The 288,358-nt window shown below is 36.9% G+C and overlaps 1 protein-coding gene and 1 long non-coding RNA gene across 19 annotated transcripts; both read left to right on the top strand.

Moving 5' to 3' along the window:
- The first annotated feature begins 46,842 nt into the window (after nucleotides 1-46,842).
- Nucleotides 46,843-93,634, top strand: LOC309615966. Its single transcript, XR_014237196.1, has 4 exons — nucleotides 46,843-47,518; nucleotides 67,616-67,696; nucleotides 68,610-89,185; nucleotides 93,103-93,634. It is a non-coding gene; the product is annotated as an uncharacterized lncRNA (long non-coding RNA).
- Nucleotides 93,635-93,636: 2 nt separating this feature from the next.
- Nucleotides 93,637-279,683, top strand: LOC309615965 (uncharacterized protein; the record flags this gene model as incomplete). 18 transcript variants are annotated; one of them, XR_014237181.1, is made up of 7 exons in its annotated part: nucleotides 93,637-112,865; nucleotides 121,593-121,696; nucleotides 158,749-158,846; nucleotides 225,780-226,900; nucleotides 231,760-231,835; nucleotides 234,113-234,195; nucleotides 244,580-249,369. XR_014237181.1 is itself a non-coding variant. In XM_082366031.1 (7 exons), exons 4-7 carry the CDS (start codon nucleotides 226,885-226,887, stop codon nucleotides 267,244-267,246), a joined length of 309 nt encoding a protein of 102 aa, XP_082222157.1. In that variant the 5' UTR covers nucleotides 93,637-112,865; nucleotides 121,593-121,696; nucleotides 158,749-158,846; nucleotides 225,780-226,884. The 18 variants fall into 18 exon arrangements, 3 of the variants coding, with proteins under 3 accessions (XP_082222157.1, XP_082222156.1, XP_082222155.1); XR_014237183.1 differs by lacking the exon at nucleotides 244,580-249,369 and having other exon boundaries at nucleotides 225,780-225,816; nucleotides 226,843-226,900; nucleotides 234,113-243,286; XR_014237184.1 differs by lacking the exon at nucleotides 244,580-249,369 and adding an exon at nucleotides 232,025-232,092 and having other exon boundaries at nucleotides 225,780-225,816; nucleotides 234,113-234,197.
- Nucleotides 279,684-288,358: the final 8,675 nt, after the last annotated feature.

Below are 288,358 nucleotides of genomic sequence, written 5' to 3'. Positions count from 1 at the left end.
GGATTATCTTGTTGGATTGACATGGTCAAAGATCATATGGCTAGTGACCACTTGGGCTGAATACATTAATCACTGAATTTCCCCAAAATAGTCCACATAGGCTAAAATGGGGAACATAATGGTTGTCTCTAAGATTTATGAAAAAACCTTTGTCCCGCTTCTGCCTGACCCTTCTTGATGAAAGTTCTGGATGCAGGAAGAAGATGGTTGGGGAAAAAAAGGTGAAGTTATAGCTACTGGAATAGGACACACTGCCTTTGTTGGGGGGGTGGAGGGTGGGTAAAAGGAGAGCAACAACCTGGGGAGGGAACACTGTAGAGCCTGGGGGTTACAGGGGAAAGAGGGACATTATTGATCTCTGTCTTTCAGAATTAAGCCCGGAGCTTTCCTCACCCAGGAAAACATTATGGTGTGTTTCTCCCAAACTGTTGTGAGTACCTTGAAATAAACTAATTGCTGGGTCTTCCATCTCTTGCCACATGACTCTGACCATAATTTGATCTCTAGTCCCCAAAACTTTTCCTAGGATTCTATTAGAAGCATCAAAGATGGCCCAAGATCCTGAACTCCCCATGCAAAACACCTGTCATTACCTCAAGACATCTTTTCAAGCCCTGTTCCTATAGCCATTAAGGTGGCATGGAAAAACAGGCAGGTTGGACTAATAGCCCTAAGGCAGCTCTATGGACTGAACGCTGGTGTCTGATCAAAATTCATGTGTTGAAGCTCTAATTCCCAATGTGATGGTATTTGGAGATGGGGCTTCAGGGAGGTAATTAGGTCATGAGAGTGGCAACCTCATGAATGGAATTAGTGCCCTTATAAGAAGACACAAGAGAGAGATAATCTCTTTCTCTACCGTGTGAGGACACAGCTAAGAGACTGCTATCTACAAACTAGGAAGAGGGCTCTCATCAGAATCCTGATCTCGGATTGCCCAGACTCCAGAACTGTGAGGAATGCATTTCTGTTGTTTAAGCCACTCAGTCTATGGTATTTTATTAAGGCAGGCTGAACTAAGATAGACAGTATCTCCAAAAATAATAGATTCAATTATTTGAATTGAACTGGGAACCCTGAGGCTTACCAGCCACCGGAGAGGTCATGTAGGAAGCATGGTTACCTGTGTCCCCTGATTGATGATGGTCCCAGCTGGGGACTCCAGTAATTGATTTGGTCCCAGCCTCTGTGGGATTAATTATTGTGGCTGACGAAATGGTGTACTAAAGAGAAAATTCTCCAGAAGACAAGATAGTACAGAAATGAGAAAATGTTGGGAGACAACTCTCCATAGGTTTTTGCCCCTTTCTGCACATTTTTTGACTAGAAGGACTAACTGCCTTTGTTCTGGACGATATCTTAAAGGATGTTTGTATAGCAAACAGCCTTGAAAGATGGAGATATTGTTTTTCTCTGGAGCAAAGGGCAGTTCTTCTTCCTGCCTATTATAAAAGATTTGGAATCCCTAAACTCACTGTGCTTCCATTTGTAATGCAATCCCCTTGATGTGCAACCGTCACCTGGCCCTCTTTGCATTATCTTACAGAATTGAGATTTAGGATCCAGCATAAGAAATTTAAACTCTGACTACTGCTCTTTATGTGAGTAATAAATTGCTTTGTCTCTGATCCAGGAGTGTTTTGTTTTTTGCCAGCATTCAGGAAACTGGCAGGATCTCTTGTTAGCTTGCAAGAAGGGTAAAAATTTCAGATTCTTCACAGTTCCTGACAAGCATAGCCTGGAATTGGGTCTAAGCTGTGATGTGGATAGAGAAGTTGTTTGTGAAAACAAAATTTTCAAGGACTGAAGCCAGATCCACCAGCCAGAACTGCTAATGGAAATGTAGATCACGCCAATATGCTTTGAGGAATCAGAGGAGTGTATTTGAGGTTCTATGACTGGTTTTGCTTAAAATGTATGAATTTTTGGTGGGCTAATGAAGTGATTTTCTATTTTAGCTAAATTGATTGAATAATCTGAACCCATGGTCATATTATTTCTTAACTGCACAGAGTTGACACAGTAAATTTTTCTTGGTTATCGCAACAAAGCAAGACTATCTGCTCATTCCTAGATACTTGGACAAGTAACTACAACACAGTTCTCATAATAAAAGCCAAGAAAAAAGCACAGTCTTACAAACTGGGTTACAGTTTTGAAACTGAAGAAAGGTCGAGATTAGATCCCCCATTATCAGAAAGGGGGCACCATTGTAACAGAATAAATTGATTTGGGAAATAATGCTGAAAGCCAGTGAGAGTCATGGGGCACTGGGTCTGGGTCTGGGTGATTAAAAAGATGATTCAGGGTACAAATGGGGGGTTTAGGGTCAAAGAAAAGACAACACTTCATGGTGAATAGTTAATAGAGAGAGTGACGTAAAACTAAAGCCCACCCTCTGTAGAAGCCACACGGCTTACTTGTATCTTGTCCAGCTCCTGCTGGAGGAAACTGGCGTGTGGCTAAATCTGAAGATGTGATGACTTAGAGCTGGAGATGGGATTGTTCTGCAATCAGCGGCCTGTGCAACTGCCAGGGAAGTCAGGGCGAAGGGAAAGGAGGCAGGAAACTCTGTGTCCTGGAGTTTACTGTCTGTGAGAATGATGCGCCCTTAAGGGGCTGAGGGAGCAGGAAATGGGAAACTGCTCCAGGAACCAGGAATGATTGCCTAAAGGGGGTCAAGATAGTGCCATCAGCGTGCTTAATTTGCCTTCATAATGTTTCTCCTAGAGCTTCCAGCAGGCATAGTTAGAAGACTCATCTCTACATGCAAGGGACAGATGCTTATTGTTATTATTGTTGTTACCATTATTATTACAGGAACATTTATGATTATGTCATGGTAAAATATATATTTGAACCAGCAATTAATGAAACTCTCTCATCTTATTACTTTATTGTGTTGAAAGTGACATAAATTAGTTTTATTTCTATTTAGCTCCGATGAATAAATTTGGATGCTTTCCTTCAGTAGCAATATTACTTCTAGTATTTTCTATCCAAAGATGGGAGAAAAGATCACTTTGGAAGAATGGGTCTAACTAAATATATAGTTTTATTTTCAAAGTCTACACTGTGCATTTGCATTATCAAAATATGAATAGATATAAAACATGGTTGTAACTTCCTAAATTATACCAACGTGGGGTAGGGAGACAAAGATAAAATGTGGGTAAATTCACAGTGGGCTTCCTCAGTTCAAACCTTCAATTTTAAAACTGTACTTATTTTGGTTTACATACTTTATTATTCTTCTTATTTTGGACGTGGGGGGAAAAGAGATTATTCAGGGAAGTGTAACAAATACTGAATCAAACTCAAACTGAGAGTTGATTATAGAAGAGCAGGGATCAGGAGTTCTGTCACCAGAATAAAGACCTAAATGGGTCTTGGTTCTTCCCACTTTCATGTCTCCATGATTCACACCTTACACATGCTTTGTGCCTCCAACAAGGTTACATCTCAAATACAATGTGATAATCTGCAAATAAGTTATTATCCCTTAAAAATTTCAAATAAAATGACTCTCAGTCATTGCAACAATGACTTCCTTCCCTTCCTTAGGGTTCCCCTATCATAGTAATGTCAAGACCCAAAGATCTGCAAAAAGAGTCAGTTTCCATGACTGCTACAAATGAAGAGGGGAAAAAAAAAATCAGAAAAAAACCCCGCAAAACCAAAACCAGGAAAACTGGCTTAGTTGTCCAAGATCAAGGCTAAAGAGTTCTTTTCTCTAATTTAGATATCACTGCCTTATTTGATAAACTCCTCACGGGCAGTGCAACGAAGGCAGCATGGGTGCGTGGAACAGGGCAATCAAGCAGCACCAGGAGGCAGAATTGCTGGCCACCAGCCTGGTGCCAGTTGGGATAGTGGGGTTAGAGGTCTCCCTGCACACAGCACCTCCTCAAGTTAGGAAAAGACCACAGATTGGACACTGAGCTTTCTCTTCTTAGATTTTGAGCATTGTTTTCTCTTTAATAACCCTATATGAAGTTATAAATATACCTTCAGTGTAATGCTTAGCATGAAAGAATGAGATAACAGTCTCAAGGCTGCTGTGGTCACTGAGGGAAAATAGGAAAATTATTCCCATAGTAAGAGAAACATTTTTGCCTCCAGCTCACTTATTGCCTTATTTGTTGGGTTACCTTGTTTGTATTCCTTAAGTAATTATTAGCTAACATCTTAATAAAGATCATTAGAAAAGGGGCTGTGATAATTAAAGGGGGAAGAGAAGGGTTTCAATACAAACTTGGTCTACTTCTCAGTTTTGCCCAAGGTGGGATCAGCTCCAAGGACTGGAGAGAGTCTTTGGCTCCTTCCCACCGCCAGTTCTCCGCTGTCACATCTTGTGCACACTCTGTGCCCCCAACAGTGAAACACCTCAGGCACAGGGCTGTACAGCCCAAGCCTCCTATGGAGCTTATATTTTATTATGCCAAGAACTTTCTGCTTTCTATGAAAGTAGTTCTTTGGGTGAACACTCTGTCTATTCTTTTTCCTAAATTCTTGCTCTCAAGTGAAAAACTGCTTTGAACGCTACAGAAAACCTACATAGAGAACAGAACTGGGAGAAGAACAGAGACAGTAGCCATCTGTTGATTTGGCTATCCTAATGCAAATTGGAAAAGCTTCCTTTTTTCTTCTTCAAAAAGATTTGTTTCATTCTGAAATTATATAAATGCATAAAGTAGTTAAAAAGCCCTATGTTAAACTAATAATTTCTATCCCCGAACTTATAAAGTGATATGATTGACTTTACTCACCTTCTAGCATATAAAACTCCAAATAAATATTTTCAAAATTAGACTACATAATAGGAAGCTTTATTCTTATTCAAATGATAGTATCATTTTCTGAAAATTTTAAGATATACACTTTTGCAATTGGCTTCAGAAATGAATTACAACCAGACCAAAAATTACTTTCACTATATAGCATATTTTCTTTCCTCTTTTTCAACTTTTCATCAGAGTTGGAGCCATGTATCTCCTGGCTGTTTTCAAAATTCAAATCTGTTGTCGACATAATTTGTCACCTTTGCATTTTTCAAGTCATTTTCTTTTAGTTTCAAAAGAGATCCATGACCTTAGAGTATAGCGGCAGCAATGGAAAAATGTCGAAAGTTTCTAGTGAAAACAAGGATTATAAAAGGACAGCACTTATTTAATTTTTTGGCATGTGGCAGGCTTGTTTTTAAAAAGTCACTTTGCCAAATATCCAACCCCATATATTTATCTGTTTTCTAAACCATTGGAATTGATAGATATTAACTTTGGGTGTTAGAAGAACCCCCTGAGTTTTTGTTTATTTGCTTGTTTATTGCTGTGAGATTGCTTGTCACTTGCTTTGAACCATCTCCTTATTCTCCTATAAAGATGCCAAAGCCAGGAGCTTGGCAGAAAGGCAGTCAGCTGTTGTTAAGAGATTCTTAACTGAAAAAATAGACTCATGTTCCTCCTCTAACATCTCTGCAGCTATTTTGAAAATAAATTTCTAGGTTATTTTTGTAAGTGGATGGCATACAACTCTCATAACCACATTAGTTAAGGATTTGGAATCTATAGTAAAAAGCTCTCAAGAATTTGAAAACAAAATCAGAAGTGGGCCCTCATAATGAAATTGTTACCAATAGTCAATATATGATGGAAGATAGCCAACTGAAGAAATAACACACTGAAGTAAAAAGAATGCTATTAAATTAACCCATTTTAAGAAGGCATTTGTAAATGTATTAATAATAAAAATTATGTTGTTGTTGTTGTTTTAATATTTAAACCCTAGCAAGATGATCACAGGGGTTGAATGCAGTGGGTCCCAATGCCAGTCTGTGGATAAGCTGCATCAGAATGACCTGGGGAATTTTAAAATTGTTATCATTTAAAGTGTTTGACGTAGTCTCTACAGACTATTAATTTAGAACTATTGAATCAAAATTTCAGAGACCAAGGAATCCTTAAATTTAAAGACTATTCCAGGTCATTCTGATGCAGCTGGGCTACGGACTGCATCTGAGACCTCCTGGTGCAAAGGAGGGTATCCATAACAACGGTCTCAGGGAAACTACAGAGTAGAATAGACTTTTGAGAGCAGAGAGGAACAGCACACAATCCCTGCTTTCCGGAGCTCTGGGTAAGGGGACAGGGGTTGGTGTTGGGGGTTACCGAGAATGAATGCTGTGCAGGCACCAAACAGAGAGGAACCTGAACATTTCTGGAGAGTCCAGGATGAACTTTCACAAGTGATGTTTGAACTGAGTATTATGGGATGTGAGATTAAGCAGGTGAATGGAAGATACAAGAGAGACACTTGGTGTGCAGAAGCTCTGGTCTGTGAGAAAGCATGTGCTTGACAAACTGTGAGTAATTCTTAGGATGGAGGGAAAGGGGTGGGGAGCTGAGAACACTGAGGAGGCAGGGACCAGATTTGAAGAGCATCATATGTCACACTAAGGAGCTTTTATTTTATTCAGCATGAAGGGGGTGTCATTGAATGATTTCATACAGAGAAGCGACAAGATCAATTTAGCATTTTCAAGTGCCATTCTGAGGGCAGTGTGGGGAGTAATGGGGAGCTGAGTGAGGTGAGAGCCAGAGCAGTTAGGAGGTCATCGCAATAGCCCCAGTGAGAAAGGAGGGATTGTGGCAGCATGAGAAGAGAGGAGGGAATATCCTGAGCAAGTCATGAGCACTCCTTACGGACACAAGAATTACTTCTGCCAAAGCATCCCAGTAACGCAGGGAAGCAATGGTGTGACCTTTGAGGTTATAGCCTCGGAGCCCTGAGCATCCCACCATAGCCCCACATTTCTTTGAATTGTTAGAAGACATCTTTTAAAAACATGCTCATTTTGCATTCCACAAACTTTATGCATTTATGTTCATAAAATGTGATGTGTTACATTATTTGTTATGATGAAGATGACAAGGGGAGAAGGGTATTCCAGGAAGATTCATTATGTTTATTCTGTGCCTTCATATATTACCTGGTATGATGTCACTGTCCATGGATGTCCTCATATTCCTGTTTGAAAACGACAGAAGGGGACAGGTGTTAAAAAGGCAGAATTAGAGGAAATCATAAACAAGACGAAAAGACAACTCTCAGAATGGGAGAAAATATTTTGCAATTGCAAATGAAGCAACTGACAAAGGATTAATCTCCAAAATATACAAGCAGCTCATGCAGCTCAATATCAAAATAACAAATAACCCAATCCAAAAATGGGCAGAAGACCTAAATAGACATTTCTCCAGAGAAGATATACAGATTGCCAACAAACACATGAAAGGATGCTCAACATCATTAATCATTAGAGAAATGCAAGTCAAAACTACAATGAGGTATCACCTCACACGACAGAATGGCCATCATCAAAAAATCTACAAACAATAAATGCTGGAGAGGGTGTGGAGAAAAGGGAACCCTCCTGCACTGTTGTTGGGAATGTAAATTGATACAGTCACTATGGAGAACAGTATGGATGTTCCTTAAAAAACTAAACATAGAACTACCATATGACCCAGCAATCCCACTCCTGGGCATATACTCTGAGCAAACCATAATTCAAAAAGAGTCATGTACCACAGTGTTCATTGCAGCTCTATTTACAATAGCCAGGACATGGAAGCAACTTAAGTGTCCATTGACAGATGAATGGGTAAAGAAGATGTGGCACATATATACAATGGAATATTACTCAGCCATAAAAAGAAATGAAATTGAGTTATTTGTAGTGAGGTGGATGGACCTAGTGAAGTAAGTCAGAAAGAGAAAAACAAATACCGTATGCTAACACATATACATAGAATCTAAAAAAAAAAAAAAAGTGGTTATGAAGAACCTAGGGGCAGGACAGGAATAAAGACACAGACGTAGAGAATGGACTTGAGGACACAGGGAGGGGAGGGAGAAGGGTAAGCTGGACAAAGTGAGAGAGTGGCATGAACTTATATATACTACCAAATGCAAAATAGATAGCTAGTGGGAAGCAGCTGCATAGCACAGGGAGATCAGCTCGGTGCTTTGTGACCACCTAGAGGGGTGGGATAGGGAGGGTGGGAGGGAGATGCAAGAGGGAGGAGATACGGGGATATACGTATACGTATAGCTGATTCACTTTGTTATAAAGCAGAAACTAACACACCGTAGTAAAGCAATTATACCCTAATAAAGATTTTTTTTTAAAAAAGGCAGAATTAGAGAATTTGGGTGTGGGAACTGAGGGGATGGAAGTGTAGGATAATTCCCAAGTTTCTGACCTGGGCCCCTGCTTGGATGACGATGTCACTGATCCCTGCTGGGTGGTCAGGGGCATGCAAAGAGTTCCCTTTCTTTAGGAGAAAGGGGGACAAGGAGGAACAAGTTTTTTCTGGAGCAGTGAGGGAATAATGGTTCCATTGTGGCATGTTGCTTTTGAGCTGCACCTGAGTGGAGGAGAAGATACACAGGTAGATCCATGGCTCTGGGCTCTGGAGAGACACTTGATTCAGAGATACACAGACATTAGTTGACAATAGTTTTACTTTGAAATCACCTTTACTGATACTAGAGATGGATTTAATATTTGCTTCCTGGATAAGTCTAGTCTGTTAACCTCGCTAGTTTCCCAACTTAGTACTTGAAAAATTAAACAGTTCTGCTTTGAGACAGTAGGGGTCAGAGGAGGTAACTACAGGGTTAACCGGAAAGGAAAATATTCCGTCTCCTTGGTTAAGTCAGGAGCAATTCTTAAGGACGCAATCCTCTACTATGTGCTTGCTATATTCAGTAAAAGATAGAAAATGAAAAATGCAACAAAAGGTGATGATAGGAAACAAAATGACAAGATTAGAGGAAACAAAAGAAAATACAGGTCAAAAGCAGTAAGAGAAATAGGTGAAATAAAAAATTTAAAAGAAAGTGCAAATGAAATAAAAGGATAAACCAGAAACAAAAACTAATGCGAGCTATATATTTTAATCAGAAAATTTTATTGTGAGTTTTTTATCCTAAAGAAATTTATTTCCAAAGGAAACACCTGAAAAACACATATAAGCAAAAAGAAAATTAAGCCATTCATAATTTAATCTTCTGGGAGATAAACATTGCTAACATTCTGATTCATATTCTCCTAGGTTTTTTTTCTCTATACATGCCTCCCACCCACATGTTATAGGATGCATACCACACAAGTCTATAGTATATATGCACATTTACAACAAATGTATACATGGTAAAATATATATATCTATGACCAAACAGTGTATATTACAGATATTCACATACACGTTAAATATAAACCATTTTAAATTCTAGCAGAGTAGAGTATAAAATTAAGTTAATTAAAAGCAATATACTCTAAGTAAAATAAGTTTTTTTTTAAACATCTGTATTGGAGTATAATTGCTTTACAATGTTGTGTTAGTTTCTGCTGTATAACAAAGTGAATCAGCTATACGTATACATATATCCCCATATCCCCTCCAAGTAAAATAAGTTTAAATTCCAAAGCTAACGCCCTGAGGGTGGTTAGGGCTCTTGAGTTAGGACCCCTTGAAATCTTCCCTGAGCCTCCCTCCTTAGAGTTATATTTCCCTGTAGGGGATCTTTAGCAGATGGCCTTTGAGCTGAGAGCAGAAGGGCAAAGGGCATGCCCTTTGCCCTCTCGGTGGGTCCCTATATTCTCTTATGCAGCTGTTGGAGATGCTTATCAGCCTTCAAAGGTCGCCTGCAGGGAATCCCTGCTGGGTGCCTACTGGCACATAGAAATCCCCTTTCTTTGGAGAGTCTCTCTCCCTCCAGAAGCCAAACTGACCAACTGGTGTTTAGCCCAGGACAGTATATAAAACCCTTTTAAATGCACTATCTCATCTGATCTTCACAATAATCCTGTGAGGCAGGTATAATTTTCTTGACCTTTTTTTTTTTTTTTTCTTTTTAGGGGATTAAGTCAGTTTGCTTAAGAATACAAATAGCTAATAAGAGGTGCAGCCAAAGCTCAAACCTACACCTCTGACTCCAAATCCTATGATCTTTGCTCTACGTTTATAGACCCCCCTGCTTCTGAGTAAATAAAATCGAGATTCTGGGTTTCCAAGGCGGAAAGCCACACTTGCACTAATGATGCCTCCACCTTGAGATTCTGAGTCTCCTTGGAGTGTTCTTTAAAAGAACTATGTGGATCTCAGTAAAAGCACAATAAATATTTGTTGGAAAAGAAACAGATATATTTTTATACTTCGAGAGTCTTTGCAAAGTTTGAGTCCATCTTTCTTTGACGTTCGATTCAGAGGTATTTTATCTCTTTTAGATCTCAGAATCATGATCTTATGATTTTAATTAATGGGACAATACATTTTTTTAAAAAGGCTTTCCCAATGCAAACAGCAACTTACTAACTTAAATTGAAATAAAGTAAGCTATGGGGATAAGGGTGCAAATTTTGACACAGAAAGAGAAAATACCAGATACTGGGCAGCAAAAAGCGTGTGAGGAGAAGAGGAAGAAGCTTACAAAAGAAAGAATGAGGACATTTCTTTTATAATTATGCCCAGGACTTCCCCCGTCTACACCTGCTATTTTTGTACTTTCTTTATGAAATTATTATAGTGGAGTTATTTAGCATGCTATAGACCCATCACACTATTTCACTTGCTCTCTTGCCTTCTACCAACCATCTATCAACTACCCTTTTCCTCAGTATATTAATGGGTATAGAAACAAGGCATTCGACCGAAAGAGTTTAAATGCAGAGATCAAATTCTCCAGGATAGTGCTTTTTAAATCTGTGATGCAGCTGAACCCATTCTTTAAACAAGCACTTGTATGGAAGCCCAATAAGTCAAACAAAAGCAGAGCTGGTGTCATGGGGGTGGGAGCAGGAGAGCAAGTTGCCGTCTCCTCAGGCCCTTGCATCCTTTGTGGCAACCTCTGTTGAGGGGTCTAACTCCTATGATTTGAAGCAGGTTGAATCCTGCAGTTTTATGCTCTATAATATAATGAAACAACAAGACAGAATATATTCTATGTGTCTCACCTGACTTCACTAAAAAGCAGAGCTTGGGGCAGTAAGGGATCTGGGTGTCACATAAACTCAGTGTCTTAAAAATGGGAAGTGGTAAAACCAACTTGTGTCTAGTAACATTTCTCTCTATTTTTCTTAGGAAGTGTTCATTGTGAACATAATTTCATGAGAGAATAGATGTTCTGTCATTTTCAGAATTTAAAGAATGGGATGAATAACTTTTAAAAAGACTGTAAATTGCATTGTATATCTTTGATTTGTGGTTTAGCTCCACCATCCATCATGACGTTAGGAGACAGAAGGAGACTCTTGATCATCAATCTATCCTCCCGCTCTTGTCAGTGTTTGTGTCCTCAGATGAACATGATCTGTTTTTATTATTTATTTTTCTGAAAAGGCTTGAATAAATTGAAATATAGAAGCTTTTATTCTATGCACATATTTTGCAGAATTGCATGGTTTTGGAACTTCTTGTGGTTAACGTTTGGCCAATCAGAAATGGAGAAAATAAATTACATATATGTATTACATGATAACCTCTAAGTCTGTTTGCTTTCTACTGGACCAGAGGATATTAGATTCTTTTGTACTTTTATAAATCACATGGTGAAATATTTATGAAGCTTTGGTGAAAATTATGTAATTTCTAATGTGCTCTTTCTATTAAGAACAGAGGTATTTTTTTTAATTGAGTAATGTTTCATACTCAGCATGCTTCTGCTTCTGTGTAGTAGCTAGAAATCTTGTGAGGAGTTTTAATTGAACGTGAACCTGGCATTGTTTTCTATTTCTCTTTTGTAAATAGTTTTTAGATTTACCCTCATATGTTGCGCAGTTTTTCTCTATACCCAATCACATCCTTCATTCATTTTATGGTGTTTCCCCAATCTTGACCTTTTAGGTATACAAGTTTTCCAGAACTTGACTCCAATGAAACATCTCTTAACTTATTCATAGACACACAGCAACTATCTCTGCATCCTAGAGAAACTTAGGGGATGCTGACCTCATTCTTTCTCCATAATCATCTCATTGGAAATCAGAAGTTCCCTTAAGTTATTTTCATCCCACACTGTTTTAAAAGCCCTTCATATATGCAAGAAAAGTTGGAGGTATAGGTATACAATATAAAATGTCTACTTTTTGAGTTTTTAAACAATTATTATGAGAGGAATTTGTTTAGAGAGCTTGTGGGGTGGAACACTATGGATGAGAGCATGGATTCAGGAGCAAACAATTCCTGTGGACCAGACAACTTCTTTGAAGGAAATTATCATGTAAAGAATATACAAAGTTTTAAACTGACCACATAAGAGTCTCCATGTTTCTACATACATGGAGACAAGGTTAGTTTTACCATGAATTTTTATTCTCCAATATCTTCCTTTGGCATTAGAGGGCCTGTGTAATCTTGTTGCTAGCTTTCGCTTTTTTGATCCTCATAACAGAGACGGTAATTCCGAAGATGGCTACATTAAAGGAGTCTTGCTAAAATAAGTTAAAAAATGAGTGTGAAAGTAAAAAAAAAAAAAGGAACAAAAAATTATGAGTGTATTCCATGAGAAGGCACCAATCAGGTTTGCTGTTCCTTTCCAAGTACAAATAAGTATGACATCAGCACACACATTCTGAAATGCTCAGACATTTGAAATACCAGCCTTTCTGAGGCTTTCAAAGTTCTGGCTTCTCAGGACAAAATTAAAGAAAGGAACTGACTCAACACCATTGAAAAAAGGAATAGATTCAAACTTGAACTCAAAAGCTCTGTTTTCAGTTGAGAAGGTCTTATTGCTAAAGCTTGGTTCTGTTCACAGGCTGGACACGCTGATCAAGACCACTTCTTTTGTGACCTCTTATGACTGAATATGTGTAGATAGTCATATGTGACCCTTTATAATGCTTCTGTTTAGCATGCAATCTGATGGTTATGGGTTTTTGTACAAGAATTTCCGTTTGAGGCTAACCTTTATTCCTGGTGTCATATATAGTTCCTCTTAAGATATTTATTGCAATTACTTATGATTCCTTAATGTGAAGTTTTGCAGAACAGTAACTGCCATCTCTTGCTTTGTTCCCACTACACTTTTTTTTTTTTTTTTTAAACAGACTTTACTTTTTGGAGCAGTTTTAAGTTCACAGCAAATTTGAGTTGAAAGTACAGAGAGTGGCGCCCGAGCCGGCGAGGCCGGGGTCACCCTAAGCTGGGACGGCGCCACGATGCTCAGTAGGTTCGTGGGCCTGCGCTACCGTCAGCTGGCCAGAAACTGCAGAATTCCTCACATAAAACCTGAAGCAGGGACTTCCCTGGTGGCGCAGTGGTTAAGAGTCCTCCTGCCAATGCAGGGGACATGGGTTCGAGCCCTGGTCCAGGAATATCCCACATGCCACGGAGCATCTAAGCCCATGCGCCACAACTACTGACCCTGCGCTCTAGAGCCTGCAAGCCACAACTACCGAGCCCACGTGCTGCAACTACTGAAGCCCACACGCCTAGAGCCCGTGCTCCGCAACAAGAGAAACCACCGCAATAAGCCAGTGCACCGCAACGAAGGGTAGCCTTCACTCGCCACAACTAGAGAAAGCCCGCATGCAACAATGAAGACCCGACAAAGCCAAAAATAAATAAATAAATTTATTGAAAAAAAAAGAAAGTACAGAGAGTTCCCATAGACCCTGGTCCCCACCAGTGCATGGTCTCCCCCACTATCAATATCCTGCACCTGAATGGTACATTTGTTGCAGCTGATGAACCTGCATTGACACATTGCTATCACTCTAAGTCTATAATTTACATTAGGGTTCACTTTTGGTATTGTACATTCTATGGGTTTGACAAATGTATATTGACATTTACCATGAAAATATCATATAATGCTGCTCTAAAAATTCTCTGTGCTCCACCTATTCACCCCTCCCTTCTCTAAAGTCCCTGATAACCACTGATCATTTTACTGCCTCCCTAGTTTTGCCTTTTCCCAAATGTCATAAAATTGGAATCATGCAGTATGTAGCCTTTACAGAACAACATACTTTTTTTTTAAAAAACAAAAAATATTTATTTGCAAATCATGGGATTCATTTCTGGATTGATGGCTATTTTTTAGGATTAAAAAATGGTAAAGATGGTAAAAAAAAAAACAACCCATATTTTTCAAGAGCTATGAAGATTGCATTCTTTGCATGGTGGCTTCATCCAAGTTCGGGGGCCGTTTTCAGGTCCTGGTCTCTAGAGGTAATTTACTGCCTTAACTCTTTGCATATGGCGTTTCCCTGCCTCCTGTTTCTGTATTTCTGGATGAGATACCTGAGGAAAAAAAGAGACAAGTAAAGCTAAAATACTTGAAAAACTTTAAGATTCAGTTTTCTATTTTCATCTACTTTTCTGTCAAGAAAGAAAATCCTGAATTCTACCAGGGACATTGCTCTTTAACATAGTTCCTGCCTTGCTGGAATTTAGAAGACGTGAAAATTTCAAAATGGGTTGTTTCAGGCTGAATTTTTAATTACTTATTTTAGGTAAGACTTTCTGTTCTTCCAGACTAAACCTTGAATGGTTTGTCATTATGACTACTCTGGCTGCTGTGAAATAAGGTGACAGGGAGGTCTTGTTTTTTGTCAGAAGTAACTATTACAGACCTTGTTAGGTTGTGGTAATTTCTCCCCTCCTACACGGATGGTGTTAAAGGTTCAGAATGTGAAGTCTTAAAATCTCATAATAAGAAATCCATTTTCCTTTGAGCCGCCAACCCAACCAAGTTTCCACGTCACGATCTGCAAACATCATTACATTGAAAAACTGCTTATGAGTAGTCCTAGAGAACTGTGGAAAGAAACAGTTATATGTGTGAGTTTTGGCAGCTGTCAATTCCCAAGTGTTAAGTATGGACGCCTCAGGCAAGGCAGTGAAAATATTTAAAGAGAGGTGAGATACTGAAGGAACAAGAGCATTAATTTCAACATCATTGTTTAGAGTCAAATTCGGCCCTACTGTAATACTAAAAGTGACTTACACTTTGTTCCAAGTATTTATAATGCTAATATTTTAAAATTTTGATTAAAATTTGTCATGTGCTCTTCTTTTTATCAATGGAATGTGATTTGGTTTTGAGAATAATTTTAAGTGTATGTGAAATGAGGAAGTCACAGAACCAAGGGACATTATTACCTGAAGAGGAAGTGGTTTAGGAAACTTGTCAATCACAGTCATGACTAAGGAGCCACTTTAGTCATCACTTCCGATCCTTACTAGCCGTTATCTTGAGGAGGGCAGATGGTGGCACTCAAGCTAGATACCACACTAGTGAAAACTGCTTGGGGTTAGGGATGAGGGAGATGCATCAAAGATATGTGTCTCTAAAGTGTGTTTAATTTTAAAAATTCAAGTTTAAAAATTACCTGTAAAATACCACAGTAATCTGTCCACCCTGAAATGCAGATGTTCTTCAATAGAAAAAAAACCTATAAAGTTCACATAAAAATAATGTTGAACTACGTTAGAAAGGAAAATAGATTTTTAGTCTAAAATGAGTCACCTAGAGTTATATAATGGATAGATAGATTGATTGAATGATGAAACTTAACAGAAGGAATAGATAGAACAATAAGAGTTTGCCAAAGTATAGTCAAAGGTTTAGGCATGTGGAGGTGTAGTCTAACATAGCTCACCTTTCAGGTCAGTTTCTAACAGATTGAAAGTGTTCTCAAAAATTTCATGTACAAAAGAATGTAATATAAAAAATGATTAATATAATTAACTCTGCTGTATGTTATATATGAAAATTGTTAAGAGAGTAAACTCTAAGAGTTCTCATCCCAAGCAGAATTTTTATTTCTTTTTCTTTTATTTTGTATCTATATGAGAGGATGGACTACACTTATTGTGATAATCATCTCATGATATATGCAAGACAAATCATTATGCTGGACACCTTAAACTTATACAGGGCTGTATGTCAATTATACCTCAATGAAATTGGAAGAGAAAAAATTCGAAGTATAGGATATCTTTATAGGGATCATGACTTATTACAGATCCTGGCACTGGTCCTGTTTCTTTTAAATATAACAGGGTGAAAATACGTTATCTTAACAGCTGGCTCCAGAATTCCCTTTAGAAATGTTTATGCAACTTTACTGGGGCAGGTGAGACCCTGAGGGTATCGGTATGGACAGAAGTTAAAATAAAGAAGAAATTGTTGGGCTTCTGTGAGTCAGATGCAGAGAGAGAAGGAGAAGAAGACGTGGTGGTGGCGGTGAAATAGGGAATCAGAGAAACTAGGTAGGTTAGAGGCTGGGGTGCCACATGGGATAGAATCACTTGGGGGAAGTGGCTGAAAAACTACTCCCTGAGACTCCCAAACCTCCAGTGAAATTCTGTTATGGTTAATACCCTTCACTTTGTTGATGCTTTTGAGAGAGGGATTAGAAGAAGGACCGTCGTTCCATATTTAGGATGACAACAGAACCAATATATAAAAAGAGCCATGAGACAAAGAAAATGCTAAGAGAGTAGATCTTAAAAGTTCTCATCACAAGAAAAAAAGAAATTAATTATGTATGTGATGAATGTTAACTAAACTTATTGTAGTAAACATTTTGCAACATATACAAATATTGAAACATTATGTTGTACACCTGAAGCTAATATATTGTTATATGTCAATTATATTTCCTTTTTAGAAAAGCCATGAGACAGAGAACATGGAAACAATTCACCTGGAGTTAGAAAATCATATCAGAAGAGATTGTGAGAATTTAAGACACACCTCTAGCCAATCCTTTCCCAAACATTTGGATATATTAAGGGAAGGGTTTTTTTGTTTTTTGTTTTAGCCTAAATTATGTATTTTTTCTTCTTTCAGTTTGTGCTCTTTTTTTATTTTATTTATTTTTGGCTGTGTCGGATCTTGGTCGCGGCAGGCGGGACCTTCGTTGAGGCATGCGGGATCTTTCTTTGCGGCCTGTGGGCTTTTTGTTGCCGCACATAGGTTTGTCTCTAGTTGTGGCATGTGGGTTCCAGAGCACGTGGGCTCTGTAGTTTGCGGCACACAGGCTCTCTAGTTGAGGTGTGCAGCTCAGTAGTTGCGGCACACGGGCTTAGTTGCCCCGTGGCATGTGGGATCTTAGTTCCCTGACCAGGGGTTGAACCTGAGTCCCTTGCATTGTAAGGTGGATTCTTTACCACTGGACCACCAGGGAAGTCCCCTAAGGGAAGATTTTGAATTTCCCCAATCCATGGAATGGGAGTTTGAATCAATCTTATTTAGATTTTTAAGGGGCTAGGAGAATAGATTACATTGTAGTTACACAATAAAGTGTGATCTCTTCCATGATTGTGTGTAAAAAGAAGTCCATCTAAAACTGATTTCTGTGTATGATGTTAAGTATGGATGTAATTTTGTCTTACTTTATTTTATTTGTAATAGAGGTGATGATAAATTTTATCTTTGCTTTATCTTAAGGAGAATACATTCAACATTTCACCATTATGTGTGATGTTTGTTTAAATTTTCTTTTTGTAGATGTCTTTTTTCAGGTTAAGGAAGTTCTTTCTATTTTCATGTTTGTCTGTTTGTATTTCTTATGAAAGATACTGAATTTTATCAAATGCTCTTTTTGAATTCACTGAGGTAATAACATGATTTTCTTTATTTAATTCTGTTAGTGTAGTGAATAATGTTAATTTTTCTATATTAATAATTTTGTTATAATTAATTTGATCCTACATTTCTGGAATAATTCCAGCTGGGTTATTTCTTTTTTCTTTTTTTAATATTTATGTATTTATTATTTATTTGGCTGCTTCGGGCCTTAGTTGCAGCACACAGGATCTTCGTTGCCACCTGCAGGATTTTTGTTGCGGCATGTGGAATCTTTACTTGTGGCATGCGGCATATGCTATCTAGGAAAAGATTACTCACCAGTAATCTCCTGGGTTATTTCTTTTACACAATGCTGTGCTCAATTTTCTGAACTTATGCTCATAAATGAGATTGGTGAGTAATCTTTTCCTAGATATCATAGCTTGAGAGCTCCATAAAATGTATTGAGGAGGATACCCCTTTTTTCTATTCTATGAAAGCTTGTGTAAGATTGGAATGATCTGCTAGAAAGCCATTTGGACCTAATGTTCTTTTTTGGGAAGATTTTTAACTATTGGTTTAATGTCTTTAATGGTTATATACTATTAAATTTTTTACTTCTTGGGTCAGTTTTGACATTTTCATTTTTTAAGAATTTACCTATTTAGTCTACATTTTCAAAATATTTGGCACTAATGTTACCCCTAATAACTTATTGTCATGTATTTAATTTCTGCAGCATTTATAATTAAGTCCCCTTTTCATTATAAATATCTTCTTTTGTATTGTGCCTTCTATTTGTCTCTTCATTAATCAAACCAGGGTTTTTAATGTGTTATTTTTTTCAAATCCTTTCAAATTTTGGTTTTATTGATCTTTTATTGTATTTTTTTCATTGTTATGGTTTTATCTTTAATATTCCTTTTCTTCTGCTTCCTTTGTGTTTGCTTTTCTGTTCTTTCTCTAAATGTTTGGATTGCATGCTAAACTCATTAATATTGAAGATTTCTACTTTTTAAATGTAAATATTTCATATTTCTAAGTATATTTCTATATCCTAGGTGCCACTATAACTCTAGCAACCATTTTTTGATTTTGTTTTTGTAAGTATGTATGTGTTTGTTTCTTTCACCTTTTTTGTCTTCTTTTAGACTTAATTTATTTTGTCTTTTTTGGCATTTTACTTTTTTTTCTCAACTTGTTTAGCAGTTATGCTTTATGTGTCTATTCTTCTAGAAATTATTCTATTTATTTTAACCTGCATATTTAACAAGGTTTAGAATTATCAAAGTATTTACTTTTTAACTATAAAATAAAAAAAAATTTTAGAATGCTATAACTCTGATAATATCTCCTTTTCAATTTACATACCACTGTTGTCTGATATTTTGGTTCTGTTACCTTGTTACATTTTAATGCTAAAAACTAAATATTATTGTTATTATTTTCTACAGTCAATACTTGTTTAGATTTAATCACAAATTTAACAGTATCTTTGCTTATGATTCCTCCTTCTTGCACTCAGTCCTTCTTCTGGGATCATTTTAATTCTGCCTAAAATATATCCTTTAGACTTTTCATTATAAATGATTTTTGTTGATAAACTCTCAGATGTTTTTGTTTGTTTCTTTTTTTCATTCTCATTTTTTTCTACCTCCTCTTTATTAAAGAGATTCAGTTTTCTTTTGTTTGCTCAAAAGAAAGCAGTAGTAGTTAAAAAGACAAGAAATGGGGGAGGGAGCAGGGAGGAAAGAGGATTTTTTGCCTAAAGGGTATAGAGTTTCTGTTTGGGATGATGAAAAAGTTGTGGAAATGAATAGTGGTGATGGTTGCACAATACTGTGAATGTACTTAATGCCACTGAATTGTACACTTGAAGATGGTTAAAGTGGTAAATTTTATTTTATGTATATTTAAACACACACACACACACACACACAAAGCAGGCTCAGGAGATGGATTGCCTATATTCAAATTGCCTATCTTTTATGACATAAGAACCTCAGGCAAGTAAATCAACATTGATTTTGTTGATTTGTTGAGCCTTTGTTTTCTCATCTGTCAAGAGGGGAGATAGCCTTATTTACCTCATAAGGCTCTTATGAGGACTGAATGAGTTAGTATATGTAAAATGCTTTAAGTATTTTGCCTGTCCATATTCTCCATTCAGTGAGCATTAGGTACTATTATTTTTCTTTGCTTCTCATATAGAGAGATTACTATCCCAGGATAAAAGTGAGAACACAGACCTAGGAAGGGCATGTAACTCACCCAGAGTTTAAATATAATGTTATGACTGAAAGTCTATGCTTCTTCCCTGGAAATCTTGGCTGTATATCCTATGGTTTTTACCCAATTCTGTCTTAGTTTCTATTTCTCTGCCATGTTCAGAGATATGAGCATGTAACATGACAACTATTATTTTTCTTCATGTATTTGCTTGCTTAGTTTCTGTGAGTTTATTTAATGCCACCATTTAAAAAACAAGTTTCTGTCATTGATTAATTTAGTGTTTAAGGTAGTTTATGAAATAAAAGTCTTCATACCGTGAGAGTAACTGTCATACTCTTTCATGTTACTATTATGGTACTTGAGTACTTGTCAGAAAACAAACACAACTTTGGCTGCCTTTCAATTCTCATAATAGCCTGAAGGTACTTGTGAGGATGACAACTTTTAGCTGTTTTATGTATTTGTTTGTAGTTCTGAACAAAGGAATATATTTATCTTGGATTTTAAAGACCCAGTCTATTTCTCTTCTTTTTTAAAAACTTTATATTCTTTCTTTATTGTGACAAAAGTTAAGAAAAAATTAAATTAAATATATAACTGTAGTTTATGAAGAAAAATAATAGAAAATTATATAATATAACCATATCTAGTTTCTTAATCTGTAGGTCTTTTGGGCATAGAATATATATTTTGAATACAGTTAAGTAATTCATAAAGGTTTTTTTAAAATAAATTTATTTATTTATTTTTGGCTGCGTTGGGTCTTTGTGGCTGCACGCAGGTTTCTCTAGTTGCAGCAAGCAGGAGCTACTCTTCGTTGCGGTGTGCAGGCTTCTCATTGCAGTGGCTTCTCTTGTTGTGGAGCACAGGCTCTAGGCACATGGGCTCAGTAGTTGTGGCTCACAGGCTCAGTAGTTGTGGCTTGCGGGCTCTAGAGTGCAGGCTCAGTAGTTGTGGTGCACAAGCTTAGTTGCTCTGTGGCATGTGGGATCTTCCTGGACCAGGGATAGAACCCATGTTCCCTGCATTGGCAGGTGGATTCTTAACCACTGCACCACCAGGGAAGTCCCATAAAGATTTTTTGATATAAATAATATTTCTCTATTTTTTAAAAAAAGCACATTCAATTGCAGTTACTGAAATTGTTAACCTTATTGATCAGGCAATCAATGTATCTTTTAAAAGTATATAGAATGTTGAAAATACTTATATATATGTAAACAGGAAACATTTTATGATATTCGTGAAATAGTCCCAATTGTTTGATTTGGAAAAAAAATTTTAATTCTGTGTAATTGCATTTTTAAAGTGAAACTTATAGTGGAGACAGAAAGAAATTTAATTGATTAGGTCAGAACCCATCAACAGAGAAAGACTTTCCAAGTGCCCATGGGACATTTACAAAGTAAACTTCATACAAGGACACAAATAAAACTTCAACATGTTCGAAAAATTAAAAATGTACTAATCACGTGTTCTGAACACGATAAAGCTAAAAATTTACAATGAAGTTAAACAATTTAAAAAATAGTTTAAAATACATGTATTAAAAAACTCTCCTAGATTTTATGCAGAGTGAAAATCAGAAATGCAAAATAATTTATTTAGGACATAGATTTAGACATTGAAATAAATGGGCAGTAGCCAGATCTATAATTCAAGCAAAATCATAGCCACAATGCTTCCATTATGGAAATGAACGAAAATAAACTAAAAGATCAATTCAAGAAGTCACAAAAGAAGCACAAATTAGTGATAAGGAATAAAAGAGAATAAAAATGAAAAAGATAATGTAGAAATAATAGATAAATAGAAATGATAAACAAATCCAAAACTAAGTTTGGCCAACCTCTGGCAAGTCTAATAAAGGAAGAAAGAGAAAATTAAAATGCAGAGAATCAGGACTACCACAAAAGATATTAAGGATGACTAAAATTTTGAATAGCTATGTTAATATGTTAATATAAAAGTGACCTTTTGTATTCTAGAAAAATATAATCAAAATGAGCACATCAATAAGAAGAAAAACTAAGTAAAATTTAAATGTTAATAAATGAAGGATATCCAATGATCAAATTACAGCACATGCTATAGAAGTTTTCAAACTTTATTACCATGACACATGGTAAGAACTACGTTTTACATCATAAGCCTTTGTATAAACAGAGTTATATGTATATAACTGAAACACAAAAGGCAATTTATGGAGTGGGAAAAAATATTTGCAAACCATATTTCTGAAAAAGGGTTAATCTCCAAAAAAAGAAATCCTATAACTCAATAGTTAAAAAAGACAAAAAAAAAAACAACCCACTAATAACCTGATTAGAAGATGGGCTAAATACTTGAATAGACATTTCTCTGAAGAAGAAAAACACAAGCCGAAGCCACAATGAGATATCATCTCACATCTGTCAAGACGGCTATCATCAAAACAACAAGACAAGTATCGGTAAGGGTGTGGAGAACACTTTACACTGTTGATGGGAAAGTAAAATGGTGCAGCTGCTATGGAACAGTATGGAGGTTCCTCAAAAAATCACAAATAGAACTACCATGTGTTCCAGCAATCCCACTTCTGAGTATTTTTCTACAAGATTGGAAATCAGGATCTCAAAGAGATACTAACACACCTGTGTTCATTGCGGTATTATTAACAAGATGTGGAAACAATGTAAATGTCCATCAACAGATGAATGGCTAAAGAAAATGTGGTCTATACATACAATGGAATACTCTTCAGCCTTAAAAATGAAGGCAGTCCTTCAATATGGGACAACATGGGTGAACCTTGAGGACTTTCTGTTAAGTGAAACAAGCCAGTCGCAAGAGGACAAATACTGCTTAATGCCACTTGTGTGAGATATCTAAAATCGTCAGTCTCTAAGTGGCTCCCACACCAGTCCAACTCTAAACTCACAATCTCAGGTGTATGGAGAAAGGCTGCTCATCCACCCTTTGGCTGCAGCCAGAGCAGAAATAGTGCTGTCCGTGTAGGGCTGAAGCAAACCTGCAAGGTTGATTGTGTTCTGTGCTGGTTTCCATTGTGTGCTCCCCTAATTTGGCCTTGGGTTCGAGCAATAGAACGTGGTATATTATTACCTGGCCATGGGAACACAGCTAGGTACCTCCAGCGGTCCCTTAAAATGAAGGACCTCACAAAAGACACACATACTTTAAATACACATTTTTCCCAGCAGATCATCCACTTCATGTAAGTTCCTGTAGGAATATTTCAGCAAGCTGGAAGATAAAAATATCCTTTAGCATCAGGCACTTCAAAAATTTTAATGAGATGTTTTTAATTGGCTCTTCAGCTTTCATTTTTTAAATAAGGCAGCATTTCCTAACTAACTCAGAGCTGGCATAGCTTTTGGTGGCGAAATGTAAGAAATGCATGAAGTTCAACCCTTTAGTGTAATAAAGATCAAGTTGCTACTGATTTTCAAGCCAATTGAAGTTATGTCATAAAAACTTTGTTGATGTCTACTGCATACAACTGATCTTACTCATGTAATATTTTAAGGGCAATTAAATGTAATATTCATCCCTAGAAGAAATTGTGGACTAATTGTTGTAATTTTTGTTTGTTTTGAGACCTACAGTCTGGATGGCCCCACCCCCAACCTGGTGAGAATAAATAATATTTAAAAAATGGAAGAACCATGGAAAATTCAATTAATTTTCCTGAGTCTGTCTTCTTCATCTTTAAAATATAAGTGTTGGATAAGTTGATCTCCAAAGTCTAAATGTATCAAATTCCAAGATTCTAAAATTCTGGGTATAAATTTTTATTTTCACCTTTGTTATCTAATAAAACCGGAAATTAATATTTTTCAGTGATTAAGTTGATTAGCTAGTGTACTGAAGACAATTGCAGAGGTTCTCCATAGCACAAATCTGAATGTTATTACCACCAACATACTTTTATTGTTGTTCTAATTTACTGTGACTTAGAAATCATAACCATTTTACCTTAAATGGTGTAATGGTGTAAAAAAAAAAAAGTTCTGATTTAGTAATTTCTTCACTTTTTACTTTAAATATGCTAGGAATGTAAGGATTCTATATGGCAGGTAGCATTAATATTTCAGGTGTACCTTTGTACAATATGCTATGTCTGTCACTTTTAAACATTGAGTTTGAAGAACAAACGTTTAAGACATTTATGATAGGATATTTTAAAGATGGAGGGGAATATATGGGTTTCTCTGATTCCCGTGTTTTACAGGTGAAGAAACTGGGACTTGTTTATGCCAAAAGAACACAGGTGTTAATGTATGTCCATTGTCGATTCAATTCCGGACATTGCTACTTACCAGCCCTTTGACCCAGTGCAAATTACTTAAACCCTCTGAAGCTCAGTTTTCTAGTCTCTAAAATAGAGATAACAAGACCTACCCTGTAGGACTGTAGAGAGTATTAAATAAGAAAGTAAGTGTGCTGTCCATTTAGGTTGTGATGAATAGAGGCTCTGACAGGCTGATGTAGGTAACAATGCACGTGCTATCTCAGTATGGCCTGCTTCTCCCAACTGTCACAGCCCTGAGGGGCCACAGGAAGAAATCAGCCTGGCTTCAGGCAGGGCCTTTTCTGTCCTTTAGCAGCAGAAATTCCATAGCCTTTTGCTGGTGTTTTACCTTTAGCAATCTCTCTGACCTCTGTTCCTGCTTTTTTATTTTTCTTCTTATTGTTATTAACCAATCAAATTGTCTTCACAAATTTATTAAGTTCTCAGAAAAAAGAAACCGATTGACAGGTAATCATCACTTTCTCTGTTTAAATGAGGTTGTTTATGAATTAAGTCAGATACTCCCATTTCACCAAGAGGAAATGGGAAGGGAATTTGCAAGTCAGACAACATAGTTGCCTCATTCAACTATACATATTGGGATTGAAGAAAGTGAGTGGCCTCACCTCCACTTGTTTGGTGCTATACACATGCTCTGAGAAGATTTTTCTCATTCAGTCTAATTTTAAAAAGAAAAATTTATGTAAATTGAACTGAACTAGCCATTCTTAAGTGATTCAGTTTTTTTCAGAATGAACTTTCTGACATCACTGCCATAAAAATCCACATGTGCTTTTTATAGAATATTGATATAATTTTTTTTCATTTAAATACCACTCAATCTTGAAATCAGCATCTTAAAGGTGAAGTATTGAATTTTAAATTCCCAAATTACTGAATCATAGGGCTTCAAGTGATCTTGTTTTGTTTTTAAATTCCACTTTTTTGGCTGTTAGGAGGAGTGTACATAAAGTATCACAGTCAAATAAGGTTATATCCTGCTTCGAAAATTCCCCCAAAGGGCCGTAGTATGTAGCTCATTTTTTCAATAATAGACAGCTATTTGCCTTATTGGAAGCATAGGAATCTAGGCTAATAGTTTACCATCTCCAAGCTTTTGAAGATAACATCTTCTGTCTTTTATTATTTAGAAATTGCTGTCAGCCTAATTATTGAACCCATGCAAATAATCTGTCTTTTTTTCTGGTTGCTTTAAATGTCTTGTCTATGATGGTTACCGTATAGTTTCACTATTATCTTTCATCCTCATCATCTATCTATCATCTATCTATCTATCTCTTAGTCTTGAATGGATCTTTTGTTCTTTGAGTCATAAACTACAATCAGAATATTTTATCACTTCAGGAAAAATGTCAACCATTATCTTTTTGTGTAATACTTCTCCTGTGTTCTTTTTGTTATCACCATCTAGAACATCCATTAGCTGTATGTTGGAACTTCTCATTTTATCTTCTTTGGCTCTTAAATTCTTTTACTTTCCTAATTCTTTATCTCTCTGTGGTACATTCTAGGTAATTTCCTAAGGTCTGCCTTATCTTTCAGTTCAATAATTGTGTCTTAAACTGTGTTTTATTTGCTGTGTAATCTGCTTATTAAAATTCAATTTCTGTGATTATATTTTTCAATTTTAGAAGTTTTAATTATTCTTTTTCAGATATACCTAATCTTTTTCCATTGTGTCACATTCTTTTCTTAAGGTTTGATTCCTCTTTTAATAATACTTAAAATGTTTGTTTCTCAAGGGTTTATCAGATTCTTTTTTATATAAAGTTTGTGGGGTTCTAATCTTTTTGGTGGTTGTCTTGGCTAATCATTGTTGATGGTGCAATATATATATATAATTATATATAATTTTAAACCTACCTTTAGCATTGCATGTTTACAGTACCTGTAAGAATATAGTGAACTTGGATGGAAGTTTTAGCCCTCCAGTACAGTTTTGTTTTTGCTCCTACCAGACACCCAAGAAGTAATCAGATGCCCAGGATCACTTTTGTTGTTGTTGTTGTTAATTTCTTGGCTTGGGAGTTCCTAGATAACCTGGTAGGAGAATTTTGAAACCCAAACCCATCCAAGGTGCTGGCTCATGGTTTGTTTTCAAAGGAGATTTATTGTCTTTTTAATTTTTTCTCCACCAAAACCCATGGCAGAGACTGAGTTTCTTTGTTATCTTGTGGAGTTTGTGAGTACATTTTTGTTTTCTAGTCTACTTCTCACTGAGAATGAAACATTTTGAGGTCCCAGATTTATGCAGGGGTTTTAGCTCTAATTTCCTACTTTGCATGGGCCCAAAACCTTGTTTCTTGCCACTCATGGATATTTAAACCCAAGTTGTATGTTTACAAAGACTGTCCATATCAACCACTCGTAGGCAAGGAGAGATGCCTGTTGGTGTATTCATTTACTGCATTAGTTGTCAATTCTCTTTTGTTCCCAGTTCCTGCGTATTTCCCTTTCTTAGACTTTCAAATATGCATTTAGGTGAATTTTATCTAGCATTTCTAGGTGTTTGTGCCTGGATAATTTTTAGTATATCCTACTCCACCATCTTGTCAGAACATGTCATATAGTTATTAATGGCTGTTCCCTTAATTAAGTACTTGAGAAGCCAAATGAAACTTTAAAATTACCTCTTCTTAGGCAAAATTCCATGTTCCTTCTTGGCTTTTCTCTTGAAGTAAGTTAGTTGTATTTACCATTTATTGACTTCTTACTACATACTTACTGCTTCAGTTATGTTGCTTTGGTTAACCGTCACAAAGTAATGAAAGGTTGGGTTTATATGCATTTCATAAGAGAGGAAATTGGGACTCGAAGAGGTTAAATTTTCTAAGGTCACATAGTCGGCAAATGGCACAGGCAGGATGTCAGTGAAGGTCTATTGGATACAAGAGTCCTCGCTCTTAAAACTTATCTATATGGTGCACTGAGGTGACCATTTTCAAGAGGCAACAATATTTGATGTGTATTATCTGATATGCTTATTTAAAAAAATTTTACCTCCTTTTATATTTGGCTTTAGAATATGCCATAAATTTGTATATGTATACACACATGTATCAATATATATTTGTTTATTTAAATAATGATCTTCTTGTTAATGTTTGGCTTTAGAATGCACTTTATGATTTAAAAAGTGTTCTCCCGAGCAATGTTTCCTAGGCAGATGTTAAAATCAATCAGTGCATATTTATCACTAACGGTAATTCACTAAGTACATTATATTCTTTCATTTACTTATATGACAAGGCAATGCTGGCCATGATTTAATGACTCATGATCATCTACAGGATAACGCCCATCATTTTCAGCCTGTCACTTAAAGCCTTCATGAACTAGTCCCACCCCCCTACCACTGACCTCACCAAACGTTGTTCTGTGCTTTTGGAGTGAGAGAAGATGCAGGAAGGGCCCCTAAGCATGCCTCCCCTGATTCCAGTCTAGTGATTGGGTGGGTTAGGGCCAGTTGCTGAGAGAGACAATGCAAGAGGTGAGGACCACGATTGGAGACAGAAGGAGAAAACGCGTTCAGCATCGCGCATAGTAAATTTTAGCTACTAAACTTGGGTGGGACGTTCAAGTGGAGATGTCTAGGAGTCAGTTAGATTCTGGAGAAAAGGAGACAGAGTTTTGGGCTTCATCTTCTCAATCACAGTGAAGTTCCTGGGTACCAGGAACTGCATTTATATTTTATAATGTCCTTACTCTGTGCCTTGCTCAGTAGGTGTTCTCTGCCTAGCATTAGAATCTTTGGAGTTATTTACATTTTACTTCCATGTATTTCCAGAACACCCTACTTACCAGTGCCTTAGCCCCTATCACATTGTATACCTTAGCTACTATCACACTGTACTGAAATCTCCTGCTTAATTTTCTGCTCTCCTCGCTGGACCATAAGTTTCTGGAGAGCAGGGACAGCAGTTTCATTTATTACTATAAAAGGCACCTGGTGTTAAATACATACTGTGGAATAGATTAGTAGATACTTCCTAATTATATTTCTAATTCAATATGGTATTATGAAAACACATGAGGTAAGGAAGTAAGCCAGACAATTGTTACGGAGAAATGAGTAGTAAGAAATAAAGGCATTCTCTCCTGACTGGCCCAGGAGGAAAGCGCCATGAAAGTAGAAGCCCTCATGAAATGTACTTGCTTGGAATTATTTCTTACTCTTTAGCCTGAGAATGAACGGGAGTAAGCTCACTTATTTCTGCTCTTATTATGCTTTAGTGCTCTATACACACCAGTTCCGTATTCATTTTTCACAAGGTTAAAAGGGTTATTTGGAATTGTACAGAATGTTCTTCCATTGCTATGAAAGGAATGCATGTTGGTAACTCCCATTAGCATTTATCAAAGTTTATATGTACCTAACTGAATGTAAACAAAATGCTTCAAATTCACATTTCTTATAAACCTTGTTTATCATTAATAGTTTCACTATTTAAATGATAGGAACATGCACATGCTTTAAAACTCTATTAGTTGTTTAAAAATGTCAAGAAAGGTAAAGTTTATGTAGTCTGCCACCTGCTAATGCCTGTAAAAATCATTCCTGCTGGAGATACCGAATTGTTTTCCATTATATTAACATTGCATGAATAAAATCCCAAGCCTTTTAAATCACAAGTTTCATAAGGTGTTGATTGGCCTGGAGCGGGATAAATTCAGACAAATATTTATGGTGCCAAGAGTTGTGTATATAAATATTCTCCCTTGAAAATGTTTCCAGTCCACTGTTAACTGCCAAGGTGATATAATTTAACAGGTAGAGCAATGAATAGAGAGCCAGGGGTCACTGAGTTTGAATTCTTTCTCCATTCTCACTTTAATATATGATCCTGAACCATTTGGAGCTTTCCAAAGTCAAATTCCTAATTTGTGAAATGAGGAAAAATTAGCCATACGCTTGTGGGGGCATGAGGGTAGGGTCCATGGTTATAAAATCTTCTAAAGTGTTGAGTTATTATTAAAATTCAGAACTGCATAATATTGCCATTTATGAAGAAATTGGTTTGCATTTATTGTTAATCTTCACAATGTATTTGAGAACTGTAATTTATAATAATACCAATTACCATTTATTGGATGTTTGCTGTCATCCAGACACCATCCTGCGTGCTCTATATGCTACGTTTACTTCTTGTAACAAGCCTTTGAAGCAGGTATTATTCTTCCCATGTAATAGGATTAACATTGCAGGATGTGATGTGCTCAAGATTGCTCAGTTTGAGGATAGAACAACCAGGATTCTAACCCACGTGATTCTGACACCAGAAGGTTGGGTTCTTACCTTCTATGCCACATTGCCTTCATGCTTTACAAGTGTGGTCTCTGAAGCTTAGAAAGGTCAAGCTGATCAATGAAGATCACAAGTTAACCTGCTGGATGGTTTGAAAACCCAGAGTGTTTGATGAGGGAGCCCTAGCTGTTCCTATTATTGCTTCTCTAATACTAATGTGCTTGGTGTCTTTCGTACCCTTTCTCCATTGGATTACCAGGGAGTAATTGGATTCAGTGTTCTACTGAACGCCCTCACCTCTCTAATCTCAAAAATCCAATCTTGCTAATGAATTCTACTTTAGTGGATATGAAGGCGGAACCGGTTGCATTTAAATCTCTTTGGAATTCAGTTCCTTGTGGCTTACGTGAGGGGCTAGGATGGTAGAGTCCCCAGGTTTTCAACCTTCATTACAGTGTAGACTCTTTGAGAGAACATACTGATTTCACCTATTGAGGCTCTGGTGCCTAACTTAGTGTCTGAAACTTTGTAGATATACCCAAACTATTTGTAAACTTTTAATGAAGTTGCATTAAATTCATCAAGACTAAATCAAATAGATTTTCCACTCTACTTCAATGCTTACTAAAATGGCAAATATATATTTCCTTTATAAGATGAAGGGAATTAATTATAGTGGCCAAATGATTTCCTTGAATAGTTGATTACATCTTTGTTCATAAGACAGAAAACGTGAGCTAGTGTCATGGCCACACTGCTTAGGTAGATACACTTAGAATCATCCATTTACTTTATCCAGATGAAGCTGCCCAAACCAGTCATGCCATCCTGGATCTTTTTTTCTGTTTTGTTTTTAAGGGATTATTAATCACTTACATCTGAGAGTGAATGAGTTAGAACATACAGTGTGATATTCCCAGACAGCATAAAGTGGTTAAACAGTAAATCTCCAGGTAGTTGTATCCATGGGATATAATGATTCCAATAGGAAGATAGTTCCAGAGAGCCTGAGGATTTCAAAATAAATGGACTTATTTTTAGTTCCTATTCCATTTGTACACTGCTCTCTTATAGGTAGTCCAAGAGTGTTATGATTGCTTCTAACAATAGAAGTTATTCTAAGCATGCTTTCATGTAAGTAGAGGAAGAATTGAAAGGTCCTTTAGGATTGATTTACATGTTGCCAAGTATGTCCAAGACAAGCAGCAGTTCCATCTGAGTTCTTGCCATTTGTGCCACAATAAGGCACCTCCCAGTTGGTCCCGGTGTGCCTGCAGTAGGTAGAATAATAGCTCCTAAAGATGTCCAGGCTTCAACCCCCAGAACCTGTGAAGATGTTACCTTACATGGCAAAAGGGACTTTGCAGATGCGGTTAAGGTTACAGACCTTAAGATAGGGGAGACTGTTTTGGATTACCTATGTGGGTACAATCTAATCACGTGAACCTTAAAAGCAAAGAACCTTTTCTGTCTGTGGACAGAGAGATGGATGACGAAGGACTCAATCCACTGTTACTGTCTTTTTTAAAGGGGTCACAAGCCAAGGAATGCAGGTGCCTCAAGAGGCTGAAAACGGCAAGCAAACAGCTTCTTTCCTGGAGCCTCCAGGAAGGAAGGCAGTGCCTTTGATTTTAGCCTGGTGAGACTTGTACTGGATTTATGATCTATAGAACTGTAAGGTCATACATTTGTATTGTTTAAGCTGCTAAATTTGTGGTAATTTGTTACTACGGCAATAGGAAACTAATACAGTGACACTGTACGTGATCTTTCCTGAATCACAGCATTAGATTTTTTAAAGACTACCTTTTGAGGAGTATTTATGATGTGTTAGGTATCATGCTAAACAGTGTGAGTGTGTGTGTGTGTGTGTGTGTGTGTGTGTCTAATCATCATGCAACAACCCTTAAAAACCCAACTATGTTATCGTTCCTACTTCACAGATCAGAAAACTGAGGCCTGGAAAGTCTAAGTTACTTACATAAATCACATATCCAGTAAGTGACATAAGTATTACTTGCAAACAAGTCAATCTGGTGCCAAAACCCATACTGGGTCTACTATACCATTCATATACAAAATGTGAAGATTAATTGCCTTTATTAGAAGGAGTTCAAAGACAATGAAGTTCATGTAAAAAAAGACTTAAGTCATGTCAGATCTTTAGTTATCTTAGATGTCAAATAATTTTCCCCAGCACAGTGCCTGGTGTGTTATAGGCACTCAATATAATGTAATTAAATAAGTGAAAAATCATTGTTGTTGAACAAAAATAAGGGTTATAGGTATATATTATTACATTTATTGTATTCCACATATATATTACTTGTACTGTTGATGCATATGTATAGGAATCACATTTTTTCTTCATAAAAATAGCATAGAGATGTTACTATTTGCCACAAAAATCAAGGATTCAAACAGATTTCTTCTGCATTTATAACATTTCAAGTTATAATTACATATTATTTTTAAAGAAGTGATTTGTAGGTCGTCTGCAGTTTATTTTTATATTTAATACCAGTAATGAGTTGATTTAATAAGGTAAAGAGATTAAAGTGGAAAAAATCTATATAAACTTTGGCATGAACGTTCTCATTAAAGTATTAAATGAAGATTACTGAACAATGCAAAGGAAATTAAACGACCTTTGTTTTTCAGTCAGTTTCATTTTCTTATTTAAATTGCCAGTTAAATTAGAAAGATAACAGCAGCTAACTAAACCATGTTCTTTTCATTCACAAAAAGTGTCCACTAATATTTAAACACAAACTTATGAATAATAGTGCAACTTATTTATTAGTTAAGCTCCATTCCAAATTATTCCATTTTAAAATGATTCCTAGATGCCCTAAGGAAGAATATAGATACTACAGAAACTTCAATTTCATAAGAAGATGAGTTACAACTAAATTGGTCCAGAGGACTGCAAATAAGAAATAAAATCTTCATATAACCAAAATAATATTTTACTGTTTATTTTCTTACAAATCGTTTATGCCTGTTTCAACAAAGACTCCTAAATTATACTGGTTCATTTTATTAATTAAAAAAAATAGTCATCATCTTTTTATTAAAATGACAAAGGTTAATATTTGGCAACAATATAATCAGAGGAAATGGAGAATGTTATCTTCCATTTAGTAAAAATTTATTAAGTAGCTATGAGTAAGATACTTAACCATACACTAAAGAAATTTTTAAAATACTTAGTTTTGATATTAATAGCATGTGAATTTATTTTAAATCTGTTAATATAATTACACCTATATGCATCCAATATAATAATGCATCATTATGCAGAATTAGTTATATATAATATATTGATGCCTAAGTAATAAGCAATCTAGATGCAAATACTTAACTTTGAAGACTTAGGGGATAATTCACGTGTGTTTTATATCACAACAATCTAGACTGTAGCATATATCAAATAGCCAAATGATTAGGCCATTCAAACATTTTTTAATGACTAAATAGTCCCAACCTTGGGAATGGAAGTGGGTAGTTTTAGGAGAATGAAAAATAGAGGAAATTTCAGATGGGAACAGCCATGGTGATTTGGGGAATTCGAGTCAGAAATCAATCATGGACCCCAGTCAGGTCCACAAGGCACCAGTGCCCAGAGAGCAGTTATCAAAATGGAAATAGGGTTTGGAGCACAGGGAGAGGGGTTGAATGCAAGAGGTCTCGAAGCACTTCCACATACTGGTGGCCAAGAAGGAGTGGTCTAGAACCAGAGAAGAAGACTGCAATTGGAACCTATGAAAAAGTGAATGTCTTGACAACTAGTAGCTACTTATATTTGTCTTCCTTTTCCCCCTTCCCTCCTATCTCTGCAGAACCATTGTTTCTCTGCATTTATTTCCAGGGTGATCCCCCTCAACGTGAGTACAGGATTCTCACTGCTTCCATCTTCCATGTCTGGACCACTGCTTCCTAATTATCTCTTCTTTTCTGCATCTTTATCCTCACTCTCTTTTCTACCTCTGTCTTCTTTATTATGACAAAGTCAGGCCTGTCTATGATAACTCTTCCACGAGTATTCCTAATTTTAAAGGGAATCTAGTTGATTCTTTTTTTCATTCCCTGTAAATATTCACACACATTTAACTCAAAATGCTTTATTATTTTCTGTAACTTCTGGTTTGCATAAACGCTAAAATAATGTATATATTAATTATGCTTTGCCATTTACTTATCTTTGGTTTCTGTGAAGGAAAATGCCACTATTTTTAGTTCCTGATCTTGAAATAACTCACTTTGAAATGCTGTAAAACCTTAATGAATATCTAAATTCATATAAATTATTTAAGCTATAATTTCCTATCCTAAACAGTCATTAGATTTATATGCATCCTTAGATCTCTTTCCAGCTGTACCAAATTAGCTTTTTTGAGTCCTTTTAGTTTATGATTTCAGGCAACGCAGAAAGTATTGCTTTCCTAAGTTGTATTCTAAGGTTACAAACAGCAATCTGACTTTAAAATGCCATTTAGAATGTTTCCTTCAGTTAGCATTCATGTAATAAAAGCGCAGTTTTATCCAAAGAATTATAGAATGTATAACATCGCCTGATTTTCTTATTTAGAGATGATGAAACTGAAATATAGAAAATTGGATGAAGTGCTCAGGGTTTCAAAAGGAAGTCTGTATTTTGGGATGCTCTCTTTTCTTTCTTTTTTCCTGTAAGAAATCAAGTGCAACAGAACGGTTTTGTTTGAATAGTAATGACTAAGAAATCAAGCAATTGAAATGGTGACATTTTAAAATTAAAATATTACCTTAGATTTTAATTTTTTGAACTACACAATATCTAAGAATTTATAAATTCCAATATATGTTTTTCAGAGCATCCCTGATTTTATTTTTCACTACATTCTTTTTCTGAGTGTTTCAATCTCCAGAAGACAACAAGGAAGAATCATCTTCATCTGTTCCAATAAATGCATTTTCTTGTTCTTATATTTTCTCTTTCTAGCCTTTAGATTTGGGCTCTGTCTTTCTGTTTCTATCTCACATCTCTTAGAGATTCATTCCACATACTTCACTCTGCTAGTTATTAACGTTTCCTCTCTGACAATTCCTTATTTCTCTTCTCTTGAAAGGGAAATCCTGCTGCTGTCATTACTTGTTCTTTAGATTTCCTTCAGACCTCCCCTTTTGCCCGCTACCCAATTCCCAGTTTGCAAAGAACCTGTGGATGGCAATATTTCTTTCTTCTTTTTTGCTCAAAATGCTCAGAATGCTGTTTGCATAATAATGATGATAGGTATATTGTATTTATAAATTACCCTTCATTTGGTGATCTCAATGTAATTTATGTGCATAAATTCATTAATAGTCTCAATTTTCCCAGGAGGTGGTGGATCAGTGTGTTTTTTCTCTCCTTGAGTGAAAGGGAAAGGAATCAGAAAGACAGGATTTGGAATCACTGTTAATCTAGAAACACGATGCTGGTGCAAGGTCTAATAGGACAGGTTTTGGGGGGACAATACAAAAATCTGTGTCAAAACCAGACTTCACTAATTTTAAGAAAATGATACGAAGTGGAGTAAAATTACCAGAAAATTAATTTTATTTCAAAAACACTCTACTTTCAGTTTCCCTTCCCCTACTAGCATTTCTAGACTCAGACAAGACATTTAAGGGGTAGCAGATCACTTTCTTCTTGCCATTTCTTTTTTTTTTTTTTTAAGATTTTTTTTGATGTGGACCCTTTTTTTTTTTAAGTCTTTATTGAATTTGTTAAAATATTGCTTCTGTTTTATGTTTTGGTGTTTTGGCCACGAGGCATGTGGGATCTTATCTCCCTGACCAGGGATCGAACCTGCACCCCCGGCGTTGGAAGGCAAAGTCTTAAACACGGGACCGCCAGGGAAGTCCCTTGCCATATTTAAGGTAGATTCAATTTAGTCTTGTTGGCTTATTACATTGCCCTATGCATTTGCATTTCAGTCTTTTATCTTTTATCTGATTATGATTGACAATGAAAGAATTCTTGGAAGTTATCTTAGATTTCCTGAAAGCAGAACTTGAGATGGCAACTTTTGAACAAGTGGTTTATCGTGGGAGTACTTGCTGGAGAAAGGGAGTGAGGGAAGCAGGAGAGGGCAGAGAAGAAAGCTAAGCAAAAATTTCAGATGGAAACTGGCTTCAGTCTATTCCCAGAGGGAGCCTCGTGGAGCAGAATTGCTTCACTGAGTCAGTCCCACTTTGAGGCAGGGGCTTGGCTTGTACTTGCCTGTCAGTCATAATTTTGTGCACCGCCCTCTGGGGAGAGTGTAATCACCCAGGCAAGGAAGTTCTCCAGCGCAGGGGACAGGTCTGAGCCCTCAGTAACCTCAAAGAAGCTGAAGAATGGGCACCCAAGACTGGGAAAGAAGATTAAAGTGTATGTATCATATAGCTTTTATGGTGTAGCAAACCACTTAGTGACTTAAAACTACAATGAATTATTACATTTCACATTTCTTTAGGTTGGCTATTTGGTGGGGACTCAACTGGACAATTCTTCAGGTCTTGGGAGGTTTCAGCTGTCCTCAGCTGGGTCCTGATCACATATCTGGGGCCTCTGCTGGAATGGCTGAAACAGTTGGGGTAGCTGCAGCTCCTCTTCATATAATTTCTCATCATCTATCACAGGGATCTGCCAGGTACACCCTGTGGGTCAAATCCAGTTTGCTGCTTGTTTGTGTAAATAAAGTTTTATTGGAGTACAACTACGCTTACTTGTTTACATATTGCCTAGGTCTGCTTTATTAAAATGATGGTGTTGAGGAGTTGTGGCAGAGACTGTATGATCCCCAAAGCCTAAGATATCTACCATCTGGCCTTTTACAGATGAAGTTTGCTGATCCCTGATCTATCAGGACAGCTTCAGGCTGGCTTGAATGGTGGAAGAAGCATTCTCAGTGCAAAAGTGGAAGCTGCAAGTTCTCTTGAGGCCCAACCTTGGAACCTGCACAAAGATCCTTCTGCCTATTTCTGCTCATCAGAGGAAGTCATGAGGCCAATTTGGATCCAAGGAACAGGGAAATAGACTCCACCTCTGGGGGAGGAACTGAGGAAGTGGGTGGCTGCTGTCTACCACGGCGGGATCGTCATGGCATCCACTACGGAAGCTAGCCTGAGGTAGGTATATTTTGCAGATGAGGAGACCCTGACAGGTGATATATGTGTGCCACATATCATACAACTTGTTAGGAGAAAAGTCCAAACCAGAATCTTGGTCCTCTGATCAATATTGTACTACTATTTGAGCTCTGCTATGGTGCTTTTGCTCTATAGTTACATGTTGGAAGTAACTTTTGTTGGCTGTTGAATATTGCTCCCCAGGACTTTTAAACTGTTCAGTGTGAATTCTATTACATACTAAAGAAAAATATAATCAAATATTAATCAATCACTGAAATTTTGACTTTCCCATTTAAAATCAATTGTAATATAAAATTTAAAAATTGAAAACTTTATTTATTATATGTTGTATATAGTGCCATGACACAAATGCACTCTTCGACCAGGTAGACAAACTAAAAACATAATAATGAAAAGTTAAATATTAAAGGATCTCATTGTAGACCAACTAGTTACTATTAATCTTACTAGGATATGTCATTAGAAGAAACATATGAAAACAAAAGTATGTGATACCCTGCATATTTCTTGTACATTATCTTTAAAACATTTTGTGATTGAAACTGCCAATATAGGATCTGGAACACAACATTTATAGGCATCATAATAATTCATAGGTTTATTGAGCATTTACTACATGCCTGTCACTGTTGAAACTTCTGTATATATGTTGTTTCATTTAATCTTCAAAAATCTATGAAGTCCTTTTATTATTTCCATTTTATTGATGATGAAATTGGGACAGAAAGTCACACAAATAGTTAGTGATTGAGGTAGGATTTGAATCTAGGCAGCTGAAATCCACTACCTGTACCTTCAACTATGTAAGAATCCTGTCCCAACCACATCACTTACCAGTTCTGTGACTTTGGTCAAGTCACATAAATATACTGAGCCTCAGTTCCATCACTGAAGAGTGGAAATAATGATACCTATCTCCACGAGCCATCCAGTGGAGTGATGTACAGGTATGTGGATTTCTCTGGGGAGAGCATCAGATTCTCCAATGGATATATAACGACAAGAACTATAAAGGTTAGGGACCACTACACAGAAAGGCCGACTTTAATTATTAGATGGATATTTCTGTTTTTAGGGCGAAAAATCAAGGCAAGAAAATTTTCTCAAAACATGGACAATAATTACTTGCATAAAACTTTAATGTTCATTTCAGTTTGTGGTAAGTGAGTGATTCAAGGGAGCAGACCTTCCTCAGTGACTTATACTTTGGTTTCTGTCTTTCATGGAATCTAGAGAGAGACTGGGCCTACATAGTCCCTGATGGCCAATGAAATTCACTAACCTGAGCATCAGGCAGAAAATCAGTACAAGTGGTGTTTTCCCCCTTTATTCTTTCTTATATTTCCACATTATTTTTGAAGTTGTTTTGAGGACTGCAATGCTGATTTTTTTCTCCTGTGTGTGTATTTTCAATATCCCAAACACAAAGTGAGGAGAGCTGGAGATGCTAAAAACATTAGCTTGCAAGTTTTTTTGCACTCTTCACATTAAGCCTGTGATAAAAGGCCCACTGGAGGGCTGTGTTCAGTGCCTAAAGTGAATGCTTTAAATTTAATGATACGATCAACATCATTTTTCCCTAGTAACTACTATTATGCTCATTTAAGTAGATTCCAGTGTAGTTGTTTTTCCTTTTACATTATGCTTTGTGTATAAATATAAGTGAGATGGGTTAGTTTATGTATAACAAGTATCTAGCTGATAATTTACTTTGCCTGTTATTTATCTCTGTCAAGATGAATGTCTGCCTCTTTCCCATTCTTGGTTCATAGCCATTATTCTAATAATGTTAGTTCTGCATTTTAAGAATTCTGCATGGAGTTGCTGAAAATTGCTTAGAAGTACTTCATACCAGAAGGTTAAATCTCAAAGAATTTTGGTCTTGGATCTAGCAAGCTAAATTGCTCCTAATAACATTATATTAATTAATGTCAGGTCAAACTATTTCCTTTCCTTTGTGCTCAGTTCCAAGTATCCCAGCAAGTGATCTCAGCTGTGCCAACCACAAACTGATTTGAATGGTAGAGGTTGAATGGACTTAAACTACTTGGTATTCTGAAAATAGCTACTTAGTTACAGATTTGACAATATTTTATCAGCTTTCAGAATCACTTTTAACAGTAAATCAACTCTTTCTTAAAAAACTGGTTTGAAGTTGCCTAGATACCGTTTATTCCTCTTTTCCCCAGATACTTGTATAAATGTGGTAGGATGGAATTAGTTTACATTCAGAGACAGATCTAGCCCTGGATGATTTTTCTGCCCTTTGGACACAGTGATCATGCTTTTCTTGTCAGTCTTAGCAGGCTAGCAAGGAAGTCAGAGCTGAAGGCAAAAGGGAAGGGAGGATGTTAGTGGATAAATCGTGGTGCGCTTACTGCCCACCTAGGCACCCTCTGTTCTGGTCCTGAGATTCTGCCCAGTGGACTGCTCAAGTCGTCCTTCCATAAGCCCTTGGGCTCTGAGTGGAGCCCTGTTTCAGGCCCACTCACAGTGTGAGGAAGGTCCTTGTGAAACCGATTAACCAACTGATGGTCTCCTTGTGGTTTAGTACACTAACCGAAGCATTCTTAGTTTCAGGAAGTTGGAAGTTCAAATGAGCTTTAACCCATGAATTGAATTCTTCTAGGTGTGAAATATATGTGGCTATTATAGCCATAGTTATCTAAGAATTTCTTAACCACGTTGACAGGAATGAGTTTGTTAATATTTGAAAGTCTCATTAGGAGAATATCATATCGTTAGCTAAGCCTTAGATGATAAAAATGTAATAATGTATAGAATATTTCAAATTTATTTATGGTATATTTCTAAAGAAATGTTTTATCCAAGGGGAGAAAGGTTTTATCAATACACTTTTCAAGAAGAAGAAATAGAGGAAAAATCTGAAAAGTCTAAAGAGATTTAAATAGTAACCAGAATAAATATTGATTATATCAACAGGTTATCACCACTGAGTGATATTTTGCCTTGTACATTGTAGGTTATAATGAAATCAGTTTTATAATGAGTCACCATATCTACACCAAAGGTGCCTGGGACTGCCATGTTAGAACCTGAGGTTTCTAAAATTTATCTCAAAACGATTGCTGCAGTTAAAGGGTGCTAGTCAATAATACAATTTGTGCTGCCATTTCTGTTAGTAATTTTGGAGGACAGCACTAGGACATATTTAGAGTCTAAACAAAATTTGGATTTCTCCATTGGGCATTAGATGGCAGTATTAATCAAGACATTCAGAGCTGACTTGTGTTACAGCTATTTCTAAAGGTACTCATAATTCTCCTAAGAACGTTTCATGAAATAGTTATTTATCCTGCATTTTCTACTTCTGCAAAGGGAAAGCATAAAATGTACCACAGGTCTGGTTTTGTAATCTTTTACCTCTTCTACTTACTTTTGTTTTAGGGAAGCTGCTAAAAGACAAGTGACTTTATTTCCAGTTGGTTATTTCTAATGTTAAGTGGTCAAAATGTTTCTTTTGTAATTTTTAAACAGTTTTTCTCTTCTTGTGGATATAACTGCATATATGTCATGATTAAAATTTCAAAGTTAGAGAATGGCCAATATTTTTTTTTATGGGCTTTAAAAACTAATATATTATTATTTTATTATTTTTATTTTTTAATTTAATTTTATTTATTTTTTATACAGCATGTTCTTATTAGCTATCTATTTTATGCATATTAGTGTATATATGTCAATCCCAATCTCCCAATTCATCACACCACCACCACCCCACCTGCCACTTTCCCCCCTTGGTGTCCATACATTTGTTCTCTACATCTGTGTCTCTATTTCTGCCCTGAAAACCAGTTCATCTGTACCATTTTTCCAGGTTCCACATATATGTGTTAATATATGATATTTGTTTTTCTCTTTTTGACTTACTTCACTCTGTATGACAGTCTCTAGATCCATCCATGTCTCTGCAAATGACCCAATTTTGTTCCTTTTTATGGCTGAGTAATATTCCATTGTATATATGTACCACATCTTCTTTACCCATTTGTCTGTCGATGGGCATTTAGGTTGCTTCCATGACCTGGCTATTGTAAATAGATCTGCAATGAACATTGGGGTGCATGTGTCTTTTTGAATTATGGTTTTCTCTGGGTATATGCCCAGTAGTGGGATTGCTGGGTCATATAGTAATTCTATTTTTAGTTTTTTAAGGAACCTCCATACTGTTCTCCATAGTGACTGTATCAACTTACATTCCCACCGAAAGGGCAAGAGGGTTCCCTTTTCTCCACACCCTCTCCAGCATTTATTGTTTAGATTTTCTGATGATGCCCATTCTAACTGGTGTGAGGTGATATCTCATTGTAGTTTTGATTTGCATTTCTCTAATAATTAGTGATGTTGAGCAGCTTTTCATGTGCTTCTTGCCCGTCTGTATGTCTTCTTTGGAGAAATGTCTGTTTAGGTCTTCTGCCCATTTTTGGATTGGGTTGTTTGTTGTTTTAATATTGAACTGCATGAGCTGTTTATATAGTTTGGAGATTAATCCTTTGTCTGTTGATTTGTTTGCAAATATTTTCTCCCATTCTGAAGGTTGTCTTTTCGTCTTGTTTGTAGTTTCCTTTGCTTTGCAAAAGCTTTGAAGTTTCATTAGGTCCCATTTGTTTATTTTTGTTTTTATTTCCATTACTCTAGGAGGTGGATCAAAAAAGATCTTGCTGTGATTTATGTCCAAGAGTGTTCTTCCAATGTTTTCCTCTAAGAGTTTTATAGTGTCCAGTCTTACGTTTAGGTCTCTAATCCATTTTGAGTTTATTTTTGTGTATGATGTTAGGGAGTGTTCTAATTTCATTCTTTTACATGTAGCTGTCCAGTTCTCCCAGCACCGCTTATTGAAGAGGCTGTCTTTTCTCCATTGTATATTCTTGCCTCCTTTATCAAAAATAAGGTGACCATATGTGCATGGGTTTATCTCTGGGCTTTCTGATCTGTTCCATTGATCTATATTTCTGTTTTTGTGCCAGTACCATATTGTCTTGATTACTGTAGCTTTGTAGCATAGTCTGAAATCAGGGAGTCTGATTACTCCAGCTCCGTTTTTTTCCCTCGAGAATGGCCAATATTAAGCATTATTTATAATGATCACATGTAATCTTATTTCAAATGTACCATTTACAGGGAGTGGAGTGCCACCTCTGACTAGAGTCCCTGCTCATCCACCAAATAGCTGTGTCCATGGGCAACCGATTTAACCCCCATGCCTAAAATTGCTCACCTGCAAAATGGTGATAATACTAGTTTCTATCTCACAGTCATGTTGTTGAGGATTAAGTGAATTCATATACATAAAGTGCTTAGAACAGTATCTGGCACACAAAAAGCACTATGTAAGTGTTTGCTGGTGACGGGGTGGGAGATGCCACTTTAATCCTAACACCTGCTCCCACAGTGTCTTTCTATAAAATCAGTCTGATTTCTTCTGTCTCAAGTATTTTGCAGAACACACCAATCAGAAATGACATTTTAAAAAGTGAGCTCTCTTGGCTGCTGTTGCCAAGCAGGTCGATGTTCAATAGAGCCAAACAGACGGCATCATGGTTTGCATGCCACACAATGGGGGATTCTTTTCAGCAGTGACCAAACTCAGAGGCGACTCTTCCTACCAGAAATGTCATGGAATCGGGTTCCCCCCATGCCCACAGCAGAGCAGGGCACAGGACGCAGACCTGGCAGCAGGCACAGAGGTGTCAGACTAGCAGCCATCAGAGAGAACCAGGAAGCTGCAGGATGCATGAGAGAGAAACCATTTTCAGGGACGTGAGTAAACCTTGGCAGGCATTCAGAGGGGCACTTTGGAGGACAGTTGGAAGATCATTTACCGCGGGAGACAAAGACTTGGATACTGAATGGGAACTTTTGAGATATTGCAGATAACATCTGAGACTTCTCAGTCCCGGTCCTGGGGGGCATCTGACCCCCACGAGGGGCAGGATAAGAACATTGTGAGGTACTCCAAAGACGGTACGCAGAACCGAGAGATAAGAAGAGAACTGTAGATCACATGCTTAGCATCATACACAGCTAATGGTTTTCACCAATTCTCAGTGAGGAGAAGGTATATTTTCCATGATATGTATGATGAAAAAAAATAACTACCATTTTAAAAAGTTAGGCACACTTTAGGTACATTATTTCCCTTCATCCACAATATAACAGTAAGGTATTCTTTCCTATTACGATCCTCAGGAGAAAACTGAAGTTGAGAGATGTTAAGTAACTTCCCCAAGGTAATTCAGTGTCAGGGCATAAGTTAACTGATTAGTAAAACTGAATATAAGGTTTTACTATGTTGGTTCAATCATTCTCCTTTAAGTCTCTTATTAAGTTTCCTAAAGCTCTAAGTTAAAGAACCCTTCTAGGCAATTTTAAAGATACTCTTGTATTGTTACTGATACAGAAGGACTGAAAGGATTCTACCTGATGATTTCAGTAAAGGTACTGGGTCCAAAGACAAGGAAACAAAATAAGTAGCTTTCTTTAGAGAATACTGCCTTCTTAGGACTGACTGTGGTCTGGGTGTGTTACATGTATGTGTGTCTGTACCCACATACACACACACACATGCACACACATACATACATTTAAGTATATATTTGTATTTATATATTTATATTTATATGAATGTGTATATTCATGTATACGGATCTTGCCTTCTTTATGCCTACTATATCATCCAAACAAAATTAAATATAGGATAATTTTCATCATTCCAAGGCTGGGATTTCAGGAGCTCTGGACTTAAGGTTTTATATCTTTTAATTTTCTAAGACATAACATTCATTTCAATGTTTAAATTTGACCTTGTCTGCCCTTATAACTCCCATTCATCTATATTATCAAATGGAACAACATCTCATTCTAATGTTAATATCTATTCATGGAAATCAGGTTTTTCATGTAAACATTCCTAACTTAACCTTTCTAATAGAGAGGTAAACCTCATTTAGAAGGGTTTTTTTTTTTTAACTTGAAGTAATCTGAACGAAAGTATCATTTTAAAGTCTCCCTGACATCCCCTTTCATCTTATATTTCATAAAATGTATCATTAGCATTCAATAAAGCTGCCAGTGATTTTTTTCATAATGCTTGTGTCTGACACTAAGGAAAAAAATATGACTCATCTGCCACAGTGGTTGGATATAATGCCTGAAACCACTGTTTACAAGGTCCATTAGTGTTTACAGCTCTGTCACTTTCCTTCATGGTCTGCAAAGCATTTTAGTTCAGACTGAGTTTTTCTTTCATAGCAACCGATTTTCTATAGCGTGGCTATCTCTTCAACTTAGAAACTCCAAAGGGAGTTCTGATGTCTTCCGTGTGAAGACCAGGTAATACATTAGTGTTGCCGGGTAGCAGAGCCCTGTAGACTGTGACTTGTTTGTAGTGAGAGGGGAGACATGCATCCTGAACTCCAGAGTCAAAATGGTATCACAGATGACAATGTCTGGTTTCTGCTAAGCAGTTCGAAAGCTTGTTTTATTTTTTCTATTGTTAAATTGTTAAAGAAACAATTCTTGGTGCCATTGCCTCTTCAGATCCTCCATACCTACGAACGCTTCATGCATGAATATATATGCATATTGGAAAATGTGATTTGGATGGAGTGAGAACTTGGGCTGAAAACATCTATACAACTTATCTATAAAATGAGCAAAATACTTGCTCATTAAAAAACTTACTACACAAGATGTCAAGCAAAGCCAGGAATACAGTGAATTAAGAAAGATGCCTACAGAGAAGGCCCTTGCAGGGTCCTGAGAGGGAATATGCCTCCTTAAAGTTCATGCCTGAGGAGTCTCTCTTGCTTTGCCCTGGTCTCATCCCTCACCCTCCCATGAGGCTTCAATCTACACCTTCATACATTCATATTATTTTCATGAAGGGATATTGTCATTTAATAGATTTTTTAAAAATTACTTCTGCTAACGACACAAGTTAAAGTTGTGTTTTTACAACTACATGCATAAACGAGACTTCACATGGTAGCTGGCTCCAACTGAATTTACCTAAGTAGTCTGTACTTGACAATGCTGAGTTTCTAGATCTTAAAAGTATTAGGGTTTCACTGTAGTAGATTATGTGGGTGTCGCTACACCTGTTCTTAATTTAATGGCAAGTGAGGTGTCTGGATGGCAGGAAGTGACTTTGAAACATGACCATTAATTCTAGTGGGATTAAATTTGAGGAAACAGTCATTTGCTTCTGAATCAATGGCTTCTTGTTTCTTTTTCAGAAAAAGGCTACCAAATCTCAAAATAATTGCCTTTTCCCAAAATTACAATATGACATTTGGAAAAAAACCCTTAAAACACACACACACAACAAAAACTTAGCTTCTTATTAAAATACATAATACTGTGCTGAAATGCAATCATTTCATATTAATTCTGGATTAAAAGAATCACATATTTTAAAGCAGATTGCATGCTAAATGGAGTGCAACTTGTGAACATATCTGTTATTTAGGATTTTTTCTTTTAATAGAATTCATTTTAGCCTCACCACAGCCAAGTAGTATTAGTAATGGCTCTCAGCCAGCACCTAGAAATAACATCATTCAGTAGAAATGGATGCTGTAATTCTGGTCTTTAAAATTGAAATCTAAGCATACATGCATAGTTTGCTAAACTTATGAAGAACGGTGAATAGGGAGGTGACGCAGGTGAAGAAATAACACTAACATTAACCAACAATAAGCTTCTCCAATGAAATATTTATTTTGAGTGGTTAAAGATATGCCCCATTTTATGCAGCGATACACTGTTTTATCAAAGACAGACATTACTGGCTTCCCCTGCTATCGAAAAGTAGAGCGTTCCTATGAAACCTTTCGTAAGCCGAAACGGCTTAAAGTGAAGCAGCGAATTGCTTAGGACACATCTTGCTAACGGATGCACAAAATAAATCGAGATGAAGCCCAGATGTTCATAGACACAGTTCAAAGCTATGGAGGCTAGATACTGAGATGCTGAGTGTAGTTCCTGGGGAAGGAGCTTGGCGGGGCCACTCTTGCTGCTGGGACGCACCCTGCCTCTATAGCAGCTCCCTGCAGAACAGATGCTGAACGCAATTTTCACTTTTCACCTTTTTTTGTAAAAATGAAAATCCTTTTTGGATTTCTTTCAGTTATTGAAAACAGGTACTAGTGCAGAATTTTCATAAGAATAAAGTTAGAAAGCAGGGGTTACCTGTATTTCTTTTAAAAATAAAACATATATATATATATATATATATATATAAATGTTCATTATTTTAGATGCCCCAAAGACTTTATTTTATTCAGCCTCTTCTTTATCTGATAGTTGGTACAGTTTCTCCAAATACTACCAACGTAGCACATATGTGGAGAGCTGGCACTACATCTTGGGGAACCACATGTAGGCATTTAAAACATATTGAGTACATACACGTTTAAGGGCCTATTGTGTGCCTGTCACAGTACTTCAGGTGATAAATACAAAGATAAACACAGCCTCTATTTTCCGTCTTCAGGGAGCTTAGGGAGAGCCAAACATCACACAAACCTCTGTGTAGATGCAGAGCTACCGGACGGGGTCTGAGTATGGACCTAGCTGACGTCACGGTCCACTTGGAAGACTGCTGTGGCTCACATGTGCCGCGTGTAAGGCTTGTCCTACATATCTGTTTGTTTGATGTTAATAATAATGCCTGTCTACAAAAAAAAAGAGGGAAAACGGACTTTGATCTCAAGTGATTTTAACACATCCTCTAGCAAGCCTGGTCTTCCACATGAATGAGAAGAAAATGTATTTCCCTCTCTCTATTCCTTATACCTTCCTATCCTGTCTTTCCCTGCACTTCCCAGCACCTCACTATTTCACACAATTTCTCAGTGTCCTCCCACTGCCTGTGGCTGGTGAGCTAACAGAGTCTCCACCATATGACCCTCTAGTCTAGAATGGGGCCTTTTTCTGTAAGAGGCCACATGGTAAATACTTTTGGCCTTGTGGGCCACCTAGGTGTGTGTAGTGTTGTTTACAGCCCTCTAAAAATATTCCAATCTTTCTTAGCTTTCTGGGCGGCACAGGTCAGCCAATCCCTAGCGGTCCTTCAGCACCCCAGTAACCTGGAAGGCTTGTTGAAACACACATTGCTGGGCCTCACCCAAGAGTTTCTGATCCAGTGATCTGGGGGTGGGACCGGAGAATTTGCTTTTCTAACAAGCTCCCACGTGATGGTAACGCGGCTGGTCTTGAAGCCACACTTTGGAAACTGCTTTAGAGTAACCGTTCTGAATCATGCCGGCCTCCTGGCATCACCCAAGGAACTAAAAAAATCAAAACAAAACGAAAAATCCCAAATTATGTCTAGGCCCATCACAGGACATAGGAATAGCTGCTCTATTTTTATATGGTTGATACATACCCCAGCCCCAACCTGGTACTTTGTGTGTACACACACACACACACACACACACACACACACACACACACACGAACCCCTCCATTACATCTTCTTGTTTCCTAGGTGATTACGGCAGGCAGTCAGGACTGAACGCCATTGTTCTATGCCTTGCGGGACTCACCCCTCTCCACCAGAAAATGGTATGTCCTGGGTACTCTTTCCCCAGAAACTCAAAGCTGGGCGTTTATTTAGTCCGCTTGAGAATTTTGCCCAGAACCAGTGATTCTCTTGCACTCTATTTTCAGGTGTGCGTGGAGGGGTGGGTGGGAGATGCCCAAAATAATTTCCGTTGACTCCCTCCAGCAGCTTTATCTTCTGCTATTTCTTTTTCAACCCTACTTCGAAGGTGCTTTCAGGAATGTGCAAGGTCAGGAGTCCAGTTCGGCAGCGGCTTCCTCCCACCTTTAAAACCACTGTCTGGGAGGAGAGCTGCAGAAGGGTCCAGAAAAGAAGGAACAAGCGAAGGGGAGGACGCGGAAGAAGGGCGCAGGAGGTGGGGCAAGAAAGGGAGGCGAGCCCAGGAGGCCGAGAGGTACCGGCAACCCTGAGACCCCGTCTTGCCGCGCAGCGCGCCCTGGCCGCCTAGGAGAGATGGAGAGGGGCCGCCTCTGGCCGGCGGGGGCCGGCTCGCTGTCCCCCCCCGCAGGAGGCCGGGTGTACCAAACCCCAGGCCCAGTTCTGATCGCTGACTGTCCGCTCCCGGGCGAGGGCTGGTCCCCGCGTTCCCGTGGCGCGCGCTGGGCACTGCGCTCTCGCGGAGGGCGCGCCGGGCCGGCGGCGGAGAGAGAGGTGCGCCCGGTCGGAGGCGCTGGGGCAAGCGGCCGGGGAAGTGGCGCCGTCGTCCGGAAGCTTCTTCCTGGAAAGCCCCAGCAGATCAGCCTTTCTGCTTTTTCTTGCTTCTCGTTTGCTCCTTGCCGTCCTTCTGGGTTGCGCGGGAGGAGCTGGGCTTAGCTGATGAGGGACCCCTGGACCAGAAGGAACTGGCGCACACCGAGGGTGTGTGTGTGTGTGTGTGTGTGTGTGTGGTGTCTGTCGGAATCTGGCTTCACTTGGGTGCTGGGCATACTGGGTCAGAGTGTTTAAATTCAGCAAACCTTGACTGGTCAACTTCTGAGAAAGGCTGGAGTTGCAGTGGGGTCCAGCAGATAAGGAAATGCAGCTTGCCATTTATTCCTCTCAGTCTTGGGCTCACTCTGTGTAACTGGGTTGGCAGATCTCTCATCAGAAGATGGAAAGTAAACAGAATATTTGCGTTTAAAGTCTCCAGCCTGTGGTCTGTGATGACCCGTCAGATATGACCTTGTCCATGGTTTCTGCCTCTGGAGTTTTATAGTACATGGTTAATCTTTCCTAATGGTACTTATCACACCAAATTTGATTTTTTAAACTGTTATTTCATCTTTATATACTGAGTGCTTGGACGCAGGAGGGACTCACAAAATGTCATGGAATGACTGTCCTAATGCAGTAATTCTCAAACTTGAGCGTGCATGTCAGAATCGCCTGGAGGTATCGCTAGCAAAGAGTCTTCAGTCCCACCCTTGGAGTTTCAGATTCTGTAGGTTTGGAGGCCCACAGAATTCTCAGAAGCCCGAGAATCTGCATTTCTGACAGGTTCCCAGGTGTTCTTGATGCTGATCTGGAGACCACACTTTGAGAACCACTGTTGTAGGGATGGATCCTCAATCCTCAATCCTGAATATTAGCATCAGATTCATCTTTGGAACTTTAAAACACAAACAAAAAAATATGGCTCAGCCCCAGTGCCAGGTATTCTGAATTAATTGGTTTGTCATGACACCGGGCCATTTTGATATGTTTTAAAATCTGCTCTGGATTCATTCTTAGGTGATTCTCATCTGCTGCTAAGGCTGAAACCTGGGCCACAGCGCCGGCAAATACCATCATTAGAGCCACCCATTTAGAGTAAGACATTTTTCCCCAAGGGGTGTAAAAAGCACACCCACTGCCTCGTTAGGGGATCAGTTTGATTGATTTGCTTATCCTGAAAAGTGGGAAATGAGACATACGTAGTCTCACATGGGGAAATACTCTGGAAAGAAGGAGGGTTTGTCTTGCAGGCAGATGATCCAGAGAGAGGAGAAAGCAGAGGGAAGGGCGTTCAAGTAGAGGCGACCTCATTAAGAGTGATGCTCTCGGGCTTCCCTGGTGGCGCAGTGGTTGGGAGTCTGCCTGCCGATGCAGGGGGCGCGGGTTCGAGCCCTGGTCTGGGAAGATCCCACATGCCGCGGAGCAACTCGGCCCGTGAGCCACAATAACTGAGCCTGCGCGTCTGGAGCCTGTGCTCGGCAACGAGAGAGGCCGCGATAGTGAGAGGCCCGTGCACCGCGATGAAGAGTGGCCCCCGCACCGCGATGAAGAGTGGCCCCCGCTTGCCACAACTAGAGAAAGCCCTCGCACAGAAACGAAGACCCAACAAAGCCATACATACATACATACATACATACATAAAAAGAATGTAAGCAGACAAGAATAGCATTAAAAAAAAAAAATAGAAAAAAAAAAAAAAAAAAAAGAGTGATGCTCTCCTGTGGGCCTGAACTTCATCCCGCCTGCATCCCCACTCCTCCAGCCTTCTTCTTCCTAATAAGCCAAGAAACCCTCTTTATAACGTTGTCATTTAGTTTTAGCCAAAGGAAGTCATTATTTACTGCGGACCTTTTTAGGGAGGTGATCATATTTAAAGGTATGAACCAGAAAGAATCTTCTGGAATCTAGACATGAACAGAAAAAGAGACTGGTAACTATAGGTGTGAATAAAGGCACATCTACTGAACCCCCTGAGGATCAGAACACAGGAGAGACTTAGAGATCCTGTCAGTCTGGAAGAGAGGCCCCTGGCGAAGCACAGGTCATCCAAGTGGGAGGAGAGATTTCATAAACCTTAATTCACACCTACTCTCCAATCTGCGAGTTCTCCTGCTAGTGGAAAGAGCTTCTCTACCAATCTGATAGTTGAAATATAGCCTCTCGTTTTCATTTTGATTTGAAATTTTGAATTGCTAGTGAAGCTGAACATATTTATATGCTCACTGTCAATTTTAATTTACTATTCCACGACTTGATTATTCAAATCCTTTGTTACTTTCTATGGGAATGTTTTTTCATAGTAACGCTTAGAGTTTTATGTGTTTTAAAGACATTGATTTCTTTTGTATACATTTTTATATTTTTGTCATTTTTCCTTGAATTAAAATTTAGTACTGAAGGTTTAAATGTTTGCACAATCAAATCTATTATTAATTTTTCCTTCTGGAGGTTCTGCTTGTCATTATCAAAAATTCTTTTTCGTTTGTTAAATAAATTAGATAAATATTCACTGTGCAATTTGTATATTTATTGTTCATTTAAGCTTCTAGTTGGTCTGGAAATAATTTTGCTCTAAAAGATGAGGTAGGGATTGATTTTTGCTGCATTTTTCAAATGGAGACTCAGACCCAACACAATTTTTATTAACAACTTGTCTTTTTTCTTGATTTGAGATGCCACCTTTATCTGTAATTATACCTAAGTGTATATATATATATATATATATATTCTCTGTCTCAAATATCAATCTCTCTCTTCTCTGGCCAGTACCTCCCTTTTAAAAATTATTGTAGTTTTTTTTAAAAGAGGATTTTCATATTTCAAAGAGCAAGAACCTCCTTATTTAAAAAAATTTCTTGTGTATTCTAGCTCATTTATTCTTCCAAATGATATAAGAGTTTGCTTTATTGCCTTCCCCAACTCAAAAATTATAATTATGACAATTTGGAACAGCTAAAGATGTTCAAGAATGTCATTCAGATGGAGGGAACAGTGTCAAGAAAATATCCCATATCATTTTCCCACATCACTGGGAAAATACCGCTCATGGAGAGTTATCAACAGGTTCATAAGAGATTTGCTTTATTTTGCTCAGGAACGGCAAGATAGTGAATATTCAAAGTTGCCTTTTGATTAATAAATTAGTTTAAAAATAATTAACTAACCGAAAAATATGACTAGATAGACTATAGAATGTCTTAGAATGTATATTATTTGAGATAAGCTAAACTGCAAGGGATGGAGGTTTAAAGAATATGGAAGATGATTTCTTTCACAGGTAATATTTGCAGGTCGATAGGGCAACTATATTCCTCAAAGTTATTTGGTACCCAGGTTTCTGCCAATTTCATGTGGTGCATGGCAATCAAGAAACTGGATTGCTGCAATGTCTGAGTTACATCAAGAAAGAAGGGGAGAGAGCGCATGGAACAGATAAGCTCAGGGTTTTAAGGCACGGCCTTATTTCATTATGAGACTGAAAATGCATCCATCGCTTCTATTTATATTCCTTTGCCGAAAGTGTAGTCATGTGACCACACCTAACGGTGAGTAAATTTAGGATGTACAGTCTTGATTGGGAGGGGACATTCCCGGGACAACTGTTTAAACACATAGTGGGAGAGAAAGATTAGATCTTGATGGCCAGCCTGCAGTCACAGCTCAGGAAGAAAAGAGTCTGCTGTGCCTAAGCCTATTTGAGCTTTCTGAAATGAATCCCACCCTCCCACACAAAGGATGTATCAATATATGAATCTTGACTCATTTAAATGAAGGATGAGTCCTGGCCAGACTGCATCTCCCTTTCCAGCTCTGCTTTCTCTCATTCTTGTTTTCCTGGTTCTTTGACTTGGCCTTGGATTCTTCTTATATGGAGGTTAGCATTCCCCACTTAGCTCCCAGATAGTATGATAAGATTTGTACTTGGCGGAGAACCGGTGGCTCCTCTCTCACTTTCCACCCTGGTCATGATGTCCAGGTCTCACTCTCCGGTTTCACATTTGTGAGAGAAGCCAAGAGTTACCCCTCTCCTGTATCTTGTCTCTCCAGCGGGCTTGTTGATTCTTTCTTCAACCACACCTTGACAGGAGAGAGGGGCCTGAAATCTGGTGCGGTATTTTTTGATGGTAAATGAAATATTCGGCAACTTGCTATTCAAAAATAAGACGGAGTGAAAAAATGCAATTCAAGCTTGGGGTGTTCAGATATTGGTAACACTATTAGTAACAATGGGAGAAACTGATAGGTAGTTAAATGGAGGCTTGGGTAAGAAAATAAAATAAACATGACATTTGATCTGCTCTGCTAAAACTTTTGTTTCTGTGTTGAAAACTAGCCTACATGTGGTGGGTGGATAGAAAGACATCATTGTAACGCATCAATCACATAGGTCAGTCCATGGGTGATTTGCCCCAGCAGGTTACTGTTTTACACCATCAAGTGATAGGAGCTGAACACAAATACAGTAACACAGCTGGTGTACAGGAATAGAGTCTGTGCATGATGTTCCTTACCCTACGCTCTTCCTGTTGACTCAGTGCGGCCACAGGACACAGGCTTTGTCTTGGAAGTTCCTATTTTGCAACTCTCCCCAACATTTGTCCATTTTGATCTTGTTCACAACTCAGCAGCCTCAACTCTTCCTTATATCCCCTTCTGCCAATACTTTCACTTAGTATTTCTTTATTTATTAGGAATGTCAATGTCTTTTTAACAGAGCTAGTATTTTTCTCAAAATCATTATTGTTTTTGCTAGCATTCTTGTTATGGATTGAATTGATAGTGAGTGGTCTGCCCATAATCTCATTTTTTGCATAATCTCTGGTTATTTTTCATGTATGATTTTGCTGAGTGTGGGGTTTTTTTTTAGGAGCAGATATATTGCCTCATAGCATAAATTATATTTTGTAAGTGCAACATGACCTGAGAAATGAAGTCAGCTGGTGATCTTGCTGTAGCATTTGATTTGTATTTTGTGTATATTTTGTTTTTCTCAATAAGAAAAGAACCTTAAAAACTTAGGGATATTTAAAAAAAATATTCCTTATAAGGCCCAGCTTAGGGCTGTGTATTATATGGCTTCCATCTGCCTTCCTGGGTGTGGGGAACTGAGAGTCTCATCTTTGGCCCAGAACATGCCTTCCCCCGGGACAATGAAACCACTTTTATTGAGGACAGTGACATGTAGAACTTACTAAATGGTACTGTGTGTGACCTAGGTACAGTGACTTAACGCGAACCGTTGATGTGCATCTTTTCCTTTGTAGATTTAGTAATAATCTATTAAATCAGATTAGGCATCCTAAGTCAATGTGGGCATCCCCCATCACACATAGTTAGGTTGGTACATCTTCTCTGCCTCTGAAACGAGATGGATGGCTGTGTATTTCAAGATGCAGGACCAGCCAATGTGTCAGCGCTAGAAAAATCAGGTGGGTACAGTATTGCTCTAAAGCACTCTATCGGCTGAACATCTAAACTCCTTGCTTCCCGTAATTCCTATTAATGTTACAAAGAGCCAAAGCCAACTCCTTGCTTTGCCAATCCATAGCTGACTTTGCTGGTCCCTTATTATGTGAGTAGTTGGAAGGGTAATGGTACAGGAAGCTTGAGATGACCTGTAAAAATTGGCCAGGAGTCATTTGGAGCGATAGCTTCCGTTTCTCCAGAAACTGTTGAACCAAACTAGTGAAATTGTTGGAGATGTTGGATTGGCTACAATGGATTTGTCTGCTGGCATTTCTGCTGCTGTTCTTGGCTGCTTTCCCTTGTCTGCTGCTGTCTGTACTAATGTCTGTGCAGCAGCGGGAAAGGGCAGAGTGATCTCAGGGGCATCATACCTTGTGAAGTCTCAGGCCACTTTTGTCTCTGTGGAAGCTCCTAGTGTACCCATAGGCATGATAGGTTAAGAGTAATACATATCCTTTTGCTTGAGTGGCTGATGTTTGAGATGGTTGCTTCCATATTTGCTAAACCTGTATCGGGAAAAGCAAACCCACATGGTCTCAAGTTAAGTGAGAAGGTCGTACACTGACATTTAGACCAAATCTGTTAGCAGCCAAGCCAATACTTGATATAGATTTAAACCCCATTTTTATTCACTAGAAGTCCTGTGTTTACTATTATTTTTTCAAGCAAAGATTTATAGCTGTTTAAGTATATAATGTTTTCATACAGTTTGAGTGAAATTATGTTTGCCGCTGTGTGAAATTCTTCCCGGTATTCTAAAATTAAAGCCATTCTTTGGTAATTTTCACACCCTTCCCCCACTAAGAGGGTCATTCTAAAATATTTTTCTGTCATTTAATGAAGCCAATGCCATTTAAGGCCGTTTTGTACTAATTAGCTTGGGTGTCATGGATTTTTTTTTTAAATAATTAGACCCTAGGTCTGACAGTAGGAAAATAAGATTTGATCTCTGTGCCTTCTTAGTAGCTGTGAAGCACATGACACTGTTTGAATTTGTTTAATTTCGTTGAAAAGATTTTCCTTTCTCACCCCATTGCCTTATGTCTCTTGGGGGGGAAATCCCTTCTTTAACTAAATACATAGATTTCTGGGTACAGATGAAAACTTCTTGATATTCTGTTTACTGGTAATGGAAAACCAAACCTACGTTATGGATGGTGGAATCAGAGAACATTCCCCAGAAGGGGCTAGACCAGGGCTATTTGATTTCCAATTGAAAACCAGAGTTGAGGATTACTGACTCATTTTTGCCTTCAAGAGTATCCATTGCCGTTTTCAAATAGTATTTTTCTTGAACATTTAGCATGGCCAAATCAAGTAGGCAAAAGACTTCTCAGCCTCTCTCTGTGTATATACATATGAACGTAGGGAGTGTGTGCAGATGTATGTGTCTTAGCCTGGCACCAAGGAACCTGAGCCCTTCTCCTCAATGAGGTTTTCTCTAATACCACTTTCGTTGTATCTTTTTTTTCCTCCTCAAGAGTTTAGAGCAGTTTCTCATGGGCCATCCTATTTCTGTGTCTCTGGGTGTCCAGAATTTCACTCCACCCAATTTCTATGTCTTTGCAACCCCTTATCAAACTGTCTGTTCCATCAAGTAGCTTCTTCATTGTTCCCTGTACACATCATGCTGATTTCTCTTTTTACTAGAAGTCTGGCATATATTAGGTTTACTTGTCAGATGAATGAATAATTAAATGAATTCCTGACTTAAGTGCTTTGCTCAGGCTGATTCTTAACAGGCCTGGTATGAAAGGGAAAGACATTCACACCCTTTTCTCTATTTGGCTTCAAATCCTCAGTGCTCATCTCCCATCTCTCTTCCTTCCTGAAGCCTTCCTTGGTAATGGTCCAGCTCTTTCCTTTCCCTTAATTCATCCTGAAGGTATCTATTATATATTTTGGTACTTAATTTTATGTTTAATTTAGCACTTTAATGAACAATTTCTAATATCATTTGATTCCCTATTTCACAGAGAGTTTTAACCACACGAAGATTTCTGAGTGCTGGGACCCTGCCATCTTTTTCTTTCATATCCTCCAAGGAATTTAGTGCACAATATCAAGCACATAATATGCCCTTGATAATAAATACTTAGAGAATTGAAGTGAATGATATTGATTAATCTCTGAATGTGATCGATTTGTGTTATTGCTACAATGTAATCCATCACCTGTCTCTCTATACTATTACCACAAAGCCAATAAATCACGTTGTCTACACATGCATAGCCATGTGTGATTTGCACACATACACACACACACCAAAGAAGCAGTTGTCTACTGGAAGATTAATTTTTAGGTGGTTTGTCATGCTGTGCAAAAGAAAAGGAAGTAATTCGTTGCAATCTCTACTCAACCTCCTTCCCAACCATGGGAAACTTCCATGAACAGTCAAAAATGTTCTGCCCTCTCCATCCTGGGCAAGCGTCTGTTGTTCAAAAGTGGTCCTGCATTTAATGACTGCTCTTCCATTTATAAACTGTATAACCTTGGGCAAGTGATGGAACCTCTCTAAACCTTGATTTCATCCTTATAAAGTGAGAATAATCATGTCACCCTTTTAAGGCCACTTTTGGGATTAGTAATAATGCCAGTACCAGTCACCATTTATTGAGATTACTCTGTTCCTGGCAGTGTGCTCTGTCCATAAGTTTTCTCCTTTAATTGTTATGACATCTTTGGCATATACTAGATGCTCAGTAACAGTGGCTATTATATTTCATACCTTGGCTTAAATACACACTGAGTCAGATTGAAGATTGCCAAAGACTCATTTTTCATTTCCCAGGATTGGCAGAAAGGCTTAATGCAGTCAGGCTACTACCAGGTGCCTGTGGCCACAGGCCAGTGTAATGGTTGGTCTGCGTGGAGGCCAGACCCTGGGTCCTGCCATCCCATCTCCATAATGGCCCTCGGGCCCCGGGCGGCTTGCTATCACAGCAAAATCTGGCTTAGGAAACAAGAAGGTACTGCCCTGCGTTGCTTGAGAGCTGATTCACACTACAGTTCAGTAGAAATGGCAAATCAATTTCATTAAGCACAAAAAGAACTCGCTTATGTAAAGTGAGGTGACACTTCAAGGATGGAGAAGGGTACAATCTGAATGCTGTGAGCAGGTCTTGTTTCCTCTGAGCTAAACACTGGAATAATGGGACTTTTAGCTTTTAACAGGAGGGATTTAGATTAAACTTTGGTTAAGAGTTTCTTGATGGTGAAAGTTTTGAGCTATTCGAGCACATGAACAATAGCACATTGAGGAACTTATCTAGGGGTTTTATCTTTTCTTCACAGATTTCAGGGAACTTCTAGGAAGCAAAGAAATGGCCTGGATAACCTCGAACAGTAATTTCCCAGGACAGCGATTCCTTTTCCCCTCGTTTCCTCTTCCCCTTCCTTTCTAAAACAAAATTATATTTTAAATTTTATTTCTACCCCCGTTTCATCCAGTTAAACAGTAGACTTTGGGGTGGGGCCTGGAGATTGGTGCTTTTGAAAAACTCTGCAAATGATTCCATTGTGCACACAAGGTTGGCACCGGCCCCTTGGGTAGAACGAGTCCCAGAAACTGGGAGGGACTGATCCTGTGATGGGATCCAATACTGGAATGTAGTCCTATTTCCTGGCACCTGTGGATGCATCTTCCATTGTGATCCACAGAGCTGAGGTGGATGGAGAAAAGCTGTCTGCCCTCCACTTTTACAATAATTTTATAAAGTTCCCTAATGGAGTGATCTTAATCTTAGTTTCTTACAGGTACTCTGACTGGTACATCTTCTATGAACTTCTTACTGCAACCCTTCATGTGAAAATCAGTTGTAGAGCCTTTTCTATTACTGTATCCCACCAGAAGCTTTGCCTACTCATAATTAAGAACACTCATTGAGGTAATAATCAAGGGTATTTTTTATGTGCCAGATTCATTAGCATCCTCATTATACAAATAATGCAGATGAGGCATTGTTAAGGTTAAGTAACTTGTCTAAGGTCACACAACTTAAGAATGATAGAGCTTGATTCAAAGCCAAATCATTGACTTTCAAGCTCATCTTCATGGTAGTGGGATCCAGCCACGAGGGAGCTAGAGATTGGTGGCCAGGTGGTTAGCAAGAGATGAGCAGGCCAGTAGTACTAGAAAGGGCTGTTGGAATACTTATGTTTTTTAACCCAACACGGAACTGAAGAATGCTTTTATCCACGAGGTAGCAGCCTCAGGAGATTGAGGCTCAGAATAAAGGGAGGTGACCAGAACAGCTCAGGAAAGCCGTCAAGATCACTGGAAGCAGAAGACTTACATCAGGATTCTCCTCAAATCAAAAAATCAAGAATGTGTTCAGAGTAGCTGTGTGTGTTGGGAGTCCCGTGAGAGGGGGATGGAGCCCCACAGCGTGAGTGGGTACAGTGGCTGATGTTTTATGAGCGCTCGCTCCTGTTCTAAGCAAACCGTATGCAAGTAGGATGCATTTTTAAAATTTCATCCTCAGAATAATTCCAACTATCACACATATGAAGCTGTAACAAAACTACCCAAGTTCAAAGACAATAAATATTATAACTGAGCTGTAAACCCTAGACTTCAGAGCCTTGGCCCTTCACCCCACACACGCTTGTCCCCATCCCCAGCCTGGGGACTCCAGCTTCCTACTCCTTCCTTTTTTTGTGAGGAGCAGATCAGTCAGGAAAACTGAATTCTAACTCTTTCCATGTATTAATTCAACTAAGTTCAACTGCTAGCACTGTCAAACATTCAGTATTTATGGAGGGCATTCGATGTGTCTGGTTTGGTGGGAGAGTAGAGAAGAGACTTCTGTTTTTGAGGAAGTCCCCTACAGTCTGTGAGCCGTGGTGAGAGACATGGCAGTTCACTCTCTCCCACAAATGATCAAATGATCATGTGACACAGGCCCAGTCAGCAAGGAGAGGTTCACGCCTGGGGCTTTGAACTTTCAGATCTTCAGGGGAGAAGTGACCAGTGAGACATTTCCCACAGCGGTCTTGGAAGCATCAGAGGAGGCTTAGCTTGAGTGCCCACTGGGAGCACTGTGAATAAGAAAGCACCCTAATCGGGCTGCTCAGTGGGAGCGCGGAGCCCACCTCCTCTCCCTTGGGTGCTGTCCATTTCTGAGACTCACTCTCCAGCTGCCTTCCACCTCCCTCAAGCAAGCCTTTGAGATACTGGATACCCTTCAGTATTTTGTTTTTCTGCTTAAATTTGAATTGATTTCTGTTGCTTGCCACGAAGGACCCCTACTGATGCTGACTGCTGCACTTTAGAACAACTTATAAACAGACAGATTATATACAGGAAATATACAGACTCGAGATATATATATATATACACATATATTTCCCTTAATTGTTGTTATCTTACACTTTAGCTCCCTCAAAATCTTGGTCATATTATAGAAAAGATTTTTCCTTCTCTTCTAATTCACTTACATTTATCTCACTTTCCAACTTTCTTTTGATCTACTTTCCTGATTTATTCATTTGACTGCTTCTCCAGATTTCTTTCCCAGCCAGGTGGGCCACATATGGAGTCTTTAATACTTCCGTCAGCTCTCTCTCTGGGTATTCTGCACCTTGGCTTACCCTAATCATAACCATGATCGCCTTGTACTTTTACAAGGAGTTTGCTTATTTCATTTATTTAGTGTACTGTTCAGTTAATGACTTAGTCATTGTCAGCTGAAAGTTTCTGCACTGCTTCAACTTGGAAATAGAAAAAGAGAAGTGCTGCCTTTTTTTTTTTTAATCTGAACTGATTTGTATTGAAACAGAAAATGAGTATTTTAATTTTTTCATCGCTGTTGTATCTTCTGTAACCTCAAGTTAGAGCATTATAAATTCCTTCTCTTGTAACAGCACTTCTAAAACTCTAGGGCATTCAGGGACTATCTTTGGTTATTATGACCCTGACATAAAGGACAACATGAGCTGTTTTTGAGTAAAATAAAGTAACAAGGAGGGAAAAATAACCTAGTTAAAACTACAAATAACATAGCTGTTTTTGCCTCTAAGGAAGTGGCATAGTTTCTCTCTGGAGACTTTGTTTAAGAAAATATTTAAAGGTCTGACCTTGGGAGCCATTGCCTATATGATTTGGAAGGAGACACCAAAATAGAAGATTGGTAAATTGACTGCAAAATGAAGAGAAATTGATTGGTGGGAGCTTCCTAGAAGTGAGAGGGACAGATCAAGACTTGCAATATGGGAGGAGGTCACCACGACACAAGGGTAAATGTTCTGTAGCGCAGGAGATAGTTGAGGGACTTTTAAGTGTGAAATGTCTAATATTTAATTTTTGTTCCAAACCTCCAGTAAAGAATGCTACATGTCCCCTTGATTTAATGACCTTCTGAGGTGTGAATGGGTGATTGCCAACTGAGAGACTAGAGGCCTCAGATGGGCTAATGAAATAGTGCAGAGGGGAAGTGACTTAGTAATTGACATGAACCAGTTTCTCTTTCCCCAAATAGACCAGAGGAAGGAGAACCCTGAAAGAGGATAAGGGTGGCCTGGAAGTACTCAGGTTGTAATTGTTACTACACAGCCAAAGTTTTGGGGAAAGAAATTGACCAAATAGGAAAGCAGAAAAGGAGACATTAAAACAGGTACAGCAAAGACAGGATTGGCTTGATGAACAAAAGCAGAAAGAACTGGAGCTTCTCCTGTTTTCCCCCTGTGTTTTGCAATGCTGCAGTGTGGCAGGTCTATCGCTCCTCAGTAAATATAGCTCTTAAGTGTGCAACCAAGTGGCATTAACTCAGTTTAGCGCCATCTAAATGAGATGAGCAGTTTCAAGGTATTTTTCTCCAAGAGCCTTAGTCAAAATCAGAAAATATAAAAGAATATTTGAACACCTAACAGAAATGTAATTAAGCATCTTTAGAATGTAAATTTCTTAATGGGAATGTTTGTGTAATGGAAATTATTTCCTGATAGATGATGGGTGGAGAGGCTACTTTATATTCATGTTTATAATTCCAAATGTATGATTTATATGACTGTAGTCACAAATTCTTAAAAAAAAATTTTATCCATGTGTAATTGACATATAGCATTATATTGGTTTCAGGTGTATAACATAATGATTTGATATTTGTATACATTGTGAAATGATCAACACAATAAGTCTAGTTACCATCTGTCACTGTACTAAGTTAACCTTTAGGATTTCTCTCTTGGCAACTTTCAAGTCTGCTGTACAAAATGATTGACTATAGTCACCATGCCATATATAACACCCTTATGATATTTATTTTATAACTGGAAGTTTGTACCTCTTGATCCCTTTCACCTGTCTTGCCCATTCCTCAAACCCCTGGCAACCACCATTCTGTTCTCTGTATCTATGCTTTTGTTTTGTTTGTTTGTTTTGTTCTTTAGATTCCATACGTAAGTGAAAGCACACAGTATTTGTATTTCTCTGACTTATTTCACTTATAATTCCCTCAAGGTCCATCTGTGTTGTTGCAAATGTCAAGATTTCATTCTTTTCATGGCTGAGTAATATTCCCTTGTATATATGTACCACCCCTTTATCTATTCATTCATAGACGGACACTTAGGTTGTTTCCATATCTTGGTTACTGTAAATAATACTGCAGTGAACATGGGGGTGCATATATCTTTTCACATTAGTGTTTTTATTTTCTTCAGATAAATACCCAGCAGTAAAATTTCTGGATTGTATGGTAGTTCTATTTTTAATTTCTTAATACAGCAGGTCTTGTTAATCTCTTTATGACCAAGAAACAACTTTCCAGTTTTAAAAAATGTCATTAAACTCCATGGAAATGAACAACATAAACTGGTTAGAACCAACTAGGTCCAAGACGGTGGAAGATTCGGCTTCCAGTAGACCTTGAGCCTCATTATACATGCATAATACATTAGCATGTAAATGACATACCCACAGGTGCCATGACAGTTCCCAGGCCGACCATAAAAGGTCAAAAAGTGGGTGGTGGCCCAACTCCTGGAAATCCCCGCCCCTTCCCCAAAGTAATTGGAATAATCCTTCTGCTCATTAGCCTATGAAATTACCCAGCCTATAAAACTAACCACCCTATATTTTGGGGCGTCTCACCTTCTGAGATGGCCCACACTCTGTCTGTGGAATGTGTATCTCCCTGATGAAACCTTCTTTCACTTTACTGTGGCTCACTCCTGAATTCTTTCCTGCGAGAAGCCAAGAACCCATACTTGGCAGCCGTCTCAGGGACTCACCTGAGATCTGGGACATGACCATCCTCTTGCGCCCTGCTTTCTTTCCTGCAGCAGAACTAGTTTTAAAATTATGAGCAGGTAGTTTTGCTTCCTGTCACTTTGTCCAATCTCTACCACACACTGCAGCTACTTCAAACGTCCCCTAGCATGGAGATGATCACGACGCTCTTCTAACCAAGAACTTACAAAGAGTGATTCTTCCCTGTGTGTGCATTTGATTGGCAGCAAATAACAATTATTCAACTTATCTTTTTATTTTGTATCCTGCTCTCCTATTTCCATAATATTTCTTTTTTAATTTAGGTGAAATTCATACAAAATAAAATTAGGTATTTGAAAGTGAACAGTCCGGTGGCATCTGGTACATTCACAGTGTTGTACAACCACCATCCCTCTCTCTCTACTCCCAAAACATTTTCATCACTTTGAAAGGAAACGGCATAGCCATTGAGCAGTAACTCCTCATTCTCCATTCCCCCCATCCCTTGGAAACCATCAGTCTGCTTTCTGTCAGAAAATGGATTTGACTCTTCTGGATATTTCATATATTTGGAATTATGTAATATGTGACCTTTTTGTGTCTAGCTTCTTTCACTTAGCATAATGTTTTTGAGTTTCATCACTGTTAGCATGTATGAGTACTTCATTCCTTTTCATGGCCAAATAGTATTCCATGGTATGGATATGCCACATTTGTTCATCTGTTCACCCATGGATGGACCTCTGGGTTGTATTTAGATAGTGTGAATAGTGCTGTTATGAACATGCATGTATATATAGTTGTTTGAGTACCTGCTTTCATATCTTTTGGATAGATACCTAGGAGTGGAATTTCTGGGTCATAAGGAAATGTTATGTTTAACTTTTTGAGGAACTGCCAAACTATTTTCCACAGTGGCTGAGCCATTTAACATTTCCACCAGCAACATATGAGGGTACCAGTTTCTCCACATCCTTGACAACACTTGTATTTTTAAAGAAATTATAGCCATGTTAATGGGTGTGAAGCAGTACCTCACTGCAGCTTCAATTTACTTTTCTTTAATGGTTAACGATGTCGAGCATCTCTTCATGTGCTTTGGACAGATGTTTATTTAAGTCCTTTGCCCTTCATTAACTGCGTTGTTTATCCTTTTGTTTTTGGGTTTCAAGAGTTCTTTGTATATCCTATTTACCAGACCCTTGTCAGATACACGAATTACAAGTATTTTCTTCCATTCTGTTGGTTGCCCTTTCACTTTCTTGATAATGTCCTTTGATGCACAGAAGTTTTAAATTTCTGCTGAAGTCCAATTTATTTTTAATTTTGGTGTTTGTACTTTTGGTGTCATATCTAAGAATCCATTGTCAAATCTAGTGTCATGAAGATTTGCCTCCATGTTTGCTTCTTGGGGTTTTAAGTCTTATATTTAGGTCATTGATCTCTTTTGAGCTAATTTTTGTATATGGTGGGAGGTAGAAATTTCCCCCTCATTTTTAGATCATCAGGCAAACAGAAATGCATTCATTCAGAATAAATTCCTGTCTCCAAGCCTTTATTATTCTTTCTACCTCCAATGGCCTAACATTATTGTCACTACCTGGGTTTATATTAACAATCATTCAATGTGCTGCACAAATCCCAATTATATTTTATATTCTTTCTTAAACTCCTATAACTTGTCTCCACTCCCCAGCTTACCAAAATTAACAGAAATCATTTGTCTTTTCTCTGAACTCCCATAACCTCTCTTAGGACACTAATTCATAAATCCATTTATTCATTTATCCAAATAGTTATCCACACATTCAAAAATATAATTATTGGGCATCTACTCTGCTAATTACTAAACTCTTTTCAAATATACTATGTATTTGTGAGCCATATTATATCACATATATTTATGTAAAAATATATACATATATTATTGTATTTATGAAGGTATCTTCTTTCTCCTACTGGGGTAGAAGTTTTAAAACATGGAGACATCATCTCATTGATCTCTCCATCACTCTTTGGTCTCAGCTCGGAAAACTGAGTGAATTAATGAAGCTCAAATGCAATCATTTTCTAAACATTCTACCATTGTCTGTGTAAACAACTGCCTTGCCCCTCATGTATCTTTCGCTACCACGAAGCACTCACCTCAGCTGCAGTTTACAGCAGTACACTTTCCCCAAACTTATCAAATTCACTGCACTCTCTCTCCTTTGGCCCACTACTCATCCTTTCTTTTTTTTTTTTTTTTTAAATTTTATTTATTTGGTTGTGCTGGGTCTTGGTTGCCGCAGGCATGCTCCTTAGTTGCGGCTTGCCGGCTCCTTAGTTGTGGCATGCATGTGGGATCTATGTGATTTGCAGTTTCTTCAGGGTGGGAATTGTTGCGGCAAGATAACCATCAGCTATTTCCCGGCAGTGAAACCAAAGAATACGGGATTATTTCAACTTACTTGCTTATAGAGTTTATATAAATGATTGTGCCAGGCTCATTTGAAGTTTTAGTAAAGCCCGTTTGCAAAGTGCTAATATTAGAAGTGGTTGATATATCTTTTACGTATTTTTTTCCCCAGATATTCCTTATGTAAAGATTAGGGGAAGTTATGATAGTTTTATTGTGTGTGTATGGGGGTGGGTGGGTGTGTGTACATGTGTGTGATATGCTTCTTTTAGCTCAACCATGGTGAACAGGGTTTCAAAAACTTTTTTTCTAAGTAGTCTTGAAGCAATGAAAATGGCCATGGTGGATACAGGATTGATAGCTTCTAACACAACATCTGACATTTTAATCACATCCCACATTGAATAAAGACACACTGGTGGATCTTTTCTAGGTCTTTGGGTTTTTTCAACTGATATGTTTTGATGACCTGTTTTCTCCAAGCTACAAAGCAGTCCTCAGATAGAAAAGATCTTAATTTAAATACTATTTGCTACACAGCACTGGTAAGATAAAAAAATCTATTCTTGGAAAATGAGGAAAGATAGAGGTATTCAGAAAATAAATACCGCTGGTGTGCTGAAAAATAAGGCACAAGAGCCATGATTTATTTAAATACTGCATTCCATTTAATGTAAAGTAAAATCCTGATAATAGTGTTCTTAATTAGGTGGTTATTTTCTGTTTCTCTTGCTTCCCAGCAAAACTTTCCAAAGCACTTGCTGATTTTTAGCAATGCATTAGATGGCAGTGTTCACATAGTTTACAATGGCACTTACTACCATCGTTTTATTGCACAGAACCAAATATACACCTTCATTTTGGATTTTACACCATTTCAGCTCTGTCTCTAAAGCTGTTCTTTTCTTGGAGTCCTTTTACGCCTTTGGTGCAACGAGGGAAAAAACATTTATAAGAATGTTAGTAATCGTGGATATCCCAGACAGACATAAAAGCATGAATCCTGATGCCTTAATTAAGCCATAAGGAAATATGGCAGATCCTACCTGTTTTTCCCTCACGAGTATTTGGAGTTCACCGAAATACACATTATTGTCATTGCTGATCTGAAGCCACCCATGCTCACCTGAAATTAAAGCCAGGTCTTTTTTAACAAGAAACTTATAAGGTTTGAATCACAGTTTTATTAAAAATTATTTCCAAAAAAAAACTTGTTTCCAGTTTAAAAGTCTTAATTTCACTGTTGCTGTTGTTTTTTCTTATGCCTTTATCTTTTGACTTTTTATTGACTCTGAGCCTTTGGCTTTGGAAAAGAAAACCTCAGTTCTAACCCTCCTTGTGCTTCTATTTATTTTTATCCTCAAATCCAATAAAGATAATTTACCAAGTCCAAGGCTGAGTAACTCACTTAGAGCTGAGTCCATTTCACACATGGACCAAATGCCAAATAATTTAATATGTCTTAAATGCCATCAGGGAAATATCTCAAAGGCCTAAATCAAGAAGCCTTTTTAGCATTAGGGCATAGCTTTCTTTTAGAAATTTAGTTTAAAGCAACCCCACATCCTCAAGTCACTGTTTTTCTCCAAATAGTTGAATGGTCTTCCTTCTCCAATTTCTACCACCCAGCAAAATCTGTCTTCCAGTTTTCCAGAAACACAGGGACCTCTTGACCCGGGAAGGTATGATGCCATATGTTAAATCCACTTAGACTAAATTTAGAAGCATCTCTTTCCCTACCCCAAGTGAGATCAAGCTGTCTGCATGGAGAGGATAGGCAGGACTTCCAGAATTAAGGGCTTAGAGGTCAGAGGAATAAAGCGAGCTTTGTGATACCTGAGATTTAACCCTTCTTATTATTTCCAGAAACACCAGAGGTTTTGGCTACACCCAATGATAATAAACATTTAAATGGAATAAAATCCTTTTGGAAGGTGGAACTCTCAAAATGAGTTTGTTGAATGAATACCCTCTAACTGTGAATGATAATGTATATCTGATTATAGTTATGAAATTCTCACATAAAATAAAGATTGGCCCAGTGGATTCTCTTATCCTATTTTGTAGGTGAGGAAAGTGAGAATCAGGGAGGTAGTGCTCAAGTTTGCATATCTAAGACTAATACCCACATCTTCTGATTCCTGATCTAGTCTTTCCATCAAACTCTGAAAACTCAACCAAATCCAATGCAATTTTCTTTTCTGTATAACAGTCTGGATTATGTATGTCCTATTTAAACATTGGCTCAAATTTCTCTTGACTTGTTAGCTCAAGGTGAAGCTAGAAGTTATTTTCTCTTCTGGTCAGGAAATCATGAGGAATAGCTAGAAAGTCCCACATACTTCTTAGCTGGCTAAACTGCCGTATTATTTCCAGGTTAATCTGAATACTTTTAAGAGCCACTTTTCTCTGGATTTAAGGATTTTGAAAGCTGTGGGTAGTATTTCAGAGAATTCATCTCTTAAAGGAAGACTGAAGCAGGAAAATTTCCTTTAAGTGAGAGGTTCCATGAACAAACAAACAAAAATTTACAAAGTTGCAATAGACTACATTTGCTTTTTAATACTCACCATATGTCTGGTTTTATTCAGAGACTAGAAGAGTGGGTTAATGCTTATTTTCACAGATCATATAAATAACAGCCCTGCTATTGCTTATTTTTTCTAGGTGATAGCATTTTGGATTGTACTAAATAAAGTGCTAGGGAAAAACTTAAAACCATCCCTAATTATTAATAGAGACAGTTCAGTAATAGGTCTTTGGTCAGTGTCTGTAATACTTTGGACTTGAGTTTTAGAGTGTGGACTGTTTTACAGCTAGAGATAAAGGTGATTGCTTTTAGGGGTTTCAGTATTAATATTTTCATTTCCTGTTGTCTTTTTCTCCCTTTGATTTTTTTTCGGGCTTTGCTTAATGACTTATCAATCTAAAACTGAATTTTAAAATAACAGTCCAGCAACATTCTTTCGTATTTTTCTTTGCTTTTGTATCTATCCCCTCTTAGGACACCAGCTTTCCCCTATCTCAGTGGTAGAAATGCAGCTAGACCTGCCTAGGTTAGTGCCCAGAGGGAAGGAAGGCACTCCCTTTCGTGTCCAGGCGCTGTGCTAACCTGTTACATATGTGCTGGGATAATATTTCAAAGTGCTAATTGTCCAGTATAACTGCCAATTCTCCCCAGCTTGGCAGCTAAATGGAAAAGCAACGTGGCCTTGGGGACGATTTACAGTGGGGAACAAAGTTCTTTAGCTTTTAAGTTCAAAGGGCACCATCTGGGTATGAGAAAGGAAAATTTTTGAAAAGGAATGCAGTCAGGGAGAACAGGTTTTTCTTCCTAATTTGAGACGGAAGAGATAAAGGAGGCTGGAGCTGGCAACCAAAGTCGTCCAGTTCCCAAAACACCGGACTTGATGTTAACGTTTTTACTTTCCTTCCTCAAAACGCGTGCGCTGCAGCTTTGTTTCTGAGCCCACCCAGAATCAGCAGTTTCGCAAAGGGTAACAGATTGAGGTTACTTCTTTGGGATTTGTCACAAAAAGGGAACAATTGAGCACCATGGACACTGACCGAAGAATTGATTAAACATTTTGGTTGAAGTGCTTATAGAAATGCTGCTCAGTAGTGGACTTAAATCTTCCTATTCTTCGTCATTTGTGAGTTAGTAACCACAGGTCTTGCCTCAGCCCTACCCTTCCTGATCGTTCTTTCTTTTGGTTTTACAGGGTTTACAGGCTCCTGATAGAGTGACTTCACCTTCAAGCAGCAGCACTGTGAGGGCTGTCTAGCCTTTGTAGCCAATCTCGGTAAGTTCCCCACTTTCTTTCAACTGCAAAGCTGCTCATCACCTACCATCTGCCTTTCCGTCTTTCCTGGCCCTTCTCTCCTTCACACCCCTAGCCCCAGCGCATCCAGGCCCTGCAGCACACTGCCCTGGGTCGCGCGTCTTTTTTCCACCAGTCCCCTGGCAACATGCAGGATGGGAGGGGTTATTTATTTCCTTTAGAAGGTTGTCATTTTGGGGATGAAAAAAGTGTGACTTCCAGGAGTGACCAGTTTAGCATCCTGCTAAGAGGAGTTCTCCTGCCTTTCCTCCTGCCCCAGGAAACAAACCCAAACCCTTTCTCTTACTTCCTGAGTTTCTACTTTTAAAGTGTGCCTGCAGCAGCCATCTTCAGAAGGGTAGCAACCACTGCTGCTGGAATTGCAGAGGGAGATAGGAGCTTTTACATCAGTCCCTGTGGCTCCTGCAGTGTTGGGCTACTGCGAGCAGAGCGAGTGGTGCTGGATGTGAGGGTCTTAAGTTCACGCAGGGCCAGCCCTTATGCAGATGTCACTTTGGACAACAAATCATTTGTCTCTGTCTCAATCCTTCATCTGCAAGATGGATTCTACTGCCCCTGAATTAGGATACAATGAGATGAAAGATATTCCAGCTTTTTCAAGATAAAGATGCTTTATTTTAAATGCAGAGTAGTGGTATTATTCTGCAGAGACAGTGTGATAAAAAATATCCACTATCTTTTATTACAGACTAATAGACTCAAAATGTATATACTAGTTAGATTGGATTTCAAAGCAAATCTGTTTTAGAAGATAAGTAAAATCTGAAGTGTTTTTGACATCTTCATTCTGTACAAATGATTTAAATCAAACAATTTTTGTAAAACTGAGCAAATTGTGTTGATTATAAATCAGACTCTTCCTTTTACTTTGAAGGTAACAGTTGGGCAAATTAGAAGTCATTGTGTAAGGAAAGTGAGCACGAAGAACAAAGGCTGTTGGATTCTTTGCTACTTAACGAGAGATCTTGTTTAGCTCCAGCCGTTAGGAAAACTCATCACTTCCTATATTTGCTGGTGACAATCAAATGCAAGAAACCACAGCTTTAAAGAAAAAAAGTCTAAATAAATACTTTAGAGGAGATGCGGATCCTTTTACATTTCCTCAGATGAAAATACTGCAAAGTTGGTGAGAGGATATTTATTTCATTCAGGAAATCCCAGTCAAATCTTTCCTTCTATTCAAAAAATTGGAATTTAAATGAAAAACATGCCTTCATGTCACAGTGATGTCCTACGTGGCCTACATTTCAAAATTAATAGATGATAGACATAATTTTTTCTATCTTGTTAAAAAACTATGATCAAATCGTAAGTTTGTTTCTCTTCAAATGTTGTGATGTGGCAGGAAAAGAGGAGAAGATTTGGTCAGGGATTAAGGCTGAAAGATTGATGAAGTCCAGATAGTTGCAACATGAGACGGGAAGAGGGACAAGGTGACTGTGGAAAAAACCATCTCGAGTTTCTACAGGAAAATGATGAAGAGTGGAAGGAAGCCTAATCTGCCTCAGAAATGCAAAGGCATCTCAAGTCTCCGCTAACTACGTTCCTGGGATGAGATGCAGAAGTATCACAGCTCTCACTTCACCCCCCACCACAAACATTTGCACAACTGCCGCGGAAATTTAAAGCTCTACGCGTAAGGACGTCAATATTTCAATTTAGAATTTTACACCTGATTAAAGACACAGCCTCCCCTCCCTTTGTTTGTTCCATGTACTGGTGGGTTTTGGTAAATATTTCTATCTTCTGCATTGGTTTATGAATAACTTAGAGGTCAGGGAAACCCTCTCCCCCCTTTTCCCACTTTTAATTGTATCTCCAGCAAGACTTACTTATTGTGAGAGCTTAATAAATACCCTTAATTAAAATTTAAGAAATGAAATGTATCCAGTTTACAAGGTGTTTGTTTACTGTACAAAAATTATAAACACAGGTTCACAACCAGTAGAATGATACTGATCATAGGGCCGACTAGGCAAAAGCATACCTAGACAACTGAAAAACATGTAATGAAATTTCAGAAAAATAAATACTACTTTTAAAAGAAAAATCTCGCTCTGGGAAATACTAGAAGAAAATATTTGCTTGTAGCAGAGACATGCAGGTTTCTCTATTTGCCCCCTGCTCTCTGGCCCCCAGGCCTTTCTCTGCCTTGCTCCATGCTCTAGGAATACAGCTTCTATGAACATAAGTTTTTATTTCCCTGAGATAAATGCCCAAAAGTACAATTGCTGAGTTGTATGTTCAGTGCATGTTTTATTTTGTAGGACAGCTCCATTTTAACCTTTCCCATAGCTCTGTCAAGATTCTCTTAATGCTTTGAGTTAGCCATCTCTTTCCTGTTTGAACTGATACACTGAAACTGGAGAAAAATGAAATGCTGGAAATATAAGAAGTCTCTGATTTTGTAAAACTTGTTTCGCCATGTGATCTTTGCATATAAGTATATAGGCCACCAATTTTTAAAAACTCACAGCTGTAAACATAGGTCAAGAAAGGTGAACAAAGAAAAATCATTGTTTTTCCCCACCTCTCACAAGAAATCCAAGATAATATCATCTTCTGAAATACATCAGCAAAAGCTTAATTTGGCTCTGGTTATACCTATTAGCTATTGTCTTCCGTAGGTCATGTGGATTCTACACAATGAAAAATAAAATAAAAACATCAAAAAGCTACAAAACTCAAATTAACAGTAAAGTGAGAATCACCCACCTATATGTGAATGTGTGGTATCACAAGCATATCCAGCATCGCCTAGCACAACTGTGTAAGTTGTTAGAAAAGGCAGAGAACACACAGCATGTCCAAGGTATGGTCCTGAAATAGTGGGATGATCTGAGCCTCTCTTCTAATTAAAGTGCTACGTATCATTAGTCATCCATCCATTCATTAATGCATCCTACAAATATTTGTTGGTCATCTACTGTGTAAAATGCATTATATGGGGAAGTAAGTTATCTCTCTATGCTCCAAGTTAATTCTCTGAGGACAGAGTAATTCATCAGAAGTAGCTTGAGATATCATCCAAACACTAGTGAATGTGTTGGCAAACTTGAAAGAGGAACTCTGTACTTGAATTTAAACAGCTGCCCAATTCTGCATGAGAAAATAATGGAATCATATACATTCACCCCAAAAGAAAAGCTTGATTTTAAAAGGTATTGGTGGCAATGGTACAAGAAAAATATTGATTGAAAAATTTTTCTTACTGAGTTTATCATTCATGGATGACACAAACCTAGACATAAAACTGCTAGATCTTACAACATTAAAATTGCTGCCTTACAAATACTATAAATGGTGTGTTAGTTTAATACATGATCAGAAACTTAACATGCTATATGTCTCAAAAGAGTAGTGCAGATAAGGAAACAGCTCAAAGGTAAAAAGAAACACAGATATCCTTATTACTCTCCAGAATGCATGGCACTAGAAAATGGGCAGGAATCAGAAGATGCTGGACAAATTCAGCCTCTAGCACTTTCCCACTGTGTGTAATCTTGGGTAACTCACTGCCTGGGTAGCCTACCTGTCTCTGTCTCTCTGTCTGCATGTCTGTCTCTCTCTGTAATTCTAATATTTTTTCCCCAGTTTTATTGAGAAATAGCTGACATACATCACTGTATAAGTTTAAGGTGTATAGCATGATGGTTTGATTTGCATATATTGTAAAATGATCACCACAATAGGTTCAATTAACATCCATCATCTCATATAGATACAAAAAGAAAAGAAAAAAAATTTTCTCCTTGTGACGAGCACTCAGGATCTACTCTTTTAACAACGTTCCTGTACAACATTCAGCAGCGTTAACTATAGTCCTCATGCTACATATTACATCCCTAGTACTTATTTATCTTATATCTGGAAGTTTGTTCCTTTTGACCACCTTCCTGAAATTCCCCCTCATCTATCTCTTCCTCTCCAAAATTTAAAGTAATGGGATATTAACCCCTGCCTTTCTAAAGTGATTATAAGACTTACTTCACCAGATTTTCAGAGTGGCCCAAATGAGAAGCTGTATATGGAAACACAGTTAAATACATGCCTTCATGATCAAATAGCATGATTTCATTACAAACGATACACTTATTCCTATCAGTTTTTTCTAACCATTAAAATTCTTGGAAGTCCCCTTTTAAAATGATATTTTTGTGACCACGTTCTGTGCTTCAATAAAGAATCAATCTCATTATGTTACAGCTGCACTTCCTTTTTGGTCAGAACACCTTTCCTTGGTTTAATCACCCACTTTACTCAACAGCTTCAAAATTACCTTTGATTTTTTTCAAAAAGTTCACACCCTCAAAGAAGTGAACATTTGCCATTACTGAAGATATTCAAAAGAAATTCCCCACATTTTCATTTTAACTTTTTAGTATAAATAATATATACATATAAGTAGCTCCATAAATCCTAAGTGTAAAGCTCCATGAATTTTCACAAAGTGAACACGCCAGTTAATCACAGCCCAGTTTCCATGTCAGAAAATAGACCATTGTTAGCATCCCAAAGCCCCCTTTTTGCCCTCTTACAGTCTTTAACAATTCTTTTCTTCCCCATCCTGATAGCCATTAACATAATTTATATAGATGAACTTTATATACACAGGGTCACAAAATATGCATACTTCTGTGTTATTTACTCAAAATTGATAACTGTCCAAGTTGCATGTATCTACAGTTCATTCATTTTCACATGATGATATATTGAATGAATATTATGAATATGGCACCATTATCTATGGTAATGGTTTGATGATCATTTGAAGGGAATGTCAACCAATTTGGGACTATTTCAAATAGTGTTGCCATAAACATTTCTGTACATGTGTTTTTTATGTATGCATTTCTCTTGAGTACATTCTTAGGAGTGGAATTGCTGCTTCGATGGACATGCATTTTTTCAGTTTCATTTGATACTACCTGTTTTCAAAACCGATGGTACCAATTTGGACTTTTATGATTGGTATCTAAAAATTCCACTTCCTCCCTCCCTCCCTCCTTTCCTTCTCCCTCTCTTTCTTTCTTTTTCTTTCTTTCTTTCTTTATGAATTATTCAATTTCCAAACATAAGGTGGTTTTACAGTGACTTGACTGTTACTGATTTCATTATACTGGAGAAGATACTCTGTCTGATTAAATTCCTTTCAAATTTGTCGCAGCTTGCTTTCTAGAAATGCATACAGTTTTGATAACTACTCAATGTTTATTTGAAAAAGAATGTACATTCTGCAGTTCTTGGTGCTTTGTTATATATTAAGTCAATTAGGTCAAGAGTGTTAGAATAATTGTTCAAATCTTTTAGAACCTTAATAATTTTTTTGTCTGATTTCTCTTTCCATTACTGAGACAGGTATTTAAAATCTCTAACTATGACCTTTCTACCTCTCTTTATATTCTGGCAATTTTTGCACTATATATTTTGCAGGTATATATTATTAGGTGCATACAAATTTAGAGTTGTTTTATCTTCTTTGTGGAGGAATGTGAAAGAATATCTCTTTTTATGCCTAGCAATGCTTCTTTCCTTAAATTCTACTTTGATATTAATTTGTATATGCTAGTTTTATTTGCATTTGTGTTTGCATGAAATATCTTTTTCTCATGCTTTTGCTTGCAGCCTTTCTTTGTCTTTTCATGTGTCTTTTTTAATGTGTCTTTTAAGCAGCATTTAATTTGGATTTCAAAAAACCCAGTCTGGTAGTTTTTAAAAACATTTAGAGTATTTAGTCCACTTATCTTTATGCATGGGTTTTTGTTGTTTGTTTGCTTTCAATTTTTTATTGAACTGAAATTTACATACAGTGAGACGTATCGTAAATGTATAACATGATGAGTTCTTACAAATGTATACACCCATGTAAGCAACACCTCAATCAAATATAGAACTTTCTCGTAGCCCAAGAAAGTTCTGTTGGCCACATTACAGGCAATCTCCACTCCACTCTCATAGACAATCATTGTTCTCAGCTCTAATACCATAAATGAAATTAGATATGTAGTTCATAGAAATGAATGATACAGCATATAAGCTTTGCTCCACGTGAAACACCTGAGACGTGCTTAGCATGTTATCAGCAACATATTCTTTTTTATTGCTGAGTAGTATAACATTGTATGACTGTTTTTCTGTCAACATAGAATTGACTTGTTTCCATTTTTGCATATTATGTATAAAGTTCTTATAAGCATTTGTATGTGTATACATTTCCGCCTCTCTTGGAGAAATACAAAGGGTTGATATTTCTGGGTCATAGGATAGATGTACATTTAATTTTGTCAGAAGTTGTCAAAAAGTTTTGCAAAGCCATTAAATTTCTTTACACTTTTACTAGGCCACTTATATGTGATGTAATCTTTGATACATTTGACATTAAATCTATTATCTCACTCTGTTTTCCATTTGTTCTGCTTGTTCTAAGTTTCTTTTTTGTGGGTTGTTTTTTTTTTTGCATCCTTTAGCTTTCATAAAATATTTTTATAGTTACATTTTCCTTCCTTTAGCTTTTTAGTTACACATTAATTAATTATATTAGAAATCATAACATCAATCCTTGACCTATAAGAGTCTAATATAAATGGAATCTTTATTACTTCTTAGACTATATGAGGATCTTAGAACACTTTAATAGCATTTATTGCCACGCCTTGCCTTTTGAATTATTGTTGTCATGCATTTTAATTCTATAAATACTTTTTACCACATAGTGTGAAATTATAATTATTTTCAGTTTATATTTATTTATTTAGACATACATATTTAAGATTTCATAGCTTTTTATTCTTTCCTGCATTTCTGTGCTTCTATTATAATTTTCCTTTTGCTTGAAAAAAATACTTGTAATATTTCTTTTATACAAATCTGTTGGCAACAATTGCTATAATTTTAGTTTGTCTAAAAATGTCTTTATTTGTCTTCATTTTAGAAGAGTATTTTTACTGATTATACATTTCTAAGCTGGTAGGTTTTTTTCTTTTTACTTAAAAGATGTAATTGCACTGTTTTCTGGCTTCATTTATTTCCATTGAGTTATTATTATAAGGGTCATTTTGCTCCTTGAAAATAAAAACTTGTAATTTTTCTCTAGATGTTTTGAAGGTTATCTCTTTTCTTTTTTTCTTTTTCTTTTGGTCACATTTTGGTGATCTGCCTAGGTGTGTTTTTCTTCGTATTTATCATACTTGAGGTTCATATTGCCTTTTGAATCTGAGGCTTGATATTTTTTATTTATTTTAAAGAATTCTTGGCTATTATGTCTTCAAGTATTAATTCTCTCTCTTTTGCTCTTGTTTTCCCCTTTGGGACTCTAATCACACACATACTAGATTTTGACATCTTGTCCAATATTCTCCTAGTCTCTTTTCTCTCTTTTCTAGCTTTGTTCTCTCTATACTTCAATCTGGATATTTTTTCCTTGGATCCATTTTCCAGGTCATTTTCCTTCCTTCAGTTGTGTCTAACCTATTATTATGCCTATCTGTTGCATCCTTAATTTCACTTTATCTAATTTTTAGTTCTAGAGAGCTCATTTGATTCCTCCTTTGAATAGATTTCAATTTTCTTATAGTCTTAGTCTATTCAGGCTGCTATAACAAAATACTATACACTGGGTTGCTTGTAAACAACAGTGATTTATTCCTTACAGTTCGTGAGGCTGGGAAGTCCAAGATCAAGGTGCTGGCATATTTGGTATCTGGTAAGTTCACACTTCCTAGTTCATAGATGACCATCTTCTCACTGTGTCCTCACATAGTGCAATGGTCAAGGGAGCTCTCCGGCATCTTTTTTATAAGGGCATGAATCTCATTCATGCAGGCTCCACCTTCATGACCATGACCCTTCCCAAATGTCCTATCTCCTTATGTCATCATACTGGGGATTAGCTTTCAACATATGCACTTTGGGAGGATGTAAACATTCAGTCTATAGGACTAATGATATTCTTCATTTTTTCAAATATTTTCTTGACCTATTGTAAAGTCTGTACCCCATAATTCCATTATCTATCTTATATCTGCCTCTGCCACCTATTTTCTCTATACATCTGATCTCAGATTTTTCGGTTCTCTTCTCTGTGTTTACTTTCTCTCCACGATCTTGGCCCGTCAGTTCCTGGACTCCAATTTTTCTCCCCCCAGCCCTGTTAGACTGTAGAAAACTCTGCTTATCTTTTCTGACCCTTCACACCCACATTCTCCTCAATTTGTCAGCCTTTATATCTGTGCTGTTTGGGAAGGGCAGAGAGCTCAAGGGAAAACTGACATAAAATGGAGGCTCATCTCAATGAGTGTCTCTTCCTCTTGGGAAATTGGCCTCTTAAGACTGGCTGCCCCGATTGCTCTCCAAAACCTTCACGCAAATTCTTAAAAAGTATTTTGTCAAGCTTGTCAAGTTGTTCTTGGTGGGAAGACCAGTCTACACTAGTCTGCAATAACTTGAGTTATTTACCTTCAGTGTTTCTGGCAAAGCCACCTGACCTACTAGCTATAGAAACTCTGGGGTTGTGCAATAGTCCAAAAGCCCTTTTAGCTTCAGGGCAGAGGCAAACTGCCATCAAGAAAAGCCTGGCCAGCTGTTCTTCCAAGTCAGCCATAAGCAAAGCTCAGAGAAAATCAAAGAAGTAGGTCCTTGGCTATCCCAACCCCCTTAGAAAAAGTAGATACTTGACAAAGTCTGCTCTGAGGAGCAGCTCTGAACTATGCATGGAAATTTCAAAATGTCCAAATTTTCATAATACTTTTTGTCTGATTGTTATACTATAGAAATATTATAAAACATGAGGCACTACCCTCTCACCTACAGAGAGAAGTGGAGACTGATACAATCATTCCATCAACTTGGGCTGTGTCTATGCTATTAGTTGAAATATCTTAATCATCAAATCCCCTGCCTCTCTCCCAAATACACACACACCCCTTCTAAAATGCTCTAAAATTCATATGTGTAAATTTAAATATAGGGTACATCAAGAGGAATACCACAAACACTAATTTGAAAAGATACATACACCCCGATGATCATAGCAGCATTATTTACAATAGCCAAGACATGGAAGCAACTTAAGTGCCCATCAACAGATGAATGGATAAAGAAGATGTGTTGTGTATATATATACACAAGGGAATATTACTCAGCCATAAGAAGAATGAAATTCTGCCATTTAAGCAATGTGGATGGACCTAGAAAATATTATGCTTAATGAAATAAGACAGAGAAAGACAAATGCTGTATGATATCATTTATATGTGGAATCTAAAAAATAATAGAAATGAATGTATATGCAAAACAGAAACAGACTCACAGATATAGAAAACAAACTTACAGTTACCAAACGGGAGAGGGAAAGGGGGAAACAAATTAGGGGTATGAGATTGATACGAACTACTATGTATAAAATAATAAGCAACAAGGATATACTGTATAGCCCAGGAAATTATAGCCATTGTCTTATAATAACTTATAATTGAGTATAATCTGCAAAAATACTGAATCACTGTGGGGTACACCTGAAACTAGTATAATATTGTAAATCAACTATACTTCAGAAAAAAGAGAAATGCCACAAACTTCTGTTTCAACTTTAAATGGACTAAAATACTGCAAGAATTACTTTTTATTCTCTGAGTTTTTTTTTTAAGAAAAAGCAAAAATAGAATTTGAATGACTAAACACTAAATATACAATTAACAAAATAGTTGATTAATTACTGTAATAAATCAGAGTAACAGAAATAGAAAATAAGTTTATAAAGACAAATATTGTTCACTCATTTCCTTTCAGTTACAATGAATTTCATCCCTTACTATCTTAATGTATTCTAACTTCTGGATTTCTCATTTTGCTGGATTATTGAGATTAACCTCAAAATCCTTAGAAAAAGAAAATGAACAGCAAAAGCAGCATTTAAAATACTGTGAACCTTTTAACCATTAAATATACTTTTGAAACTAGCATTTACCAACATGTCAGTGTCTACTGTTTACCTAACAACTGTATAATAATGCATTTCTGCCGAAGTAATTTTATCCTTTCCTTCTTTTTAAAAATCAAGTCCTATTTTTATTGTGGTAGAGGATTTTACTATTTAAACAATCCTGTAATAAAAGCATGAGGAAAAAGAATTTCTTTGGTAAGGTCAGCTCTTCCTTTTTGTTTATGTTTTTCCAAGTTTGGAATATCTATTATTAAATTGAAAAAAATGAAGCAGAGCTATTTTTGAGCAGGCATAAATTTTAAGTAATTCTGAAACCCTATTCAAGAATTGAATTATATTTGAGGTAATATGACAGATTTTGAAAACACAATTAGAGCCTTTGATATTAATGAATGCATATTTAGCTAAATTAACATTTATGGGTTGGTTGTCAAGAGAGCTATTTCCTAGGAGGGACATCTGTCTCCCTGTGGTTCCCCCTATTGAGAGGCCATCTTCAAGACAAGATTTTCCCCTTAAAGCTTGCAGTAATGTGAATTCATTTTTAATCATAAGGTTAAACGTAGTCTTATGCGTTCTCTAAGTTCTCATTCTCTTTATTTGCTTTCCTCTGGTAGTTGTCTAAAGCCAGAATCCTGCAGCTTATTCAGAAATGTTTAAGCCAGACTGCCAAACATCTCTTCCTGCAGCTTTTGAAAAACCAGTTCTCAAATGTATAGGAATTCTTGTTTGTCGAAAATCTGCATGAATCTAAAATTAAACACAACAACAGAAATTCATGTTGAAAAGAATTTGTAAAGAAGGAAACCATGGCAACAGAATCATTTATTTTTAAACCGCACCAGCCCTTATCTCTACCTTCACCCCAAAACTAAGCACACTTAAGCCATAGCTTTCTCCATGCTGCTTTATTCCCATTGTAATTTGGCAACAGTCAAAAATAGCCACAGGAATTGTTATATTTATATTACTAAGTACTGTGCAAGCCAGGCTTCTTCATGTTTACTCACTCACATTATCCTGCAAATGGCCTTGGAGGAACCTGCGTGGTTGTCAAGGGGAAGCTCAGGTAATGCATCCTTCAGGGGCAACACCACTATTAATGCCAAGGACAGGCTCTTTAGTGGGGAGATTAGAGTCCTGATTTAATTACTCAGGGATTCCACATCTTATCAGAAGTGGGCTGACCATGCTGGGCAAGAGCAGATGTAACTGCAGCAAATTCCAACATGGTTTCCCTTGGCTCCCAGGGACCCTGTCTGTGCACAGTATCTAGAAAGCTCTGTTCCTGCTATACCACTGCCTTTTATATCAGTGCCCAATGTTACATCACCATGCCAGGAGAACTTCCACTTACAATGTACGGGCTTTCTTTAAGCAAATGATTACAAACTTCAGGCAAAGACTGTTTGGTTAAAATGTCTTAAAAGTGCTCATCAGAAATTTTCAGGTGATTGATAACACTGGAAAACACAAGCATATTTTCTATGAATAATTTCAAAACCAACACACTTTCCAGACGGGTATATATTTGAAAATCTACTAGCCTCTTTTAATAAATATCAACTGATAGGGTATGGTATTTGCAATGTGTCTTTCCTAATTCCTTTGTCTATTCTGATTTCTGTTAGTTCAGTCGCTTGAAGAACTTAGGGTGTCTGAAGATAAGGGTTCATTCCTCATTGATTCAGTTGAGCTATGCAACCCAGAAGAGCCCTAAGAGAAATGCAGACTTTAGTTTTGCAGATCAAAGCCTTGAGTAATAGAAATAGGCACAAGAATACATTTGAAGCCATGAAGGGCATTAACCCAATAAGCCAATTGAATTACTTGGAAAATTGATCTTATATTTTCTGAAATAAATCAAAATCTGAGAGTTAAAAGGATGCTGGCCCACTGTCTGTGAACCACACTCAGAGTTAAATCAGAGACGGCAGGAAGCCTCCGTCTTACAATATATTCCTAACAACAAGAGGAGTGCAGAGGCATTGACTCCTTAGTGCTTCATTCTAACTTTTACCTCATTTAGCCCACTTGTTTCTGTGGCCCACTTCCCAGGATTTCCCTCCTTTAAGTTGGTCTGTAGGTCAATTTGCCTGACTTTGTTTCACTGAAGTCTTTCTGGGTATGAAGGAGCCAAAGGTTATCAGGTTTATTTGCACAAAAGCTTTGGGAAATTCTCACATAGATACTTAATGAAAAGAATGAATCTTTACCAGTGGCATGAAGTGCCTGCATTTTTCTGAAGTAAAGGAAAATAAGAAAAACATTGTTCAGAATTATGTCTTTGAAATCAGACAAAACCAAAAGTATATGGTTTTTCAGCTTCAGTACAGAGGAAAAAAAAACCTTTCTCTTTGGAGGAATTATGAGGAGAAAAGCTGGAATTTCATGCAGTTTCCAGCTGCAGCTACTTTGTATCAATGATTACTTCTTTGTCTCCAATACTATCCATTTTTGGTAGCAGCGCTGAGGATTTATTCAGCAAATATTTATTTTGTCCCTACAAAGTCTGAGCCACTGCCCATGATAAAGGGCAGGTGTAGAGTCGGGCTGCAGAAGGACAGAAACATGAGGGGTTCCAGGTGTAAATGAGGTTTTGAGTAGCCATCTCTCACCATCCAGAGAGACACACAAAATGAAAGGGGCTTATTCAGCAAGAAAAAATAATGAGAACATAAAAGTAAAGAAAAAGGACAGAGGAGAGTTTTTTCCCCCTATATTTTGTGGAATATTGCTAAATGACCATCCTTGAAACAAACCAAATTTTGACACTATAATTCAACGAACAGAAAAAAAATAAAATAAAAGGTTATCCTTTCTGAACCTACGGCCAGCTTTGCTATAGTCAGTCTTTATCAGCTTGGATGTCTTTGCATTGAAAGAACAGCTAAGAAGTTGATAAAGCTAAATATTTCTATTATTTGGATATGACACTGGCATTTTATTAAACATATTAATTAGGTGAGCAAGTGACAGGGAACATTTTGAAATGTCTGAACAAATTGCTTTTAGGCATTCAAGGTGCCCCCACTTTGGGGAGGACGTAAGTATTTAAACTCATTTCTGTTGTCAGCAAACACCGTAATGAAAAGAATGCTGAAGTGAGCATAAGGAGAATTGAAGATTTGCACTTGAATATTTTATTTATAGCTAACTTATTCTTTTTTTAATTTTTATTTTATATTGGAGTATAGTTGATTAGCTAGCCTACTCTTAAATTGATGTTTTAAAGTGTCTGATGTGTAATAAGATAATGAGAATTAATACGTGAGGCAAACAAGGAAAGGAGAAAGCAGGGTAGAAAACAGCTGAGATTAAGCTGGAGGAGGCCTGGGATGCAAAAGGTATGTTTCATGAGGTGCTGCCCCCTTGCCAGCAGAGAGCCATCGCATGGCCCAGAAGCTTTCTGGCCACCATCCTAAATGGAAAACAAGCACTTACATGATTCACATTGTCCATGAGCTAAATCTGGAGCAGTTGTTCAGAAGAAGCATAATTATTTCTGGTACTTAGACCTGAGAGAAATTTCCCCCTCCCATGGGTCCTCGTAAAAAAGCCAGTGAGTCATCTGGTGAAGGTCTGGGAGAGCATCTTCCCCGGGGAGGGGAAGAAGGGGGGCAGGGACATTTCATGGAGGAACTGCCTCCTATCAGGCCCCTAGGGTCTTGCATCCACTCTTCCACTCAGTAGTAAATGAAGTCACTTAACCTCTTGGTGACAGAGATGCTTCAACTGGAAAACAAGGGCCTGGGTGAACTCTTGGGCTCCATCCAGCAGTAAAATTCTGTTTCTTGGATACTGATCACTGCAGTATGTCCTTTAAAAGCTCTGCTTGCTACAATTTTTCATCTTAGAAAGGCATATTTCAATATTCTTGAGATAAAACTATGTACATGTGTTTGTGTGTACGTATTCAGACTTTTTATTCATTGATCCACTGTTCCAGACAGAGTCCAAGGAAACAGAATCCACACCAGTAATTTAAAAAGGGAACACTTAATACAAAGAATTATTAACTGGTAGCAGGTACATAGCCTCTAAGAGGGCATAAAGGAGAACTCAGACTCTCCTAGTGCGGAGAGACGGTACTCAATGAAGGAAGACCACTGGGGTGAGAGGGGCTCATCCTCTCCAACACAGATGTAGAATTCATTGCTGACAGTGTGGCTGGACCCACTGGATGGCAGAGAAGTTCACTGAATAGCTCCAGGACAAAACTGGTCACAGCCAGCTGGCAGGGGCTGGTGAGAAGGGAAACCTGCAAAGGGATTGAATTCAGGAAGCCTTCCACTGGGGTCCCGGCAAGGCTTGCTGGAGGGCTGTGCCACTGGACCTCCTGAACTCACACCTCTAGCAGCTGCATCCTAGGAGCAAGATGAGAGGATGCAACCAAGTCAAGAGAAGTCTTTTCTCTGGTACTGTCCCTCCTCTGACACCCTCTACTGACAAAGCTTAATATGCTGCCAGCTGGCAAAGGAGAAATCTTCATGGGTTCCAACTCCAATATCATAAAGCAAGGCAATGAAGGGTAAATTTGGAGCCCAGAGGCAATTAATTGATCATGGGCATACCTACCTTTCCTTAAGTCATTAAATTCCAAAATGTGTAGTGTGCAAATGCTCATGACACATTTTATGCTACAGTATAAAAAAACCGATGCATTTTACAGTGTTCAAAGTGTTGGAATAACAACCGGTGGGAGTGAGGCCTAGGGTATCAGTCATTTCACCAACAGTCACTCAGTAAGCCAATAATCATCTGAAAAATATTTGGGGTAAATGTTAATTCATTTATTCAGGCAGCCAACAAATATTTGATGAGTACAGTCGGCCCTCTGTATCTGTGGGTTCCACATCTGTGGATTCAACCAAACATGAGTTGAATATATTCTCAAAAAAAAACTTCCAGGAAGTTCCAAAAAGCAAAACTTTGATTTCTCATGTGCCAGCAGATATTTACATACCATTTACATAGTATGAGGTATTTTACGTAATCTAGAGATGATTTAAAGTATACAAGAGGATGTGCATAGGTTATATGCAAATACCATGCCATTTTATATGAAGAACTTGAGCATCCATGGATTTTGTTATCCATGGGGGTCCTAGAACCAATCCCCTGTGGATACCAAGGGACAACTGTACCTACTATATGCTAGGTGCTGGAGATACAGAGAAAGATAAAAATGAAAAAAGCCCCAAGGACTTTGCAGTGATAAGTGCTCTGAAGAAGTTGCATAAGTGCTGTGGAAGAAAAGTTAGGGAGATGTTACCTACCCAGGAAGGGGGAGAAGAATGTCATCAGGAAGTGCAAGTGAAGGTGAGTGGAAAGGAGTTAATTGCCCATATGGAGGGTGTGGTGGGAAACAAGTGTCCCAGGACTGGGCACATCAGGTGCAAAGACCCACCATGGGAAAGGACATATAGTCAAGCAACTGAGAGAAGGTCTGTGTCCCTAAAGCCTGAGGATCCCTTCTTGGGAAGGGGCCACTGAGAGAGATGAATATTCCAGTGGAACACCTTTCACTTCACCTGCGCCATCTGTTCTCCTGGGTCTCCAGCCTGTTGGCCCATGCTGTGGGTCTGGACTTGCCAGCCTCTCTATTTGCGTGAGCCAATTCCTTATAATAAATCTCTTTCTATCTATACTACACTTCCTACTGGTTTTGTTTCTCTGGAGAACCCTGAATAACACAGGTTTTGATAGGTATGAAAATACCATGCAGACACTTTTTAAGGATTTTGTCTCTATCTCAGTGGTTCACAACCGGGGGAAATTTGAGGACATTTGGCAATGTCTGGAGACATTTTCGGTTGTCACCACTTGGGGAGGGTGGTATTGGCACCTGGGGAATAGAGACCAGTCTCTATCTTCTGAAATGAAAGAAGACAATCCCCACAACAAGGAATTATCCCATCCATATTGTCAGCAGTGGCAATGTTGAGAAACCCTGCTCTATCTGGATGCATAGTGACTGACATACGTTAAGCAGAGTTGCGTGTGTGCAGTTGAGGTGAGGTGGTGGGAGGTGAGAGCAGTGAGACTGATGGTTTGCATTTCGAAAATATCTTGCTCTAGAGGAAGTCCATAGCAGGGGGTCTTGAGAAATACTGCTGTCAATATTAGCCTTGTAAAACCCTAAGTAAAATTGGTTTGTTTACTATCTTTCATAATATTATTATTTTAAAATCACAGCTATAAAAATTCTAGAACCTTGTCTTTCAGGAAGAAGGAGAAAATGAGAGACAGCAGTATTTCAGTGACTCAGAGTAGGGGAAACAATTAAAACATGGATAATGTCCAGCAGTTAGTTATCTTATCCAAATGATGTAGCACAGATTTCTGTGAAATTAAGGGATCAATTTATTTTCTATTGACTCAACTTTCAGACTCAAAAACATGTTCAGGTAAGAATTCAACAAATTCCCTCAGATTTCCATATGGTTAATTAAGTTTTATTGAAGACTAGCTCTACAGGAAGTCATAAATATTCCAGTGGAAAGGTAACGAAGACTAAATTCTGAGCTTTCTAATTTGAAACCACAGGACCCTTAGCTGAGATCTGAGGGGAAAAGATCCTGGTTGCTGCAGGAAGTTTTTGGTATTGAGGTGACAGAAGTGATAATTAGGAAAAAGTACATTCGAATAGCACAGGATGTCACATAGTATGAAACACGTTCAGAGAGCATAGTATACCTACCACTCCATAGTTTGCTGCCCATTCACTTTATCTTACCTTGACCTCAGGAAGGATAACATTTTAAAAGTTGGACATCTTTCTAATGAATTCTGTCTAGAGATTACAAAAACGATAGATTGCAGATACACTTCTATAAACAGATTTGTATTAAGATTTTTAAAAGAGATTTTGTTTTCAGCTCTGTTTAAAATGAATTACAAATAGTGAAAAATTTTTGTTGCAAAGATTTTAACTAGACTTGTTTGAGTCCTTAGCAAACGCTTAACTTTCCTTCTAAATTCTAATTGAACCAGGTCATTGCTCATCTAGAACTAACTTCATCAATGTGCCAGTTTTCACTGTATTTTCAAAGTAGCAAGCACTTCTTTTGATTCTTAGGGAATGAGAAGCTATCAGAAAAAAAAAGAAATTGGTGGATTTCCACTATACAGCCAGTGAAAACAGCTAAAAATTAAACTGTCCCCAAAATAAATATTAAAATATTCTATCTTAATGCAAAAAAAAAAAAAGAATCTCCGTGCGGGCTGGGAAATAAGTAACCACAAGAGTATTACTTAAGTAGACAAATCCTACAGTATTAAAATTTAAGAGATTCCATTTGTTCTCATCCTGGTGAAAAAGCATACATCACTCTTTGCTGTATTGAGCCTTCTAGACACTTTTTTAATCTGTATCTTCAAGCATCCCCTTCCCCATTATTTGTTTAAAACAAATAAGCAAGCAAATAAACTTGAGTATTAGAAAGGAAAACTAGTGAAAACTCGAATTACTTGATAGTTAACCAATCAGTAGTGTATGTTAGATCCTTAACAGTTGATATCCTAAAGGCTAAGTTTGGGACTGACATGTACACACTGCTATATTTAAAACAGATAACCAATAAGGACCTACTGTAATAAATAAAAAAATAATAAAAATTTAAAAATCACTGTAAAAAAAAGACTAAGTAATATTTGGGACTTAATACTGTATATATTCAGTAACTGACTATTCAATCCAGAGGGCTCCTGTATACATTTTTAAAACTATGAACTGCCTTGGTGCCTCAGCTGTACTTGAGCTGGTTCCAGTTCTACATTTTACTCCCAGTGTTTACACATATTCACCTTTCACTCACAATCCTGATAAGGGGAATTGCATTTCTTTGGAGATGGAAGCAATTTAGATAGTGGTTAAAAGGAAGTGTTGATGAACACACAGCTGCAGGGGTGATGTCTGCAAGTTTTAATGACCAGCCTGCAAAGAATCAGAAGCACAATTTATAACAGCACCAACCTTCCCACCGCTTGCTACATTACATTTTAAATCAAAGAAAACAAAGATTTTAAGAGAGGGAACATGTGGTCAACTGTTCACACTGTAGTCCCTGAAATCAATCTACTCTACCGGAGGACACTTTAAATGTTAGCCATTTTCCTTCGTGCTTTGTGACTTTTTTGTTTTTGTTGTTGATACTTATCTTCTCTTGGCCAGACTGTTGGCTGACACACTATTTTTAAACATTTATATGACTTCTTCTTATGCATTCCAGAGGGGGAAAGACCTTTTGTTATAGGTAGTAAAAATCAAGTGAAACAGAGAGTCAGGGTTGTGATTTGCCAAAGGTCAAAGGTCATGACAAGTGAATGACTCCAGAGGCCTTGAGGTCAAAGGTGCAACTGCAATCCCATAACCTCCACTCAGTTTTTTACATCACAAAGGAGAACAGAGCTTTTCTAGCTTCTGTGAAGGAATCTATAGGCATGTTCACATTTTTCCGTGAAAAATTATTTTGAAATGATTCTGCCCATGATTATTTTTCCTCTTGAAACCAAGTGGCATGAAATAAGCTTTTATATAAATTGAATGTCTCCTTAGCCTTTTATTAGTATTCTATATTGGAAACCTAGAGGAGGAAGAACTAACAAAGATTAATATGTGCTTTTTAAATGGAAAATAAGCACATTTTTTTAGAAGATCAAAACCCATACCAAAGAAGTACATTTATCTTTTTTGTTATTTTTTCCAATCCATGTGTATTTATTGAGTGTACCTAAAAATCTATTTTTCTTGGAAAGCTAACAGCAATAGTGATCTCTTATGCTTTCTATTTGGCATATACCTTTACGCTAAATTCTGAATACAGGTCCCAAATAAAGTTTTTGTAATGGGCACCATTCTGGTACTATTATAATGTGTTTTTTCTTTCTTTCTTTCTTTTTTTTTTTTTTTTGCTAATTTAAAACAAGTAAATACCAGGGCCACTGTTTAGATCAGAATGTCTGTGGCAGATCTCATAATACATTAGTAGCTGGAGCTATATCTATAACATGTAAATGGGGAGAAAAATGCAAAACCTTATTTTTCAACTCCATTGGTTTCTAACCTCTCACGAGCACTTAGTTCCACACAGAGAAGGAAATAGTCACGCTGTAGAATCCTGTGGCCCATGAAGGGTAATTGGATAACATCTTTTGAAAGATTTACAAGGCTGCCAAGGATTTTGCCAGCTTTAAACCTGATTGATTCAGTGTGAAAAGATCTGAACAATTCTGACCTAAAAGTTTAAAGGCAGACCTTTCCTGTGAAAGTATAATTTAAAGCCTGTAATAAAATTGTATTGGAAAACACCACATTGAAGAACACAGCCATAAATTGCAAAACAGCATTATGTTAAAGGACATTTTTTTTCCGTTAAGTCCTCTGAAAGAACCCTAATTGTTCACCAGATACTTTAATAATGAGGTGTTTTGGGTTTGGCTTTTTTTTTTTCCTGGAAAAAGTCCCTAAAGAAAGACAAAATTACCCAACTATTTTACCTCCCTAACCAGAAAGTTTGACTTCTTGCTTAGAAATGCAGATGGAATTTCTACAACTTTTTTCTTATTAGGTAAAATAAGGAAAAGTGAAATTTCATTTATCTTTAACAAACAAAGAGTAGACCAAACAGACTTGTTTCATATTTTAATTTTTCAAAGTGCTGATTCTCATCATATATTTATTTCCATCTTGACAAAATATATATACACATAATTAGTGCAATACTTTGTGGGTAGGCGCAAATGCTTGTGATGACTCAGACAGATTAATGATTAAACATCTTCCAGCTAATTACTCCAGGCCATTAATTATTTATCCAAGCCCATAAGTCTATCATCTAGTTTAGCCTCTCTCTTCTACTGCCCATTTTAGAAAAGACAGGTTTAGAAAAATGGAAGTGTAAAAATTTCAAATAAACAAAATTAAGTAGAGTACATACTTTTTTTTCTTTTTCTTTAAAATCAGGGAAAAATTGAGACCATGGTATTTAGACAAAGCCTGTTTATCTTTAAACAATACCTCCTTTGTGACAGGAACACTAACTTTGCATTTCCTCCTCAAATTTCAGTTTGAAGGATTTAGGGAAAAATTCCATGTGCCCACTTACCTGTGATTTGAGCAATATGCCATTTGCCTGTTGATTCTTTAAACCACGTGAACTGGTCTTAGACGTTTAAAATAGGAATCTTGATTTATGGGTACTTTTGTCACTACATACATATTTACATGTGACCAGAAATGATTGCTTTCTCTTTAAATTTGTGAGCACGCTAACTTTCCAACAAATTGAAAGCCCTCCCATCTTTTAAAAAGGCAGCATAAGAACAGAACTGCGGCACGAAGGGGAAAAAAAAGCTTCAATTAAGAAACACGTAAAGGACGAGCCCTCTTCTGCGTAAAATAGTTGGTACCTAGAAGAGGCATTCAGAAAGGAAGGAGGGACAATGTGCTGGGCTCTCAGATTTCTTTCCTGAACAATTAGGTAATTAGTTAGCTCAGCCTTTCACCCCCTTCCATACTCTAAGTAGAATTCAGTGTCTAGGAGGTAATTCAACCAGTCACCTGAAAATCCTGTCTTGTGAATTAAAAGAGTTCCCCCTTATTGCATCAAGAGTCGAATAATTTCCACTGTATCAGCTTCCAGCTGGCTGTTAGCAATTTCTGCCGGATGCATTACTTCATTGGTCTATACCAGTACTCTAAACTGGCAGGGTCCCCAGAAGCTCTTCTTCAGAACGTTACAGTTAGTTAAGCTGAAAATTGTTAACTACTGGAAGAATACCCCAGGGTGAATGAAGAGGCAAATTACGGATTGGCAATAAAAATATTTTTTGATATGTTCAAATCACATCAAATATCTTTATACAAAGTCATCCTCCAAGAACGGCTAAGAACAGAGAGACAGCCTTTTCTAGCGGCCTGATTTTGGGTTCTGGTGCCACCTAGTGGGGCAGGGAGGAAGAGAAGATGCAAAAGAGGACTGACCCTAGTCATCACTCAGGAGATCAAGACGATTGTCTTAATTTCCTTCATATCACTATGTATATATATATTTAAAACTTTATCACTTTCCTCATGCAGTACTTTTCAGCACTCCCCGTCAGTTAAAGGACTGAGATCGAATCCCTCTTTCGCTGACCTTCAAAGCCTCCTGCAGCCTGATTCCAGTCTATCTTTGAAGCGTTACTCGGCAGCCGTTCTCCGTGAATATTTCCTAACAGGCAGGCTGGTCTGCTCCAGACAACATTCCTTACCTTTGCTCATGTTGCCTTTTCAGTCAGCATAGATTCTCTTACCCTTTTAGAATCTCATATTTAGAAAGATCTTATGGTTAGATTAGATGTCTTCAATACTAGCACCTCCCAGAAAATTCCCCCTTAAGAAGTCCTCCAACCTCTTTCTGAGGCAATGAATTTAATCTTATCTGAAATGGCTTGTTATATTTTCAGCTACTTCTGGTACACAGTACTTTCTTATACTGGACCCACACCGCCAGTTCAAGAGCAGGGTAAGTGCTAGATGTAGGTGGTTCAGTGCACAGACTTGGGAACAAGGTGGGTTCAAATTCCAGCTTTGTAACTTTCTAGTTGTGTGACATTGAGTACATGATAAGTTCCCCAGGTCTTAATTTCTTTACCTGTTAAATTGGGATAAGAACAGTGCCTATTATCATTCAGGGTCGTGAATCAGCTTATATGTGTGAAAGTGCTTAGAACAGTATGTGACATGCAGTATGTACATGCTTTGTAGGTGTCCGATTTATTATATTTATAGCTTTGGGAAATCATTAAGATACAGGTGATGGCTGCAGTAATGAAAAGAGTGTACTGAACAATACATCTCAGTGTGTATACTTGGAGAACCTACCTGTAAGATGCTCCCCTAGCTAAGGTTCCGTGGGGACGTAAGTTGGGGAAATGCTATATGCAGCCCTGCTGTGTGCAGCTATATCCTATATTATATAGATGTATGATAGTTAGCATAATCAAGGCTGTCAACTCCTGACATATAACAACCTGCCTTTGTCTATCTTGGCATTTCCTAAACCTTTTTGACTCAAGAATTCTTTTTTTTTTTTTCCTCCCGAAGTGGACCTTTTTTTTTTTTTTAAAGTCTTTATTGAATTTGTTACAATACTGCTTCTGTTTTATGTTTTTTTGTTTTTGTGGCCACGAGGTATGTGGCATCTTAGCTCCCTGGCCAGGGATCGAACCCACACCCCCTGCATTGGAAGGTGAAGTCTTAACCACTGGGCCACGAGGGAAGTTCCAAGAATTCTTTTTAATATAACATCTTAACATCTCATTACCCATTTATGTTTTAGGAGAGGGATCTTCAACTCAAAACCTTAAAGGACAAAGCAAATAGTGTAAGCCAGGGAAGTAGGCCGGGTGAAATACAGTATGGAGTTGGGTGAATTATGGAAAACTAGAGGACACATGTCTTACCTAAGTGCATTTCAATTTGGTTTGTGAAAAAACACCGTGTAGGCCAATGAAAACATAGCTGCAAGCTGAATCTGGGCCATGTTCAGCAAATTTGTGATTCCTGTAGAGCAAGAAAAGAGAACTAGATGCGTAACCTGGGGAAGAACCAATTTTTAGAGATATTCAAGAGAAGCTAACAAGAAATTGCGAAGGAACAGTAAGAGATGTGGAACCAGGAAAGAGAAGCACCCTGGAAACAAAAAGAGGCAAAACAGGGAGGTCTCTGGGGCCACAGAGAAAGTGTATTGGTTTCCTTTTGCTGCTGTTACAAATTAGCACAAACAGTGGCTTAAAACAACACACATGTATTATTTTTCAGTTCTACCAGGCAGCAGTCTGACCTGGGTCTCACAGGCTACAAGGAAGGGGTCGATTGGCAGGGCTGTGTTCCTTCTGGAGGCTTTAGGGGAGAATCCACTGCCTATCCTTTCCCAGCTTCTAGAGCCTGCCTACAGCCTTCGGCTGGTGGTCCCTCCCTCCAGTGAAGACGTGTCCAGTCCTTTTCACGTCACATCACTCTGACCACCTCTCCTGCCTCCCTCTTCAACTTTCAAGGAATCTTGTGATTACATGGGACTCACCTGGATATTCCAAGATACTCGCTCTATTTTAAGGTCAACCAGTTAACAACATGAATTTTATCTGAATTTTTCCCTGCTCTGGTATATATGATATTATATAGGTATTATATAGATATTTTATAGATATCTATTGTGTAGATATTATACCACCATACCTATGATCTCTGAAATTCCTATAGGCACCTAAAGTAGCTCCTTTATTACTGACTTAACTGAGAACAAACCCAACTTCGCTCAGGTTTGCGTGAATCACGCAGCACGATGAACACGTGCAGATGTCAGCATACCTTAACTGTAAGTGAAAGTCTCCATCGTTACATGACAGAGTTCCAGCTGCACATGAAGCAAGACCAGCTGAACAACAGCAGCGATGCCAAGCTCCACCCGGATTCCACAGGTCCCAGGAATGGAATCCGCCACATCCTCATTCCTTGATATGCCCCACTGGCAGCAGACATGGGCCCCTGCAGGCAATGGACAGCCAGGAGTTATAAATAAACAGTCAAACAGCCCTTTGCTCTGAATGGCTAATTGCTAGCTGCTGCTTTGAGGCTGCTGCTTGGGGCAATACAGTTTTACTCTTGGAATCCTGGGCATTAATTGTTCAACCATATCATCCTTAATCTAGCCCGCATGAAACCAGGAATTTTGGAGGGAAAATGCTTGAGCTATAAAGCCTGTTAATCTTCTCAGACTTTCAAAATAGCCATGCTTCCTGATGGAGATAAAGGAAAATGCTTGTCATGATTCTGTTGTCTGTTTACAAGTAAATCTTTTATGGGGTCACATTAGGGACATTGTAAGGCTGTGTTATGCTGATTTGAGTTTTCCAAATGCCAAAATGAAGTGATTCGTGAGTGGCTTGGAGTATTGTTTTAAGATCAGGAGGCATGGGGCATTTGTACCTATGGAATATCACTCACCTTTAAGGAAATCTCATTATTTGAAAATTTAGGGAAACTGGCAATCAGCCCTGTATTCACTACAGAATTAATTCAACAATCTATGCATTTCTAGTATGAATTGTTGACAATTGAAGCCATTTTATTATCTAAGGCATTCAAATGATCACTTCTGCATGTAAAATAACATCAAAATAGTTGTAAGAGCTATAATTTAATGTTTATCAGATATCTTAAGTGCTTTTTTTGTATCTTCTCATTTAATCCTCACAATTTCCATTTTACAGGAGAGAAAACTGAGGTACAGTTGATTTGAATCCAGGCAATCTGAGGGTCAAGTTCAAGCTCTTAAGCCTTTCATTCCCTCCTTGTCATGAACTTAAACTTTTTTTTTTTTTAGTTAATAGTGTCTGTGAAGCATGAGTCTGTAATATTAGGGAAAAAACTGGCTGGCTTTAAGTGAAAATAAATTGAAATGGAAAGCAATTAATTTTTCTTAATGTGAATGAAGGTTGATCTAAATGCTTATAGAGAAGGGATTTCATGTATGAAAACTTACCAGAAAAAAAAACCCTCTTCTCTGAATAAGCAGTCATAGCATTAATCCTTCTGTTTTTTTAATCTTTATATTTACATTTTTTATATTTGTTCTTAAAATTTGGTATTTTCTACCAAAACCACTGGTATATTTTCTCTCTCTCTCTCTCTTTCTATACATACAACTAATGGAATATATGTATTCCATTATTTATCCATAAACCAACTGAGAATCATTGCCCTGGCCCTCTTTACTCATCTATAAATCTTTCAGTTCTCCAGTGTTTGGAAAGGAAGTATAAGCAGTAGAATAACCTGCAACCAAAGAGGCTTTTAGTCAAAGCCTTGCCCAAGCCTGACTGGCTGTTTGTGCCTCAGTATCTTCTATATGTAACATGAGAACCATAGCAGAACCTAAAAGGCAGGGATATTGGGAGGATTACATGCAGTAAGGAATGTCAGTAGGACCCTCCCTATGGAGGAACTTTAGGATTCGAGGCTTCTAAATCAGCCGGTTTGCTGATGTGCTGGTAAAAGACATAGTCTCGTTTTGGGAGGTGCTAGTTAAATTCCAGCCCTTCTCTCTGAGTCAATAAGCTAGGACTCAATATAAGCCCCACTCAGGCTGACCTGCCCGTTCTGTGTCAGTTATAAACTGCACCTCTAGCAAAGACAGGTTTTCCTCCAATGTGTGGTGGCCTTGAGGGAGATTGAGAAATAGTGAAACAGAGATCTAGGAAAATTAAGTTACTGAAAAATCACTGAAGTAATATACATTGGAAAGCGCATGATGGCACCATGTGTATAAAATTTTCAAATACAAAATTTTTTTCTCTATGGTTATTGTTAACAAGGCTGTTGCCCCAGAATCATATCCCTGCCCCTCCCTCTAATAGAAACCAATTACTCTTATCTCAGTTTCAGGAGGAAGTTGCAAAGAGAAAAAACAAGAACCGGTTAGGACCAACTAGGCCCAAGATGGTGGAGCATTTAACTTCCAGCAGACCTTGAGCCTCATTATACACTCCTTGTAATGTATTAGCTAAATGACGTGCCCACCAGCTGATGATTGCCATGACAACAACCGGACAAGCCCAGACAATTGCGGAAAAGGAGAGTTGCATCAGTTCCGGGTTCAAGCCACCTCCCCTGTTCTTGGATAACTCATGAATATTCCTCCTGCTCTTTCCAATTCCCTCCCTTTTTACCTGGACCCTCCTATATATTTGGTGTCTCCACCTGAATTGGGTTAAGAAGTTAGTTGGTGGGCTTCCCTGGTGGCGCAGTGCTTGAGAATCTGCCTGCCAATGCAGGGGACACGGGTTCGAGCCCTGGTCTGGGAAGATCCCACATGCTGCGGAGCAACTGGGCCCGTGAGCCACAACTACTGAGCCTGCGCACCTGGAGCCTGTGCTCCACAACAAGAGAGGCCGCGATAGTGAGAGGCCCGCTCGCCGCAACTAGAGAAAGCCCTCGCACAGAGACGAAGACCCAACACAGCCATAAATAAATAAATTAATTAATTAATTAAAAAAAAAAAAAAAGAAGTTAGTTTGTGAACTAGGTTCCCACTTCTCCATTCTTTGATCATTGAATAAAGCTTGTGCTGTTCCAGTCTCAGCATTGCTTTTGCTATGGGCGCAGAAATCTGATCAGAAGAGGAATCTCCCTGGCCGGGACAGGGGGTCCCGGCCCTGGCTATGACCCCAGCCTAGGTCCGGTTGACCAGTTTGGTAACATTATGACCATGGGTGCAATCATTTTTATGTAGCCATGTAACTTACATATGGATTGTTTAGATTTCTTTCTTTTGTATCTTTCAGGAAATTAACCTTTTGTTTTTTCTTTTGCCATTGTAAGATTCCTTAAAGAAATCTGAAAAAAGACACTCAAATGTTTCAAAATAACTATTTTGCAGTCCTAAGTTTTTTATACTTAGCATGTATTAGAGTATTAATAATTTTAAAACACTTTATTTTAAAATTACTTTAGATAATGTTTGTTGAAATGGCTTTTTAAAAATTGCTTTTGAGGATGTTTGTAGCCATTGTGTGGAGCCAGCAATTAAAGAAGGATTTGACACTTCAAAAAATAAAAGACTTTCAGCATGTGAAAAAAAAGTCATTTATAATCACACTTCAAACTATAGTTGTTAATATTAACAGGGATAGTTATAGCTGAAAGGGTCGTTACACACATAAAGGAAGTTTCACTAAATATAGTCAGCATTAATGAGAAGTGTTGACAAGAAGAACTGAAAAAAAACCTTGAGACAACTTTTTTGATTCAAAATTCTATATTTTGTGTGTGAATGTCATTTTTGAGGAAATTACACTTTTATGCAACATAATAAAGAAATGAGAAAATAAGCCAAAGAAAATGCTATTTAGCTAAAGTAGCAGGATAGTCTTAAAATAGGCACATAACTAGCCCATGGGACAGCTGGAAGCTTCATCTTGGTCACCCTGTTGGTCTGTTCAGGAGACTTGCCTATCCCAATTTTATTGCAATATATCGTCTTATAGTTTTAATTGAATTACATGAAAATGATTTTGTCCTGATAAATAATCTGGATATTCTTCACTATAACACAGGGTTAATATTCTTATAAATATTAAACCAAAACATTTAAATTTCTTACTGAAAACGTGTCTCCCTTCAGGTCAAGGATATAGGGGAAGGCAGAGTTTGGTTTCCTTACTTAAAATGATAGCCTTGCAAACCCAGATATTTTCGTGAGACGGTTTTCCTAATTTATTTATATCTTCTATAAGCATATCAGGGAATAAACCTGGAGGCCCTGAACTCAGGTTTTCCACAGAGAAGATAATCTTTCCAACATAAAGACACAGTAAACTCTTCTATCTTCATATTTTTAAAAACCCACAGGACTCAAATAACCATTATTTTTTTCATTGTGCTATAGAAGAGCAATATTCTCACAATAACATTTGAATCTTTAAAAGAAGGTTAAATTCATCTCATTATAAATTGAGTGATTACATTCATTTCCTCAGGTTTGTGCTCTGAGGAATCTGGGAATCAACCCCAGTGCCACTGGATTTTAGATATGAGATGTTGGACAAGTTACTTAAACTTCTCAGAGTTGATGGAAGCATAATACACACACACACACACACACACACAGACACACACACATATATGTGTATATATATATGCCTATGGCTACCATGGCTCATAGAAAGCATTTATTAAATATAACACAAATTACAGAAATATAGTAGTGATTTAGGCAGCCAAAATATCAAGCTAACTAAAAATATTCCAATGCTCTGGTCATACCACCATTCTCCAAAATGTGCATAGTTTTCCCCAAAATGTGCGTAGTTTACTTCAAATGTGTGAGCACAGCCTAGGTGAACCAGGAACACTAGTAATTTGACTGCAATAATAGAATGAATATGTTAAATAATTAATTGCTTGGCTTTCATTCACTCACTTGAAATATATTTAATGAGCTTCTGCTCATTAAGTGCTGTATGCCAGGCAAGGGTCTGGGCAGTGTAGATACAATGGTAAACAGTGCTCGCCTCTACGGAGCTTACATTCCAGAAGGTAGAGACAGCTCAGTAAGTAAGTAAACAAACAATTCACCAAGATAACTTCAAATAATGGTAAGTACTTTGAAGAAAATCAACAAGAGTCATATGTTGAGTGATGGGGTTAGATCTACTTTGAATTGGGAGCCAGGGAAGTCCTGGATGAGGAATTGACATCTAAGGTCATAGGTAAGGAAGAAGGAGCCAGCAAGGCATAGGTCTGGGGAATCAGTGTCCCCAGCTGCGTCTGCAAGGAAGCAGAAAATGCAAAAGACTCTAAAGAAGAAAGAAGCTTGCTTATTTGAAAACAGGAAGAAACCGATGAAGGTAAGAAAAGCACAGTAAGTGAAGGGGGAGTGGGGGATGGGATCTGGGTCATGCAAAGCCTTGCTGGTCATGGTAAGAGTTTGGAGGTTTTTAAGCAGGTGAACGAGATATCTGATTTGCAATTTAAAGATCGCTCTGCCTGCTGTATGGAGAGTGGCTATGCGGGGACTTAAGAGTAGAAACAGAAGATGGATTAAGAGGCTATTTTGTCAGAGAAGACATGAAGAGGTTTGGCTTGAGGTAGTAGCTGTGGAGATGGAGAGAGTGGATGTTATAAGCCCTATAACATATATGCTCCAAAAGGGCATATTTTGGAAGTAGAGTTGGTAAGACTGCTTGACATGAGGAGAAATGAGAAAGGAATCAAGAACAACTCTAAGGTTTTTGGCTTGCAATTGGGTAGTTTGTGACACCATTTTCTGAGATGAGGAAACTTAAGGAGGAAGAAGATGATGCCATGAGGAAAATTTTCAGAGCCACCTGGCCAATCTCAAGTGTTGGATGTTGTCCATTTCTCCAAATGTGATGCGATGACTTGGGAACTGAGAAAACCTGCCTTTTCCTTCAACCTTTTAAAATATCATTCACCTTCTAGCTCAAGCCTAAAACTTTATGCAAAAACCTGAATCTTTATGCTTAACATATGTCCACAGCTCCATATCTGCAATTCGAAAATCCATTTAGGTTGAAAAATTAGAAGATTTGCATAACTCACTTGGTGGCAAAACTCATCTGATGTGATCTCATTTGGTGGCAAAATCCAACTTGGATTTAAGTGAGGCCGTTTATAGCCTTCATCCCTCTTAGTATCACAATTCACACATTTCAGTGCAGAAATATTAACACATCTGATTACAGGGTGCCACCCTAGATCTTATTGGATTACATAGGATATGGTATATGTATGATATTATCTTTATAAAATTAAAAGAAAATTGAGAATTCTGAAACACATCTGTCTCAAGGTCTTAGAGAAGGGATTATACAGCTTGTACTCTTAAACTTCAAATTGGACAGTACTTAATTATGTATTTTACTAATTGGTATTAAAAAATGTTGACTCCTTTTGTGAGAGAAGGGGTTTACAAAGTACACTCTGCTCAGGGGAAGAGAAATTGGGAAAACAAACCTTGCTGACATTACAGTCTCTTTAGATCCAAGCATGGAGAACAATGTAGGGGACTCCAAAATAATGGATTTTGAGGGCAGGAAGGTCAGTACTCTTACGAAAGAAAAAGTCATACACCACCTAGAGGGGTGGGATAGGGAGGGTGGGAGGGAGGGAGACGCGAGAGGGAAGAGATACGGGGACATATGTATATGTATAACTGACTCACTTTGTTATAAAGCAGAAACTAACACAGTATTGTAAAGCAATTATACTCCAGTAAAGATGTTAAAAAAAAAAAAAAGTGATCAGTAAGAACTGGCCATTAAAGAAAGTGTGATTTAAAAAAAAAAAAAAAAAAAAAAGAAAAAGTCATACAGACAGGTTAATCAGCAGTTGTTTCACTGCTGTAAATATAGAATTGTGTCAAAACCGTTAAATCATTTTGCCCAGTTAACAAGGAACAGCTTGAACACTTAATGTCATTAATTCTAACTGTACATTTTCCACATTTTAGCTTTTCTGAAATTGGCATATATCTTACAATCGATGTAATCTTAAAATGGATCTTGATCAGGTGGAAGGGATGATGTGTTATTGCTTGAGTGTGCTCGACCTTGGCTGTTGTTTCTGACAGCATGATGGGAAAACTGAAACCCTCAACGTCTCAATCATAAACTATCTAGGGACCTTAATAAGATGGTGTCTTAGTTCACTCAGGCTGCTATAACAAAAATACCGTAGGCTGGGTGGCTTATAAGCAACAGAAACTTACTCCTCAGAGTTCTGGAGGCTGGGAAGTCCACAATCAAGGCAAGGGCAGATTTGGTGCTTGGTGAAAATCATATTCCTGATTCACAGATGGCTGCCTTCTCGCTGTGTCTTCACATGGTGGAAGAGGCAAGGGAGCTATCTGAGGCCTATTTTCTAAGGGCACTAATTGTACTTATGAGGGTGTCATCCTCATGAACTACTCACCTCCCAAAGTCCCCACCTCCAAATATCATCACATTAGGGATTAGGTTTCAATATGAATTTTGGGCAGACACAAACATTCAGTCTATGGAAGAAGGTCTTAGTTGTTACCTGAAACCTTCCATTGTCAGTATCAGTTAAGATCAAGAAAGTACAAGTATCAAAACTTGCAGGATGTCAGAAACTTCAAAGAAGACCCCAAAGACAATATTGGGACATATTTTAAAAGTATCACTAGTTTTCTGGATGGCATAGAGGGTGATATTTTATGAGAAAACAGCTCTCTATGATTCTTTGTGGGAAGTGATCCAAAAGAGTAAGATCTGGTGAAGAAGTTTTGGAGTTCCTTTACCAATTCATTTTTTATTCTCTTTTCCTTTTTATGAGTGCAAAAGAGTGAGCTATGAAAAGCATTATATGCATATATAATATTTTGCATATATTTCAACAAGTATAAAATAAAATTCTAGTTATAAGAGAGCATTGTCAGTTTAATTGGCTGATTAAAAAGCTCTACATGAACCAGGGGTGCATCTTAAAATTGATAACATCTCAGATTTGATGAAACACTATTCTCCTTTACAGAAAAAGGCTAAAAGGACTTGGGGGTAGAGGGAGGACTGTGCAAAAGGCAAAGATTCCAATCTCAGATTATACTTCTTCTACTCTGCTTTTTTTCTGAGCCCAGGTTCATCTTTCCCTTTGGCCTTTTCCTGGTACTCTGCTGCTAATGCTTAAATGGAGTATCCACTTCATTAATTTCCAGCATTTCCAGCACATAAACCTTTGAGTACAGGTCAAAGACTGGACTTTTGGCCACGAGTAACTTGGGTGGATGTTTTTCTCAATGATGGCATATGCCTAGAAAGGTTAGGCTTTATTTTCATGAATCCTAACCTAATGCAAAATAAACTTTGAATTTATATTCCTTGAGTCTATCCAGCCTACATGATTTTTCTCTTAAATTCTCATTACTAAAGAAGAGTATGAGACCATTTATCTGTAAAAGTTTTTGATGTGCAAAATTGTATATCTACAGGTTGCAAAAAAATGCACACGCAATAGAAATTTTGTCAGATTTTCAGCTTTTAGCCAAGACACATTAAATGTCACGATTCATTTTGTATTTAATCTTCCTAGAATGTCACAGTGACTAGGACACTGGTTTTCAGATTCTTTTAACTTGACTTGTGGTAGTCTGAATAAAACTGTATCCATTGAGGCCAGTTCAAATGTGCTAACACGATTAAAAGAAACACAAATCTTAATTCCAAAAATATTAGAAAGTAAAGTCTTTGTGGATATTTTCTGTATTTTTGATGTTGCTATAAAGCATATTTTGTAAGTAAACTATCTACAGTCTAATGGCTAAGTGAATAAGCTAAGAGCCAGACTATCTGAGTATGAATTCCAATTCTGCTACTTTTTAACTGATTTCAGCAAGGTACTTATTTTCAATGTTCCAGGGATTTTTTATGTGTAAAATGGAGGATGCTAAGATGCTATTACTATTTTATAGTGTTGTTGTGAGGAACCAGTTGAAGCCATACATGTAAGCCACTTAGAACAGTGCCTGCTACATAATTAATAATCAATAAATTTTTATTACTGCTATTAATTTTTAAAATCTCTTTTATATATTGCTCTCCCTCATAGTGGCAGTTATTTCTCAAAATTCTTTCCCTTGGGTGTTTCAAAACTCTAGCTTACTTCATTATGACACTTTCTTCCAGGTCACTTGTTTTCTTATTTTCTCCTAAATGTAGCTCTGTTCTTTCTTATATAAACCAACTTAGATTTTGTAGGCACAATTCTCCACGCGTTATTTCAGGTAGCCTAATAAAAGTCTGGAGTCCAGTAAAATCTGGAGAAGGTAAATAAATTATCTTTCTAAGAAAGAAAAGTGACTGGTACAGGAGTATGAGGTTGGGAGGAGGGGAGACTGTTATTTCTTATATTTTATATTGTGTCCATTCTGGTGTGTTCTTGTGGGAATTTTTTCAATTGTATTTGTAAAAGTTGTATAAATATATAAAATAGAACATGAAGTCATTTGGCCTCCCAGCCAACAGTGGAAAATATATGCTGACAGTTATTTTTAACAATTAATGGAATGAAATTTAATGGGTCAAGTCTGGACCGGAAGGCAGGGTGTGTTATTGATTTCTCATTGAGGCTGCCAAAGCACTCTTCTTTCTTCTTGAGTACAGTGGAGTAACACATTTAGAAATGACCTACAGGAACCCTTTGAAGGTTCATTGCCCTAAAATTAATTTCAGTACTTTAAGAACATGACAAAAATATTTATAGTATATATTTTAGTAATATACTATACCCTATATACAGTGGTGTGCTGGTAATATACTATACCCTATATACAATGGTGTGCTGGTAAATGTTTCACTGCTGCACCCCTACACCCATCTTCTCCCCCACCCAAAAAAGCAACAACCTGTTTTGTCGTACTTTCTGGTTTCCATGGTATAAATACTTCCACTGTGGCCAATTTCAAAGTACCAATGTGACATCACTGAGAAGATTTGGGAAGAGATATTAGTAGGATACCATTATAGGATATTTCCACCACAAATATATAACAAATGTAAGTAACCTCAAGAACATAGATAATAGGAAAATACGTTAAAGCAACTAAGGTGTGATGAGTTTTAAGTATTTACTGTCTTTGATTTTGATGTAATTTATTTAATTTTAAGTTTATGTGATTAAATTTTTGATAATGGCTATGTTTAGTGACTGACTTTCAAACTTCCTGAAAATTAAAGAATTGATGCTTATAAGCCTGTATGAGCTGGCTTTAAGCACAGTACTTCTGTATATATGTTATTTGATGTTGCCCCTTATAACATAATAACATAGGTTAAAATATTGAAGCTTAATCTCATGTGATGTCCCTCCCTCCCTCCCTTCTTTCCTTTCTCCCCTCCTTCCTTCTTTCCTTCTTTCAGTTTTTGCAGATTTGCTGCACATGTCAAGGACTTAAATGGGCAGAAATCAATTTGGACAAATGATCAAGTTACTCATTTATGGTGTTGACATGGGGACTGAAACAAGGTTATATTTCATAAGAATTTTATAATATACACTTTAATTATATATCATGACATATGTACATATCTGCCAATGTATCTAGATACAGTAGAAGATCTATCTTTGTTTCTATGAAAACCATGTTGAATGCTATGGAAAGAATCAAGAAAGGCGAGTCACTAAAAAGGCTCTCTAGGTATGAGCAAGAGCTGTGAAAGACAGAGATACTGAGTACCAGCTGACAGTTTCTGTATCTGATTATACTGCTAGCCGCTGCTTTAAGTTGGACCTCTTTAAAGAAATAAAACTGGAAATTTTAGATAATGAACTTCTGAATGTGGAAAATACTAATCTGTTGATTTCTAATCAAAGCAAATATCCATATGTAAAGAAAGGCAAACAAATATGTTTTTATGTTAAAATAAATTTTAATTTAATTATTTCTAATGATTACTTGCTTGAACCTTTTCTTTTTTTCTTTTTTTACCATTAACTGACAAACTACTGCTCCAAACCCAGTGAATAATATGGCTTCAAATATATTTATATTTATCATTTCCAAAATTTATAAATGGAGATTAAGAATGTTGTAAGCCAACCAGATAATTAATAACTTTAGATGTTTCTCTCCATACATTTAAATCTGACTAAATTCAATAGAAAAAAACAATGTAGCTAGTTCACCTCTTTTGTTGAAATTATTACACAATTTATTTATTTTAGAATCAATCTGCTAATTCCTAACAGTTCTTGTTTACATTTTGTTATGTAGTCCAGGCATAGTAGGTACTTCTAAGGGGAAAAAAAATCCAAATTCTCTTTATCACAAAAGTCTTTGTCATGAATGTGACTTTATAGATGCTTCTAAGGGGTGTGTGTGTGTGTGCACAAAATAATTATTAAGGGATTTTTGTTTAAAAATTAATATTAAATTTGTTACAGTCACAAAATTTAATATTTAGTTCTTTGTTAAGTTGTAAATCAATTTATAGAGTTATAAAACAAGAAGAATTTAATAATACCTTAAAGAGATCTATAATTAATGATTGGTGCTATTTAAAACTTAAAGACTAGTAAATATTTTAAACTAAATTTTCATTTAACTAGTCAAATATACTTTTAAAGTAATTTGATTTTTTGATCAACATTCAAATGCTCATGTAGTATATTTACTTATTAAAATTATTAAAATGGTTATTTGTAAGTTCCATTAAATGTCCAATACTTTTCATTAGTATTTCACTTGCACTTTCAACTTTAAATCACAAGTTGAAATCAATTATTCAGCAGCACATTAAATTGAAATCACAAGGCTGTTCTTCTAATAGGACAAATTATCTGGAACACTACAAATTATAGAAACTAAAAGCCCAGATAGCTTAACACAAAGATATTAACACCACATGCTTGATTCTCTTAGGCTTTTCTATGCTTAATTTTAAAACCTCCCTGGGTTTAAAGAGTCTTATTTGCTAAATAAACAATTTTATTATTCCAAGCAATTTGGAGGATACCTTCTTAGCTGGTTATGATTGCGCAATGACCAGAAACATTTGACAGAATATTCACTGGCCTCTTTTTCATGACATTTATGGAACATCATAAGCTCTATTTATAATCTCTCATATTTAGAGCCATAGCCCTGTAGCCCCAGAGGTCTGTTTTCCAGGGCTACTCATGGAAATCTGAAATTCCCACCCATGATGCTATATTAATTGATTGGTCTTTGCATTTCTTTGTCTCTTAATATTTAAATGGCCTCCTTTGCAAGTTAAAAAGACCTTAAAAATTTTGGAGATCCTACATTCATTTCATATTCATTTTATCTGTTTGGGGCCATACAACTTTTGCAAATATAATAATGATATATGATTAAATTTTGAACATCTCTCATGGCTTTAACCGTTTGGCCAAGTCTTCCAAGATCTTTCTACTGTCAGAAAAGCATTTGAGGCTTCCTGTTAGTTTAAACAAGATCATAGTGGTGGTTCTATGACTTTACCACCAAAAGAGTGGAACGGAGGCATGCTGAAGACAATTCATCAGTGCTGTCTGTTCAATCCTCTGTTTTTGGATAATGTCTTCTCTATGAAGAAATTATGCCTATGACATGAGGATATAAAGAGCCCTTGGAAACATTTTAAACTTCTCGAATTATAAATACTGTCAAGTTGGACTATTACCTCCCTCAAACCCTTGGTCTCCTGGGTCCCTTAAAAAAAAACAAAACAGTATCATTGATTTCTCATGAAAATATACAGAACATAAACACAGCGGGCACATAGATCAAAGATGTTGCAGCAGCAGCTGTAGTATAAGCATCATATGCCTTCAGGATGGGCTACGACATACCACCATGGGCAGAGGGGAGTGCGGGGTGTGAAAAGGAGGAGAGGCAAGTTAGGGAACGGTCTAAATGTAGCATTATTTCAATCCCACCTTCATATCTTTCTGTATTTTGATGGAAAATGATTAGAAAGTAATATGTTTTTTGCGTTTGAGTGCCTGCACCCTGCATATTATTAGAAAATTCACTACATACATCATAAATCAAATGGCAATCATAAAATCTCAAAATACACCCATAAATCTTAAAAATGCTTTCCTGAGATGAGACTTGGTGTGAGCTAGTCAACTTTTCATGATACCAGGCAAGGAGGCATTGGGCCCATCAGTAAATCTGTTCCAAAAAAGTCATGTCAGAAACTACCAGTCCACTGAATTTTTGTTTTAATCTAGATTTCAAGCAGTTACACTTTCCTTTGTGGCTCTCCTTGCCTGCTACAAAAGTTGTCCTATTAATTGCTCAATGTCTTGAAATCATTTTCCAAGTAAAATGTGATTTTCTCATGGGGACAACTTGTATACCCGGAGACCATGTTTGTACACATAAGTTGAAGTAGAAAGTTGAGAATTTTAAGTCAAATGCTTTCAACCTTTGCTTGCAGCAAATCAGTCTTTGGATTTGAATTATCATGGTTCCAATTATAACCTGGAAAATAGTTTCACTTGAAATCAGCTTTAAAAATACTCGAGTCAATAACAATTAGCTTTGAAGGACATACAACTTTTTTTTAACCAATGTTTTCACTCTATAGTTGTTTTTTGGTTGTTAACATCTGTGTTAACATCCACTCATCTGATGGATGGGGCACAGCTGTAGGTATTAGCTCAGGAAAGAGGATGCTGATCTAGATTAGAATGTATGTTTCCTTGCACAAAGAAAGTGAAATGCTAAGTGAACATGAGTCCATTACTCAAGTCTAAATTCACGTCACCAAAAGATCTTATTGATGAGTTTAAAACAGATGCAGGGCTTAAGACAAAGGCAGGAATAAAAGATAAATGCAGGAATGTGTGTGTGTGTGTGTGTGTGTGTGTGTGCAAATTGTTAGGTTTTATGTTGATAAAAGCTAAAAGTCAGGTGAAACTCTTAACATTAAAATTACTTTGATGTTACTTTGAAAAACATATCAGTTTTCCATCATTTGGCAAGCAAATTTTTTCCTGGGTAATCTCTCCTTTTCTTCCTTTCACTATATATTTTTCTAAATCAGTACCACTCCAAACTGATATTATCTATTTATTTAACAGTTCAATCAATGAATGTATTTATGCATATTCATAATGCAGGCCACTGTTTTAATAGTGATCTCCTGGACTGTATATTCAATGTTTTATATAGCCTTTCTAAGGATCACAAAATTATTTGAGAAATTTGGTAATTGGAAGAGATCTGTATTATCAAAGTGAAGAATTGAGCAAACTGTAAAAATAACTGTGACAATTAGGGACAGAAAAAGAAAGGGAGGAGAATACTTTTACCCTAATTCAGATTCCAGGCAAGAGGAATTGTCATTTATAGAACTATCTGGAAAATTACTTTTATACTTTAATTCATTCAAATAGTATAAGCTTTGGCCTCATTGATAGTTCATACTACATACATATAAATTATGATCAAATCCAGGAAGTACGTATTTTAGTAAAAGTGACTTTTTGTGATAGAAAGCCTTGTATTCTGTAGTTTTCATCTTTTTTTAAAAAAATTCAACTTTCCTTTTTGGTTATCACTGAATCCAGTTGTCTGCTGTGGTTTGAATACATGCAACGAATGCTTAAGTCTGTGGTTCTACTCAAGTGTTAAATTAATAATGGTGCTGGTTTGTTGTGTGGCCTCTGACTCACTTCCCACAATTCGAGGAGGTGTCAGAATTATGGCTTCTATTAATATTGCTTTGTGAGGGATTTGCGCACCAATCAGATTTGCTCCCAGAGAGAATCAGGAGAAGTACAGTAATAATATTTGTTGTTCTTCATTTCAAACCTAAGAAGGCACACCAGTCTCACCTTGTCAAGTCATTTCAAACCACCCACTGATCTGAACTTGTCCAACCTGATAGCTCTGTGCATCTGCCGTGATTGTGGCTAAAGTGGTCAAGAGCTGAAAAACAAAATAGAGTCCCCGAAAGATACTTCACTAGGATGAAAATCAACTTCCAGAGAAAATGTTTTCCATTTCCCAGGAAGCACAGCTAACATCATATTTACTGTGACTCATTTACTGCAGGGGAACATTTCCTCATGGATTCAGTCCTGAAGGTAGGTCAGTGACATTGATAGTAAATGCATTACAGCAAACCGTAAGTATCCTTTTGTGTCCCAAAAATAGAGGCTTTTATTTAAATATCATGTAAGAGATGTCTAAAGTCTGCTGAAAAGAGTTTACAACGACTGAGTAAACTTAACACAACAGGAGTAAGGAATAATATTATTCCTAAAGAAAATTTTTGTCCATAGGACTTGTTTTACTTAAAAAACAAATCCTCTCACCTGTGGTATCCTTTGAAGTAGAGAAATACAGCTCAACAAGTCTACTTACCACAATTGTGGCAGGTTTTTATTGTTGTTGTTTTTGTTTTAGCTTATGTTTCCCCAGTGAGAGGGATTTCAGTAGGTTTGACTGTTAAATCAGTTCAATACAGAGCTCTTCTTCTACTGACAGAGAAGCATTTTGATTGAAGATCTTTCAACCTTGAAAGGGTCAGTTAAATTTTACCCCAGCCAATGGCTTTATTGTTTGAGTTGCCATGAACTGTGTTTCAAATAATAGGGCCTCTGCTCTACTTTTAAATCTAGTACTTTCTAGTGTGTGTTGCTTTTGTTTCTCCTAAAAGGAAGGGCACTGGAGGCATTTTTTTAAAAAGTAAATACATAAATACAAAACAAACTTCAACCATTGTTAGTATTATTTTTACCCCATGAGAGACATACTTTTCAGTTCTTTATGAAAAAAATTTTTTATTGGGAAAAAGCTTGACGCTTTAATTTTTACACAGAATTCAGCTGGGTCAGGGTACCAATGCTTTGTAATCGATAAAGGGGATATGATATCTAAGATATGCATTTTTAGCTAAATCTATATTCTCTGCTTCCTAAATGGGCATTTCACTGCATATGTTAATGCTACCAATAGTAGCATAAAACCCCTCCTCCTCCCTCCTCTATCTTCCCTAATCTCTCCTGAATGCAATCACCTGAAATTCCACCACTGAAGGCTTTATTTCTGCCTGTAGATGTTTTCAATGCCACCATAATTTTCCAAATCTTTGTTGAAAAGAAAATTTCTCAGGGAAAGAAAATATTTAAAAAAGTCATCAGTCACTTTTACCTATGTCAGAATTAACTTTGGTTCCATTCCTGAGATTGGATGTTGATCAAGGAAGGAAAACCACACGTACTGGAGATTGGAAAAGATAGAGGATGTGACTTAGTGCACAAAAATCAACATTTCATTAGTAATTTTAATTGATTGCAGCCAGGAATCTTAAGGCTTTTATAGGATTGGCATATAACTTGAATGTTTATATAAAAGAAAGGTTTCCTCATGCCCAGGTTGCAGACTAGGCTTAGAACATGGTTTTTCTTAATCAAAAGTTGTGTTGGTGACACTAAAAGAGAAACTTCAAATTATTAATACCTGGTATTATTTTCCAGTAACATATGTCCCCCAGTCAGTTAGTGATAAGTCTCCGGCTTTCACAGAGAGATCCTATGAAGACTGAACCCTGTTCCATGTAGCTGACTCTAGTTGGAAAGGTCTAGGAGGTCTGCCAAGGGTAGAAACAAAATAACTTGAAGGGATTCTCATGACATTTCTGATTGCCGGTGGTACTTGGATCTCTTCTCTACCTTTCTCTCTTCTCTCTCTGGATGATCTCATACATTTTCATTCCTTAAATACTATATTGTGCTGATGATTTCAAAATTAATATCTCAGCCAAGACGTCTCCTTTGATCTCCAAACTCACATATACAGACATGCCCACTAATCAGTATTTCCACATGAACATAACTAAGCGTGGGCTACTGATTCCTACTTCCACCCAACCTTGGTCTTCTGTCCCTTTTGTTGGGGAGGGAGAGACCAAACCAATACATGCATTAACGTTCACCCATTTCCTCTAAGGGTCAGTCCTGGTTCCCCACTTTCCTCACTCCCATCTCCACCATCTAATCCTTCAGGAAATGCTATTCAATCAAAGAGCCCTACTTTTCCCTGTCATCACCATGATTGCCCCAACTGAGGCTGCCATCATCACGCATCAGAGATGCATCTGTGGCCTTTAACTAGCTTTCCCACTTCCACTCTGGTTTCCCTTAAAATCTAATCTTCACAAGGCAACCAGAAAAGTGGTTTTTCTGTTTTTGTTTCTTTTAAGTTAAATTAGATCATGACCTCTGCTGTACTTGGAATAGGTGTGAAACTCTCTCATTGCACTTGGAATAAAATTTTTACCTTGGTTTTCAAGCCTCTGCGTTATCTGGCCACTGCCTCTTTCTCCAACTTCATCTTCTGCCAAACCCCCTCTCACTTACCGCTCTGGCCTCACTGGCTTTTATTTCTGGTTTCTTGGACTTTCTGTTTTCCCTCCCTCAGGAAACTGGCACATGTTCACTCTGTTTGGAATGTATTTCTTCCCACTTTTTGAATGGTTGTTCTTTTTTTCTCACCTTTTAGGTCTGAGTAGATGTCGTTTACTCTCAGAAGTCCTGGCTGACCCCTTGTCCACACATTACTATCTACCCAAGAACAATGCTTATTTCCTTTACTATGCTTTCCACTAGGCAACAAATTACAGGAGGTCAGAGAAGATGTTTGTCTTATTCATTGCTGTCACCCAGTGTTCGCCACATGCAGCCTGGCACTTACCTAATATTTGGGTATTGAATGAAATGAATTCTCACTTTGTCTTGATTCTCCAGTTGCTGCAACCATCCTGAAACCCGTCTGCTTGCTTCTTTTTATTTGTTAGAACCTCTGCTGTTTCTCATTTATTTTCCTTACTTCTTTCTAAGTACCTTCTTCCTTGTTGGTTTCTGTGCATTATCTTGGACTTTGATTCTCCAGTTCTGAATCCATGGGTGTTCATCTGATCAATTCATTTAAATGTATTTGTGAACCCTTTAAATGAAAGGCGATTGGTTGGACACTGCAGGACGTACAACTATGAGAAAAACAAAAGCCTGCTCTGATGCCATTGGCACGTTTTTGGAGATAGGCATGAGGCAGAGATCAAGGAAGAAAAGGTAGGTAAACAAACAACTACTACATTCGAATAAGGTAAGAACTACAGGGATTTCAAAATGCCTCACTATGTTCTTTGGTGCTGACATACTACATAGTCTAAATTTTCTGGTTTCTAGGACTCAGCTTCATGCTTTTGTTTATTCTCTGGGATTTGTCATAATTCTAAAACTGAATATAATATTCTTTTTTTGTTACTCACATACATTTTTATATTTCTATAAACTTACCTAAGAATTTCAGCTCATTAGTTCAACAGGCAGTTATTTAATGACAAACAAAAGCTTTAGAGAAGCTTGATTTATAATTTGAATGGCACAGATAATGGAAAAGCCAACTGACTATAGTATATTATTAAATATACTGTGACAAGATTCACCACCTCAAAACACTGATGTCACCCTGAAGACACACCCTTGACAGTCGTCCGTATCAGCAGCACCAATAGAATTTTTCATTAAATTATTACACCCACTCTCTTATAAGCAAAATTTCGCTAAGGTTTTAGAATCTACAAGTGAGATAGCTGCTTGAAAGTATGGAAAAAGTTCAACCAAACTTTAAGAAATGTTTAGAAAAAGTTAAACCAAACCTATTTCCTTTACTCAGTTAATATAATGCTTTTTCTTTTTCCTTCTTTATAAAGAGAACCTTCAGCAGTATAAAAATTCATTATTACTTCACACTGGTCTCTTTGATTATTCAAATATTAATCTGCAAGGGAACCAGCCAGAAAGTGTTCATGTTGATCAAGCCTTGGATCCAAATTCAACGGACCAGTGGTTATTAAAAACTAGTGGAAGCTTAATTGCATAGCCACCTCAGTCCAGCAAAAACCAAAAGACACAAACAAAAACAAGGCAGAAAAGGCCCACAAAATTAAATTCTAAGCATTTGAATCCTGCAGTATCAAACTTACTTTAATAAGAAAGATTAATGCTTTCTTTAAGTCTATCCAGGTAGAAACAGAACTTTTCTGATCACTAACAAGAAATCAATGACTAGAATCTTGTGTCTGGTGTCTCAGTTTAACATTGTTAATTGTTTAGTCAGCCATCAAACATATATAAACACATAGAAACGTTTCCAAAGTTGCATAAGAATGGTGTTTGAGATCAATTCTCATAGTAATTTATCGGCTCAAATATATTGATACTTTGATTTTCAATTCACATAGTAGGCAGAACTAGCAGCCACTTGCCAATGTGAAGGGAAATCACAGGAGAGGCTAAGGACTTAGAGAGGTGTGAAAAAGAAATTTTATAATTTATCAAAACAAAACGTTATGAACAAAAACCTTACTGAATAAACCCAGCTCCCTGCCACCAAGGAGTGTACACGCTCCAGAAAGTTGTGAATGAGCAACTGAAATCATTTTCATTCATAGACTCTTTTAAAAAAAGAAATACCATAGGCAGTCATAAATATAGTCATGTCACTTTTTTTTTTAATAAATTTATTTACTTTATTTATTTTTGGCTGTGTTGGGTCTTCATTACTGCACGTGGGCTTTCTCTAGTTGCGGCAAGCGGGGGTTACTCTTTGTTGCAGTGCACGGGCTTCTCACTTTGGTGGCTTCTCTCATTGTGGAGCACGGGCTATAGGCACGCGGGTTCAGTAGTTGCGGCACTTGGGCTCAGTACTTGTGGCTCACGGGCTCTGGAGCACAGGCTCAGTAGTTGTGGCACACAGGCTTAGTTGCTCCGCAGCATGTGGGATCTTCCCGGACCATGGATCGAACCCGTGTCCCCTGCATTGGCAGGCAGATTCTCAACCACTGCGCCACCAGGGAAGCCCCATGTCACTGTTTTGATACTTCTTTTTCTTTCTGTTTTATGTTTTTTGTTGTACAAGAGGATATTAATTAGCTTAATTAGATGGTATTGAAAACAAACAGAAATTTCATTTGAGAATAATTACAAAGCAATGTCTCCTTCTTTCCTTTGTTTCCTAAAGGTCAGTGTGACCCTGAGACTGAACCAAATATAGTCCAGTCCCTATCCAAGACAAACGCTCATCAGATTTTATAGAATTACTTGAAATGCAACTCATCACTCTGCGCTGAATACAGCAACATTTTGATAAAACGAAACTATCAGAATAAAAGAGAGTTTGGAACTAGTGAACTTCAAAGAGAACATATTACTTTCAAAATTTGATCATTTTGAAATTAATGCAACCTAATGCAAACATTATTGTCTTAAAATGATTACTGAGATATTTCATACATTTAATGAAGAAAATTGAGAAATTTCATAAATAATAAAGCTAGTGTGCTGTGATTTTGAAGGCACAAAGTTAGAGCGAATGATTTGAGTTGCAGCGTTTTATTATGTAAAATAAGTGTCAATATCATTGATTTGAGTTATAGCGTTTTATTATGTAAAATAGGAGTCAATATCATTGATTTGAGTTATAGGGGTTTACTGTGTAAAACAGGTGTCAATATCATTATTACTTCACTTTCCAGGATACTTTATAAGCTCTTAATACAATTTAGTTTAGTGGAGTGCACAGCAAAACAAGTAGTATTCTCTGTTACTACATAACTAATCTTTGCAACAGCTGTGCATTTACCACTCTCAGCTGCTCCAGTTACATTAATCATCCTTTTAACAGCCTGACACCTGTCTCTTATTATATTTGAGAACAGTTGTTAATTTCTTTAAATTTTCCCATCCCTCTTAGTGCCTTTGCACTGCTTTATTTCTCTAATGCACATTTATATGGTCTATTATATTAATTCTCTCATTTAATCTTGAGAACTTAAAAATTATTAGGAAGTTAATTGTTCAGGGATCAGAGGTTTTTCTCACTTACAGCATAACTCTGTTAAATGACACAGTTTGTTCCAGCTTCTTGCTGACACTGCAAGGGATTGTCTAGAACAAAGAGTTCAATTACTTTCACAGTGCTAATCATATATCATTATGTAGAGGCATGGATCCTTAATTCCCAAGCCAGCGCCCGAAGCAGCGTGGCAGCAATAAAGGACACATTCCAAATTCCTCTGTCCACTGCAGCATGCAGGTAATAACTGAAGAATAAAATAAGTGCGTCTCCTTGGCTATGCTCTTTACTAATTTGAATGTTTGATGCCTACAATGAATCATGTTCCATTAATTTTTATTCACCCACACAAGATTTTTGTCAGAATTGATTTGAGATGCATCGTTCCAGGCCAAATATATATTTACACTTTATTTTTTTGAGAACTTTTCCTCCATGATTTAGGAGAAACACTTTCTGGTCCTTTGTAACTTTTCAAGGTACAAATAAAAGTCAGGAAATAACACTGACTTTTGAGTCTCACAGGTAAAGAATTCCTCAGCGTTAACAAAGCCTGAGCGCTCCTTCTCCCCACACACTTTTAGACACAGAGGTTAATGTGTAATCCAGACCATTCTCTTGCTCAGCTATCCCAAGGTCAACAAAGAAACTGAATCAGAGAGAAGAATATTTTGTTTGTTTCATAGGCAGGGAAATGGCTTATGAAATCTCAGAGCAGGGTGTAACCTCATTAAGATAAATGTAAAAATAACTCACCAATCATAAGTTATGGAAACAGGAAATCAACGCCTGTGTTTTACAACAAAGGCACTCTTACATTTCCGGCATAAAAAAAGCTTCTGTTACCATTTTCTTTCCTCTCCTCCCCCCTCTCCTGCTATCCTCTCTGTTTGGGCAGGAAACTTGGCTGACTCTGCTCAAGTTGTCTGCTGCCCTTTTGTTCTATCATCTGCCCAGCCGTGGTGGGAGAAGCCTGATAAATTTCCCCCGTCCCCCCGTGAGTAGGATGAGTAACTTCCAAATCTGGGAGAGTTACAGTCAAATTGCCTTTTGGAAGAGAAACATGGATAGTGAGCGCAGTCCTTACTGTTAAACGCTTTTTTCTTGCTAAAGCTGCTCAGGATCTTATCACCTATTTTTTTACCTGATGTTTTGCAGGCTCCACGTAACTAAGAGCATTAGAGATGTTCTACGGTTGCAAGCACATCATTTTATTTACAGAAAATAACTCCAAAAGGAGTTTTGTATTGTAATCACTTCAATCAAGTAGCGAGATTGGCAAGTTGTAAGCTTGAAATTATTCCATTGTATTTGTTTTGCTTGATTTTCCCCCAAATTGATTTTCCCTTTCTTTCTCTCTTCCTCTCTCCCTTCCTCCTTCCCATCTTCTTTCATTTCTTCTTTCTTTTTGGTAAGTTACTCTGTGCCCTATTGTATTCCACGTACCTAGCTCCTACACCTGGACTTCAGTCGATGATATTCAGCTAATGTTTCTTCTGTGTCTCTTTTATAAATCATCTGTAAATATAGCTCAGTACTATGTAATCTATATTTAAAATGTCTTCTATTTTACACAAGTCGAACCTAAGACATTGGAGTTTTCTGTTTTTCAGTCCCTTCCATAGCATAATGTTGAAACTAAACATGTACTCTGCTTCATATAACTGGGAACTAGTATTTTTTGCATACATAGTCATTTCTATAGATATAGCAGATTCTTTTTAGGGTTAACTGGTAATCTGTTGCTTTTATCTGTTATGTAATCCACCTTGACGACTGTGAGACACAGCTTACAAAAGTATCACTGTGTTACTTTGTAAATATTTAATAACGTGACAGTTCCTCCAAGTTTAGGTAATCAGAGCACATGACCCAATCAGGTTGAATGCAACCAGACGGGGAACAGCCTGGGACTGGAGAGTTGGCAACTGTAATTAATCATTAATTGACTTATGTATACCTGGGATAGGTCAAAGTGTGATCATTATTAACCTTGGTTACAATTTAAATGGCCTAGGGATCTTTTAACAAATACCAATATCACACCAATGGAATCCGAGGTGGGGCCTGGGCACCTGTATTTTAAAAAGCATCCTAAGTGATTCTGATGCAAGCGAACCTGAGAATCCTTGGGTTTGAATCTCTTAGTAATATCAATGAAAAAACAAAACGGTTTGGGGTCATTTTAACCAGGTCATCAACTATTGTTCCTACATGCTCCTGACCCTCTTACTACTCTTTTTTCACTTTCACCCTTTCCTATTTATGAAAATATAAAAAGTTTGGGTTGGACTCATAATCCTGCCAAATCAAAATTTGCTTTGCATATATTAGCTAAGGCCTGGCTACCCTCTTGGCATCAGTCTCCATTTCAGAAAGTATTTCAAATTAGCTTTCTTAAATATGTCATGATCTCATTTGAAAAACTGTCATTCTGAAGTTTATGTTGTAAAAATTTGTTTACATTTATATATATATATATATATATATATTTCTTTTTTTTTTTACCAGTGGTGATTTTTAAATTCAGGCTTATTGAGGAATAATTTACATACAGTAAATTTCACCATTTCAAAATGTACAATATGTTGAATTTTGGCAATGTATATAGTAATATAATCATTGCAATTGAGATATAGCACATTTCTATGACCCCAAACAAGTTTTCTTTTGCCCCTTTGTAGTCAGTCCCCTCCTCCACCATCACCACGGCCCCTAGCAACCACTGATTTGATTCTTGTCCCTGTAGTTTTGTCTTTTCCAGAACGCCACTAAATGGTATCATGCAATATGTAAGGTTTTGTGTCTGTCTGCTTTCACTTCACATAATGCTTTTGAGATTCATCCATGTTGTTTCATGTATCATTCCTTTTTACTGCTGAGTAGTATTTCATTATGTAGATGTATACTATAATTTATATGTCTATTCACCAGTTGATAGACATTTAGGTAATTTCCAGTTTTGAGCTATTACAATAAAGCTGCCACAAGCATTCATGTAGAAGTCTTTGTGTGGGCATATGTTTTTATTTCTCTTGGGTAAATACCAGGAGTGGGATTTCTGGGTTATGTGGTAAGTGTATGTGTAACTTTTTAATTTTTTTTTTTAACATCTTTATTGGAGTATAATTGCTTTACAATGGTGTGTTAGTTTCTGCTTTATAACAAAGTGAATCAGTTATACATATACATATGTTCCCATATCTCTTCCCTCTTGCATCTCCCTCCCTCCCACCCTCCCTATCCCACCCCTCTAGGTGGTCACAAAGCACCGAGCTGATCTCCCTGTGCTATGCAGCTGCTTCCCACTAGCTATCTATTTTACGTTTGGTAGTGTATATATGTCCATGCCACTCTCTCACTTTGTCACAGCTTACCCTTCCCCCTCCCCATATCCTCAAGTCCATTCTCTAGTAGGCCTGTGTCTTTATTCCCATCTTACCACTAGGTTCTTCATGACCTTTTTTTTTTTTTCCTTAGATTCCATATATATGTGTTAGCATACTGTATTTGTTTTTCTCTTCCTGACTTACTTCACTCTGTATGACAGACTCTAACTCCATCCACCTCACTACAAATAACTCAATTTCATTTCTTTTTATGGCTGAGTAATATTCCATTGTGTATATGTGCCACATCTTCACATTTTCACAATGTTGATTCTTCCAATCCAAGAACATGGTATATCTCTCCATCTGTTTGTATCATCTTTAATTTCTTTCATCAGTGTCTTATAGTTTTCTGCATACAGGTCTTTTGTCTCCTTAGGTAGGTTTATTCCTAGGTATTTTATACTTTTTGTTGCAATGGTATATGGGAGTGTTTTCTTAATTTCTCTTTCAGATTTTTCATCATTAGTGTATAGGAATGCAAGAGAGTTCTGTGCATTAATTTGTATCCTGCTACTTTACCAAATTCATTGATTAGCTCTAGTAGTTTTCTGGTAGCATCTTTAGGATTCTCTATGTATAGGATCATGTCATCTGCGAACAGTGACAGCTTTACTTCTTCTTTTCTGATTTGGATTCCTTTTATTTCTTTTTCTTCTCTGATTGCTGTGGCTAAAACTTCCAACACTATGTTGAATAATAGTGGTGAGAGTGGGCAACCTTGTCTTGTTTCTGATCTTAGTGGAAATGGTTTCAGTTTTTCACCATTGAGGACAATGTTGGCTGTGGGTTTGTCATATATGGCCTTTATTATGTTGAGGAAAGTTCCCTCTATGCCTACTTTCTGCAGGGCTTTTATCATAAATGGTGTTGAATTTTTTCAAAAGCTTTCTCTGCATCTATTTAGATGATCATATGGTTTTTCTCCTTCAATTTGTTAATATGGTGTATCATGTTGATTGATTTGCATATATTGAAGAATCCTTGCATTCCTGGAATAAACCCCACTTGATCATGGTGTATGATCCTTTTAATGTGCTGTTGGATTCTGTTTGCTAGTATTTTGTTGAGGATTTTTGCATCTATGTTCATCAGTGATATTGGCCTGTAGTTTTCTTTCTTTGTGACACCTTTGTCTGGTTTTGGTATCAGGGTGATGGTGGCCTCATAGAATGAGTTGGGGAGTGTTCCTCCCTCTGCTGTATTTTGGAAGAGTTTGAGAAGGATAGGTGTTAGCTCTTCTCTAAATGTTTGATAGAATTCGCCTGTGAAGCCATCTGATCCTGGGCTTTTGTTTGTTGGAAGATTTTTAATCACAGTTTCAATTTCAGTGGTTGTGATTGGTCTGTTCGTATTTTCTGTTTCTTCCTGGTTCAGTCTCGGCAGGTTGTGCATTTCTAAGAATTTGTCCATTTCTTCCAGGTTGTCCATTTTATTGGCATAGAGTTGCTTGTAGTAATCTCTCATGATCGTTTGTATTTCTGCAGTGTCAGTGGTTACTTCTCCTTTTTCATTTCTAATTCTATTGATTTGAGTCTTCTCCCTTTTTTTCTTCATGAGTCTGGTTAATGCATTATCAATTTTGTTTATCTTCTCAAAGAACCAGCTTTTAGTTTTATTGATCTTTGCTATCGTTTCCTTCATTTCTTTTCCATTTATTTATGATCTGATCTTTATGATTTCTTTCCTTCTGCTAACTTTGGGGTTCTTTTGTTCTTCTTTCTGTAATTGCTTTAGGTACAAGGTTAGGTTGTTTATTTGAGATGTTTCCTGTTTCTTAAGGTAGGATTGTATTGCTATAAACTTCCCTCTTAGAACTGCTTTTGCTGCGTCCCATAGGTTTTGGGTTGTCGTGTCTCCATTGTCATTTGTTTCTAGGTATTTTTTGATTTCCCCTTTGATTTCTTCAGTGATCACTTGGTTATTAAGTAGTGTACTGTTTAGCCTCCATGTGTTTGTATTTTTTACAGATTTTTTTCCTGTAATTGATATCTAGTCTCATAGCGTTGTGGTCGGAAAAGATACTTGATACGATTTCAATTTTCTTAAATTTACCAAGGCTTGATTTGTGACCCAAGATATGATCTATCCTGGAGAATGTTCCATGAGCACTTGAGAAAAATGTGTATTCTGTTGTTTTTGGGTGGAATGTCCTATAAATATCAATTAAGTCCATCTTGTTTAATGTATCATTTAAAGCTTGTGTTTCCTTATTTATTTTCATTTTGGATGATCTGTCCATTGGTGAAAGTGGGGTGTTAAAGTCCCCTACTATGATTGTGTTGCTGTCGATTTCCCCTTTTATGGCTGTTAGTATTTGCCTTATGTATTGAGGTGCTCCTATGTTGGGTGCATAAATATTTACAATTGTTATACCTTCCTCTTGGATCGATCCCTTGATCATTATGTAGTGTCCTTGTTTGTCTCTTGTAATAGTCTTTATTTTAAAGTCTATTTTGTCTGATATGAGAATTGCTACTCCAGCTTTCTTTTGATTTCCATTTGCATGGAATATCTTTTTCCATCCCCTCACTTTCAGTCTGTATGTGTCCCTAGGTCTGAAGTGGGTCTCTTGTAGACAGCATATATATGGGTCTTGTTTTTGTATCCATTCAGCCAGTCTGTGTCTTTTGGTGGGAGCATTTAATCCATTCACATTTAAGGTAATTATCAATATGTATGTTCCTATTCCCATTTTCTTAAATGTTTTGGGTTTGTTATTGTAGGTCTTTTCCTTCTCTTGTGTTTCTTGCCTAGAGAAGTTCCTTTAGCATTTGTTGTAAAGCTGGTTTGGTGGTGCTGAACTCTCTCAGCTTTTGCTTGTCTGTAAAGATTTTAATTTCTCCATCAAATCTGAATGAGATCCTTGCTGGGTAGAGTAATCTTGCTTGTAGTTTTTTCCCTTTCGTCACTTTAAATATGTCTTGCTATTCCCTTCTGGCTTGCAGAGTTTCTGCTGAAAGATCAGCTGTTAACCTTATGGGGATTCCCTTGTGTGTTATTTGTTGTTTTTCCCTTGCTGCTTTTAATATGTTTTCTTTATATTTAATTTTTGATAGCTTGATTAATATGTGTTTTGGTGTGTTTCTCCTTGCATTTTCCTGTATGGGACTCTGTGCTTCCAGGACTTGATTAACTATTTCCTTTCCCATATTAGGGAAGTTTTCAACTATAATCTCTTCAAATATTTTCTCAGTCCCTTTCTTTTTCTCTTCTTCTTCTGGGACCCCTATAATTCGAATGTTGGTGTGTTGAATGTTGTCCCAGAGGTCTCTGAGACTGTCCTCAGTTCTTTTCATTCTTTTTTCTTTATTCTGCTCTGCAGTAGTTATTTCCACTATTTTATCTTCCAGGTCACTTATCCGTTCTTCTGCCTCCATTATTCTGCTATTGATCCCTTCTAGAGTATTTTTAATTTCATTTATTGTGTTGTTCATTGTTGCTTGGTTCCTCTTTAGTTCTTCTACGTCCTTGTTAAATGTTTCTTGCATTTTGTCTATTCTATTTCCAAGATTTTGGATCATCTTTACTATCATTATTCTGAATTCTTTTTCAGGTAGACTGCCTATTTCCTCTTCATTTGTTAGGTCTGGTGTGTTTTTACCTTGCTCCTTCATCTGCTGTGTGTTTTTCTGTCTTCTCATTTTGCTTATCTTACTGTGTTTGGGGTCTCCTTTTCACAGGCTGCATGTTCGTAGTTCTCATTGTTTTTGGTGTCTGTCCCCAGTGGCTAAGGTTGGTTCAGTGGGTTGTGTAGGCTTCCTGGTGGAGGGAACTAGTGCCTGTGTTCTGGTGGATGAGGCTGGATCTTGTCTTTCTGATGGGCAGGTCCACGTCTGGTGGTGTGTCTTGGGGTGTCTGTGGCCTTATTATGATTTTAGGCAGCCTCTCTGCTAATGGATCGGGCTCTGTTCCTGTCTTGCTAGTTGTTTGGGATAGGGTGTCCAGCACTGTAGCTTGCTGGTCATTGAGTGAAGCTGGGTCTTGGTGTTGAGATGGAGATCTCTGGGAGATTTTCGCCGTTTTGTATTATGTGGAGCTGGGAGGTCTCTTGTGGACCAGTGTCCTGAAGTTGGCTCTCCCACCTCAGAGGCACAGCCCTGATGCCTGGCTGGAGCACCAAGACCCTTTCATCCACATGGCTTAGAATAAAAGGGAGAAAAAATAGAAAGAAAGAAAGAGGATAAAATAAAGATAAAATAAAATAAAGTTATTAAAAAATAAAAAATAATTAAGAAAAAAAATTTTTTTAAAACAAAGCAGTTTTTTAAAAAACATTTTATTTATTTATTTATTTATTTATTTATGTTTGGCTGTGTTGGGTCTTCGTTTCTGTGCTAGGGCTTTCTCTAGTTGCGGCAAGTGGGTGCCACTCTTCATTGTGGTGCGCGGGCCTCTCACTATCGCGGCCTCTCTTGTTGCGGAGCACAGGCTCCAGACGTGCAGGCTCAGTAGTTGTGGCTCATGGGCTTAGTCGCTCTGCGGCATGTGGGATCCTCCCAGACCAGGGCTCGAACCCGTGTGCCCTGCATTGGCAGGCAGCCTCTCAACCACTGTGCCACCAGGGAAGCCCAGAAAAAAATTTTTTAAAAGTAAAAAAAAAAAAAAAAACGGACTGACAGAACCCTAGGACAAATGGTGAAAGCAAAGCTATACAGACAAAATCTTACACAGAAGCATATTCATACACACTCACAAAAAGAGGAAAAGGGGAAAAAATAATATATCTTGTTCCCAAAGTCCACCTCCTCAATTTGGGATGATTTGTTGTCTGTTCAGGTATTCCGCAGATGCAGGTACATCAAGTTGATTGTGGAGCTTTAATCCGCTGCTTCTGAGGCTGCTGGGAGAGATTTCTCTTTCTCTTCTTTGTTCGCACAGCTCCCGGGGCTCAGCTGTGGATTTGGCCCCGCCTCTGCGTGTAGGTTGCCTGAGGGCATCTGTTCTTCCCTCAGACCATACGGGGTTAAAGGAGCAGGTGATTAGCGGGCTCTGGCTCACTCAGGCAGGGCGGGGGGGAGGGGTACGGAGGCTGGGCGAGCCTGCACGGCAGAGGTCGGCGTGAGGTTGCACCAGCCTCAGGCGCGCCATGTGTTCTCCCGGGTAAGTTGTCCCTGGATCACGGGACTCTGGCAGTGGCGGGCTGCACAGGCCCCCGGGAGGGGCGGTGTGGAGAGTGACCTGTGCTTGCACACAGGCTTCTTGGTGGCGGCAGCAGCAGCCTTAGCGTCCCACGCCCGTCTCTGGGGTCCGCATTGTTAGCCGCGGCTCGCGCCTGTCTCTGGAGCTTGTTTAGGCGGCGCTCTGAATCCCCTCTCCTCGCGCACCAGGAAACAAAGAGGCAAGAAAAAGTCTGTTGCCTCTTCGGCAGCTGCAGACTTTTTCCCGGACTCCCTCCCGGCTAGCTGTGGTGCACTAACCCCTTCAGGCTGTGTTCACGCCGCCAACCCCAGTCCTCTCCCTGCGATCCAACCGAAGCCCGAGCCTCAGCTCCCAGCCCCGCCCGCCCCGGCGGGGGAGCAGACAAGCCTCTCGGGCTGGTGAGTGCTGCTCGGCGCCGAGCCTCTGTGCGGGAATCTCTCTGCTTTGCCCTCCGCACCCCTGTGGCTGCGCTCTCCTCCGTGGCTCTGAAGCTTCCCCCCTCTGCCACCCGCAGTCTCTGCCCGCGAAGGGGCTTCCTAGTGCGTGGAAACCTTTCCTCCTTCACGGCTCCCTCCCACTGGTGCAGGTCCCGTCCCTATTCTTTTGTCTCTGTTATTTCTTTTTTCTTTTGCCCTACCCAGGTACGTGGGGAGTTTCTTGCCTTTTGGGAGGTCTGACGTTTTCTGCCAGCGTTCAGTGGGTGTTCTGTAGGAGCAGTTCCACGTGTAGATGTATTTCTGATGTATCTGTGGGGAGGAAGGTGATCTCCGCGTCTTACTCTTCCGCCATATTCTCCTCTCTCTATTTTTTTAAGTCACTGTATTCCATGGTTTTACTCTTTGAACTAATGCTTTCTCTTGTTTTTCCAAAAGTCACTGCCTTCAAAATTCAGACATCACTTTAATTCTAATACAAAAGGATTTTGTAATAAACATCATGTTCAAGTTTATAATTTTATAGGCTGATAATTAATGGCACTCATGTATATTATTGGGTCTGTTCCAACTTCGTTGTCTCCTGATTTTTAAATAAAATCATATCTTATATAAAAATGTCAAATTTTGTAACTTTCAAATTTTTTCATGTAAATATAGTCACAAACCAGAACATACACTCTTAGTTCATGTATCTAAGTTCATGATTATTTAAAAAAAGTCACATTAAATATATTCATTTTTACTTTTCTTTCCTAACCTTCAAGAATGCTTTTCTTTTTCTTTGTGTGGCAATCTCCAATCCTTTTTGTCTTCTAGATTCTGGATTTGCTTTTTTTGTTTTTTCTCATCCGTTGTACTTTATGAATGGCCAGTGTCTGGCACATGTACCATATATTGATTAGTTCTTGCTGCAAAACAAATTACTCAGAAGTTCCATGGCTTAAAATAACAGTCGTTTGTAACTGTTCTTGTCTCTCTGAAGGTTGGCAGAAGTTCACCTGATGTAGGCTGGGCTCAGCTTTGTAACTTTGCTTCTCTGTGCAGATTTATGGGATGCCTGGGGCAGCTCTTCTTCAGGCTGTGGCGACCAGGATGGTTTCCTATTATGTATCTCTCATCCTTCTGATATGACCACAGCACCACTTGAGGTATGTTTTTGTTTGTTTTTCATAAATCTATTTTATTTTTATTTATTTATTTTTGGCTTCATTGGGTCTTCATTGCTGCACCTGGGCTTTCTCTAGTTGTGGCAAGTGCGGGCTTCTTATTGCAGTGGCTTCTCTTGTTGCAGACCACAGGCTCTAGGGTGTGCGGGCTTCAGTAGTTGTGGTACGTGGGCTTCAGTAGTTGTGGCTGGCGCACGGGCTCAGTTGCTCCGCAGCATGTGGGATCTTCCCGGACCAGGGCTCGAACCTGTGTCCCTTGCGTTGGCAGGCGGATTCTTAACCACTGCGCCACCAGGGAAGCCCGAGGTATATTCTTCTCATGAAAATGGCAGAGAGCAAGTGGAAACACAGGAGGACATTAAGGTCTTGGTTCAGAAATTGCTTACTTCTACCCACATGCCATTGATTGAAACAAGTTACAGAGCCAACCCCAAGTCAAAGGATAGAAAAGTCTACCCTGTCCTTCCTGAGGTCATGCAAAAGTATGGATGCAGAAAGAGGGTTGGAATTGAGGCAATAAGTCAATCCATGACACAGCAATACTTCTCATTCTTGTGCTCTTGGCTGATGTCATTTACCTGTTAAATCAGTCTTTCCTATTGAGCTAAGATTGGTCTCAGAATTGTTCTCAAGTCAGTGTTCTATGAAGCTATGCAAAATTGATTCCCTAATAGAGTAGGAACTGTTTTCCCTTCCTTATCTAGTGTTTGCTTTCTTCATGTTGATTGTTTCTTCCTCCTTTATATTAAACATTAAAATTAGATTGGCTGACCAGTATAAAGCATTAGTTACTCAACATATTTTTATTTAACAAATAGTTCATTTTTGCCTTCTGTTAGGACAAGACTGTAGGGAGGGATGACACTTCTCTGCCCTCTTAAGGGCAGATGTATGGCCACTGACTTATGTTCCTAATGGAACGTGAGCAGAAGTGACCCATGTTTCTTCCAGGATGAATCCTTTAATTTTGAGACTCTTCCGTGCTTTTACCCTTGCCATGTGGTCATGGAAGCAAATATTGATCTGGAGACCCTGGGTCATTACATAGAAAACAAGATTCCCCTTAAGCATCAGCCAGACTCACCACCTGTTTGCTTAAGTGAGGAATAAAACTTTTTTAGGCCACCGAGATTTTGGGACTTTCTGTTACCCCAAAACTTAACCTTACTGTGAACAAACTGTGTTTTCCCAAAACTGAAGCTGAAGATAAAGATATGTATAAATGAATGCAATTCACTGGAGCCAATTCACAATTTTAGATGAACAAGAACAATATAATCATAGAGGTCTAGGAAAAGAAGACCTCAGCAGACAAATGTGAGTGATTTTCAATAGTTCTTTTTCTTATCATGGGTAGCAACTCAAATTGATGGCCTTTGAAAGAGCTCTCATGCTGATCACTATATCTACCCAAGTAGGAGAAAATTTAAAAAAACAAAACAAAAAAAACTAAGTGAGAAAAGGAGAGGCTTAAAAACACCAAGCAAAGGGGGTATCCTTGGCAAATGTTCCTTTTCTGCTGTCACTCCCACCTGACTGAACTGATGTTTGTATATGGGGGTATTGATTGGGAAGGTATCTTTGAAGAAGTTGTCTATTCAGCCTTTGTTTTACATCAGGCTAATCTTGGACTGAAATTTAAGACGCTGCTCTTACAACTCTCTGAATTGATTTATCTTTTGCCTGCCCTGCAAAATTGATTTTTGACATTTATTTTGGTATCCTGGAAAGTACAAAGTTGAGACTTTGATATATTTGTGGACAGAGACAGGTAATATTTTTTTTGACATTTGGCACAGAAGTGTCCTAATTCATAAAATATTTAGGGACATTCTTAAGAATGTTCAGGAACATTGCTTCAATTCGTAGGGACCCAACCAGTCCCTTGAGAAAGAACTTGAACACTATATAGAGTTAGGGCTCAGATATATAGAAACAGACTGATAGACTGATGGACCTGGAAGCAAGGAAGGATATGAAGAGTTCCTGTTGGAGAATTACCATGAATGAGAAAGGAATCTGGTAATGTAAGCCAGAATAAACAGGTAAGGATGGATGTCAAGTGTGGTAGAAGTACTAGGTATAGAATGAAGCTGTGCTTTAATACTCTCAAGTCCAGAAGGTTATCAGTGCTCATGGGCTTTGAGAAGAAAAGGGCTGAGATAAACACAAAAGCCTAGGGAACTGGAGGCATGGTTCTCCTGTGACTAACCACCGCCCCAGCCCTCAGAGACCTGAAGGTAAGATGTGGGAATCACTTACTTATTTCCTGAGATAAAAAAAAAATTACCAGAAACATGACGGTTGGCCGCAGCATAAATATGGAACAATGAACTATCCCAGTTTACAGACAGCAAGAACTGAGAACTCAAAGTGCAGAACAACTGTTGGAAACTGATCATATGTGAGACACACCCCTCATGTCAGGACTCCCAATAGGAAAGAGACTGTACTTTTGGAGCCATAAAAATGGTAAGGTTTGGGTGCCTAGAATATAACTGAAACTATCTCTGGAAGATGATAAATCTGAAATCTGAAATATATATATCTCAATTTTATGTGAAATATACATCTTCAATTTCAGTTTAAGATTAGCTTGATATAAAAGCAAAGGCTGAATAGACAACTTCTGTAAAGATATCTTCCCAATCAATACCTCCATATTTAAACCTCAGGGCAAACATTTTAGTGAAACGTACATACATACAAAAAGAGGACTAATAATAAATGTAGAACTCAAGGAACTTCCACAAAATGAACAGATAAGTAACTCCAGAACCCAGATCAAGAAATGGAATATTACCAGCATCCCTGAAGCCTCTTCATTCACCCTTCCAGTCAATATACCTTCAAGACTGACATAGCGTAGTTTTGCTTGATCTTGAACTTTGTATACATGGAACCACACAGTAGACATTTTTTGTATCTGGCTTCTTTGACTCAACATTTTATGTCTGAGATTTATTCCTTTTGCATGTAGTTTTAATTTGTTAATTTCTTATTGCCCTATAGTAATCCACAGCATGAATATAGCACAATTTATTTATCCATTCTAGTGATGATGGATTTTTTTTTCCAGCTTGAATTTACTAGGAATGGTGCTAATGTGAACCTTCTAGCATATGTGTTTTGATGAACATTTGTACAAACTTCTGTTCTTTGTATAACTAGGCATGAAATTACAGGGTCATAAGAGGATGCATATATATAGCTTACTGTAATGAACAGTTTTCCACACTGGTTGTACCAATTTACATTTCCATCGACAGTATATGAAATTTACACTTGTTCCATGTCATTACTAACACTTGATACCGTCTTTTATTTTTTCATTTTAGCCATTCCTGTGTAATTATAATAGCCTCTCACTGTGGTTTTAAATTGAATTTCACTGATGACTAATGATGTTGAGCACTTTTTCATATGTTATTAGACATTTTGATATATTTTTTAATGAACTGTTCAATTTTTTTGGTGGCTTTTTTCCTATTAATTTGTCTTTTCCTCATTGATATGTCTTTGATAATTACTTCTTATGTCAGAACATATTCTGAATTATTTCAATATTTTAAAGTTTGTTGTCTTTCATTATGGCCCAGATTATGGTCAATTTTGGTAAATAGCCCATAAATATTTGAAACAAATGTTAATTCTATCACTCTAGCACATTTTACATATGCTAATTAGGTAAAGTTTGTTAATTTTAGATATTTTATATCTTTACTATTTTTGTATGATTTTTCTGCCAGCTATCTAGAGACCTGTGTTAAAATCTTCATATATGATTGGGGATGCACATTTTCTTTATTTCTGTAAAATTTCGCTTACAGTTTTTGAAACTATGTTTTTGGATACACATAGATTTAGGATTGTGATATCTTTCTCTTGATTGATCTCTTTAGCATTATGAAATATGCCTTTTTATCTGTGGGAATCCTTCTTGCCTTAAAATCTAATTTAACTGCTACTGATAGAACTGCACTATCTATGTGTCTATCATCTATCAAGTATTATTATTAGCATGGTACAGGTTTTCCTATCCTTATTTTCTCAAACTTTCTGTGTTCTTGTATTTAAAGTGTGTTTTTCTTTTTATAAATAGTATATAGTTGGATGTAAGCAGCATGTAGTTTGCCTTTTATTTGGAGTATTTAGTCCAAATTCATTTAATGTAATATTGATGCAGTTGAGTTTATAGATACCATTGTATTACTTGTTATCTTTTTGGCCCACCTGTATTATGTCTTCTTTACTTCTGTGCTTTTAATTTGAATAACCAAATATGATTTTTTATTATTTAAATTTTCTCTTCTAAGAACAATGTGGTAGCTGCTAGCTGCAGGTGGCTATTTAAATAAAATTAAAATTTTAGTTGCTCAGTCATACTAGCCACATTTCAAGTGGATAATCATCTCATATGGCTAATGGTTAAGATATTGTCGGTATAGATATAGGACATTTCTCTCATTTCAGAAAAATCTATTACACAGTATGGTTCTAGAGGGTGCTACCTGCATCTTTATTAGGGTCTACCTTAAATTATTATTTTTACCACTTGCCTCATAATGCTAGACTACTCTTTTTTTTTAACATCTTTATTGGAGTATAATTGCTTTACAATGGTGTGTTAGTTTCTGCTTTATAACAATGTGAATCAGCTATACATATACATATATCCCCATATCTCCTCCCTCTTGCGTCTGCCTCCCATCCTCCCTATCCCACCCCTCTGGGTGGTCACAAAGCACTGAGCTGATCCCCCTGTGCTATGCGGCTGCTTCCCACTAGCTATCTATTTTACATTTGGTAGTGTATATATGTCCATGCCACTCTCTCACTTTGTCCCAGCTTACCCTTCCCCCTCCCTGTGTCCTCAAGTCTATTCTCTACATCTGTGTCTTTATTCCTGTCCTGCCCCTAGGTTTTTCAGAACCTTTTTTTTTTTAGATTCCATATATATGTGTTAGCATATAGTATTTGTTTTTCTCTTTCTGACTTACTTCACTCTATATGACAGACTCTAGGTCCATCCACCTCACTACAAATAGATCAATTTTGTTATTTATGGCTGAGTAATATTCCATTGTATATATGTGCCACATCTTCTCTATCCATTCATCTGTCGATGGACACTTAGGTTGCTTCCATATCCTGGCTCTTGTAAATAGTGCTGCAATGAACATTGTGGTACATGACTCTTTTTGAATTATGGTTTTCTCAGGGTATATGCCCAGTAGTGGGATTGCTGGGTCGTATGGTAGTTCTATTTTTGGTTTTTAAAGGAACCTCCATACTGTTCTCCATAGTGGCTGTACCAATTTACATTCCCACCAACAGTGCAAGAGGGTTCCCTTTTCTTCACACCTCTCCAGCATTTACTGTTTGTAGATTTTTAGATGATGGCCATTCTGACTGGTGTGAGGTGATACCTCATTATAGTTTTGATTTGCATTTCTCTAATGATTAGTGATGTTGACCATCCTTTCATATGTTTGTTGGCAATCTGTATATCTTCTTTGGAGAATGTCTATTTAGGTCTTCTGCCCATTTTTTGATTGGGTTGTTTTTTGTTTTTTGATATTGAGCTGCATGAGTTGCTTATAAATTTTGGAGATTAATCCTTTGTCAGTTGATTCATTTGCAAATATTTTCTCCCATTCTGAGGGTGGTCTTTTCGTCTTGTTTATGGGTTCCTTTGCTGTGCAAAAGCTTTTAAGTTTCATGAGGTCCCATTTTTTTATTTTGGTTTTTATTTCCATTTCTCTAGGAGGTGGGTCAAAAAGAATCTTGCTGTGATTTATGTCATAGAGTGTTCTGCCTATGTTTTCCTCTAAGAGTTTGATAGGGTCTGGCCTTACATTTAGGTCTTTAATCCATTTTGAGTTTATTTTTGTGCATGGTGTTAAGGAGTATTCTAATTTCATTCTTTTACATGTAGCTGTCCAGTTTTCCCAGCACCACTTATTGAAGAGGCTGTCTTTTCTCCATTGTATATTCTTGCCTCCTGTATCAAAAATAAGGTGACTATATGTGCGTGGGCTTATCTCTGGGCTTTCTATCCTGTTCCATTGATCTATATTTCTGTTTTTGTGCCAGTACCATACTGTCTTGATTACTGTAGCTTTGTAGTATAATCTGAAGTCAGGGAGCCTGATTCCTCCAGCTCTGTTTTTCTTTCTCAAGATTGCTTTGGCTATTTGGGGTCTTTTGTCTTTCCATACAAATTGTGAAATTTTTGGTTCTAGTTCTGTGAAAAATGCCACTGGTAGTTTGTTAGGGATTGCATTGAATCTGTAGATTGCTTTGGGTAGTAGAGTCATTTTCACAATGTTGATTCTTTCAATCCAAGAACATGGTATATCTCTCCATCTGTTTGTATCATCTTTAACTTCTTTCATCAGTGTCTTATAGTTTTCTGCATACAGGTCTTTTGTCTCCTTAGGTAGGTTTATTCCTAGGAGAATATTCTAACTCTTATACTTTTCCAAAATGTTGTGTTATTATTGTCATTCATTTAAATTCTATATATTTTAATAAGCTTTTAATTTTCCATTTGCTTTAGAATTACAGAAAAATTATGAAGATGCTACAGAGTTTCTATATAAATCACACCCAATTTGCCCCATTATACATCTTACATTATTATAATACTTTTGTCACAGTTAACTAATATTGACATATTATTAATGAAAGTCCATACTTTCTTAAGATTTTCTTAATTTTTACCTAGTGATCTTTTTCTATTCTAGAATCCTATCTAGGATACCAAATTATATTTAGTTGACATGTCAATACATTTTAAAAAATTCTCAAGACTTACTGTTACTTTGTACCACTGATATTTGCTTGTATGTGCCCTGTGCCCAGAAAGAATGGCTGCAGATATTCAGGTCACTTCTGCATGGTTCTTCCATGTCCAGTTTATTAGTTGCTAGTTTTTGTTGCTTCTGCAGTAATATGATGTTTTAAATAAATGTGACTTTTGTATTTTATCTACCTTTTGTAGTCCTTTGTGGGAGCATTGGTGTAGTATGAATAACTCAATCCTTCTCTTAGTTCAGATTTTCTAGATTTTATTTTTGTCTGAACGATGGCTTTTCAGAGCATGGAGATTAGGATAAATATGGCACATGTTTAGCCATAAAATTATTATTTATAAAATTACTTTCAGAAATAAAAATAACATTAAGAAACTCTCCACATAACCCTGAAATGTATAAATATTTTCATTTTTTTCTCATTATTTATGGTAAAATTTTATAGTGCCTTATACAACACTGTCTAATATTACAGCATGTTGACTCTATGTACCTACCATTTGAGCACAAATAAGCCTTACTTTGTTGTAATACAGAGCGAGTTCATTAAGACCATAGGTGCAAAGGAACAATTATTTTTTTAGTTTCCTTAATGTTGTTTTGTGAACTTTCTTAGTAAGGCCCTTTGAACTTGCACGATTTCTGCCAAGGGTAACCTGTTCGCAGGCTTTGATACTTTGTCTTCATTATTCTCAGTTTTCTGCCTAGTAACAAAGTTTGTTAGTTAAGCTAATAGCCATGAATTGTGGTTCATTAATTGAAACTTCAGATTCACTGGTTTTAATAAAAAAGCCCACAGTCACTTCTTAAATCACTTTCAGATGAAGTTAATTTCTTCTAATCATTTTTGTTGTTGTTGCTTCTTTTTCAATCTTTGTGCAAAAATAATTACTAGAGATTGATTCATGAAAAATAACTAAATGGTTCAGTTTGTACAATGAGTAAACTAGAAAACATAAAATCCTGATATTCTTTTCAGGTGATATCACTTCAGAATGATCTGATAAATAGGATTAAAAAAACTGGAAAAGATTTTTATAATCTTTTTTTTTTCAGTTTTTGAGATTAAATAGTAAAAAATGTAAGAGAGACAATTATATAATTTTATGAAGACCTTAACGTGGCAAGTTTTAAATTTTAATTCACTTTCTTGGTGTTATCACAAAGTACTTTGTTTCAAGACAGCATCATGTAGTTCTGAACTATTTTTTCTTTTTCCTAAAATTATTTCAGTAAAAATTCCAAATATACAAGAAAAATATTTTACATATAACACAAATTTAATATATATGTATGTGTATATATATATGTTAACACATACATACAAGCATACACACACATTACAAATAGAAATATAAATAATATTCTGTTGAATCTGTAATGGTAGAAAATATAATTTTCAGTTGTCCCATATCTTGTCACCTCTCGGGAGAAAAGTGATCTTCATTATGTGGTCAGCTTTCAAAGTTGAGTGAAAGTTTACTTGCTAGTTACAGTGCTTGAACTCCTGTATAGTAAATTAGGTTCTACAAAGCTCCCATGTATTTACTGGAGTTTAACAAAACTGCATGATTTTGTACTACTTGGGTATCAGCAGGAAGCAACCCCTGGGAGAAGAAATCACAGCTGGGAGCAATTAAGACTGATTAGTTTGTGGCTGAGGAAATCAAAATGGAAAGAAACTTCTCTTCGGGGGGAATTAGGAGCTGCATTCCCAAGCATTTCCGAATTAAGTGCAATTCTCAGAGGAATTTAAGACTGAGGGAAAAATGTGAATTTCAAATATTTCGAGCTTTTCTCAGCTTATTTAACTTCTGCATAATCACTATGTGTTGACTCTTGGATATTTGAAGGAAAAGAAGTTCAAGTAAATTGACCAACTTTTCTTTTTACATATTTCCTTTTTTCCACATAGCTGAAGTTTTCCTTAATATTTTCATTTGCCCTTATAGACAGAATATAGATGGTTTCATAACTTTTTACTATTCATTTTATAGCGATTGGGTTAGCTGTGCTTTCTGAGATATTGGCAAAGCATAAATATCAGTTCTCTTGAAAAAAATACACATTATTGTGTATGAGATTGGTCTGAATTATCTTTCAGAAACTGTAAAATAGTCCAGTTGAAATTTTAAGCAAGAAATATGCAGAAACTTTTTACATAATTCCTGAAACTGCCATCTTGGATAAAAAATTGGTTTCTAAAGAGCTAGTAAGGATGTGCTTAATAAAGCAAAATAAATTAAATATAATAATAGAATGCATAGTTTATACTGGTTTCTTTTCCTTTATATTTGAATTATAGGTATGCATTAGAAACATATTTCTTTTGAATAGGCTGAATTGGGTTGCTAACAAATTATAATATAAATGTAAATTAAATAGGAAGTTGTTTTTCTAGATTTTTAAAAATAATCTATCAGAGATTCATTTATTCTCAATTCTACTTGTTAGTTGGTACTAACCTTGTTTTATGTGGATACCTTTGTTACTGTATTGAACCTTCTATAGCAGAAATATTATGACAATACTAGGATGTTATAAGCAATAATGATTCTATTTTTCTTTCTCTTAACAGATAGAATGGGTTATTTTCATATGTAACCATCTATCTAACATGATATTAATCTGTATCCAGATTTTCAAAATAATCTTTTAAAAAATTTTTCCTCTTGCCTTTCATTCCATCTCTCTCTCTCCCCTCTCTCACTATTGGGTGTGCTGAAAATATTACAGATGAGGAGCAAAGTGAAGGCCAATATTTGAAAACATATTCCAAATAATCACTTTGAAGGACTGAAGGTACAAAGGGCATAAACAATGTAAGAGAAGGAATGCATAATTATTAACTACAAAAGATATGGCTTGGTGGGGTGATAAATAACTGAACCAAAAATTGCCTTGAGTTTTATTTCTAGATATACCTCTGTGTCACCTCAGTTAGTTTCCTTTAATTTATTTCACTACTTTAACCACTTTAGAGAGTGACTATGCTAATTCTGGATGATTGGATAACCTTAATGTTATATTTTTAGAAAAAGCTTCATTAAAAATATATTGAGAATCATACACGTTATTTCTGGTCTGGGGCAATTATTAACTAAATTATAGGAAGTCATGGTTCAAAATTCTGCAATTGCTGACCAGGGATATATGAAAAGGGATGGTTATTGCCCCAGTTGATTTTCTGTTTCCTAAACCAGTACTCAACTTTTTATGTTTACGTCCCATGAGTTCTTCTATAAAAGAACCCAAGTTTCAACATAAGAAACACAAAAGCTCATTTCCACATTGGAAATGCATATATTTACCTACATTACAAAGACATTCACAGTAAGATCTACCAACATAAATCACTGCATTAATGTTGGGGGTATATATTCTTGACACTGGAGATTTTATATCTGATAATACTGTTTTTCTCGGGCAGGACAAAATACATTACTATCATTAGTAGTTTAATAGAGCTGCTACCTACGCTGACAAGACAGTAATAAAAAGGCCAGCACATTGCGAGTGAAGTGGTGTGGAGTCTACAAAGAACCACAGAAACCATTAGAAAGAAAGCCCCGGAAATGAGTTAAGCACAAGTCTCAATTTCCAAGTTTATCCTATATGATCCATAGCAGGTCAGGTCAGCAATATATTCCTACTTGCAACTGGATGTGGGAGTTAAATTATCAATAGAAAGAATTCTTGGAACATTTAGGAAAGCGCTTCTTGTCACCAGTGGTCTTCAAACTGGGACACATATAATCTAGGAGTGAAAGAAAACTTTCCAAGGGGTAAGAAAGCCCGGGTGTTTTTAAGGGACAGTTTTCAGATCTTCCACGTTACTATGAACTCTTTCCTAAAATTAGTCTGTGACTGCTTTCACAATAATACTAAATAATAATAAAGCATCCCTCTTCACCCCAAATCTTACTACAGAGTTTTAGACCCCTTTGGATACTTCTGTGAAAGCTTTAAGGGCTGACAAAGCACAAAAACCCTCAGAGATTACCATCTTTCCCTCCTTGTACATATTCTCTTAAGCATACAGTATGGCATTAGAAAGCAGGGTATTTTGCTCTGTATGGGATCTTCATGGAATCTTCTGAATTCAGGTGTTTGGTAGCGTTGCACTGTGGGATTAATGGCCACATTTATTCAAAGGTTTTCTTTTTCTTTTCATCATCTGTCCTCTTATGAAAAATGCACTCCTTTAGCAGGAGAGTCTCATGAAAGCACATCTAAACGAATATCAGTATGAAATAGTGAACAGTAAAAATGTTTTTCCCATGTATGTAAAAATAAACCATTCTTTTCCACTATTCTCAATATTCATCCTTGGAAAGATTTTTAAAAATTACCTTCAAATAACCAAAGCAAACATAGATTATTGACAATGCCTTTTAAATTCTAACTGAAATATTTTCAAGTGCTACCAATTTGTTCATGATTCATTGACTAAAAGTCTAAGGCTAGGATTTTGTTATGATTTCTTTGAGATTCATAATAAGTCATATTATGAAATATTTATTCCAATTATGGCTAACCCTTATCTTATTTTACCATCTAATATTTAATATTTTCTGCCATCTATAGACAAAGTCTAAAATCACATAGTAGCTCAGGGATAGATTTAACAGTATATGCCTTTCCATTTCATTGAGTACATTAAAAAAGTTCAGTCATGATATATATAGTTAAATGAGTTGTTTCTGATTTTGATGCTTGATTATTTAATTATTCTACTAAGTTGAATCTAGGACTTCAATACTTGCACATAAACATTTTTCAAAGAATACAGATAAGTTTAATTTTAGCTATTATAGTATATTCAGTTATATTATATCTCATTACAAATTAAAGAGAAACTATATTTTTCTACTCATTTTCTAAAGTTATAAATGTGGATAAAATAAATGCATTTGGATCTTTATCAGTTTAATCTTGATGAGACAACCTTTAGTAATCAATATTAAAGGTATTTTATTTCTTATAGAAGGGAAGTTAGATTGTGCCATTCAGGCTATATTGAGAACACTTTTCACAAATAGAATAATCAAAATATGTCAGTTCAAGGTTTGGATGGAAACAGAGTATATTTTAGAAAAATTGATATTATAAAAAAGTTATTAAAAATATTGTATTGGAAAATATATATTGAAGTGAACAATGTTCTGACTTTTCCCCACCCTTTCTGAGTATTCCAGGTGTGTTGAGGGGTCCCCAAGACCACCCATAGGTTTGGTGGTTTAGTAGGAAGACTTGCAGAACTCAGCATATAAGTCAAAAAGAAGTGCCCCCAGCTGAAGGAGTTATGGTCATAATTAATGGTCACTTAAGTCTCGGTAAAGCTTTCCTGATGTACTTCTTACACACTCAGAAATTAAAATCTAATGTCTGAGCAACAAATCCTTTTGCAGACAGGTGGTTTCAAATTTTCTGCTTTCAAAGCAATTGGAGGACAAAATATTTGAGTTGGTAGCTGACATATTACTTAAATCATTGTTAATGATATATCATGTGTAAGAGCCCTTTCATTCATTGGTCATTCATTTGTTCAAACATGTATTCAGTAAATATTAATTGAGTTTAAAGTCTATTAGGAGAAACTGACTATTACGATGTAGTAAATGATGTGATAGTAGCAGGTATGAGAAATGTGGGTTCACAAATTGGGGTCACCTGAATCAGATTGGTGTTCTGGAGGAGTTGGTAGAGAAAATGGGAAAGGATGCAGCAAGTTCAGGTTTGGATCTGGCTTTTAAAAGATATGTATTTTACCAGTAACTTCCATCTCTAAAGGTTAAAACTTCACACGATATGCCCCTCAGTGGGGGAATGGATAAGCAAACTGTGGTTCATCCTCACAGTGGAATATTACTGGGCAACAAGCAGGAACAGACACTGATCCATATAATAACATGAATGGATCTCAAGTGGGCTATGCTAAGTGAAAGAAGCCAGATTCAAAGGTATGCTTCTGTTTATATGGTATTCTGGAACAGGCAAAATTATTAGGACAGAAAACAAGTTGGTAGTTGCTAGGGGATTCGGATAGGAAGGGCTGACTGCAAAAGGCATGGGGGGATTTCTGGAATGATAGAAGTTTTCTGTATCTTGGTGGTAGTGATGTCTCAGAACTGTCCGCTAAAAAGGGTGATAAGTGATAAGTACCTTCATTTTAAAAAAAGCAAGTAAGAGTTCATATGACCTTAGCTGTATTCCCATAGGTGCAGCTATGCACGTGCACACACACATCCATTCACAAAGCTGTGGGTCACTCGTTCCTTGCTGTTCCTGTTTCCCTGTGAAAGGGTCCCCAGCAGTGCTTCTCAACTGGAGTGCTACTGGATTTTAGGCAGGATGATTGTTCATTGCCTGGGAGTGTAGTGTGCTCTGTAGGATGTTCGGCAACTCTGGCACTCACCCGCTAAATGCCAGGAGCACCTACATACATTTCCCAAAGTCCCCTGGTAATATGTCTGCACCCCTGCTGAAAACTACATGCCGGACGTTTTTTCTGGACTCTCTCTATGTAGAAAGGAGTAGTTCTCTAATTTATCAGTGAAGAGGAGAGAGCTGGCATGTTTGCCTCACTCTTTCTTTTTTGTGGGAAAGAACTGCCTACCTGTAGAGAAAGTACACTCTAGTCTGCTCTCTTCCATGAGTAGTGGAATTGACTTTGCTTCTGCCACATCTTAGGATTGGGAAGTGTGAAAAGGAAATTCACATGAGTGTTAGCAAGCCATCTGCCAGCTCACCTGCCTTGTGTCCTATGAGCTAGTTTTTAGCTTTAAGGGAACTGGCACTTTAGTCTCCATCAGTCTGATTGCTGTATCTGTCTTATCAGAGTTTGGGAAGGAAGGAGAGGAATGTGATATAGAGACCCCCTGCCCCCGCCTCAAGTTTATGTAACATTCATTAGAAGTATCAAAGGGTTACTACATAGCTTCCAATCTTTAGTTCCTAGCATAACACACACACTGAGCATATTAACCCAGACCTTGGAACTCAAAGTAATACTAAGGCACTGAACTTTCTGGAATTAGTTCAATAGGTGTGTATTAAAAACTAGTGCTATTTGCGTCTCACAGCACACCAGTTGTTTGAGTTCTTCATCAACCTTCGAATGTTTCAGGTCAGGGTTATATAGCAGCAGTGTCTCCCGTGGTAACCCAATGTTAGGCTCTCTAATTGTGACACCAACTGATCTACACTAACTCCTGCACTGCAATTTGTACTCTGCATGCAGTATAGATGAAACCACCAGTATTAGGTGGAGACAAGCTTTCCCTTTGAAGCATGGAACCACTTTAAAAAAAAAAAACAACAAGAAAGTCTTTATTTTGTGGGATAATGGAAGTGTCATAACATGGAACATTATCAGATCTTTCTGTCAGTGACTTTAAAAGCTAGACGCACTACCACCTACATCCTGAGGTTGAAAATTCTTGTTTTAAAATAGTATTGATGGCATTCTGAGATGACAGAGGTATACTAGTCTCTGAAAAAAATTAAGTAGGCAATTTATTCCTCCTACCTTATGTAAAAGTTATTTACATCAGTACTATCTTCTGTAGGCATAGAAATATTGTAATTATTCTTTCAGTATTTCATTCTAAATTGAGAAATTGCTTAGCCCTTCCAGCACTCTCCTGTTAAGCTTCCTTGTTTTCTCTGGTAGAATCCCACTGAGTGTAACTAGTTGACTTAATCTAATAAACCATATGGCTAAAGTATCAGTAGGTATTATTTAAATTCCCCACCTTGTTCTAAGTGGTTGACTATGTTTTAATATGTAATATCACCTCTTTCCGCTCTTTATCGTCTGTTTTTTAAATGGACTTTCAGTGGTTTGGCCAAAGTCTCATTGGGTGGGCTTCAGGCACTAGCGCAGAATTTATGGGAATGACGTGGGTTCTCAGAGCCCCTCAGATAGCACTGCATAAGCCACTCCTTGCTTTGCAAATACCAGCCTTCGAACTTGCGTATTTATCAAATGTGAGAATACTCTGTGTTATCTTATCTGATTAGGACTGCTATACATTGTTTTATTTTGGAGGAGCTTTTAATTCAGCAAATGTTTATTGAGCAACTATGATACAATGGGAACAGTAATGATGAAACATATACAGTGTAACTCTGTGCCAGGCCTTCTTCGAAGTATTTCTGTGTATTGATTCATTTTAATCCTCACAGCAATGCTATGAGATAATTCCTATTATTAACATCTCCATTCGATAGATGAGGAAACAGGCTCAGAAGGGTTATGTAACCTGCCCAAGGTCACACAGCTGGTGAGCGTTGATTTGAGTTTGAACTCTCACATTAGGCTCAGGTCTCTGCTGTAGAGGCTAATGTTAGAGGAAACTAATAAAGATTCCATTTCAAAGATAATTTTGTGTCTGCGTACAATGAAAACAACAAACACATGCACTAAATTTCTCCAGAATGGCTCTAATTATGAGGTGATTGTTTTCTAAAGGGTATTATTTTGTTCACATTTATAGTTCTTTTTTTCTCAAAGTTAATTATTCTTTCCATAACTTCCTCTAACAGGTAATGTTAGTTTTGCATGTAGGCAGAAGCAAACTTTACAGAAATAGAATGTGTAGTTTTATCACAGGACAGTATAACATTTCTGAGTTTTAATTTGTAAATGACTAAAAATCTATTTAGTAGTGGTCTCTTTTCTCTTGGAAAGGAAGCTTTACAAAATAATTAAAAACCTGCATTTAGACTATGTATGCTATTCAAACTGATCAAAAAGCACAAGCAAAATTTGATAACTCTAAGTGTGTTTGTAAAGTAGTTTTTAACTTTCTCATTAAGATTTGTTCCTACAGAGTCTATCATGTACTATATCTTCTCACTTTTAACTTATAGTCATTGATGTGCATGTAAACTTTGTAGGATGGCTTTTATAAGTATATTCAAATTGGCCAGGCCTAAACCAAAGCCCAAACCAGGGATACCAGTGTGCAGGGAGAACTCACTTATAGATCTTATGCTGCTTATTAGGTTTTGAAAAATGTACCAATGGAAATAATTTAGGTACCTGAATTTATCAGGCTATCTTTTTTGAAAAAGTTATTTACATCAGTACTATCTTCTGTAGGCATAGAAATATTGTAATTATTCTTTAAGTATTTTATTCTAAATTGACAAATTGCTTAGAAGTTAAAGGAGGGAAAATCATCTTTTCAGCGCAATAAATAAACAAAGAAAAGATTAGGGAGGAAATTATTTCAATATTTTATGTTTCTTTTGTTGACTTGAATATACGTCTTCCATTTTGGTTATAAAACATGTCTTTTTACATTAAGCATTCTCCTCAAAGTGGTTGGTGACACCTGGCTGCCTTCCTGGAGGGGGGCTGTGACACTGCCTGCCTTCTGGGAAGAGAGAGAGGGTGGCCCACACTCTTCCATCCCTCACTTTTAAGTCAGCCTCATAATAAAGAAGGTAAACTTTCTAATGACTTTATAAATAATTAACCTCCATCAACTTTGGTAATTAAAGTAAGCAAATCATTTAATTTTCTGATATAACTTCCTCAATTAAAAAAAAATCAAAAGATGGTGAAAGATTAAATTTGCACCTCTCTCAGAATCTGGAAGAATATTTCAGTAGTTTTAAAAGTGGAAAAGCTAGTATCAGCAGTGGAACCGCTCTTAACTAGAACTTTGGACACCTGGGTCTGCATCCCTACCCTTCCACTAACGAGCTGAATGGTTTTGTGTAAACCACTTAAACTCCTGGGGCTTGGTCACCTCATTTATCAAAGTAAAGGCTGAAATAGGAAAATAATGAACCGTGTATTTTTAGTCTCTTCTCCATCCTTCACTCTGATTTTAGGAAGATACTTGTTCTTCTCTAGAGAAGTTAATGATGAGTCAGGTCTGGGGGGCCTGGAGTATGGAAAAATGGGGCCGGGAGACCTCTCCAAGCATAACTAATACAATGAGTACCCACTGCTTTTTTCCAATCTTGTTGTTCTATGAAAAACCAGCAGAAAAAAAAAACAAAAAACAAAAAACAAACCAGCAGAATGCTTCCTCCTTCCCCTTCAAAGTGCCACACCCACACGTAGCAGATAACTGGAGCTCATCAGAGTTCATGCCCTTAGAATTTAACATCTCAACATTAAAATGATGTCAGAGAAAGTGAATCAGTTCTCTCCTGAGCATTGCTTTGTAGGAAATTCTGTCAATGCCCAAATTTAATTATATTAAATTACCATTTATCAAAAAAAATCTAAATTTACCTGACACAGATTTCTTTCAGACGTATGTCTATTTGCCTGTTTTAAAGGAATTCTTATTATTTTCTATCATTTTATATTTTCTAAAATTTATTTTCTGATGCATATCATGCAGTTCGGACTTAGATTGGGTTGCCTGGAAGCAGATCCTGGGATGAGGCTTTAAGTGAAAGTGATTTATTAGGAAATGTATCCAGGAAAAACGCATCGATGAGTGGGGACCCGAAACAGGGAAGGGATGGGTGGGGAGGGGAAGGGAGGAATCAAAGCAAGCTTGTGATATCAAGTTAAATCCCACCAAAAGCAACTGCGACTGAATCCAGCAACGTGTTTCCAGAGAGGCTATGTCAGACTCAGATCTGTCCCAGGCAAGGCTGAGGGAGCCGAAGTGTTTCTACACCACACCTGGTGTCATTGATTGGCTGTCGTTAGGTAGCGGTGGATCATGTACATTTCTGGGCACTTCCGTTTTTCTGGGCACTTCATCTTTCCTGTGCATGCGTGGAAGGGTTTTGGCAATCAGGAAGAACAGGTGTTAGCTTAGGGGATGAAAATGAAAGAAACCAGTGGAGAGATGTGGCCATATGGGCCTAGTGCTGACCAGGTCTGCTGCAGAATCCTTTGTAATTGCTCCAGGAGCAACCATAAACCTGATGAATTATTACCTAATGAAGTAGTTTCCTATAAAGAACAGAAGGGTAGAACCTGATAATCTGTTTTACAGATAGGTTTTTGTATTAGTGAGGTTCCTGCAGGAAACAGATGGCGCACCATGCTGAGTAATTTGAGGAATTTAATAAAGGAACTCTTTTCAGAGGTGAGCGCAGAGAGCAGGGAACCCCAGGGGCTGCGTGCAACACTGGCAAAGGGGTGTATTTCCATCCTTAGGCTTGAAGGGGTGAGGAGGACAGAAATGGTGAGAAGGGAAGCCGCGTCCGCTTTAGTGGGTGGGAAGGCGCCGCCCGAGGAACGAACCATCTACCTAGTGTCACTCTCCAGCCCCTTTCCTGTCTAGCCTGTGCTCCCTCCCGTCAGCCAAACCAGCATCCAGAGGGCTGCGGAGGCATCGGCTTTGATTCCGATTGGAACTCACAGAGCAGAGCGGGTGGAGACAAGGGCAGGAGGGCACAAAAAGACAAATGGAAGGTCTGCACAGGGTGAAAGGTAAATTGTTAAATTAACTTAGTAAATTAAATCGCCTAAGTCCACACCCAAGGCATTCCTACCATTTTTTTTTTTTTTTTTTTTTTTTTTATTCCTGGAAGATATTCCAAAAATTTTCTTCAGGATCTTTAGGATACAAATCTATTCATCAAACTTGAACTTCGTTTCTACCCCTTACCAGACTTCCCTACTTACCTTTCTAGAATTACTAAGAGAGAAATAACCCAGTCCTCCGGAGTTCTTTCACACTACCTGGACACAAGGCCTTTTCTCAGTGCCCCAGGATTTGGACTTTGACTTCATTTCATGTTATCTTTTAACATTTGAGTTTCTGTGGTTTTCTTCTCAACAGAAAAATCTTCTCTGGTCACATACATTTCTTTCTTTTTTATCAAAAATAGCTTTATTTCCTGTAATTATATAATATATGCTTATTATAAATAATGTAAACAATATTAATTTTTTAAAAGTTTAGCAAAAATTTTCCTTCAGTCCACAAACCAGGGAATAATAACGGTTAACACATTGCTGAAGAATATCCATCCAATATTCTTCATTATACACACACACGCAAACACACCAACAGATACTTAGTTGTCAAAGTGGGATGATTTACAAAATTATTTGGATTCCTTCCTTTAATAATTCACAGAAACTCTTTTGTATCTAGGTAGACAGATCTTCATAGTAATTTTATGATCATATATATATTTTATTTTATGCATACCAAGTAATTTATAATATATAATAAATTCTACAATATTAAACATGTAATTTCTGATTTTTTGACATTCTTCACTATTACAAACAATGTGACTATGGTCTATTAGTACATATATGTTTTTGTTTTTATCCCTGATTTTCTTAGGTTAACTTTCTAGATTTAAATCTCTTGCTAGAAATTTTTTGTTAAAGAAATTCTTCCATTTTCCACAACTGGTATTCTTTTTGGAATGCCAGTTCTAGGTGATATTTTCAATTTGGCCCACATTTTATTTTATCAACTGAGCTGTTCATTAATACAACAAGAATATTTCCATTATATGTTTATTGCTCTTCTCTGGTAGAAATAAATAGAAACTTCTTGAGGCTAGTATATGTAAAAACGGGACATGTATTATGATGCTACAGAGATTTTTCCTCTGATCCAAGGTCAGAGTTATAGTAGGGCCTTAAGAACAGATTGAGTTGGAGAATGGAGGGTTAAAAAAAAAGGGAAATCTTTTGTGGGCATGTACTTATTCTCTCCTTCTGTATCTGTATATAAATCTGTTTAAAGCCAGTCTTCCTTAGTTTTCCATTTCTGGTATAAGCCATTATTTGTTCCATTGAAAAATAGTGTTGGTGATTCTCTGTTCCAGTTCTTAATTTCCTTAGGAAAGTGCCTAGTTGATTGGAATAGTTCAGGTTTGAATGCTCACTCCTGATCTCTCTCAATCCATGAGTGATGAGTAGGACCTGATAACATTTAAAACATGGCCACTAGAAGCCCCACTGCCATAACCATGTGGATTGTGGTAGACAGTGTGATAGACAGTCTTGAGATGAAGGTAGATGGGCAGACAAGGCAAAAGTTAAAAGTAGTAATTGGAGATTTCAATAACCAACTTCTAATAATGGATAGAACAACCAGGCAGAAGAGCAACAAGAAATAGAAGACTTGAACTTCACTATGCACCAGCTAGACCTAACAGATACCTTTGGAACACTTTACCCAACAACTGTAGAATACACATTCTTCCCAAGTATACATGGAACACTGTTCAAGACAGGCCACATGCTAGGCCACAAAACAAACTTCAATACATTTAAAAGAATTGAAATCATACAAAGTATGTTCTCTGACTACAATGGAATAAAATTAGAAATAAATCAACAAGAAAGAAACTTGGAAAATTCACAAGTATGTATTATAAAAATTAAGCAACACACTTCTAAATAACCAGTGGATCAAAGAAGAAATCACAAGGAAAATTAGAAATTACTTTGACATGAATAGAAATGAAGATACACATACGAAATACATGGCATGTAGCTAAAGCAGTGCTTAGAGGGAAATTTAGCCGTAGATGCCTATAATAAACATTTATCATCTAAATGCATATTACTTGTGCCTGATGCATCTTCCTGAGTTATTGATAAAACATGTAGACTTGTGGGAATATGAAAAAAGGTGCCACAATATGATACATTAAAGGTGAGAAGTATAGGTCATTTAAGGCAGAATTTCCAGTAAATGCATTTCTGGTGAGTTAAAAGGGATTAAGATGCACATTATTGAAAGCACAGCCAGTATTCTGACCTTTGAACCAGAACAGGAGACAGAAGCTGGATAAGCATTTTGGCTATTTTCATTAACCAAATTTTATAATGATATTTAATATTAACCTGATAACCAGAGGGTGAGCCCCCATTATATAGAAATAAACCCTGAGTTACAATGTCTTCACTTTCATTACTAACAAAGGGGACAAATGCTAATTTTGTTCTCTGTGGGCCACAATGTCACTTTGGTTTTGTAGTTTTCCAATTGTATTATAAGAACTAGGTCTTCCTGTTTCATTTGTTTGGAAAAGGAATATCATATATTTTTTAAAATGTCTACTGTGTGTCAGGAACTATGTTAAGCACTTTTATGCAAATTTGTTCACGTCTTTGTCTCATTATCTCTCCTGAGACATTTACTATCATCATTACTTCAGAGATTATGAAACTGAGGCTGTGGGACTTCCCTGGTGGTCCAGTGTGTAAGACTCCGAGCTCCCAATGCAGGGGGCCTGCGTTCGATCCCGCACGCATGCTGCAACTAAAAGATACCGCATGCCGCAACTAAGACCCGGTGCAGCCAAAATAAATAGGTAGATAGATAAATAAACAAACAAACAAATAAATAAATAAGTAAATAAATATTAAAAACAAAAAAAAAGAAAGAAACTGAGGCTGTGAGAAATTAAAATTTACCCAAAGTCATGGCCTGTATATGGGGAGGTGAATTTAAAAAGGTCTGACACAAGCCCGAGCTTCTACTTTTTCCATTACTCCAGGTTGTCTGCAATCTGCCACCTCCATTTCTGCATTTTGCTGGGAGAATCCCATCTCGAGTCCTTTTAGCTTGTACTTTCCCTTCAAATTATCTCAATGGCAGCACATAAGAAAAACTTTTGAATTGCTCTTTTTATTACTTCAGTTGCTAGAGAAATTTTGTGTTCTACCTCACATCTTAGCAGAATGATCATTGAAGGACCAATCTGATTGAATTTGAGAAATAAAAGTAATGACAGTTCTTCAAATATATTATTTTGTCTATTTATATGTGCCTGATCAGACCTCAGCAAGATTTAAGACATTTAATTCACATTTGTGAAGGCTTTAAACTGCTTCAAGTAATTTTGCATACATTGTCTTGCTCTGAATTTGATTTTATTTGCTTCTAATCTCAACTTATTCTCAACAAAGTAACCATCCACACTTATAATAAACTTTATTAGATTCTTGTATTTTCCTTTCCATTTTTAGAACATATAAATTCTTTATTATCACTACAGTGGTTAAAATTTAGCTCTGTAATTTGAATTATAAATATGTGTATACAAAAACCAAAACACATTTGTTTGTTTTACATGTTGTTGATAGACAATTGATGTTCCTCTGAAAAGTGCCACATGTGCCTATGTGCTGATTGATTGATGATGATATCAATACATTCTATTTTATAAATTCCGGGACTTTTACTGGCTTATGGTGACTGGTTCACTCTGAATGCATGAGGAAATTGCCTTGCCTACATGAGCTAGTATAAAAAAGCCTGTAGGTTAAAAGGGAGATTCAGTTGAGCCAGATAATAGTACTGATTTAAGAGCAAACATATCCCTCTTCAGTCTTTAATATCCAATACCAAGTAAGAAACTATTAGACCCTTCAGCCTTTCCTCTCTCCCTTCTCTGTCTCCTTTGGCCCAAGATAAATTTCAATTACACAAACTATTTCCCATTGCTAATCACCTATTCTAGTCAGTATTCTTTAAATAGTCATTTAAGGCTGGGATGAGATCTCTGTCATTTCTGAAACTAAGAGAAAATTTGGAGCAGCCCACTAACAGAACAGGAAATTCCCTAATATCCTCAGGATATGTATAGAAACCCATCACGATTAAATACAAGAGGGACTAACATCTCCTGGGGATATTTATTAAATAAACTTGCCTAAATACGTCTGACAAATACATTATCTTTCCAAAAAAGTCTAATTACCGAGATCCATTTATCTAATTAAGTGACACTCAAATACCCTAATTTTTCTTTTGAAGCTCCTCTTTGACAATGAATTTCCTGATCATGAAACCAGCTTGCTAAAATGGGTACCAAGATAATCAACTCATTTGTGCATCTTTTGTATTTCCTATGTGAGATAAAAGCATTCAGAGGAAAAAAAAAAAACATCATTCCATCCTCTAAGATTAAAGTAACTTTTCCTAAACAATTGTTCAAGGAAAACGAAAAACATTATTTACTTCATTGTTATTTGTGGCAGTGACAATAAGATGAGCGAAGGAGATAAATATTAAACAGCATGAATTATATTTGTAAAAGAAAGGAAATTTCAACTTTTTTCCTTCAAAACTGTGAAAACAATAACACACCATTATTCCACATAATCAAACAATAATTATCTCATAAAAGAAAGAAGGCAAGCATTAAAATATCTACCCATAAAATGCAGACTTGTTATAGCACAACTTGCTTTGTATTGGAATTCAGCAAAATGGAGTCTCATTCAAGGAGACTTAGTCATCAAATACTCAAAATATCAATACCTTTTCCTGTCAGGGTCTTTTCAGTTTAATCTGTCATTAGTTTCTTCTTTTCTCTACAAAATCACTCTTTTCCCCCAATCCAGGCATATATATATACACCTAATTCTTTCTAAACATTCTTTTTTTTTCTTCCTTTGGCACCATTTGCTCATGACTTGTCTCTCTGTTTAGAATACTCTTCCCCACCTCTCCTTGGCCTAGAATCACACAAGAGGCAGTTCTAGAGAATGAGAGGAGCAAAGATTTTGAAATTTGGAAGAAGTGGGTTTGACCAAGCTCTGCCTCTTGCTAGTTATGCAACAGTAGGAAGTGTAAGACAATAGGACCAAAATGGAGTCACTTATGCTAAGCCCCATGTCACCAAACCAAGACTTAACTTTATAATTTTGGATCTCCCAGAAATGGAATCTTAAAGCCGTCAGTCGGGGATCACCTTATCAGCACTAGTTAGGTCACCTGCCTGGTAGACCCCTGCCATCCCCTAAAGGAAAGTAACCTGCAATAATCAACCCACTTTTTCTGCCAAGTATAACTTCCTTGTTCCAGCTCCCTCTGCCTATAAAGTCCTTTACTTTGTACAGCTCCTCAGACCTCCTTTCTATTTGCTAGATTGGATACTGCCTGGTTCATGAATTACTGAATAAAGCCAACAAGATCGTTAAATTTTACTCAGTTGAATTTTGTTTTTTAACAGAAGGAAGCTTTAAAGTTCAGCTTTTGTCCTTTGTAAACTGGCAATGTATTATCTATCTCACGAGATTGATCTGAAAATTATGTGACATATTTGAATTAAAAAAAAAAAAGTCAGTGGGATGGAAAGTTCTCCATAAAACCTCCCCCTCCATAGGATTTTTGTAGCAATTACAGCCACAGTGATCTCTCCTTTAAACATGCCTCACCAAGCCTGCCTCTTATTTGGCCCTTCTCACAGGTTTTATGTAGTTAGCCAACTTTTAAAGTTCACTGAAAAACAGTTACTGAACACTTGCTAAGAGTCATACTCAGTGTTACATGGTGGTGAAGATAGAAAAAATATCCACGAGAATCTTGTGATCTATGTTGAATGAGGGTCTAGTAATTTGGACTCTGCAGAGCTGAAAAAACCAACTACATCTTACCCCTAATTAAAGCAGTTATAAAGGGTAGCTCTGAGGAGGTAGCTTTAGTAGGAAATAAGACTGTGACCCCAAGATTTTCTCCTGTTATATATTTCTGTCTGTCAACAACAAAGACCAGATTATAGAGATTGCCTTCTTTCTAAAGCCTGTTCTTTCAAATTCTAAAGGAAGCCACAATTAAGTTGAGAGAAGAGGGAGATTGGAAGGGCCAAGAGGCCAGTAAGTAAAAGTCTTCAGACTCAAAACTTATAGAAGTCTTTCTAATGGAGACTAGTGCCAGAAATTTACTATAATCAAAGAAACCATAAGCCTGACCTAGAAAGCCTGTGATTACTTCAGCTCTATAGAGACCCTCAGGAACCCAAGCCTTCACTAGCAGGAATCAGGCTGCAAAAGTGTAGTCCCTAGGAAGGGCAAACTTCCCTTTCCTTCCCACTTTGATGGGGCCATAGAGAATAAAAAGACAGAAGAAATTTCTGGAAGTAGAATTAGGGGTACAGGAATCAGGGGCTGCCAGATGGAATTGACTCAGAAACTGAGTCCCTGTCTGGGCAGGAGTCTTCCCAGTTTCTGCCCAGCAGGAGCTGATAGTTCCTGTGGACCAGAGATTACTGTGCATTTCCTATTCTTCCCTCTTTTGGAGGAAAGTTCTTATTAAATTATTATTTTAAAAATTACTGTTCTCCTGTTTCTATGACATGATCGGGTATTGAGTTTGTAAACATGTGTGTGTCTATAGTGATGGGGAACATATTACTTTTCTTTTACTTCATAGTTCCCTGATCAGGAGAAGCAACATATGGAGATTATGGAGAAAGCTATCCCTCAGAGACCCTGGACTTTGATATGGGTGCAGGAACTGGCTGGAATTTTGTGGTTGTTTTCCTTGGGCAAAATATGAATGCATTTTTTTAAGAAAAGAAAGATGAACATCTGCTATTTTGGTGATCAAGGAGGCACATTGTGGCAAAAACTGCTGGTTGTTCCCTGATATGCATTCTTCCCACTTTGATTCTTTATTCATTTATTTGTTTATTTTTATTAATATTATTATTTTTCCAATGGAAACTTGAGTTTTACATTTCTTAGCCTCCTTTGAAGCTAGTAGAAGTGATGTATGCATTTAGGTTATGCCCTTAAAAGGAAAAAGCTCACTCACTTCTGGTTTTTATCTTCTTGTTGGCTAGAATGTGGACACGATGGTAGTGAGTCACCTTAAGCCTTGTGGATGAGGAAAAAATTCTTAATTTGAAAAAGCCAGAAAACAAAAACAAAAACAAAACTGGGTTCCCAACAATACTGGAGTTGGACAACTTCACCCCTGGACTGCTATGAGAGAGAAAGAGGGTGAAGGAGGGGAGAAGGGAGAGGGAAAGGGAGGTGGGGGAAAGGGAAAGACAGAAAAGGAGAGAGAGTGGAAAAGAAGGAGGAAAGAGATCTATCTTATAAAACTCTTGTCATATTTGATATATAAAGTCATGGATTGGGTTAGTTCACCAGGGCAATGATTCTCACTCAACAGGAGATGATGTTGGCTCCCAGGGGACATTTGGCAAGATCTGGAGACATTTTTGGTTGTCTGGAGGCTGGGTGCCACTGCCATCAGATGGGTTGAGGCCAACGATGCTGGTAAACATCCTACAATGCACAGGACAGTTCCCACAACAAAGAACAAGGCCAACCCAAAATGTCAATAATGCCAAGTTTGAGAAACCTTGACTTACGGAAAGTGTTGATAAAGTTGAGAAGAAGACCTAAGACTGAAATAAACAATCAGTTTGCCTACGACATGGAGCAACACCAGAAAGAACTGGAAAATCAGGCAGGTTCAAATAGTTAACATTCTTGTAAGCCACTGAAGAAGTTTAGACTTTGTACTAAGGACAAATAGAAACTGGGAGTGAAAAGGGGGCTTACCATAATAGGATTTGGATTTTAATGACATGAATTTGGCTGCAGTGTGCAGACTGACCTGGAATGAGCAGGTCTGGAGGCCATTTAGCCCAAGTTTAAGACACAGTATCCCTGGCAAGGGCAGTGCAGTAGGAAAGGAGAAAGCAGCAGACATATTCAGGGGACTTTTGGAGGTAGAAACAAAGTGTTTGGTGATTGTATTGACATGTTGGTGAAGGAGAGAGAATTCTAATTTGGACTAGAGGCACACAGGTGACACTCAGTGAGCTAAAAATCATTTTTTTTGCCTTGTATATTTTCTCCAGCACTTTGGAGACAGCAGTTATGAGGCAAGGGACTTTACAATAAAATCACTGAAATCATCACCAGATTCCTATAGGTATTTAGGATTGGGGAAGAAGGCATTGTCTTTCATATGCAGTGGAACAAGCAAATGGAAGTCATCTCTGAGGAACAGTCAGGAACTAGGGTCCTGGTGAATAAACACCAGTCAACCTTTTCACCAAAGGTAACCATTTTCTACTGTAGCAAGTACATTCTCTCATGTCAAGGGATGGTGTCAGACTGGAATATTTAACCTGTCCCCCATCTTTGTAATTAAACTTCAAGTCAGAAGCACTACCAGTGTTCCAGGCTGCTTGCATCTGAGTTGCTATGGTTAAATACATACATCTTAGCAACTGTACACAACTTTCTTAAGGTTTCCGGGTGCCTCCACATCAATGAAAGAAACAAAATCAAGTTTGAAAATTATCCTTAAAAATGATTTGTAAATGATTTTATATATATACATATAAAATACATGGATCAGTTGATTCAAGAAATCCAACCTATCAGTCCTAGTTCCAGAACACATATTAAGAATTCATGAATGCTAAATGCAATAGGTACACATAAAAAATGTTCTCCTTGCTCAAAGTCTATAATAAAATTTTGGGTCTTATTAGGATTGCTCAGAATGAATAGTCATTCATTTGAAAGACTATTAATTTATTATTTCTAAGACTATGAAAGAAAAACTAGGTAAGATAGAATTTTAAAAACTCACTAAAGAATTTTTATTTTATTAAATCAAAATTTTAAGCCATTTAAAATTATTCAAATGATTTGATATTAAATATGAGAAATCACAACATAAAAATTGTGATTTTGAGGTCTAAATATTTAGATCATGATATTCCAATGTGAATTTCATATTACACAATTAATTCACAGACAGCTTATCTCAGAATGTGTAACGATTTTTTCCATTGTTTATTTGGCATGTTTGTACTACTACTAGCTTTCTAAAAGGCAGGTTTAAAAAACCCCACAAAACCAAAAAACTCTAGAACAGATTACTGTTAAAAATGCACTACGTATACTTTAGTATTTGAAGAGCTTAAAAACATTTTTTCTTTGTTTGGCTAATGTTTTGAATTAAATTTTCACAGATGTAGTGCTTCTAGAAAAATGAAATCTTAGGATTTACACACAAGTGTTTTATAAGCATTTAATATATGCTATCGAGATTACTTGATACATTTTCATTACAAATTTGTTCTTCAGTATAGCCTCTTATTCAACACATTTTATCCAATAGCACATTGGAATTCACAGAAGTTCTATTTGGTAGAAATGAAAATGCAAAAACTTATTTGCTCCCTCTGCTGGAGAAATGGGTGTTAATTTAAAGAGACAACGTGGTGTTTTTTTGTTTTTTTTTTTTAAACATCTTTATTGAAGTATAATTGCTTTACAATGGTGTGTTAGTTTCTGCTTTATAACAAAGTGAATCAGTTATACATATACATATGTTCCCATATCTCTTCCCTCTTGCATCTCCCTCCCTCCCACCCTCCCCATCCCACCCCTCTAGGTGGTCACAAAGCACCGAGCTGATCTCCCTGTGCTATGCGGCTGCTTCCCACTAGCTATCTATTTTACATTTGGTAGTGTATATATGACAACGCGGTTTTGAACTCTGGAAAGCAATGTGTATGTTTTATTTCTCAAACCCAAGAAATGTCTCAGTAAGCAAATATAATGGCATGTAGAGTGTAGAAATAAAGCACATTTAGTAAGGTACATTCTATTTTAAAGACTAAAATGAAAAGATGCACTTCTGGAAAAAACTGTTAACTCAAGAATGAAGATTTAAATGTTTGTTTCTAAAGCTTCCTTTAGTATTTATTGTACAGATTCACTTCCTAGAATTACCAGTCTATTTTGGAATGACTGTTCTGTATTCTTTCATAGATGATGTGGACTCTTGAGTATTATATTTGTATAACGTCAATACCCAAGGAAATAAAACAAGAGATCTTACATAACTTTTAGCACTAGAATAGTTTTCTTTTTCTCTTCTCCTCATTCTTCAAGTAATCTTTAAGCACATGTTCTGGTGCAATTATTGTGCAAGTGTACTAGCAAGTCTGACAGTATATCAGTTTATAGATATAATAACAATTATAATATTTAACTTTATTGTGCCCCAACTAAGTGCTAAGAATTCTACTAAATTCTTTATGCAAATTATCTTATTTAGTCATTTCTCAAGTATGTGAGGGTTGGTATCAAAACTAGAGTTGACTTTCTGTAGAGGTTGGCACAGCTGATTGTGGGGATAAGGTCCTGTCCTATAAAGAAGGGGACTGATGCTGACTTGGTGAACTGCTTATCAGGGGCCTCCTTCACCGACTGCACTCCTCAGATTCTGAGAACCAGATTTATACCCTCCCAGGCAGAAAATCAGAGGATTCCTTTTTAGGGAACTAAGCCCAAGAAACAATACAGGTGCTGACATTAGAGTTTCCCTCAATGAAAAGTTCAGCTCCCTGTCTTTTCACCCCCTTTTGAAGTTCACCACTCAATAACCACCCCCACCCCTACGTACCTCATAAACATGAATTCAGGTAGCAGTCATCAGATTTCCAAGGAAAACTTCTAATATAAAAGACTGGGACCAAAATAAATGAACTCAAACAAACAAGCAAAAAATTGGCCCCATTTTACAGGTGAAGAAACTGAGGTCTAATAAATAAGGAACTTGTCTAAGTTCAAACACCTAAAACTTACCAAGGCAGAATTTTAAACCAGACTGTCTGACTCCATCCTGGAGCTGACCCATGTAACCATTATACGAAAGCCTGAATGATGTCTAGAGTGAAATGTTACCTGTACATTGTATGACTGCTTTTAAACCAATAAATAATAAAATATGTCACTACAAAGCTGCTATTTCTTCCTGCCAGGCATTATGTTAATGCAAATTGCCGTAAAACGTAAGTTTGTGGGAGACTCCTTGTTCTCTCAGACTGGACCACTAAAGACAACCTGGCTAGGCTGTATGGGAAATGCATGGCACAATGGAGTTCTTAGTTAAGAAGTCTGAATTTGACTGCTGATCCTCTGAGTCAAAAGGTCACTATTTGCTCAGGTTTTCTCATCGTTAAAATGGTTGTGCCTCTTGCAGGAAAAGTCATAATGATAAATTCGAAAAGATCTGCATGATGTGCTGATCCTTACAACCTAGGATAATATTCTCTGTAAGTACTCAGTAAAAAACCTATCAGCCCAAAACTTGATGTGTAGCTATACTCTTGTGCATCACATATGGTAATGGAATAGAAAATTATCTGGAAAAAATCTTTTACACTGTTAGAAGAATCAATTCAATGCCCTAAAGCTGAAGAATTTTGAGTTAGAGTGTTAACACCTTATTTAATGGTTTGAATACTGACTTCTCACCAATTTAAAGGAAATGTAATAATGCATCTGCTGCTTTTTTGATGATAGAGTCAAACTGTAATACAGGACCATTGAATCCACTGCTATTTGAATGAGTCAATATTTTCTAACTATCTTAGCTGATGATTGCTGACTAATTGATTGATTTGGCCAATTATGTATCTGATTCTCATAGGCCTGCTATATTGAATAAAAACAACGGTATGGGAAATTTTAATTGTGACCATCCAACACATAGTTTAAGATATAGAAACTATGATAAATTGATTAATTGGTGAATCATAAACCATTTGAGGTCTATACTTTTCAAGTGAGATTGGTAACAAAAAAGTGTCTGCTGAATTTTGTACTCCATAGATATCCTTAAAAACATAAAACCAATTCCTCAACCAGAACATAGTAATTCTATTTCTAATACCAAAAAATCTCCAACACAGTGTGATAACATTGCACAGAAAAATCTCTTTGGGAGAAATTGCTCTAGCAGTATTAAGACTCCTTTAAATCGCCCAATGGGCATCAGATATATCTGCCACATCAATTCAGGAAACTTGAGCTAAAATGCAAGGCAAAAATAGTTCCACCACAATATTGTAGATAGGGCTGTGTTAAAGGACACAAGAGGTATGCTCAGGGCCACTGAGAAAAATGTGTGTGGGGAGTGTTTCAGAAGTTCCATTATAGAGGCTGTTGTCAGGGACAAAACAATCTGTATTCTATTAATATTATTTTATTTTGATTTTACAACCAGTATAGCCTGAGAAAATACACATGTATTTGTACATGTTATGTTGCACACGAGAAAATGAGGCCCAAGGAGGTGGTAACTTTTTCAATAATATCACTACTCTTAATTAGTAAAAATAAGCTGTAAATACTATTTTAGAAAAAAACTCTTTGATATAGTGAGTATCATAGTTGAAAAAGGTCTAGAGTTAGAAATATCAGATCAATTCAAATAGGCTATGTTTGTGAAGAATGAATGAACCAGGAGCTGATAAATAAATTAAGGTTCATCCATACAATGGAATTTTTATGCAGCTGTTAAAAAGAATGTGGCAGATAACGTTAAAAAACACTATAGATAAATCAACGTGGAATTCTAAAATATGTTCAGGTAAGACACAGGAAGGCAGGAAAAAGAAAAGGGAGAAAATAAACAGAAAATCAAAAAATAAAACAAAATGGAATAATAAACCCTAACGTATCAATAATTTCACTAAATATAAATGGTCTAAATACACGTTAAAAAACAGAATTTGACAGAGTAAGTAAAAAATTATCAAACTATATTTTATCTACAAGAAATTCTCTTCAAATATAATGAGATAGGTAAATCGAATGTAAAACAATGGGAAAATATATATCATGCAAACATTAATCAAAAGAAAGCAGGAGTGGCTATATTAATATCAGATAAAATAGACTTCAGAGCAAAGAAAATTTCCAGAGACAGAGAGGAACTTTACATGATAAAAGGGTCAATCCACCAAGAAAGCAAGACAATGATAAATGTGTATCATAACAACAACAAGCTTCATATCCTTAAAACCTGTTTGATAGCAATATTTTTGTACAATTAAAGATAGCTGTTTAGAATATCTTACTGATAATTAATTCTATATATTTATAATAACAATTTTATGTTTTCTTTGGCTTTTCATGGTTTTAAAAATTGACATTTTTCCATTACAGAACAACTTTATCAACCCTTTCTTCTCTGGTATAGAGTCACCAGTTAGGTAGATAGACACTTTCAGTAGTAAAGCTGTTAAGAGGTTTAAATTAGCACATGTAAGGGAAAGTATATAGTGTATTTTGAGAAGCTTTATGAGAGAGAGACGGACTTTTCCCTAACAACTTTGCTCAGTGTATACTGAGTTATATACCAATAATGCTATGTAACAAACTACCCCAACACTTGATGACTTAAAACAGCAATCAGCTATTGGCAAAGATCTGTGGGTCAGTAGGCTTGGCTGATTTAGGCTGGCTCAGGTGAGCAGCTCTTTTTTGGGCTGGAACAGCTTGAGTAATTTTGCTTCTAAACACTGGTCTGTAGGTTGTCTGGGGTGGCTCTGCTCACACGTCTTTCATTTCCCTTGGAACAGTTGGCTAGTTAGAGCATGTTTTTCACACGGAAATGGCAGAGGCACAAGAGAAGAAGAGAAAAGACATGAGTTACCGTAAGGTCTAGTCTTGGAACTGGCACACTGTCCCTTCTACTCATATGGCATTAGGTAAAGCAAGTTACGTGGCCAAGCTCAAATGTAAGGGGCAGGTGAATATACACCACTTTTAGAAGAATTGCAAACTCCTTAAGCAAAGGATGTAGATACAGGAAAGTGTGAAGAATTGGGGCCAATGGTGAGATTTAGTAAGACTGTTAACTGTGCTATCAATCCCGCTTGCCAAACAATACACACACACACACACACACACACACACACACACACACACACCTGACTAATGTCTTCCCGCTAAGTTTGGGTGGATTTTTGATTTACTTGTTTTTATTTTGTATTTTTAAATTTTTATTTATTTATTTATTTTTACTTAATTTATTTATTTATTTGGCTGCGTTGGGTCTTCGTTGGTGTGTGTGGGCTTTCTCTAGTTGTGGCGAGATGGGGCTACTCTTCATTGCGGTGTGCGGGCTTCTCATTGCGGTGGCTTCTCTTGTTGCGGAGCACGGGCTCTAGGCGCGTGGGCGTCAGTAGTTGCGGCACGCGGGCTCAGTAGTTGTGGCTTGCGGGCTCTAGAGCGCAGGCCCAGTTGTTGTGACGCACGCGCTTAGTTGCTCCGCGGCATGTGGGATCTTCCCGGACCTGGGCTCAAAACCGTGTCCCCTGCATTGGCAGGCGGATTCTTAACCACTGTGCCACCAGGGAATTCCCAAGTTTATCAAATTTAATTGATTTTCTTAACGGGACTGAAATAATGTGGTCTAAGTGAAAAAATAGACTTTCTTCGTTAGGGCTGAATTTAAAAGGGCAGACTTTTGTGGTATCAAAATAACTGGCTTTACAATTGGATGTTAGCTCTGCGTGGCAATTATTCTTTACTTCTTTGCTCCTCGGATCCTTCCTGTGTTCCTTTTTATCTGCCATGCGTTACACTTTTATAATTAGGAGCTGATTAAGCCATGGTAGACTATTTTTACTTTTTCACTTCAAAAATTATTCTAGAATGCTTTTTTCCCCAATTGTCTGTTTCACAAATAGCCTGATTATTGGTATTGGTGTTTCAGTGGTGAAACTGAAATCAACTAATGTATATTCCATGGTGGAGGAAGCAAAATGCCTATTGGTTGAATTTAATCCATATTAAGTTGTGATATTTGTGCCTTAAAGGGGTAAATTTAACAAGGCCTGGATTTAATTTATCAAGTATACTGACGTAGGTAAATAACAGCATGGAACCTGATGCATCAGAGTTGGAAGTATAATGAGATCAGTAGGCAAGCCCTCCATAAAATTACTTGGGGCGTAGGAGAATCCAGACATAGCAATTATACTTAGCAAGAAGAAGCAGTTCTAGAGAGTGTAAAGCAATTAGTCAGATTTACAATCTCAGAGGAGAGAAGGGAAAATTACTTAAGTTAAACTCAGAAGCATCTTAAATCATCATTACACTGTATTGATCTCAGTTGAAAGTGACTGGCTAGAAATGCTTGGTTTATTTTTACCGTTAAATATTTCCATGGTGTTTGACTAACACCAAGAATATATAGCCTGGCATTTGAACTATAGTGAATTATAAGCACCTAGGCTTTTGCTGTGTGTGCATGTCTTTTGGAAGAAGAGTCTCAGAACATTTAAGAGAGTTGATGTTGATCTATAAGCTAGTTGTATTTTTTAACATTCCTGATAATGCACCAAAGTAAAGGGTGGGCAAGTACATTTAAAGAGAATGAAGAAGTATACATGGCAGTGGTTTTACGTGAGAAATAGGCTGCACTATTTTAACTGGTTTTATATCAGTATATGTCATTGTCCATTTACTTATTAAATGGTCCTTATTATTAAGTGTATAAGTGTAAGGAGAATGATTTTAAAAAGCCGTGGTCCCTATAGAATCTCTCTCTCCCTTTACCATTTCCCATAAAGGGATGGTTGGTGGGGAAGGAAAATCTGAGTTTTAAAAGCTTCCAGGATTTGGTTCTTTATATGGCTAAAGGTGGACACTAGGGTTTACACCTCTTTGATATTTTTTGTATTCATGTTTGGGAAACACTTTAATGAGTCCTCATTTATGCAAATAGAAGGTATTAGAAACAATAAGAAAAATGCAGTTTTTTTTTTTTTACACATATTGATGCAAAAATCTTAAAGTTACCTAGTAGCATCCAGCAGCACATGAAAAAACAATACATCATTACCAAGTGGGCTTCTTTCCAGAAATCTAAGGATGGTTCAGTTTTAGGCAGCTTTGACCGTATTAATAGACCAAATGTGAATCCAAAAGATCATTGTCCCTGGATATTGAGATAGCTTTATATAAAACTCTACACCCATTCTTCACGGTGTGCTGGATATATTATAATTGCTCTTCCAGATCATTCTTCACTCTGCTCTGTGCCCCAGGAGGCTGGCCTGTATGGATTCCATCAAAGGACTGTTTCAGTCTCTGGGGTCTAGCTGGGTTCAGGAGGAGCTCATGGAGTGAGAAGAGATTGAGGTCAGAGTATTTAGTTCCTGTTTTCCTCTCTGAAGCAATGCGTCCAGCTAATTGTGTGCCTCAGAAAAATGTCCCTGCTACCCCGAAGTTAGTTGGCTTTTCTATATGACTTTCTCCCTCTGAGTTCTGGACAGTGCTTCAATTCCTTGTCCCTTCTATCCTTGGAATAATCCCAGTTTTATTGAAATAGGCTTTGAGGTTCCTTGATACTCCAGCCTCACCTTAATAAATAGTCCCTTTGTTAAAATAAAATTACCCTAATTTCAGTATGCCATCTGTTTCCTTCTGTGACCTTGATTGGTTCATACGGGAAACTTCCTTAACATGATCAAACATTGTGGTATATCAATAAAGTAAACAGACAAAGAAGGAATGTATCTGGTCTTTTGTCTGAGGTTCCTGGCACAGAGCTGCAAAAACCCTTGGAATTGCCTGAGTGATAGGAGTGTCTTTGTTATGGTAATGAGTGACTCATGGTGGGTCCCTAGGTAGCTTCAGGATGGGGTCTGGTCCCCAAAAGACCAGGCACATGATTAAAGGGTTGGGGACTTTGAGGTAGCCTGACATGTAGGAAGCAGAGAGGGGCTGGAGATTGAGTTCAATCACATGGTCAACGACTTAATCATTCATGCCTAAGTTATGAAACCCTGATTAGAAGCTCTGTGGAACTTCCTGACTGGAGAGTACATTAATGTGCCTGGAGGGTGACATGCCCTGACTCGATGTGGAGGTGGCATGGGGACTCTGCACTCCCTTCCAGTACTTCACCCTATGAGTATCCTTTTTAACAAAGCTGTAATTCTAAGTATAGAACTCTCCTGAATTCTGTGAGTCATTCTAGTGAATTATCAAAGCTGAGGGGGTTATGGGAACCCTCCAACTTACAGTCAGTTAGCTGGAAGTCCAGGTTGCCTGGCAACCCCCTAAAATGCAGCTGGCATCTGATGCAAGCACAGTCCTGAGAAGGGTTAAGCCCTTAAACTTGTGGGGTCTGATGCTAACTCCTGGTAGTTAGGGTTAGAATTGTATTGCAGTACATCCAGTTGTGATGGGAGTGAAACAGAGCAAACATATGCCAAATCAGGAGACAGCATCATGTTTAATGGTAAAGCTTCAAAAATATTTCTACTAAGATGGGGATATCTACTGTCATATTAACATTTTCACTTTTGGTAATACTATTTATTAAGGCTGTGAATTTTCACAGAGTAAAACATTGGTTTTGCTGAGTCTTGTAAGTTCTAATATGTTTCATACTTATTTTTACAAAATACTCTTTCTCTTCCCTGGAACACTCTTTTGGTTTTACCAGAATTTGTGTCTCCCAAAGTGCAATTCCTAAGACCCCACAGTAAACTCTTTTCTTACTTGTAGCCTTCTGTGTTTCTTCTTGGTCGACAATAGTTTACCTTAGGGTTTGCTCTTGGTGTTGTACAATCTATGGTATCGGACAAATGTATAATGACGTATATCTATTACTGTAGCATCACACGGGGTGTTTTCATTGCCCTAAAAATCCTCTGTGCTCTGCCTATTCATCCCTCCATCTAACCACAACCTTGGCAACTACTGATCTTTGTTGATTGTAGAGTTTTTGTTTTTTTTTTTGGTGGGGAGGCGTGGGGTAGGGTTAAATGAAATGATGAAATGTTTACCAAATCCAAAGCAGTGCTCCAGGCACATAGCAAATGATCAAAAAATTTTAGCTTCTTCCTTTCTCTCAATTTCCTAAATATACTCTGAGATCTGGCTTTTATTTATAGACATTTAAAGGCTACTCTTTTTTTTTTAGGTTCTCTTTATATAAGGATTCAATTATGGAAAATTACTTTTATTATATTTAGCCTATATGAGAAACTAAGAAATAATTTACTGGATGTAAATTTGGGTAGAAATGGATGTCTTTTTAAAGTTCCCTTACTATAAATCAAATTTATTCCTGGACAGCTATTAGTGATGTTAAAAAACAAAATTCTACTGAATAAATTTGAAGATCTAATTAACTTTATTCAATGATTTATGAATCAGGCAGCATTCCATCTAACAACTAGAAGCAAGCTCTGAGGGGTTATACAAAATGAATTTATAGAAAGGAGGGTGGGGCAGGAAGTCACTATTACAAAAAAAAGAAGTTATTTTGGGCAAGAAATCTTTTCAGGGGAACCCAAGGGCAAGCGTTTTATCATGCAGATCACCTCTTCTTCCTCTGGGGGGAGATAGAGAGGGCCCATGTGACAGATTACCTTACTGGTGCTGCCCAGAAAATTCCATATTGGTTAATTAAGATTACATTTCTGGTGAAGGTCGAAACTACAGTTGGGTAAGGTATTAAATCTAGGTTTGGCATCATGGGCTTTAGCACAAGTGACACCATTTTAGGTCTGTGGTTTTTCCCTTTAACAGTACTAGTCTTCAATTCGAGAAGTATAGTTACAGAATTTCTACATTTATGGGATGAATACATTGTTATAAATTCACTCTTAGGTATAATGCTTCTCAGATTTTGAAGTTTAAGCTTTTTTTTTTTTTTTTTTTTTTGTCAGCATCAAGTCTTTGATTTTGCTACTAGCAAAATGGTCTGGATTATCATACCTAAAACTGTGTAGCTAAAGCCGAGATACTGCTGGCAAGGCAAACTATGGTGAGTACTTTTCGAGAATCAAATATTCCTGATTTGATGTGCTAATAACCAGAGTCAGTCCCTGGCAAAAGGCAAAATTTGTTTCAGTTTTGGTTCATTTTGTACTTTATTCTTTTTTGGTAGCAAACCTTATGCTCTTTTTCAAACAGGTTTATTTTGCCTTATTCTTACTTTCATTGTGATTAAACATGTTTATTCTAAAGCATAAATTCACTAGGCAATGCATACAAGGAGATATTCATTTTATTCCTATGCAAATTTGTCTTTTTGGCAAAATAGAGTTCTTTCTGGTATTTGGGCCATGTAGGCCAAGTATCATATTGTTCTTTCTTGTAGAAGGAAAATAGATGCACATATTTTCTATAGTAAATTTTCACTGCGTTCACTGAAATCAACTGCTGTACATTTCTGTTTAGCAATTTGGAACTTTAAAAGTGCTTTCACGCTTTATCTTCTTAATAACTGTGTAAGATAGACAGGGCAGGTAGCATTGTTGGTATTGTATAAAGAAATTGCAAAGTAAAGACTCTGAATGACATATCCAGACTCTAGGAGCTGGAGGATGGGTTGAAAACCCAGTCTTTGGCCTTTTGGCACAATGATTTCTCTGCTAACCCACTATGCCTCTCTATATGTAACTCAACTAAACTTAGTGACTGTTTATATCAGAGAAGTTGGGGATATGTGGTTATGTATATTAATTCTGGCATGTCAAATCATAGGGTTGTTTGACTTTTTTTTTCTACCCATAGTTGTAGGGAGTTGTGAGAGGTAAGCTTATAATTCTAGGCTTTGCTGTTATAGTAACTGATGACTGTTGACTCACAGTCAGGTTCATTTGCTTAGAATTATTTATTTGGTAAGCGGATTTGTCTTGGGCCATGCCGGCCGGTGTCAGGCAATACAAGATGACTGGACTTGAATGCATCAGAATTTTGTAATTAGAGTTTGTCTAAACAAAAATAATGAAACAAACAAAGTTAGAATGTTCCCAGCCCTACTGATAAATTATTGTATTCCCAAGAATTTAAGTCAGAAACCAGAAGAAATCTTTCTCTCAAATAAAAGTATGTGGATCCAAGTCATTTCTTGTCAAATTTTCCTGGTATAGGTATTGACAAAAAAGGAATCATTATTCATTGAATAGCATGTGCTTGTTCCTTTACTGCCCAGCTCTTTTAAGCCTATCAAATCTGCAAAGTCTATATTATTGTCCCATTTGACAGATGAGAACATTGAGACTCAGGGCGATCAATTGCCAGTAATGACAGAGCTCAAATTTGAATAGTGTTCTCAAACCAAAGTTCATGCTTTTTCTATTCTCCCAACAATCCTCTCTCACAAACAAATGTCTACAATTTCTGTAATCTCAAAATGTTTGTATTTACAAATCTCATCCCTAAGAGATAATCATTTCTTAAGTAAATTAGACGCTTTTATTTGCCTGAGTAACCAGAAGAATTTTTTCAAAAAGGGAGATAAATTGTAGATTAAAATATGTTCCTTAAACCATTTTGATAATGTCAGGCCATATTAAATAACTGCAGATAATTTAAACCCCATGCTTAATCTAAGTTTGATTTGGAGGTAAGGAATTCCTCTGATACACTACAGTAGTTGTCCCTGGAGTATAAAAAATTATTTTGTATAGGTGAGGGAATTCAGCAGGGTTCGTGAAAATTTGCCAGCATAAAAATTTAGAAGGCATTGATCTGTGTACCTACATGTGAAGTAGAAAGATTTAGTATATAAAAGATTTGTGTGTTCTACTTATAAATTTTAATTACCATGCACATGATAAAAAGACTCCTAATACTGTAATTTAAAAATCTACATAGATTTATTTTCCCAGAAAAAAATCTTTATGATTAATTGCATGTAACACCTCTAAGAGATCCTCAGTACTTTGCCTCAGTGTACAAAGTTTTTGTTTAAAAAAAAAAAGTATAATAACTCGTTAAGGATTCATTGTGAATACTGTGTTGCATTTTAAATACTGTTTGGTAAATTCTAATTTTGACAGTAGTGAAATGATTTAGTTTGGAGTGGGCTCTTGGTCATGCTGAAGGACTCTAGTAAATCAGTTCTGTGGAAAAAAATTTGAGTGTACGTCACTATACTAGCTCTAGGACATTCAAAAGCAGTTAAGCCTTTGTTTTACCTCAAAAAAGAATGTTTAATTCATTAGAACAGGTAGAAAAAAACACACTTATGCTTTTTCTTGGTATTTTACTTGAAGATTAATCTTTTTTTTCACCACTGGATCTGTACAAAAACAAATTTATTTGGAAGGAACTAACTGTCATGTGGTATGTGGGTCTTAGTTTTCTTAAAGTGAATAGGAAATGTCTGGGGCCTAAACAATATTTCAGTTTGAGGGTAATGTGTTTTCTGGTTTCTACTCTGTCAGATTCTCACCCTGGTCTCCAGGGGAGGCAAGAAAAGATTGTCTATATGACATATTTTGCCTAAAGCAAGTCCTGAAACTAGGATTCATATTATTCATTTGACTGAGTGTTGATTTCCATAGATTTGTCAAGGCTCAGAATACAATCCATTTTCTCAAAAAATGTAATACCTCTCTTTTACAAATGAAGTTGTATTTTGTACAAAATAATGAGGGAAAATGGGGAAGTAAAGAATGTTTGACTTTGAAACATTTTTTACACATTAAACTACATAGAATCAGGCTTTTAAATGGGCTTGATTTTTTTTTTAACTTATTTATTTTTGGAGGTATTGGAAAATTTAGGACTCTGAACACCCGTTTCTGGCCAGATGGAAAGAAACAACAACAACAAAAAAACAAAACCACGTATATAGAAAAATTACTTAGAAATCATGAGGTCTTGTCTCTTTTCAATGTGTGAATCAAAATAGTAAAATATAAACTTAGTCTGATAAAGTAAATGAAATATGACTTATTCCATTCCAGATGTTAGTTGCCACTGATAAAAATCTTCTTGAATTGCTGACTGATCTTGCAGAGATGTAAAATCCATGGACTCAGTTGATAAAGATTAATGATGGTATTATAGTTTTCAGAGATTAATAGAAGATCATAATCATATTTTGCTATATGGGGAAGCTTTTTAAAAATAGGGAATATCCCATAATTGCATTCCAAACATAGTAAGTATAAGAACAGACAGTTTTTGTTGTTGTACTTCTTCTTCAAATCCAGGGATAAAATAATAGTTCTATGAGGTCATGGAAAAGTTCTATGAGGTCATGGAAAAGTACTCTAGAATTAGGTTAAAAAGACAAAATAAGTACCCAAACCATATGATTTATCTGTGGTATAGACAGGAATTACTTTTACACTATTCATTCTTCAAGGCCTAGTCACTAGGTTGAATTTTTCTGTAATGACTATTACAACTATAATTGCCCTTTATATTGAGAAAAGTCACATCATAATCCCCCCAACAACCTCCCAAACCAATTCCTTGACCTGAATTCCCCATAACTGTTAACATCATTACCAATGGACCACCCTTGACATACTGGAATACCTTTTCTAACAATTCTTAAGTTTCATCCTCTATATTCCATAAAATGCCAATTTATGAATATTCTACCTACATAACACCTTCTTTATCCACCTTATTTTCCCCATATTCATTGCCATTACCCTTGTGGAAGTGTAAGTTAAGTTAATTCAGATGTTTTCTAATAGGAAAAACAAACTTCTTCCACCTTTTAGAATTTAAATATCTCACTACCACCATCCCCAAACACACAAATATCAACTCACTCAGAGTTTCAGGATTAAACCCTTCTTGCTGTAGAGCAAAGATAAATAGTTATTTGCTGAATTGGTTCTAATGGACCATCAGAGTCAATCAAGAAAGAACTAGTGGAGAGGATTTTTGCATAGCAGTTAGAAGGGAGGAAGAAGAGTGCTTGAAAAAGCAAGAAGGAAAGTAAAACATTTGAGGGAGGAAGTCATGTCCTAGTCTAAAAAGGAGATTAGAGGATGAGAGAGGAGAGAAAAGAGGGCTTTCCAGAAGAAGAGACCAATATTTGCCCTCTGGGGAGACTTGGAAAAGAACCCACTGTGAGGGGGCATTGCTGACACGCTCAGGGCTCAGGTACAAGATTTGACTCCCATACTGTGCCTCTCCTTGCCACATTGAGGTTTTATGCCATTATTTTTACTGGATGGGGTTTTCCCTTCATCTAGACCCTCATTGGGTGACTATCCAGTAGGAGTGATGCTGCTCTGTTGCACTTTGCTTGGTTTGGTCCTCATCTTAACACTCAGAACATCCTTAGGATCAATAGAGGGCTGATGTGCCTGCTTAGTCTCTAACCTCCATATATACTTGGGGAATTGCTGAACTTAATAACCAGAGACACCCAGAACTCCATGGTGTTTAATGATACACTGGAACATAAGTAAGTCTTAGAGACAGCTTTGATCATCTCTAATTTATCATCTTTTTCTTTTCCTATTGTTAAAATATGCATTTATAAAAAGGCCAAATCCTGACTCTCATAAAAATCGTAAGATCAACACATGTCAAAGATTTTATTTAACTCATGAATTTATGAGGTAACCAGTTAGATGTTAACAACCAGTTCAAAAAATAAATCAAAGAGCAGAGATAGAGGCCATGAAATGATTTTATAGACGGAAGCAAAACCAACTCTTTTCATAGGGATGGGGCGGGCAGGTGGGTTTAGGGAGGAGAAATGAAATGTCTCTCCATCAGACAGGATTGTTTTGCACGCTAACCGACAAGAGCCATTTGCAGTGCTATCAGTTATCTACAACTTACAGAATTCTAAAATAGCTCAAAAGACCAAGAAAGGTGCAAATCCCTTAGATTCAGAACCTGGAAGAATGTTCTTTAGAACAGAGGTTAGCAAATTTTTTCTATAAGGGACCAGATAGTAAATATTTTAGGCTCTGTGGTCCACATATGGTTCTTGTCACATATTCACCTTGGCTTTGTTCTGTTTTGTTTTATAACCTTTCAAAAAATATAAAAACCATTCACAGCTCCAATACTGTTCAAAAACAGACCCCTGGCCCGATTTGGCCCGTGGTCCTATTACACCTGACTCCTGCTCTCAACACCTGTAGCTTAGGATTAAAGTCATCCAATAACATTTTTGGTCCATTTCAAAGTCTTTCACATTTTTCCTTGTACCATCTGGACCCTTCCTTCATTTTGTTGCAAAATAGTTCTTTTAAGATGTTAATTTGGTCTCAGCTTTCTCCTTTCTGGGAAATTTCATTGGATCCTTGCAGAATTAATTAAGTGCAGACTTCTTGGACCTGGACCTGGCATTCAGGACTTTTGCTCATGTGACTGATGCAGATTTATTCCCCAGTATCTTCTGTGTGTGAACCACTCACTCACTCTTACTTAAATATGCCTCATTTTCTTACTACTGTACATTTTCATGTTTTAACCATTACTCAGAATTTTCTTCCTTTTTTGAAATCCTAGGCTTCCTTACAAGGCCTGTTTCAAAAGCTGTCTGCCCACTGGTGTCTATCCCAATTTTTACATGGGGGGATGTTCTTCCTCGAGTCATACTAACATTAGCATCATTATTACTATCCTTCGATCTAATCTTCCTCTATTAACTCATCTTTACCTGTATTACTTCCTGTCTTAGTCTGTTTAGGCAGCTATAACAAAAATACCATGTAGTGGGTGGCTTATAAACAACAAAAATTTATTTCTTAGAGTTCTGCAGGTTGGGAAGTCCAAGATCAAGGACAGATTCAGTGCCTGGTGAGAGCCTGCTTCCTGGTTCATAGAAGGCTGTCTTTTCACTATAATCTCATATGGTGGAAGGGGTAAGGGAGCTCCCTGTGTTCTTTTTCATAAGGGCACTAATTTCATTCATGACCTAATCACTTCCCAAAGACCCTACATTCAAATACCATCACATTGGGGATTAAGTTTCAACATATGAATTTTAGGGGTACACAAGCATTCAGTCTATGGCATTTCCCATTCAATATTGAACTTTTTTTCTTGTTTACCTAATCTAGGCCTTTCAAAGATTAGGTGCTCAGTGAATTTTCATTGCATTACATCACTTGTTTCTTCTCTTGCTTCTGCATAATTTTTAAATTTGCTGGCATAAGAGTTTCTCTTGACTTACTGAAATAAGCTAAATGTGTTTGTTGCCTAAAGGCAACATCATTAGCCAGGCTGGTATCTATGGGAAATCACTGACTCTACTGGTATTAGTTACTTACTGCTGCATACCAAGCTACCCTAAAACGTATTAGCTTCAAGCTAAACACATATTTATGAGTTAATGGTTTCTGTGTGTGAGATATGCGTGTGTGGCTTAGATGGGTGCTTTGGCTTAGGGTCACGTGTGATACTGCGGTGAAGATAGTGCCAGGGCTGCAGTCACCTCAAAGGTCAGCTGAGGAAAGATCTCCTTCCAAGCTCACTCATGTGATTTTGGCAGGATTCGGTTTCCTGCGGGTTATTGGACTGAGGGCATCATTTTTCTCACTGGCTGTTTGTCAGAGAACTCCCCCTATTCCTTGTGTCTTCTCCATGGGGCAACTCACAACATGGCTGTTTGCTTCATCAGACTCAGCAAGTGAGAAGAGTCAGAGGGAGAAGGAGGGAGACAGAGAGAGGAGAAAGAGAAAGAAAGAGAGAGATGGAGGTCAAGTCTTTTATAACCTAATCTCAGAAGTGGCATTCCATTACTTTTGCTGTATTCTATTTGTAATAGGCAAGTCTCCAAGTCCAGAACACAGTCCAAAGGATAGAAAATTACACAAGGGTATGAATACCAGGAGGCGGGATCATTAGGGGTCATTTCAGAGTCTACCTGCTCCAGTTCTCTATATGTCAGTTACCAAACCACTCAGATGATGGTAATAATGTTGAATCTACCAAACTCAGAGAACTGCAAAATTAAAATGCTATCATAAGTTCAAAATGCTATGGAATGCACGTTGTGGTCCCTAAATGTAAGAAGACCACGGAAAACTTCTCCTGTCAAATAATGGAGAAATTGATCATATTTATGGAAAAATAATTAATTTTCAGCAAAAATTAATGTTTGCTGAAAATGAAAATGATTTAGTATGACTCTGCATTTTTCCCTCTATTATCTAAACCTCCAGCTTTTGGAAATCCAGACCTTTTTCTCTTGTTTTGCTACAGCATTGCATATTCTAAATAGACACACTTGCATCTTAAAGGAACCTTTGCAAAGATAGTAATCATAGACAAAGGAAAGGTTCTCAGGCTTCTGTGAAGGTCTCTAATTTTGGAAGATCTCTTTCCTAAAAATCTTGAAAAAGACTGATTACTCTGCTTATATATGTATTAGAGCCCTGAGAAATCATCTTTAAAGTGTCTGGTTAATCCAATTTAATCACCATTGTTTCAACTCCTCTTGCTGCAGATTATTACACCTGCAGTCTATCATTGTTCCAGCAGATGGCAAAAGCATACTATGCACCAAGTTGGAATAAGTTTGAAACTTGTATATTGAAGGCATGAACAAATGGTCTCAACCTGTTTTAAAAATCTGCCTTTGTTGTGTTTGGGACACCGTGGATGTGAAGGGAATTGTAGCATTCCATCACGTACACCACTGATGCAGACAGGTTTTGCTGAAATTCTACAGAATTAAAGACAAAAAATAGTTCATAGGAACGAGTGATCTCAAGCAGAATTAAGTCATGCCTGCGTGTTAATCGTGTAGTTAATTCAACCAGGCTTTTTTATTTTTCTTTTTTCTTTTTGATTTATTTTAATAAAACAAACTGGATATAATATGGAAATCATTTTAATTAAAAGAAAGGCATATGGCAGTTTGTAATTATAAGCCAAGAAGATCCATTATTTAGATAGTGTTCTGCAGTGGGAGTTAAAAGACAGAAAGACACAAGACATTTGCATTCAAATGCTGGTTTTCAGTTATGGAATACCAGTATTTTTTAGAGTGTACATAGTATTGCACATATTGTAATTTAGAAAGCATATATGCATAACAATTCCATTGCTATTCTTGTCTAAGTTCTTGCTAATTTGTCAATACTGTAATTTAAACCAAGAACATTATGCAGCTATGTGATTGTAACCACTGAGAGATAAGGACGGCAAAATTTATATTCATGCAAAATAAACATGAATTAGACAAAATTCAGATAATTTTTCTGGTATTGATGCTACCTGGAAAGAATGCACACAACCAAAATGCAGTGAAGTAAAGCTTGGTTTTCTGTTTGTTTTCATTATATAAAATGAGATGCATTCTCACAAAAGAAAGAAAGAAGAGAGAGAGACAGAGAGAGAGGAAGAAATCTCCATAATGTATCTTGATAATAATGCCCATTGCTGTACTTGTTCTTCTGGCCTCAGCAGAATATCATGTCCAGTCCTTCCTGTGAGGCGTCCTACCCTTGGTAAGGGGCTCCCCATGGGGAAGGGCCACGTGGAGCCAGGAGAGGTATCAGGAGGTTTGCTGGTGATGCTTTCAGTGAGCAGGTGGGCAGGCTTTTAGCTGGAGCTAGCTCAGCTTGTCAAATCTGAGGGCTTGGAGCGGCAGCCTAAAGGGAAATGAATTCTGAAGTTCGTAGCTGGGAAATGAGAGCAAGACTGGAGGAGCTGTGAGATCGAATTGGGCAGTTCAGGAATTAGTTTCTGAATAGAGGCTATAACGCGTGGCTCCTTTTTCTGTGTGGCATTTTGGAAGACTCTCTGTTTAAAGGCATTAGCTAAAAGGAAGGCGTTACATCGATGTCTTTAGGAATTGTCAGTCTACAGAGTCCTCTCCGACTGTTCCCTGCTTTCGCTGATAGCGCAGACCCAATTAGATTGTAAATGGGATTTGGATTACTTTTTACTTAAATACATTCTTATATACGCTTAGAGTAAAGCTTAGCTGGCATTTTTCTATCCACTGTAGACATCTTTCAAGACAACCCATTTGACTGGACATTTTATTATCTCAAAGTGCTTGGCTTTGAAGTACAGTTTTAGAGAATTTATTGTGGCTTGTAGTCTACAGTAGTTAAAACTTGAATCTACTTTAGCACTAATCCTTGGAGAGCCTTATTGTTCCCTTTCTTTCTCCAGAAGTGTGTTGATTTCCCTTTATAGATTTTTATGTATCTACACTGTTTGTTTATCCATTTTTCAGTCCCATGGAGATTTTTAAATAACCATGAAAGTAGTTTTATTCAAGGTTTTCTTGATAACATAAAGTGTGTATATCTATCCATTTCCTTTCTACATGCATATTTTCCTTCATTCTAGATACTGTATGAAATCAATTTTGCAAATGTATCATTGTTTATCACAACACAAATTAGCTGAAAATAAGGATATCTTGAAAATCAGAATCTTGAAAAAATCAACAAAAGGAAAAATCAGGTTCAAAGAACTTAAGACCTTACAGTGAAAATGGCATTAGAGAACTTACCTATATGGTTTTCACATCTGACATTATTAGAAAAGACAGCTTTATTATTAATAAAGTAATATTTTTATTTACTGTATATGATGTGGAGGAAATTGTTAGGGTCTCTATCCACATTAGTTCCAATGATGTATTTATAGTTTGTTTTCTTTGTTGGAGAGAGCTTTCAGGCAGAGAAGCTCTTTGATGCTGGTTTCTGTGTCTTGGCCGCAATCTAATTGTGAATACTTTTGTGATTTTGTTAGAGCTGCTGACAACAGGGTTCTTATACTGGTTCCTACTTCCATGTCCTTTTATCCCTTTTCTCACTTTTCTAGTGACATCATTGCTTGGGTATTTGACTTTTTAAAAACTTTTTGACTTTTTTAGAAGTCAAAAAGTCAACTTTGGGTGACTTTTTTTTTAACGTACTAAGGTATTTTTCACCTCTTCCCAATTCCCAGGGTTTTACGCTTTTAGCTAGGCTTTATGTGAAAATATACACTGTCAACCCATCTTACTTATGTCTTAGCTTCCGCATCGCACAAATACAAACACGACCAACGTGTAATTCCAAAGCACAGCATTGTAGTCTTTTATTTTCACTTGTTTCTAAAGGATTTATTGAAAAGTCACTCATTATTTCTCTGCTACTCATTTTAGCTTCTTTTTTCCAATTTCTGAATGCCAAGGTCCTCTTTCTTTAACTCTCTCTAACAGAACTGCATTTAATAATTTTACAATTGTATTCAATAATATTTACTGAATATCTATACTGTGAATACAGTAGTGAACAGAGCTGATAGAAGTCATATCCTTATCAAACTTCCAAGGTAAAAGAAATGACAGATATTAAAGACATAGTTAAAGTAACGTGAGAGCTATGGATGTTGATGACAGCAAGACCAAGTCTCAGAGAAGGACCAGGGAGGCATCTCTTCCAATTACTAGGAAAACATAACATATTAACTTCAAACCTAGTGCGTCAAACCAGCACTATTATGTGTACATATTCAGTGAGTCAAGCATTTAAACAGACTACAGTGTGATGGCTGGTTTCTGCTTCTTGATATCTGGGGACTCAGTTGGAGGACTCAGAGCAGAGGCCGGAATTGTCTGAAGCACATTCAGTCCTATGTCTGGTACTTGACAATGGCTGTTGGGTAAAAGCTTAGCTATGACTCCTGGCCAGAACAACTCATAAGGCCACGAGCTTGGGCTTCCTCACAGAATTATGGATGAGTTCCAAAGTTATTGCAAGAAAAAGGCAGGCAGAAGCTGTATCCCTTTTATGACCTAGTCCCAGAAGTCACACAGTATCACTTCTGCCTTACTTTACTGGTTGGAGAAGTCACAAGCCAGCCTAAGTTCAAGGGGAGGGGAAACAGACTTTAGCTCTTACTGGACAAGGGACAGAACTCTGGGAAAGCATATAAGAAAAGAAATATTGCTCTGCTATAAACGCTTTCAGAAAAATACAATCTGACACAGTCTCTTTGAGAAAGTGATACTTAAGTTGAAGCTGTTTGCAAGGGAATAAATACGGAAAGACATTATGGTCAGAGGAAGCTGTCTGAGTAAGGATCCTGAGGTGGGACAAACAAGTGACTTAACTGAGAAAACGAGAGCCAGTTTAGCTGGGTCATAGAGAGTGAACAGGTGATTGGCAGGAGATAAACCTGGAGAGGTAGGGCCGTATAGGTCTTGGCAAAGAGTTCAGACTTCAAACAAGGCCCTACACATCACGTTAAAGATATGCAGACCTCATCATGAAGATTATAGGAGACTGTGGGCAGGTTACAGTTTGGGAATGACGTGATCAGATCTGTCGTTACAGATGTCAGGCTGCTGGATTGCAACATAGAAGTGTGGGTAATGGGAGCAGTTCAAGGACAATTGCAGTGAGCCAGGTTGGAGAGAAAAGTGGCCTGGACTAGGGCGGTGGCTGTGGAGTTAGAGTCAAGTAGATGGATTTGAGATCTAATTAGTTGGAACGGGCAAGATTTGGGAAATGGTTTGGTGGTGAGGTAAGAGGGCAGTCAGATTTGAGAATGTATTTCTGATGTTTTGCTTTGGAAACTATATATGGAAAGACTGGAGTAGCAGGAATGGCTTTTGGGGGTAGAGATTATGAGTTAAGTTTTAGAGATACTGAATTAAGTGTTTTGAAAGCTATATTGAGACGTCCAATGGTAAGTGGATTATATGGGTCTGGAGCTGAGGAGGGATGAAGTATATGTTTGTGAATCATCTGCATATCGATGGTACCTACAGCCATGGATTAGATCAGAAGAGGCTATCGATAAAAGGGGAAGCAGTGTCACAAATTAGGTTACTTAAAGAATAAATTAGGTTACTTTCATCTTGCAGAGAAAGAAAAGCAGCTTGGGAAAAGGAATTTGACTTTTCTTACAGTTTAAACTCCTTCAGAGCAGGAGTCATTTCCTTACAGGATGGATTGAGATATAATTACAGGTAGAATGGGTAGGGTCTGGGAAGTGGTTTGGCTTTAAAAGATCTCTGCAGAGTCCATTTTCTATAGCAACTGAGAAAATTCATAGACACGAGGCTGGAAAATACTGAATTCATCAGTAGTGGAGAATAATGCTTATAATTGGAAAGACATGGTTTTACATAGGTTTTATTTTATGTGCTGTGAAATAAGAAAAATGCTCTCTAGATAGTAAAAAAGTAAAACTGTATTTAGAGTGAAGGTGAATAATCAGAACTATTTGTACAAATTTGCAAGACTGTGTTCTGAAATTATGCTCAATGAAGCTGTAGACCCATGAATTTTCTATGGCAGTGAATATTTTCTATGTTTTGCAACATAGAAGAGTGGTTTTGAGAAGAGTGTGTCCAGGCCTTTGAAGTCCTTCTCTATCCCTTTGAGTGTGAGTAGGTGGGAAGATAGGAAGAGTTACAGCAGTGCGTTATTAATAACTACTGGCATTGCTGTGGTTGGCCACATGTGACCAACTAGTTGGTGGAGCTAATGTGGGCAATTTCACTTCAATTTGCAATAAATAAATAGCCACCTGGCTGTCTCTGGGTAACCCATCGTGTTTCTTGGTGACCTAAGAACATTGCCAATAAAATTATAATTCTGTTAGTTATGTGTTGCTTTCTGATTTTTGACTGATTGCTCTCCAGTAGTGGATTATTTTGAAGAGAATGGGCATTATGAATAATAACTCTGTTATTAAAATACTTTTAATCCCCAGAACCCCAGAATGTTGTATCTTCTCAGCAAAGAGAGACAACACTTTGGTAATAACAGTATCTGATGTGAATGGGTTTAATGTTTTTGAACCTGCATCAGTGTAGGGAAATCCTGAAGATGGAACTTATTATTGAAGTATTATAAATTATAAATTTCAATACTAGGTAATTGTAAATGGAAGGCTGATTTTCTATAAGGTGAATTCATTCATTCATTTAATATATACTGAATATTTACTACTTGCTACTTATGGTTCTAGGCTATTGAGGTCTAAGAAATGAGCACAGTAATTGCCATTCAGGAGCACACAGTGAAAGAGAGGAGAAAGTCTAGAATATTCCCTATTGCATTCAGGGTGTTATGAGAGTACAAAGAACCGTTACCTAAATCAGAAGCTTTTCCTGATGCCGTGGTCTAAAAGGAAGTTGACTTGAAATGAATCCTTCACAAGACAATAGGTGTTAATACCTCTAACGTTTTTCTTTTAACATTTAAAATATCCCAGAAAAAAAGTAATATGGTTCCACAGTGTGAACAGGTACATACTTCATTTTCTGTATGATAATTGGGATCTAGACAATGAGACGCTGAGTATAATGAGGCTGCTGGGAGCCGCACGAGATAGATTTCCCCACAGGTGTAATTTTCCTTCTAGGTTTGACACTCTGCTGGGTATATTGCGCTCAGGGCCTGAATGTGGTTCACCATTAGTGGTTCTCAAAACCATTAGTGAGTATCTGGATCACCAGGAGGACCCCTTAGAGCAGAGTCCCAGGCTCCAGACCTGGGGTGGGGCCCAAGATTTGCATTTCTAACCATTTCCCAGGTAACGCTGGTGCCAATGCTGCTGGTCCCAGAACCACACTTTGAGAACCACTGCATTCGATTTACCCTCGTCCTCAGTGAGTTTACAGCCAGGTGGGGAAGACAGTAAATGAGCAATACGGTGTAGTAAGTACAAAGGGAAGTGAAGATTTAAGGTGAGATTGCTTAGAACCATCAGATTTATGTACAATAGTGACCTAGTGATTTGTAGACAGGCAAAATGAAGTAAACATCTGATGTAATTATTAAGACACTTTGTCCCCAAAGCCTAACAGTATAAACCTTTTAGTGAGGAAGAAAAAGTGACAGCGCCTCCTTGATTGTTTGTCTGTGCTGATTGGTTTCACCAGTTAAATGCTTCCCTTTACAATTCTTTGCTGATTTAACCTCACATCATTTGGGAACTACTTTTCTCTCCAGTGTCATCAGATAAATAGTGGCTGTATTTGTGTTTCTTGACAGCCATATAAAAGTGCATTTATAGGCTGGGGTTTCATCTGTCTTCCTTTTTATGTATAGTTGCAAATATAATGAATTATGTCAGAGCCTAAATAAAAGTCCTTTCCTTTCCTTTGACAAAGTTTTTCTTCTGACCCAATTTAAGAACTGTGAACTGAGAGATTATCTTATACAATGAAGAGAATAGAAAAATCCTAAACTTTTGAAGATAGATATTGTTATTACAAAGTATGTGAATAGTCTGTAATCATTTTACTTGAATTTCCAGAGGAGAAAAAAGTTATTTCTTTCATATTTCACTTTAGTGAAAGACTGAAAAGCAATTTCAAACAGTGTAGGTGTTTCCCTCAGATGTCAGATATTTAGAATTGGCCCAAAGTAGAGAACGGTGCTTTCTAAAAGCATAGTTTGGAAATTAATGAATACTGCTTTGCCTCATAGTTCTATCTTCTGGTTGCTTTAATATAATTTTATTGCCCCCTTAACGCTTCTTCTCCCACCCCTCATCCCTTTGCTTTCTGCTACAGTCTTCTTTCAGGGAAAAGAGGAGTTTCTTGCCAGATAATGTCTCAGGGTTACGTACACCATCTAATCCTATATCCTTCTCATTTTCTTTTCCTCTTACATACCCCAAATTTTGACCTACTTTTCCAATTTATGTCAGTTAATCTTCCCTGTGATTTTGTTCTCTTCTCCAAGACACTGTGGAATAGAGCATAGGATTTCTAATCCCTATTTCTTTTCTTTAAAGTACTTAACTCCCTTTTTATTTTTAAAGAACTTAATATTTATAAGAAGGCAAATATGGATTACCAAAGTTAACAAATGACGAGTGTGTAATAAATACACAAGAAGTCTTAGAATGTCCTCTTTGTAGCTATATCCAGTTTTGTAATGTGAACCAGATTTGCGCTTTTTTTTTTTTTTTTTTGGCTATGCCGCTTGGCTTGTGGGATCTCAGTTCCCCTACCAGGGATTGAACCCGGCCCACGGCAGTGAAAACTTGGAATCCTAACCACTAAGCCATCAGGGAGTTCCCCCAGATTTGCTTTTTTTTTTTAAATTTTAATTTATTTATTTATTATTTTATTTTCGGCTGTGTTGGGTCTTCGTTTCTGTGCGAGGGCTTTCTCCAGTTCCGGCGAGCGGGGGCCACTCTTCATCGCGGTGCGCGGGCCTCTCACTATCGCGGCCTCTCTTGTTGCGGAGCACAGGCTCCAGACGCGCAGGCTCAGTAGTTGTGGCTCACGGGCCCAGTTGCTCCGCGGCATGTGGGATCTTCCCAGACCAGGGCTCGAACCCGTGTCCCCTGCATTGGCAGGCAGATTCTCAACCATTGTGCCACCAGGGAAGCCCCAGATTTGCTTTTTAAATGTTTTTTTTTTCCCCTGACTCTCTCAGCCCTTTGACTACTTGACTTTCTAGGTTTCTGATTCTTCTGGGAATCTCTAAGAATTTTCTCATAGGACACAATACTAAATCTTCTCCCCAGACTTATTCTTGTGCCCCTTGGTTTTCTCCTAATGACAATCCTACATGCTACTACACTAGTACAAGCACCTTGCTTTTCACTGTCTACACTCGGCAGGATCACCTGGAACCAGAGCAAATCTTTTCCTTACTAAAACTTGATTTAATGGCATAAGGAATATCTGTATTTACCTTATATTCTGCAACTTAGTCCCCCCAAATTTTCTTTCGGTGGTATGATCTAGTTCCCACCAGGTTACAGTAAATAAATTAATTACATGTGTCCCCAGTGCACCCTACAGATAATATCCTAGCCCTACCTGCCTTTCTCCTCCCCTACCTGAGAAACATCCTATTTCTCAAAGCCATATAGGCAAATCCCTATCTTGCTATGCTGTCCTTTGGCATCAGTTTCTATTCTAGACAGGGGTTATTGGTTGCAAGGAACTGAAACCTGCTCAAGATTCCTTAAACAGAAAGGGAAGCTTATTATATAGGTTTGGATAAATACAGCCAGGTCTATTGGGAACTGCCATTGGAAACAAGGCTTCTGTCTGGAACCATGTTTGTTCCTTCAGTATCCTTTGGGCAAAATGGTCTCCTCTAGGCCTTTATTTGTTAAGTCTGGCGTGTTTTTGTTCCCCATGATTTTCACTTAGCTTTGCTCTTTCACTTGGTTCCCCACGGTTCATTGATTCCATCTTTGTGTCTCTTGGATTAAATTCAGGAGAGGGGTAGGAATTCCTGATCCACCTGTTATCATTCATGGGGGGCTGCGGGAGAAAGTCGGCCACACTTTCAGCTATTAAAAAGATTTCATCACATTTGCGGGAAATTTTTTTTTCTGAGAGGCACCCCTCCCAAAAGGTTAGATTAGGTTAAGCTATTTTTAGAAGCAAATTAAGCTAAAATTCTGCACGTAGAAATTTTCTTAAAACAAAGTGTTCTAAAACTATCTCGAAAGTAGAACCTTGATACAATAAATAAAATATATTTTTAATATACGGCAAGAAGTGCTTTGACAATTGCAACCTCTCTTTTTACATCTGGAATGAATTCAAGTGCTCAATTTAAGAAGAAATCTGTTAATAAATAATGATAGGGACCTAAGTTAGTACCGAATATCTACCAATCAAAGTAATAATCACTAACTATCAACAACTTTAAAGAAGGGAGAAAATAAACTTTGTACTATTTGCTCTTCATAGCAAGCTTGAACTACAATTTTATCTGATTTGTGAAGAAGTTCTACAAAGGCCATTTCTAAGGTCAGGAAGGTGATGCCCTCATGAAGAGACTAAGGCCTTAAAAGAAGAGACACCAGAGAGCTTGCTGGTTTTCTCTTTCCATGCGTGCACACACAGAAGAGGTTATGTGAGTACACAGTGAGAAGGCAGATGGGTACAAACCAGAACAAGAGCCCTCGCCAGGTCCTGAATTGACCAGCACTTTGATATTGAACTTTTCGGACTCCAGGACTGTGAGAAATAAATTTCTGTTGTTTAAGCCACCAGTTGATGGTGTTACGGCAGCCTGATCTAAGATGCTGTACATTTTAACTTTTGCAGCTATTATCTTTTGCAGAGAATGCTCAAGTTCAGTGTATTCAGTACATTCAATGGAAATAATTTCCAGAACAATAGTCACTTCCTTAATCTGCACAGATTTGAATAGGAAACAGCACATAACAAGAAATACTTGATGTACAGTAGAAAGGAAGGCAAGGAAACTTTCTGGTACATAGGCTTGGATCTAGAGTGAAGTCACCTGGGAATTTAATTACCCAAAGTCTAGTTGTCTGCTTTGAAGGTCAAGATCTGTACAAGTAACCTTTTAAGTCTTGTTAGTTCAGAAGTTTCCAGTTAAGTCTTTCATGGATGATGCAGGTTTCACACTTGTACTTGATATCCTAAGGCAGGGATTGGCAAACACTTTCTGTAAAAGACCCTACAGTGTCCTTGGCAATTAATCAACTCCTCTTGTTGCAGCCACAGGCAACATGCAAATGAATAGGCGTGGCTCTATTCCAATTAAACTTTCTCTACAGAAACACAGTCCACGCGCAGGATGTGGCTCACTGGCCGTAGTTTGCTGGCTTCTTTTTTTCTTTTCTGCCCCCTCAAGCCATCATGTATCAATCTTAGGGTCTTAGGAAAAAAGGCATTTCTGGGCAAAACTAAGCTTTTTCATTGCCCTCTCACAAGGGCATAATAGCTGGCGAATCACACCACAGAACAATTCCAGTCTATCCCATCTGTAAGAAGGACTTACTTTTCCTATGGAAGTGCTTGCTTCTTTCTTTCCAATATCCCTCAGTATCTAGGGTCTGTCCATGGAATAATTCCTATTATGCTATTCATAGCTTGAGTAGAGATGGTTTGTTATAGTCATAGATCTACTGCATATATTTATTTTCCCCTCAGTTATTTGGATTGAACTCATATCCCACCTCCAAATTCAGAAATCAATTGAACATTGGATTTCTAATTTGTGGAGAACATTGTGAAAATAAATATCATAGTGTTCCTGTTTTCTCCTGATGCCTCATTATCCAGAATCTTCAGCGAAAGAGGTGTTCCGTGTGACTGATTTCCTACTTATGAAAGCTCATTGTTTTAAGCACCAAGACTTTAGTTTATTAAAACTATTTTGAATTAAAGTTTGAAAAAGGAACTGTACCCTTTTAGTGCCTTAAAATTATGAGAGGAACCAACACAGTGAACAGTAATTCCGTTATACTCTCAGAAGATGGTGAGCTAGATAAAGATATTTTCTTTTATACTAAATGACTCAAGAGCGCTATGCTTTTGAGCATTGCATGATTTGTGTCATTCAGATCATTTGTTTCACAGCTCAGCTCGCCATGGGATTATGCCCAACTTCAGATATATGGAAAGTTACCATGTGTGAAAAATAAACAAGCTGTATCTATCTATTTACACTGATGAATATTTTTCATTCAAAATCTCAGTGAGAGGCTCAAGGAAGCAGTTTTCAACTCATTATCTGAGCCTAGTAGGAAGGTGAGGGAAAGTTCTTTCCCTCCTTCAGAAAAACTCTTTCAGCAGAGTCATTGATCCTTCTTTGGGAGGAATCCACAGTGTCAGCAGCAGCTGCAGTGTGAGAGGCTTTGAAGGCCTCAGCACAGTCGCCATGTCTGTGCCAGGGCCAGCACTAGATTTTGCATTTAGCGCAGAGTGTCTTGACCTGGGGGAACAACTTGAGGACACCCAATCACAAACAGCCAAGTAGGCTTTAAGCTCCAGTCCATCAATAGTTTATTCATGACAATAATTTAATTTCTTTATAATCTATAAAAAGAAAGCTTATAAGAAAGCAAAATGTCCTCTGAAGGATAAACTTTTTTTTAAGCAATTTGCAAATTTTGGTGTTTTTCTTGAACAAATGATTGTGTCTTCAACTTCTGGGTAGAATTTAACTTTACGTGGCTATCATCCATTCTTTATTTTATTTTTTTGATATGACATAATATTTTTATTTTATTTTATCCTTTTATAATCCATCCTTATATGATGACATAATTGTTCACATAAACTGAAGTAGTGTAAATTGAAATATTACACTAAATAATTAGAACAACCTGGACTTCTCAAAATAAACATGACAAAGCATAATTTGAATATGGTATACTTAAAGTTTTTAAATGCTCACCAATTTTAATTCTAATACTCCAAATAAATTTGTATTTAGCAATGGTCAGCTCACATTACTAAAGGTAATGGAATCTCATTGTACGATATTTCCACAGGCCACTCCTACTTAAGAGACCTCATCTCTTTAGTATACATATTGTCTTTAAATAAACATACTTATGTTTTGCATACACCAAACTATTGCTTGGTGCATATTCTTCCTTGAGATTTAATATTAGAAGTGTACTCCTCTGTGTAAGGTTCTACACTGGACACAGTCCATCTTCCCAGTCAGTGATTTTCAATTCATTTCCTTGATATCCTTGTATTTGCCTCAAGAAGGTGGATTGAGGATGAACAATAGGGTGGAAGTTCAAATAAAAACAGGCAGGAGTCCATGCCCGTTAACTTAAATGAAATGTGGATCTCTGGTCTTTTTCATGGTGATATAACATATCAGTATCAAGGTACAGATCCAGCCGAGGATGACCTCATTGACTGAGGGGCCAAAGAGAGATGTGAGCAGAATTCAATCTTGAGAGTACTGCAGAACTCTGCTATTCCTTTAAACAAGCTTATTCTCATCTGGAAAAAAGCGGAAGGGCAAGTTTGAGTACAATTTCTTTTATCTACCTTGTGGGTCGGGGATAACAGAACTTATTTCCACCAATAAAAAATTTAGGATTGACATTTGATGTTTACTCACAGCATTTTAAAAAACAGAATTCATGTGTAATATTACTTTATTTGGATGATTTGAATCTTCCTTCCTTTCCTCCTCCTCTTTTCCTTTTCCTTTCTCACTTTATCTATTTTCATAAGAAATGTATATTATTCATTTTTTCTATGAAAAGCAATATATATTTAAAAAATGAATATGTATTTTATGTTCTAGGTAAATGAATCAATGTCCTATGCCATGAAATGATATTTTTCCATTTAAAAATTTTTGTATGTATTTTTTTAAATCAGGAGTTCACTTACATGTAAGTCAGGATTCTTCTTATTTTAAATGACTAAAAATCACTACTGCTAACAGGTAAATAGAGAAACTATTGGCAAACATGGCATTCTCAGTCTTAGAGATGCTTGGAGTTAGAGATCCGAATGCTGCCAGGAATCTGTTTCTTTCCATATCTCATCTAGTGCCTGAAGGCTTTATTCTCCTTGATTAAGTCACAGACCCTTAACCAGGCAACTCCAGGGTTTATAGTCTCATAATCCAGACTTATAGTTTCATAATCAACAGCCCCCTCCTACCAGTTCCCATTTGAGAAATAATAGGAAAAACCACTGTCTGAACCATGCTGGGCCATAGGACATCTCTGCATTAATCACTGTGGCTTAGAGAGTCTGTGATTGCACACACTCGTCTACCCTTACCAGTCCTCCGTGGTTGGAGAGGAAGAAAAGCAGTTCCCCCCAAAGTGGACTCTGCTATCTTATGCAGATTAATCAACTAGAAGCACTTTCACAGGGGATCTGTGTCCTGAAAGCAACTGCCAAGTGCTGCCTTAATGTATCAGAAATACTGCAAATGTAGAATATTGTAAATAAATCTGCCAAAATGGTGTAGTGGAGGAAGTGGGAGTCTTAGAGTTTTCCACTTAAGAGCTCTGCTGCTTCAGGCGAGTCCCTTAAACGATCTGATCCTTTCTATCTCTATCTGTAAAGTGAGCATAAATAACCACATTATAGTTTTGTTTAACGACTGGAAACTAGAAAGCATATGTGTATACTGCCCCCAGTATACAGTCGGCACTCGGGTGGTGGTAGCCTTCATTGCTGTACATTGTTGCTGCATAATTTTGCAGGGAAAGCACTTTTCCTCAGCTTTCTTACAGCAAAACACGCCATCTGAGCTCTCTGCGCAGACTGTGAAAGCTGTTTTTTCCACCTCCTAGCACAAAAGAAAATGTTCTACAGTGTGCACAATGCACATTTCTCCTGCTTCCTTTTCTTTTGCCTTCTTCCTCTCTAGGTCCCCACTTTCTGTTTCCTTTTTCTTCCTATTCTGTCATCTCCACTTTACGTTTTCCCTTTTACATCTATCTTTTATCTTTGACTTCCCAGTGCTGACTCCCTGCCCATCAGCGGCTTTGGTGCCCCTTCAAACTTGGGGGCACAGTTTATCAGAGAATAGGAGGCCCATTAAGCTTCCAATGCCATGACCAGATCACGAGTAACAAAGTTTTAACCCCGGCAAGCTATTTCTCTGTGATGTGAGAGGAAAGTGATGGTTAATTACACAGGAAACAGTGAAATACTGAACTTAACTGCTTGTTCTTGCAAATCACACTGACAGGTTGCTATAGGCAGAGTTCAGAGCAAGTAGTTTCGAAGGAAATGTGTAAGTGTATTCTTTGACATGAAGTCTCAGTGAAAGGGGAGTGGATTCAAGATCCAGATTCTCCAGATGTGTGTGTGGGGTGTGCATGTGCGTGTGTGTGTGTGTGTGTGTGTGTGTGTGTGTATGACAAATAAAATCCCATTGTGTCTTTCATATTTGCATGGCATTAGCATATCTCTAAAGCATCTTCCTTTTCAATAAGCAGTGTGTGTTCTGGAAATGCCAACTCATATTAAAATATAATTAGGAAAGTTATCGTCTTCTCCTTGTAATAAGAGTGCCTTTCAAATTCAACATATATATTTTGGTACCTGCACCATGTTTCCAGTCATTAGTGTATATAAGCCATTCTATTTTCTGCTCATACACATTGGTGGACCAGGTCAATATATGAGCATAAACCCAATATAACAGCATCCACCTGAGATATCATACTCAGATATGTACGTGTGGGACTAAATACAGCTCTTCTCTATCATTGAACTTCACCACAATTTCACCTTATCGACAAGACATATCACTCTCAGTTTCAAAATACACTTAATTCTGACTTACTCTTCAATGTCCTCTTGACTTTGTACCTTATTTTATGCTGTACTTAGGTCCCTTCTCTGTGTTTGCACAAGTGTGTTACTATTTTCAATATGGAAGCCCTCCTTACTAAAAGGCGTTTATGTAATACTGTTAGCAGAGGTTACTTAAGTACTTTTTTGACGATGATGATGTTGGTGTAAAAATACCCCACATTATGTAATTGAGACTGTTTGACAGTGATTTATGCATTTGTAACACCTTAAGACTTTGCCATTAACAAGTGGCATCCGTGTCAAAACATAAAAAGGTAATTACTTTGTGCAAAGAGATGTTACCCAAGTAATTCCTTAGAAGTGTATGTTACTTCCAGTAGAACTGAAATTGCATGCCATTGCTGGTGACTTCAGTCGTCAGTGCATAATCTTAATCTTAATGAGGTCCCAATCACGTTTGGCTGTCATAGGCTTCTAAACATCTCCTAGGTCTGTTACTTGGTTCCATTAATTAGTATGTATATTTTCAAAAGCCTAAAATAGATATCATATTAAGTAGAACATTTAGAGATGTTCTTGACATCCTGTTTGGTTTTTACACTATTCATAGGCTAGAGAGGCTTAAGTATTAGTGAAACAGCCTTTTCTATTCTGATAAGATAGAGAACATGTGTTACAGGCATTTAGTAACTTCACAAGAAAGTCCTATTAACGTTTTTTTTCTTTAATGGCTTTACTAGAAATGAAAAAATAATTGTCGTAAAGGTTCAATATGCACATTTTGGGTATATTTGGGAAGGGTGGTGAGGGATGGAAAAACTCTATAGATATTAATGAATTTTATCAATTCCTTGGGTGATGTGTCATAATTAAGAACAAGCTTTGTTATGGACTGAATTAATGTCCCCCTAAATTTCCTATGTGGGAGCCTTAACACCCAGTGTGGAAATGGGGCCTTGGGAGGTAATTAGGTCATGAGGGTGGAGCCCTAGTAATGGGATTAGTGTCTTTATGAGAAGAGACTCAAGAGAGCTCTCTTAGTCTCTCCCTCTTTCAGTCTCATCCTCTCTCCACCATGTAAGAACATAGCAAGTTGTAAAGCAATTATACTCCAATAAAGATGTTAAAAAAAGAACATAGCAAGAAGCCAGGAGGAGAGACCTCATCAGGAACAAAATCAGCCAGCATCTTGACCTTGGCCTTCCAGTCTCAGGAACTGAGAAATAAATAGCTGTTGTTTAAGCTACCCTGTCTATGATATTTTGTTATAGCAGCCTAAGGAACTAATACAAGCTTTGTAATCTAAATAGACAGAAATATGCTAATTCTATTAGAAGAGTTAATAGCTATTTGATAGGCAATGATAAAGAGACTGTTTCTATTTGATTTTACGGGGAAGATGTCCTTAAAAATAAAACCAGCTCATCTTGAATGGCTCAAGTTTAAAAGTCTGACTCAGAGTCTTTATGCTCCAATGACATATTTTACTTTTAAATTTGGCTGAGCATAAAGCATATGAGTGATAAATATGTGGTAGACACATGTGACTATAGGTCATGTCTGCCCCCATTGCCTCATGAAAAGTCTCTTTCCTTCTCATCTTTTCTTCTCTTTCCTTCTCATCTTGAAAAATGGTATTTTTCAAGAGCTAGTAAATGTAATAGAGCTTTGTAAATTTTTTGAAGCATTCAAGTGACTATGATAACTTTCCTACAGTTCCATCTAAGTCATATAACGTGTTGCAAATATTAAAATCAGCTTATCTTTATTTAAAACAAAAGTCAGTGTTTCTGTGACGTGCTTTCAAATGGCTGTCAAATATTAACTTTGCACTGTATATTTCAACATTTATAAATAGCCCTCTAAATAAATCATGGCTCTCAAACTGTGCTACGTTAGCTTCTTCTATCAAGGTTTTATATAACTATATAACTAATGAAGAAACAACAATTATTTTAACAATTTTGAAGAGATGTTATTTGATAATGGTGATAATTCTTCCTACAAAAATCTTTTTGGTTAAAATTCTACATGGTAACATAATAAGGTTCCAGGATGAACAATTTGAAAATAGCAACAGTTTCAGACTCCTGGATATTCATTTTTCTATATAGGGCAATTTTAATTTTCTACAATAAAGTTGTATTTCTACATCAATACTAGGTGGCAATGTATTTGAGTAGGGTCAACCAAAAAAAGAAAAAAGTAAAGATAGTTTCCAACATAGTACAAATTCGTGCTCTTTTTAGAATCAAAAACATTTTTCATCATCCTGATTTATAGATTTACAGATTTAGAGACTGAAATTAAAAAGAAGTTTTACAGATGTATTTGAGTCCATTAGAGAAGCTGAACTCAGAAATATGTTTAATGAAATAAAATAAATTAAAGCACTTCATAAACTGTAAAGTGCTGAACAAACCCCTCAAACAATAAAAGCTTCTTCCCCTTAGTTTAGAGATCCTTCTCTTGGAACAAAGTAAAGCAGAGCGTTCTGTGCCTATAATTAGTAAAAACAGTTCCCCCTATGCTAAAAACTTAAATAGCAGGGCAAGTATCTGCATTGATTCCTTTCCAGCCCAGGATATTTAGTTGTTTCAGCAGTCATTTGAGAATCCTAATGGAATGTTCTATGAAGCATTCCTAAGGAAGGAAATTCAAAATGCTCACTTAAGTTTAGACGATTAAAGTCAAGAGTTTTTTCTTCGGTTCAAGGATTCAGCTGGACATATAGTTTGCTTTTCAATTGATTAAAATGAGAATGACATTGTAATAATGGTAGCCTTAACTGCAGTTGCCAGTTACATAAACTTATTTTAAAGGATAGAAATACCTCTTGTACATGGGTCTTATTTGGCCTGAACAAAGGTGGTCTGTGATATAATATTAATTCCTCTGGGAAGAATCAGTACTTTTAATACATAGTAAAATGTTAAAAATGCACAAGTGGCTCTTTGGGAGAAGTAAGTTAGCATAAACACTTTTATTGCAAATTGCTACTTGTGTCCTTGTGCTTGGAGTATTAAAGAAAATGTTCTCTTACTGGGGAGAAATTAAACTGAGAATAAAAATAAAAGGCTTTAATATAAGCAGTATCCAATATAAACATAGGTTATTTAAGTTGGTTTAAGTTCTCTGAATATTAAGTAAGAGAATAAAGCCAGTACACACACACACACACACACACACACACACACACACACACACACACACACACACACACACACACCCCCTACACAAAATTTTGCCTGAATATAACTGAAGAAGTAAACATATACAATGGGAAAAAAAAATAGAAAAGATTTCTGTGCATCTTGAATCCTGGTGCTGAGGAATATTAGTTTATTTAGAAGAGGCAGTTGGACAGTTTTGTGAGCAATGAGGGGGAAATTTTCAATTCCTTGGAGGGCTTAAAATATACTCTATGGTTTTTCTTTTTCTTGATTCAGGTAGTTAGTATGTTTTATCAGCCATGTTGTTTTTGGTTCTCAAGTTAAAATTAGAAGGATTGAGAGATTGATGATGAGAAATTGCTGATGAGATTGAAAGATGAGAAGGAAAGAGACCTTTCATGAGGCAATGGGGGCAGCACAGAGAAAGCAAGAAGAACAATGGGACCTACAGTAGCTGTAGCTCTGGGCAACACAGATATTCACTGTGTTGAAATTAAGTGCATTATGGACAATGCATATCAAACAAGAAGAAACAAAGAAAGTGAAAGAAGCTATGCCTAAACATTGATTTCTGAGAGAAACTAAGGAGCATCTGGTCATCAACTCTCATAACCAGCCAGCAGGTGGAGCCCAAGGCCCAGAAGAACTGGTAATTGTGCAGAGAAGAGCATTTAGGGTGAAAAAGCCCTGAGGAAAAAGGTGAAAGTCAGTAATTTGAGTGGAATGTTTATTACCCTAGAAGAGGCTGAGTTTTCTCCCTCATAGACGAGTATGAGGTTGATGGACCTGCCTTTATTATTATTATAATTATTTTTCATCTGTCTAATTTGTTACCTTTGGTTGTGTTTTAAAACATTAAGATCATGAAAATGGAAATTGTATTAGTCCTATCATGAAAGAATAAAAATTGTAAAAGATACATTACTTTCCATTGCCATTAAGATTTCAAGGACTTGAAGCAGATAAAAAATATGATTACATCGTTGCCTTTCGTATTTGAAATGGTTTTTGGCATTGACAGCCCATGTCTGAGAAAAATGGGCAATCACCATGTATTCTTTTTGCAAAAAATTTCATGTACATCTAGTTGTAATTAAAAACAAACTGAAAACAGGCTGTTCAAAAGTATAACTAATGTATTTTAAACCACATTTTAAAACATTTTGGGATGTGCTAAAATAGCATTTGATTTTAGGAAAAGGATTTTGCACTTTATCAATAGAAAATAATTATCTGCTTTTTCATATTTAAAAGTAGTATAGAAAGTTAATGCCAACTCTTTTTTAGGTTATTGTGCAACGTTACCATTTTTGACATTAAGCACCATGCTTATTCCAAGAATAGTTTTCTTTAGAAATCATCTGTTCAAATATGTGTTAGTATAACCATATAAATGATGAGTAGTTACATTTAGTATTAGTAAATGGAAATCTTACTATTGCACACACTTAGCACATCTCTTGCAATCTGATCTAGTTTAAATGTATTCTTTAACATAATTATATAAAGACAAATTTAATCTTAATATGTCAGAAAGTATTATCATTTTGCAAGCAGTTCTCCAAGGTTAATAATGTCTGGGAATGTAACATGCTTTTGACTGTAAGATTAGTCTTCTTATTTGAAAAAGGCTTTAAATTTCATTTCAAAGGAGATTTCACGCCCCATGAAATTTAAACTATGACATTTAGAAAACATTCACTTTATTATAATGCACTGAAAAATTATAGTGCCAATGCTTCTTGTTCCTATCTATCAAAACTGTTGTTAGAAATGTAAAGGGACTATTTTCTTAGGTAAAAATTATGTGATATGCTGGAAAAAAAAAAAAAAAGAATGCCTCCTATTGTCCTTCCTGAAGTCAGGTAATTACTGTTTCAATTATGTTACAGAATGCTTTGAAATTAGGTCCCACAGGTGTTTTCAGTAGAGTTTATGTTTAGATAACCTTTTGGTCACTGAGTTTGCCATTTATCCAAAAGTTTATGAAGTTCTCCATATGCTTTAAAAATAAGTTTTGAGGAAATCTTTATATGTACTCTTGATATTCTGTCACAAACTAATACTGAGGTCTAAGGCACAAAAATGTGCCACTTTTAAATACTAATGTGAATATTTCATTTGTTATCACATAGTAATTTTAGATGTCCTTGCTAGAACTCAACTTTGATTTGAGTGTCTTCTTTTTAATGTTTTTTCTTTTCAAAACAAAATAACTTTGAACAGTCTAAAAAAAAAATCTAAGACATTCACATTAGATTCCTACAAAATTCAGTATCATAATACTTTTATTCTTTTCATTATTTGATAATATATCCTGAATTCTAGATCACATTCACTGTGATGTAGTTACACTTTAATGTCCATTTTGATTTTTAAGAAATTTGAAAGTGACCTAATTGCTCAATATTTCTAAGTTCCTAAGTGATACAAGCCACACTTTGAGTAGTAATGGCAGAGAGCAGACGCTCAATAAACATTAATTGAATGAGTACACGGATAATGTTAATACAGGGCAGAAATGATGTGAGTTAGACTAATTTTCATGTCAAATAATGATGATGAAATCTTACTAAACAAAGAAGTTGTGTGCCTACATTCCACATCTGTAAAAAAATCTCATTGTCTTAAATTTTAAGGACAGCTCACTTAAAAAACAAAAAGGAACAAATAAAACAAAACATCAAGTATACACTTTGTTTCCTGTCCAAGTTGAGGGCCAAATGAGAAATAACTCATTAGGAGGATAAGAAATTAAAATGTCACCCTTATTACTGTTGAAGCCAATTGGTTCATGGACAGAAGTGTTTGCTGATCTTTGACCCTCTAGACTGAACTATCCATAGGTTTTCAGGAAGAGTTAGACAGCAATAACACCCCACACCCAGCACCTGTGAGCTTACAAAAAATGTTACCTTGGTGTTGAACAGGTCAGGGGTGAAAATAAGTCCCTGAGAAATAATCACAATTAGATGGTTCTTAGGCAGTTTTGCAGCCCGAATTCACATCAAATATCTTGGAGTGGAGCCATGAAAGTATACTGAAAAAGACCCAGACTTGTAGTTTCCCTAGGCTTCCGGCAAAAATAAATAGAAACCTTATCTGAAAAATGTCACTTTTGTTCTAGGTATCAAAGATTCCCCACAAATAATCTTTTGAAGCACATTAAGCAGCACTAGTCAAAAATAAACATACATACATAGAAAAAAAGGCACAAAGAGAGAATTGGCAGAAAAAAAATGAAAGCTTAAATAGACTTCAAAACATTTAATAAATGGTAAATATCAGGCCAGGTTAGAAAACAGCTATTATTTTTATGTTCAGAGAAGGAAACGACAAGTTTGTATATATCTGAAGGGAACAAAAGTATGAAAAATAACCAAACAGATTTGAAAAATCATGAAATATAACTTCTAGAAATAAAAATGACAATAACAAATATTGAAAAGTCAATGAATGGGTTTAACAAATGATTACATACAGCTGAAGAAAAATTAGGTAGAAGAAAGATCAGAAGAAATTACCCAGAACACACTTTTCAGAGAGACAGGTTAAGTGGTATGGGAGGTTTCATTGGATCATGATTAGAAGAAAGAATGAATGGCATGGAGGTTTGTTGTCTTTCCAGGACTGGTGAAAGACACCAACCCATAGATTCAAGTAGTTCAGTGAATCTTAACCAGTATAAGTACAAAGACCGTTACGTTTAGGCACGTTATAATGAAATTGAAGAACATCAAAAAACAAGGAAAAATCTTAGAATTCACCAGAGCAAAAAAAAGAAAAAAAAAGGAATGTTCCCTTCAAAAGATTTTTAATTGGACCGATGTGGCTCTCTTGTCATCAGCAATAATGGTAGCCAGAGAGAGGGGGCTGACAGTTTTAGTACACTGAAGGAAAGAAAACTCTCCTAATCCAGTAGTACCCAACACTGGCAAGAAAAAAATGTTTTCAGATAAAGAAAAACAGAGGATTTTCCATCAGTAGATTTTTTTACTAAAGGAAGCAGAACAATAGTATGAGTTCTAGAAAGACATGAAGCACAATAAAGGTAGATTGATGAATATGTTTCATCCTTCCATGTTTTCCCTCCAATAGTTTGGAAGCTATGTACTTTATTCCTTTTACCAGTTTACATATAAATTTTCCCATGCATCTTGAATTTTTCTAATATTAATAAAATTTGCCACTTCCTGAATAATACAAGGACTTGACTTCACATTATCTCATCCCCAATCTATGCATTATTGTTGTCATGTGTTTTAATGCTTATCATTTTAATCCACTATGACATTATTATTGATCATCCTTCCAGAAAAAGAACAGATTGAAAAAGAAACATTTAAGAAACAGGCTAATTAGAAAGCCCAAAATAAGATGATAGGCTTAAATATAGATATATCAGTAATCACATTAAATGTAAATTGTCTAATTGACCCAATTTAGACAAAAATATTGTTAAATAAAATCACTGAGCATGTCACATTTAGGACGCTGAAGACTTTTTTTTAAATATGCAGTTTATAAGAACAGAGCACAGTGGGATTAGAATTGTCTGGAAGTTTTGCCCTGGGCAGTATGAGCTGGGCCAAATGGAATGAGTTTTATAATTTTGAGCAGGTTACCAAATGAAATGTCATGTCTTTAATTTGGTCAATTTGCTAGGAAATTTTTTTAATGTGCCTTATTTGTTTTGACTTACGACTGATTTGAGGAAGGCAAAAGTTTATGCTGGGCTGATAGAAGGACAGAAAGTAGACCTCATCCATGCTCTTAGCTCCCTAAATGAGCCTGGTAGGGGCAGTCTGTCTTTCTCTGTCAAATCAGGAAAACTATCAAGGACTAGCTCTGATCCTGCATATACAGTTTTGTCATTTCAAAAACTGCAGCACCTAGTAGAATACCCTGCATATAGTAGATGCTCAGTAAACTTTTATTGAATGAATAAATTTTCTGAGACCAAAAAAAAATCCTCTGAATGAAAAACATTATGAAAGACACATCTAAGCTATAAGGCTATATAAAAAGTTAAATGCAAAAGATGAAGAAGGTAACCATGCAAATAAAATCTAAAACAAAGCTGGTATGTCTATTTGATATCGGACAAAATAGAATTTAAGGTCCATAGCATTACTAGAGATAAGAATAGTCATTTAATAATACTAACAGTTTCAATTTCCCAGGAACATAAAATATTCTAAATGTATGTATGTATCTAAAAACATAGTCCCAAAATATACAAAGAAAATACAGAAATAAGGGGACATTGACAAATTCACAATCATAGTAGTAGAATTTAACAAATATCTCTCAGTAATTGATAGGAAGCAAACAAAATCAGTAAAGAATATGGAAGGTTTATAGGATGTGATTAACAAATATGACCAAATAGAATATGACCAAATATGACCATGATACAAATAGAATACCATATCATATAACTCTAGAATATACCTTCTTTTCAGGCACACATAGGACATTTACAAAAGCTGATCATTTGAAACTTGACCATAATGAACATTTTCAAACATTTCAAAAGATTGCTATCGTAACTATGTAGTTAACCTAGAGTTCAATTAGCAATCAATAATGAAATTAAGTAGAATATTTCCATATCTTGGAAATTAAGAAATTAGCTAAAAGAATCCATGTGTTAAGGAATACATCCTCACAGGTATAGAAAGTGATGGAAAATGAAAAAAATTATAAGAAAAATACTGCTATGTCTTAAATTATTAGAAAACAGCCTAAACATTTCTTATTTAGAACCGATGTTGAAAATTAATGAGCTAAACATATATCTCCTGTTTTAAGAAGAAATCCAGAACAAATGCAAATAAAAAGGACGTAACAATAATGTAGATGAAAGAAGAAATTAATGTCATAGAAACACTAGGAAGTTTGAAAAAAGCCAAAAGGTTGTTATTTGGAAAAGTAATAAAATAGACAAAATTTGATTAATGATACAATTCAATAAAGTATAAGGCACAAATAACTAATACCAGAATGAAAAAAGAGACCTAATTACAGATGTTACAGAGATTTTAAAAAGGTAATGTGAAGAATTTATGAACAACCTTTGGGCCAACACATTTGAAAATTTAGGTGAAACGGGCAAGGTCTTACAAACGGTAGAGCTTAGCGGATCAAAGAAAGAGGGAGCCGGAACTAGTCGTCAGAAATCTCGCACAGAAAGATCCAGGCTCTATGGACTTTAATGTGCTGTTATTATAGAAAAAGATAATAATGGCAAAACATAGTAAATATGATAAACTGCAAATTAAGACTCTTAAAAAGCATTTCCCATGCTTACAGATGGTATCATCAGCTTGCTGTGAAGTTCCAGGGCCTTGGGCTGTAAGGAAGCAGATGCTTGCTATCGTTTTCATGACCATCTCACTCAGGCATGAACGTCTCCATTCTCAGCATCCTAATCCTCAATCATTCTTTGTCACAGCATTAAAGAGCTAAATGTCAGGCCATATGCATACTGGCACGTTTGCCTTTCTTTGAACCTTTATAAGATACAAAGAATGAAAAAAAATACTGACGTGTCATACTTGGCGTTCAAGCCTGGCACTGTGCGGACATTTGGATTACAGAAGGAATAAAATCAGCACATTAGAAGGAACATTGTGTCTTCTAATCTTTGAATTTTAAAGCTGCAGGAATGATCACAGTGAATCGATTTTATTTTTAGTATGTCTGCCTCCAACAAGTTTGATTTTATGAAGAAAAGGCAACCTGAGTTTTTGGAACTTAAAAATAAGTATATTGGGCACCTTTCTATGGGTCTCACTGTAAAAAATACATAGAAGTCACCATATGTAGCCATAAGCTTTCGATTTCTTTTATTTTACCTTGAACTTGAATGTAATTTAAGCATTTTATTGAACTCGAACATATTGAAGCATATTATTACTTGATCCTGTTTCACAATGACATGTAATAATAATAATAGTGATAATTAAAATAATAATTATCATACTAGTGGCTGTTTACTGAGATGCTTAATATAGTCCAGCACTATCCCAAGTATTTTAATAACAGCTAACATTTATTATTCTGCTTCATACACTTCACATGGACTATAGAAATTTAGTAACTTGCCTGTGGATATGTAGCTATTAAATGGCCAACCTAGGATTCAAACCCAAGGAGACCAAGTCTAGGGTTGTGGTTCTCACCTGTGTTGTGCATCAGAACCACCTGTAAGACTTGTTAAAACACAAACTGCTAGTCCCACCCTGAGCAGGTGTGGAGCAGGTCCTAGGAATTTGCATTTCTAACATGTTCCCAGCAGAAGCTGATGCTTCTGGTCTAGGTACCATCCTTGAGACCCCATTGTTATAGGACCTGTGCTCTGAAGCACTATGCTGTATTGCCTCTCTGCAGCATCTCATTTATTCCTGTCAAAAACTCTGATATGACTATATTATCATTATCTCCATTTCTAGATAGGAAAATTGAGAATGTGAAAGTTTAAGTATTAATACTCAATTTCGAGCAGCTAGTAAAGTCAGAATTTGAACCTGTCTATCTGCCTCCATTCAATTTCTTTTGGAATGTGTGTGTGTGTGTGTGTGTGTGTGTGTGTGTGTGTGTGTGTGTGTGTGTGTGTTTGGTTTAAAAATAGTTTAATGTGGATTTTAAATTTTAATTAAAATCCAACCTTTGCAGAATCCATGATTCTCTGTGGAACTCCACCCAATGGTTTCTTGGAACATGGTTTAAAAACCACTGCAGAGTCCAAAATTTTAACCACTGTTTCTAACATAAGTTAAAAATTACCAAGACCAATCTATGCATTTCTAGCAATCCCTTAAAGAAAAATCAACCAACAACTTTTGTCTTTATTTCTACCAATTCTGGATATTTATTGCTGCTTACAGTATACAGAATTTTCTGGGACTACTGTTTATTTTGAATAATCCTTTATTAAAATAAATGCTTTTGATTCAAAATTGATAAGTGATTAACGATGGTGGAAGGAAATTTTCTCTCCAAATTATAATACAAAATTCTCTAGTTTAATGACAACTCAGAACAGTTTACTAAACTAAAAGAATTCCCAAATTAATTTAGGAATTCACAGTGGAGAAAAGGACATCACAGAATTATGAAGTTTGAGGCATCTATGCATCTAAATTCCTGCATATTTCCTTATCACTGAATACTTGGACCCTAGCTCCTATTTTCTGGATATCCCACAGGGACTAATCCACAAGAGTCAAAGGGCTTCCACATTGATCATTGCTGTTGCTTATTCTTCAATTTTTTAAAGTACTGCATTAGTTTTAGATCAAAGCCTTCTTTCGAGTGGTCTTCCTGCTTAAGAGGCAGAGATGGTGTGGTGGGGGAATTTTAAAATCCAAGGGACATCCCATTTGGACAAATGTAGCTATCATAGAGACTTCAGGAGGATATGGAAAAGCTGTATCTTAGAGTTCACGGTTGCAATGTTTATCTTGGTATTTGAAGACATCAGGAAATAACTTTGACATTAATAATACATATTTTACTTAAATGTACTAATTCTTATTCTCAGGAACTTCCTTTGTAAGTCTAGCCAAAAGGTCGCTATCTTACCTTTGCTGTTTAGGCATAGAATGCCTTAGGCATTAAGCCCTGGGTTAGCTTTGGGCTAGAACAGTGTGCTTGCCTGGCTTCTTCCATTTCCTTTTCCCTTTGAAGCATCTTTAAAAATGAGCTTATTTCAGGGAGAAGCAAACATTACACTGTACTCTTAATATTTGAGTGGGGTTTAAAATATTTATTAGAATATTTTTATTTCTTAAGTGTAATTTTAAAAGGTCTTTGGTTTTCTTCAATGATCCAATAGACCTATAGGCTTAATTTTAAATCATGTAATTAAAAAATTTTGAAATGGGGGACTATTATAATTCACCTGAACAGTTCTTAATTCTAGGTAAATCCACTTTATTTGTTGAGGATGGTAAGTGGATTGGGGACTCTTCAGTGACGTATTTATTAGAGCTCCATGGAAAAACATGGCTCTTTACCTTTCCCTGTATCAACTACCAAGAAGACTGCTTTACATGCAACATAAGGGTTTCATCATCATTACATTCACTGGTACCATCATTAATATGGTCCTGAGTTTGATCCTCACAACAGAAAGCAAATACTTCATCTTGCTCTGAATTCTCTAAAAAAGGATGACAAGTCAGTGCAGGAATACATACTCCTTGACTTTGAGAATTCTTAGTCTAACTTTCCTTGATCTTTTTCCCCATAAATGATTTCCTGAACTATTAGAAAACTCTTCCAATATTCCTATCACCATAAATGCTTCGAGTGGTGATAACCACGAGTGGATAAAATTTCCTGTGGCTACCTTGTTTTTAGTGACCAAAGTCACTTGGGATTTTTTTCCCCCCAATTCTGAGCTCATGTATCATTTTAAAGACCTTTAACTGAATGTCTAATTTAATAATAAATATGGCTCATTTTCTATAATGTAAAAATAATTTCCTCTTATCACATTATTGAAATATCTGTATTTTCTAAATGATTTGAGTTATTTCTAATGCCATATTCTCTTTCAGTTGTGAGTTGGTCAAGCTCTAGGCATTTACTCTTTTCAATCTTTCTTCATAAATCAATCCTTCTGGTTCTATCGGCCTTTTCATTACTCATTCTTGATTTCTCATATAAAATGCTAACTATAAAAACTATATAATCTCAACACATTTCTGAAATGTAATATGTATGACAAGATTAAGTATATTTCTGTGCATTTTATGAAAAAAAAAAAAAGGACCTCTCATGGGAATCTTCTACTTGTCTTCCTGCATCAACTGGATACAAGTAAATGTGGAATAATGTGCTTGGGTTGCTAAGCTCACTTGAACCTCTGGGAATTGTGTGGTTATTTGGTTAATATCTGTCCTCTCACAAAACTGTAAACACTTGAAAGCAGGAACTATACTTTTCAGTTTGAATAGTAATATATATATATATAGAGAGAGAGAGAGAGAAAAATAAGAACGAATGATTGAATTTTGAGTTGAAAACTCTAGTTTACAGTGTAATGGCTTAAAGTAAAAACATCAGACTTTCTAAAATTAGGTTTCTAGAATTATTTTAGCAACCAGTTAACAGAGTGCTTGAATTGAAATAATTGAATCACCTGCCCCGTCCCTGGTATTACAATCTGTTGGAAAAAATGTCAGTCTTTAAGCTAAAAAAGATTTAGAACATGCTAATATTTTAAAGATTCTATCAGATTATATTAGTTAGCTCAGGCTGCCATAACAGAATACCAAGACTGGGTAGCTTAAACAAAAGAAATTTACTTTTTCACAGTTCTGAAGGCTACAAGTCCAAAATCAAGGTGGCAGCAAATTTGGTTTTTGGCGAGAACTTTTCTTGCCTTGCAGATAGTAGCCTTCTTGCTGTGTTCTCACATGGCCTTTCCTCTGTGTGTATGCGTAGAGAGGGAGAGAGATCTTTCATGTCTCTTCCTCTTCTCCTAAGGACACTAGCTTTACGAAATTAGGATCCCATCCTGTGACCTCATTTAACTTTAATTACTTCCCTAAAGGTCTTATCTCCAATTACAGTCACATTGGAAGTTCAGGCTTCAACATATGAATTTTAGGAGAATACTATTCGGTCCATAACACAGATTTATTTTCCACATCAAGTAATACTCACTGTTTTCACGGTGCTGCATTCATCGATACTGAAGCATGCATGCTTGGGATAGGAATGGGAGAAGGGTGCAGTGGTAATACAGCAAAAAACCATTGAAGACATTGCTTAGTTTTGCTTAGTTTAGACTTTCAAAATCACCATGTTGTGAGGTGTTTCCTGACACCAGCAATCAGTTCGCTGATTCTCCAGACACCTACTGGCGTCCAACAATTTAATTCAATTCTGATACTAACTACCTGGAGTTAGCACAGACCCCACAGGCTAAGGATACAATCCCACAAGACTTCCTGCACGTCAGGTGCCAGTCACGAGTCCTGGGCCACCTTCTGACGGCTAGCTATAAATCAGGGGTCTCTACCAACCACTCCTCAGTTTCAACAATTTGGTAGAATAGCTCACAGAACTCAGGAACATACTTTACTTATACTTATTGGTTTGTTATAAAGGATACAATACAGGAACAACCAATTTGAAGAGGTGCATAGCTCAAGGTATAGGGGAGGAGATGTGTGGAGCTTCTATACCTTCTCTGGGTGAACCATCCTCCCTCTTAGCACCTTGATGTGTTTATGAACAAGGAAGTTCTTTGAAGAATCTCATTGTTCAGAGGTATTACAGAGTTCAATCTCCAGCCCCCTTTACTCTCTAGAAGTCAGGGGTGGGGCTGAAAGTTCCAACTTGCTAATCACTTGGTCTTTCTTGTGACCTCCAAACTGAGGCTAAATAGGGGGCTCACCCTAAGTCACCTCATTATCATAAACTCATATGTGATCCAAAGGCACTAGTTACGAATAACAGAAGACACTCTTTTTGCTCAGGAAATTTCTAGTGTTTTTGGAGCTCTGTACCAGGAACTCAGGACAAAGACCAAATATATTGTTAAATTATACCACACCATGTTTAGAGAGTAAAGCAGAAAGAATGAGTCCTGAAAGTCAGAGTTTCATTTGCAAGGATCAGATTGGAGAGAAAAAGACTCTTGATTTCCCAAGTCTATTCTATAAATATCAAGATCCAGAGTCTAGAGGAATCAGGAGTTTTAGGATATTTGCAGGAATCAATAGGAAGTTTTTCATTGAAAAACTGCAGTTTTTCAGACTGAACAAGGTAATGGTTTGACCGAGGAAACCTCAAAGGAAAAGAAGTGGAAAAGAGAATAAGAATTAAAAATAGGTGAGTGTTTCTGAGAGGGCCCTGGCCTTGGACTCTCCTAAAACTGAATCTCTGGGGAGCTGGACACTATCAGTTTTCCCAATAAATTTGGAGATCCATGAGCAGACAAGAATTGTATTCCAACTTCTATACAGACCACTGAGAGTGATTATTCTTATAGAATTTCCTGAACTGTGGTAGAAATTTGAAATTGAACATTTTTTCTGCTCAACTCTGCATGATATGACATTTCAGGCTTACAATTAAAATTAATTATGTCCTTTATCAATTTTTAAATAAATGAGTGTATTTCTATATTAAATATATTGGGGCCTGGAATATGGTGTGTCTTCTGAATTTGGGCAGTTTTCCCTGCCTTCAGAAATGCTGTATTTTGGGCCCCTTCTTGGAATACTAAGCTGTTAATTTCCTGGTAACAGTTATTAGAGATGAAAACAAAGGTAATGAACTGAGAAAAGATTAGCTGTCTTTCCAGAATGGTTTTGGAAACCTCCAAACTTTTGCCATGATAGAATTGTCACAGTGAATCTCTAACTCTAAACAAATTAAATGTCAGATGATGTCTTATTGTAATCAGTGGAACTTCAGAGGTGGTAAGGTGATCCAATCACTGTTATGAGTTGTGGTCAAACACATCACTTTTGGGAACCGTTACAGGACAAAATGGAAACCACCAGAAAATGTCTTCAGCATAACGTTTTTAAGATATTGACTAGTGAAAGGAAAATCCATGACTCCTAGAGTAAAAAATTATTTTTTTCTGATATCTGGAATCAACTCCTCTTATGAGATGCATAGTCTTTCTGTATGTGTATTATCCATACCTTAGTTTTATAGTTTTAAGATTCCTGAAGTTTTGAAAGACCAAAGAAGTTAAGTACCAATTGCTCTAAATAGATTCTGCAGAACATTTGTAGAGTCCCTCAGGAGAATACAAATTGGAAAATGCTTGAGAAACTTTGATCGGAAACAAGTTGTGATAACTTATGAAAATTTGTGCTCTCCTGGTTATAAAAAAAGAATCTTCCCTTTCAAAACCTGAAAGAGATTTTGTACTTTGATCCTTTTATCAAGTGCTGTCCATATTATTTTAGATGATAATATCAACTGGTAATTCCTGCTTCACTCTTTAACTTCGAATAGTTGAATATCATATTTTAAAAGGTTTCTGTAGAGATAGGAAATGACAATCTTTATTGAAACTTTCAAAATGAGCAAAATAACCACATGAGCTTTGGATTTGTATAGTAGAATTACTTTTTGGTAAAAGCACTCATAATGAGATCATTATGGTAACTTAAACTGTTATGAGGTCTGAGATGGAATTTCCATATTCAGAATTCCTTACCATAATAGGCTTATAGTGACATTTCAAGGTACTCTGCACATATCAGGTATTTTCTGCATGGAACTTCTCCCCGCTAGGCTTCTACTAAGTATGGAATAGAGACAACATGTTTTCCTTTATAGGGCAGCATCAAGAGTGACTATTTGTTATAACATTTGTTCTGTCTTGCCAACTCTGTGGAGTATGCCAAACCAAGCTGATTACACAGCAATTCAGGTTTTTGGCAGATTTTTCTGCCATTTGAGTAAGACCAAAGGTAATGTTCTCTGTAAATAACACCTTGACTAATCTGGCTGAAGAGCTCTAAGGCAATGTCATGGCAGTTTAGATGTTGAGGCACGGAGATGAAAGCTTGGTAAGGACATGTTCACTGCAAATAGTAATTGTCATCAGTATATCTAACTGCAGCTACGTTTCAATTTCTCTTCCCTTACAGGTAATTAAATGAGGCCCTAAACTATCCTATAATAAAGAAAACAATGACACATGTCATAGATCTTTATATGTTATCAGGGTTTTACTGTCAAATATGAGTGAATGCTGAAAACACTCAGTAAGATGATGGTAATTACAGATGGGGAATATAAAATTAAATCTACCTGAATTTTCATGTTAGTAATGAGTAGAGGGAAGGGAGTTTGCAGAAACACAGTTTTCAGGAAAGCGGCTAAATAATTTAGCACAACACTCAACATGTTGACCGTTTTAAGTAAAAGGCCTAAACTCTTAGTGTACACTTTTCAATTTGTTGGATTACCTCTGAGTGACAGAGAGAAGCAAATTATAGAGAAAGATATTTAAAGAGACGTCATGGTTTGATCATGTCTTCTTGAACCAAAATGGAAGAGGAAGTAACTTCCTTAATAAATCTAAATGATGTGTAATGTTAATGTTACTATCAGTAAAAATATAATACTTATTAAGGGCCAGGTGCCAGTCTAAACATCTTACATATAGTAACTCATTTAATCCTTCCAACAACACTGTGAAGTCATTAGAATTATTATTCCCATTTTACAGGTGAGAAGCTGAGAAAATGAGGGGTTAAGTAAATTGCCGGACTCACAAAGCTGATAAGTGGTTAATCTGGGATTCCAATCCATACAGCCTCCCACTATGGTCCCTTACTTACATAATATACTACACTGCCACTAAAGTAATACTGAAACTAACACTTATCTCCCTACAACTTCCCTACAACAGGCACGGCTGACACAACTAATCGTCACAAAACCCTGTGAGGTACGTACTATTATTACCCACACTTCTTGAGACTCTGAGACCCAGAGAGGCTAAGCAGCTTGTTAACATCACAGATAATACATAATGGAGCTGTGATTCACACTTAGAAAACTTGGTTGTAGAATACCTGTTAACTATTCTGTTATTTACCTAATTTTTTTAAAAAGTAGGCAATTAATTTAGCTTTGTCTCAGTCATAATAATCAAAATTTGATGATTTGTTAAGGTCTCTTCTTTTTAAACTTTACATCATTTATAAGGCTTGAACCAATGAGGAAACTTTATGCTATACAAGGAGCAATGTTTATCACCCAGGAATTAATGAATGGATATCTACTTTGCTAGATTTGGATTTTCTGGGTTGGTTCATTGGATTGATCAGCTTCACTGGATTCTTAAAATTTTTTCTTCTTTCTATTGTTAAAATGTAGAGATAATCATAATCAGAATCCACTGATGATTAAAATTACTAAATTACTAAGACATACTATAGTAGAGTGGTTATGGGCATCAACCCTGGGGTCAAACTGCTAGGTCTGAATTTTTCACTGATAGTTTTGTGATCTTGAGCAAGTTACCTAACAACCTTTGCCTCACTTTACTCATCTATAAAATGGGAATAATAGTAGCCCCTGTATCAAAGGGTTGCTGTGAAGACTAAATGGGTATTTCTATGTAAAATGATTAGCACACTGCCTTGCGTATTTAAGTGCTATATATATCTGGTAGTACTAACTCTCCAACTCACCAGGCATAATCCCACCTCAGGGACTTTGCACATGCTCCACGTTCTACCTGGACCACTGTTTGCCCCAGATAAGTGCATGACTCATTCTTCATTTCCTTTAGGTTTTTACTCAAATGCTGTCTTTGATGTAGGCCTTTGCTGGCCACACTCTCTAAAATTGTAATGCCTTCCCCAACTTCCCCATACTCTTTATTCCCTTTCCTTGCTTTATTTTTTTTCATATCATTTATGTATCTCCTTATATTCCTCCTTAGCACTTCTTCTGCTGCTTTATGTTTTATTGATGCTTTATGTTTTATTAATTTATTATAATTTAGAGTCTGATTTAGAGTCTGTCTCTCCTCACTAGAATATTAGCTTCATGGGAAGAGGGATTTCTTTCAGTTTTCCTCTGGGTTCTGTTTCCCTCTGGGTAAGCATGCATGCATGAATGAATATTTCCTCTCAGTGTAAGGGCGTATCACATGTCAGATGTTATGTGATAACTTTGATTTTGAATTAAAAATGATACAGACACTTGAGTTTTTCTTTTTCTTTTTTATAGTAATCTTTTATTTATTTATTTGTATATTTTATTTTTTTGGCTGTGTTGGGTCTTCGTTTCCGTGCGAGGGCTTTCTCTAGTTGCAGCAGGCGGGGGCCACTCTTCATCGCGGTGCGCGGGCCTCTCACTATCGCGGCCTCTCTTGTTGCGGAGCACAGGCTCCAGACGCGCAGGCTCAGTAGTTGCGGCTCACGGGCCTAGTTGCTCCGCGGCATGTGGGATCTTCCCAGACCAGGGCTCGAACCCGTGTCCCCTGCATTGGCAGGCAGATTCTCAACCGCTGCGCTACCAGGGAAGCCCTTGAGTTTTTATAGAACTATAAAATCTCCTACCAGCTTTGGTGTAAATTAGAAAAAAAGATGCTGCTTCCTCCAGGATATAGCCTGAGCTAGGGCATTGACTTGGCTAGGGAAGCTCAGATAGATTTCAGGCTGTGTGCTGCCTTTGTACCTGCAAGAAGCACAAATTCCTTTTAATCAGAGGATCAACTGAGACATGAATATGATGAATTGAAATATTTTTTAAAAACCAACTAAAATTGGTTAGTAAATATCTATCTATCATCATCATCGTCATCTAGCTAGCTATCATCTATCTAGCTATCGTCTATATCTATGTATCTAAGTATCTATTGATCTATGCACATCAGGTTCTAATTTCTTCTTTATCTTTTCTGATGAGGTTGATATTATTTACTTGACAGCAATGTGTTTTATATTAACCTTTAAAATGTATTTAAAATATTACAAAGAATAACTTCAACAGAGATTGTTGCATTTAAAATCAATGAAAGATAACTAATAAGAACCTGCTGTATAAAAATTAAATAAATAAAGATGTTCAAAAAAAAAAATCAATGAAAATTTGCTTGAAATTTTACTTTTCAATGCAAGGAAATTTTTGCCAAGGGAATCAGAATTGCCTTTTTGTTTTTTTAATTTGAAATTGCCTCATTGTATGCTGGATTTAAAATTCTTACTTTAACTCTATTTTGAATTACCAAGGAAAAATTGGACAATGTTTATAATAGGATGATCCATTTTCTACCTAGAAAAGTTTAGGAGCAATGATTTCTGGACTCAGCCTAGAAGTACTAGGTGGTCCCTGATTCTGGTTTGAAATTTGCATATATTAACAAGCGCAGATTATATCAGTAATTAAAGATATACCATATATTTGTGTCTCCCCATTTTTTTCTCTACCAGTGGATTAACATGAAGTTCCTTCTTTTCTCTGTTTATACATTTACGCTTAATTCCTTCACTTAGAAAGAGTTTTTCCTCCCTCATCATCAGTTTGTCTCAGAAAAAATATCACAAGTTCCCATACAATAGGGAATGTATGAATCGCACCGGTGTGCCTGAGTGGCCTCGCAGAGCTTTTTCTCCATTCTTGGATGAGAGCCTCCGTGGCCTGTAGGAAGCGCTGGTGGCTACAGTTCAGCTCCTTAGATAATCTAAGGATAATTCTTCTTACGTATATTCTGCTCAATACAGTCTCTAAGTTGAAATTGTGATTTCTGTCCGGGTGTTTTATACCTAGACTCTCTCTCTCTCTCTCCAGTCACTTCAGTTGTATGTTTTTCTGATTTTCAGTATCAGTTTCTTTCCTAGGCTCTTGCTCTTGGATTAACCTGAATGTGGCAATTTGTAGTTTAGGGATCAGTCTAACCTGAGCCTAGACTTGTACCTTAGAATTTCAACACAGTCTGGAGTTCAGATACATGGAGTTATGGGCACCTACTCTCCAGGGAGTCAGAGAACATTCAAAGAATTGATATCTTAACAATAGTCATTTTCTTAATCCTAAAATCCATAGATCTCTTCATTTATTTTGATTTTTAAATTTCTCTCAACAAAGTTTTGCAGGTTTCCTGTAGAGATCTTGGACATATTTCATGAGATTTATTACTAGATATTTGATATTTTTTGTTGCTATTATTAATGGTATTAAAAATCATTATTGTTTTCTAATAGTTGTTACACCAAAAACAAAAATTAATTCATGGTGGATAGAAGACATAAGTGTAAAAGGAAAAACCAAAAAGTTTTCAGAAGATAATATAGGATAATATTTTTATTGTTTCAGGTTAACAAAGGGTTTCTTAAACAAAATGTAAAAATTATAAACCATAGAGAAAAAGAAATTAACACATTTGTTTATATTAAAATTAACTTTTTAATATCAGAAGCACCAAAGAAAAACGAGTGAAAAGACAAGTAACGCCAACACATGGAGCCACTTTCTGTGCTGCTATGTGGACGGGAGCAGAACCTGTCCCTGTTGGCAGGCACCCCAAAGGAGGGGGGCAAGGGAAGGGGAGAGCCGGTGGTCCTCACAGCTGCTGACTGAATTGTTACAGAACCAAGATGGTAATCTGTATTCAGTAAAAGTATGCTGCTGCCCATTAAAAGCTAGCCTTACTGAATAACTTCAATAGATTTGAAATGTTAAATAAATAATAATATTAAATTTGATAAAAGAAAAACATTCAAGAGAGGATACTAATTAAGCCGAGAGAGGGAGGATGAAAAAGTGTAAATAAGTAAGGATGAGGAAGGTCAAATAAAGCTAGGGAGGCATAGGGAACACTATATGCTTAGGTTTTCAAGAGCTGGGAGGTCAAGGGTTGCGGTATAAGGTGTTTGGGGAAGAGGGTTAAAGGAAAAGAGTGTACTAAGAGGTGTCACAATAAACTTTTAGGCTTACAGTAATCTGAATTTTAGGTTGTTGGCTAGCGTTATTCATCCATAATATGGTCCCCCCAAAGTTTATTGAGATTAAATGAGAGATAAAAATCTAGTAATCCTTTTAAAGCTAATTATAAGGTGCCAAAGTTTACACATAATTTGCTTTAAAAGATATAAATCAGAATCACATTAAGATTATATATATATATATATATATATATATATATATATGTATAAACTGTGCTCTCACTTGCAATCTGTCCTGTTTGCTTGAGGGATAGATTTACAGTCAGTGGCTGGGTAATTACATTTCCCTCTGAGAATGCCCATGGGAGTGGGTGACTTTTTTTTTTTTTTTAATTAATTAATTAATTAATTTATTTTTGGCTGTGTTGGGTCTTCGTTTCTGTGCGAGGGCTTTCTCCAGTTGCGGCGAGCAGGGGCCACTCTTCATCGCGGTGCGCGGGCCTCTCACTATCGCGGCCTCTCTTGTTGCGGAGCACAGGCTCCAGATGCGCAGGCTCAGTAGTTGTGGCTCACGGGCCTAGTTGCTCCGCGGCATGTGGGATCTTCCCAGACCAGGGCTCGAACCCGTGTCCCCTGCACTGGCAGGCGGATTCCTAAGCACTGCGCCACCAGGGAAGCCCCCGTGGGTGAGTCTTATTAGTAGAGTAGGGACTGAGATCCTCCTCAGTAGACTGTAGGGTAGATGAGGCTAGATAGGTTGGTTGGGGCCTGATTTTGGAAGTCTTTGAATGACATATTAAGTAAAGCATTTGAGTACATTGGAGGGTCATTTCCAGTTCGGATCTGTGTTGCTGGAGGACATCAGGCAGCAATGTGAGGGCAAGAGATTGGAGCCTAGGAAACTACTTACAAGGAAGTTGTAGTCATCGAAGTGGCAATGACCTGAATTCAGGTCATGTCAATGGGGACGTATGAAGGTGGATTAATGAGTCACTGTAGAGAGAGAGCAAGATGTGGCCACGAAAAGTAAGTGGGAAATGAGGGAGAAGGAAGAATAACAAAAGGATTCCCTGGGGGCTGCATATTGGTAGGATGATGGCTTTATTCAATATGGTAGAGCTCGCGGAGGTGAATCATTTACTGGGGGGAAATAATGAATTCAACCTTGGACAGTTTTGTATTTGATGTATTCCTGGGACATCTGCACGGATAGGCCTAATGATAATAATTACAGTAAATACAACATTTCTCAAATCCTTACTTCTTAATAGGCACTGGGCTGCATGCATTTTCCTCAATTTAGAGATGATGAAAGTGAGGCTTACTGAAGATAAATAATTCGACCAATGAGTGGTGGCTGGGAGTTGAACACAGACTGGCTCTAAAGCCTGTATATACATCCTTAGCCACTGCACCATACTGCCTCTAGGGCTTAGAAGGGATGTTGAGTTAGAGATGGGGATTTGAGAGCTATTAGTTTATAAGTGATCCCTGTGGAAAGGAGATGAGTTTTCCTAGGGAGAGATTATAGAGAGAGAATGCTGACAGAACACATCTATACAAGTTAAGCAGAATAAAGTGATTATAGACATTTAATGTCATGCAATGTTGTAAGACTGCTTTATATCGATTTCCTGTTGCAAGCAAATGGCTTTCTGAGTGTAGTGATGTCTCTTTGTTCAGTGCAGTTCATCTCTCATTTATTCTTTGGGGATGAAGCCAATTTAACAATATGTATGACTAATTCTTTTCTTGAGAAATAGAGATGAAGAGGTGACCTTCTGCCCAGCCTTCTGATGGCAGGTTAAAATGGAAGGATTGGGGTTAGATGAACTATCTGTATTTCCCTGTAAGACTGCGATTATTTTGCCTCTTTAGTTCACTTGGTATAGTAGATTTATTTACTCTTGATCAGGGTGATAGATTGGGAAAGAAAAACTATGGGAATTTATAACATAAAAGAAGTAAAACACCCCACCTTTGGATGTTACTCTACAGGCTAATTTAGAATGATTACTTTTAGTGCAATATCAAGGAATAAAAATGCTTCATTGTTTCATAATGCCCTTCAGCCTATTTTCAAATTCCTTTTAAAATATTACTTTCCAGGCATAATAGAAGTGATGGCAGATTTTTAAAGGATCCAGAAGTCTCTAATATATGTTGTCACTATTCTTAGTTTCCAATACATTCCCTGGTACAAATAATTTGCCACCAGGCATTAATTTTTCAGAAGGTCAAGAATGTTTTTGGTCTTTCAGAATAAAGAAACCCTCACTAAAATGATAATAACTCTGGAAGGGGAAACACTTTAAGTTTGAGCTTCTCAACCTTAATTACATGCAGAGTTACGACTACCCCAGGGGCTTTAAACAACAGCAAAGTGCCAGGACTTCACTTGCAGAAGGTATTGATTTAATTGGATAGGCGTGGAATTTGAGCACTGGCGTTTATTTTCTTGGCTTAAAACAGAAATTTATTGTCTCACAGCTCAGGATGCCAGAAGTCCAAAATCAAAGTGCCAGCAGGGCTGTGCTGCCTCTGATGGCACTAAAGGGAGAACCAGTTCTTGCCTCTTCCAGCTCTGTGGCTACAGGTGTTCCTTGGCTTGAGACTCTATAATTCCACTCTCTGCCTTGGTGTTTGCTTGCCTTTTCCTCCATGTGCTTAATCTCCCTCTGCCTTTCTCTTCTAAAGACACCTGTCATTGGATTTACGGCCCAGCTGGGTAATCCTAGAAGATCTCTCCTCAAGATCCTTAATATCTACAAAGACCTTTTTTTCCATATAAGGTTACATTCACAGGTACTGTGAACCGAATTGCATCCCCCATAAAATTCATATGTTGAAGGCTTAACCTCTAACGTGATGGTGTTTGGAGACCGGGCCTTTGGGAGGTGATTAAACTTAGATGAGGTACTAAGAGTCGGGTCCTCCTGATGCATTTAGTGCCCTTATAAGCCGAGACCCACCCCCCCCAGAGAGCTCGCTCCCTCTTTCTTTCTTTGCCATGTGAAGACAACGATCAACAGCAAGAAGGCAACGATCTTCAAACCAGAAGGAGGGTTCTCCTCAGGAACTGAATCTGCTGGCACCTTCTTTAAAGACTTCTAGCCCCCAGGACTGTGAGAAAATAAATGTCTGTTGTTTAAGCCACCCAGTTGCTGTTGATATGTTATGGCAGCCCGAGCTGACAAAGACAACAGGTTTCTAGAGCCAGGATGTAGACATATCTTTGGGGGCCACCCTTCAATCCACTGCAACTGGTATCACCCGACGCTCTTTGGTTACATTTTTACTTCCCCGGGCCAGGATTAAATCATAGAAAAAGAACTTCGACAGACTCTTTTCCTTTCTCCCTCACCATTGAATTTTTGGATACTAGTATTTTTAAACTCCCCATGGAATTCTGATTCACAGCTAAGCTAACACACACGATTGGATAGTCAAATCAGATTCTCATAAATCAGAGATCCTACTCAGCTTGGATGGAGCAAAGAGAGGTATGGGGACTTCAGAATGAATCCGCAGGTCCTATCTTCCATCGATAGACATGCACTTTTTACCCAGAATAATAGATTGAGACTTGTGTGCAAGATTTGTAGGAATCACCTCCCATGGTGAAGCATTCGAATTATTAAGCAGATCTATTTTATATGTGATAAAGCATGTGTAGCATTATTCATGGCTTATAGATGCTACTTTCCTTTTACTATAAGTAATTGTCAACCAGGGATGGCTACTAAGGGCATTTCAGAGAAAAAGTCTGTTCTTCCTATTAAGTACTATTGGTCCATTTATCTGGCGGTCCAGTTGACATAAGGATTAAACAAAGTCATCTGCTTTCTTTTCATTCTCCCAGGCTGCCCCTTGCCTCCGTCATCCCTCCCCCTTCCCCCACGGATCAGAGGTTGGCTGCTTTCATTCTTTGCTCCCAGCAACCAAGGTCGAGATTTAGAGGGGATTAATAGCTTGCTGGAGAGCTGCTAGCTACTAGCAGAAATGGAGCCAGACAAAATGATACCAGGAGAAACACTGCCTGTATCAGTCTTATTTAGTGCTGTCATTCATGTAACAAACATTCATTGATCACCCATTATGTGCTAGACGCTGGGGATGTTAAGGGTAAAAAAACATAGGCACAGTCTCTAATGGGTAGACAGACAACAACTAAGTGAGCAAACAAACACATAAGAAAATTAACTCTAGAACTATGGAGAGATTAAGAGGGCAACGAAGGAAACTAACTGGGGGAATTCGTATATGGTGCAGTCACGGGAGGCCCCTCTGGGGGAGGCATCGCATGAGCTGAGAACTGGAGCGTGAGAACGAGCCTGTTACCTGAAGGGCTGATAGAAGTGCCTTCTGGGAAGAGAGGGGAAAGGGATTGGTGCGCTCTTTCAGCCAAAGAAAGGAGGCCAGTGTGGCTGGAACATGGTGGCCAACGCAGGAGAGAGTGGCTGAGATGGGGCTCGGTGGGGAGAGTGGCAGCCAGACCATGCGCTGACTTGGCCAGAGTTCTAGGTTTGTTCTCAGTGCAATGGGAAGCTGCTGAGGGTTTTGAGGGGTATTTAAGTGGGGAAGTAAAGCAGTTCCTGATCCATTTCTCTTTATTTATTTTTTAATTTTTATTTTATATTGGAGCATAGCTGATTAACAATGTTGTGTTAGTTTCAGGTGTATAACAAAGTGATTCAGTTACACATATACATGCATCTATTCTTTTTCAATTTCTTTTCCCAATTAGGTTGTTACAGAATATTGAGCAGAGTTCCCTGTGCTATACAGTAAATCCTTGTTGCTTATCCATTTCTCTTTAGTAGGCACAAATTAAGGATGCTTATCCTTTGACAGAGGGTACTGATCAGGGAGAATACCAAGAGTTCCTTAACCAACGACTATGTCTGCTGACAAAGGTTTTGCTGACCAGAAAAACACTAATTCCTTCAAGGGAAAGGTCAAAAGCTGCTCCTGCTGTGGTAGGGCAGAACCTTGTGTAGCAATCTGTAAAAGTGGGATAGATAACAGAGATAGAAATGCTTGGTGTTCGTGTTGGGTTAGGATTATCTACAAGAACCCTGAAAATGGGAAAATATTTTGAGCTGTCTTTTATAACTTTGAAAAGAATTTTAAAACTGAATACTCAAAGAAATAAACTGCATACAGGGGTTGGAAAGTATCTATTCTTTCATACTTAATGCAATACATGGGTTAAGTTCTTTATTGTAATAGAGGCAAAAAAAAAAAAAAGGGATACAGTAGACAAGCCAAAATAATTTACATAAAACACAATGGAAAGTGGCTGAGAAGAGGACAATTTTGGAAAATGATCTCTCCAGGAATGCTGCCAAGGTAAGTGGCAGTAGATATTGATTACGTAGACGTGTCATGGATTGGTTAACCAGTCATTCTGAAAACTGAATTGGATTTTTCTTCCTGAAATGATGTTCTTGAAGCTATGCCAAACGCAGTCTCTCTTCCCACCCATTCTGGTTTGTGTCTGCTTTTCAGACTTAATAGTGCTCAGACGTTTATAATGTTGGTCACAGGAAAGTCTTCCGTATACCCAGAGCAAACTGATCATGTTACATCATTTCACATGACAATTTCCCTCACTTTAAAAATACTGTATATTCTGCAACAGTGGATGTATAACGTGCAATGCAGTGTGGGAATAGGTGAAGCACAGAAAAGAAGGAAAAGCAACAAAGCACAAAAGCTGCATAAAATAAGGTGACTATATAATTTATCCTCCAAAACCTGGAAACGTTTGGGAGTAAAAAGGGATGCTACAATTACACTTGTACGACAGGCTTAAACTGGAGATGTTCTAGGCAAACCGGTTTGTATGTTTACCCTGTGAGTTAGAGGAGATAAGAGAATCCGAGTGAAAGCAAAATGTTGTGACAGGTAGGTATTTATTTAAGGAACAAGGGTCAGAATGAGGCTTCAGAATAGGATGTGTGAAATGGTGGACTATGGAATGGGACACATGGAAATTTGGAAGCCAATAAGAAAGGCTGGTAGCAACATCCTCTGTAGTAAAAACTTACCCAGCATATTAATGAAGACGAAGAAGCTGATCAAATCTAAAGTGCAGCTCTATGCAGGGATCCCATATATGTAAGTAAAAGGTGAATGGAACTTAAATGTTGTCCTGTGAGAATGGGAGAAAGCAAAAAATATAAATACCAAGAGGCAGGTGATTACCATGAAACATAGTCATACATTCTGGTTTGGTTTGGGGAGCTTTTATCGGTGACATACTGTTTCAGGCAGGCCTGGAAAGATGGCTAGGTTTAGGGGGGAAAAAAGCAGATGATAATAAAGAATATTCCAAGTATAGGGAATGTCAAGATGTAAGGTGTACATAGGTAATAATTTGGCTCAAATATTATACATGAATGGGAGTTTCAGGAAATAATACGTTTTGAAAGATAGATTGTCCCCAACTCATAGAATGGCCCTGAGATTCAAAATGTGCCACCTGCTAATTGAGGAATATCTCACTAAAAGTTAGACCTGATAACAGATCAGCAGAATCTGAAACTGAAGATCTTGACAGCAATAAACTGGTTCAGAATGCAAAATTCTTACCATCAGCTTTATTAAATTCATTTTCTTCTACTTATCATGAGCCTACTCTGTAACTAGAAGTTAGTTAAGGTTGCCCTGTCATTTGAGATATAAATAAGATCAACTCAATCCTCTTGTCACCCTTCCCACAGAAATGTCAGGGCCCCTCAAGACCCCTGCTTAGAATCCTTGTGACTCCCTGGTCTTCTCTCTCCCCCAGCCTGCTGGCCCTCTCAGCTCTGCACTGGCTCAGGTAGGGAACTCAGCCTCTTTCCCTCTGTTTGTCCACTAAAACAGTTTCCACAAAGCATCTAGGTCTGGAGTCTATTGAAAGTAGAGTCATGGATGGGTAAGGCCTTGGGAGTCTATTGGGAAGATGTTCCCGGGCAATCAGAGCGAGGGAAGCTGGGGGAGGTGTAAGGCAGGGATGGAGGAAAAGCTGCGTGAGGTGTGCCATTGGTGTTGCTGTTGTGAGGGCTCCATCCCACAGGAGCCCCCCGAGAACCATGCGGGATGCCTCCCTCCATGGGCAGGGGCTGAGCAGTTATTTGCCATCTCCTGCCCCCTGTGGCTGAAGGTTGACATGGTCATGCATACTTACCTACCTCCTGGGCTGGGCTGTATTTGGATGAATAGCTCCTGTGGCATGTGAGAAGGCTGTGGGGCAGGATGCCCCAAGAAGGGGGCACAAGCATGCAGGCGGCAGCGATCTGTGTATGTCTAGGCTCGCTCAGAAATGTTCTCCACAGATGTGCTTGAAATCGGAAGTGGGTGGATGGAGCATGAGAAGATCAGCCAGCAGGTATCCACAAGGTACTTTTACAGAATGGATCTATCTCCATTTTGGAGGTTTATATTGCAGAAAACTTAGGACATCAACTTAAAATTGAATATTAGACAGCACTATTTCTAAATGGCTTTTCACTATCCCAAATTTCTTACAGGACATCTTAATTTGTAGGCTCCAAACTCTTCAAAAAACTGCTGCCTCATCCCTTAACTCACTTCACACCTCATGCTTCTCTCTCTTTTGGGTACCCACCATTGGGGCTTTCTTATGAAATTAAATATCCTGATATTATCAGCCAGAACAATCTAACTTACTTCCTCTAACTAGACTCTGGACTAACACCTGCATATCCCCAAATGTATTTATGTTCTTGTCAAAGACACAGTCATCTACACTTGGAGTCACCCAGGCACATTAGAAAACTGGCCAAGATTTTGAGAAGGTTAGTCTTTTCTTATCCCATTCCCTCTTAGCCACAGGTAGGTTGAATGGAGCCATTTAAAATTTTATTTTCCCTTTAATATGAATGTTGCCTCCTACTCTTAGCCTGACAACTTCCTAATGACAGAAGGGCCAAGAGGCAGTTTTGATTCTAAATAGTTTCTTTTTTCCCCCGAAACTCAGAGAAATTAAGTAACTTCCAGCTCACATAGATAATAAGTGCCAAAGCTCAGATTCACTTCTGTTTTTTTGACATCAAAGCCTCATACCAAATTGTAACTTTTCCACCATATGGCCTTCTTAAAAATAAAGTCGTGCTTATACTTAATGTATATGTTAGCTCCTTCTCTCCTAGCTAGGACTGATTGGAAAGCTCTTAGTTGAAGACAGAAAATTCTAATTCTTGAATAATTCTTGTAGCTAATTATCAAACTTATTACTTTGAGACTGAGGAAAACTTTGCTTTTCCTAGTTGGTTTGTCAGTTGCTTTCACATCAGCTCTGTATTGAATTCAGCTGCATTTTGTTTACAAATAAATTTGAGCAAATGGGATAAAGAAAAAATCCAGTAAGATTCCTAAACTACAAAGGAATCAGATCAAGGGCCTGTGCATTTAGGTCACGAATGCTCAGTGTCAAAAATAACATGGAAAGGAAAGGATTAACATTAAGTGCGGGTCTTTAACATAATTTGTCTTGAACTTCTTGTGATAAAACTCAGGGTAATATTTTTCTAAGTCTCCCTTCCCCAAATGATTTTATATATTAAACCTCACAATTATGTATATGCGTACACACATATTTATATATTTACACATAAAAGGAGTGATGTATTGACTAATTTTAAATTTCTTTGGATATGTTTTCTGTTATCAGAAAAGTTTCCAGTACAAAACAACATACAAAATTTTAAACTACTATGATTAAGAATTTCAGATTTGTCTTTACTCTTTTGTTTCATCCTATAGCACCTATGTGTTTATTAAAAAGCTTAAAAAAGGTATTGGTTACACATATAGTTGTTAATATGAAGCTTAAAGCCTTTCAGCTGTGTTTGTCCATATCATTTATGTCTTTGATTATTAGTATGTTTAACTAGTAAATCTGTATCTATAAATGAGATCCTTTCTGTGTGTGTGTGTGTGTGTGTGTGTGTGTGTGTGTGTGCGTAATGCGTTAGAGGATTCTTTAAAATGCTCCAAACTAGTTTTGAAATTAAGTCTTGAAGGAAAGAGCCCTTGCCTTTAGAGATTAATTATTTCCAGGCTTTGACATTGTGAAGTCAACTTTTATTTTCTCCAAAGCAAAGTAATTGTGTTGATATTGAGCTGTCAATAGAAAAAAATAGATTTGGTCTCTCAGAAATACAGTTTAATGATTGCCATTCCTGTCATTATGGGGACAATAATGTACTTAGTTTTTCCTCCAAAAAGGTTAAGGACAATGTTACATTATCGCAAGTAGCACTTTCAAAATTGCACAAAATGATACATGTTCTTTTGAAGGCATTTTATCAATGACTATTGATTTAACCCAGAAACCGGATTTAATAATGACTGCTTTACTAAGTACGTGTCACAGTAAAGTCCCTGAACCAGCAGTCTTCAAATGAGTAGCCTGTACCTGTATTGACTCCTTTTCGTAAGACTTACCCCTAAAGACTTTTAGCTTATCAAAATATTTATTTAAATTGGCAAAAGATAAATTGTGGTAATTTTGTTACATTATTTCCAACATTCCTTGTTGGCATATCTTTTTTTTTTTTTTTTTAATTTATTTTTGGCTGCATTGGGTCTTTGTTGCTGCTCACAGGTTTTCTCTACTTGCGGAGAGTGGGGTCCACTCTTCGTTGCGCTGCGCAGGTTTCTCATTGCAGTGGCTTCTCTTGTTGTGGAGCACGGGCTCCAGGTGCGCAGGCTTCTGTAGCCGTGGCTCACGGGCTCTAGAGCGCGGGCTCAGTAGTTGTGGCGCACGGGCTTAGTTGCTCCGCAGCATGTGGGATCCTCCCAGACCAGGGCTCGAACCCGTGTCCCCTGCATTGGCAGGCGGACTCCCAACCACTGTGCCACCAGGGAATCCCTTGTTGGCATATCTTTAAATTTGTACCATTATGACGAATATTAGTTTAATGAACATTAGCTTTTTTCTTAGATTTTAGGCTGGAGTGTGTATTCTGAATGTTTAGAAAAATGTATGCATTTGATTTTCAAATTATGCAATTAAGAAATTGATCTAGTAGTGTAAAAAGATTGAAAAATTTGGAGTAAATACACAATCTTACTGATTTTTTTGTGTATTTTTATCTTTAATGTTTTATATTAATTGTCTAGTTTTTTTTTAATTCACTGATATTTTCCATGCCGAACTTTTATTTTAGGAAATAATACCAAAATAGTAAAGCAAGTAAAAATTATTGAGTACAAATTTACTAGGTCCTGTTTTTTTCAAATGGTTGAATTATATAGTATTGTACAGTTTTAACTATCTACAAAATAAGTTTAGCCTTTTCTGCTCAGGAATAGGGTTGACAAACAAAAAAGGAAGGTTTAAAGTGGACTTTGTTAAGAACTCTGAGGAGTCCTGAGACTGTACCTTACTTGCAAGCTAATAAGCTGACCCACTACAGTTTCATGGATGCTGGCAGAAGCCACAAGACTCCTGTGACAGAGACAAAGGAGTAGACATAGTATCAGCATTTACTCCAATTCTCCAAGTCCCTGATCCCACCTGGTGACACAAAGAGGCACAGGTATTATCTGCACACCTAGCAGGTTGTGTTACAAGAGAGAGCCCAGAGCCTGGATCTTTAATCTTTCTTATGGGCAGTAAACAAACCCAGCTTTTGCTACAAAAAGACACTATCTTCATCTTCTAAGGCTATTCACGATCCAAACATACTTGAGAAGATAATCTGTAATCAAAGGACAGCAGTGCCTTCCTGCAAGAAAAACCTGAGAGACCTCTGGAGAACTGTCTCCCAGCAAAGTGGTTTACACGTTCCTGGATTCCTATAAGTGGTGTAGATAGTTTTGTGAAGTAGTAGAATCCTGTGAGAGTGTAGATCAGTTTGAGAAATGGATATATCAATTCCCAATTAGTTCAAATTCTCACTGCTAGATAATATGTATTGGGAGGTGGCAATGTACTTTCCTGTCTAAATCATTTTACTATGAATTATCATGACTTATCATGGCAGATGTCAGCCCCTTTGGGTTAAATTGGACCCTGATTTATATATTTTAAGCTGTGATTGACACCATGGTTAGAAACATGATTCAGAGCTGTAACAGGTGATTCTTAACATATATTTCCTTTAGGTGACTGTTGCTGTTAAATCTTTGCCATATCATCTAAAAGTTCCTTCCAGGTATCACCAGAATTTATTTAACTTCCTTGTTTTAAATTTAGGATTAATTAATTTTTTAGCATACATTATCTCAACTAATTCAGTGGTGTCTCATAGTTTAATTTATAGTTTCCGAGTTCCCCCATTTTAAATGTACATTTTGATGAGTTTTACTGAATTTATACAGTCGTGCAACCATCACTAAAATCTAATTTTAGAACATTTTCATCATCCCTAAAAAGCTTCTTCCTGCCAATTTGCCCATCCTCACTTCCATCCCTCGTCCCTAATAACTTCTGATTTGCTCTAGGTTTCCGTTTTTACATTTTCTAGAAATTTCTTATAAGTCAAATCAGTTTTTGTGTGTGTGTGTGTGTCTAATGTTTTTAATTTAGCATATAATACCTTTGTGATTCATTTATACTGTTGCATACATCAGGAGTATTTTCCTTTATATCTCTGAGTACAATTCCAATATATGGATGACTATTATATATTTTTCTATTGAGCAGTTGCTTATCTATTTTTGTTGCTTCTAGTTTTTGGCTATGAATAAAGATGCTGTAAACCTTCATGTATGTCTTTGTGCAAACACTTATTTTCATTTCTTGTAGGCCATATGGTAAGTGTATGTTTAATATTTAAGAGGCTGCTAAACTGTTTATCAAAGAGGTTTTACTATTTCACGTTCTCCTCAGCAATACATGAGGGTTACACTTTTTCCACATCTTTGCCCACAATGTGTATTGTCAGTCTTTTTGATTTTATCCATTCTAGTGGGTATGTAGTGGTATCTCTTTGTATTTTTATTTTGCATTTTCCTAATTTCTAATGATGTTAAACTTCTTTTCATGTGCATATTTTCATTTATATATCTTCTTTGGTGAAATGTCTATTTGACCTTTTCTAAATTGGATTATCTTATTATTGAGCTATAAGTATTCTTCATATATTCTTGATGACAACCTTTGTTACATATATATTTTGCACATATTTCCTCCCAGTCTATGACTTGTCTTCTCATTTTTTTAAACATTAACTTTTGAAGAGCAAAAGTTATCAATTTTTATTATATTTTTTATTTTGGGGATCAGAATATTTAAAATCCATTGGCCATAACAACCTACATTTATCTCTATTTGTGGTTCTAGGCCACTTCAAGCTTCCTTCTCCTATACAGTGGTGACATGGGCATTCACCACATTTGCCTTGTTGACTATTTCCTTCTGGTCCTATGGTTAACAAGTACTCCTAATTGACACAATGTTTATATAGTTAAATATGTAGGATTCTAGTCCTGCACACTTGATCCATCTTCCTCTTTTCGTTGACTCCTAGAGAGTAATCTATTTCTTTGATTTCTACATTCTTGGTGGAGCCACCTCATATCTCCTAAGAAACTATAATAAAATTATTACTTTATTATTATGGTCACATTATAGCTATGTAAGGACACATTTTCTTGATCCTAACCACCTGTTTTTTTTTAACATCTTTATTAGAGTATAATTGCTTTACAATGGTGTGTCAGTTTCTGCTTTATAACAAAGTGAATCAGTTATACATATTCATATGTCCCCGTATCTCTTCCCTCTTGCATCTCCCTCCCACCCTCCCTATCCCACCCCTCTAGGTGGTCACAAAGCACTGACCTGATCTCCCTGTGCTATGTGGCTGCTTCCCACTAGCTATCTATTTTACGTTTGGTAGTGTATATATGTCCATGCCACTCTCTCACTTTCTCCCAGCTTATCCTTCCCCCTCCCAGTATCCTCAAGTCCATTCTCTAGTAGGTCTGCATCTTTATTCCCATCTTGCACCTAGGTTCTTCTGACCATTTTCTTTTTTTTTTTTTTTTCAGATTCCGTATATATGTGTTAGCATATGGTATTTGTTTTTCTCTTTCTGACTGACTTACTTCACTCTGTATGACAGTCTCTAGGTCCATCCACCTCACTACAAATAACTCAGGTTCGTTCCTTTTTATGGCTGAGTAATATTCCATTGTATATATGTGCCACATCTTCTTTATCCATTCATCTGTGGATGGACACTTAGGTTGCTTCCATGTCCTGGCTATTGAAAATAGAGCTGCACTGAACATTTTGGTACATGACTCTTTTTGAATTATGGTTTTCTCAGGGTATATACCCAGTAGTGGGATTGCTGGGTCGTATGGTAGTTCTATTTGTAGTTTTTTAAGGAACCTCCATACTGTTCTCCATAGTGGCTGTATCAATTTACATTCCCACCAACAGTGCAAGAGGGTTCCCTTTTCTCCACACCCTCTCCAGCATTTATTGTTTGTAGATTTTTTGATGATGGCCACTCTGACCGGTGTGAGATGATATCTCATTGTAGTTCTGATTTGCATTTCTCTAATGATTAATGATGTTGAGCATTCTTAATCTGTATGTCTTCTTTGGAGAAATGTCTATTTAGGTCTTCTGCCCATTTTTGGATTGGGTTGTTTGTTTTCTAGATATTGAGCTGCATGAGTTGCTTGTATGTTTTGGAGATTAATCCTTTGTCAGTTGCTTCATTTGCAAATATTTTCTCCCATTCTGAGGGTTGTCTTTTCGTCTTGTTTATGGGTTCCTTTGCTGTGCAAAAGCTTTTAAGTTTCATTAGGTCCCATTTGTTTATTTTTGTTTTTATTTCCATTTCTCTAGGAGGTGGGTCAAAAAGGATCTTGCTGTGATTTATGTCATAGAGTGTTCTGCCTATGTTTTCCTCTAAGAGTTTGATGGCATCTGGCCTTACATTTAGGTCTTTAATCCATTTTGAGTTTATTTTTGTGTGTGGTGTTAGGGAGTGTTCTAATTTCATTCTTTTACATGTAGCTGTCCAGTTTTCCCAGTACCACTTTTTGAAGAGGCTGTCTTTTCTCCACTGTATATTCTTGCCTCCTTCATCAAAGATAAGGTGACCATATGTGCGTGGGTTTATCTCTGGGCTTTCTATCCTGTTCCATTGATCTATATTTCTGTTTTTGTGCCAGCACCATACTGTCTTGATTACTGTAGCTTTGTAGTATAGTCTGAAGTCAGGGAGCCTGATACCTCCAGCTCTGTTTTTCTTTCTCAAGATTGCTTTTTAACCACTTATTTTTCAAAGAAAGCTATATAATTGAGAATCATTAAAATGTACATCAACAAAAGACTTGCTTATAAGATAAATTTTATTTGATTTCATGTTTAATTGGAATATTGTTAATTAGATAAAGTGATATCATTCAACCTCAGTGGATTGCAATCAAACATTTCATGCTTAATATTTTAATAAAAATGGTATTTTTCTATAAGAATGACTAGCTTTTCTATTTTTAAAGATTGCTTAAAGCCCAACTCACAGTTGACATTTTGCTTTTATTGCAGAAATAATGGTAATAAGAAAGATTAAATACATGTTAGCAAACTGATACACTTAATACTATGTCGTTTGCTTTAGACGATTTGTTGTTCAGATTTTCTGAGTCTTTAAAGATTGACACATGCGTACATTGTGAAGAAAGGTAAATAGCCTCTGAGGCTCAAGGATAGTTCTACAGAGTATTAAAAGCATCAAAAAGCATGAAAGTTAATAACTCTTATCTTCTAATGCAGAAAAGTGAATGAATTGTTTAATGCCCTACTAATCTACCAAGGGACCTTTCTAGTCTTGTCACGTTTTCTTCCCCTGTGAAGAGCAACTAAAAAATTATTATAATTCTATATTATTTTTCTATAATTACTCAGCTTTTTAAAAAAAATTACTTAGCTTTTAACATTTGGTTACAAGCATTTTAGTGGACTTTCAACCTCACATACATTTCCCTCATCTTTTACCTTCACAAAAATATACATATGGCAGAGATTTAAAATATACAAGGTAAAAAGATGCAAATCCTACATATAACAGTAGTTAAGAAATAGAAGAATACAAACAAAATGTCCTTTAAGATAATAATTAAAATTTCACAATTTTTCTATAGTCTACAGTAACAGACATGAGAACTCATGGCTGAAACTAATATATATTTCCATTTATATACATAGAATAAAAATATGTTCAATCTGTTTTTCAGCCTGCTGCCTATATTTCTAAAATGGTAATACTTATCATCTCATTTCCATGTTTTAAATATGTCAGTGGTTACCTATCGACCACTAGGTCAAATCAAGTTTACTTTCCATATGTAGTATTTAATTATTTGTCCTCTTATACTTTTTTCATATTTGCTACACATCATATCCTGCGCAGCTACTTATAGTTTTAAAATTTAACAAAGATTTGTTGATAATCCGTAGTGTAGTAGTTCCTAGGCTCTGGAGATAGTAAGATCCCTATGTTTACCTCAAATCGTCAAAGATTCAGAGACCCCACAGTCTAGTGAGGGTATGTCAGCATCCTCATCTTCATCCTCATCATTGTCATGATAACTGTTCTTTCTTGTTTACTCAGGACAGATGCTGTGTGATGGGCTTTATATGTATGAACTCACTTAACCATTAGTGTAACCTGTAAGGTAGGCTCCACTTTAAGAGGAAGAAACTGAAGCTCTGAAGATTAAATATTTTGATTAAAGTTACACTGCTAATAATTCATAAGCCATACATCTGGAATTCTAACTGATAACCATCTTTGCCCTTTTCTCTACATGCCTTCTCCTGTGACACATTTCAGTACCCTACAGGAAACGTCACAGGAGTACCGGAAACCAAGGAAGGGGGATTGGGGTGTCCACGATCCTGCCCGTTGTTGTAAAATGTTTAGGTTTTGCTTCATAGAGAAAGAATCACTTCAGCTGAATTTTGAAGGATGCCTGTGACTTTACCAAGTGGACAAGGAGTGGGGAAAAGGGTATTTCAGTTATTTGCACAGTTAACAAATAAGAGCATGGCATTGGAGGAACACGGAAGGGACATTGTAAAGCACAAATAACATGGTAGAAGCCCTGTTTTCTGTGATGTGTGTGTGTGTGTGTGTGTGTGTGTAGTAGAATGCCTTAATATGGAACACAGTATGTGATTTATCAATATAAAAATTTTCTGAGGTTTCAGAAAGCAGTTTCCTAGAAAGACATTTAATTAGATAATCTTTTGTTTTCAAAAGAAATATTGTTAGCACCATAATAAGATCTCATAATAATAACACTATATGATTAAAAATCTTCCAATACAACACAGAAATTGTTTAAATTATTAGAACAGTTTTTAAAATTGGTATCTTGAACCCAAAAGACAAAACTGCTCATGGGATTTTTTTTTAGGGTTCTGCTTTGGATTTTTGTTAATAATCTATTTCCTAACCTAAGGGAATGCTGTCGCCCAGCTAACAGAAGTTGTAGTTTTCAAATGAGTTTCCATGCACTCCTTCCATTTTCTGTGCTGTTGATTGCTATGGGTTTATTTCCTAATGATTTCAATTTTTCCTAAATAATACCTCTTTCATTTTCATACACATTTTCAGTCTCTTCTGAATAATGTTTGGATACTGAATCTCCAGGTGCTTAAATCTTTTGACATAAGCATTGTTGCTACTGCTCTGTTAGATGTTCCGTATATGTACTTCTTTCTTATACCTGAAGTAGAGACCACTACCTGTTTTGTACAGTCAGTGTCAATGTGGAGGAAACAATTTCTTCCACAGTCCATATTGGAATGCCAAAAAGGGAATAATTGACATAATCTAGATGTTGAATTTCATAGGAAGAGAAAAACTCTATTAGTCTAAAAATGTATCATCATCTAGAACATCAGGGATCATCAAGAATACCATTTAATGTAGAAATCACTGTGGAGTAGAAGAGAAACTAAAAGATTTTACTGTTGATCAGTAGGCATTTAATATTTATTTCCTTTTCTCCTCTTATATAATACTAGGCTGGTTATTTTCTAATGCAATCATTGTGATAATCGTAGAGGTGAGTTGCGGAATAGACACATAACACATCTAATCATTTATTAACATTCTCAGCGATTTCAGGGAAAAAACTATTTCTAAATCTTATTTTGATGTTAAAAATATATACTAATTTGCTAGTAGAATAAAGAAATGGAGGCCTTACTTGATTTTAAAGAAGGCCAGCTGACAAGCAGTTCCAGAGCAGGAGAAGGTCTAGAAATTCAGATTTTGAAGTCGGAGGCTCTGCTTATATTTATAGCAAACTGGCTGAACTACTGTAATCATTCTTAAATGTATCCTTAAGGTATTTTTAATAAGAAGATTTCATAACTTAATTTTATAATTAAAAAATAAAATTGTTTTATTAAGGCTAAAATTAGGTAATTTTTCCTGTACTGTAACCCAAACTTCCTTTTCCGATTAATATTTATGAGTTGCAGTCCTTAATTCAAATACCAGTGTGAATATGGTATGACTTTCCACTCCTTTGTTGCCACTCTCGCAAAGCATTTTCCATTTGTCTATGTCTGTAACATCAGTATTTCTAACTTTATTCCTTAAATTATTTCGCCAGCTCACGTTTCTTGATTTATTTTCTTTTAGTCTTTTCCAATATAGGTGTAATTATTTTTATTATTTAAATTTTAACTCAATCTTCTGATTGACAGTAGTAATGCATATATAAGGCATTTTCTTATTCTTATATTGGACTTTGAAAATGAAAATCCAGATACAGAGACCTACAGTTGTCTGCTGGAACTAAATCACTTGTTTGGAAGGGATGAAGAGACCCATCACTCATAAATATTCTTTATGCTCATGACATTTTTAAGGTGCAGTTTTGAAAGTGCTTATTTAAAGCTAGAGAGTCAACTTAGAGCAACACATTTTCGACTTCATCAATTGTTATTTATCGAATGTCCACTGAGCCAGTGGCCTGTGATTAGTGTATGTCACAGGCTATCATGGGAAGATTTACCAGTCAACTCTAGATTCCTCGGTTAAGATGATTAAAACTTCCAATGTGGCTTTTGAATTTCTAACTCCAGTTTTACATCTGGGAGGAATTTGTTTGAGATGACATCAAAATAGGCAATTTTTTTTTTGAGGGAATAATGATAGCAAATTATTTCAAATAAATAAGAGTCTTAGTATTTGGGGAATTTTGTTACTATAAAAAGAGTGCAATAAAATGGCAAGAAATGCAGAAATATTTAATCTAATTTAAAATTTTTGTATCTGTACAACACAAAAACATTTGTATTAGTAATTTTCAACAGAAGATATAAATGACTGTCAACATCTCCAGGGAGCTTTTAGAAAGGAGGCGCTACCTCAACCTTCAGTCTTTAGAGTGTCTCTTGCTCAGGAGTGCACAGTAGCTCAGACCCATTGCTCAGCATCATATAATATTTATGTGGGACAGTCAGGCATTTGCAGAAATGGGAAGAATAAGCAAAATATGTTATCTTTAATCAGTGCAAAACTCTAGGTGAGAATGTGAATGACAGGTGGAATAAAGCAGATTTTTTTTCCTCTAGGGAAATTGAAAGTAGGAGTTATTGTAGTTATCTGGTAACTTTAAGGTTTAACTTTGCCAAAAAGAGAGAGCATACCTCTGATCCTTCTAAATCCAGGTGGAATTAGGCAATTCATGAGGAGTTTCTCACTCTTTACACATTTTCAATATCCTTAATTCCAGAATTCCCTTCCTGCTCCTCTCCTTTCCTATCTATGCAAAATGAATATGGTTTTAAACAAGGACATCAGGTAACCTCTTTTCTCTGAAAAAATTTCTGGAATTCTCTACTTGTTCTCTGTTCTTCCTCTTTGCTTAAGTCTGAGTTAGAACTGAGCCCCAGACTTTGAGATTACTTCTAAAATAGAAGTGAAGATCAAAAAAGGCTACATTTGGCCAGGGCAGATATATGGGAGAAGGTGGAGAAATAGGACAGCACACGATGTCCTGTCAACTTTGTAACCATCTCCTTCTGGGTGACATTTTCTTTCTATTCTTCAGTTGAAGGTCTACAGATGAGCTTTCACGGAAGCATGCCTGAGGCAAGTCTCTGGAGAGGGTGTGTAGTGAGAGGTATCTGTATGGATGTGCATATATATTGAGCGCCAAGAAAAAAGGAGACAGGAGTGGAACAAAACAAAAAAGGAGGAAAGAAATTGCCTTTAAATAATATGTTTGCAATGGCTGTAGTTTTTATAGAACGATGTTGTGGGTGTTCTGGAAAAATGGAATCAAACTAATAGTTTCACGACTTATGACAAGAACAAGAAGATTAAAGAGTAAACCGGGAATGACTCAGGGAAAGGGTGAATGGGGCTCTTTGGCAAATACCCTTCTTTAGTGAGACTTAGGAGAGAGCTGACACATTCATTGGTACAGACTGCACATGTGAAAACAAAGGAAAATAACATTTGAAGTTAAGTTATCCCAGGACCTACATCATAAAATGAGTTATAGATCAAGACCAAAGCTGTGCTGAGGTTTAACATAAACCGTTTGCCAGAAACAGGCGTTCACATGTCATTTCTGAATTTTGATTAAATTCATGTCAGGAGATTACGAGTATCTCTTGAATCTAAAGACCCTTTCTTGGTTGGCAAGATTTACTACTTCTGAGGGCAACATAACAGGAGACAAGTTAGTAATGCTATTGATGACAGTCAATGTGTGCTGGGAAAATAAACATCAATCTGCTAAGTAGGATGACAGCGTGAGGTAACAGAAGACTGTAACAACAGTCTTAACGGTAAGAAATTGCAATTTCCCCTGCTGTGTTTTAAGCTGAGTTTATATGACTACTGCATTATACAAATTAATATTTAATGCAGTTCAACATCAAGCTTGTCAAACGGTAGTGCAGGATGTAGACCCTTGCAAAATCACACAGTTTCCGTGTGTGATAGAGGGTAACATCATACATTTTTTTCTGTTTTTCATTTTAGCTGATTCAAGCCCAGGGTTGTCTCACCAACCATTCCCCTTTTTGCAACCAATATTGTTGTGTAAATCACACTGACCCAGTGAAAATGAAAGGAAAGCAGATTTTGTTTTCAAGTGTTCTGAGAAATAATACCATGGATTATTGGAGAGTATTCTGTATGTGGAAGGACTGAGATAACGTATTGAAATTAAAACATTGACTTCTGTTCTTCTCTCTTATTCAAACTTACATTGAGAGATATGACTTTGGGGGATGGGGTATGATAATGACCCAGAAAGACTTTCCTGGGCTTATCTTCTTTCCTTTGGTATGTTAGTAGTTTGGTCAGGGAAGGTGGGCAGGTCAAGGAAATAATTTAGTAAACTCCTTTGATCTAAAGGGGAAAGATACCCACTGTGGATTCATGGGCAAATATGTCATGATTTACAGCAGCCTGTGACTATATCCTGCTGCCCTTATGAGGTGGATGGTAGTTCTGTCTGTTCTCAGGCTCATGGGGGAAACTGAGAGATGTTTCCTTGTTTTTCTTGATTTGAAGTCAACCTAGTTATTTTTCTTGCATTGGAGATGGGTTGGTGCTCAGTGAAACTTGGCTGTCATATGGCAGATGGCCATGACTATGGCCATTATTGACTATGGTCAGTCTTAGGCAAAATAATGAAGCCAACAAAATTTGTCATCACCCTCCAGCCACGTCTCCTTTCTACATTCCTTTGCACAATTTCAGCCCCACTTTCAGTTTCTATTCGTAGTCCTCATGCACACCTTAACCAGACTGGTTGGTTTTCCTTTGGAAGTACACATCCAGCCCTTTTAACTCTTTCCCATTAAAATATGCATCCCATTAAAATATGCATTTCCCATTAAAATATGCATATTACAGGAATGTTATTGTGGAAATTTTTAATCTAATTTACTCTAGTTTTAGAAGCCGTTTGTCATAATTAACAAGGCCCCTATATTTCCAGTCACTAAGTATTGGTGAAGAAGTATTTTGGTCACAAGAGGCCTTCCCAGTAGTCTCATAGTGATCACACGTGAAGAGATGATGTAATCATAGCGATTGACAGCTTTTGTCTCTGGATGTGGCAACTGCATTCTCCAAGTTTCTCAAGCTGGAATACCTGGAATCATCCTCAACTCCTCTGTTTCCCTCACACCCCACATCCAAATCATTGGAAAATCCTGTAATGTCTAACTTCACATCCTGAATCTGCTACTTTTAACCACTTGCACTGTCTTTTTTCACCTGCCTTTTGCTTTAGTCTCCAGAGTCAGTGATTCCCAATGTGAGTACTATCAAAATATTTTGAAGCATTTTCAAAACATGTAGAGCCATGTTCCTTAGTCAGAGGGGTTGAAGAAGACATTAGGCCTTTAATGGGCAGGGGCCAGTGATGCTAGATGCCCTTCAACACACAGAACAGTCCTCCAGAAAAAATGAATTATCCTCCATCCTGCTTTCCTTTTAAATGTCTCACATTCATGGTCATTCCTGAGCCTAGAATCTAATTCCATTTTATTTATAAATACAAAGTGGGTTTTTGTTTTTGTTTTTGTTTTAATGTATAGGAATTTTCCAGGAATGTGCCTGTTATGTAAATTGAAGGAATGTTATATTTAGTGTTGTTTAAAACTATTAGGATTTTTTCATCATCTCAGAAAATGACATCGTCATTGGCTGTGCTGTTCCTGGTCTTTGAGTTGCCCGTATAAAACACTGGTCAGCTCTTCTAGCTTTCACATTTACAGCAGGCATACAAATGGGTGTCAAAATCTGATCCTTAGTCGCTGTTTTCTAGTGTCTTCTTGCAGGAAAAGACACATTGAAATACATAATTTTTAAAATAAATTATTTTTCATTTATTGATGTTTGGTATTAAAAATAGGGCTTTTGAAATTCTGTATTATTCTAAGTGTTGATTTCTTTTGGTACTCTGTTGTATTGGTAGGTTAGATTTATTTAGAATTGTAAAGAGGGCACTACTAATATTTTTTATTTAAAAAAATGCACTGGGCTTGATAGGGTTGAGAATCACTCTCCTGCTGGTTTCTTCTTCTTTGCCTCCCTACCGTCAGTTCTTCCCACTGCTGTCAGTTATCCTACAACCCTGGAGCAGACCCTGCCACCTCTTTTGGAAGAGTTCTCCAATGGCTTCCGTGTCACGTAGAATAAAACGCCAGATGAAGGGCTGTGTGCTCTTTCCCTGATAACTTCTCTGCTTCCTCTCCTAACATCCCCTGCTCCAGTAACACCCCCAGCTCCCTCTTCTTTAGTGAGAACTGATCTCCTTGCAGTTTTCTTCACACATCCAGCAAACACCCACCTGCCTGATGGATGGCAGTGCTGCACTTCATTCCAGCTTCTGCTCAAATGTTTCCCTTTCCTATCAAAAATGATCTTAGCCTCCCTGCCTTCACGATCTCTTCACTCACGTTGGTTTTACTTTTTTCATCCTGTTTATTAGCTCCTGATACATTACACACGTACATTTCTGTCTCTTCTCCTGAGTAGAATATGAATGGTATGAGAGCAGAGACTCGGTCTGTTTTGTTCCCTGCTTGATCTGTGATGCCTAGAATGGAGCTGGCATGTCATAGTCACCCAACTATACTGAATGAATGAGTGTCTGTGTTTTCAAATTTCAAGGTTGAATACTGGGAGTGACTTTTCTTAAGAGCAAGATCATGGGCAATTCAGCTTTAAGCCTCAACTTCCACATCTGAATCAAGATGCCTAATTCTTAGGATTCTTATAAAGGTTAAGAAGGATAATTTATGTAAAGCCCTTATTATATTACACAGAATATATAAACATTCAATGTAAAATAACTATCTAGCTATCCATTTATCTCATTTATTCATCCAACTATGCATTTACTTGTCCCTGTATTCTCTCTCTCATATCTGATCCTCTTACTTTGACAATTCACAGAGTAGTTAGATTAGCTCCAGTGTGCCTTTGGTCATATGGTTTTTGAGACTTGTCTATCTTGTAGGTATACATAGACCCTGAAAGTGATTCTCTCAAAGAAGACAGAAACTTTTATAATCTGTTAGGTGTGATAGAAAAATTGATATAGAAAAACTCTTTGGGAATATATAATATTATTTTATTATTATTAGTCTATTCTAGAAAATGCTTTCACCTAGTAGATCTGTTTTACTGGATCTCATCTTTTCTTCTACCTCTGCAATTGTTATAAGAATTTAATTCTAGGAAACTGTTAAACTTAATTGCCAGATAGGGGGGAACTGACCATGATGTTACTGCATCATTGGAACCTCTATAAAATTATTCATACAACTAGAGAAGTTGAATTTCAGTAGAAACAATAATTTAAATCCATTTATAACAAATTTAATTAAAGGATTTTGGTCCATTAGAGACATAGAAATCAATCACACAAGTGCTTTTTTCAGTACTTTCACTCTCCAATTTTTCCTTTTTCTGTAGGTCATCCAGGGATTTTTGCCTTATTTCAGTCATTAAGGTAAGTAGTAATTTGTGGGTCTACTTATTGGTTATTTGCAGGAAAACTCCTGGTTACTAAATAACCAATATTTTACTCTTATTCCTGGAGTTTAGGGAAGAGATATGCCCTTTTATGAATACACAGTAATTGAAGATGCAATAAGTATTTCATACATAAGTTGATTCCTTAGAGGAAATTTCAAAATCAATTGCAGCATCATTTGAAAGAGCAAAAAACTAGAAACAATTCAACTCCTAAGGAGGTTGGTTAAGGGGGGAAATGGCATAGCTATATAGACTTAGTATTTGTAAATTGAAACATATAGATTTACCCAGAAGGATATATATCAATTTGTTGAATGGTTTTTGCTTCAGGATTAGAGTTATGAAGTAATTCACCTTCTACATATATCAACTTGATAGATTATGATTATTATCTAATAATAATTATAATGGTAATAATAAAGCAATGCAGATTAAAATCCTCTGCATTTAATATCCAGATAAATTTTCTAGAAAAGAATCATATCTGATATTAAGTACATTTTCCTGTAATTTAGGAGTCAGAAGAGCTTATATATTCAGTTCAATGCTTCTGGGAAGAATGTAATTTGTAACATGCATAGAGTACTTGGACAAGCTACTTAACCTTTCTGAGACCGTTTCCTCACTTGTAAAATGCAGATTATAAGAGTAACTACCTCAAAGACAGTAAAACTGAATCAGAGAATTACTACTCACACTAAATGCCATGGCAAAGGAAACTATTGGCTTGACTTTAAATCAGAACAACAAAGCCCTTCCAGAAGAATAGGGGACACAGAGGAAATCCTGCTTATTAGTGGTCGTAACCTTTGCCTCCCCTCCAGAACTTTATGTCTATTTCTTCTTTCACATATTTAAATAGAAATTATTATTTTACTGCACCTTCTTTTAGGCTTTCTTCCTAAGCTCACTGGGAAAGGATGTTTTCTCCTCAGAAGCTAAAGAAATTTGTCTAATTCTCCAGCAAGAGTTTAAGAAAGGTTTAATGCTGTAACTCTAGGTCATACCACAAGAACTTGGTCCCAAATGTGTACAGAAGGATATGTGCTCAATATCAGGTAAGAGCAAAGACAGAAATTGAGGTGTAGTCCAGATCTCCAAAGATCTTGAGTTTATATGACTCATGGAGAATAATCATGTTACAACGAATGTCTTTATATTGCTGTCTCATTACCTGCCATCTGAGCAAAAGTAGGGTGTTGGCTGCTCTCCTCCCCTAAAATTTCCTTATGAATGTCTCTGGGGGTTTTCATGTACCCGTGACCAGCACCTTATGTTCCTCTATCATGTCAAATAACTTGTTGATATTTCCTGCCTCATCTTGCAGTGCTTTTGCTACAAAGCATCTTGCAGTGGCTCTGCTTTTTACAAGGATGTTCCATGAGGCTCCAGGTTTCCTGCCTCCTGATGCTACCCAAGATGTAGAACCTTTGAGTTGCCAAATGCTGTACATTCCTTTATTTTTCTTGTGTTAGGGTCAATCTCAGTAGCAATACAGAAAATAACTCTTTCCCCAAACAATGAGAATAAAGTTGTCCAAAGATCCCAAAGCTTTGCCAAGTACTTGCTCCTTGAATGTTGCCCATTTCCCAAAACTGTCCTTTTCATTTCAGTTCTTAGCCCAGTGAATCAAATCTACTTCCTGTCTGGGGGATAAAGTTCATATAGTCTTATTCCTTCTTCATCTTCCAGGTTTTTCAGAAGAACTTGGTCCTCCTTCCAGGTTCCTCACAAGAACTTTTTCTCCTATTAGATAGGAACATCGTCCCATGAATTCTGTAGATAAAACCAGATTTTAAGGCTAGACTGTAAGATTCATCTGGGAACCCAGATATTTGTAGTTATGAGAAGGGAAAGAGAGCTAGTATTTTTGATGGCCTTGTCATATGTTTCATCCCATTTTGTGTTTACAGTAGTCCTGTGAATTAGTTTTAGTGCTAGGTTTTGTCTGTGGACTGAATTCTCAATCCTTTCTTTCTCAATCATTCTGCATTTTCATCTTTTTTACAGGGGCCAGAAGTCTTGAAACTATATTCCCCAGACTCTTGACTCTCTTGCTGCCAGGTCTTGGGTATGGTTTAGGTTTGGCCTTTGAGATTTACTTATGCAAGACTGGAAAGCTGAAGGGATGCAGGAGTGGTTTTTCTTCCTTCAGTGGTGATAGCTGATATGTAGACTTCCACAGACAAATTTGACAGGAGCTGAACTCAGTGTTGCACTACCTGGTTCCAAGATTTAGGGCTGTGGGCAGTTGGGAAGTTGGCAGTTATGTCAGGAGGCTTTCTCACCTCTGGGTAACAGCAACAGTTTTATAATCTTTCACATCTGCAGTGGCATGAGTTGAAATCTAACAGCAACCCTATGAATTTTGTTCATCTAACACTTCTAATAAGTTTGTAAGCATCAAATTCCTCATAATCAATCTCTTTCAGTATGTAAATACTTAGAGGAATTTCTATTTTCCTCCATTGAACCCTAAAAGACATTGTGTTTTTTTCATGCTATTATACATATGAGATAGTGATAAAATTAGTAAATCTTATAGACACATTCACTGACTGAATTTTTTTAAGTTATAGTAATCTATTGCCTGCCCAAACCACTTAACAGTGATTGGAATATATTAGACCTTCAACAAGTGATAGTTTTAATATGATATAATCCATCTCTTCTTGCATAAAAAATTATATTGTCAGTCTCATTTTTGGTCTTCTTTATTTATTTGTTTCAGGCATGTTAGAAGTGAGCTTTTGTCATTTTTTGAGCTTAGTACAAGAGTTTTTTAAGACAATTCTCTATTTCCCTCACCCTCTACCCCCTGGCAACCACCATTATATTCTCGGTTTCTACGAACTGGACTATTTATATACCTCATATAAGTAGAATCATATAGTTTTTATCCTTCTGTGATAGATTAATTTACTTAGCGTAATGTCTTCCAGGTCCATTCATGTTGTCACAGATGGTAGGATTTTCTTTTTTTAAGGCTGAATAATATTCCATTATATGTATATACCACATTTCCTTTATCCATTCATGTGTCAATGGACATTTGGGTTGTTCCCATATCTTTGCTATTGTGAATAATGCTGCAATGAACAAGGCATTGTAGATATCTCTATGAGATCCTAATTTCAATTATTTTGGATGTATACCCAGGAATGAGATTGCTGTATCATATGGTAGTTCTCTTTTTAGCCTTTTGAGGACCTTCATACTGTTTTCCATAATGGCTGCACTAACTTACATTCCCACCAATAGTGCACAAAAGTTCCTTTTTCTGCACATTTAGCCAACACTTGTTAGCTCTTGTATTATTGACGATAGCCATTCTAATAGGAGTGAGGTGATCTCACTGATTTGCATTTTCCTGCTGATTAGTGATGTTGAGCATCTTTTCATTTACCTGTTAGTCATTTGTATGTCTTCTTTTAAGAGACTGTATTCAAGTCCTTTGCCCATTTTGTGATATGATTAGTTAATTTTTTAACTATTGAATTGTAGGAGTTCCTTATATATTTTGGAAATGAATCCCTTATCAGATATATGGTTTGCAAATATTTTCTCCTAATCCAAAGGTTGCCTTTTCATTTTGTTGATTGCTTTCTTTGTTTCTAATTTTTGAGCTTAGTTTATAAGAAATCTTTTTGATGAATCCATCTCATTTGTCTGTCTACAAAGAAATTTTTAGTCTTTATGAATAGGTATAATGGGTATTCATTAAGCTAATATTAATTACTGAGGTTAGTAGATGGCATTAACCTAACTGTTTTACATTCATTATTATTTTTAACATAATCTTGCTGTTCTTCCATTGATCTTTCCTCTCTAGGTGGGTCACATTTTCTTCTCTCTTTTCTATGCTGAAGAAGTTTAGATTGTACCCTGAACATCATGAATGTTATGTTTTGGAGGCTCTGGATTCTGTTAGTCTTCCAAAGAGTGTTAATTTCTTGTTTAGCAGACAATTAACTTCATAGACAAAAACAATCTCTTGGGTTGTAGTTCAGTTCTCAGCTCAGTTATTTTATTCTTACCTGGACTGTTTTGAATCTGCCGTGTGCATGCATAATTCAAGGGTCAGCCACAGACATTTACACAGAATTTGTAGCTCCCCATCTCAGTCTCCCTTTCTTCCAAGACTCCCCTCTCACTTTCCAGAATTCTGTAATCTGTTATTTTCAGGCTAGAAAGATGGGGATTTTCTATGAGAATTTTAGCTATCATGAACAGCATCAGCTATAACACAGTGTCAAGTTAGAGCATGTTGTCTCATGTTGTTTGCTAATTCAGTAGTTGACTCCCTTACAGAATTTGCCTGTTTTGTTCACTCTCCAGGGTCTTTAGACAGTGGTTTGTTGCATTTTGTCAGAAGTTTATAGTTTTTTATCTATGGGAAGGATGTTCTGGTAGAAGTTTAGTCCATCATATCAAATCTGAAACTTCTTTTTAAATTTAATTATTTATTTATTTTTAATTGAAGTATAGTTGATTTACAATATTATATTAGTTTCAGGTATACGGCATAGTGATTTAGTATTTTTACAGATTATACTCTATTAAATGTAATATACGTAATTCCCTGTGCTGTACAATATATCCTTGTTGCTTACCTATTTTATATATAGTGGTTTGTATCTCTTAATCCCGTACCCCTAACTTGCCCCCCATTCCCTCTCCCCTCTTCCAAACACCAGTCTGTTTTCTGTATCTGTGAACCTGTTTCTGTTTTGCTATATACACTTGTTTGTGTTATTTTTCAGATTCCACATGTAAGTGATATCATACAGTATTTGTCTTTCTCCATCTGACTTATTTCACTAAACATAATATTCTATAGGTCTTTTTTATTATTCCCAAACAAGAGAAGTTTACTTATTGCTCACATGAAATCTTAAATTGTGATTCCATCCATGTCATTCCTCCATGTCTCAGTTCCTTCTGTCTTGAGAGTCTGCTCTTCTCAGGAGCAATAAATGGAGAGAGAGTATGGAGCACCGCACACGTGATGTTTCGATGGGCAGTTTGGGAGGTGGCACGCTTCATTTCCACTCACATCCTACTGAATAGAAGTCAGTCACAAGGCCATATCTAATTTCAATGAGTGCCTAAAGAATGTAGGCTCAGGAAGAAGAGGAAATCATTTTCTAATCAGCAGCCTCTGACACATAGCGTTTTAATCATTAATGCTTTTCACAGAATTACTACAAATTGCATCTTCTGAGGAAAATTTAATATGTTCACGACATCTTTCCTCAATATCCATTAAGGATTCCCTGAACTGTGACTAATATCTTCTTATTGTCTTCAAATCATAACATTGTCTGAAATATACTTCTATGGAAATATCATGTTGGGATATGACTGTCATACACATCTATGAGTTCATTTAAAAACATTATGGAACACCTCCCAGATCTAAGATTTATGAGAAAGAGTCACTATTGCAGAAAAGCTCTTTATGGTCACTTATGCAGGAAAAGAAGAATAACAAAGTCAATTCTGCCAAATCACTACCATAGTGTAATTTACTTTGTATATTTCATACTTCAATGTATAAGGTCATGACTCATTTCTAACAGACAAGAAAATTACTTTTACTCATTTCCTTTTATGAATATGAAGAACATTAATGTGGCAATGAGATGGACTAACAAGAAAAGAGGTCCCTAACTTGCTATGGGTCAAAAATCAAGTCCCAGTTTGGACTATGATGCTAAAGATAAAAGGATAAGAGTGAAAAAAAACTCCTTTATATCTATCTTTTAAAAACGAAGGGACAGAACTCTCAACCTCAGCAGCTTTATTTCTGAGACAGATTCAGGCCTTTGGGGAGTAATAGACATAGCACATTGTTTCCTGCTCTCCTGCTTGCATCTTCTAAAACCTGTGTGGTTTTTTTTTTTTTTCTATTCAGAGAAGTAGAGAACTAGTGTAACTTCTGGATCTCTGCACATTTGGTACGCTGATGTAAGTCTGAGATGTGCTAACAGGTGAGCCAAGGTCAACGAGACTGTCATTTTTCTCTTTAGAGAAAGGAAGGGACTATACTTGCCTATGTCACAGTTTTCCTTTCTTTGTAGTAGTTTGCTAACCTCTGTGAGCATAGCAGTTGGGTACTAGGAAGGGAGTGGCAATTTGTTGTACATCTTCCCCTGTTATCATTTCCTCTTTGTTCCTAGACTATCATTTCACAAGTTATTTCAAGGAAAATTGGCTCTCACTAAGCTGAGGAAAAAAACACATACAGGTCTGTGGATTTTATTTGGTATTTTAGGCACAAAAAGTGGGGCTGCTGGAAATTTCCAGGTCACATGGAGCCAATCCCTATGTAATATCCATAATTATGCAAGAAAGTGATCATATTTTCAATCAATTTAGGATGTGGGATAAATATCTAGTTGTAAGACATCAAGTAGAGAAATGATGACAGCAAGCTTTTCTTAACAACCTTTCTCACAACCCAGAACAATTGTGACTTGAGATATGGACCTACCCATTCCCTTAGCCTTGTGGGCTTTCGTGTTTGCTGGGCAGTGGTTACCTTTCCCCTGGCTTTCAGAGATACAAGCTCTAAACACATTGTTACAGTGTAATTTGCTTTATCATGCAATAACTCATAGCAAGCCCATTTCAGGTGGGCTTTTACATCAGGTGGACTCTTGAATCACAAAACAAAAAAACTACTGTTTTCTACGCCTCCATACAGGAGCACTACCTCCTTGAAGCAAAGTATAGAACCGAATTTTCCTGGGGTATCAGTTGATTGCTCAGAACTGTGGAGATCAGGCATGAGACCTACAAAGCACAATGCTTATCTCTATAGGAGGTGGGGAAATGCCAGCGTAAAACTAATCAAGTAGGCCTTTACTTACAGAACTAAGGTACTTTCTGAGTAGCCATGTGTCTCATGGCAGTTAAGAAATATATTACAATTCATGGAGAAGACTACAGGTAGGATTTGGGGATGTTTCTATTTCCTCAAATGCAATAGGATCAAATATTTGCCAGATAGAAGAAACTACTATTCATTGTTTCCCACCAAATTATCCACTGTACTTGAAATTATTTATTGTGCCTTTTTATATTTGTTGGCTATGTGTTAAGTATACGTATTATTTTAGAAAAGTACACATTTTAACTATCTTAATCATATATATTCTTGTAACGTTTATTGAGGTCAGACTCTGAAGTAGTGCCTACAGTCTTGTACATAATACATATTTCTAAGTTCTTTCATTTTCATCCTATGACACAAGGCAAGGATGATTGCAGACTCCTGGCAATTGTGATGACTCTGATATACTCACATTATTTAGTGAATGACACTGAATCAACCAGAGAAGACATTTATTGGAATTTAGGTTAGAATCTTCATTTTCTTTTCTTATGACATTTTCATTTCTTAAGTGATTATCTTTTCAAGATGAAAGACTTTCTTTTTCATTAGTTTACTGTGTATTGTGTTAAAAGAGAAAGAGAGTAGGACTCATTTTCAAGTTTTATATTTGAAATTGTAAGATCCTTTGTTCATGGGAAGAAATTAAATAATAGTTCTATCCCCAATTTATGGCTGGCCAATTACTTCACTCTCACCATGCTTACAGGCTGCCAAGATAATAATACATTGATACTACTATGTCTTAAACCTTTAGCTGACCTAGTAAAGAAAACAAATTTTACTTAGGAACTAGCTTTTTCAAGACAGTGAATAAAACTTTCTTGCTTATAGGTAGAGTTTTGCATGCAAGGATTTTTTTCTCCTCAGAAACTGAAAGGAAGAAAAATTGTGGGTCTAACAAGCTTAACAAAAGCAAACAAACAAAACCTAACAAATTAGTACACATAAGTCCTGAGAGCGTTTCTAGAAATCACTCATGGGAATTGTGGTTAAGCTAGAGGTGAGGTGCTGGCACAGAGGACTAAGTGGTTACAGGTTCCTAAGAATCTTTCTTCCCTTTTCTCTCACGCATTTTATTACTCTTTCTATACCAGGATCCCTGCATTCTCCATCTAGCCCCTGACTAGGAAGTCTAATATTCAGGTGATGTCACAAGTGGTGCTCATTAGAATTGTTCCACAAATATTTAAGATATTTCTTCCAGTCCCTTACAGGATTGTACTTCATTTCCCCTTAGAGTTAGTTGTGGTCACATGCATTGTTTTTGGTCCATGAAATGCTAGTGGAGATAATGTGCTTTTTCTGGGTGAAATATGTAAGAGCCACTGTGTGATTTATCCTTTATCTCTTTCCTTCTCCTTTTTCTCAGACAGTGGTTACTCCATCAGCCTGGATTCCAGAGAGAGAAGACATGGAGCAAAACCTCTGGACAACATGTACAGGACATGCAGTGTGAGATTAAATACATACATACATACATACATACTTATTATGAGGTGCCCAGATTTTGGAATCATTAGCATGCCCTAACATATATATCCTGCCTGATATACACCAATGTAGAGAGGGCGGTATTTCAGAATAAATTTTCCCAGAGCAATGTTTATTGTTTAAGCCTCCCCCACCTCCAAAAAAAAATTAACTAGCCCCAGGAGGGGCAGTCTTTTCCCAGCCAGAAAGGTTTCTTAAGATGTCAAAACATCATAATATATAGAAAATTAAACATATATACAATGCACAGTGGATAAACCAATCTCAATGCCAAGGAGGCAGGGATGCATATACATTCTGCAGGAGGCCCTGAAAATTATACAGCATTAGGTGTGAGAGGGTATAACCCACATGCTGAGAAGGGGAGCAAATATGTGGGAACAAGACATAATCTATCTCCAGAGATACAGACAAACTTCTCTGATGATAATTTGACCTTAGATATCAGGACTTTCACTCCCAGCATTTCATCTTGATTAGAACTTAAGAATATAATACAATAAACTTTAAAAAGTTACCACAAGGACATTCATCACAGCGTGGCTTATAAAAGCACCACACTGGATATCTTCTCAATATCCCATGGAATTGTTGGGAATTATTGAAATAAGTTACAGCACCCCCATGTATTAAAATATTATAATGCCATTAAAATCACAGTGTGAAATTCCGTTTATGAAATAAGTAAAGTGAGTTGAGACTCTCAGTATGTTTTGTGAAGTGACACACTTGAATGAATCAATGTACCCATTATACTACCTGTGATTATTTCTGGTTATTTGAATAATGGACAACTTTTTCTTGGAACCAGTTTGCATTTTTCTAATTAGTTTACAGGTAACAGACATTACAGGTAATTAAAAATTATTTTTAAAAAAATGGAGGCAGGCAAGCCCATAATTTTCAGTAGCTAGTGTCCACACAGGACATAACATTTTGTCTCTGTGTTCAAATCTGAGGAAAGACAAGTTAAAAACAGTTATCAAAGCTGGGTACTCTGAATAACCTCTTCTACTGCTTTGTCAAGTGGAGTATTTTTAGACATTTCAGACACACACACTGTGCACCATTCACTTGCTCTCTGTCAGAGCCTTCTGTGTCCTATAATTTTACACTCTAAAAATAGTGGTGAAATATTGATTTCCTCTCTAACTTCTGCCCAGACTTTAGTTGGATGCCTGGTAAGGTTTCCATTCTGAGAAGATCAGTACTTGACCCTGCACTTTGTTCTTTAGTGAAGAAGCACATTGCATCTTCATACTCTCGCCTCCGGCTGTCTATGTCTTTTTCTTGGCATTTGTGTTGTTATAGTACATTCAAAGGAGGATCATTATTTTACTTTAAACCCAGCCAATGATAAAGTATCCAAAGTGTGTACAGGTTTTCCATGAAGGCAAACACCTATCCCCAACAAGGCAGTAGCTATATTGGTTATTTGTTTATTTATTCATAAATAAATTGCCATGGATTAAACTCAGCAATATATATAAATTTGTAACGTTTCCTTGGAGTATTAATTGTAGTGAGCAACTAAATTATAATCTCTCTGAAAACAGAAAGATTTATTTATCTTTTTTTTGGATTTATGTCAAAATAAGTATTTAGTACATAGCTAGTGAATCATAGAAGAGACTAAAAAGATCAGTTGCAAACATAAGCGTACGTCAGAATTTTGTATATGATTCATTCATTCACTTATTTTCCCAACAAATATTAAATTATTAATTATTTAGTAATTATTAATTTATTAAATAGTTTAGTGGAAGACTATAATATAAAGTCAATACTTTCAATCAATGAAAAAAATGATCAATGAATAAATGATGGGACAATTTGAATAAATCAAACCCAATACCACTGTGGCAAGGAGGCATATACTTTCTGTAGGAGGCTCTGAAAAGTCATTTGGGTTTGGGTAACACAATTGAGGGTAAATTGGTTCCTAATGGAATATGTTTTCAATTTCTTTATTTTAGTGAGTCTGTAGCCTTATTTAAGCAAAACTTGAATCTGTAATGGATGGGAAATTTAAGTTTCTAAGGACTTTGTAATATAATATCACACAATATTATAGTGATGAATAAGTTTTTAAAGTGGTATAAATGTTAGTTTAACTTAGCTAGTCTTTCAAAGAACTAGAAGTATTTATATGAAAGTAATTGAAATTAAATACAAGTTGCAGAAAAGAGGAAATATACCAAACAGTGTAATGTTTACTTTTAAACCATTAAAATAATAGGAAATGTGGAAAAATAAGCACATTATTTGTAGAGTAAAATCAAGGAGTGTTAATAACTAACTCGTTCTTTTCTAAAGTAAATACCTTAAAGCTTTTTAGACTTTTATATAACTTTTTCAGAAATCAGACTATTAGGAAAATATCTTTAAAAATGCAATGATACAGAATGTTATAAATTGTATATAACTTGTTTTCATGGAAAAAGAATATCATCCTTGCTCTATTTGTAGATACTTTATACATTTTTATATAAATTATTTAGCAAAATATCTAAGCCTAAATATGTCTTCTACTGAACATCTTCTTAATAATAACAATCCAGATGGCAAAAGTGGGGTTTGTCTAGAGTATTTGCTGCTGTGATTAGAGGCCTGGGGTGTAGAAAACACAGGGTGAAGGGAGAGACAGCGGACAAGTTTGAGAGCCCTGGCCTGGCTGCCCTGAGGCTAGTATCCCAGTAAATTAGCTCTTCAAAGGATTATTCCTAAAACATTAGGACCTGCTCGGAAAGGGAGAGGCAGCAAGTTCAAAGGAGGGCCTCTGGAGTGTGGAGTTCCAGAGTTTGGAGGCAGCAAACTCACCAACATCCGCTGATTTGTTCTGATGTCTCAGAGTAAAGCATTTGCTCTTGTGCACATGAGGAGAGTCTGAAGGGAACTCTGTGGAGTTAGACAGGGAAGACGAATTGTGCCCAAATCAGTGCATACCTATCAGTGCCAATGAATTACGCCCCTGTACGTCTAGCTCTTCAAAACAGAGCCGTGTGGCTGACAGGGTCTTCGTGCTCTGACCAGGTGTCAGGCCTGAGCCTCTGAAGTGGGAGAGCCGAGTTCAGGACATTGGACCACCAGAGGCCTCCTGGCCTCACATGATATCAATCAGCAAGAGCTCTCCCAGAGATCTCCATCTCAATGCTAAGACCCAGCTCCACTCAATGACCAGCATGCTCCAGTGATAGACACCCCATGCCAAACAACTAGCAAGACAGGAACCCCACCCATTAGCAGAGAGGCTGCCTAAAATCATACTAAGTTCACAGACACACCAAAACACACCACAAGACATGGTCCTGCCCATCAGAAAGACAAGATCCAGCCTCATTCACCAGAACACAGGCACCAGTCCCCCCCACCAGGGAGCCTACAAACCCACTGAACCAACTTTATCCATTGGGGGCAGACACCAAAAACAACAGGAACTACGAACTTGCAGCCAGTGAAAAGCAGACCCCTAACACAGTAAGTTAAGCAAAATGAGAAGACAGAGAAATATGTAGCAGAAAAGGAGCAAGGTAAAAACCCACCAGACCAAACAAATGAAGAGGAAATAGGCAGTCTACCTGAAAAAGAATTCACAGTAATGATAGTAAAGATGCAAAATCTTGCAAAATCTTGGAAATAGAATGGAGAAAATACAAGAAACGTTTAACAAGGACCTAGAAAAACTAAAGAGCAAACAAACAATGGAGAACAACACAATAAATGAAATTAAAAATTCTCTACAAGGAATCAACAGCAGAATAACTGACACAGAAGAACGGATAAGTGACCTGGAAGATAAAACAGTGGCAATAACTACCGCAGAGCAGAATAAAGATAAAAGAATGAAAAGAATTGAGGACAGTCTCAGAGACCTCTGGGACAACATTAAATGCACCAACATTTGAATTATAGGTGTCCCAGAAGAAGAAGAGAAAAAGAAAGGGACTAAGAAAATATTTGAAGAGATTATAGTTGAAAACTTCCCTAATATGGGAAAGGAAATAGTCAATCAAGCCCAGGAAAGGCAGTGAGTCCCATACAGGATAAATCCAAGGAGAAACAGGCCAAGACACATATTAATCAAACTATCAAAAATTAAATATAGAGAAAAATTAGTAAAAGCAGCAAGGGAAAAGCAACAAATAACATACAAGGGAATCCCCATAAGGTTAGCAGCTGATCTTTCAGCAGAAACTCTGCAAGCCAGAAGAGAGTGGCAGGACATATTTCAAGTGATGAAAGGGAAAAACCTACAACCAAGATTACTCTACCCAGCAAGGATCTCATTCAGATTCGACGGAAAAATTAAAACCTTTACAGACAAGCAAGAGCTAAGAGAATTCAGCACCACCAAACCAGCTTTACAACAAATGCTAAAGGAACTTCTCTAGGCAGGAAACACAAGAGAAGGAAAAGACCTACAATAACAAACCCAAAACAATTAAGAAAATGGTCATAGAAATATACATATCAATGACTACCTTAAATGTAACTGGATTAAATGCTCCAATCAAAAGACACAGACTGGCTGAATGGATACAAAAACAAGACCATATATATGCTGTCTACAAGAGACCCTTTTCAGACCTAGGGACACATACAGACTGAAAGTGAGGGGATGGAAAAAGATATTCCATGGAAATGGAAATCAAAAGAAAGCTGGAGTAGCAATTCTCATATCAGACAAGATAGACTTTAAAATAAAGACTATTACAAGGGACAAAGAAGGACACTACATAATGATCAAGGGATCAATCCAAGAGGAAGATATAACAATTATAAATATTTATGCACCCAACATAGGAGAACCTCAATACATAAGGCAAATGCTAACAGCCATAAAAGGCGAAATCGACAGTAACACGATAATAGTAGGGGACTTTAACACCCCACTTTCACCAATGGACAGATCAACCAAAATGAAATAAATAAGTAAACACAAGCTTTAAATGACACATTAAACACAATGGACTTAATTGATATTTATAGGACATTCCATCCAAAAACAACAGATACACTTTCTTCTCAAGTGCTCATGGAACATTCTCCAGGATAGATCATATCTTGGGTCACAAATCAAGCTTTGGTAAATTTAAGAAAATTGAAATCGTATCAAGTATCTTTTCCAACCACAACGCTATGAGACTAGATATCAATTACAGGAAAAAAAAACTGTAAAAAATACAAACACATGGAGGCTAAACAATACGCTACTAAATAACCAAGAGATCAATGAAGAAATCAAAGAGGAAATCAAAAAAATACCTAGAAACAAATGACAATGAAAACACGACAACCCAAAACCTATAGGATGCAGCAAAAGCAGTTCTAAGAGGGAAATTTATAGCAATACAATCCTACCTCAAGAAACAAGAAAAATCTCATATCTAATCTTACACCTAAAGCAATTAGAGAAAGAAGAACAAAAAACCCCCAAATTTAACAGAAGAACTCATAAAGATCAGATCAGAAATAAATGAAAAAAAAATGAAGAAAACAATAGTAAAGATCAATAAAACTAAAAGCTGTTTCTTTGAGAAGATAAACAATATTGATAAACCATTAGCCAGACTCGTCAAGAAAAAAAGGAAGACTCAAATCAACAGAATTAGGAATGAAAAAGGAGAAGTAACAACTGACACTGCAGAAATACAAAGGATCATGAGAGACTACTAGAAGCAACTATAGGCCAATAAAATGGACAAACTGCAAAAATGGACAAATTCTTAGAAAAGCACAACCTTCCAAGACTGAACCAGGAAGAAATAGAAAATATAAACAGACCCACCACAAGCACTGAAATTGAAACTGTGATTTATAATCTTCCAACAAACAAAAGCCCAGGACAAGATGGCTTCACAGGCAAATTCTATGAAACATTTAGAGAAGAACTAACACCTATCCTTCCAAAACTCTTCCAAATATAGCAGAGGAGGAACACTCCCAAACTCATTCTACGAGGCCACCATCACCCTGATACCAAAACCAGGCAAAGATGTCACAAAAAAAGAAAACTGCTGGCCAATATCACTGATGAACATAGATGTGAAAATCCTCAATAAAATACTAGCAAACAGAATCCAGCAGCACATTAAAAGGATCATACACCATGATCAAGTGGGGTTTATCCCAGGAATGCAAGGATTCTTCAATATACGCAAATCAATCTATGTGATACACCATATTAACAAACTGAAGGATAAAATCCATATGATCATCTCAATAGATGTAGAAAAAGCTTTCAATAAAATTCAACACCCATTTATGATAAAAACCCTCCAGAAAGTAGGCATAGAGGGAACTTACCTCAACATAATAAAGGCCGTATATGACAAACCCAGAGCTAACATCGTTCTCAATTGTGAAAAACTGAAACCATTTCCACTAAGATCAGGAACAAGACAAGGTTGCCCAGTCTCACCACTATTATTCAACATAATTTTGGATGTTTTAGCCACAGCAGTCAGAGAAGAAAAAGAAATAAAAGGAATACAAATCAGAAAAGAAGAAGTAAAACTGTCATTGTTTGCAGATGACATGATATGATACATAGAGAATCCTAAATATGCTACCAGAAAACTACTAGAGCTAATCAATGAATTTGGTAAAGTAGCAGGATACAAAATTAATGCACAGAAATCTCTTGTATTTCTATACACTAATGATGAAAAATCTGAAGGAGAAATTAAGGAAACACTTCCATTTACCACTGCAACAAAAAGAATAAAATACCTAGGAATAAACCTACCTAAGGAGACAAAAGACCTATATGCAGAAACTATAAGACACTGATGAAAGAAATTAAAGATGATACAAACAGATGGAGAGATATACCATGTTCTTGGATTAGAAGAATCAACATTGTGAAAGTGACTCTACTACCCAAAGCAATCTACAGATTCACTGCAATCCCTCTCAAAATACCAGTGGCATTTTTCACAGAACTAGAACAAAAAAATTTCACAATTTGCATGGAAACACAAAGGACCCTGAATAAACAAAGCAATCCTGAGGGAAAAAATGGGGCTGGAGGAATCAGGCTCCCTGACTTCAGACTATACTACAAAGCTACAGTAATGAAGACAGTATGGTACTGGCACAAAAACAAAAATATAGATCAATGGAACAGGATAGAAAGCTCAGAGACAGACCCATGCACATATGGTCACCTTATAAAGGAGGCAGAAATATACAATGGCGAAAAGACAGCCTCTTCAGTAAGTGGTGCTGGGAAAACTGGACAGCTACATGTAAAAGAATGAAATTAGAACACTCCCTAACACCACACACAAAAATAAACTCAAAATGGATTCAAGACCTAAATGTAAGGCCAGACACTATCAAACTCTTAGAGGAAAACATAGGCAGAACACTCTATGACATAAATTACAGCAAGATCTGTTTTGACCCACCTCTTAGAGAAATGGAAATAAAAACAAAAATAAACAAATGGGACCTAATGAAACTTTTAAAAGCTTTTGCACAACAAAGGAAGCCATAAACAAGATGAAAAGACAACCCTCAGAATGGGAGAAAATATTTGCAAATGAAGCAACTGACAAAGGATTAATCTCCAAAATTTACAAGCAGCTCATGCAGCTCAATATCAAAAAAAAAAAAAAAAAAACAACCCAATCAAAAAATGGGCAGAAGACCTAAATAGACATTTCTCCAAAGAAGATATACAGATTGCCAACAAACACATGAAAGGATGCTCAACATCACTAATCATTAGAGAAATGCAAATCAAAACTACAATGAGGTATCACCTCACACCAGTCAGAATGGCCATCATCAAAAAATCTACAAACAATAAATGCTGGAGAGGGTGTGGAGAAAAGGGAACCCTCTTGCACTGTTGATGGGAATGTAAATTGGTACAGCCACTATGGAGAACAGTATGGAGCTTCCTTAAAAAACTACAAATAGAACTACCATATGACCCAGCAATCCCACTACTGGGCATATACCCAGAGAAAACCGTAATTCAAAAAGACACATGCACCCCAATGTTCATTGCAGCACTATTTACAATAGCCAAGACATGGAAGCAACCTAAATGTCCATCGACAGATGAATGGATAAAGAAGATGTGGCACATATATACAGTGGAATATTACTCAGCCATAAAAAGAAACAAAATTGAGTCATTTGTAGTGAGGTGGATGGACCTAGAGTCTGACATACAGAGTGAAGTAAGTCAGAAAGAGAAAAACAAATACTGTATGCTAACACATATATATGGATTCTAAAAAAACAAAATGGTTCTGATGAACCTAGGGACAGGACAGGAATAAAGACGCAGACCTACTAGAGAATGGACCTGAGGACAGGCGGAGGGGGAAGCGTAAGCTGGTACGAAGTAAGAGAGTGGCATGGACGTATATACATTACCAAATGTAAAATAGATAGCTAGTGGGAAGCAGCCGCATAGCACAGGGTGATCAGCTGAGTGCTTTGTGACCACCTAGAGGGGTGGGATAGCGAGGATGGGAGGGAGATCAAGAGGGAGGAGATATGGGGATATATGTATATGTATAGCTGATTCACTCTGTTATACAGCAGCAACTAACACAACAATGTAAACAATTATACTCCAATAAAGATGTTAAAAAATAATATTAATAATAATAACAATCCATCCAAGGAATGCAGTGACTGCTATGGCTATGGCAATTATTTTTGCTCTTTTGAGGGGAAGAGGATACCCATTATCAGAATTAGGAAGTTCTATTATATTACTATACTGTACAACAACAACAACATTTTCAAAAATCAATTTTGAATTTACCAAATACTTTATTTCTTCATCTGTTGTGATAATATTATTTTTCTTCTTTTTCCTGTTAATATAGTGAATTGACAGCGACTACTCTCTCTTTTTTCATAATTGGTATTAGTAGGAGTATATCAATTGTATTAGTCATTTTAAAACACCAACTTTTGGCTTTGCTGAATTTCTCTGTTATATGCTTCTATTATTTTAAATTTTGTTCTAAGCAGTATTTTATCTATATTCCAAATCTTTTAATGTGTTTTATTTTCATTACCATTGAAGTTAAAAATATTTTCGGGGCTTCCCTGGTGGCGCAGTGGTTGAGAATCTGCCTGCCAATGCAGGGGACACGGGTTCGAGCTCTGGTCTGGGAGGATCCCACATGCCGCGGAGCAACTAGGCCCGTGAGCCACAATTACTGAGCCTGCGCATCTGGAGCCTGTGCTCCGCAACAAGAGAGGCCGCGATAGTGAGAGGCCCGCGCACCGCGATGAAGAGTGGCCCCCACTTGCTACAACTAGAGAAAGCCCTCGCACAGAAACGAAGACCCAACGCAGCCATAAATAAATAAATAAAATTTTCTAATTTCCATTTTGGGTTATTTAGAAATATGTTACTTAATTACCAAATATTTGAGCTTTTTAAAGTTATTTTATTATTGATTTTATTATTGATTTTTTTTTAACTTGTGCTGTTCAAATCCATATTTTTCTGTTTGTTTTTGTGTGTGTGTGCATGTGGTGTGTTCTATCAGCCTAAGAGACATATGTTAAAATTTCTAAGTACATATGTAGATGTATCTATTAATACAGTCTCTGTCCATCTTTTGCTTCATTTATTTTTAGCCCATGTGATTAAATTTATACAAATTTAGAGTTGTGACATCTGCCTGCTGAATTAACTGTTTTAACATTATGAAATATTCTTTTTAGAGTATAAGTTTTATGTAGAAAGTCTGTTTACATTCTGAAGTTCCATTGCTGAAACATAATTACAGATCCTTACATAATTATAGATTCTTATGTGGTGTATTGGCTCTGGTTTCACCACATTATAGATGATATGTATAGCACAGAGCAGAGTACACAATGGATTTTAAATAAAATATCTGTTCTCATTTTTTTCTTCAAGTCATGGGATTTCTTTGTGCCTATATATCATGTTTGATATGGGCCAGTATTTATTGTTGAAAAATCTGGGAAAGACCTTGATACTCTAGGTTTGGTAATAATGGAAGGTTTATTTTTATTCTAAGGTAAAAGCGGATATAGATAATAAGAGCCTTCAAGGGAAGACAGGTGATAAGCTCCAACCTTTCTCTGTGCCATTAACAATGGAATTTGGTTGTGCTGTTAACTTAATGGATAATGGTGGAAGCAGAGTAAGGACCTGGAGCTGGCAGAGGAAGTGGAATCGCTGAATCAAGGATTTGCTTAAGTCAGGAGCAAACTGTAGAATACAGATTCTTGGGAAGTTCTGGGACAGGATTGCTCCCCTTCCCTCTAAAACTTAACTCGGTTCAATTTGGCAATCTTATACTTGACACTAACCATATTCTAATATTTCTAGGTGTTGAAGTTCAAAGACAAATAAGACACAGTTGCAGTTCTTGAGATATTTGTCATCTGATTGATGAAAGAAACACAAACAAATGTTTTGAAGTGAAATAAAAGAGAATGTGAAGTCAGACCATTGCCAGACACAAAGGAATACCTGTGACAGTGCCAACTTGTAATGCAGCCACTAACACAAAGGGAGAGGTGGGCATAAGGCAGGGAGTAAATGGAGGGGTGAATAGTAAGAACTAATTAAATGCTTGTTTACTGGATCTTGAAATTATTGGAGATTTTTGTCAAATGTTTAATTTTCGTATGCAATCTAGACTATTAGTACAATTTTGCATATTACATTTAGAGAATAACATGTTTGTATAATAACATTAAAATTTTTTCTAATTTTTCTGTATATTATATGCACTAAAACCTTGTAAAATATATTAACTCCTCTTCCAAAAATCAATAATCTATCATCTTGAGGAAGGCACTTATTTGCTCAAAGTTACATGTAGATAAAATTCTATGACCTTTCTTTCCTTGTAGGTGATATTTTGATGAGAGAAGGTACCTAGCAAGAGACCTCCTGTTTATAGGAAGGAAACTACAGCTTTTAGATTTCTCATGCTAGTGGAGGAGAATTTGACAGAGCTAAACATGTTGAAAATTCAGCCTTGACAGCTGGAAAAGATAAATGAAATCCAGTTTTTCTGCCTGAGTCATTATTTAAGTTCCTGCTTGGGATTAGGCTAGGACTTGAAGGCATCACCTTCTATAGATCATCTGCCTTGCTCCTAGATGCTTCCATTTATACTGGGTAAATTTGCCCCAGCAGAGATGATTTATAGGGGATGATATTCCTTGTATACCGTAAATGTCACTAAATTATACCAGGAAGTTAAAAAAGCAATTAATTTAGAAAAACATTAAGTATATGAATAATTTTAAAAATCCTAGAAGTTAATAATAGTTCAGTTCCATCTGGAATGTTACAAAATCGAAAGCCCTAGGTATAACTTCTTGAGCAACTGCTCAGAAATCTGACTTTTAAAAATTGCCAAAGAGCAAAGAACTGGAATGGGAATCATATGATGATGCATATGACAAAAGAATGAGAAGTTATGTAATTTTATTCCTCTGGATTGATAGACTGTCTTAGAGGTTGGAGTCTTGGTTTCCTATGTAAAGGTATACAACTCATTTTTGACGCCAAAATACTAAGTGAATAACTCAATTATAATCTATCATCGAATTAAACATGAAAATAGACTTTTTATTTCAACTTAATAAAAATATTTTATATTAATTGAACACATACCTACTATGTGCAAGGCACTGAGTGAAATAAACACGTAAGGAATGCACAGGATCTGCTCTCAAGGAATTTTAATCTAGTAGAAGAAAGAAAGCAGACACTCAGGAAAGGATGGAGCACATTCCAAATAGTAAATTACAGACTTTCAGTGAGTAATAAAATCATGCTAAGGCACTCAGAAAGCAGAGTATTTCCAGCTTTGTTAGTCAGGAGACTTTTAATGGAGGTGATGAAGGCAATTATATTTGAACTGTCTCTTGAAGAATGAGTAAGATTTGAATAGATGTAAATGAGTGGGAAACTTTTCCATGGAAGAGTATTAGTAAACATGTAAATAGGAAAATACAATTGAGCTGACTTGGTAGGCTACAGAGGACAATTCATGAAAGACAGTTATGAGAAAAACTGTTAAGGGAGGTTGGGACCCTGTTTGTAATGGGCATTGAAACCTGTGCCAGGAATGTAGATTCTAATAACCATCGATATCACGAGTCTTTCACAATAAGCGAGGGAGTTGTATGATTGAAGCAGTGCTCTAATAGTTCTAGAAAGATTGCAGAGGAGAGCAGTGAAGCAAGAAGGCCATAAAGATGCTGTTAAGTGTCCAGGCACCACATCTCAAGATAAGGGGACTGGGGGCAAGGGATTTTTAATTAGATCTATTTGTATAAAATGAATAAAATTTGAAGAGTGATTAGATATTGTTGGTCTTAGGAAAAATACAAAGAAAAGTAATGACTCCATGAATGAAAATACACAGGTCTGGAGAGAGAACTGGAAAGGGCAATACAAATGGAAATTCCCACCATATTGTTTCTTATAAGGAAAGAAATTTTAGAGCTACATCATTGCCGAAGGAAAATATTTGTAGTCATCAGTACAGCTATGAAAGTTGAAGCCAAGAGGGTGGGCAGGCTTCTTATGGACTCCATACAAGATGAGAAGAGTCATATAGCAAAGGCTATGATTAGGGCATGCCCACAATTAATCCCATAAAGAATCCAGTATAGGACAAGGGAATGAGTTTTCAAAAAATTATAAGGACTAAAAGAGATAGAGTATTACTGAATCTAAAAAAGTCTTAAAAAGAAAAGTTGGTAGTTATCTAAGGTACAACAGAAAGATGGACAAAGGACTGGCAGCCAGCCATCCTAACGTACGGTTATGAGGTACCTGTAGGATTCTAAAGGTGCAGGTTTCAGAAAGTGAAGAATAAGGAGGAGTACATGCATAATTCAGGCCTGACAGGTTATCAGTTTTGGGTTCTCTCCATTCAATCATTCACAACATTTTTGTGGAGCACCTCCAATGAGCTTTAGGGGTTGGGGATAGAGCAGTGGACAAAACAAATTCTTTCTCTCATGCTTCTTATATTCTAACAGGGAAACAAATGTATATCAAGTGGTGATGAGTTAAAGAAGAAAAATAGGAAAGAATGGGGATATCTAAGGGATTCATAGTCCCCAACTTAAAAGGGGATGCTTTTTCTTTTTTATATTTATTTTATTTATTATCATTTATTTTTGGCTGCATTGGGTCTTCATTGCTGCGCGCGAGCTTTCTCTAGTTGTGGTGAGCGGGGGCTACTCTTTGTTGCGGTGCGCGGGCTTCTCATTGTGGTGGCTTCTCTTGTTGCGGAGCACAGGCTCTAGGCGCATGGGCTCAGCAGTTGTGGCTCGCAGGCTCAGTAGTTGTACAGCATGGGCTTAGCTGCTCTGCGGCATGCGGGATCTTCCTGGACCAGGGCTCAAACCCGTGTCCCCTGCATTGGCAGGTGGATTCTTAACCACTGTGTCTCCAGGGAAGCCCCAGGGATGCTTTTTCTTCTCTTATTTACCAGTGTTCCATCTTTGCATCAGACTCAAGCATGGCCACAGGCTTATTTCAAGAATTATTGAAAAAGTGCAAAATGCCATTGGAGAATGGAGTCACTTCTTGGCCTCGCCCTTTCTTGTGTTTCTAGAACACACTCCTTAGAACGTATGACTCTATTCATGTAGTTTATACAGGAGAAGAATTAGCCCTTTCTGTAAAATTTTAGAATTTTGTAGAAGCTGTGGGTAGAAAAATAAAATGGAGGAAATACAGTGCCAGTCCCAAGATATCTTTTTCTCTATGTCTGTCTTAAACAGATCAGAAAGAAGATCAAGTTATTTTATTTTAAGGAATTGGTTTCCTTAAATGTATTAAGGACCATATTAACACAACACACATGTGCCTCCTACTGACATGGCTTGAGCATATTTTCATCTAAACTCAGTGGAATGAACAAATATGAAACCTTCTACAATAATTCATGGTTCCGTGTTGGAAGAGTTATAGCCTTCAGCATGCGCAAATAAATGCATAAGCAAGTTTTGATTTAATTTAACACTTTTTGCAAGGTCAGGTTGCTTAATAAGGAATATGAATGAATAAGGAAACCATGTTTCAAGCAGGACAGAAATCAATGCTGAGTGCTGGAGAGAAGGCCCTTTCACTACCTTGATTAACCTTGCACTTCTTTCTTAAAATGAATATATATGTAAACACAGGAAATTTCACTCTTCCCCAAACAGAAGGTAATTAAAATTGCCTTATGTGTCTGTTTAGTGGAGGATATGTGATGATATTCTGCCTTTATTTTAAACAACCTTTGGTATTAAATGTTGTCTTACCTAAAAAGCAATATGGCAGAATGACTTTTATTACAGGTGGTAATTTATGAAAAATGTAGCCAAAGGAATTGATGTCAAACTTTTGTCTGCAAGCTCTATTTACTTTCATATTGCTCACTATTTACCAAGGTTTGCTATAGCACTAGGCACTATCTCAGCTGGCATTCTGCCTGTTTATATTTTTTAAAGTGGTTTTGTTTTTTATTCTCATACAGCATTGGAGCTAATTACAGCTGCTCACTCTTCTAGTTCAACCCCCAAAGCTCTCCGTTTTCTTTGGGTTTTGCTTTCACTCACAGGCATAATATTTTTTTTTCCATTTTGTGTCTGATCCTCTTTCATATACAGCCAGGAGAGGAGCGTCCTCTGCCACAGAGAATGAAAAGGCTTTTAGAACTAATTTTCATTTGCTGTGCAGTGCCCATGGTGTTCTTGGAGTGTGTGATGTGCTATCATCAGGTTTTGATTATGCAATTGAAATGCAAAAAGTTTAAAATCTCAGCTTTATTGGCCTTATCAGCAGTTTGCACTCTTCCAAAAGCTCTGTTAGAGCAAATACATGATCACATTTGGTTTAAAACTACTACATGTTTTAAGAAAAGGAATCTAATAGATGATGCTTACAGAGAAACTGGTGTTTTGAAATTTTATATGGTATTTTTAGGCCAATTTTGTTCTTTTTTTTCCTGTTAAATGTTGTCTTATTTGAATATGATTTAAATTTGGAAAAAGTGCGCAAATGTACCTTGTCTCTCAATTTGCTGGCAAAGACCTGGGAGGATAGATCTTTATCAAAATATTCTACATAGAAGTAAATGCAGTAAAAAAACAAAACAAAACTGGCTGTTTGTAATTTTTTTTCACCTTGCAAGTCTTCCACTTTACATCACTTTGAACTGGAGGGGACCTTGGATTATTGTAAAAAGCGAAACAATCTGTTGTCTTGGGAAGGACCTAAAAATCTGTGTATCTGCATGGACATGTGAGTGTGTGTGCACCCACACATTATTCTAGGCTAATCAAGAAAAGACTTCGATAAACATGCAGAATTAGAGAAACTTCAATTAGGTTTTATGGGTCTTCTAGTTGCATCCATGAGACTAGACTAGAAATAAAAAATGAGCTCTACTGTAGGGGATGTGGCTTGCTATATTTTCTCTTCCTCCACTGATTCAGATATTGCTTGGTGTCTTAGAAGCTGATGTAGGGAGAAAAAGACTGGACTATAAGGAAGTAAGGAATAGTTGAATTCCTTTTTTCTTAAATTTTTGAGGCTTTGACAGTCATATTAAAATAATTTTGTGGCCATTTTAGAAATAGGAGAGCAAATGCTGAATTACAGGATTCTTATGTAGTTTATATTCATATAAGACATCATGCCCAAACTGAGATCTTAAAAGAGCTTATGCCACATTTGAATTAGATACACTAAGCACCCTTGGAAATAATAATGATCAAGTTAACCTGCCATGAAGCATGAATATAAATCTCTGTATTAGTTTAGCAATGTTGACCTCACTACATTACATTCTAATCATGAGAATGAGATCTGTATGCGACAATGTACTAACACACCAAAGAAACTTGGGCAAGAAAAATGAACTTCAGATTCCTTACAGAATCAGAGATCAAAAGATGTGTTCCATTAAACTTTGAACCCGAGAAATTCATCTGTCTGCCCCAGTGCCTAGTGTCGATCAGTGACTCAGCTTTAGCTGGATTATGGTTAAGCCTGAATGGTCATGCAAGAGAGAATTTCAGACAACCAGTCTCCAAAGAGATTCCTATTCTAAGACTCAACATGAAACAGAAATATGGTTAGGTTTTTGCTGTGTAGCACAGAAATCTTGTTCACCTTTAAAGACATAGTGAAAGAACTGTATACTGTATTTGTCATACACATATACATACAAAAATAGGATAATCATTAGAAATGTGACACAAATGGACATTTTGTTTCATGTATTTCTAAGGATTTGGGGCCTTTCTTTGCTCTCTTAATTTGCTTAATATAATTTAAACCAAGATTCCAATAGGCTATGGTGTTAAGAAAACTTCTGAGAATCTAAAGTCTCATTGTATCTTTACAGCTCATATAATTACAGCCAGTTTATTGAGGAATTCCAACTCACTGGAATATCAAGAAGTAACTGTTCCCTACCTGTGTCTCGTTGAAGCCTCCCTTTTCACTGATGAGTCAATTTCTTTGCAACAACTTAGTCAAATTCTGTAACTTTTCAGTTATATCAGTTGTTGGAAAAGTCTCAAATTTGATATTAAAACCTAGTCTTATTCATTATGAAAGTTCAATATCATTATCAGTTTCAGTTCTATGGTTCACTTTTAAATATGCAGAATCAGAAAGTCAGATTGAGATTCATACATGTTTAATGGCATCAACTGAGGAGTTGATCATGTGGTACATATTGAAAAGTACAGATAAGGTCGGAATTTAAAAACATTTTGATTTTAATCTTAACATGAAAGCAATGAAATAGATTAAGTCCACGTATATCCTGTTGGTTAAATGCACTATCAGAAGAGAAATTTAATTTAGAGGATACATTGACTCTAAATGAAATGAGTCATGAGACAAGAAGTTTCAAGATTTGTGACTCCTGTGGCCATAATTACATATGAAATCTTTGAAACATGAGTAAATTTCTATCTTTAAGCAGAATGTGGAGAGGGTTTAGACTGGTATCTTTTGAATACATATATATATATATAATTTTATAGTAAATTAATGTAGACTGAAATGTCTGTCTTTTAGGTAGATTCAATTTTATTATAAACATGTGGTGCATCAAAATATTAAACTGTATACATACTTAAAGACCTGGATAACTTTTTCACTTATTTGAAAGTAGTTAAAATAATTATTTTCTAACAGAATGCTGATCAGATATTAAAATCTTTATCCTAATTGCAAAAACACCCAGGAGATGGAAAGCATGTTGACCTGAGTTCTGGATCATGGGTTAGAAGAGGAAAATAGATGAAGGATAACTAGAGATCATGGTGAGATTGAAGTGTCATCTGTGTATCTCCACAGTGTCTGTCATCATGGCACCTGGGCATGACAGGGAAATATGCATGTGCACAGTCATAGGACAGATTTGAGGCTCCGAGTCCTGGTGGCCTCAAAGATCTGAGAACTTGGAGTGGTTTTATGGATTTCCCTTTCCAGTCTTCGGCTTAGCTTCTAATATGACTCATTAACAAATAGTAATCACATAACAGTTTTCACTTGGGTGCTTATAACAAAATGACCCTCTCCACTTTACAGCCTCTACTTAAAGACAAAAAGTGCTTAACGCCTAAGTAGAAATAGCTCCTGTTCATTGTCTTTTTGCATATAAGGAATGAGACTGTGACTGATGTTTATGGCAAAGAGTTTTTATTAAATAAGAGTCTTTCTTTGAGAAGCAGAATAATTTGAAAAGGAATTTGAGTTCATTTAAGAACATTGCCTCACTTTTCTCCAAACACCCTTGTGTTCTCTTCTAAAGATGTTGCTTGGCCGCACTGTCATCTTCATCTGATTCAGCCTCCTAATTATTTTGCTTTAATGGAAGAAACTCTGATAACATATTCATAAATAAATGCTTATTAAAACAGCCCATTTATCAGTGCCTCTTTGTAATCAGTTCAGTTGGGTCATGATATTATTGGTTTATGTAATCAGTTCAGTTGGGTTATAATGCCTGCAGTGTGTTAGTTACTCAAGTGCAATAATCAGGGCGGACTTGTGTTTATATTTTGAACTTCCTTCTAAAGATTAATACCACCTTCAAAACAGTACACTAATAAAAGTATATGCGAAGTCCATCTGAGCATTGTATTATAAGTCTGCAATTTGACCTCGTATTAGGCTAGAATAAAATATTATAAAAATATGATTATCTAATTATACTTTTGTTTTTGTAGAATATCTGTTTTGAAAAAGAGATACAGCAAATGCTACCCCTCTAATATAAAAGAGTTAATAAACTTCCTTCAGAACTTATTCTGCATCTACATAAAGTTTAAAAAATGAAAACAAATTGCCCGTGGGAAGGGAATGCTTTGTCCACTGAGACGCGGAGGGAACAAAGACTTGTTTAGCAGGACGACTTGTCTGGCCTCCTACTCCAAACTTCCAGCTTATTCCGGAGTCCTGTTTTTCTCCTATTATCTGCATCTCTCCACAAATTGCTTTTTTTCAGTTTATTTCTTAATGGCTACTTTTTAAATGCCTACAATTTTCATAGCAGTGGGTTAATTTCACTAAGTTGCTCAAATTATTACAGTGAATGTTGTTATGAGGATTATATAAAAGCATCTATTTACACAATGCTTAGCCCGCACACTTAATATCTCTTTGGCTCCTTTTGCCCATCTCTACACACTGAGATATGGTTGAATAAATTTTTAAATTTATTTTTAATTTTTAAAAAATTCTAATTTTTAAGATATAATTGACATATAATATCATGTAAGTTTTAGGTATACTGTGTGTTGATTTGATACATTATCCAATAATTACTAGGTATCATTTTATGTCAGCTTTCAACAGCACTTGGTAGAGTTGGTCATTATGTTTTTAAAATAATTTCTTTCTTTGTGGACATCATATTCTCCTTTATTGGTTGCTTCTCAATTTCTTTTTCTGGCTCCTCCTTATCCTTCTGATATATTAATTTTGGAGCGCTTCAGTGCTCAGTTCTTGACAGTATTAACACTCATCCCTTTGGTGAGCCCATTCAGTCTTATTACCTTTTATATCATCTATACATTAATGACTCCCAAATGTATATGTAGCCAGTAACTTTTGTCTGAAATTGAGACTTGTACGTCTGATGCCCTCTGCAATGTCTCTTTATTGATGTCTAGTGGGCATTTCCAGTATCTCCAATTAAATATAACCCAACTGAAACCTGTTATTACCATCCTTCCAAACTTCACCATCTGAGTAAAAATCGACAAATTAGTTCTAGTTGATCAAATTGAAGACTTTAGAATCATTCCTGACTTCTCTTTCACACCTCTAATCTATATACAAATAATGTTGGCTGTACTTTATGAATATTTTTTACCCCTCTACTACTACCTGGTCCAAGTTATTTTCCTCTTAAAAACAGATAATTGGAATTGCCTCATAATTTATATTCTTCCACCTATCTTTACTTTGCCTCCTAAATCTATTCCCATCTCCACAAAGCGAACCTTAAGAATTCAAATCAAGCCATATTACTTCTCTACCAAAATCTTCCAAATGGATTTCCATCTCACTCAGACAAATAGCCAAAATCTCTATGAAATCTAGCATCTATCATTTCTTCATCCTTATTTCATCTACTCACCCTCTTACCCATTCTGGTTTTCCTACGCTCCTATTTCCTAACACACACCAGGCATGTTCTTGCCTCTGAGCTCTTACACTGGCTACTTACTTCTCCTGAAATTCTCTTTCTCAGCTATCCTCATAGCTGCTGCATCACATACTTCAAGTTTTGCCTCTGCCTCCCTTCCCACTTACTTAGTACTTCTTTTCCTCTCTCATGACTTTTTTTCATAGCATTTACTATCATCTGATGCACTATGAAATTTACTTCTCTGTTGCCTTTCTCCTTTCATTAGAATGTGAACTACATGAAGACTGGAATTTTGATGGTGTTGCCCACTGCTGTGTACATTCTTTGGCACAGAGTAAGTACTTACTTAATAAATATTTGCTGAATGAATGTGGTGAATGAACATCTTATGCCCACCACTTGACCACTGGCAAAAAGTGATGAATGACCCTGATTTATTAGGCCAATTGGTCCTCCTCCCCTGGGGCTGGGTCTTATTTGCCGCCTAGACAAAACTGGGATTCTGTTAGTAAGGAAAGTGGATGGCCACGTGGTTGGCAACCAACATAATTGCTACCCAGAGGAGGAAGACAGAGGGTAGTGTCTGAAGTGTTTAAATGTGTGTGCATCTTTAAAATAAAGTAAAAACATGAAAATTCGTTTAGGTGCATATAAAAAGGTTCTGTAATTTCTTGTGCTTCTACATTTAAAAAAAAAAAGTTGGATTTTTAGAAAGCAATACAAGTCTTTGAAATATCAAGAATCCTAATTACAATTTCAGGTGTCTTATACTATCAAACCCCCTTTAGCACCTTGTAAGGACAGAGTTTTCATTGTTGCTGTTGTTTTAATGCAAAAGTCCCTTTCTTTTCCTCAGTATGCTGATAATGCTAGCAAGAAGGTTTATCTCCCAGTCCCCTGCCTCTCCACCAGTGTGTGATTCATCCCTTCCACATCTACCTACGTGAAAGCATCCCTCTGTGATGAGGATGGGGTGGTGGTCCACACAGAGTCCAGTGCCAAAAGAGAAAAGGTGTTGGTGCTCCTGAGTGTCAGGCCGGGTGTCAGGCCAGAGCCTCTGAGGTGGGAGAGCCAAGTTCAGGACATTGGACTACCAGAGAACTCCTGGCCCCATGTAATATCAATCAGCGAGAGCTCTCCCAGAGATCTCCATCTCAAGGCTAAGACCCAGCTCAAATAAACGACCAGCAAACTCCAGTGCTGGACACCCCATGCCAAACAACTAGCAAGACAGGAACACAACCCCACCCAGTAGCAGAGAGGCTGCCTAAAATCATAATAAGTTCACAGACATACCAAAACACACCACTGGACACAGCACTGCCCACCAGAAACACAAGATCCAAACTCATCCACGAAACATGGACACCAGTCCCCTCCACCATGAAGCCTACACAAACCACTTAACCAACCTTACCCTCTAGGGGAAGATACCAAAAACAAAAGGAACTATGAACCTGCAGCCAGTGAAAAGGAGACCACAAACACAGTAAATTAAGCAAAATGAGAAGGCAGAGAAAAACGCAGCAGATGAAGGAGAAAGGTAAAAACCCACCAGACCAAACAAATGAAGAGAAAATAGGCAGTTTACCTGAAAAAGAATTCAGAGAAGTGATAGTAAAGATGATCAAAAATCTTGGAAATAGAATGGAGAAAATACAAGAAAAGTTTAACAAGGACCTAGAAGAACTAAAGAGCAAACAAACAATGATGAACAACACAATAAATGAAATAAAAATTCTCTAGAAGGACTCAACAGCAGAATAACTGAGGCAGAAGAACAGATAGGTGACCTGGAAGATAAAATAGTGGAAATAACTACTGCAGAGCAGAATAAAGATAAAAGAATGAAAAGAACTGAGGACAGTCTCAGAGACCTCTGGGACAACATTAAACGCATATATCAAGCACATATATAATTTGCTCAACATTCGAATTATAGAGGTCCCAGAAGAAGAAGAGAAAAAGAAAGGGACTGAGAAATATTTGAAGAGATTATAGTTGAAAACTTGCCTAATAAGGGAAAGGAAATAGTCAATCAAGTCCAGGAAGCACAGAGAGTCCCATACAGGATAAATCCAAGGAAAAACATGCCAAGACATATATTAATCAAACTATGAAAAATGAAATACAAAGAAAAAATATTAAAAGCAGCAAGGAACAAGCAACAAATAACACACAAGGGAATCCCCATAAGGTTAACAGCTGATCCTTCAGCAGAAAATCTGCAAGCCAGAAGGGAGTGGCAGGACATATTTCAAGTGATGAAAGGGGAAAACCTACAACCAAGATTACTCTACCCAGCAAGGAATTCATTCAGATTTGACGGAGCAATTAAAACCTTTACAGACAAGCAAAAGCTAAGAGAATTCAGCACCACCAAACCAGCTTTACAACAAATGCTAAAGGAACTTCTCTAGGCAGGAAACACAAGAGAAGGAAAAGACCTACAATAACAAACCCAAAACAGTTAAGAAAATGGTAATAGGAACATACAAATCGATAATTACCTTAAATGTAAATGGACTAAATGCTCCAACCAAAAGACATAGACTGGCTCAATGGAAACAAAAACAAGACTCGTATATATGCTGTCTATAAGAGACCCACTTCAGACCTAGAGACACATACAGACTGAAAGTGAGGGGATGGAAAAAGATATTCCATGCAAATGGAAATCAAAAGAAAGCTGGAGTAGCAATTCTCATATCAGACAAAATAGACTTTAAAATAAAGACTATTATAAGAGACAAAGAAAGACACAACATAATGATCAAGGGATCAATCCAAGAGGAAGATATAACAATTGTAAATACTTATGCACCTAACATAGGAGAACCTCAATACATAAGGCAAATACTAACAGCCATAAAAGGGGAAATCGACAGTAACACAATAATATTAGGGGACTTTAACGCCTGACTTTCACCAATGGACAGATCAACCAAAACAAAAATAAATAAGGAAACACAAGCTTTAAATGACACATTAAACAAGATGGACTTAATTGATATTTATAGGACATTCCATCCAAAAACAACAGATACACTTTATTCTCAAGTGCTCATGGAACATTCTCCATGATAGATCATATCTTGGGTCACAAATCAAGCCTTGGTAAATTTAAGAAAATTGAAATCGTATCAAGTATCTTTTCCAACCACAATGCTATGAGACTAGATATCAATTACAGGGAAAAAACTGTAAAAAATACAAACACATGGAGGCTAAACAATACGCTACTAAATAACCAAGAGATCACTGAAGAAATCCAAGAGGAAACCAAAAAATACCTAGAAACAAATGACAATGGAAACACGATGGCCCAAAACGTACAGGATGCAGCAAAAGCAGTTCTAAGAGGGAAGTTTATAGCAATACAATCCTACCTCAAGAAACGAGAAAAATCTCAAATAAACAACCTAACCTTACACCTAGAGCAATTAGAGAAAGAACAAAAAGACCCCAAAGTTAGCAGAAGGAAAGAACTCATAAGGATCAGATCAGAAATAAATGAAAAAGAAATGATGGAAACAATAGCAAAGATCAATAAACTAAAAGCTGGTTCTTTGAGAAGATAAACAAAATTGATAAACCATTGGCCAGACTCATCAAGGAAAAAAGGAGAAGACTCAAATCAACAGAATTAGAAACGAAAAGGAAGAAATAACAACTGACACTGCAGAAATACAAAGAATCGTGAGAGATTACTACAAACGACGATATGCCAAAATATGGACAACCTGGAAGAAATGGATAAATTCTTAGAAAAGCATAACCTTCTGAGACTGAACCAGGAAGAAATAGAAAATATAAACAGACTAATCACAAGCACTGAAATTGAAAATGGGATTGAAAATCTTCCAGCAAACAAAAGCCAAGGACCAGATGGCTTCACAGACAAACTCTATCAAACATTTAAAGAAGAGCTAACATCTATCCTTCTCAAACTATTCCAAAATTAAAGCAGAGGGAGGAACACTCATTCTACGAGGCCACCATCACCCTGATACCAGAACCAGACAAAGATGTCCCAGAAAAAGAAAACTACAGGCCAATAACACTGATGAACATAGATGCAAAAATCCTCAACAAAATACTAGCAAACAGAATCCAACAATGCATTAAGAGAATCATACAGCATGATCAATTCGGGTTTATACCAGGAATGCAAGGATTCTTCAATATATGCAAATCAATCAATGTGATACACCATATTAACAAATTGAAGGAGAAAAACCATATGATAATCTCAATAGATGAAGAAAAAGATTTCAACAAAATTCAGCACCCATTTATGATAAAAACCCCCCAGAAAGTAGGCATAGAGGGAACTTACCTCAACATAATAAAGGCCGTATATGACAAACCCACAGCCAACACCATTCTCAATGGTGAAAAACTGAAACCATTTCCACTAAGATCAGGAACAAGATAAGGTTATCCACTCACCACTATTATTCAACATAGTTTTGGAAGTTTTAGCCACAGCAATCAGAGAAGAAAAAGAAATAAAAGGAATCCAAATCGGAAAAGAAGAAGTAAAGCTGTCACTGTTTGCAGATGACATGATAGTATACATAGAGAATCCTAAAGATGCTACCAGAAAACTACTAGAGCTAATCAATGAATTTGGTAAAGTAGCAGGATACAAATTAATGCACAGAACTCTCTTGCATTCCTATACACTAATGATGAAAAATCTGAAAGAGAAATTAAGAAAACACTCCCATACACCATTGCAACAAAAAGTATAAAATACCTAGGAATTTTACCTAAGGAGACAAAAGACCTGTATGCAGAAAACTATAAGACACTGATGAAAGAAATTAAAGATGATACAAACAGATGGAGAGATATACCATGTTCTTGGATTGGAAGAATCAACATTGTGAAAATGACTCTACGACCCAAAGCAATCTACAGATTCAATGCAATCCCTAACAAACTACCAGTGGCATTTTTCACAGAACTAGAACCAAAAATTTCACAATTTGTATGGAAACACAAAAGACCCCGAAGAGCCAAAGCAATCTTGAGAATGAAAAATGGAGCTGGAGGAATCAAGCTCCCTGACTTCAGACTATACTACAAAGCTACAGTAATCAAGACAGTTTGGTACTGGCACAAAAACAGAAATATAGATCAATGGAACAGGATAGAAAGCCCAGAGATAAACCCACGCACATATGGTCACCTTATCTTTGATAAAGGAGGCAAGCATATACAGTGGAGAAAAGACAGCTTCTTCAATAAGTGGTGCTGGGAAAACAGGACAGGTACATTGAAAAGTATGAAATTAGAACACTCCCTAATACCATACACAAAAATAAACTGAAAATGGATTAAAAACCTAAATGTCAGGCCAGACACTATCAAACTCTTAGAGGAAAACATAGGCAGAACACTCTATGACATAAATCACAGAAAGATCCATTTTGACCCACCTCCTAGAGAAATGGAAATAAAAACAAAAATAAACAAATGGGACCTAATGAAACTTAAAAGCTTTTGCACAACAAAGGAAGCCATAAAGAAGACGAAAAGACAACCCTCAGAATGGGAGAAAATATTTGCAAATGAAGCAACTGACAAAGGATTAATCTCCAAAATTTACAAGCAGCTCATGCAGCTCAGTATCAAAATAACAAACAACCCCATCCAAAAATGGGCAGAAGACCTAAATAGACATTTCTCCAGAGAAGATGTACAGATTGCCAACAAACACATGAAAGGAGGCTCAACATCACTAATCATTAGAGAAATGCAAATCAAAACTACAATGAGGTATCACCTCACACCGGCCAGAATGGCCATCATCAAAAAATCTACAAACAATAAATGTTGGAGAGTGTGTGGAGAAAAGGGAACCCTCCTGCACTGTTCGTGGGAATGTAAATTGATACAGCTACTATGGAGAACAGTATGGAGGTTCCTTAAAAAACTAAACATAGAACTATCATATGACTCAGCAATCCCACTACTGGGCATATACCCTGAGAAAACCATAATTCAAAAAGAGACATGTAGGGGGCTTCCCTGGTGGCGCAGTGGTTGAGAATCTGCCTGCCAATGCAGGGGACACGGGTTCGAGCCCTGGTCTGGGAAGATCCCACATGCCGTGGAGCAACTAGGCCCGTGAGCCACAACTACTGAGCCTGCGCGTCTGGAGCCTGTGCTCCGCAACAAGAGAGGCTGCGATAGTGAGAGGCCCGCGCACCGCGATGAAGAGTGGTCCCCGCTTGCCGCAACTAGAGAAAGCCCTTGCACAGAAACGAAGACCCAACAGAGCCAAAAATAAATAAATAAATAAATAAATTAAAATATATATATATATATATATATATATATATGTGAATGACCAAGCCACACTTCTTTAAAAAAAAAAAAAAAGAGACATGTACCACAATGTTCTTTGCAGCACTATTTACAATAGCCAGGACATGGAAGCAACCTAAGTGTCCAACGACAGATGAATGGATAAAGAAGTTGTGGCACATATATACAGTGGAATATTACTCAGCCATAAAAAGAAACGAAATTGAGTTATTTGTAGTGAGGTGGTTGGACCTAGAGTCTGTCATACAGAGTGAAGTAAGTCAGAAAGAGTAAAACAAATACCATATGCTAACACATATATATGGAATCTAAAAAAAAAATGGTTCTGATGAAGCTAGGGGCAGGAGAGGAATAAAGATGCAGATGTAGAGAATGGACTTGAGGACATGGCGAGGGGGAAGGGGAAGCTGGGACAAAGTGAGAGAGTGGCATGGACATATATACACTACCAAATGTAAAATAGATAGCTAGTGGGAAGCAGCCGCATAGCACAGGGAGATCAGCTCGGTGCTTTGTGACCACCTAGAGGGGTGGGATAGGGAGGGTGGGAGGGAGACGCAAGAGGGAGGGTATATGGGGATATATGTATACATATAGCTGATTCACTTTGTTATACAGCAGAAACCAACACAACATTGTAAAGCAATTATACTCCAATAAAGATGTTAAAAAAAAAAAAGGTTTATCTGAAGTTGTACACTATCAAGTTAATTGTGGATGACTGGACTAAGGGTGAGGGTCAGAAATAAAAGGGAGAGGGAAAACAAAACAGGAATTCAGAAAAAAGTAATACATAATTTTTTTGGTAACTTTGAATGATTACTTAGGCATTTTTATCTCTTTTACATCTTTTTAGTTCTCTCAAACCCCCAAGTGGGATGGTAGGGTGAATAATACACCATGAATATACACGTGTGCACATGATCTAAAGCTCTGTTTAAACACCTCTATTATTTAAACACCTGGTTTGTTGTGACAATCTATAGCACAAAAAGTTATGTAGGTGGTTTTATTTGAGTATATGTAGGAGATTTCATGTGAATATATAAAAGTACATACACAAAAGTACAAAAAGGAAGGAAAAAAGATATAAAATAGGAGTTTTAATAGAATTACATTGGAAATATTCATGAAAGGCTTCCACTGCGGATCAAATGCTACCTACACAGGCCACAGATCAGCAGACTTCCCAGGTCAGAGAGAAGGAGGCTGGTTACCGAACTCCTGGGGAGTAGTAAGTGTCTAGTAGTGAGCATTTGCACAGCAAAGAGAAGGCAAATAACCCTTACTTTAAAATCTAATTGATAATAATATATGAGTTGTTAGTAATCCCAGATCAAGATACTAGTACTTCACTTAAATTATTTATAAATGCCTTGATTCGTGATATAATTATTTATAAATAACACGGAATGGGAAAGTCATTTACAAAAACATGAGGTGCCTGCATAATGCAAACTCCAGACTAGAGGGAGAAATTGGGATTGAATTCTAACCACACACATTAACATTAACTAATTTAGTGATTAAAAAATATCAAAAGTTAACTTTAAAATTCCAATATATAATATTTGGTAACATTTCAAATTTATACAAACATGCTTGAATAAAAAAATAAAACATATCCCCTGGGAATGCAATGATAATAGACAGTGATAAAGGAAATCTAAGAGATTTTTCTTTTCGTCTTCAGGATTATTTTCCACAATGTGGATATACACTTTGAATCTGTACATGTGCATTGTGTGTGTGTGTGTGTGTGTGTGTGTGGTTTTCTTTTTCCATCTAAAACTTGTCCTCAGGAGACAGGAAGACCGCAGGAAGAGCTGGAAAGCTTTTGTTCACCTCATGTTAGACAGCTAACCTCATGTGGACCTACCACACCGTAGTCCCCTTCCAATCTCTTGCACCAGACAGCACCTGAGTGTTTCTGCTGGAACCCATGGTATATTATTTTAGGCACATTATCTCAGACTTGGGAAAATGCAGCACCGTGAATTACTGTATCCCTTGTATTTCCCCGGATGAATGAAATGAATACCTGTGATTTAGGAATGGACTTTTCTTTAAAAATGTGAAAGATTTGCAAAATGAGATGTTGAGAAAGAGCCACTCTTTTTGAGGAGAAGGAAGAGAGAAAGATGAATCTTGACTCAAGAATGCAAGAATGAAGATCAGATCATATGAGGTTTATATATGGTTGGTGCAATTAAAAATATTTTTTTCTTCGTACTGTGAGAACTGTACTATTTAATTCATATTTGCTTTGCCCTATGCTGTAATCCCCTCTTGCTCCAGTCTCCAGTGAAGTCTTATTACATTCAAAATAGTTTTGTGTTGGGGCAGTAAAAGAAGCATGAGCTTTTTTGCATCTGTCCTTGCAGAGGCCACTGTAACTGCACTGTATTTAAGGAGGAGAGAGGTGCCAGAATCCAAGAGCACGGGTCTCAGTGAGGCCAGCAGAGGCTCAGGGTAGATCTGAGAGTGGTGGGTAGTGACCATGTTAGGGCAGAGAACAAGGCTACACCAAGCACTATTCCAGCGGAGGATAAGAGACAAGACCCCGTTCAATCAAATATTCTGTGAGCCTTTAAAAACGATGTCAGGCAATTGAATTTGTATGTATTTATCAGTGTTTCTCACCCTTAAAGCAGAAGAGAGTTAATGTACCTTCTCAGGGATTCCACTGAGGAAACTAAGCAGTTGGGGATTTATAGGAAGTCTGTTTTATTTTGAACATTCATTTATCAGAGGGGTACAGAAACAGAACCGCAGTGAATAATATAAAGGATTTATTAGAGGGAGAGACCATAAGCATTTGTGGGTATTTGTTAAACAGTCTATTGAAGGCTGTTATTTCTGTTTCTTGGGTTAGGTCTGAATGGTCAGCTGGGAAGGAAAAGATAGAGGAGAAACGGGGAAAGCAACTGACTGACAAAGATGTTTCTCATAGTCTCCATTCTTAGATGCAGGTGCCCCACAAAAATGTGGGTGCCCTTGACCATGACACCATATTCTCAGTCCAGTTGCTAGAGAAGCTGAAAGAGGAGATGGCAGGAACTAGAGGAGTTTAGAGGCCTGGCTGCCACTGCAACAAGATCAACCAGCAGATCGGCGACAAAGCGCGTGAGCTACAGCAGCTCCCAAACTCACACTCCCCTTCTGAGGATAAACGTCGTCGGTGCTGCTGCCCTGCCATCTTTCAAGATATATGCAAATTCCGCTTGTGGCCAATTCTCACTTGCAAGTAAGAAGATCTCAATGATAATTGCAATTTAAATTCTGATGTCTGGAGTGCGAAACTCAGCTAAGCAAAACTCATTAAAAAAAAAAAAAAAAAAGGGATGCCTTAACCAGGGCTGTGTATTACGCTTTATTTTAGGTGGAAAGAAAGTGACAATTCTTGATTTTCTGAGTTTAAATATTGAATACAATGTTAAATGTGATAAGCAGTTAAGTTCCATATACAAGCCCTGGCACATAATCAGGACTCCACCAATGGAAGAAGCAACAACAATGATGGTGATGTTGATGAAGAAAGAAGGGGGATACTGGGTTATGATGGTGACGTAAGGACACAAAGTATGGTAATAAATAAAGGAAACTCCTCAACCACTGTTTTCAAAGCAACGCATGGCTGTTCTCATAGAAAACTGGATAAATCACTTATGGATTAGCAGTTCTAATGATCCACTCATCTTGTTGTATCCTCAAAGGTGCTATTCTCTGAATGTCTCTTATTATCTCCAACCCGTAAGTAATTCTCGTGTGAGCTTATCATAGCTCTTCATGTGCTCACCTATCAAATGTCCCTGATAGGTCATATCATGACATATGATCATATCATATATCATACCATACGTCATGACCTCTTACAGCTAAGGGATAATCTGGCTTTCAGGGTCACGTGGCAAAGAGCATGACATCTTTGGGTAGCAAGAACCACCTTTATTTGGCAAAGACCTGTAGAAACGGCAGGCTTTTTGGTTTTATGGACCGTGCGTAGCTATCTGGATGAGCTGCATGGTATTCTTACTGTTAATTGTCCTAAAGAAAAACTTTTTAGAAATAGTGAGAAAGGCAAGAAACTTGAAGGATATGATACAGAGATGTTTTGTCTTGAAAGGGTGAAAGAAGTATAATACATAATTTTTCTAAGTTTGATTATTAAGGTAGAGAACATTACTCTCCCCCGGTATTCCTCAGGGAGGCGTCCACCTCTATTCCAGTTCTTCTCCCGGATGCGTGGTCGCATTGTACTGCGTCATCCCCTCTCTACCTCCTCCCACACTTCAGCTCGGCATAGCCATTGACCTGCTGTGGCCAGTGAAATAGGAGCAGAAGAGAAACGTGTCAGTTCCCTGTAGGAGGAATTAATTGTAGACACCCAGATTTAAACTTCTATTTCTCAGGTAGTGATCACAGGAGCAAGAGCTGAGAGGGGGCCTCCGTGAACCTGGGGCTCTGAGTGACTTCCGGGGGCTGAACATTACGCTGCTCCATTTGGACATTTAGGATGAGTGAGATGTAAACATTCGTTGTGTTAAGCCACCCAGAATAAGGTGGTGTTTGTTATTGCTGCCTGACCTAGCCCATCCTGACTAGTAAAGGTGGTGACCTGCACGGCTTATATACTAAAAAAAGAACCGTCCCAGAATGTACAGTCCAAAACCACTCAGCTTCTTGTCATAAAATTCATACAGCGAGGAGGAGGCCACAGATCCACAGATGGTGGACCAAACTCCTTGGTGGTTGGTATTGGGAGAACAAGTGTTAAGCCTAGGGAGAACGTGTGGGCAGCCATCTGTCTCTGGCCAAGTGAACATGCGAATGTTCCAGGTCTTTAGGCAAAAGCAGAAAAGGGGTGGCAGCTTTCTGCTCAACAGATAATCTCAAGATGCAAAACTTTTTTGCTCTGTGCCTTGTTTTTCTACGAAGCCTCCAGATCTCTAGTTTCTCAGTCATCAACAAACAACTATATGAATGCATGACTTTGTTTTTAGTCTACTTCTTGAAATAAATAATTTCAGACACTTGATAACCTGGCCATGCATGTGTTTGGTGAAACAGTTGCACTGTTAAGATAAGGACACAAAACATTTAACATGCTCAATTCATTTCATGTTAAAAAAAAGGAAATAAAATCGTTTGAGAATTACCCAAAAACGGCTAGATACAAATGTAGATGTTATATTCATTCTAAATAGGCTTGTTCTCTTTATTATGAAGAATATCATTTTACAAATACTTATTAACTTAAAAGAAACTGTTAGTGGCTAGTGCTTTACAATTATTGTTCAGAAATTTTGAATGTTTTTTAATTCCATGATGACATAGCTTCTTCAGACTAAAATAATGTGCTAAGAAATATAACCTATTCATTACAGTCCATAAAGCGCTTAATTAGCCCACCTGTTTAAAATTATATGGATTATCCTTAAGTTTGATTAGGAAAGAGAGATTTTTTAATTTCTTGAAGGATGCTAAAGGATCTCATATAACTTTTACCCTAACACCTATGTCAAAGTCAATGAATATTTATTAGGAGCATATTAGGTGTCAAAGCCTGTGCTAAATGCAAAGACACATAGTGAAAAATACAAGTAGGACCTGTTTGAATGTACTTTACAGATTATATTAAGATCAATATTAAGCATGCAATTACACATGTAATGTGTTATGGTCTGACAAGTGCTACAAAGAGGGGCATTCAAGCTACTGTAAAGAAGATAATAGGAAGATGTAATCTTATCTGAAGTTCAGGAAAGTTTTTCTAGAAGAATAAGATATAAGCTAAGAGAAACTTGAAAGATAGGTAGGAAGCAGGTAAAGGGGCAGAGGAAGAATCTTCCAGATAGTGGAATTAGCTTTGCAAAAGCTAGATAACTAGAAGTGATGTGATATATTCAAGGAATAAAATAAAGAATAAGTGTACAAAAAAAAGAATAGGGGGATTGGTGGAAGCAGACTGGAGCAGACTGGTTTGGAAAAAGACCTTTGTAGGTTGCTGATATAGATAGATGGATAGATAGCTAGGCAGATACACAGATACTTAGATATAGATATAGATATATATGTAATAACTGAATGAGTTTGCCTAGGGAGAGCATTTAGAATGAGAACACAGAACCTTCTTCAGGACTTAGAACTGAGTCCTGAGAAATTCCCACATTTAAAATTAGAGGAGGATGAAAAAATAATGGGGGAAGAACTGTTAGTGAATCAGGAAGAAAACAAAGTATGACATTACTTAAAGCAAAGAAAGAGTCTTTCAAGAATATGGAGTGGTGCTAGCCCCCATCTCAAGCTAATTGTCCACAGGAATAGAGACCCTGTGTTGTGAGATCTTCTGATTTTATAAACAAGCAAAAATCTAGACTATGTAAAATTCTTCAATTTTTAAATCAAGATTGACTGTTAAAATTGTACAAACTCAATCAAAAGGCTGTGTTATACCAAGATTTGTAAGCAACAGTGATAGCTATTTCATTTAATCATACATCTAGAAAATTAGCAAAAACATTTGGCTGTAATTCTTAATTCAGCAGGTATTGAAACACTGTACAGCCAGAAACAGGGACATACTGAAACAAAGAAAACTACTGAATTTTTACAACCAGAAGTGTTCAATTGACAACTAGTAGGGCTTACTCTATATATGAGAGTATCAAATTTAGTTATAGTCTTAACACCAGGGAAAGATTTGCACATGAGCAAGAACAGGCCCCATTATATGTTATTTTACTGCTTGTTCTACGTAATGCATAAGAAGAAAACCTTTTTCATCTTCTCTGGTTCTAACTTCACCAGACATTCCCCCAAGTACAAGAAAATGTGTTGACACCCTTGCTAACGTGATTATCTCCTCAACTAGGTGGCCAGCGCTATTGTACTACAGCCTGTATCTCTACCAGGATGCACACCAGGGAACCCTGTATCAATCTACTCTCAGATCCAGGCCTGCGATGTCTATCGTGGCCGCGGGGATGGTGCAGTGACCTCAACTGAAGCATGACTCCTTCTCTGGAAGTTCCAAGTATTCCCTCTTTGACTTGACACTAGACTGGTGGCTTCGTGTGTACATTGGCGCTTTCTTCCCTGCTAGTATCTGAAATGCACATTAAAAGCATGAGGGAAGTCTGCCAATGTGAATTTACATTAGACTTTGGAGGAGGTTGACAAAGAAAGAATTTGAACAGAAAACCTGACTAAATCAGTACACATGTCAAGTTCAAAATCATTTCTCCTCTTCTATATCTAGATTTTGAAATAATATTTTTGGTGTTTCTAGCAGCTACAAACAGACTGCTCATCAGTTAGGGCTCTAGAAGTGTAACTTTTTTTTTTGGATTTAAAATTACTTGGCATGCATTAGTATCACAAGAGAGAGTGAGATGATACAAGAATGTGACTGAATATTTGATTCTTTTGTTGTATTAGATTCACCCCCTGAAATTATAAACTATAGTTTGGTGAGCACATCCTTTTTTTTTTTTTACTTTTTAATATTTCTTATTATTTTATATTTATGGGAATACTAAGAATTATGGTTACCAGAGTCCTCATTTCCATAAGATATAAATGAGGTTTCAAACGAGATTTGACATTAAAATAAGATTTCTAATGTCTGCATTTCCATTATTTCCACATCTATGAAATTTGAAATAACTTCATTAAATTGAAAGGTAAATAAATTGAATTTGCTAACAAGTCTAAAATGTAGCGATGTATATAGTGAAGTCAGCATAGGCTAGATTACTTTTCATACATCATATATAATTAAAGAGGTGATATGTTATTATGTCATTGAATATAAAATATAACCCTTATTTCTGCAAGATAAAATGCTCTGTGGCAGTGGGGTGTGACTGAAACATCTATGACCCAGTGATGGTCAGTGTTGGTTTGACCCCTTAAAAGGATGTCCTATGTCTTTCCTCACGACTCCTTCTTGGTTAAATGTGTTTAAAATCTAAGTTTGGAGAAAGAAAGGAACCTTTCCTGATAGGCAGTGATTTACAATGTAACTTCATTATGGATACATTTCCCTAAATGCAGTCTGGCTGACTATAGAGTACCAAGGAACAAACAAAAAACCCCAACTCTTCTAGACATGAAATCTATATTAGGCAGGGGCCCAACTAGAGGAATTTAATTCCGATGGCTTGAATGAAGATAATTTAATGAAGAAAGTGTTTAAAAGAATCATGGGCTATAATGAAGGGACTACTTAAAAGAACAAAAGCAAATCCTGAGTGAAGCATCCAGGGAGCAGCATCTTAGGAAGCCATCACCTCCCTTGGTGTTGAAGGGGCAAAGGGAGGAGAGTGTCCATCCTGGAGGCCAGAGCGCAATGGAGCAGCTGAAGAGGGGTCGCCCAGTAGGAGCTCTGGTTGTAGAGGGATGGGGCCTTGTAGGGAGCAAGCTGTAAGAGTAAGTACCCTGTATCTCTCTCCTACTCCCTGATCTGCCGATGCCAAGTAGGGGTCAACTCAACAGACGTCAACAAGCCAGGGACCCTGGGTGATGCAGCCAGCAGAGCAGAGAGGGGCCGTGAAAGGATCTGAGCGGAGGGTGCAAACGGTGAATGCTCAGCACAGATTTGAAAACAGAGAGGCTGGGAAGGTCTCCAGGATAACCTCGGGCAGTGTGCCTAGGACTGGCCTCAAAAAGCATGTCCAGAAACTTGGAGATTCCAAGTAACTCTGTTTGGAGAGGTAACACTCTGAAACTGATGGTGCGTACTGGCCTTGAATACGGTCGTGTCAGGAATAATACTGGGCCCTTTTAACCTTTTGTCTTATTTCTTATTGATAATACCCAGTTCTGGGAGGAATCATTACCAATGTGTATAAATTTTTAAAAAAAGAAAGAGAGCAAAAAAAAAAAAAAACCCCAAAAAAACCAAAACACAGCCAAAAACCAAAAAACCCTGATTTTTGAGAGCTTAAATAGCTGGTAAGTAGAGAGACTGGTCTTCAGGCTGAATTCTCATCATATCTTCAGCCTGCATTCTTTCCTTTACACCATGCTTCCCTTTGACATTTGAAAGCGTTTGCTTAGCTTAAAGAAAAATAGGCAGCAAAACCCCTTTATCGTCTTTTCTGGAGGTAGCCGTGACCACTTCTGTCAGCAGGACTGTCACTGTGGCCTTTTACTTCAGACCTCCCAAGTCTGTTCCTTTTTCAGATCTGGCTTCAACCCAGGCCTGGTCTTCACTTTACTTTCCTACCATCTGGTCCACTTCTTTCCTTTTTTTTTTTTTTTTTCTGGCTCCAGTCCCTAGACTCTAGTCAACCACCTCTCACACACACACACACGCACACACACACACACACACACAAAATCTTCTTGGGTTTGGAAAAATCTGGAATCAAAGGTGAAGAGTGTGAAAGAAAAAACTGGAAGTAGAGAGGCTAGCAAGTGTCCGCCGAAAGAGCCGGCACTTCTGAAGTGGGCCAGTGGGGTTGAAAGTGCCAGGGATCCTGGGCTGCCGCTCTGCAGCGTCGGGCACACGGTGAGCCCTGCAGACAGCACACGGCTGCCCTAGTTTGCCGTTCTGAGTTGAAACCTCAAAAAGAACGGGAAGAAAGCAGAGCAGGAGTGAACTGAAGTGCAACGGGGCAGAATTACACTTCTGCAAGCATCTCTTTGGTGCAGTAGTGTAGCTGTTACCCTCCGCTGTGGTGTAGTGTAGTGTATCCGCAGCTGGATATTTTTCTGAGAAAATGGGGAGATCTAGCAGCACCTTACTTGCTTAAGAAGTTAAAGTTATATAAAAGATACTTTCATAATTCAGAATGCAACTGAAATCTGGAAAATTCACTTTATGATGGAATCTATTAATGTTTATATTTTTGCATCGCAAGCATATTGATGAATATGGCCACTCTCTCTCTTCGATGCCTCCAGTCTCTCTTTTCTGTTGAAGCAAAAGATGATTTTCTTAAAGCTAATGAAAGTTAATTTTCAGGGTCCCTCACTTGTCTGGGCTGTTTCCAAGACTTTATGTCTAATTTTGTGTTTGCAATTTGGTATTCTTTTTCTTAAAAAGGGCCCGTCAAATTTTATAAGCTTCAGGCTCCACAAAACCTGGTTTCTGTGCGGGGAGGGGGTGGGGGGGGTGGGGTGGAATTTGGGCTTGGGCCTCAGGAAATGACATGCCGTGGTGAGACAATCCTTTTAGCACCAGTTGGCAGGATCTCAACTCCTTGGTGGAAATACTGTCAAAATTGTCACTTGTGACTTCATCTTTCTGCTCCATGACACATCTAAAAAAGAGTTAATCAGTGACAAATTCTTATGTAATAAAGTGCCTCCAAGATTCCTTTCACAACACTCAGGCCAAATAACCTTGAGAGGTTTAATGGATGCACGAATTAAGTGCTGCAAGCCCTTCAAAGAAGCTTTCAAACCAATGGACTCTAAATTGTGTGGAAAGGAAAAGGCAGAGTGATTGATTGTATCTGGTGCATTATTGCTCTCTAAAAATATTACTTATCTGTATCTTTGGAATAATACTTTCTTCTCTTTATTTTTCCTATGGTTCCACTTTCTATTTAAGCTCTAGGCATAGACATACATTAATGAGGAAGCAAGAATAGATAGCTGAGATCTACACACTTTTTCTGTAAGGGGACAGATAGAAAACACTTTCAGCTTTGCAGGCCACATAATCTCTACTGTAACTACTCATCCTGATGCCATAGCATGAAAGCATAGTCAATAGTTCAATGAATGGATGTGATTGTGTTCCAATAAAACTTTATTTATGGATACTGCAATCTGAATTTCATATAATTTTTATGTCAGGAAATATTACTTTTCTTTTGTGTTTTAAAAAAATCCTTTAAACATGTAAAGTCATTCTTAGCTCACAAGAGCAGAAAACAGTCTAGATTTGGCCTGTGAGCTATCATTTGCAAACCTCTGATGTATAGTAACAGTGGAAAGAATATGAGTTGTATTCAGACTTGTTTTCAATCTTGAGTCTATCACTATTAAATAAATGAACTTGTGTATCAGTTCACCAACTCCCCAGAGCCTTTGCATTCTCACCTATAAAATGGGGTTGCAATATTTATCCTGGAGGGCTGTCGGTAGAATTACATGAGGCATAGTATTTCAACGAATCTATCATAGTTTCTCAAGAGTAGTAGTTACTCAATATATTTGAATTCTCTTCAGTTTTCTTGACTATTTTTTTGACTGACTTGACTAGTCCATTTTGAACAGATATTTTACAGCCATAAAAATTGAAAAAAATGTTTTGAAATTAAACACTAAAGTGGTTAAGTTTTCAAGTAAATTAATGAGAAGATATGATGAAAATGTCATTCATATTCATGTTTGTATTGCCATTATTTTAATGTTGCTCTTTGGGGGTCATATAGTTTTCTTTGCATTATTACAATTTTTAGTTTTCAATGAAAATATTTGTATGTTTTGAATTTGATATAATTAGTATTATGTTAATTTTGTGCTTTTCCTGTGAGGCCATACTATACCTGCTCCACTGGGCTTACCCTATATAATTTATGGCCAAGATGACACTGACAGTACAAATGCTACATACTACTCTAAAAATGTATATTTATAGAGCAATGTGTGTGTCAGTGATTTAACTCTACTAGTGTATATTGAAAGTGTACACTGTTGACCAAGGTCACAAAGACCCTTGAAAAAAATGCATTACTTCCAGATAATCTGCATTCAATTAATTCTCCATATGACTTTATTAGTTAAGCCAAAATTCTAGGGCAGTTAATTCTAAACAGAGGGAAGAAGTAATGAGCTTTCAAATAATCCTAAGAATTTTTTCAAAAATACCCTGATTCTTCACCACTCGCCTTACCCCCCATGCTCTCAACACACAAAGAACTGTGGGGTAGGGAGCGTGGTTTATTTGTATTTTGAAAAGGAAAAGCTCCTCAGGTGATTCTGACACCCCTACACACACACACACACACACACACACACACACACACACACACACACAGACACACACACACACGTGCACACAACGAAACATCACTTTTGAAGGTCAGTGGCAGTACTTTTCTGTCTGTTAGGATTCTTCCTAGTCAAGAAGCTATTTTGCTTCAAAACCTGCTCTGAATGTAGAGGATTATTACCAGGGAGTTACGTTCAGTTTTCTCCAGGTCAGCAGTCTGAATTTGGATGATTTTCTCCTTCAGTCTTTGATGCCCGAAACAGTTATTGAGCGTTTACTGCAGGCAAGACACTGCCACATGCTGTGAGGTATAAAAAAGGATGAATACTACTTCTCATCTTTAAGGAGGTACAATATAATAGAAGCGATAAGACAGGTACACACCTAAGTGTATATTACAACATTAAATGAGAGGTATGCAAAAGAAATACAATGTCCTACTGGAAATTAGAGGATCGTGAGATCATTTATGATTTCAGGGACCAAGAAAGTCTTCATATATAATTGGAATTGCTATTTTTAAATGTTGCCAATTTCTAGGAAAATGGGTAAGCTTTATAATGCAATATTGTTTGTAAATTTAAGATTTGATTCATGGTATTGAACTGTTAGGTACATCTTGATTTAAAAATATTTGAGCCTCCTTGTGCTATGCGGCTGCTTCCCACTAGCTATCTATGTTACATTTGGTAGTGTATATATGTCCATGCCACTCTCTCACTTCGTCCCAGCTTACCCTTCCCCCTCCCGGTATCCTCAAGTCCATTCTCTACATCTGCGTCTCTATTCCTGTCCTGCCCCTATGTTCTTCATAACCTTTTTATATTTTTTTGTATTCCTTGGTGCTTTGTGACCACCTAGAGGGGTGGGATAGGGAGGGTGGGAGGCAGATGCAAGAGGGAGGAGATATGGGGATATATGTATATGTATAGCTGATTCACTTTGTTATAAAGCAGAAACCAACACAACATTGTAAAGCAATTATACTCCAATAAAGATGTTAAAAAAAAAAATTTGAGTCATCCTCTTATGAGTAGTATCCATAAACGGTTTAATGCATCTGACAACATCAGCCTTCCTAAAATAGTTCCTTTCATTATATAAGAGCATATAGCTATAAAATCCAAAGTTTCTTTAATGTAACAATTTATAATTCCACCAGAAAATCCTCAAATGGATCAAACCATATTTATTATATTTAGCTTTTTCCCTCCAAATGAAGGATTCCATCATCACGCATTCTAGCTTTCCTGACTCTTTCATTAAGCAGAGAAGAAAGAAAAAATTCATTTAAAAAAATCTACCTATATCTCTAACGTATGAAATAAAAGAAATAATCTCCAGAATTCTTACAAAGCTGCAGACATAAATGGATTGTTTCCAACAGTTTTTGTTAAACTCTATGCCCCTTAGGAAAGAATTGCTTTCTGGGTTATAAACAGTACACATGAAAATTACAAGCTTCACGATAATATTTATATTAGAAAAATGGAGCACCAAATGGAGATTTTCCATTTGATGCTAAAAGCATTTATCAATTTCTTTCCTTCAGTTTTTATCCCTTCAAATTCTTCAGCAAGAAATTTTGGTCATTTGTTAAAGTCTAGTTTGTTTGATTACACGTGAAAATTAGATAAGATTTAGTTCAATTTAGTCATGAACAGCTCATGAAACAGTTAATTCATAATAAAATGAATTTGTCTCTCTCCAGATCCTCACTGCAAATTTCACTAGAGGGCCTTTAGGCATAGAGATATAATGAGTAGAAATCCAAATTACCATTGGGAAATTCTCCAGTAAGGCCAGGGTTTTTAAAAGGTAAATTTTGAGCAATATATATTGAACTTGATTTCAACAACTGCTTGAACTTAAGAGTTTAAAATGAAAAGGAAAATTGCTGGGTACTTTCCTTTATTTTGTGACCTTAAAAATTTTCCTGTAATCATAACAAAATTCTTTTAATTAAGAGGAACTTAATTTATGTGGTGTATTTGGGAGCAGTTGCTCTTAAAAAATATTTTTTAAAAGTGAAAAAAGTTTTTCTAATAAACAAATTTTTGTTGTCTTAATTGTCCCATTTTCTCACAGTCAAGAGGATTTCTTTCATCTGGATCATTTTCTCACAGTTTAGAAGGGCACATGGATGAAGCTATCACCCAGAGCATTCCAGTGACTCAAGAATATCAAGAACCATCACCATATTTGAGGAGAATGAGACAATAAAACGCAAACTCCAGAAGGGGTATACCTTTAGGCTTTAATATTAACATTGCTGTTACATGGCCATTAGTAATTTGAGTAAATATGAATTATATAGGTTATGTTTATTGATTTGAAGTGATGGGGTTACAAATCATTGGGTCCTGGATAGTAGAGAAATATAATGTTAGTTATGTAGGCAACGGCCGTGCCTATAATACTCATTCTAATATTAACCACCGATGCCATCACACCTGTAGACCAGGGAAGTACTAGCCAGGAAGATGAGTTGACATATCTTTCCTTATCCTATTCATTTCTTCACTCATTTGTGAAGCTTTCTTTTTACTTTTGTAATCCTCCAATGGTCTGTACCCCCTGTACCTTGCTCCAAAAATTCTTTTTTATTAATTCAAAATTGAGTTCTTGTAGAACAGGCTTTCTGCCTTTGATATATATATATATGTTTATACAAGTTTTCTTTATTTCTACTTCTGTTCCTGACTGCTATTAAACAGCTCACATAATACAGAAACCACAAGAAGTAAACTCTCAAGAGTGACTTTCTTCAAGGGCCCTAGAATGCCTGTAGATGATCTATGAAAGCTTATGTAGTTCCCTTAGAGCATTTTCTCAAAGAACACCCTAATGTTAGATAGGAGAAAGTGGTATCTTCCAGGCTAAGTAACTTTCTTCCATTACTCAAGCACTTTTTCTTTCTTTTACGGTTGTTCCCTGCCTGTCTGCAGTTGTAATGGATGGGGAGCAAATTCTAAGTTTCTAAGCTTATGGCTTGAGGGTTTAGGTTTAACTCTTTCATATCCATCAGGATTAAGTTACAAGAGGTGGTAATTCTATTCTACATGAGCAGATAGGAAATCAGGAAAAAATTATCTGAACCAACCAACCCATCCAATTTGACATCCAAGTTATATTTTTTAGTGTAAGTTTGTCACATGACATATGTAGTGTCTTCTGAATGCATACCTGAGTGATATAATTGTAATTATTTACCCAGTTCTGTGTAACTTTGATCTATTACCATTTGGAACAGGTCTGATCTAAAGATATAGATTTATAACAGTTTCAAGTTAGTGGAGAGAGGTGTCACAGATTATCTCTATTAGTAGCATTAGTACAACTACTATCACCACGACCACTACTAATTTCAATCATTACTACCTTAAAACCTTCACATATTTTCTTGTTTATTTTCACAATAACCCTGACAGAACAATAGAGAGATGATATTATTACCTTACTTTTACAGATGAAGAAAGGGAAATACAAAGAGGTTAATTTGGACAATGTCAAGCAATGGTAGGAAAGGAGGCAGTTTTCTGATTGAGAAAGTCGGGCTTCCAGAGCCCATGCTTTACCACTCTGCTACGTGTTTATTCTGTATCCACTCAGCATTCAATAAATGCTCAAGTATTAGACATCAACACAGACACACACTCAGTTATAAAAATGAGTGAGAGATATCCACAAGGTAACCTGCGTATAATAATAACAGGTACCAAAGACAGTAAATGCAACAGAAATTAGTTTGATAAAAGTATGCACAGGATCCAATGGGAACATAAACAGATAGCTTATTTGACTTCTGTGCAAAAGTAAAGATCAGAAAAGCCTTCATCGAGGGCATGGACTTGTGAACTGTGTTTTTAAAGTAGATTAGTGTTTGTCAGGAGGACCGGAGAGAAGAATGGTACAAATGGAGTTGCCACTTGAAATGAAGCCCAAAGAAACCATAAGGGGTTTCTTACGGCTGTACAGTCGAGGGTAAGGGTTGAGAGCAGTAAGAAATGACTCCACAGAGTAAAGAGGAAGCCAGTCTTGAGGAACTCGGCATAGCCATAGGGAGGAGTTTGATTTTTTTTTCTTATGGAAATTGGATACTCAGTAGGGGTTTTAGGCCAAAAATATCTGGGTTTGAACGTTGGGCCCAATAACCTGTGTGATAATATTCAAGGCCTTGCATCTAAGTCTCAGTTCTCTCACTTCAGAAGCACAGGTTATTAATACTTAACCTCACTACCTGTTGTGAGTGGTGAGACGATTATATGTAACATACACCTGATCCCTTATCCCCTAGTCGAGAGAGAAAGGAGGAGCAGAGAGGGCGTGCGTGTGTCTGGATGTAGGTGTGGAGTGCTGGTGGTTTTAGTGGTTGTCAGGGTGCTTGGGTCCAGCAGTTGATAGGGCTGTCCACGACATTTGAGTTTTCCTCTTCCTTATGGGTTATGGGAAGATTACACTTCCTTCCTCTCTAGAACTAGGACATAGCCATTGGCAGGCTTGTCTATTGAGATTTTTGCAGAAGCAATGTGTGTAGCTTTAAATGGGTGCATTGAATTATCAGGATAAGACCCACAGCACTCTCCCCCTCTGCTCCGCTGTTTATGGAGGCCTCTATGGAGGTAGAACTTCCATATCCTGCAGGGTCCGGCATGCTAATCAGCCCCACTACCAACTCCTGCTGGGCCTGTACTATGCGAGAGAAAACAACTCTTGCTGAGACAAACTGCTGAGAATTTGGAAGTTGTCACTGAAGCATAACCTATCCCATCCCAACTGATGCATGAGTCAAACAGAGTGTAGGCTGTTAATGGGGTTTCACGGAATTGGGGTTGGAGTAGGGAGTCTCTCACGTGGGGCTGTAGGGAAAGTAGAGCTAGTGGTCACTGAAAGGTGAGTGGCAACTTGACATTCAATAGTCCCCAAACTCAAGGGACACAAAACCAGGAATTCTTGTTCCCAAAGAAAAGTCACTACAACAGTAAGCTGGGAGAGACCTGAGCCAACCACTGGCAGTCTGTGTGGTCCCCCTGGTATGACTGATACATGTGTCTCAGGACCATTAATTATACTAATCTCATTTTAAGATGCAGGGATGGGACCAGCATGGTGTCTGGCATATAACTTAAGCTCAACAAATGTTACCTGCATTATGAATCTTCTTTTTCCTTCTTCCTTTATAAGATCCTGTGTTTGCTATTTATTTAGCAAATGGTTGGGGTTGTTTGAACTGAATAACCTTAAAAATGCAACCCATATAATGATTTACTTCTGCAACTTAGTGTTTCTATAATTAAGTACTTCACATGCAAGCATAAATGTGCTCAGAATTATTCTTTTGCATCCATTCATTATGCAGTAGTGAATAAGGCATGACCTTATAATTTTTATATTAGAAGAGTAAACGCACCAAACATTTTCTTCATCCCATAAAGTTTTATTCCTTTGTTGTTGCATTTGTGTGGATATCTGCGCGGTGTTTTTAATCAAAGCATTTCATTTGGTGACTATATGGATGCCGATGCTTTGACACTATTAACATACCTTAGCAACCAACTGTGATGACTGTCCAGTCAGTGAAGGGCTGTGCGAGGAAAAGTCTGTGCATGTGATCAAAATGTGTGCTTGTGGCATGCTTTATGCAATATGTAATGATAACTTATCAAACTTCTAGGAAACTTGAGTATCAAAAATTGTGGAATAACATCCAGTACTTGAGTATGGACAACCAAAAGAGGAATCACAAGGCAGGGCAGGTAGAGAAACATATGAAAGTCTGCAGTAGAAAGGGTGGAAACCTGAAGTTTTGTCACAGTCAAGTATCCAATGATAGAGATAAAATACAACTCACCAGTAACTGCCACCAGAGCCTCATTATTTCCTTGCCTTTCCTTTTTTTTTTTCTTTTTTTTTTTTGTGGAAAAGGACTGACAAGACCATGCTCTACCAGGGCTAAAAAGATGAATTAGGTATTGTCTAGGAGTTCACAGAGTTTAAGCACAACAGTTAAATTAATGTATAAGACTACCCTAGCACAGAGTTTTAGAAAAAAAGCAAAAGCTGAACTGAGTATTAACAGTTCCAGTTTAAATTATGTGGGGAGCAGTCATAACATCATAGTTTGTTGGAACCTTAGCATTCACCTAGTTCAATCTTTTAACCAATCAAGAAACTCTGTGCAAGATCAAACAGCCTTCATTTGAATATTTCTAAATGCTGACTTGAGATTAAATCATACCCCAGCTTTGTGGTATGCTCACCAGGCAATTTATTAACCTTAATAAATTTTCCTTTTCCATTTAGCAGTCTTCTTTCTGATACAAAGAAGGTTCTAGATACATTAATTATATTATTTGAAGTCATACTAAAAAGAAATGTTTCTTAATGTTTAATAAGCTGAATTCAATCAATGTTTACATGCCAAAAATACAAATACGAGCTAAAGTCAAAATTGGATTAGATGTTTTTTTCCCCCTGGAAATTAATTTGACAAAAGTCCAGGATTAAGAAGACCAACGTATGGGTCTAAAGGCTTTTCATAATAGTAATAGATTTGTATATACTCTATGCTAAGAGTATAAAGTTAGAGCATTTGTATTGTAAGCCTGTTCTAAACTTGTACTTGGAAGTCTAGGTATCTTAAATATCAACTATGAAGCTCTTTAACATGATACATTGGAAAATAAAGTCTTGGTTGTCCAATTCATTTATTTGCAGATTTGGGGACTTACAGTCAAATGTGGCTTCTAACATACATGAGCTGATCAAAGACAAAAACCATAACTCACTTTATTTTACTCTTATCATGGAACACAATTTGTTGATATCTTGGTATATAACATGTAATCTCTGGACCTTAGTGTTTCTGAAATAAATAAATATCTCTTAGATTGACTACTAATTGTATTGGAAATGCATTTAAGCTATAGCCATGGAGACAATTTAAGGAAGAAATAAGATAGATTGCCAGGAGCTGTTAACTACTGGGGCATATCTGCTCGTCAATGTCTTGATAAGACAGACAACTCACACAAATTCAAATTAGCCAGTAGTACACAAGCAAGAAAGTACAGTCCTCCCTCAGCATCCACAGGGGATTGGTTCCAGGACCCCCGCAGATACCAAAAGCCATGTATGCTCAAGTTCCTTATATAAAATGATGTAGTATTTGCATATAACTTATGCACATCCTCTCACATACTTTAAATCATCTCTAGATTACTTATAATACCTAATACAATGTAAATGCTGTGTAAATAGTTTTAAATACAATGTAAATGACATGTAAAAATTTGCTGGAGCATAGCAAGTTCAATTTTCGCTTGTTGGAATTTGGAATTATTTTTTCAAAAATCTTTAATTTGCAGTTGGTTGAATCTGAGGATGCAGAACCCAAAGGTGAGGAGGGCCGACTGTTATGTCTAAAAATGTAAGGGCGTCTAAGAATTTTAATGAAACTTGAAAATGGGTTCTACATTTACAGTGAATCACTAATCTCAGTAAGACAGTTGATAGGTTTGTATAAAAGTCAGAAGCCACATTAATTTGTGTAGATTCAGTAATATTACTTAAAGATCAGGTTATTTAACATAGTAATATATAAGGTTTGATTGTATTTCTATAAATAATATAATAAACTTACCCAGTAAAATATCTTCCGAAAAGTTACTTTGGGAGAATATATACTTTTTTTGAAGATGATTAAAATGTAGCTTTTTACTTTTAATTTTTAACTTCTCACACTGAAATTGCCTTCACAGTCAGTTTATAATGCATTTGAGGGAAAATAAGTATCATTATTGGATAGTTACATCTTGCTGATGTCTTAGCTCTTTCTAAAGAAACACATTTATTGTCAAAGGATAAAGCTTTGCTACTGTTGACGATATTAAAAAGAAAATGCTGCTAGTTCAGAGGGAAGATGAAAGAGAACCTAATAAAATGCTTTAAGCAAAGACAGCATCACTGAAATAAATGGACATCTTTCCAAGGAAATTCTGTGTAGCTGACAATGTTCATTTGTTCAGGGAAGCAGGGTCTGGTGGGTGCAAAAAAAAAGAGCTTCCATACATTTCATTCTCTTTCACAGCAGCTTCTTTCCTCGCCAGGTTCTTAAATATGGGTGTCATCTAAGGTTTTGCCATTTGCTCTCTTTTTTCTGATTTGATGTCCCTTGTATCGTTTAAGCTCTGTCACTGGCTACAATTATCACTGTTATAACTACCTAATGTATGCCGCCACACCACATTTTTCTTCTCGGTTTTACAATAAATACATCCAGCCTCTTGTTGGACTTCTCCAACAAATAACTCAAGTTCAACATGACTGAAATGAAACTCATCATTTACTTTCCTACAAGACCCTCAATCTGTTTTTGTCCCAGCTCAGTGAAGAGAACCACCAGCTGGCCATTCATCCAAGCCAAATGCATATGCTTACCCTAGATTCTTCTTTCCATCTTATTCCCTGCATCAGTGGGCCATCAAATCCTTTTCTAGAATATCTCCTCATTATTCCCTCCTCTCCGTTCCCACTATCATTTCTTTTTTCAGGTCCTTTTTTCTGCTTAGAATATAACAGACTTTGAACAGGTTTCATTGGCTCTTGCTTCTTTCTTACAACCCATTTTCAAGTGTTGCCAAAGTAACTTTCCTAAAATGAAAATAATATGTCACTTGCCCCATTACTACAGAACAAAACACCAATGCGTTTCTTTGGACTTCTGCAGAAAACTTAGCTATCACTTCCTCTGTCTGAAACGCCCTTCCTCCACGGCCGCTGTCTGCTGGTACGTACAACAGCGGTGAAGAGCCGTGCATGCTGGGCCAGCTTTTCTCTGATTTTTGGCTCCAACTTTCATGAGGCTCAAGCTAGTGCCACCTCATACAAGGTACTTGTTACTTGTATAGAGTAACAAGGATGAGCTAGAGTTAGGTGACCTTCTGTGACTGGAACTTGCTTCTTTTCTTAAGACAAAGTTGTTGTCGTTGTTGCTGTTTTTCCTTTTCAAAATCTCTCTCTCCACGACCTAGCAGAGAGCCTTCAGGTGTTCACTGACTAAATGAATGAAAAAGGCCCTCCCATATTCTAGGAACTATAAAGCCGAAAAGATGAAAGACACGCCCTTTAAGAAAAGGCTATTTACAGCCTTCTGTGAGTGGTCTAATTACACATTTATTTCAATGGAAGAAGATAGAGTAGAAATTAAAATTCTGTTATGGTGAAACAGTCTATTATTTTAAACACAGAGGGGATTAAACAGCTTAATTCATTTAAATAATCTACTAGCTAGAATAACGGTGGGAGCATTCAAAAATTATGGATGGATTTAGGGAGCCTATTAACATATAAAATACAGTGTTTGACAAAAACATGGAGAAAATCTACATTTTATTGTTTTTAAAGTTTAAAAGGGATAAACAAGGCTTATATGTGAGCACTAGCATAGCTCAATATTATCATCTGCCACTGACTAGTACCCATAATAAAACATATTTTGAAGAGAATATTTTATCAACACAGATCATGAAGACCTGCAAAAATGAAAATATAATGGAAACTGATAAATATTAAAAGAGGAAAATTCCAGATTCACAATCTGCTGTTTCTCCTCAAGTGTTTTCATAATAGCATCAAGATTAACTCAAATCCAAAAACATAAAGAAAAAGAATTAATTTGACTTTAAGTTATGTGGATTTCAGACATGCCTGTAGGTTACATTTATAAATTATTTACATAGGTATTTTAATAATTTTTCTCCTAAGTTTAGATAAGTTAAGAAATGATTTCAATCAAGTAATTCAACATAAAACCCACACAAGCCAAACATCTTATTCAATAAAGTAGTCATAAAATTTTACCAAAAGAAAAAAAGAATCTTTGGGAGTATTCTATATTTTGCAAATATCCATGTTTACACTGTAACTTTTACATTTTTACATTAAATTATGAAAACCATAGTGAATTATTAAACATTGGAAACCTTGAAACAAAGCTTCAGGATATCTGAAAGTAAATATTAAGATAATATGTCTCACATATAGATTTTCATAAGTGTGTCTTTATGAAGTATCAGTGGTGAAACTGGGGAAGATTAAGCCTTTAATGGAAATTCTAAAATTGTTTTTACATTAAATAGTTTCTATTTACCTAAATACAGAATGGTATGAAATTTTAGATAAATGTTAAGGCTTCACAGAAATACTATGTTTCCTGGGTCTCTTGGGGCTCCATTTACCAAGTCCTAGAGATAAGTGCCCACCCTCCTCTGCTGATACAGGTACTTATACGTAGTAAGCAGCTTAAGCTGAATTGCACATTACAAATACATCCAAGGCTATTTCTCTATTATTCATGGGAATAAAGAGGCAGGTGTACATCTCCTCTATTCTATTCCTTGCCAAGGTGATTTTAGCTGGAAGAAACTGATGGAAACTCTGCTTCCATTTTGACACAGAGATTCTTACTATGTTTATACAGCCTCAAGTACCTTGCCTAAGAGTAGGAACATAATAGCTTTCATAACAGCATTTATTCCCTGAGTGACAATCACCTGCTTAGAGATTAGTACTAGATTATTATCACCATAGTATAACTAATATACTTTATAACTTCTTCTTCCTGATATTTCAAAATCTAAACTTTTTTGTTTATTAAGTTTCTATTTTTCCTTATTGCACGCCATAATTACCACTGCTGATATTGCTGATGATATCAATTCTAGATCTGATTTTATAACATGGCAATATCTTCAACTAAATCAGTATTATACCTTGTTCATTGTATATCCAAAAACAATTAATAAATTCAACCATTTAAAAGATACATATGCAATTTATGCACGTATTAGGAAGGATGAGTTGAACTGTAGAGCTAAACACTCAAAAGGTTTCTATAATTCCTAAAATTTGCATTAATTATATATCTGCATATATGTGTATACACACACATATATAATGTTATATAGGTTGTATTTTATGTGTTTTTAAGAGATTCAAATTATATTTTAGTGTATACTTTTTCATAGCTAAGAAAATAATATTAGCAATTCACTGTTCCATAGAAAATCTTAGGACCAGTTATTTGGTAATGTAAATATTCTCCTGAAAATACATAGTAAGCATTAAATAATATATTTAAGTCAATTTTACTTATTATTATATATTATTATATATTTCCAGTATATTAAAAAGTGATGACATTAGAAATAATAATATATTTCTCTCAGAGTTGGTTTCTGTATAAAGGTAGAAGTTACTTTTATAAAACACATAGCAAATTCCTTGTGTTGTGGGTCTTCTGGTCAGCTGTAGACCTATGTGAACTACTATATCTACACTATGTGTCTGAGTATGCACTCTCACGTCTATTTGTAGAAGGAACCTAAAACCACACCTGTAATTTTAAAGCTAAGACAAATGAAGATAACCAATAAAAAGATGTATGATCAAAGAAGCTGGGTTTGAATACAGACAATTTTCCATTCTAATTTCGCCCTGTGCCACCTATCCAGTAAGGTGTCACCTATCCAGTAAGGTGTTCTCAGGGCGACCACGTAAGCCCTCTGAGCCTCATTCTCTCATTTATAAAATGGGGCGATAAAAACCTTCCTTACAAGCTATTTTCTGGACTCAATGAGATCAATGGAATTAAAGCTTGAAATAGTCCTGAGATCACAGTTGCAGAAACTCAGCAAATTATTACAATTGTTATAATAATTATGAAGTGCTTAAAATTTTTAAATAACTTTCTATTCATGATTTTTTTTTTTTCACCAGTGGAAAATGCAACAATTATTTCGGTCTAAGTGTCTCAAGTGTAGAAAATTTTAGAACCTGACATTTTAATCTTTTTATGATGATTCTAAAACTACTTCAAGTTGAAACAAAGACAGCAACAGAAATCAATAGATGAAATATATATGAAAATGTCTTCCATATTGTGCCTTAAATGATCTCAATGTTTCCTGAAAATTATGCCTTGTATAAAATATTCTGACCTTAAAGTGGAATGTCAAAATTTAGTAATTTGTAAGAGGAGTTTCATTTTAAAGACTTCAAAGTGCCACTTAATAACTGTTATCAAAAATTTTTTTTAACATCTTTACTGGAGTATAACTGCTTTACAATGTTGTGTTAGTTTCTGCTGTATAACAAAGTGAATCAGCTATACGTATACATATATCCCCATATCCCCTCCCTGTGTGTCTCCCTCCGATCCTCCCTGTAATCAAATTTTGTGAGATAGCTTTTATATTCCCTTTGGTCTTGTTTTAAATTTGTTTTTGTGTTTTGATCTACAAATATTTATATATTCATTGGGACACTCTCACAAGGACTCAAGAATGTTTAGTTCAGGTTCACTTTGGGCGTGGGCAATGTTTGAAAATACTCTAGATCTGAACAACAACAACAATAAATTACTGAAACTTTGTTTTACCAAGGCTAAAGGAATGAATCATTGAGCAGCAGGCCCTAATGATTTTAGAAGTGTATGGGGTGGGGCAGGGGACAAAGCCAACAACAAAAAGCAAAGGCATTGTGAAATCCTGTTCGGAGAAAAGCAGTAGAAAATGGGTTTTACATTACTGATGGCATGGATATTTGTTTTTACATGCTTGTAGTTTAAATTGTCCTTGTGAAAATTGATGATGCTGCCTTCAGATATAAAAGCTGGTGGAAAAGAGTATACTTTAAATTTTACTCACTGATGTTACAAGTTACTGGATGCTATTAGGAGCTCTTTTAGAAAGATTTATGATAATAAGTATTCATCACAACGCACATCATTCTGGAGAACAAAAAGTGACGCTGCATTCATTTTGTATGATTAATGATTCACACATAATGAGGAAAAAACGCTCAGGACTAATCTAAGATTGTAAATGAAAATGAACTTTATAAAGAGATTTTTCTTGTTAATGTCAACAAAAGAAAGAAATCCTGCATGTGCACGATATTTGCAAGTGTTTACATCAGCTAACAACAAATATTATATCAAGTAATAAGACAATCTGTTAATTTGTATCAAAAGTAAAAATTCACATTCTGTAATATCTCAGGATATGTTTAATAAACATTAAACATAGGCATGTTTAATAAAATTTAGGTGGTATATTTATTTTGCTACCTCAGATATGATATTAATGAACTGGTGGATTCAAGCCTAATTTGCATAGTAAGTGAATATAATTAAAATCCATCTTTCATGAAAAGCTCACAAGAACTATTCTGTAGCGTATATGCAGGAAGGCAAGTAGCAGAGATTATTTTCAATTCTAGAACATTCCACAAGATCAGCTGTACAAGGAAACAAATTGGGCATATTGTTTGGTTATTTCCTTGCCACTGTGCTTTGGCATCATAATCATGTATTTGGGGAGAGGGTGATTTAAACTTCATTATGGTTTAAAAACCCTGTAAACATAAAGTGGGAGATGGTTGCTTTTATTGCTGGTGTAGATATTTCCCTTTTTGACCTCTGTGAATGGATTTGCTTGTTTGAATGGCACCCCTGAGGTGGGAAAGCATAGCTCACTACCAAATACATAGCACAGCTAAAATATTAGATTCTCATTGAGAAAATCAACCTAATTGTCTATTTAAAGATTTTTTTTAACCTTGCAAATATTATAGTACACCTAATTTTGTTACATAAAACAAAATAAGAATATTTATTTCATTTGAAATATTGATGGGACAAATTCATCAGAAAATACAAAAAATAACTAAACTTATCTCTAATAAAATCATTTTATTTTTCTGACTTCTTTCTGATACATGGATCAACTCTGGTTGCTTTAGCTTTCCCTGAATATAGGTGGATGGTTTTCAGTATGCTGTTTAACTGGGGTGAATTAAAGCAGGGTCATTGATCACCTTTCTCTGATTAATTTTTAAAAGCTGTCTTGCTTTGGGTCTCATGATGAAATCTATATCCTTCAGTTATCCAATGTCTCATTCTGAATGCAATCTTTCCTTTACTTTTATTCTTTTCCCCCCTTTTCCTACCTTTTGTGGCTCTATTCTCCAAGGTTTTGCTTCCTTTCCCTTGAAACCCCTTTTTTTTCTTGTTTCATATTGACTTCTAGTAGACTTGCAACTCTGTATAGATTAAATACCTTAAAGTACTCAAAGTTTCATTGATTGTCTGACTCCAAACTCTTCTCCTGTTACATTCTGATCCTTGATCTCTCTTGATCCACTCTCTGAAACATGTCTTCAATTTCTATTTCTCTGCAACCTGAAGATTCAAGTTCAGGGGCACAGATATTTCCCCTGGTGTGGGAAGAAGTACTGTAGCACGGTTACATCCAAATTAGAACAAAAGCAAAAAATAAAAGCAGCTGATTACATCCCAGTTATCTCTTACACTCTTTACATTATCAAGCAAGGGGTTGAGGTTTCTTCCCTGTTTACTTTATCACGTGGGTATTCATTCCAATTTCCTGACACAAACTCACAGATGCTGTGTAGTCTAATGCCTGAGATGGTAAGCTATAAAGCCACACTCCGAGTTCAATTTCCAGTTCTTCTATCTATGATATGTGTGTCATCTTGAAATACTTCAGGCATCTTGCTCTGCAGGGACCTACCCTATAAAGATTATGGCATAGAGAAAGAATGTTTGCTGCCTGGGATAGGCAGGTTCCCCTGTAGAAGGAAGTGGAGGGAAGTGGACCCGCAAGTTTAGTTTTCCAAATTCAACAGTTAGATAAATCACACTTACCCCAGGAAGGTGCAAGTGTGGGGATGGGGCAATGCCTCCAGCATTACTCTAGAAGAGGTCCTTGCAGAAGGAAACACAGAACCAGGTGAAAGAGAATTCCCACACAAGTTAAACATCATGGATACACAAACTACTTTTCTTTAACTAATGCTACCAAGTTATTAATGATATTTCAGCCAGCTCCCAAAACCTTTTGTCAGTCTTCTTAGCATCTTAAGTATTTTTATTGCTGAAGTCTTATTATGATAAAAATATGTGTCATAACCCAAAATGTAGAAATAGCCATTACACATAGACTCTAAAAATGCGAATTGATAAAAAATTTTACAATCTTCCACATCTGGAAGTCACCAAACATTGTCACATTAGGGAAACAGGAAGACATGTTTGAGGAAATGTTGCTAAATTAAAATTTTTTTTAACATCTTTATTGGAGTATAATTGCTTTACAATGGTGTGTTAGTTTCTGCTGTATAACAAAGTGAATCAGCTATACATATACATATATCCCCGTATTTCCTCCCTCTTGCGTCTCCCTCCCACCCTCCCTATCCCACCCCTCTAGGTGGTCACAAAGCACCGAGCTGATCTCCCTGTGCTATGCGGCTGCTTCCCACTACCTATCTATTTTACATTTGGTAGTGTATATATGTCCATGCCACTCTCTCACTTCATCCCAGCTTACACTTCCATATCCCTGTGTCCTCAAATGGTTGCTGGTCTTGGGGGCATATTTCCTTTTCTCATTTCGCTGTTCTGTTTCACGATCATTCTGTTTCTTCAATTTCCTTCCTCTTCCTCCCTCTCCTTTCCACTTCCCCTTTCTTAATTTTTTTTTGGTAACAACTTTTTGAGATATAATTCACATACCATACAATTAATCAATCAAAGTGTAAACTTCAACGGCCTTAAGTATACTCACTTCCTTCCATAACGGTTTTCATTCCATGGTCAATAACAGTGACCCCTTTCTTGCATACCCTACAACTGCCCTATTCCTCTCTCACTATGTCATACTCTTTTGGCTAAATTACAACCTAGGTTAAATCCAACTCTTCACCTATTCAGTGTCTATCCTTGTGTAACCAAATGTAGCTGCAGGAAAACCCACAACCAATTTGTCAGCCTCACTTTAAATTCATAATCACTAGCCTCTAATGGGTCCTTAATGCTGACTGGCATGGATAATTTATACTCCTGCAGAATACTCTTATTAGCTCCAAGATCATAATTTTTTATTTATTCCTCTCTCCTCAAGTCTCCAATACCTCTTTCCCATCTCCACTCTCCACTGATGATCTTCCTATTTCATTGAGCAAAATGGAGCCATCAGGGAAGTTCAGTGTATTCTCACCAGGGTGTATCCAGACACCTACCTTGGTGACAATATACCCTCACTTCCCTCCTGTTCTAATGACTGAACTCTTTGTTTCTAACACCAACTCA

Source organism: Balaenoptera borealis (genome assembly GCF_965194805.1).
Source record: "Balaenoptera borealis genome assembly, chromosome: 18".
NCBI classification, from domain to species: domain Eukaryota; kingdom Metazoa; phylum Chordata; class Mammalia; order Artiodactyla; family Balaenopteridae; genus Balaenoptera; species Balaenoptera borealis.
This window is presented reverse-complemented; position numbering and strand designations above follow the sequence as displayed.